The sequence below is a fragment of the Panthera onca genome, chromosome F1, assembly GCF_046562875.1.
Source record: "Panthera onca isolate mPanOnc1 chromosome F1, mPanOnc1 haplotype 2, whole genome shotgun sequence".
NCBI lineage: Eukaryota > Metazoa > Chordata > Mammalia > Carnivora > Felidae > Panthera > Panthera onca.
In genome coordinates this window covers 67,055,017-67,322,916 of record NC_138355.1, presented here as the reverse complement: position 1 = coordinate 67,322,916, position 267,900 = coordinate 67,055,017, and the positions used below count along the sequence as shown (strand labels likewise).

The following is a 267,900-nucleotide window of genomic DNA, read 5'->3' as shown; positions in this document are numbered from 1 at the left end:
GTGTCCCGAAAGTTCAATTTCAGAAGCATCAAACCTCAGGGATTGGAGGTTTTTTGAAAACGTAGATCAGGTCCCAGCCTGAGTATGAAAACGTTCTTATGTAATCTTCTCATTAAAAAAAGAAATCAAAACAAGCCAAAACAAAGTCACATGCATAATGTGCAGAATTTAAAGGGTGAGTCTATCCGTTGGGGTCTCCGAGAAGCAGGTGCTGGCGTTGGGGGTGAACAAAGTTTCACGTGGGTGGAGGGAAAAGCCCATAAAAGATAAAAAGGAAGGAAGCAGGGTCAGGCAGGGAGAGGCCACCAGCACCACCGTGCAAAGCGGACCGTCCCTGCTCTGCAGCAAAGATCCCACACCCTCTCTGCGCAGTCACAGCTGGGCCTCCCCAGGAAGAGCAGGGGCCCGGGGGGCTGTGCTGGAGGCTGTCCGTCAACTGCACCCCTGCAGAGGAAGACGAGTTCTCTCTTGACGGGGATCCAGGATCACCTTCGTGGCCGCTGCAGTGAACACGGTGTGACCAGATTGGTTGGACCTGTCTTCATAAACAAGCATAAACAATATGTCATGCTTCTTGCATAGAGGGACATAATTCTCTCTCTCTCTCTCTCTCTCTCTCTCGCACACCGCCATCCTCCCTAAGCTCTCTCAGTCCGATGTGCAGAAGGGACTTCTCAGAAGATGATTTTCAAGCGCTCTGAAAATCTGATTTTCATTCTGCCTCGTGGGAACTCAACTCCATTTCTGTCGCTCACTGCCCCTTCACTGTTGCTGTTGTTCAAAGATTTTATTTTTCAGTAATGTCTACACCCTACGTGGGGCTCGAACTCAAAACCCCAAGATCAAGAGTCGCACGCTCCACCGACTGAGCCAGCCGGGTGCCCCCGGCCCCTTCATTTTTGTCCAGTAGGGTGGTCTTCCCCTGCCTCGGATGAGAACTCTGGTCTTGGCTTCTGGTCTGAGTTCAGAAATGAGAACTTCCTGTCCTGTGTAATACACAAAATTCCAAACTTAACTTCAAGTCGGTCTCCCCCTCCCCTGGCTTGGGTCTGTCTCAGGTTGGGAGCCTACACCGGGGAACGGGAAAGAGTGTCTCTGCTTGATGAAAGTTTAAAAAAAAATTTTTTTTTAATAAAAATAAAAAGAGTGTCTCTGCTCCCTCCCAGCTTACCAGACACTTCTGCCTGGAGCTCCCTGTCCCCAGCTCCTGCCCCGCCTCTCCAGCAGGGTGAGCGCCTGAAGGAGAGGTGACGACGTCCGGCTAAGTGGCTTTGCTGTCTGGGGGTCTGGCAGATGGTTAAGAGGTCTCTTCCTCTGAGGAGCAGTTTTGTGGCTTCTGGAGAGTTTCTGCTGGTCCTATCCCTCCTACCCTTGACCCAGGGCAGATGCATCTCTACTCTGGGTGGTCCTTCGAAAGTCCCTCCACAGCCCCTGGACATGTGACCAACGTTCTGTCCCCTCTTCCCGCCCCTCCGCTGTCCCCACTGCGTGGCACCAGAGACGCAGCCAGCAGGCTGTCTCAATGCTGGCCCTCGGTGATCTGTCATATTCCTCCCTGACAGGTGCCAGGATCTACAGCATACATCGCACGCCTGCCTGCCTCGAGGGGGTCAGATCTCAGCGCACAACGCTCCCAGGCCTTGGACCCTCCCCCACGGGACCCATGTCCAACCTCCCCAAGTCCTCACCTTGACCGCCCCTCCCTTGGCCCGCGTCCTTTAGGGGGAAGCGGCGGGAACTCGGAATAAAACAACAGCTGTGTCAAAGAACTCTCTTTCCAGCGACCCACCCTGAATCCCCACCCCCCGGTGAGGGGTCCCAGAGCAGGGACCCAGGCTGCTCTTCGATCCTGCTGTAAATCCCACCAGGGGAGAGGTCCCCCTCACTCTGCTTTGCTCTCCTGACACCTGTCTCATAGACACGGTGCTGGAACCGCGCAGAGAGGCTCCCAGCTAACACCTGGCATGCGAGGGACATTTTGGGTTCCCTTCCCGCAGCCTCCGGCCGGGCTGATTTCGGCATTGCTGTTGGATGGCATCGTGATGGTCCCCCCCCCGCACCCCCCCCCCATGCCTGCACCTCTGCTTTTCCACTTCTGGGCTTTCTCAGAAGCAGTGGAGGGCCACTCAGCCCAGGCGCAGAGGCGCAGGGGGGGCCGTGTACAGACCCCGGAGGCCACCCCAGCCAGTGAGGCACTGACTTGGTGGCTAAACGCCCCCCTGCCCTTCCCTGCGACCCTGCTGAGGCTTGTGCTCTGTGGTTCTTCAAGGGTTGAGCCCCACTAGCCCACGGCAGTGACCCACCGTTGACACAGCCGGTGTTGGCTTTCCTCCCCTCCCAGGCTCGTCTTCCTCATTCTTTCAGGTTGGCTTCCCGGGTCACCTCCCCATAAAGACTTCCTCCACCCAAGCCCTTGTCCAAGGCCCTGCTCTGGGAGGAACCCAGAGTAAGATACCGTTGTCCGTGATAAAAATAGTTGCGCCCGTGACATTTAGCTCCCCGGTGTCTCCCGCCGGGTTTTCTTAGGGACAAATAAGTTTCTCCTGCCATAATAGCCCTGGGAAAGAGGGGCCAGGGAGAAGCCAGTCCTGCTCCGACGGAGGGGAGGGGCAGTAATAAAGGGTCCGACCTTTCATCAGACTCTCTCTCCTCAGCTTCTCTTTGGGTCTGGACAGATGGGGACCCGCACAGCAAAGCCACGGCCCTGCAGGAGCCATTAGCAGATAAGTCCCAAATAAGCCACCTCCTCACGTCTCTGTTCTATTCCACCTGCCCGGTTCGCCTTCTTCTTCAAGGTCAGGGTTAAAAGCGGTGACTGAGCAGGGCCGTGAAGGTGGCAGGAGAACCCTAAGATAGCGTGCAGGTGGTTAAAGGGCGCCCAGAAGGGCCCAGAGCTCCCCCTGCGCAGGGACCAGCCCTTGTGGGGTCCCTGAGGTGGGAGAGAACAGCCCCCACACACGGCAGGGCACGTGGATCCCGCCAGGATCCCACCAGGCGAGGCCGAGAGACTGAGGTGAAGGAGCTGAGCCGGGCAGCGGAGGGGGCAGGAGGCAGCTCCCAGGGCCTCGAGGGCAGCTCGAGTGTATAAGGCCCGCTCTCCCCAGAAGGTCACCTGTCACGGCTGGAGAAACACAGGACGGCCCAGAGGCGCACGGAGGTTGGGGGGGGGGATGGGGGTGGGGGGGTTAGGTAGAAAATCTGTTTTAAGATAGGAGACAGTTGAACATATTTAAATGCTGAGGAGAGAAGCAAGCAGGAAGCAGGAAACGAATGACAGGGTGGACGCAGAGGGGCCCCCACCGCTCCCAGAAGATGCGAGGGAGCTGAGATTCAGGGCCCGGGAGGAAGCCCCAGCCTCGGGGTGCGAGATCGTCTTTTATTTTAGGAAAAGACGGCCACAGATGGGGTGGGTTTGTAAGTGGCAAGAAGTTGAGGGGAGTCCTGTCTGGTGGTTTTAATTTTCTCGGCAAAGTAGAGGTCACGTTATCTGCTGAAACTGAGGGTTTGAGTGGGTGTGTCAAAGGCAGACATTTTGGGAGAAAGGACAGGGTTCGAAACAGATCAGGGGACTCTGGGTCCAGGTTTCTGGGGACTGTCCCAGTTTACGCCTGTTGTCCTGGCCTGGGTATCAATAATGCCCCTTTTTGCTCTTAGGAAGGGTCCTGGTTTGTAGGATAAATTATGTGGATACCCTAGAACAGGAGCAAAATCTTACTAAAGGAGTCTCAGTGAGCTAGCTAAGCTTTATTACTTTTTTTTAAGTTTATCTATTTTGAGAGAGAGAGAGAGAGAGGGAGGGAGGGGCAGAGGGAGAGGGAGAGAGAGGGAATCCCAAGCAGGCTCCACGCTGTCAACACGGAGCCCAGTGCGGGGCTCGAACCCGCGAGCCATGAGATCATGACCTGAGCTGAAATCAGGACTCGAACGCCCAATGACTGAGCCACCCAGGCGCCCCGCTAGCTAAGCTTTAAGAGTTGAGGACCACCCTTAGCTCTTCTGGCCAACGAATGGCCCCGACGGTCCGGAGGGGGCGGGGGGGCGGGCAGGGGGTACGAGAAAGCACCTGCAACAGTCACACTGCCTGGGCTCCTCCCTCTGCGGAGTGGGGTCCTCACCGCACCTGCTCCGCCTGCCGGGCAGCGGTGGAACGAAATGAGGTGTCAAAGGAAATGAGCCTGCAAAGGGTGACAACCGGGAGGGTCCGTGCCTGTGAGATGTGCTTCTCACTGATGGCCCGCGACTCGGGAAGCTCAAGGGCTTTGGCCTCAGGACGACCCAGAGCCCCTCGGTCATCGGCCAGGGTCTGGGGCCACTGAGGAGAATACACAGGAAGTCTCTAATGCTGGACACATGCCCAGGTTTATTCGAGAAGGTTCCCTGGCAGCACCGATCCGCAGAGGTCAGGGAGGCAGAGGGCGTCGCTGGCGGAGGCGGCCCAGCTGGGAGTTACCGGGAGTTCGCGCCCCCTCCCCACCCCCCTGTGCCAGGTCAGCCCAGTACGCTCGCTGCCCTGAGACCCGGGTGCGCTGCGCCCGGCAACTCATTCCTCGTCCCTCCCGGGCATCCAGACCCCAGAGCGAGTCCCGCACACCCGCTGCCCTCGACTTCTCCCAAGTGCCATCGAGCTCAGAACGCAGAGATCAGCGCGGGCACCGCAGAGCCGCACAGAGTCCCTCGGAGGGCCGGTTACCTCGCCGGTTCCTCTGGCCCCGCTCCAGACCCGGGGAACCAGGTGGGGGGCGTGGGGGGAGGCTGCATATCCGCCTGCTGCTCCAGGTCCCCCGGGGGTTCCGCTGCAGGCTAACATTGGAGAACACTGCACTCTGCCTGCTCCTCTGTTTCACTGAAACGGAGAGGAAATTCCCCGGCCATAAATCTTTGTCTCCGCTCGAGTAGGGCTCTGAGACTGCCCGCTTCTTGGGCTGGGCTTCCCAGAACAGGAGAGGGTCTCTGGGGCTCTCAGTGCGTCCTCCCGGGGGTCCCCTGGCAACTTGGGGACGCTCTGTCTCCGATCATGCAGGGGAAGCGGGAGCGAGGCCTGGGAGCGTCCACCTGACACGGTCCGGGTCCCGGGTCCCGTGTCCGCGCTTATCCTTTGACGTGGCCGGGGCGGGGGGCGGGGGGAGGTGGGGGCTGTTGAAACAGAAGCTGTTGGAAAACAGGGCGCCGTCGCCCAGAGAAGAAAAGTTTAGAATCTATTGGTCTCGTCCAACCCCTTATTTTACAAATTAAAACCGCAAAAAGCAAAACCAAAAACCAGAGGTCCGGATGCTAGAGGGGCGTTTCTCGGGGGCCACACGAGGCCAAGCAGATGCCCACCCCCAGGTCACCGGGTGTCTTGCTGGCCGGAGACTTGACTCGGTTGGACTGACTTGAGCTGTAACAGAGCTGCATCTGGTGATGTCCCCGCGCACGGAAAACCCGCGCGGTACATGTTACTCGTGCTTTGGTGGAATTGTCAGTTTGCATTTGTACACGCTTTTCACTTTTAATTGTATTTGAGGCTGGAGGCGCTCAAGGAGCCAGAAGGGTGCGGAGGCCCGTGGCCGGAGGAAAGCCAAGGCCGCAGCCCGGGCAGGGGGGCGCCCCCACCGAGGGTACTTTTCTCACTTACTTTAGCACTCACAGAGCAGGCTCCAAAGCCCAGCGCTTCGACGTCCCAGAATTTATCAGAATCTGGGACGCTGCCTCGTTTTATCAGAGGTGACATCGTCGTTAAGTGGCGCATAAAACTGTGTTCATCCCGCAAATATTCACGAAGCTTCGGGTAAGCGCCGGGCGCCGCTCTGGATGCGGGCGGCGGCCGTGAGCCGGGAAATGCGGCGGCTACAGCATCACACAGGGGCTCGGGGGGCGTGAGCAACACACACGGGCAAACAACAGCCAGCAGGAAGTGGCGAGGTGAGGACAGAACCGCACGAAGGAACGACCCGGACGGCGGCCAGGTGTCCACCGGGCCGAGCGCTCAGACCAAGCCCGCCAGCCGCAGCTGCGCCCCGACGTCTCCCGCTCGCTCGGTCAGCGTGAGGAGTTGGCGACCGAAGGCCGCCGGAGAGCACGGTGCTCGGGGAAAGGAGACGGCCTGTGGCTCGACAATTTGGCCCCAACCCCCGCGCCCTTCTCCACGGTGCTCCCTCTGCCAGGCTGCGGCGGACCGGCTGCAGGAGCCCCAGCCACAAGCCAGAAGCCACCGTCGGGGTTTACCTCTGTGACTCTGCGTGCCAAGGCCACCGCCACCCCACCTCCTTCTTCTAACACGGTAGACGCTTCCATCAGACCGTCTGGTTCTTTGAAGAGATTTTGCAAATTTCATCTCTGATCCACTGAGTAGCGATTTACTAATTTGGGATTCAGAAAGCGCCCCCCCCCCCCCGCAGCCCCATGCGCAAACACACATGCACACGTACATGCACACACACGTATGCACCCGTACTCACACAGGAACACACACGTGTGTACTCACACATGGGCACGCTTGGACGCATACACGCACACGTACTCACACCTGCACACGCATTCACACCTGCACACACCCATACACACGTACTCACACATGCACGCGCGTGCACGCTCGCACGCGTACACGCACATGTACTCACACTTGCACACGCACCCATGCACACGTACTCACACCTGCACACCCACCCATGCACATGTACTCGCACATGCACACACGTGTGTGTACTCACACATGTACACGCGCGCGCACTTGCACGCGTACATGCACACAGACTCATACCTGCACACGCGTGCACACGCACCCATGCACACGTACTCACACCTGCACACCCCCATACACACGTACTCACACATGCACACGCATGCATGCTCGCATGCGTACACACACATACACCTGCACACACACACCTGCACACACACACATGCACACGTACTCACACCTGCATACGCGCACATACTCACACACTAAACACTTCTCCTGAGAAAGGCTGCAGACCTTCATTATCCAATACAAACGCTCTCACCAGAGAAGACCTTATCCCCTGTAGAGATTTCATGACACCCTATGGGGTCGCTCTGCTCTCTGGGTCAAATCCTTCTTCCCGGGCAAGAGAGGGTCCGTCTGGGGTCCTGACCCAGGGCACTGAAGAGCTTGGGGGTCAGGCCACCTGGAAGGAAGAGGCTTCCCTTCCCTGAGGGGGCAGCAAACTGGTAACAGAACAGCAAGGGTGCAACGTTTTCTCCCCATCTGTGGAAACCGCTAAGGACGGGGGAGGCCTCGGGGATCCCCCCCCAGTCTGTCAGAAGAGGAAACGGAGGGACAGAAGGACAAGTGGAGCATCTCAGAGCAGCCACCAGGCCGCTCTGTGGGAGGGGGCAGGAGAGGCGGGAAGAATGACCCCGGCATGGACGAGGCCTGGCACTCGGGACGTCCAGTCGGGCTGACTGCGCATGGCCTCGTTGGAAGGGGTGTGCAGGGGAGGGGAGGCAGGGGTCCCTGCCTAACTCGACACCTTCCAGAAGCTCGCCTGGTGCCGTGTCACCCGAGGTCCGTGCCATCCAGTCCTCTTTGGAACACTGGTTTCCGAACTTTAGAAAACATCCACACAGCCCTTCCCTCAAAGGAAATATTACCAGAAACCCAGTTCGTGAACATAAAGGACTTTTCTGGTGGAGGCTGGGGGCTGCAGCCCCTCTCAGCGTAAAACCCGATGGCAGTGCCTCGGGGCCCTGAGGGTTCCTTGGCGGCTCCGGGCTTGCAGGGCGGCAAAGAAACGAGGCATCGAGGCATCGCGGCACCGCCAGAGGTCGAATTCCAGCCCCCCCCCCCCATTTACACATCAGGCTTATGAAAAGATTTCTTGGCGGGAGGGGGAACTTCCCTTTAAAAAAACCATCCCCCAGTATACTTGAAATTCTTTAATATAGTGTTTATTATTGATTCTGTGGCTGTAAAAGAGTAAGAGAATACCGTGTGCTCTCGTAAGCAAGTCGCCATGGCTTGTCCCGGCAGAGGCCATCAAAGCTGGGGTGTGGGTAGTTCGTCCCCCTGGAGAATCACAAGCCGGGTCAGGCGGGTGATCAGAAAGCGGAGAGGCAAACCCCATCCCACAAGGGCCATGCCCACTCGCCTTCTCAAGTGCTTTTGCCGCAACACCCAGAGCCCGTGGGGGACACGCAGACAAAGCAGGAGTTGCCGACGGGGCGGCCGAAAGACGCGGCTAAAGACAGTGTTCGCGGCGGCCACACCATTTCCCGAGCGGTCCTGTGATTGCGCAGACGCCTCGCCGCCCTCCCAGACCCGTGCTGTCGAGGGGAGACCCACCCTTGTGGCCCTGCCTTAGCGGGGACACAGCGTGAGAGACGCCATTTGGATAGTGACCTTGCTCCTGGCTCCAGCTTATCTGCCTACCCCGCTGGCTTTTAATCTGATTTTCCTAACCGACTGGTGTCTTCTCTCGGACGCATTTGCAAACCGCGTGCAAGAGGGTGGCCCGGCCCACAGCGGGAGAACACGGTCCACACGAGACCACCCTCGCCTCTGACGCCCACTGCACGTTCCACGGGGTTCCCGGAACCACCTCAGGTTCAGTAATTTGCTAGAAGGACTCACGGAACACACTGAAAGCCTTTATGTTCGCCATTGTGCCTTATGACAGGGAAAGGCTGCCCGTGAAAGGCAGCCTCGAGCAGAAGGGCACGGGCCCGGGGAAAGTACCAAACGCGTCCTGTCCCCGGTTACGCTCCGCACCCACATGACAACACACACGGAAAAGTTCCGGTGCCCGTTCTGTTGGAGCTTGATGACCTCAGCCCACGCGGCTGCCCGTTAGCGTCCTGCCCTTCCGAAGGCCCGGCTGGTACCTTCCGCATCCAGTCCCTCTGGCGGTAGAAATGATGCCACATGTCCCGAAACCCTCATCATAAGCCATGTTATTAGACTGGTGGCCGAGGTCCCCGTGCAAACAGAGACACTCCTCTGGGACACGACACCGCTAAGGACCAACCCAGCAGCCCCTGGCAAAGACCAGACCTCTCCTTGGGTAAAGTTAATTCTTCACGACCCAACGTTAAATTCATTTTCAGACAAGGTGACAAGGAGGAAAGAAGAAACACACACGCCAACCTTCCAAAGTGCATCCGTCCAGGCACAACCAGACCCCTGACCGCTGCCCGTCGCTGGGGTAACATCCCCAGGGAGAAGCGAAGGGACACCGTGTGCCCACAGCCTCTGAGCCCCTCTGTGAGCTGGCTGTGCTGCTCGCGTGGGAGCAGGGGGCAGGGGGGTGCCCGGCCCTGAGCGGGAGAAGAGGGACATCTCCCAGCAGCTCCGGGAGGAGGAACGGCACGGAGATGCCGGTGGACTCCGGGGTGGACAGGCCTCACCCCCCTCTGCTCTGTGACCAGGTGAGGGATTCCCAGGCCGAGTAGGTGATGTGGACCCTGTGCGGTACCAGGGGAGGCCTGGCGGCTTTGCAGAAGTGTCTGGAAAGGACGTCGAGTCAAGCTCAGAGCTGGCACCCAGGGCCCGGGGCCTCCGAGCCGCTCTCACCAGGGTCCAGGTAGAGGTTCCTCTCCTGCAGACAAGACAGGCCGCGGGGTGTGCCGTGTACCGAAAGCCTGTGTCCCCCCAAATTCGTATGCCGAAGCCCCACCCCCCCCCAAGAGATTGTCTTTGGAGTTGCAGCCTATGGGAGGTCACGAGGCGGGGCCTCATGGCGACATTAGCACCCTGAGAAGAAGAGATAGCAGAGGGTCTCCTCCCCCACCCTCCCCCCACCCCCCAAGCCTAAAGAAGGGAACCCAGCATGAGCCTGACCTTCCTACCATCTTGACAGACCACTTCCAGCCTCCAGGACAGTAAGGACATATTTTCATTGTTGAAGCTCCCCCGCCCCACCGCCCGGACACTTCGTGATGGCAGCCGAGCGTCTGTTAGAGGGAGAGGCGCGGAGAGCCCCACAGAGGCACGCACGGGAGAAGGAGCAGAGAGAGGCGTGCGCGGGGCCCTGTGTGCAGGTGGGTTCCACACCCTCAGGAAGCCTGGCCCCCCTCCACTCTTCCCCGTGTGCAGGCGCCCTCTCCGTGGAGCCCGCCGCGTCTCCTTCTCCCCTGTTGCTGGAGTGGACCTCTCTGCGGACCGGCCTCTGCCACTCACCCTGCACCCTGACCTCCAGCTGGGGGCTCTGCTTCTGGGCCACACCACCCTCAAGGGTGGCCCGGCACCAGTAAAGCCCAGAGTCTCTCTCCTGGGCTCCTGGGAGGCAGAGCTCCGGGTGGGGGCCCCGGTCCTGCAAGGTGCTGGCATCTCTGTGGAAGGAGAAGAGGAGCCTCGAGGCCGACTTCTGGGGGTGCAGCTTCGCCTGGCATCTCGGGGTCAGCGGGCTCCCCTCACGGAGCTCGGGAGAGGGGACAGCGCTCAGCACAGGAGGCGGGAACGGCTCTGGGGAGACGTGGGCCCAGGCTCAGGGGGGGCCTCCTGAACCCTGAGTCCCCAGAGGCCGGGTCCAAGCCAGAGCGCATCCCAGGTCACAGCCCCACGCCCCACGGGAGACCCTGTCATTGTGTCCCAGGACCCACCTCCCAGCTACGACCCACACTGCCAGAGCCTCTCTGGAGTCCGGAGCCAAAGCCAGAGGGCCGTAGGGGTCAGCTGGTCCCCAGAGGGGAAGGGTCTGGCCCAGGCTGGTTCAGGGCACTTCCTTCCCCTGGCTCTAAACGGGGGCCCTGTGGTCGCCCGGCATCAGGGGCAGCCAGAGGGACAGCTGCTGACCTCCAGAGACCAGATCCCTGAGCAGCATCCCAGCCCCACCCCCGACCCCCCTGAGCTGGTGACTCACCTTGGACTTGAACCTTGACCAGCTCTGAGGTTTGTCTGCCCAGGTATGGGACGTAGGCCACCTTCCCAGAGCAGCTGTACTGGCTGCTGCTTTCCAGGGTAGCTGTCCCCACGGACAGGGACCATCTGGTCTTCAGGGTTTGGAATAATCTCCTGTCTTTGTAGAACTTCACCTGGGACAGGGCCTTGTTCGTCCATCCATAACATTGCAGAGTCAGGACATCTCCCTCAAACACGGGGTCTGGCCAGGCTCGGAGGTACAGCCAGGCTGTGAGACGGGAACAGGGTGGCCCCGGAGCCACACACTGCGTGGGCGTTTTCTCCCTCTGTCCCCACACCCCCGCCCCCAAGCCCGCCTCAGGCCTCCCCCTGGGGACACAGGCTGCTGGATGGCACCTGCTGAGCCGCCCCGCCCCCCAGGCCTTCCTGCCAGACCTGGGCGGGGCCTCTGCTTTCCTCTCCCCTCCCCCTCCTCCCCTCCTTCCTCTCCCCTGCCTCTTCTCCTCACCCTTGAGCTCACAAACTTATGAAATCATAACCTGAGCCAAAACCAAGAGTCAGACGCTTAACCAACTGAGCCACACAGCTGCCCCAGTTAAAGCATTTGTTAATGGAGAACTGGCGAAATCAGTTACGGTCCAGCCATATAATGAAATCTACTGTGGCCGTGAGAAAACAAGGGGTAGGTCCAGAAATACCTACTGTCTGGAATGAGCTCCATGATAAAGCGTTAATAGAAGAAAATTAAATGCGACGTGTGGAACCACGTGTACAGTGAAACTCCATTTGTGTATTTTAAAATATGCACATACACATTCACATGTATATATATGTCTGCTTATGCATATGGATTTCTTAGACTATAGACAGCAGACTGGGTAAGTCACGGGCTAGGATTGGGAAGAAACAGCTTTCACAACATGCTTCTTTGTTCTTTAATTTTTTTTAATGTTTATTTATATTTGAGAGAGAGAGCGCGTGAGCGGGGAAGGGGCAGAGAGGGAGACACAGAACCCGAAGCAGGCTCCAGCACAGAGCCCGACGCGGGGCTCCAACTCACGAACTGCGAGATCATGACCTGAGCCGAAGTCGGACGCTCAACCGACTGAGCCACCCAGGTGCCCCTTCTTTGTTCTTAAAAGAAAAAATTTCTGGGGTGCCTGCGTGGCTCAGTCGGTTGACCGTCCGACTTCGGCTCAGGCCACGATCTCGCGGTTTGTGGGTTTGAGCCCCGCGTCGGGCTCTGTGGTGACGGCTCGGAGCCCGGAGCCTGCTTTGGATTCCGTGTCTCCCTCTCTCTCTGCCCCTCCCCCACTTGTGCACTATCTCACTCTGTCTCTCAAAAATAAATAAATGTAAAAAAAAAATTTTTTTAAAAGGAAAGATTCCAACCTCCCTTATTTCCCCATACGGCCTTCAGTCAAGCCCTCGTACTTGAAGACGGCCCCCCAGCCCCCTGCAGGGACAGGCTCCTTGCCCAGAAGGTCCTGGGCAGGGGAGCAGCAGAGGACGTGGGAGCGGACCCCGGGAGCCAGAGTCCAGGGGGCCAATGCCCAGGCGGGAGGCCTGAGCCACATCCTTGCTGTTCCCCACCGTGTCGCAGGTGGTAGTGGAAGAGGTGAGATTAGCAGGTACACTCTTTACTCAGAGACAAAAAGAAGGATTTTCTGCCAGAAGTCGGTTTTGGCATCGCATTCTCGGATTCAGTGTCCCCGTAGGATGTCCCTGGCAGGCCTGGGCTTCAGCTGGCGGGGAGGCCTGGGTGCGTCGGGGGTCACGTCTGCGAAAGGGCAGGGCGGACCCAGACCCAGATGTCTGTCACTAGGCACCGGGATGAGAGGGAGGAGCAGGCGCGAAGAGCCCCCGGGGCCGCCCTGGCCTCCAGATGTGGGATATGCCACTGGGCGGATGGGCGCCGAAGCCTGAGCTCTGGAAGGTGGGGCCACCCCTCCAACTGATCTAGAGCCAAGGGCTGTGCCCACCTCAGCCAGACAACGGTCCCATCGGACAGACATTTGTAAACAGCAGGGATGTGACATAAGGGACACGGTGGGCTGTCCATCACAGGGATCCGCAGCCGGGACGGGTGTCGGGACAAGACTGGCTGCTGACCACTTCCGGGCGGACAAGGAAGTCACAGGTGTGGAGGGTCAGCGAGCCCCTGACTTTCTCTTCATGGAAAGATCTGGAAAGTGCCCCACCTGACCGTAGCTCCTCATAAGCTTGCCAGAAGCCTTTCCACCCGGCCTCCGGCCGTGCTGGTTTCAGGGTCTCTGTGCAGCCAGCCCTGGGGTACCCCTCCCCACCGTCTGGCCTCTCGGCCGGCCTCCGGAGGCACAAGGAAAAGAGGCGGATGACAGCCTCCTTGTCCTCTAAGAAGACCCGGGGTCGGGCCGGGGCACTTTATAAAGGCGAGCTCGAGTTGATGCCAACTTTGTGGGAAAAGCGGATCTCCGTACGGGACACCAGGTCTGTGCCTCGGGGGTAGTTACCCGGCTCTCGTGATGTTGCCCACTTTATTTCCCTTTAACTTCTGGTTGGGCAAGTTCAGTTCTCCGAGTCCGAGGCTCGAGGAGCACCCCTACGTAGAGGAGATCTTGCAGAAACGGGACACGAAGGGAGAAGTAGGGAGAGGTGGTCGTATTGATTACAGAGTAGGGGGCACGGAAGGCTACAGCTGGAGCTGCTTGGGTTCTTTCCGAGAAGCCCCTCGCATCCTATCTCTCTGGGGCCCATCTCCAATACATGAGAAATTCCAGTGATTTCTTTCTGGTCACTACCTTCCCCAAGTTCTTCTTTTAATATGCAAACCGTGCTAGGAAGATGAGAGGAAGCCACAACATGTCTCTGCTTGGCAACTGTCCTAATAGGTTTGTAAACGTGCAGGCAAAGTGCTGGGTAAACAGGTCAGACGGAGCCGGGAGCTCACTTCGGTAAATGTGCGTTGGCATTTAAGGCCAAGGGCTTTAAATCAGTCTGAGCCTCAAAGGGCAGGAGTGGAGAGTCAGAAGATGACAGCCAAAAACTACCTTCTTGACCGGAAGAGACCCTCGTGGGACTCTTTGCCGTGAATGACATGGAGAAAATAGCGTAGGCCATCTTTCCACTTCAGTTCAACTCAACAAAGATCTGTTTGATTCTGCCACAAGTGAGGCACTGTGCTGGGGGGAAATGAGGACGAGAAGGCATACGGCAGACCCCATTCCCAGGCAGTCTGGCCACACAGCACCAAACACACAGACGCACAAAGCAGAGTAACAGGAGAATTGAAGGAGGGGGGGCAGCCCACCGAGCTGGAGGGCTCGGGGAGGGGCGCGGCGGGAAGGGATTTGGAGGCAGCCCGGAGTGAGATAAACACGTTGCGTGTGAAGGCACCGGTACAAACAGATGGGAGATCACAGGATGCTTTGGGAAACATCGGGGGCCGGGTCTGGGTGGAGCATGGGACAGGTGGGGGGGGGGGGGGTTTAGTGGAAATAAGGGTGGGAGAGAAGATTGGGACCCTGGGAGCAAGACCAAGGTCAAGGGAGGCAGGGCCATAATCAGCAACACGTCCGCGGTTCCTTCCGTTTCTGCCGCGGAGCACTGACCCCTAGCCACCCACTAGAAAGATCATTCCAGGCGCGCTTCCAGGGAGAGCCTGTGATTCCTTCTTCCGGGGACAGTCTCCTGCGTTCCCAGCACCCCTCCCACCCGAGACACACACACTGCATAACAACACTAAAGGTCTGCCTGCCGCCCCGTCTTGCTCAGTCATTAGGCACCCTGACCAGGCTCCCGTCGTCGGGACTCATTCTCCGGCCCAGCACCTGCCTCGCTGCTACCTCAGGTCTGTGACTCTCCAACCCTCCTGTGGGGTCGGACAACTATAGCAGGTGGGTGTTTGAGGAGTGCCTGTGCTCTCGGAGTCAGAGGCACACAGTTTCCCTTTCCTAGGGAAGGAATCCCCAAGTTGTCAGGAAAAGCAAGACATCCGATCTCCCCAAGGAGAGGTTTCCTGGCCACCTTTTTTTTTTTTTTTTTTGCATAAGTTAATCCAAGTCGGTTTCTATTACTGGCTACCAAGGACTTCAGTGGGTTCGTTGGAAAGATCTTTGTTAGAAAGCACATGACTTGCTTGAGAGGTCAAGCTTGGGTTGGAGGTCAGTGTTGGCTAGGACACGGTGGGGCTGGGTGGTGGCCGGGCAGGGCTGGGGTGGCAGGTTAGATGACGTTTGAGGCCCCTTCTAGGAGGTCAGAGGTGCCCCTTCTGGTCAATGATGCTGGCCAGCCTCCTCCCTCTTCTCCCCCAAAATGAGAAGCAAAAAGCAGGAAATAAGGACTCCTCACGAATTTCCAGCTCCCTCGCGGGAAGGACACGCATAAATCCCAGCAGAGTCCCTCACCCGGCAAACCACCAGGGTGGGGGGAGGGAAGTGTGGCAACCCCCCCCCAGTGGCGGCTGGTGCTTCAGATCTGCTGGAGCAAAGGCGGGGGCCCCTTGCTGGAGCAGGGCGCTCCGGCTACACAGATGGTGATGACAAGTGGAAGTAGGAAGTCTGTGGCCTCGGCCCGGTGGCATCCTGCCGTGATTATGAAGACAGAGTCCCCCTCCCCCCACGCAGGCTGCATAATATCCCCTCCAGACATCCACCCCCTGAGCCCAGAACCTACAGATGCTACGTTATATGACAAAAAGGCTTTGCCGATGTGATTCGTTGAAGGATCTTGCAAGGGGGAGGATGGCCCCGGCCGGCCCGGACGGGCCTGATGTCACCGCAGGGTCCTCCTAAAGGGGACTCCGCAGAGATCAGAATCAAAGAAGGCCAAGCGATGATGGAAGCGGAGGGAAGCGGGATCAGAGGCGGCAGAGGCCACGCCGCGGGCTCTTTGACGATGGAAGGCGAGTCCGCAAACCGAACACACACCTGCGTAGCTATTGGGACATTTGAATTTCTGTGTGTGGCTTTCATTATAGACTTCTACTAGACGGTGTTCTTGGAGACTCTGACCCTCGCTGGGAAGCGTCCGTTGACAAGCCCTATGCGTTCAGGGGAAGTGGGACACACTCGGGCACTCGTCTGCTCCTGCTTTTGTATTTCCACAATGCTGACCCAGGGACATTCCCGGGGGCGCCCTCGACGCGTGACTGCCAAGTGCGGCTACGTGGGTCCCGGCCCCGGACGGAAGGACATAACCACTTCGTCTCTGAGACGCCCGGTGAGCCGGGAGCACCCTACTCATACGCGGTTCGGCAGGTGCCGGGGGGGCCCCCATGGCAGACTGTTCTTTTAATCCCTGCCATCTGCTCCAAAATGTTTACCCAACAGCCTGCCCCAGTGCTGAGATCCCACCAGGTGAGTGATGCTTTAGAAGAGGATGTTTAACCCCGTCTGGAGACGGTGCCTGGGTCTTACAACCGTTAAACCTCAGGAGCCATCAGGCCTCCGCTTGCTGTCTTATCTTTTCTGGCCCCAAGAGGGGCCTGAGACCAGAAAAGGCCTCCCAGCCCCTGTGTCCAGTCTGTCCCTGACGACGCACACACAGCCCCAGGCCAAAGGCTCCGGTGCGCTAACCGCAAAGCACAGCAGAAGTAACGGAACTGGGCAAGCAGAGAGGCTCCAGGGTCCCACGTGGTTCTTGCGACCAGTCCCGGCTGTGGGACCAACGTGGGCGTCGGCTACGGCCCATACTCTTCAGGATGAGGCTCACCACCCCATGCCTGGAGGTGAGGGGTGTGCGGGCTTCTTTACTTGATGAGCCCACTCCCCACACATAGGCCCCAGGAAGCTTCCAGACTGGGTGATGTGCACTTCACAGACGCCCTGCCCCTACCCTGGGACCCCCCTCCCCTTCCCATTAAAGTCTGTGTTTCTTCTTTTTTAATTTTTTTAATGTTTACTTATTTTTGAGAGCGAGAGAGAGCGTGAGTGGAGGAGGGGCAGAGAGAGAGGGAGACACAGAATCCGAAGCAGGCTCCGAGCTGTCAGCACAGCGCCCGACACGGGGCTCGAACTCGAACTCACAAACATGAGATCATGACCTGAGCCGAGGTCAGCGCTTAACTGACTGAGCCACCCAGGCGCCCCTGAAGTCTGTGTTTCTAATGCACAGAGGATTACCGCAGATCTGACAATTCTCCTTCTGGGTATACACCCGAAAGAACCGAAGGCAGCATCTCCGAACACATATTTGTACGTCCACGGTCATAACGTCTGCACGGCAGTGTCACTCACCGTCACCAAAAGGTGAAAGCCACTCAAGTGTCCATCGGCAGAGAAACAAATGTGGTCCATCCACGCGATGGAGTGTGATTCAGCCTTAGGAAGGAAAGAAGGACGTTCTGACCCCTGCTACAACACGGATGGACCTCAGGGACATCGTACTCAGTGAAACAAGCCAGAATGACAGCTACGGTATGATCCCACTAGGCGAGGTCCCCAGAGGAGTCAAGTTCCTAGAGACAGAAAGTAGGTCCGAGGTTACAGGGGAGAGGGGAGGGGGCGATGGGGACTTACTGTCCGATGGGCTCAGAGCTTCAGTTTGGGGCGATGAGAAAGTGCTGGAGATTCATGGTGGAGAGGGTTGCACAACACTGGGAAAGCATTTCAGGCCACTGAACCGTGCACTTAACCATGGCTAAAATGCTAAACTTTAGGTGACGGCTATTTTACCACAATTTAAAAAAGACAAAAGTACCTCCGATTAAGAAAAAAAAAAAAAAAAATCGGAGTTTCTGGATCTCAAGCCACAGCCTGGCTGTGACCCAGCGTATCTCCAAACCTACCAGTCAGAAAAACTCCATGGGCGCCCCTCCCCTTCCGCAGTGGAGAAGCCCCCACGGGGGAGCCCCCCCAGGCCTCCCTCCGCCCCTCCAGGCGCTCCTCCTGGATACTTCTCTGCCTGTCCTGGGACCCCCCCACCCCCGCCCAGCAGAGAGCACGCGATCTCGTGAACCCACAGGGGAGGCCGGCAGTTTGGGGCAGTAAGTCCAGCTCATGGGATGTTAGCAAACACATTTGGCTGTGCACCTGACCGCTGAGACTGTTAGTGATGAAGCCAAGGTCGGTACCCTGTTCTTATAACCCCTGATGCTCGTGTGGCTGGTTCAGAACTCACATTGGAGGTGTTCTCCAATGACCACCTAAACTCCCGGCACCGCCAGTGTTTAGACCAGAAGGCCAAGGGCAGGGTTTTCTACGGGACCTCGGTTCTAGCAGGCTTATCTAAGGAAGGCGTTTGCTGGTTACCGAGCTATTGTCTCTAAGTCCCAAGTGTGCCCCTACCTGCCTGTTTTGTGGTGCTGGCTGCAGGGCTCCGCGAGTTGAGTTTTGTTCCTCTGCCGGCCCGTGACTGTTATGGGTTCTGCCAGGAGGGGGGCGGGACGGAGGCCGGAAGGCGCGAGGGAGGAGCCCTCTTCTTCCCAAGGCTCGCTGCTCCCGGCACGTGAGCCCAGCGATGCCCCCCTCCTGGCAGCAGCTGCCAGGCGGGTCTCCAGCTTCTTGCAGACTCCCGGGACGAGCCTGGTGACTCCACCTGACAGGGACCAGCCCCGGCCACACAGCATCTTCTCCGCGACGCGAGCCCAGCTCGTCAGTGTGGGGCTCTACTCCGAGGCTAAGCACAGCCCCTTCTACGAGCTCACAGCTCCCGCTAACCCTGACCTCGTTCTCCGTCCCTCATCCCCCAGCCTTGGAGGGAGGCTGCTTCCCGCACCTGTTGTCTTTGCTGCCTCCCTCCCTCACGTTTGTATGCCTTGTTAGTCCTCCAATAGCTATTTAACCAATTTCTTGCATTAACTATTTTCTGTTAGAATACCTAGTGTGGTGGTTGTTTTTCTGGCTGGACCCTGACTGCTATGGGGGGGTTAAGGTCCGTGGCAGATAGACCCTTAGGGTGACCCTCATGACTCCGGGCCTGTGGTGTGCAGGACCTGAATAATGTCCCCTTGAGCCTGGGCAGGATCTGTGACCTGCTTCCGACCCACAGAACATGGCAAAGGTGAAGGAATTTCGCAGATGTAATTACGGTCCCAGAACGTTTGACATGGAGTTAATAAAAAGAGACGTGGATCTGGAGGGGGTGTGGTGGGGGGGGTGGGCCTGGCTTAATCAGGTGAAAGCCCTCAAGAGAAGGACTAGGTCCTTCCTGAGGTCAGAGGGATCTCCTCGCTGACCTGATGAGGAAAGCGCCGCGGAGACGCTTCCGGTCCACACGGCAAAGAACTGAGAACAGCCTCCGGCTGACATCAAGGAAGAAACCATGGCCCTCAGTCCTCTGGCCCCAAGGGAGTTAATGCTGCCACCAACCCAAAAGAGCTCAGAAGCAGATTTGCCCCGAGTGGAGCCCCTGGGTAAGAGCACAGCCTGGAGAAAGCTTTTTCTTTTTTTTTTTTTTTTTCTTTTTTTAACATTTATTTTTGAGAGAGAGAGAACGTGAGCAGAGGAGGGGCAGAGAGAGAGAGAGAGAGAGAGAGACAGAATCGGAAGCAGGCTCCAGGCTCTGAGCTGTCAGCACAGAGCCCGACACGGGGCTTGAACCCACGAACTTGTGAGATCACGACCTGAGCCAAAGTCATGACCTGAGCCGAAGTCGGGACGCTTAACCAACTGAGCCACCCAGGCACCACCCCCCCACCCCGGCTGAAACCTTGACTGCGGTCTTGGGAGCCCCTGGCGGAGGACTCCACTAAACCTCGCCCGGGCTCCTGACCCTCAGAAACTGGGAGTCGGCGACTGTGTGTGTTTTTCACACTGCTAAATGTGCGACAACGTGTTACGAGGCAGTCAAAACACTAATACAACGCCTGCAGGCTTTGTACGAGGCAAACGAAATGCAGTGTGAAAATTACTCAAGGAAATCCCCTAAGAAAGCGAGGTGTTTCCCTCCTCGCTGGAACTTACCCTAAAAGTTGAAGTACGTGGCTTTCATTTCGGGACCATGTGGTTCAAAAACATATGTGATTTTAAACACCGGCATCGCACCCAGCATGCCGAGATGCTCACCCAAGAAAGCTGAGATTAATGATGCAGGCGAATCTGGGTCTCCTTCTCACCTTCTCCCCGGTGGTAAAGTCGCCGAGGAGATCGCGAGTACAAGCCCCTTCCTAGTCACGGTGCTTTCTGGCTCAGTATATGCTTGGATTTACTCGTTCAACATGTATATCGTGCAATTCTCCTTTATCTGAGCTTTTGTGTTTGCATTTTCTTTTCTTTTTCTTTTTTTTTTTTTGTGTGTTTGCATTTTCAAATGAATAAGACATTCGTAATACATTTTGGAGAAGCTTCTTGTATAATTTAAGACACCTCGTTTAGCCAAGACTATATTGAGCCCGCCAATAATCCATTAGTAAGAGAAATGAGAAGTGTCTCTCGGGAGGCGGCCGCAGCACAGCCCGAATGGTTAAGGACTGGGGCCGGTCCTGCACCTCCACTCAGGCCAGAAATAGCGAAAAGGGAAAAACAGTGTGTCTGTCACAAAAATGATCTGTAACTGAGACCGAAGAGATTATTTATTTTGAGAGAGAGAGAGAGAGAGAGCCCACGCAAGCAGGGAGGGGCAGAGAGAGAGAGAATCCCAAGATGGCTCCGAGTTGTCAGCAAAGATCCCGACACGGGGCTTGATCCCACAAACTGTGAGATCGTGACCTGAGCTGAAACCAAGAGGCGGACAATTAACCCACTGAGCCCCCCAGAGGCCCCCCAAAGAGATTTCTGAGTGTCTCCAGTGCAGCACTGGGCTTGACTTCTATTGACTGGGCCATTTGGCAATTCTTAAGACGCTAACTCAAAACTCTTCATCCACTAAATAATCTATTGTCAGGGGTGTCTGGGTGGCTCCGTGGGTTAAGCGTCTGACTCTTGATCTCGGCTCAGGTTGTGATCTCATGGTGGTGAGATTGAGCCCCGCATAGGGCTCTGCACGGACAATGTGGAGCCTGCTTGGGATTCTCTCTCTCTCTCTCTCTCTCTCTCTCTCTCTCTTTCTGTGCGTGTGTGTGTGTGCCCCTCCCCTCCCACTCTCTCTCAAACAAAACAAAACACTTTAAATAATCCATCAACATGGGGCACCTGGGTGGCTCAGTCGATTAAGCAACCAACTTCAGCTCAGGCCATGATCTTGCGGTTTGTGAGTTCGAGCCCTGCGTCGGGCTCTGTGCTGACAGCTCAGAGCCTGGAGCCTGCTTTGGATTCTGTGTCTCCCTCTCTCTCTCTCTGCCCCTCCCCTGCTCATGCTCTGTGTCTCTCTGTCTCTAAATAATAAATAAATGTTAAAAAAAAAAAAAAACTTTAAATAATCCATCGTCAGGTGGAGCACACGACCAGCCCTAAAGGAAGGCAGAATTGCCCTGAAGCACTTGAACCCTTTTCGTATCTAATCCATCGATCTCAGCCTGACATTTCTTTATTAAATTGCAAATCTGTATCTACATATCCGTGTCTGCTTCTCACACGCTCTTTGGACCAGTTGGAACATCTTACTGGTCCCCGCATTAATTCATGAGTTGGCTGCATAAACTTTTCCACGTGGTTTCTTTTCTCTTCCCACGAGAATGCGGCTTCTATCTGTCTGCAAACTCTGCCCCGGCCGATGTCCACAGGAGACTGCCAAACGCACGGGTCGGAGACTTCAGAGAGGCTACGGGAGACAGAGGGCAGGGGGGACAAGCCTGGAGAAAGACTTCGGAGTGGCTGTCACCTCTCCCCCCCCAACCCCGAGCAAGTGTGAGCCTCCCTCCTCCCCCAGCTCGGCCACTCCCCCTGCCCTTGCACAGGCGAAGGCAGGAGAGCAGGGCGCTGGGACAGGCCAGGAGGGCCGCGGGTGGGGCACCCCCCCCCCAGAAGCACAGCAGGCCTCCCGAGGGGCAGGGGGGAAGGCCTGCCATGAGCAGCCGCCATAAACAAAAAGCAGCCTCAGCAAAGAATCAACACGAAGCCGGTCTGATCCCCGGGCGGCACCACCATCCATAAGGCTGGGCAGGGACTGGTCTCCAGTCTACATAACAAGTGTTTCTTAATAGGGGCAAACACACACACTAAAAGTAAATATCCGTCTTTGCCAAGCACGAGGTTTTTGTCCTCACGACAACCCATTCTCTGCTTCTCTGACACCAGCCGGGTGCCCTGCGATTCGCTTCTTTTTTTTTTTTTTTTAATTTTTCAAATGTTTATTTATTATTCAGAGAGAGAGAGAGAGAGAGCACGAGTTGGGGGTGGGCAGAGAGAGAGGGAGACACAGAATCCGAAGCAGGCTCCAGGCTCCGAGCTGTCCGCACAGAGCCCGACGTGGGGCTGGAACCCACGAACCGTGAGATCATAACCTGAGCCGAAGTGGGACGCTTAACCGACTGAGCCATCCAGGCGCCCCATCACTTCGATTCTGACACTAAGTGCACAGAGTGGGTGCACGGAGCTACTGCCAGACCCCACGGGTGTCGGGGCTCAGTCTCACTAGACCGCCCTCGCTTCAGACGCCGGTCTCGAGATTCGGGTTCCCGGCTCCCTCACACTTCCGTCCAGCCTGGCTGCAAAATCCCGGATTCCCACAACCCCGCCCCCAAACAGGTCCCACAGTTTGCTGAAAAACCCCCGGAACTCAGGGAAACTCTATATCTGCAATGGCAATTCATTACTGTTAAGTTAACTGAGCAAGGAGGCCGTTAGACTGAGACGGCAGACTGGTCAAGCAAACCCAAATCTAAGCCTGTAAATGCCTCAACGTTAGGAAATCAAAGTCTGAAGGGCGCTCAGTCACAGAGAGCCCGTGAGCTTTAAGCTCCGGCCAGTCTATAATTTCCTTTCTTGCTTCGGCACCTTCCCTGTGTGTCTTTCCCCAGCTTCCGCAGAGCGCTCCTTCCCACTTCCAAAGGTTTTTGCTCAAATAAACTCTTCCAAGTGTTAATATGCTTCGGCTTCTCTTTTGCCACAAAGCTCACAAGTGAACGGCAGATGAAGAGGTGCGGAGGGCGAGGTCCGGAGGAGTCCCGCGTGCAGAAGCTCCTGTCCCCTTGTATCGCGCGGTGCCACTCTCCCAGCACGTGGATGTGTGTGCCAACTGGGAGGCTCCCCGAATCCCATCATTTAAGGGTCCTATGGGCGTTTTGTTTCGCAGGCACGGTTGGTCAGTCATTGCCCATCGATGATAGACTCGATCTCCAGCCCCTCCCCCTCCCTGCAGGTTGGGGGTGCAGATGGGGCGGGAAGGTCCAAGCTTCTAGTGGCCAGCTCCCATCCTGAAGCTTTCTAATGTCCTCTCATTCCTGTAAACTCTCATGGGTGAGGGGGCTCCTTATGAATAACAAGAGATACTCCTATGACTCCAGAGAACCCAAAGGTTTTAGCAACTCTATGCCGGGAACCAGGGACAACGATCAGGTATCTTTTTTTTTTTTTTTTTTTTTTAACTATACTACACCAAGGGATCCAGGCACATCCACCAGAAAGCCAAACCTAATAGTTGTGACGGTACATCTAAATGTTATATCGCCCTTTTTAGTGACAAAGATTCTCATACTTCACCCACCCTATGCCGCCCACAGGAGACACATGCGAAACAAAGTGACTCCATGTTCGACAGGAAAAAGGGGGAATGAGATATATTAAGTGAAGGAGACTTAAAGGCCTAGACTTGAAGTAACATAAAGGAGATTTCCGAGAACCACGACGTGCAACGAGGACATGTTTGCCATGAACCTAAAGTTTCTGAACAACAGGACAAGTGGCCAAAACACAACTAGGATGGGGATTTCGTCAGTTCCTACGGACCAAGTAAGCACGCAGGGAAGTAGAGGACCTCCAGCAAGAGTCAGTGCCGGGGTACGGTTGGCAAATATGGAATGAATAACAAAGAATCCACTCTGTCTTTTTAACGCCCGTGGAAGAGTTTTAAAACTGGATTACATATCAAGCCACCAACACCTTTTTAAGTTCCAAACCCAGAACTTACACATGACTACGTCCTACACCACAATAAAGTAAAACTGGAAATTCGAAAAATATGTAAACTGGGGCGCCTGGGTGGCTCAGTCTGTTAAGCGTCTGACTTCGGCTCAGGTCGTGATCTCACGGCTTTGTGGGTTCGAGCCCCGCATCAGGCTCTGTGCTGACAGTGAGGAACCTGCTTGGGATTCTCTCTCTCCCTCTCTCTCTGCCCCTTGTCCTCTCTAGCTCTCTCTCTCTCTCTCTCAAAATAAATTAATTTTAAAAAAGAAAAAATATGTAGACAAAAAACGTCCAACTACTTGGCATAAAAACACTCTTCAGAATAATTCCCAGATCAAAGAGGAAATCAAAACGGCAATTTTCAGAACCTTTGGACAATAACGGTGATGAAAATACCGTGTGTCGACCTCAAGTGGAGATAGCCAAATCGGTAATTAGAAGCGACTTCAAAGTGTTCAACAAAAATAATAATTAACATTTGTGGAGTGTTACTACGTGACAGGCACTGGGTGGGCTAAGCACTTTTACAAGGAGTTTCTCAATTATGTCTCATAACCGATCCAGAAGGCTCTTACGATCACACAGGAGAGTAAAACCAATGCGAAACAAGCATGTAATTGAAGAGGTTAAAAGAGGAACATTAAATTAAAGCTTAAAAAACAGAAGAAATAAAGCTAATAAAAAATGGACTGAACGGGACACCAAGAGCAGAGTTGACAATTAAGAACCAGAGGGCGCCTAACAGCAGCTTCCCATAGACCCCGGGCATCATGGCTGTGGTGTCTTCTGGAGAAATTTCAGCGTCAGCATTTGCACTCCTTTGCACGACAGCTGTTTCTGAGACTGTGGCAGGCCTTTCTGCGCGTGCCTAAGACAGGCTGTAAGTGCGGGGGAATAATCGCCGGGACCCCTCCCCCCCACCGCCAGCATACCCCACCGCCCCACACAGTAGCCCTTGACCACTACCTGCCGGAGCTGTGCGCGAATGACCCCACTCCACCATCCCTCGGGTGGGATGCCTTTGACACCTGCTTTTACCGCCCAGAGTCCCCGGGGATCACGTTCCAGTCCCAACAGTGGTGGCCGACTCAACAACTCCTCCTTTTTGGACTGCCTTTCCCTCCCCAGGGTCACCTCCCCGCTCCCCTCCGGTGTTTCCCTGCACCAACCAAATAAACTATTTGAACTCAGCGGCGCCTGGCTGGCTCAGTCGGTTGAGCACGTGACTCCTGATCTCAGGGTTGTGAGTTCAAGCCCCAAACTGGGCGTACAGTTGACTTAAAAACAAAACAAAACAAAAACAACAACAATAAAAAAACCCTACTTGAATGCAAATCCTTGTCTTGGGGAAACCCTAACTGCACACCAGATAAATACTCAACACACACAAATAAAAATCTATACCTATAGAGGGAGAAAAAACAAAAGAAAGAAAGCCAAACTACCCCAAGTTAGGGATGAGAGCCACAGATTAAAACTAACGATTATAACCGCACAGGTAGGGAGTAACTGTTTTTTTAAGTTCTATGTAAAGCTTTTTGCCAGCTTATTTGAAAATTGGAACAAAACGGTAAATTTATGGGGAGCTGTGACTTGCCAAAGCTGAGTCAAAGAAAGGTACATCTGAAAAAACTAAGAAGCATGGAATAAATTGTAAATCACTGCCAAAGAACTGCATCTTCCAAATATGGTAGGTTTAGGGGTGCCTGGGGGGGCTTGATCAGTTGAGCATCTAACTTTGGCTTGGGTCATGATCTCATGGTTCTGTCAGCACAGAGCCCCAATGGGATCCTCTGTCGGCCCCCTCTCCACCCCTCCCCAACTCTCTCTCTCTCTCTCTCAAAAATAAATAAACATTAAAAACTAATCAAATATAGTAGGTCTCCACACAGTCCCTGAACATGACAAACAAAATCTGTATTTCAAGCCAGCAGCCAGCTGTTAATGCTAGTGAAAAAAGGAAGTAGCCTCTACAACATTAATAGTTGATGAGATATATTTCAAGTCAAAAATCTGACTAAAATAGCACCAAAAGGAGAAAATTACAGACCAACCTGACTTATGCATATAGATACAAAAATTCTGAATAAAATATTAGCCAATTAAATGCAGCAGGGTGTTGAGAGAATAACATACTGCGATAATGTGGGCTTATTTTTGTAAGAATAATGTAAGGACCAAAATTAGAATGTCTATTAATATGTTATTACCCATAAGGAGAAAAATTAAAAGATTAGCTCAATAGATACTATAAGCATTGCTTACTGATACTAAAAAAGAAAAACCTAAATAACCTACAGATGAAGACATACTTATGTAATAAGAGAAGGACTATCCATTTCAAACCGATAGGCAATGTCGTATTTAAAGACAAAACTTTAGACATGTTCCCAGTACGCTAAAGAGTAATAAACTGTGGGGCGCCTGGGTGGCTCAGTTGGTTGAGCATCTGACTTTGGCTCAGATCATGATCTTGAGGTTCAGGAGTTTGAGCCCTACATCGGGCTAGCTGCTGTCAGTGCAAAGACTGCTTCAGATCCTCTGTCCCCCTGTCTCTGCTCCTCCCCCATTCTCACACTGTCTCAAAAATAAATTAAAAAAAAAAAAGAGTAAGAAACTGTGGTTGCTACTGCCCCCATCAGGTAACACTGCTGTGGTGGTTCCAACCCTATGCAATAAGACAGGAAAAGACATAAAAATGTATGGGTATCTGAAACGAGGAAGTTGTAACTGCCATTCACGCAATTGCTATCTGTAAAATCCCAGAATATTTTGAAAATAAATGAAGACCATCCTAATGAAAATGGGCTATTTCCTCAGAGCAGAGGAGTCGGCCACCTTCACTTGCTTTGGTGGAAACTCAAAGGCAGGCAAGGAACAGTGGGAACAGAGGGAAGGGTTCAATCAAGTATGTTTGGAGAGGAGGCTGCGGGCAGGCTAACTGGATGCATCTCATGGGATTGGTTTGGGGAGCATATTTGGTTTTCTCTGGTTGGTCCTGAGTTGGAATCAGGGGGAGAAATGGGGGAGCTGGCTGTCACTGGGCAAGTCCTCACTTTGCTGAGGTGATTGCCACAGATGTTTTGGTTTGACTTCTCCGGTCAGCTGCTGCAAAGGTTGTGTGTCACATGGTCATATATGATATGACTTTTGTTCGTTTATATAACTAGTCTTTCAATATCAGCCAAAAAAAAAAAAAAAAGAAAAGAAATGAAAGCCAATGACAAAAGAAGGTAATGAAGTTCACTCGTAACCTGGATTTCTGCTGCTGGAGCATCTTCAAGCTGTTCAGCATCTTGGATTACCTTTCTCATTAATTCAAACAAAACAGCTTGATCCTACACCCCATGTAGAAAACCCAGCATCCAGTTAAATAAGATTCTCAGGGGACTTTATGTTTCTCCCAGTTATCTCTTGCCACGACTCCTAGATTTCCCTGGATTCTTAGTCTTTGCCCTGAACTTGCCTCCACAACAATTTTATTCTTCCATCATCCCTTAGCTCCACACCGGATACTGCCCCGTTCCTTCATCCGTGAAAGCACTGTTAGTCCAAACCTGTTGTATACAGCAGACTTCTTACCAAAGCAACTGGGAAAATAAAGAAGCTTCTGTGTGGCACATCAGTGTAGGTGACAACACTGACTGGAAGGCGTCGTTGTCTTAAAGATGCATTTTTGATTCTTCAACATGGGGACTTCCCCACTGGCCACGATCCTTGGGTGCCAGTCTACAATAGCATCTCAGCCGCTTTCTCTCCAGTCCTCCTCCTCCCTCTCCAGACATCCCTCACTGTCCTCTCTCCTTCCTGCTCTTGACCCCTCGCCCCCTCTCTCAGCCGGCTCGCAGACACTTCAACTTCTTCTCACTTTAAAATAATGTCATTCAGGCCTCTTTGAGTCTTGCCAAACCGAATATGAGGCCGTGACTTTCTCAAGCAAAAATGCCCATCAAGGCAGTTGCTTAAGACACAGATCCATAAACTCTAAAGATGAGTTATGATATTTATCTAGGAGGCAGAGTTATTTTTTAAATCTACTTTTGTCTGCTCTCTTACACGATATGAATTTGCAAAAATCAACTATATTTTAGTGTAATAATTTATGGTGATAAATTCTGTTTACAATATAAACAATAAAAAAGATGCTCAACAATAAATATAAAAAGTATATTGAACTGATATAAAGAAAGATTATAAACCTATATTGAGGAATATAAAAAAGGTTTAAGAGAGACATACTGTATTTCTGGATGATAAAATTCAATATTGTAAAAATGTCAGTGCTTTTATATTAACTCATAAATTTAATGCAATTTCAATAAAAATCCCAAGGGAATTTTTTTGTTTGCAAGTCTACACCGTGATCATAAAGTCCACCGTGAAGAATAACAAATGAAAATAACCAAGAAAATATTGAAAAAGAAGAAAGAGAGGTATCTGCATTGTCACCTACGAAAATGTGTTACAGTGTTAAGATCAAATTGTCTAATCTTGTTACATGAATACGCAGATGCTCATGGAAATTAATAAGATGCCCCATCAGTTGGAATTCGGCTCACCTGCAATGACCAATAAAAATAACAATAGCTTAAACACTATAAAAGTTTATTTTTCTCTTATTTATTAAAGACTAAACAAGGTAAGATAAAACAATCTGCAGCTGGTAGAACGTCATCAAGAACTCCGTCAGCACCAAGACTTCTATTCGGCAATAACGTTCAACAAGTAACTTCTACTCATGGTCCAAGATGGCTGCCAGCATTCTTGTCATCAGGATGACATTACATTTGTCAGAAAGGAGGAAAAGACATAAAGAAGAGGATGGTCTTGGAAGTTACATACCACACATTGCCTTATATCTCACATAGCCACATGACCGTACCTCCCAGCAAAGGAGATTGGAGGGCATTGTTTCAATTTGGGGGAAACGTGCCCCACCAAATTAGGAAGTTCTGTTACTAAAGATAAAGGGAAGAAGGGATATTGGAATGCCTCCGGCAGCGAAGCACAGACCAACATACACTTGTGGGGTGCCTGGGTGGCTCAGTCGGTTAAGGTTCCAACTCTTGATTTCAGCCCAGGTCAGGATCTCACAGTTCATGAGACGTAGTTTTGCATCCAGCTCTGCACTAACAGCACGGAGCCTGCTTGGGATTCTCTCTCTCTCTCTCTCTCCCTCTCTCTGCCCCTCCCCTGCTCTCTCTTTCTCTCTCTCTCTTTCTCAAAATAAATAAATAAATGTTAAAAAATGAAACCATGAAAGAGCTAGACAAAAATACACCATCTTGGGTTTGGAAAACTCTTCAACTCTAACGCCAAATATAGAATCCATAATGGAAAAGATAAACAATTTTGACTGCAGGAAAATTTAAAACATCTCTCGGTCCCAAAATGCCACAACTAAAATTAAAGGCAAGGGCCAAATCAGGACAAAACGCATGCAGTACTAACCAGGAGAGGTACATTCTTGTTTTACGAGATCACAAAAGTCAGTAAGAAAAATATGATCGCCCTAATCGGACGGAAACAGACAATTCATAGAAGTAAAACGCCGGTGGGCAAAATAGCATTCAACAAGGAGTGACCAAAAAACAAAATAAAAAAAAAAAGACTTTTTAAATAGTCTTATTACATGGGGGGAGGGGGATGAAATAATAGTATCACTCAGTCTTGGGAAGGATAATTGGGGGGTTGAAGTAAAACTCACGTGGCTTGTTGGAAAGACATTGGACCATGCCAGTCAAACATTCTGAAATGGTCTTCGGACCCTCGTAATTCCGCCGTTGGGGGTCTAAAGGAAATAATTTGAGATGTGGGCAACGCTGTGGGTACAGGGCTGTTTATTAGAGCGTCGCGTGGGTAGTGTAGGAACAGGGTCTCCACCAATCTCTGGGGGAGAGAAACTGTAGATGCTACTTCGCCACACTCGTGACTGGACCGTAAGTGGTGCTGATCGGTTTAACGTCATCTTGAGTCTTGTCCTCCCTTCAAAGGTGCCCCCGAAAATGCTCGTGTTGGAAAGCGTGAGACGAGTATCAGGGTGAACACCCCGGCGATGTGAAAGACTGTCCGCCACGTGAGGGCATGCTGCTGATAGACTTTTCCCACGCGAAAAAAGGGCACAAGATTCTACACCCACAGGATAGTCTGATTCTCTGTAACGTCCTCTCCCGGCCTCCGTCCCGGCTCCTGGGCTCCCTCGCGCCTCTCCACTCTAGCCCATGCTTCGTTTCAAGCCCAGCAGCACAGCCCAAGGGTGTCGTTAGGAGCACCCGTTTATTACTGGCCATTGAGTCACAGGGTACAGTCCACGGCGCAGGGCAGGAAACCAACAGCCAGTTAACATGGGACGTTCCCAGCAACAGGGACTTCCTCACTGGTCGTGCACCTCCATACATTCTACCGTTTCCCAGTCTTGCAGAGCGTCTTCTCCATTCCCTTTCCCTCTACCCCTGGGCCCCTCAGGTGCCCCAGTCCCTTGAGCCACCAGCTCAAAGTTTCCTCCTGCTCTTGTGGGGAGTAACTCATGGCTCTCCTTAGCTTCGCCTCCTCTTTCCAGAAGCCCACTGCGCACAGCATACAGACCGCGAGGCATGTCTCGACATTAAAACGAATCTTCCCTGGGATAAATTCTATCGTCCTCGTAAAGGCAGAAGCAGCCGTCATCCTGTGCCTGCATGTGTGTAAACGTGGATGTCTTTTCCTTTCCGCTTCATATTTACATGTGCTTCTGGTTACAAAAAAAGACTACAAAGCGTACCCCAAATGTTAACGATGATTAATTCTGATTGTCGAGATTACGAAAGCATTTTCTTCTCTTTCTCTTTTCAATCTTGAGCTCAATCTTGATGTTTAGTTTTCAAAAATATTTATATCAGCCATGTGTCTAGATCAAGCATGTGAGAGACAGTAGACAGGCTGAGATCAAAGTTTATTTATTTTGAAAGAGAGAGAGAGGGAGCACGAGCAGGGGAGGGGCAGAGAGAGGGAGAGAGAATCCCAAGCAGGCTCCAGGCTCTGAGCTGTCAGAACAGAGCCCAACTCGGGCATCAAACTCACGAACCACGAGACGGTGACCTGAGCCGATACCAAGAGTCGGTCACTTAACCGACTGAGCCACCCGGGCACCCAAAGCATTTTCTTTTCTACTCATGTTGATATGGTTCCCAAGTCTTTTGCAATGAGTATATATTAAGTTTATACTTACGAACATTTTATTTTTAGGTAATCAAAGGTACCGACAAAAAATTCTTTTGTTACAGAATTTTACTTCTCAAATATAAATGCCTTTTACATCGCCTGAGTTCTTTTACCCACCCCCTCCCCTGCACTCACCAATACACTTAAGGAGAAACAGTTTATAAACACCTACAGAGTATAAAATACGCATTTCAAAGATGTGGACAGGCAAAGATGAATAAAAGCAAAAAAGCAACTATTAACTGATGTGCAACATGGATCCTCAGGTTCCGAATGTGGATGGAAACTGTCCAGGATTTATACCACCCATTTTTTTTGGATTTATGCTGTGGGTCGCCTTTCGGCAGCATTCGATCAAACTTGTAGACGTTTGGCCGGATTCACGGCCCATGAATTTTAAGGTACAATTTGATAAAATCTCTCAATCTTGATGTTTAGTTTTCAAAAATATTTATATCAGCCATGTGTCTAGATCAGGCATGTGAGAGACAGTAGACAGGCTGAGATCAAATATGTAGATGATGTCCATACTCTGGTGGGAGGGGACAGTGGGGTGAATGGTGTCCCCCCAAATTCATGTCAACCCAGAACTTCAGAATGCATCCTTATTCGGAAATGGGGTCCTTGCAGATGTGGTTAATGTATTGTGAGCGTAGAAGAGAGTAAATGTGAGACGAAAATGTGGTTAATCAGCAGGAGAGACTATACTGAGAATCAGTTGAATTGACATGAGTACCATCGAGGTAGAGGAAGTGGGACTCAGGCTCAGGTCTGGGAGCCAGTTACGCTCCAACGCTACCATACGCCCTCAAGGAGGAAAGCATAGGGGTTGGCCCTGGCCTCTGGATGAGAGAGCTGAGGCCTCCGGGGTCTGCATCGATGGGTGACCCAAGACCAGACTCCCATCACAGAGAAGAAAGAGCAGGTGTGTGGACAGCGTGTCGCCGATGCAGCCAGTGTGGCCAGCTTCTGGGTGCAGCCCGAACATTATTAGCATGGCGTGTGCCAACTTGAAACTAATCCGAGGGCCCATGAATCTGACCCATCCGCCTCACCGCCTGCCTTGCCTGTCTCGGAAAAGATTGTGAATAACTCAGGGTCAGATGCTATTTTTATATTCAATACATTCTGCATGGGAAGTATTCAATGCATAAATGATGATAATGGAAAACCTTCCTCCCTTCATTGGAGACCGAAGTCAGTGGCCCCAGGACCGGGCAGACAGGGTGCCCAGCTGTGTCGATAAGGCCCTCGAACGCTCTCGACCTTCAGACTCAGATTGAATTACACCTTCCCGGTTCTCTGGCATGCAGACAGCAGACTGTGGGACTTCTTGGCCTCCATGATCGTACGAGCCAATTCTTACAAGAAATCTCCACATACATCTGTGTGTTTCCTACTGTCCTATCTCTCTGGAGAGCCCCAAAGAATACAGGAGGCTTTAACTGCTTTGAAGAGGAGGGGTACATACAAAAGGAAGGGAAGGAACTCAGTTCAAGGCAGCCGGGAGGTGCCTTAATTTAGTATAATTTAATATAAATGACTTTCTGCATCCTGGTTAGCGAGCCTGACCTTCTCTATATTAAGCCAAGAATCTTCCCTCTTGGTCCTGGCTGAGAAAGACAGTGAGGCTGGAGGGAGCCCAAGAGGCTGCCCCGGAAGGCTGGTTCTTCCCAGACCCTATGCCACCCCCCGCCCCGCCCCCGGGGCTGGGAGCCACCCACCCACCTTCCCAGATAGCAAGGCCTTCCCAGTCTCATTGAGCAGCTCTGACATGGGGCGGGCATCTGAGGACCCCCTGAGTCGGAGTGTCCTGGGGTAATTGTCTCAAAGGCACATTTCTTGCCCTGCTGAGTCAGAATTTGGGGGGAAGCTGGAAATCATTATTTAAACGCCTCCCCCCACCCCGCCCCCAGCCAATCTAATGCACACTACGGTGTGAGAGGCACTTGGTTGATGTTGCTGCCATTTATAACCACGACCTCCTCATAGCCTCTCATCCCTGCCAGACTCCAATCTGGGGCGTCAGGAGAGGCCCCAGGAAACTGGGAGAGAGACCTTTGGAGGGAGATAGCCCTGTGTGGACTATCTCTGCTGGGTGCCCTGGAGCCACAGGGGTATGAGAAGGATCTGGAACCACCAGGCCTCTGGCCCCATGCTCACCATGGACACTGGCTGGGAATCAGTGTCTGTGGACCTCAGTCCTCATGGCTTGGGGTCTTCTAGGGCTGTCTTCCAGGCAGGGAGAGAGGGCTGGGGCAGGAGAGAACTCCGGGGGCTCCCTGGGGGGATCCTGACCCACAGAGGCACCGGGCAGTGGCCAGCGGCCCCTCCCACCCCAGGGAACTTGGCCGGGCCGGGTGGGTTAGGGAGGCTCTGCCCACAGGGGTTTCAGGCTTGGCGCTCAGCTCGCTCCAGACACAGGAGCCGCAGAGGTGAGGAAGGCAGAAGCCTAAGCCGTTCACGGCGAGCCTGGGGCTGGGACGACCTTGGCTGTGGAGGGGACACAGGGGCGGGTAGGTAGGATTAGGATCCACGCGGGGGGGATCCCCCCTTTCTGGGGGCAATGCCAGCGCCACCCACATCTTGGAGAACAGGCTCTGCCCATCACACCAGGGTCCTAGGAGTAGGTGACAGTCCTGGTTAGCTGACTGCTGGGGAGCCTGGCGCCCCGAGGGCACGAGGCCGCTCTTAGCGACGGTCCTCTCCTGGGTCCCTTTCACTAGGTGGAGTGTGGAGGGAGGCTGGGGGAGATGTTTTTCCTCAATGGAATGGTCACTTAAGTTCGGTTTCCTAAAATCTCACACACTTGTTCTGGATTACTTTTGAAAGCAGAACGGATAAAGGCAAAATTGAAATTTAAAAAGAAACTGAACGGTGTGGCCTGTTAAATCATCGGGTGGAGTTGTTGTTTCGTCCGTGTTGCAGACTCAAACAGTGACACGTCAAGTTTCCCCAAGTGGGGAGGGGCACACCTGGAGAAGATTAGCAGAAGATTATGTGTCTTGTTTCACATAAATAATTGCGTTGTTATGAAATGGGGAAAATCAGAGAACCCGTGTAAGTCAAGCGGTTGAGACGTCACTTGACCTCTTCAGTGACAGTTCCCACAACTTTTGGAACAAAAGCTTGGAATACTTGGTAGTTTTCAAACGATCTTAGCTCTAAAAATGCTTTGATCGAGTGAAAGGATCATAGCTCGTTTAATGACAGTCGGCTTTGTGTTTTCACATATCGGCTCACCTCGCCCTCACAACACCATGTTGTCATTGTCTTTGTCATTGCAGTTGAGGAATCCGAGTCTACGAGAGGGCACCGTCCCCAAGACCACACGGCCACCCCCAGAGCCAGAACTCAAACCCAATTCTGTCCCACACTCCGTAATCGTGTGAAGCCCTCTCCTGTGAAGGAAAGAAGGGAGCTCTGCTGATTACAAAGAATGTGGAGCCTTCCTTGAGCCCCACGAACCCTACTTCTCATCCCAGGAGTTCGGTTTAAGAAACACCCATTTTCTTCTGTGAAAATGGATTAAAACTAAGAGTTTTGCCATTATACCTCGTTAGAGAACTCTTTAAAATTTTTCATCATGATTAAAACACATGAAAATTCTCATAGCTCTCTTGGGCTCCCCCCCTCCCCCAGCCCCATCCCCCGGCCTCACCCCCCAGTAAATCCAGGGATTCCCAGGAGTTTGTGGATGGGAATTTTAAAATTCAAGGGAAAGTCAGGTGGGAGACCGCAAGCACGATAACGTGGCACATAGTGACATCTACTGGTAGCTTGTGGGATTGCATTCAGTTTCCTTCCACGGGAAATAAATCAGCCAGTTCAGGCTAATTCCACTAGGCTCCCGTGTAAATCCAAATAGGAGAAATTCCTGTCGTACAGAGAAAGCAGAGGGGCGATCTTGGAATCGTCCCAAAACAGTTACAAGCCCAAGTTATGGTCCTGTCTTTGCCGTCATTAGCTGTATAGACTTGGCGTCCTGGCCACAGGAGCCTCGTCTTGAATCACAGGGGTGGGGGGCGCCCGCGTCAGAGGCTCTATCCTTGTGTCCCTGAAGCACTAAGGGTACCCACCGGGCCATGTCAGAGAGGCAGGGCCAAGACAGGCTCCTCTCCTTCTCTTCTCCTCTTCCTCTGATCTAGACACTCCTCTTTTTGTCTCCTTACACACAAATTTCTAAAATAATATTCTGACTTCCAAAAGAATTCCGCGGATATTTTTAAGTTTCCAAAAATTCTGGTTTTGCCCCGGAGACCTGGCCAATCGACAGCAACGACATGTACTGTGCCCCCCCTGCATTGCAAGGCCCTGTACTGACTCTTTACAAACAGGAGTCCCAGCGCCCTGCTCTTAAAGGACTTACAATTTCATCGTGGAATGAAACAGGTACATTATCTACTCCTTCCCGAACAAAAATGTTTGCCAAAGCAATTGGGATATTTTTTCCATGTGATCGTATCTCTGATTTTATGATCCAAGTCAATGGGAGAGAAAATTCTTTTTACAGTCGGTCTTGCTGGCAGGCATCTTCACTGCGAAATGAGTGTTTCAGGAGTCTCTCGGGAAGGACCCTTCACGGCGTTGAGATCCACTGTTGTCACTATGGAACAGCGCCCTTCTCATGGGAAGCACGCGGGATTAAGAGACTTCGTGAGCATCATCTACTGTTCTTAAGCAAAGCACAGAAGGCTCTGGGCGTCCCAACCCACAAGACAGGCTATATATCTACAAGGGAAGGCACGTAGGAGACATCTTTGAATTTCCCATTAGATGAGTTTCCTATTCATCTTCATTTCTGAATGAATGAATCAAGTTTAATATTTAAAGCATTTCCATCAGAGTACAGGGAGAAATTTACTTCTTATTGATCCAAATAAGGTAATAAGAATATTATGAATAATTAGTATTGATTAGGCACTTGTTCTGGCCCAGATCTTCACAACTTCCCCAGAAAGTACCTTCTATTTTTTATCCCCGTTTTACAGAAGAGGAAACTGAGGCACCGGGTCATTAAATAACTAAGGAAGTTATGATTGGCTGACACGGCTGATCCAGACTTTCTGCCCTTGGGGAAGTATAAACGGGGGTCACAGCACCCCCCACTGTCCACTGCTTACTCTCAGAGGCTTTGCTGTGGGCAGCTGGCACCCAGCTCTGGGCTCCGGGACTATTTGGACAGTTGAAGAACCCCGCCTTCTGCACAGGGCCAGAAGTGGCATGATCGGTGCCTGAATATTGCTTAGCATTGCTTCCGATAACAAAAAAACAACTTTAAAAAGACAGTCAAGTCCTTGGGGCCGGTCTCCGTCTCTTGGCATCCTGCACAAATCTAAATGTGATCAGATTAGATTTATCTAATCTAATCCTCCTTTAGGTTAGATAAAGGAGGATTATCTAATCCTTCTCGGGTTGGGCCCACCTGTATGGTGTTCAAGTCGAAGACGTGAGAGTTTCAACACTCTGACAGGCATAAACGAATCAAAGAGTTATTTTACTGTCCCCTTTTTCCTCCATCTGAGAATCGGCTGTAATTTGTGAGGTCTCCAGACCCTGCCTGAAGACGAAGCTCGGAGAGCTCCCTTGCCACGTTCCCCACCTCCCCTTCCAGCCTCTGTCCTGGCGAGGAGCAAGACACCCAGACCCCAGCCAAGCCCCTCGGGCACCACGGGAAAGCTCCCAAGGGGAAGTGTTCTCACCCTTAAAGCATCTTTGCAGCAGCAGGAAGTGTAAGCTTGAGACTCCCGATCTCAGCTGGACGACGTCTGGGACCAGCCGAAGGAACATCCTAATCACTGTATTGTCAACCCTTCTTGTAATATGTGTCATTTATCTCCTCTAGGAAAGGTGTGTATAAATGTTAATGCACTGTGCTTACGGACAATAAACAAAGTCACAGCTTGCTACCCCCATGGGTTTCCCAGGAGGAAAGGGAAAGCCGTGACCCCATGATGAGCATTAGCGGGGGGCTTCAGGCCCATAAAGGGCAATGTGACCAGAGGGCTCCCAAAGGGAAGGCATCTCTGATTTGTGAGGCCCTAAGGCAATAAAAGTATCTATGTGATCGCAAGACGGCTCCACCCTTCAAACCCCAGGTACAAAACCGTAGGTGACGCTGAACGAGGACGACATATCTCAGGACTCCAGAATTAGAGAGACGGACTCTGCTTAACAGCCAGAGAAAACGGCAGTCGCAGAAATTCTGGACAGGGACGATGCGAAGGAAACCTCTGGCCTCCCGTCCGATGCGTTTTTCCCATGCATCCACAATGTCCTTGGCAAATGGTCGGGCTCCTGTTGTGTTGTCCGGAAACTAAGGAGAAAGATGTCTAATTCGACACTGGGGACAAACCCTTACCCCCCCCCCCCCCGCCGTGGGGGCAGCTACAAACCCCAGGCTACCTTCAGGCGGGCTCCCTTGTAACCCGCTGAATAGACTACGACTTTCTCAAGGTGTGGATTGGGAAACGAAGCCACCTGTCCACCCCTGTCCTCCACGCCGGCTCTGAGAGGCCCCACAAACGCACCGAGGGTCCACGTGTCAGTGTGAGACTCACTGTCAGTGAGATAGGCAACGTTTCCTGGTCCAACATGACCATCCGAGTCAATGCACTTAGCACTCTCCCTTCACAAGTCCCAGATGGAATGAGGTCTGGCACAGAAGGGGACAAAGACTTCCGTGCCTCAGGGTGACCCGGTCCAGCCCGAGTGACCCTCAGAGACTCTCTCGTTTGTGGAGGACGTTGCCACGCAGGAGCCCTCCTGGCCAGAAGAGGGATGGCCTACACTTGGGGACCCCCTTGTTACCCTCACATACCATGGCATTTCTAAGATGATTCAAGTCAAGAAGACATAAACTTGTTTCCTTTGCTGACACTAAAACACTTCGATGGAACACATAGTCTCTAACAGAACATCTGTCATCCCCCGTCTGGACAAACACAGATCTTCCTCTGTTAGGATTAGAACCTGGAGAAAAATGACCAGATACAGAAGTAAAGGGGCCAATGTGAGAAGTGCCAGGCAAATTCAATATAATAAGGCTCATTCGGATACAGTCCAGCAAAGATTGAAATGCCGAAGATAAAGAAAAAAAAGGCCTACAGCCATCCAAGGAGAAAACAAACAGATGGGCTATTTAGGCTGAGAAGTAGCAACCTTAAACGCAAAAATGTCATCCAGCAGCAGGACAGATAGTAAGTGTGTGTAATGGAAAAGGATAGGGCAGTGAACGTAAGTGTGCTTCACCTGCACTCTTGAGCAAGAAGGAGTCACACACACACACACACACACACACACACACAAAATCCTGGGCAAAAGGAATGTTCTAGAACAGCAGTCTGATTCCGTATGTGCAGGGGTCAGACGCAGTCAAACTGGGCAACGTCTTATTTCGGGATCCACAGCTGAGAGGGAGGACCACGGGCCAAAAGTGAGGGCACCCAAAATGCAGGACAGCGGTTTCAGCTGGGGAAGGAGTGGAGGGGTGCCAGTGGAAAGAACTTGCAGGTGGCAATGGGCTCGGTGGCCGCCGCAGGGGCGTTTGTCTTGGTGATATCTTGTGACACCGCACAGATACCTGTCGTACGCTATTTTGCGTATAGAGGATGTTCCCAACAAAACTGTAAAACAGACTGAACAAAGACATCTCAAGTGGAAAACAAAGAAAATACACAAGTGAAAACGTAACTTTTAGCAGACGTAAAGAATATATCAGCTGATGTAATAAAAAAGAATTAAGCATGGGCAGTGGTAGGAATATTACATGCAGTCTATTTCAAGAAAAGACCTGACAAAGCACCAAAAAGAGAGAGAAAAATTACTACGGACAAACTTCATTCATGAAGATAGATGCAAAATTCCTAATTGTTTTTTTTTTTTTAGGCAATCAGCCTAAGAAGTATATCATTAGAGCTCATCAGATACAGTCAGGTATCGTTAGCATTTATAATAAAAATACATGCATGGTTCGACATTAGCAGATCTCTTATGATAATGTATTAAATTCAGAGAAAAGTCTCAGGATAATATCAGTAAATGCTGACAATTCATTTGGTCAAATTCAACATATTTTACTGGTAGTAACAAGAAATCAAAACATCAAGGACCCACGAAAGTATACCTCCTTGACAGAATGAAAAAATGTTCACTTCATGGGGTGCCTGGGTGGCTCAGTCGGTTAAGCATCCAACCTCAGCTCAGGACATGATCACGTGATTCGTGAGTTCAAGCCCTGCGTTGGGCTCTGTGCTGATGATGGCTCAGAGCCTGGAGCCTGCTTCAGATTCTGTGTCTCCCTCTCTCTCTGCCCCTCCCATGCTCATGCTCTGTCTCTCTCTCTGTCTCTCAATAATAAATAAACACTAAAAAAAAAAAAAAAAAAAATCAAAAGTCAAACATTAGGGGCATTCCTATTCAAATCTAGTATAATATAAAGATGTCTGCTATCATGATCATTATTCAAAATTATTAAGAAGTTTTAAGCAAGTATGATAAGGTAAGAAAAAGACAATTAGGAAATATACATAATGGAAGAGAGAAGGCAAAATTATAATTTTTAGCATGACGTAATTACTTTAAAAATCTAGAAAATTATGGGCGCCTGGGTGGTTCAGTCAGTTGAGCGTCTGACTCTTGATCTCAGCTCGGGTCTTGATCTCAGGGTTGTGAGTTCAAGTCCTGCATTAGGTTCCCTGCTAGGCATGAAGCCTACTTAATTAAAGAAAAAAATCAAGAAAATTAACTAAAACATAATCAGCACTAAATAGAGAGTTTCTGTGATATGTTCGGTTGCAAAATAAATATACAGGATTTGACAGTGGTGATCACAACCTCAGATGCCTTCAGGCAGACAACAAAACGAACGGAGTGGCCTTCACTCGGTGGGACCTTTGTGAATACCGCAGGCGACGGCTGCACGTTTTGTTCAAGAGGGAAAGTGAGCTCAGACTTGCTATTCTGATTGTTCAAGAGAATTTGTGAAACCAGTGTTTTGTAACAAATTTCCTCGTTTTTATATGCAGATAACTAACCATAGGTTAGACGTGACCGTGGGCCTCCAGTGGGCAACTTTTGATCAGCACTTTCCTGTACGATTCATCTGAAAATATAATGGGAGCAAATGTAAGACAGGACAAAACTTAACTAATTTTTGAATAACTAACCGTTCGAAATAAATCGAATTAAACTTCTCCTTATGTGACACCAAATAACATCCACAGGATAAAGATTTCAATGTAAAAAAATGAAAGTAAACAAGCACAGGGGAAAAATATATAGCTAAGGGACACCTGGGTGGCTCAGTCGGTCAAGTGTCCAACTTTGGCTCAGGTCATGATCTCACAGTTCGTGGGTTCGAGCTCCGCGTCGGGCTCTGTGCTGACAGCTTGGAGCCCAGAGCCTGCTTCGGATTCTGTGTCTCCCTCTCTTTCTGCCCCTCTCCTGCTCTCTCGCTCTGTCACTCTCTCTCTCTCTGAAAAATAAATAAAAAACATTAAAACAAATTTTTAAATAAGAAAATATAAATAGCTAAATATTTCTATGATCCTAGGGTGGGTAAGCCTTTCTAAAAATAACCAAAAGGAAAAAAACCCAAAAAACAAAAAACAAACAAAAAAATACAACAAAGACAGAAATCATAAAAGGAAAAGACTGACCTTGATTATAGACACTTTTTAACCGTTTCAGGTCAAAAAATAAAAGGTCAGTGGCAAAGTAGGAAAAATATTTAAAACACATAAGACCAATATCCCTTAAAGAGAGAGCCAGATCATCCAAATCAATATCAAGCATATCCAGAATATATCAAGCACAGGATGTGGAAAATCCAGTCACAAGATAAGAAACGCCCACGGCCAATGAGTACGAGGTAGACATTCGGTCTCACTAGCAGTTAAAGAAACACAAATTAAACCAATGACATGGTGCCATTTTCCCCTATTGATCGGACCAAGATTTTTTTTTTTAAATGTCTTTGGGTCCAGGTTGAAAAGGCATTTATGACCGATGGAAGTATACACAAACAACATGCAGAACGATTTGGCAATATGCGTCAAAAACTCCCACTCGGCAGGTCTATTTCTGGAAGTTTAATCTAAGGAAATCAGAATGCATACAAAGACTTAGTTGTAAAATGCCATTGCTGATATCAGAGCAGAGCACAAAACCAAAGACGGAACAATGCCAACACTGAGTGAAAAAGAGTTAAATTAGTCCGTCCACACTGTGCGATTCTTGGCCGTGGTTTGAAGTCCCAAGAAGTCTTGAAAAATATTATCTTTATTTATTTATTTTTAAAGATTTTATTTTGAGGGTGGGGCGTCTGAGTGGTTGGGGGTCCGACTCCTGATTTCAGCTAGAGTCATGATCTCACGGTTCATGACTTGGAACTTGGCTGTCAGGCTCCCCACTGGCAGTGCAGAGCCTGCTTGGGATTCTCTGCCTCTCCCTCTCTGCCCCTCCCCTGCTTGCACACGCACATGTGCTCTCTCTCTCTCTCTCTCTCTCTCAAAAACAAAAAAATAAACTTTAAAAATTTTATTTTTGGGAGGAGCCTGGGTGGCTCAGTCGGTCAAGCGTCCAACTTCAGCTCAGGTCATGATCTCACAGTTCGTGGGTTCGAGCCCCGCATCGGGCTCTGTGCTGACAGCTCGGAGCCTGGAGCCTGCTTAGGATTCTGTGTCTCCTTCTCTCTCTGCCTCTCCGCTGCATTGTGCTGTCTGTCTCTCAAAAGTAAATAAATGTAAAAAAAAAAAAATTAAAGATTTTGTTTTTTTAAGTAATCTCTCCACCCAACATAGGGCTTGAGCCCATAACCATGAGATCAAGGGCAGCACCATCCACTGACCCAGCCAGCCAGGCTCCCTGAAAAATATGATACATTGCTAAGGGTTTTTTTTATTTATTTATTTATTTTAAGTTTATTTATTTATTTGGAGAGAGGCAGAGAGAGAGAGAGAGAGTGCAAGCAGAGGAGGGGCAGAGAGAGAGGGAGACAGGGGATCTGAAGCGCGTTCTGTGCTGACCGCAGAGAGCCCGATGGAGGGCTCGAACCACAAACCATGAGATCATGACCTGAGCCGAAGTCAGATGCTTAACCGACTGAGCCACCCAGGAGCCCCTTAAAGTTTATTTTTAATCAGGTTTATTTTTTTAAAATGCTTTTTTTTTAATGTTTATTTATTTTTGAGACAGAGAGAGACAGAGCATGAATGGGGGAGGAGCAGAGAGAGAGAGGGAGACACAGAATCCGAAGCAGGCTCCAGGCTCTGAGCTGTCAGCACAGAGCCCGACGCGGGGCTCGAACTCACAGACCATGAGATCGCGACCTGAGCCGAAGTCGGAAGCTTAACCGACTGAGCCACCCAGGTGCCCCTAATCAGGTTTATTTTAAATTAAAACAAATAAAGTTAAGTTTATTTTTAATTGTATGTTACAGCAACTCCAAACTACACGGCCTAAAGAGAGATCAGAAAGGAAGCTCCCCAAGTGGTTACCTCCGGATTGTGCACTTGACGATTATTGTGTTCCGAATTTCCTTGTTAACGTCGTGTTTGTCCATAACGGACACACCATTTTGATTTCAAAAAGAGGAAAACTTGATTTTTTATTAAAAGATGGAGGAAGTTGGGGTTCTCAGGTAGACTCATTGATTATTATGCAACTTAGTTGTATTAGACATAGTTCATACGGTTTAGCTTGCTGTGTGTGTATATAAATATATGTGCCGTATATAATCAGCAGGCTTACCTTCCTTTTTTTTTTTTTTTTTAAAGTTTATTTTGAGAGACAGAGAGAGCCGGGGAGGGGCAGAGGAAGAAAGGGAGAGGGAGAATCCCAGGCAGGCTCCAGGCTGCCAGACCGGAGCCCAAGGCGGGGCTTGAACTCACGAACCGTGAGATCGTGACCCGAGCCGAAACCAAGAGTCAGACACTTAACCGACTGAGCCACCCAGGCGCCCCGGCAGGCTTCCCTTCCTACTTCAGCTTTACTTAGACTGCTTTTATTTTTTTTAATATTTTTATTTATTTTTGAGACAGAGAGAGACCGAGCACGAGCAGGGGAAGGGCAGAGAGAGAGGGAGACACAGAATCCGAAGCAGGTTCCAGGCTCTAGGCTGTCAGCACAGAGCCCGACGCGGGGGCTCGAACTCACAAACCGCGAGATCATGACCTGAGCCGAAGTCAGACGCTCAACCGACTGAGCCACCCAGGCGCCCCCACTCAGACTGCTTTTAACGTAGAGTCGTGTGCTGAACAGCGGTCAAGACAACCACTCCAGAAACATGCAAACTGCCAGAAGACGGCTTAGGCAGGCTTTCATTCCACACTCTGAAAAACTAAAATTTTATTGCAGATAATCCACAAAGTGGGTTTTCTGCATGTGGTTTATTAGAATTGCCTGTAAGTGCCTGGTTTCATCCACAGCAACTTAATACAGTTAATGGACCTTATACAAATATTTATAGGCCCAGAGAGAGATTTATTGACAGACTCGGCCTTCCTTCCAGGCCCAGTTAACAGTCAGATCCTGCCAGCCCTTCAAACACACCGAGAGGCCGGAGAGATTTTGCCAGTGACTTGGGCACGGAAAAGTGTGGGGCTGCGAAGGGTATGACGTGCCACAGATGAATCCGAGAGTGTATTCATAAATAAAATGCCAGTGCCCAAAATAAACTGAGAGGGACGTCCAGAAGCTACAAATTAAGAGCCCACGCTCTAAAAACAAAGAGGCGTTTCTCTGACCCGGCTGACCGCTTCCTGTCCCCTTTGCCCGCCACCGTCCACCTAGACTCTCCCACGGGGCAGGCACCCACCCCGTGTCGCGAGGGACATCTGGAATTTCGTGGCTGTCCTGTGACTCTCCCACCGAGACTTCTGACGTCTCAAACTTGACGTGTCCACTCAACACCCTGTCCTCCCCCCTTTCCTACTCCTTCCCTCAGTCTTCCCGGCTCGGGGAAGGGGTCACATCCCCCTGGCTGCCCCGGCCAAAAGCCAGCCTTCGTCGGGGATTTCCCTTTTCCTCCGCCCGACCCCAAATGCTTCAGTGAGCCCTGTCGGTTCTGTCTCCAGAACACAAAACTATGTGCCGAAGCCACCCTCTGTTCACGGTCCCGGGCACTGCAATCCTGACTGCATTCGTCGCCTCTCATCCTCATGACCGCAATAACCCCCGGGTGGGTCTTTCTAGAACCTGCTGTCCACTGGGTTGGCAGAGGGATCTTTTTCAATGTAACTTATATGTGCTGAGATCTTTCCAATGGCTTCCTGTTGCACTTGGGAAAGCCCTGAACTTCTCACCATTGGTCCACAGGATCTACGGAGGCCCCTCCTCTGCTCCCCATTTCCTTGCAAATTATTCTGGGATTCCAAGTTCATCCTACCTGAGGGCCGCTGCACTTTTCTGTTTCCTTTTCCTGAAAGCCCTCCCACCTCACTTCCACCCCATTCAGTGGGAATTGGAATTTTAAAACAGTGAGGAATTAGGAATATGCATTGAGGGCACCCACCGTGTAACCAGCAGTCAGCAGCCCTGGAGACCGGCCTTCCAGTATTTTCAAGAGAGGACACCGCCTCCAAGCCACGATGGTCACGACTGCGGCCAGCAACAGCTGAGGTGGTTCCTTGACCCACGGTCTCCTCTTCTCTGGGACCCGTCCCCACACGTACCTTCTCTCTTGGAAATCTAAAACCCGGACATAAAGATCCAGAAACTGGGGGTCCCCGGAGCCAGTCACCTGCTGTGGAAGTCCCCGAGCTGTCCAATTTCTGGCACCAGGCGTCCCCATTCAGCTTTTTTCCTTGGAGTTTATGAACTTCCCAGTACTTTTTGGAATAAGTCCTCTAGCTAAAGTTGGGTTCTGTGACTTACAACTGAAATCATCTTTGAGGAAAACAATCGAAGGACCCCATCTTAACTGCCTCGTCTGCTTCCTGGAACTCAGCCTCACGGGACCCTTCTCTTTCCAGTGACTCTCGGTTACTAAGGGCTCTGTGGGATCGAGGGGCACCAGGGTGGCTCAGTCAGTTAGGTGCCTGGCTTCAGCTCAGGTCATGATCTCACAGTTCATGAGTTCGAGCCCCACATCGGGCTCTGTGCTGATAGCTCAGAGCCTGGAGCCTGCTTCGGATTCTGCGTCTCCCTCTCTCTCTACCTCTCCCCTGCCTCACACTCTGTCTCTCTCTCCCTCTCAAGAATAAATAAACATTTTAAAAAGTTAAAAAAAAAAAAAGAATCACTTCACTAAGAATAGTATTTTTGTGCCCTCCCTCTGCCCCTGTGCACACACACCACCATTAATTCCCACCGCTGTCAATGGCTCACCCGCACCCCTGTAATAATAAAGTAAAGCTGGTTCCTCCCCCCTGGGGTTTATTATGCTGAGAAAACACACGCGCATGCCTGCCTGCACACACACACACACACACACACACACACACGCATCCGTAACAATTACAGGCAGTTACACTTATGAGTCATTAAAAGCTTCCCCATCAGAGCTCTTCCCCGGGACAAACATTTTCAAGTTTCCTAGATTACAGTTGATCTCACACAAGTGGGTTTTAAATGCTTCCCTTCGTGGGGAGGCATCCCTGGACCCTGGAGGAGATTAGGAAACTGCCAGGCCTTATCAGCAGCAGCCCTAGCAAGGTTGTCCTCGTGGGTTCTTTCCTGGGAAGATTATCACAGTGATTAATCGCGTCCACTTTTTGTTGTCAATTTCAGAAGCTGACATTTTTGGCCTTGTTCCCGGATTCCGGGGTTACTGTCAATCTGAAACCTGCGGCTTCTCATATACCGACTCTACCTTCTCATTAGGAAAGAGGTGTGAAAGCGCTGGGGGTGTCCTGGGTGCCTTCTCCCAGCTAAGGTAGAGTGCGCCGAGGAAAAGAAAAGAGAGAAGGTGGAAAGAAGAAAGACGCGGGGATGCCGTAGAGAAAGCAGCATAGACGCAGAGGCGGGTCAGGACTGGACAGAGAGGAGCCCTCATTCCCAACCAGTGCCCGGCTCAGGATTGCCCACCAGCCCCTAAGGCTTCGCTTCCTGGCGGCAGCTTCCATTTTGGTTGCGTATTTGCTTTTCAGTAGAGTCAACAGGGTCTGGGGCAGGGTTCTCCTGGGCGCTGGGCGCCGCTGATACTTGGGGCCACATGCACCTTTGCCAAGGGGGCCATCCTGAGTTTGTGGGTTCCTTAGCAGCACCCCTGACCTCTGCCCACTAGATGCCGGTAACGCCTCCCGCTTATGACAACTGAAAACGTACCCAGAGTCGGGGACAAAATTGCCCCTGGCTGAGAACCACCCAGAGAGGAACGTTTCCCCCGGACAGATTTACGTTCCGACTCTCACTCCATCCCTTACAAGCCCGTGACCTTGAAAACACCCACTGTTTATTTGAGGCTTGTCTGCAGTAACATTTATCTCGAAAAGTTGTTTTGGGGAGTGAAACGAAGGGAGAAGCATATAGGTTCACAATAGGTTCTCAACAAATATTTGCTCCCTCCCAACTCCAGCCTCATTTACTTAACAAATATTTACTGAGTACATAGGCTGTGAGCGAAGGATATAAACACGACACAGTTCTGGTCTTCCAGGAGCTAACCCACTCGGGGACAAGAACGGGAGAAGCACACAGGCTTAGAAACAGCAGGGCTGGGGCGCCCGGGTGGCCCCGTCAGTTAAGCATCCCGCTTCGGCTCAGGTCATGATCTCACAGTTTGTGAGTTCGAGCCTCACATTGGGCTCTTTGCTGACAGGGTGCAGCCTGCTTCGGATTCTGTGTCTCCCTCTCTCTCTCTCTCTCTGCCCCTCCCCTGCGTGCGTGCTCTCTCTCTCTCTCTCAAAAATAAACATTTAAAAAATGAAAAAAGAGGGGCTCCTGGGTGGCTCAGTCGGTTGAGCGTCCGACTTCGGCTCAGGTCATGATCTCACGGTCCGTGAGTTCAAGCCTGTGCTGACAGCTCAAAGCCTGGAGCCTGTTTCAGATTCTTTGTCTCCGTCTCTCTCTGAACCTCCCCTGTTCATGCTCTCTCTCTCTCTGTCTCAAAAATCAATAAAGGTTAAAAAAAAAATTTTGTTTAAATGAAAAAAGAAAAGGAAAGAAAGAAAAGGGAAGGGAGGAGAAATAAAATGAAGGCTGGGAGAGCTGGGAGCTAGACCAGTCAGGAGCTGTTGATTCCAGACGAGCTGCGGACTCCGCAACCACAATGGCGAGGTGCCAGGAGGCCCCGGGGACATTAGAATGTGGAACCGGCAAGAGTCATCGAGGGATTAGATGAGGAGGTGGGTAGTGAGTGAAGGAGGAGGAATGGCGGGGGGAGGGCAGTGTAAGCTTCTAGCTTAGGAATCTAGCTGGATCCTGAGGGCATTTGGAAATGACAGGCCCCCAGAAACTGCTCCTTTCCTATTCCGCGCCTGGCGCCACAGGCGCTGGGCAAAAAAGCCCACTCTCCTGGCTCCCCCTTGATGGAATGGGGCCCGACTCGATTCGACCCTCCTAGGGCTGGGCGTGGCCCGCTCAGCAGCCCAGTGACAGGTGCCCCCTGTCGGGCTCCGCCCGGTTTTGGGAAGACCCTGGAAAACGAAAGCAATGGAGAAGCATCGCTGTTCCTAGGGAGCTCACAGGCCACACGCCAGAGACCCGCACATGGAGAGGCACGGGGACGGTGCGCCCCGCGCTGTGTGCACGAGAACCGCATCAGAGAACGTCTCACGAAGAAGCTCATCCGGAAAGGGGCGGCCGTGAGAGAGACAAGGGAGAAGAGTGAATTGGCCAGAGTATCAACAGCTGCAAAGGCACGGCTGTGGGGCGCGGGGAGGTAGAAGGTGATGCTAGCCGTGCAGGCAAGGGCCAGAGCATAAAAGGCGTAGGGCACTAAGGATTATCCAGGGGGTAATGAGCCACCGAGTGATTTTACGCAGGCAAGTTTCAGACGAAGCTCCCAGAGTTTGCCCAGTATTGGAGGAAAGCAGATAAGCCAACAAATATCTCAGTGCCTCGTGTTAAAACATAAACCAAGTCATGTCAAACGTTCTAAGAGTTTGAGTAAGGGGCGCCCTGGGTGGCTCCGTCAGGTAACCGATGGACTTGGGCTCGGGTCACGATCTCACAGTCCGTGGGTTCGAGCCCCGCGTCGGGCTCTGTGCCGACGGCTCAGAACCAGGAGCCTGCTTCGGATTCTGTGTCTCCCCCTCTCTCTGCCCCTCCCCTGCTTGCACTCTGTCTCTCTCTCCCCCCACCCCCAAAATAAATAAACATTAAAAAAAAAAAGATTTTGAGTAAAAAGTAATTCCAAGCGGGCAGCGTGAAACTGGCTGAGGCACGTTCTGCCAACAGGAGCCTGGGGAGAGGCGTTCACAGACAAGAGGCGGTAACAAAGCAAGGACAGTATTTGGTTGGCTATAGCTTAAGCTGTTGCATTACTTGGAGGGGTCCCTGGGTGGCTCAGTTGGTTGAGCTTCCGACTTCGGCTCAGGTCATGATCTCACTCGGGTCCCTGAGCTCGAGCCCTGCATTAGGCTCGATGCTGGCAGCGTGGAGCCCGCTTTGGATCCTCTGTCTCCCTGGCCCTCTGCCCCTCCCCCGCTCATGCTCTTTCTCCCTAAAAATAAATCTTAAAAAAACATTTTTAAAAAGCTGTTGCGTTATTTGGGAAAGCCTACATGGCTGTTTGTGATCGGTCGTTCGTAAGCTTTGAGTTCCTAACCTTGAGGCACTGACCGGCATAGCTTGGGGTTTGCTTAGACAGGGTATTAGAGACACTACAACTGGCCTCCTTGTTTAACGAACACTCGTATGAACCAAGCTCTGCGCCAGCCTCGTCCGACGGATGGGCCAGCGAAGCGCTCCCGACGACTCTACGGGCGCTGTGCTCCAGCCAGCGTCACGTGGGGGCGTCAGCACCTTCCCAGCTGTATCCTCTGTAAGACACGGTGAGTCTCTGGAAGCCAGGACACGTGTCGCCCTTGTACCCCCAGTCTGGCTGAGGGCCTGGCACAGAGTGGCTAACACACGTGTTGACTGACGGCCTGAATGAATGAATGACCTACCGGGCCGCTTGTTCCTGAATGTCCTGCCTTCTAAGGTCCCGTTGGCCATCTCACCGCATCTAAAGGACGCGGGCAGCCCCGAGAAGGGGGTGACTTTGGCCCCAGGGGATCCGGGCTGTGCTGCTGTCTCATGCTAACGCTGACCTTGGGCAAAGCGCCTACGTTCTGAGTCAGGGTTCTCACCCGTGAAAACGGGATTTGAAACAAAATCCTCGTGTCTCGAAACAACGCGCGAAAGAACTTCATACCACTGCTCAAACCTACGTTGTATACATCGTATATCATCCTCTCCTTTACAAATAAGCCTGTGCTCAAAAGTCAGGAAACCGTAGGCTGAGTTTAAGGCCTTGGATTACAGGCCAGCGGAAACGCCGACGTTAAAACGCCGACGTTAAAGGTGCTTGTCAACTCGCCTTCACGGTGGGCTGCTGACGACCGCAAGTGAGATCCTGGCTGTTCCTGGCGGGCTCCACTCGGTCGCACTCCCCTTCTTGCGCCTCCTTCAACACGCCAGGCTCGCCCGTACCTCAGGGCCTTTGCCCTGCTGTTCGCTCTCTCCCGGACACCTGCGTCAACAACGTCTCTTCCTCACTTCCTTCAGGCCTCTGCTCGGAAGCCGCCCCCAAGATGCCTTCCCTGGGGGCGCCCGGGGGGCTCGGTCGGTTGAGCGACCGACTCCGGGTTTGGGCTCAGGTCATGGTCTCACGGTCTGTGAGTTCGAGCCCCGCATTGGGCTCCGTGCTGGCAGTGTGGAGCCTGCTTGGGATTCTCTTTCCCTCTCTCTCTGCCCCTCCTGTGCTCTCTCTCAAAATAAATAAACTTAAAATGAATACTTTATAGAAAGAAAAACAACAACAAAAAGATGCCGTCCCTCAGCGCCCCGTCTACAGGAGCACCACCTCCCCTCCTCCCTGCCGCGGCTCCCCTCTTCTTAGCCCACCTTTCTTTTCCTTCCGGTAATCCCCACAATCGTGTTTACTCCATGGCCTCCCGTGAAAACACAAGCCCCGTGGAGAGAGTGCCTCACGTAGAGCGGCCTCCCCAACACCCAGGACGGCGGCTGGCACACAGGGGACGCTCCGCGCCTCGTGCCGGGTCGTTTGCTCAACGAAGGGCGTGGGGCGCGTAAGGAAGTTTTTCGCTGTCGTCACCTGTCATCACGTGGAATCAAGAAGGACTTGCAAAATGAAACACAGCAGAATCAGACCAGACCTGTCCTCGCCAGTAACAAGCTATTTGGCCTTGGAAAGTCACGGTTTCTGAGCGTCAGTGTTCTTCCCCGTAAAAGAGCAGTGACGCCCTCCACTTCCCCGTGGCACAAATCACAGGACTGCTGTGGAACTTAGCGGGGTCTCACACAGCATTTTATCAACAGGGTATGTTTCTGACTTTACCGTTAACTCTCCAGGCGCATGGACCTAGTCTTACTCGTCTATTATAGGACTCGGCACGGGCCTGGATCTATAAATAATTGTGAAAAAATAGGGAGCAAAGGTGAAAAACTTCCTTTGAGAAATGAACCGAGCTTCAAACAGTCATGCTCCAAATGATCTTTACATAGTCACTGTGTCATTTCGCTTCCTGTGGCAGACAAAACCATTGGCAATGTGTCTGAGCAGCTAGGAATATTCCGTCAGTCTGGGTTTTGTTTAGGATAAAGAATACAAACGCTTGTTTTTACTAAATGAATGGTTCTCCCGGGTCAGCGCGGAAAAAGTGCTTATGCCATTCTGATGCTTCGACCCAGGCAGAAGACACGCTCCCACGACAGAGCGCCGGCCCCGTGAGTGACACCTCCACACGATGGGGTCATAAGTGCCAACCGAGGGGCATGAGCCGAACCTCCACTGCTTAGTCAACTGTCAAGACAGAACCAGGCCTCTGAAAATTCTGCACGTACATTTTCACATATAACCACTGCCTTTTCAAAGAACCAGCTCAACGTTAGAAGGAATGAAGTCATAGTAACGGGCAGTTTAAACAATTATTTGGTATAAGTCCAGGTTATTTTCCTATATCCATTAGACCGGGATGGTGGGGTGAGGGGCCGGGGGAGGGGAGGAAGGCTTACATCTAGACTCCACATTAGCTCCTTCTTTAAATGCTTGTAAACAGATGTTAAAGCTGGGGAGGCGATGCGGAATGGCTAGCTCTGTGCCAACACCGGGATAGTAGCTCATTTAATCCTTGCAGACGATCCTGAGGATTATGGTATCGTCCTCACTTCACAGACAGAAAACTAGTCCGCGTAGGTAAAAGGACCTCGCCCAAGGTCATACACTGGAACTTGAACCTCAGCTATCTGAACCTGTGTCCTCATATGCCAAACTCTCAAGTCTTGGTCATGAGTTATAAATGCATGAATCGACACACACGGTAGAGAGAGAGGAATCTAATAATGATCAGTTACCTTTTGGAAATTACGGTCACGTAATTTCCATAGCTTGATCTACCACAGCGGGGCTAACGCGCGGTTCTGCAAATCAGCTTTAGCCCAGGCCAGGGAGAGAAAGGGCATTATCAAGTCAGCCGTCGCAAAGAAAATAAAATCTGGTGAGAGGATTTGGATGTGGGAGGGGATTATGACATGTCTGGGATGATTAAAAAGAAGTTTGGGGCCAGCGGGAACCTCCGCACAAGTGAGAACTAGCCCTCGAGCAGATACTGCAAGTTTAGGAAGGACACACTGGCCGACGTTTGTGACGGTTAGTGCCGAGTCCTGTTTATTTTGCGGCAATCTCCATTTACCGGGCCTGCACGCTCCGGGGAAAATCCAAAACATAACAGAATGGAAGGAGTAGGGCAGTCAGGCAAAACTCTCGTCAGATTCTAGCCCGGACACTTAGTGAGTCATCTAATCTTTGAGCCTCTTTTCTCATCTGTAAAACGGGAGTACGAATGCCAGCTCCAACTCCAACACCAAAGTGTTGCCGTGAAAATGAACCGAAGCCACGTACGGCAGAAGAGGGATCCTGAATCGGTGAATCATGAAAAGCCACAACTTAACCATCACCACGTTGTAAAATCAGTTCATCGGTTGTCGTGGGGGAGGGGTGGATACGAGGAATCTAAACACGTATAATCTTTTATCTGAAAAACTTCTTAGGGATGATGCCCACCCTGGGTCTTCCTAGGAGGGAGACAGAAAGACGCTCACCAAAGAATTATTTGTTCGACTTCGATGGGAGGTAAATTCCTTTACTTCTCACTTAATTGTAAAGACCAGGAAAAGATCCAAAATGCTTAATTACAGGTTCTCTAGCACGCTCTTCCGGAGAATCCAAGGTCTATTCTTTAAGATTAAACACAAAATAATTCGAGAAACTAGAAAACGGACAGGCTGTTAAATGATATAACAATATTACAGTTTTGTAAGAAAAGACTATTTCTAGGAGATGTCTAACGAATTTACCGGTGAAGTTCACTGATGTCTGCAACCTCATATGGTTCAGAAAAAATTATATATACAAATAAATAATAAAAATAATATATATAGGGTGCCTGGCTGGCTCAGTTATTGAGGGTCTGACTTTTTCAGCTCAGGTCACGATCCCACGGTTGTGGGACTGAGCCCCACGTCAGGCTCTACACTGAGCATAGAGCCTGCTTAAGGTTCTCTCTCTCTGCCCCTTTTTCCCGCTTGCACTCTCTCTCCTTCTTCCTCTAAAAAATAAAAATAAAAATAAGGGGCGCCTGGGTGGCTCAGTCGGCTAAGCATTTGACTTCGGCTCAGGTCGTGATCTCACGGTTAAGTTCAAGCCCTACATCCAGCTCTCTGCTGTCGGCACAGAGCCCACTTCGGACCCTCTGTCTCCCTCTCTGCCACTCCCCCGCTCTCTCTCAAAAATGAGCATTAATTTAAAAACAATAATAGTAATAATTTAAAAATAGTACGTGTAAATAAAGCAAATACAGCAAAACACTAATTGTTGAACTTTGATGCTAGGTTTATGGGCCGTGTTTAAAGTGTTCATAAGAAAGCACTGGGGAACAAACAAAAACACGAGGTTGCATTTAGAGACTGTCCCATGTGAAATTTTCCATCTTTTCCCTTTTCCACCCACTGTACAGATGGTTGAGGCCAGGTGGTGGTGCAGAAAACTAACTGCAAGCCAAGTTTTATCCAACTTTTGACACAATGTTATGCCACAGAGTCATTCAGCCAAATGGTGAGAAGTCGGTAACTAAAATCTACAGTTTTAAGAGTCTTGTGTGGGGGCCGGGAGAATGTGAGCCTTTCCAATGTACCTAATCCAGGAAATTTATCTAGAGATATTTAAGGACATTTTGAAGACAGTAAGGCGACTACTGAAGAAAATAAGCCATGTGGTCTGCTGGGTTTAGAACAGATTCTCTTAAGTACGGTGCCTCATAGGCTAATAATTAGCGCTTATCTATAAATGGGTACATTGATCTTAAGGTACATTGATCATTAGAACAAAAAGAACTGTGTAGGAAATAAGGCAAAGTCCTATACGATTTTAAGGTGTTCTTAAAGGACTACTAAAGACACCAAAAAGACTGCAAGTGAAAAGAAGACAAGAGATTGTATAAAACCAGGAAGAAAAATGAAAAAAATGAAAACCCTCAAGAGACAAAATAAAATCACTTCATGAATTTATAAATGGTTTGCAGCCTACGAGCTGCAAAACAGCCTCTACATCTTTTGAGAAATGCCCACAGTTCTTCGGGAGAGAATGTCCCCCCAGGGCAGGTTCTGCACTTGAAGCTCTGTCCAAAGATCCCAGCAGAACTCCACCGACTTCTAAGAATATCAGACACTCTGAGAATGTTAAGGGAATGATCTAAGACATGGAAAACGTTTAAAGTCTTAGATTAGAGGCAACTGTCGAGGTTTCACAGTGGAAGACTGACCTATTTATGATGTGAACATCCGTGCGATGGGAGTGTTACTCAGCAACTTCAATGTAAGTACAGAGTAAGCCGCGACAAAAACAGAATATTAAAGTAAACAAATTGGGAAATTAATAAGTGAATATACTTATGACAATCTAAAAAATAGTCTGGAATACCAAAAAGACAATTATATTGGGATACTGGAATTCCATGTTTCCCACCCCTTTCCCACCAGTTCTACCAAAAAAAAATTGGTTTTTTTTTTACATTTATTTTTATTTTTGAGAAACAGACTGAGACAAAGCGTGAGCAGGGGAGGGGCAGAGAGAGAAGGAGACACAGAATCCGAAGCAGGCTCCAGGCTCTGAGCAAGCAGTCAGCACAGAGCCTGATGCGGGGCTCAAACCCACAAACTGTGAGATCATGACCTGAGCCGAAGTCAGAAGCTCAACCGACTGAACCACCCAGGTGCCTCTCTACCAAAAAAAAATTTAATTATTATTACAAAAGAATGAAAAAAAAAAAAAGGATAAAAAAGTCATGGCTGGAAGGCAACTAATGAACAATCACATACGAAGAGTACTCAAGGTAAGACCTAACATGGGATATGAGACTAGATGCTCTAAGAACGGTCACCATCTCCAACAATTAATGGTCTCTGCTATTTTCACTGAACAACAACCCATGCAAAACCACCCATTCTTTCCCTCCTTCTAATGGCAGGTCCCAAAACACATCCATCAAAGAAGTGCTCCCAGTAACAGCATTCTTGTTTATGACCAGCCCGCAGACATTACTCTCAAAGTCTCTTTTTGGCCGGAACTGATATGAAATATACTACTTCTCTAAAGTTGTGCTTCTGTGTGTGTGTGTGTTGTACTATGAAAGAACAATGTCACTTAATTACTCATCTTTTAAAACCACAAAAGCAAACTCCTACATTTTAGCTTCTTAGGGAGTCCCCAACCTAGATGGGGACTAAAAAAAATTTTAGGTTGCTTGTTTGAAACTCAGAAAACATTTTTTCCTAGAAATATGATAGTAATAAGGGAAATGGATCTGCCCAGCAAAGCCTCAGGTCCACAGTCTCTCCCTCAATTTCCTGGTCTGAAGACTAATGATGCTTCTTAATGCTTTCCAGAGCCTCCCACACAGGTCTCCATTTCCATCATAGAATTTTCTTCAGAGGGGTATTTTTAAGCTGGAAAACACTTTACTAACAATGTAATTTTTTTATCACTTAAAATCTACTACTTTGCATTTTCGCAACACAGATGACACAAGATTCACTTAAATTCCAGACGAAAAATATTTTTAAGCAATCAGAAAATTAGGGGCGGCCGGGGGGCTCAGTCAGGCTAAGTGTCCAACTTCGGCTCAGGTCATGATCTCACGGTTCATGGGTTCGAGCCCCAAGTAGGGCTCTGTGCTGACAGCTCAGAGCCTGGAGCCTGCTTCGGATTCTGTGTCTCCCTCTCTCTCTGCCCCTCCGCTGCTAGCATTCTGTCTGTCTGTCTCTCAGAAATAAACATTTAAAAAAAAAAAAAGAAAACTAGAAAAAAAAGCAATCAGAAAATTAAAAACAAAGGGGTATAAAAGAACACTAAAATGTCCTTAATAGTTTGTGGACTTCAAACATCAAAAGCAAGATGCTATTTTAAAATAATGTAATGACTTCAGTTTAAAGATGGCTGAATTTTAATTTAATCCTTTCTGCATAAAACCAAATGGTAGTGTAATACCATGAGACTAAGTGCTGAAAAACTAAGTAATGAAACAGATATGTGAAACATGATTACAGTTTAAATTCTTTGGGCTCTTTTCTAAGCCCCCACTTTTAATACAGAATGAACTTTCCCAACCTAAGCACAAGAGTTAATATTTACCACTTTACATCTAAAAGCTGTACTTTAGGAACATTCCGCGAGTTTTCACAGCTTTTGGGAAAGCTTTCAAAAGAAAAAGTGGGGGGTTGAAAAGAAAAGACAGCTTTAGACTCTGCAGCATAGTGTAGCTGGTATGAACACTGGGTTAGACCCCGGGACTGACTACATTCCTCTATTTTTCTTCCAAAACCTTTTGGCATCTGATAGTTTCATCAGCCTTTCGGTGTTGAAACAAGTAACCTTTCCTTCTCATCGTGCTCCCGATGAATGAGGCCTAAGATTTCCTAGAGGTGGACCTCAATTATTGAGTCCCCTTTATATACAAGGCAACCATTCGTTTTAATCTCCCTCGGGGCCGGGATTCATGCTCCCAACTGAACTTTCACCAGCGTGCACAGGATGTTCAAAAATGTCTCCAAAGCTCTCTTCTGGCCCGTTCGGCACCATCCGAATGTACTAGAAGTGGCAGAAGAACGGGAGCCCGAATTAGTCATATTTGATTCTCTCTGCCAGGGGTTCCTGCTTGTAATGGGAAATAATTTGAATTAGGATGGAACAGTTGATAAGAAGGAAGAACAAACCCGCTAACCAGATAAACAGAAAGGTGTTCTTTCCCTGAAACTCCAGGAGGTACGCAGGAGCCAGCCAGAGGGCCTGCCCGATGAACCACAGCATCAGGAGAACCACGGCGCGTTTCCACCGTATCCTCACCAGCGGCATCACCAGGGGCAGCAGGCAGAGGTACCAAAGAAAGTACTGGGAGGTGCAGACTTTGTTAAAAGTCACGAAGATGGCCGTGTGCAGGAAACAGCAGAAGACGAGGTCCCTGTAGTAGGCGAACGACACGGCCGACAGCAGGAGGAACTGCGGCAGGAAGGCGGCGAGGCCCAGGGAGAAGCTCCACGGGCTCTCCGCGGTCAAGTACAGCATGTAGAAGTAGGGCGAGAAGTTGTGCCGGATGTCCCGCCTCGTCAGGTGGTACAGGTAGGTGTGCTCCAGAAACTCCCAGCCGTATTTCTGGTAGAAGCCGAAGCTCAGGGCGGAAAACGTGAGCCCGGCGACGGCGACGAAGAGCAGCACGGCCCGACTGCACAGCCTCTTGAGGAATTCGTACAGGCGGGCCTGGAAGGGGCAGCGGGGCCGGCCGGGGTCGCCGCGCTCCGGGAGCAAGTGCAGGGCGATGGGCAGGATGTAGGTCACCGGGTACATCTTCATGTGCACGGCGAGGCCGTACGACACCGCGGCGCACGCCACCTGCCTCCTCGCGAGCAGGTACAGCGTCGCCAGCACCAGCGCCGCGACCATCGAGTCGGCGTTGCCGCGGCTGGACACCGCCATGGGCAGCGGGTTAAGGAGCCAGAAGACACAGTAGCCGCAAGCCCGGCGCCGGCCCAGCCCCTGGAAGAGCAGCAGGCGGTAGAGGAGGAAGGCGGTGAGCAGGTCGCAGCTGATAAACAGAAACTTCCCGAAGAGCTCGCACAGGTACACGTTGGGCGTGAGCAGCCAGCCCAGCAGCGGGGTGTAGCGGTACGTGGCCCGCAGGTACGGGGAGCGCCCCTCGGTGACGAAGCGCGCGGCGTCCGTGAACACCCGGTAGTCGACGTCCGTGTACCGCACGAGCAGCGTCCGGTCCTGGAAGACGCCGTAGAAAACCAGGGCCACCCGGGCGAGGAAGGCCACCCCGAAGACGCCGGCGGGCGGCACCCGCAGGCCCAGGAACCACTCTCCCCAGGGCTTGGTGGGGGCCATGACCGCGCGGCGCCTCAGCCGCTCAGCCCCAGCGCCGAGCTGCCTTCGAACGCCCGCCCTTCGCTCGCGGGCGCATCTCCCACCGCCGGCCGCCAACCGAAACCTCGGCCGGGCGGTCGCTTCCGGCAGGAGGCCCCGCCCCCGCCCCGCTTCCGGTCGGAGGCGCCGCGCCGCGCTCTCAGTGGCCCGGCCGAGCGTGCCTTCCTCTGGATTGGCTGTGTCGCTGCCGCGCCTTCGCTCGGCGGGGGCGGGACTTCCGGTCCTTGAGGGAGGCGTGGTGCCCTGGCTCCCGGAGGGCGGCCGGCGTGGTCCCGGAGTCGCGGCGGCTTAGCTCTGCGCGTGCCGCCTGTTCCCCCGCCGCATCTCCGGTCAGCGGAGACGGAGCCTGGGACGGGACGAACTTCGGGCCGCGTCCCCCGGGCCGGAGACCCGCGGATGAAGGGAAGATGACCCGCGATCGCTTGTTGGGCGTCCCTCCGCCAGCCCGCCGGGAACCGGGGCGTGTGGGCCGGGCCCAGCGTGCGTGCCCCGTGAGTACTCGGGAAGCGCCTATATGTTGAAACTATGCCTCGTGTGCCCGGACTGGAACCGAACTGGACGGCTGCTGTTTTGTCCGGCAGCCCTGGGTGGGAGGGAGCGGGGAAGGTGTCCCCGGGTCTCGCCGCTGCGGAGTTGGCCCTTCCTTGTGTCAAGGTGGCCTTCCCGTCCCCAGCCAGCAATTCGACCCTTCCGGCCTTAAAAAGCACGTCCTGGCTCTCAGATTATGGTTTCATCCGCAGTGTGATGTAGTTGCCTCCTTTCCGCCGAGGGTGGACGGATTGGGGTGCAGGGGCCTCTAAGCTCTAGGTCGTTCCCGCACGAGACCCTGCCTGCTACCTAAGCCCTGGCCGGTGCCTGCCATCCCGGTGCTCCGGCCCTCTCTTACGGAATGACCAGTCTCTGTTACAGCATTTGTCGCACTGCCTTGTGATACCCGATTTTTTGTTCCTCTCGCTTCCCTCGTTTTCCGTCGGGCCGCCTTGAGTTCTTTGAGAACAGAGACTATCTTGTTCTTTTTCTGTGCCTCAGCGCCTAACACATTAGCAGGCTGGTAGTAGGCATTCTGTACAAGTTGAATTGATTTTGGACGTTCCTCTTTTTTTTTTTTTTTTTTTTTAATCTAAAATTTTTATTTTTTTTAGCCGTGGTCACACCCGCTACCCGCAGTGGGGTTACCAAAAACAACCCCTCTCCACTCTCCAGTGCCCTGGTTTAGAGGGCTGCTTATAGGGTTATAGTTAGCCCACTGCTGGCTGCCGGTCGCCCCATCATGTCTCCCTGGCAGGACAAAGCCAGGTGTGGCCCTCTGCTGTCTCTCTCCTTCCCAGCCTGCCTCCTGTTCAGCTAAGAGTTCTCTGTTTGTCTCAAGTGTCCTTAGAGCAGGGTGTGTGGGCACAGGGCCTGGAAGCCCCCGCAGGGAGCAACGGCAGGACCCAGGCCACTCATAGCAGCCGGGGGTACACAACACACTTGCCCAGACTTCCAGAAAGCCCTACCCCAGACAGACCTACAGAATGAGCACTTCCACGAGGGAGACCCTCTTCCTGGTCAGTCCCCGTTGTGCCAGAGGCCGGTCACATGCTCTTCTCTATGCACATCTCCTGTAACCCTCATGACAAGTCTCCTTTTATAGACAAAGAACCTGAAAACCAAAGCGGTTAGTGCCTTGCTCGGCGTTCCCAGCTAGAAGCCCAAAGGCAGGTCTCCTGCCACGTGCACATAAAAACTGCCTCCGCGGCAGCTGTGGGGCACGTGGGGCTACAGACCGTGCTTAGTGCTCACCGTTGTGAGCACTGAGCGTGGAAACAGCCATTTCCTCTTTGCCCCAACGTCACAGGTGCAGCAGAACAGCAGGTCCGGCACCTGCAGGGCAATCTGGATCGTCCTCTGACCAGAGTCCCTCTAGGGTGGCATCCTCGGAGGACTCCCTACTCCCAGCGCTTTTCTCTCTCTGATGTCCTTCACCTGTCTCAGCTTCCGTCCCCTTCCTCCCCGGCCACCCCCCCCTCCCCCGACCATGCTCCCCTGAATTTCTCACCAAGGACTCCAGCCCGTTAGCTCTTTCCCTTCTTGGACACTCACTGCACTTGGTCTGCAGAACCACAGGATGTCCTCATGTATTTCAGGTTCTATTCGTAAGCTTTCAATGAGATTGTTGGGTTTCTGAGGTTAGGGATGATACCTTATCCTTAGTTTCTTTTCAGTCACTCATAACTGACTGCCATGTTAGGCGCATTAGAAATGTCGGGCAGATATTGACTTACAGGTTTTACAGAGTAGGTGAGTCCATTCAGCCTCAGCGTGCAGCTCCCAGGACTGCTCTCCCTTGCCCTGTTCATCCATCATGCAATTTACATTTATCCTTTGGATGAACCGTATTAATCGTGGACACTCCATATTTATATCCCGATACCTTTTTCTCCTTTTGTGTGCCTCGGTGTAACGACGTGCCTTATGTGGATAGTTCCTTTTAACCGTCGTTTTGGTACCGTGGCTGCGTCTGTAGTGACAGCGCATCGTCCTGCTGGTGATGGCGGTGATGATGACTTCAAACAGCCGGCTCTGTTGAGGCCTTGTTTGCAGTGTGTCAGGCATCGTGCTCGACACTTACCACGCAAGGTGGATACCCTGCCTTCCCAAATGAAGAAAGCAGGACTCAACGAAGGTCAAGTAATTTTTTTCCTAAGTCACATCATGACCTAAAGGCAGAGCTGGAAAGCAAAAGCAATTCTATCTGGCTCAGATCTTTTTTTTTTTTTTTTTAATTTTTTCTTTTTTTAATGTTTATTGATTCTTGAGAGAGAGAGAGATTGAGCAGGGAGGGGCAGAGCCAGAGAGGGACACAGAATCCGAAGCAGGCTCCAGGCTCTGCACTGTCAGCACAGAGCCCGATGTGGGGCTCCAACTCCCGAGCCGTGAGATCATGACCTGAGCCAAAGTCGGACGCTGAACCGACTGAGCCACCCAGGCTCCCCTGGCTCAGATCATTTCTAACTACCGTGTGGCTAACCTGCAAATAAAATGTTGCTGGTGAACTCTGATCTCCCTCTCTGCCTCCTCTCATTGATCTCTTGCTCTCATTACCTTTCCAGATCTACTCTCCATCTTTTCTGCCCTGTTCTGGGCAGCGTCACGCGGCCTCCCCTGCCCTCTGGCTCCCCATCAGAATAGGCCAGTGGCGGGGACTAGCAGATCTTTGGCAGTGGCTGAGTTCGGCTGCCTGAGACCCTGACTTCCACTGGAGCTACTCCAGCCCCCTCCCTTTGCCTCCAACTCTCACCAGGTTCCAGTAACCTTCCGGGCAGGTTTAAGACTGCTAAAGGCTTCCTGCTGTCAGGAGTCCCTGGGTGCCTCACCAGCCCTTGTTGGTTTATTAGCCCTGCCCACACCTTTGTAAAAATCCCTTCACCGAGTCCTCTCCATATTAGCCCTTGGAGTGCACCATCTGGTTTCTGCTGGAATACTGACCGATTCAGTCACTCTTTTGCATGGATCTTGCTTATATTTCCCGTTTTGTCATTTCTTTTTGATCGATTCCTAATTCTTTTCAGGCTCAGCATCCTGTACCTTAGTCCAGACCTCCAACAACTCCATTTAATCATACGTCCTGACCACCTACACTACACGAGGGTCTGTGGTGCTTACCTCCCCCCCCCCGCCCCTCCCCCCAAGCTTTTGTAGGTCTTTTAACTGGTTTAGTGTCTCCTGTCTCTCAATCCTGCTGCTAGGCTGATAGCCGTAAACAGCCCTTTAATTAGATCCTTTCCTTCCTCAAACATTTTCAATGGCTCCCAACTGCCTACAGAAAAAAAATAATGGGCCATTTAACGTGCCATTCAGTCCCTCCATTACCCTACCTTTGCCATCTATTCACCTATAAAGCCCTCTGTTGCGGCTTTATTACCCATCCCTTACTTAAGCCTTGTGCTTTCTTCCTGCCATGCTTTTGCTCATGCTGTACCATCTACAAAGGGCCGAATTTCTTTTCACTTCCTTACCTACTGTTGGTAAGCCGGATGCCGGATTCCAACCTCTACTCCTATGTCAACTCTCCCTAGACCTTAACTAGTGGGAATGATCTCTCGTTGCAGAACAGTAGAGTTTAGTGTCTGTTCTATTTTTTGTTTTTAATCAGTTAATTGCGTCATGCCTTAGGAAATCTGCTACCTAAGTCTTCCGTGGGTGTTTAACAGACGTATGAGCTCCACTGTATACTAGCGGTGTGAACTCCAGGCAAGTTCCTTCCCTCCCTCTTCCCTTCTTGAGTAGCATACATGCAGGTCCTGGGCTAAGTGCCAGCCGTGCCCGTGACCAAACCCCGACATGAGTCCCGTTCACATGGCACTTAAAGTCTGGTGAGCAAGACCGACATCAGTGAGATCATTCACAAGTGAAGTTGCCACCCTGATAAGTGCTATGAAAGGGGGGTATGTGGCGAAGCCATAGCTTTTTTTTTTTTTTTTTTTTTTAATGTTTATTTGTTTCTGAGACAGGAGAGACAGAGCATGAGCAAGGGAGGGGCGGAGAGAGAGAGGGAGACACAGAATCCGAAGCAGGCTGCAGGCCCCGAGCTGTCCGCACAGAGCCCGACGCGGGCCTCGAACTCACACACCGCGAGATCATGACCTGAGCCGAAGTCGGACGCTCAACCGACTGAGCCACCCGGGCGCCCCAAGCCATAGGTTTTAACAAGCGTTTTGGTCTGAGAAGGGCGTCGTAAGAGTTAGCAAGGCTTGGGGTTGGCGGACAGGAGGGAGTTGCGCAGGAGAGCAGAGCAAAGCCCAGTGAGGCCGTCCATCCCTCATGGCAGGTGTCATGTCTTCTATCCCTGTTCCTCGAACGGTACTCTTACCATCCACATGAGAGGAACTCAGCATTTGCTGATGTTTCTTGAACGTTCCATCAAATGTGTTCTAGCCAGACCTTGTAGATTGTTATCCTCCCTTGCCTGGTGCTTGTCCCTGTGAACTATTGTTGTCCCCCGAGGTCTCACTCTCTAGCACGTGTTGTAAATGGCATACCTGGTCCTTAGCGGATGCCACCTGCCATTGGCCTCGGTGCCCGTGACTTGTGGCTCTGTCTTGTTTTCCACACAAGTTTGCAAGTTTCTTCAAAGTTTGAGGGACTGGATGTTTCCTACATCCTCTGTCTCCCGTGTCTTACGACTGGCTCGTCCCTAAACTAGTGTTGCGGAAAATGTCATGGGTAAAACATCTGTTGATGATGATACGAGACCCGTATTCTCCCTCCTCCTCCCTCTGTCCTTCCATTTCTAGGGAACAGGAGTCAGTGACTCCAGGATGTGTTACTTGTCAGAGAGGGTTCGGGACCGGGGACCGACAACCAGATCTTTTTCGGGTGAGTGCTGGGTAAGCGTAGAAGAGAAACCCATTTCTCTGAATGTCGGGACAAGATGCCCCACAGTTAAATGAACGGGCTTGGAGAGCCTCGAGGATGTGTAAGGAGTGCGCGCACACGGTAGCATGGAAGGGAAATCGGGCTCGTGAATCACCGGCTGGAAGGGCACAGTGCCCGGGACCCAAAGCACCTGGGCTTTCCCAGATTGAGCTGAGCCAATATCCACATTTCTGGGTCTTTAAAAAAAAACCAAAGTCGAGTGTGAAAGGGATTTGCTAAACTAAAGGCCCCCGAGGTTGATGAGGTTGATGAAGGGAGATCCCAGAAGGAGGGAGGGCAGTGGGAAAGGGGAGGGGCCTGGCCACATGCTCCCTTCTTCTGTCCCCGCCTCACTCCACCCTCCCTTCCCTCAGGCCTGTGAGTTCGGCCCCGTACTAGGATTGGCTTCCACTTAGAGCAGAGATTCGTCCCATTTTGTTTAGCAGCATGTTGTGAACAGACTAAAATAAAATAAACCGAAGAAGCTCACGTCTTTTTTAACCAGGTAAAAAGAGCTGGTTTCGTCTGAACGCGGGGAACGGAAAAGCCGTCCCTGGACACGTGTGCTTCGGCAGAACCGGCCGATCCGAAGCCCACGGGCCGTGCAGACGCTACAGCCCAGGCGGTGGGTTTTCTTACAGAGACACTAGGTTAACCGGCGCGGGGAGGACCCGGTAGCAGCCGAGGGGAGGGGGCAGCGTCCCCGACTTGCAGCGGTGTGAGAACTGCCTGCCCTTCCCTGCTGGGGCCTCACAGGGAAATCTTTGCAAGGTCTTCTTAGCTGGCAGGGGTGGGCCGTGGCTAACGAGGTGAAGCACAGAGTCAGGATTTCAGAAGCCTCCCGTGGGGCGGGTGGCCCCATTCCCCCTTTTCACCCCGCCCTCCCCGATGCCCGGTGCCGGTAGTAGGACTCCCGGCATAGACAGTGTCGGGGCCGGATGCAGCCAGGGCGAGGGCTGGGGCTCTGTCTCGGGGCTCGTCCGCAGCCCAACACCTGTGCAGTCCCGGCGTTTGGAGTCTAGGGTGGGGACATCCCCATCCATGCCTCCCACCCCCCCCGAGGGGTCAGCTTCTGGTGTGACAGCCCCCCCACCCCGCCCGCGCGCCACGGGGCTGGGACTGCAGTCCCCCCCCCCACCCCTGTAGAAGAAGGAAAAACAGCGGACTTCAAGACCAGGAAACAGAAGGTGCTTTTTATTTTAAAACCAAAAAAAAAAAGTGCTACAGTGACAGGACACTGCTGGGGCGGAGCGCGCAGCGTTAAGTGGACTCTAGATGCCCGTGGCCCAAGCATCCTCCCCCCGTGTCCTCCTGTCCCCCTCCTCCCGGGCCTCAGCACGCAGGGGTTGTCAGCAGCCTCATGGGCATCTGAAGAGCGGCTTCCACGCCTCCCTCTCCCGTCCTCAAACCTGAAAGCCTCATCAGCTGTCTCCGCATGGAGAGCAGGATCACTGGGCAGAAGTCTGGAAATCTGGGGAGCCCTCCCCCCGAACCAGAGCAACAGAACTGCCCCCATGCTAAGATCTCCTTTCTGTACATTCAGTATATTTGGTCCTATAAACATCTATATACATACATCTGTCTACATATATATATTATCTCTGTCGCTTTCTCCTTAGGTAAACCTTCCATTTGTACCATGTGCTACTTCCCAAGCCTCCGCCTACGACTCGTCCGCTAGTCCAAGGGAGACTCCGGCTTCGTGATTTCACCAGGTCCCTCAGCACCACCCTCTGTCTTCGTCACACCCTGAGTACCCTCCCTGTCGCTTGTTTGCCCGTCTGGAATCTCCCGGTTAACATGGGTGCCCAGTGCTCTCCTGACATCCCAAGTCCATGGTTGCTGTGGTCAGGGGACCCACTGCTCACCAGACGTGGCTGCTTATAAAGCTTGTCCGACAGCCGGAGAAAGGATTTCAGCTCCGAGGAAGAGGGGGTGATACAAAGAGCCGGTTAGGGTGGGGGGGGGAAGCGTTGTCCTCCAGGGAGGCTTATGGCAGAGGAAGCCAGGTTGTGTTAAAAGGACAGTATGATTTAAAGTGCAGCTTAGAGCAAAGTCTGGGGTCTGGGAGGAGAATCAAAAAGGTTAAGGCAGAAAATGTCCTTATTTTGTTATGCAAGAATCTGAGTCTGGGGGCCTAGAATAGACAGCGGGGCACTCGGGAGAGAGGATTTCCCTCAGGAGGGACACAGCCATGCACAGAAGAAACTAGCACAGGATGGCTTGCTGATGGAGAAGGTACACGCACACACACACGCGCACACACGCACACACTCCAGTATTTTGGGCCCTTACACACAGAAAGAAATCAGGTAAGTCTAACGTTGAATAAAGTCGAGAGCCCAGAAACTGGCTCTTTGCCTTCTGTTCTCTGTATCAGATTTTCAAGTTTTTCTGGTCCTCGTTTTCTTGAGAGCTAGGGAGCGTTGGTGGGGTTTACGGTCAGGGAAGAACGAAGGGTCTTCAGTTTCAAAATGGAGTTGAGTTCAAGGAGAGCTGCATAGAAGGGGGCCTGGTGCAGTCGCGTGAGCCGTGACCACAGGTCCAGCCTCAGAACCGTGCGTTTCTCTGAAGCTCGGCACGCAGACGCGTGTCCACGGCCTGTGCGAGTGTTGGAGCTCGTAACGGTTGGCTGAGTCCACCTTAAACTGCCACTGCATTCGCACAAGGACTCTCTGCCAAGCCCCCGTGGGGGCACGGGGGCAGTTCCTTGGCACCTACATGAGACCGGGAGGCACTCTTGGGGCTTGGGGCTTTAGAGAACGTTCTGGTGCCCAAACGCCCTTCTTGGCCCCTCCCACAGTCCCCACCAGGGAACAAGGACTGGCCTGAGGTTGATCTAAAGCGTACCCTTTAACTTCTTCCTCTTCACGGCAGAGGGGAGTGGAGATGGGACCCGTGCCCACTTTGCCCAAGTCTCGGGAATGGCTCAGGGAGACCCCGGTGGTTGGGTCAGGAAGTATAGTCTCCCTCCCTCCCAGCACTGCCTAGTGAAACAGCTGACACCTCAGAAGGGTGACAGGGAGAATGGTGTCCGCCAGCCAGAGTTCTGCCCCAGCCCAAACCCTCATAAAGCACCCCCAATTCCCAGAGGCTCCACACAGCAGTCTGGAGGTCTGAGAATGTACTCGTCCTGCATGGTAGGGTTAATGTCGCTTTCCTTGGGAATCTGTGCCCTGTAAGTACCTGGAACACCATTTCCAGACCTTTCCGTGGGGGTTGGGAACATACCGGCAAGGGCCATCCCATCCACGGGTCACAGGAGACAGATCCCCCCCCAGGGCTGTCTGGAGGATAGGGTCAGGGCTTTGGACGAGGGCTCTGCATTCGTCACTCCACACCGAAGGGTTCAGATTCCGGGATGGGCGCACGTCAACCTCTATTCTCTGAGAGCGGAGGCGGCTTTGTGAGAAAACTGGGTACCCTAAGACAGGGTCCACTGGAGAAGATAGAAAGGAAAACGGGGGTGACCAAGGTTCTAGTCAGAATGTGCCAGCAGAAATTACGCTATGAGAAACCCTGACTCCTTTCAACAGGGGTTGGTAGAGAACCCAGGATCAATTAATTCCGGATTCCCGTATTTCTGAGGGCGCGGACTCCAAAACAACCATCGGAGTCTTGCCTTAGGGAACTAGCTGGGTGGGAAATTAGAGGCGGGTGGGGGCTCCGGCCCCAGGCCACCAAACTTCACGGTGGCGGTGGTGGCGGTGGGAGGTGGGGGTGGGGGGGGGGGAGTCTATCCATCCAACTGCGCGGTCCTCCCGATGTGAGTCTCCAAGCGTGGCCGATGCGTCCTGAGCCACCTCAGCCTTAATCTTCCCTCTCCTTCCCCCATCCTGGTGTCGGGGAGTTGCGTATCTTGGGGAGGGGTGGGCTGGGCCGAAGGGGCCGATGGAAGGAAAGCTCGGACTCCAGTTGGCCTCGCCCACCCACGGGCCGCCAGGTTAAAGCGGAGGGAGTGGAGAATGGGTGCTTCCGGGGGCTCTCCAGCTGGCCTGGGTGACGGCCGTCCCCCGGGGCTGCCGAAAGAGGAGAGACCAGAGAGACGGGGTGGGCGGGGCCGCGGGCCATCAGACGTTGCTGATACGCACACTGAGGGCGCCACCCTCCTTCTCCGCTTGCTCCCTCAAGGACTCCTCCAGCTTGAGCTTCTCGGGGTCCCCGTAGCGCACGGCGCTGTCGCGGAGGCCGCTGGGAGGGGCCACCTTCACGACCTGGTCAAAAAGGCTGAAGTCGGCTATGTACTTGCCGCTGGCTGACAGCGAGATGGCGGGCGTGAACTCGTAGCCCCAGAGGATCTCCTCGGGCAGGTAGGAGGTGCGCACCTGGCAGGTGGCGCTGGTGGATTCCACCGTCCCGCTTAGGATCAGCACCAGCTCGAAGTCCCCCTCCCCGCTGCGGAGGGGGAGGTCTTTCAAGGGGCTGGTCTCATCCACCACGTGGTAGAAGGTGAGGGGCAGAATGAGGAAGGGGCTGTCCGAGGCCGTGTCCACCTGGAAAGTGACGTTGACCTGGTTGAGCCGGATGTTCTCGCCCTCTCTGGTCTGGTGGGTCTGGAGCAGTTTGCCCGTCACCTGGCAGCCGATGAGGAGGCTCTTCCGCATGTTGGCGACGCGGATCATGAGGCAGGGCTTCCCGTCGTGGGCGGCCACGACCGCGTGCTGGCTGAAACGGATGGTCTCGGCCCGCTTCTTGGGCCGCGCGATCTTGGCCAGGAAGGTGCCCGTGATGAAGATTTCCAGGATGGTGGTGAGCACCAGCTGGGCGATCAGCAGCACGATGGCCAGCGGGCACTCCTCGCTGATGTAGCGGAAGCCGTAGCCGATGGTGGTCTGGGACTCGAGGGAGAAGAGGAAGGCCCCGGTGAGCGTGTGCACCTGCACCACGCAGGGGGTGTGGTTGGCCGGGGGGCCCAGCTCCAGCAGGTCTCCGTGGGCCACGGCCACCAGGTACCACACGACGCCGAAGAGGAACCAGGTGCCCGCGAAGGTCGCGGAGAAGAGCAGAAGCTTGTAGCGCCACTGCATGTCGATGAAGGTCGTCCACAGGTCCTTGAGGTACAGGAAGCGCTTGTCGGCGATGTGCTCCATCCTGACGTTGCTGCGGCCGTCTTTTGTCAGGACCCTCCGCCGTCGGACCCCTGGGCCCACGAGGGGCCGGCTCTCCGTCTGAGTGGTCTGACTGTAGTACACCTTGGCCACCGACGTCATCTGGAGGGAGCGAGACGGCACAGCGGGGGTTATTGCAGGAGGCCAGCCAACTCCTGGCCACCGCCCACGGCGAAGGAAGAAGTGACGTGCGTTTCGGGGTCACCGATCTTACCGTTAGCGCGTATTTACTGAGCACTCGCTATTCGCCGGGCGCCGTGCAGGCCGCTGGTAGGCCAACAATGCAAATGACCTCACCCTTGCTCTCCAAGAACTCCCAGCCTGGTGAGCCAGACACATTCAGGGAGCAGATAATCGCAGGGAGGTCTGATCTTTGTGATTCTCTGTAACAAGCACAGGTCCTGGAAGGTGGGGCCAGAGGAAAGCGTTCTACTGGTCTCTCTTCCCCGCAAAACCAGTTCTGTCAAGATCTCTCATTCTGAAATAGGATCCCTCCCCACCCTCATAAATGGCAGGGCAAGAAAGACTATCCTGTTGAAATCCTTCCAGGCCACCCCCCCCCCACCGAAAACACACAAACCCTTCATTTCCCTGCCTTTCCCCTAGCCCCAGGGCAGTACTCACTGGTGACAACCAGGGGACTCATCTGGCTCAGAAAACAACGGAAACTGCCCAACCTGCTACCCTTTGAGATGTTTTCTAAGGACCTGGACCATTTCACTGCATATTATTATTACTACTTTATCATCGCCATCACCGTCATCTATTTGCATCATCCGGGGGAATTGGGTCTGGGTCAGGTGGCGTTGGGAATAGCACGGGCAGGACCTGAGCAGAAAGAGCTGAGCGATGGGAAAGGAGGAGGGAACCACCACGCCGAGGCCTCCTGGCGGTGCAGAGGGAAATGCCAGGTCAGAGGCGGCAGAGTGGCCTTGACTGGGTGAGGTAGGAGAGTTGGTGTGGATTAGCGGTCACGTCCGCACGAGCTCAAATTCAGGATCGTTGTTTGTCCTGATGGAAGAAAGTGGGACAAGGCTCTGAAATAGGAGACAGCTCGCTTCACGCAAGGTGCCGGTAGCTCTGCCCAAGGAGTAGCTTGTACTTTTCCAGCAGAGATAGGATTCCAATCACTGAACCCTTGGACTCTGGATCTGATGACCAGACCTTCTGGGAAGAAGGAGGGTGATCTCCAGGGATTTGGGTCCTTCTTGGAGAACAGAGAACCTCATCTCCTTCTCCATTCCAAAATATCTGGGCCATCGCATTATCATTCTTCACGCTGCTCCCTTACCCCATCTTCCCCACGGCCCGACATCTGGAAAACTAAATTATTTGGGCCCGTTTAAACCCCCCACCCAAGTGGACCCTGAATTGGCGGTCACCAATGGATGAGAATCCCGGAATGTTCAGAGGCAGCCAGGAGCCTGCTTACCAGCGCTCGTCCACTTGGGACTTTTGTCCACTTCCCAATACCCTTATCTACTTTGGAGCAAAAGGGAAGCTTTATAATTCTGAGGTTTGGAGAATTACGATTCGAGCCCAGGTATAGCCCCCTTCAGTACTCAATAGCAGCAGTAAAGACAAAGCACAGCCCCCACACCTCTACCATTTTAAAGCTCGCCCATTAGCGTGCCTTCTCGTTTGATCCTCAAACTGGAAAAGATGTGGAACCTTCCTGAGAGACTCTGAGAAACTATCAGCGGATGGAGGAAGCCCTGGAAAGCTGTGGATGAGTGAACATAACTTTTTTATTTTAGTTTCTTTTTTTTTATTTTTTTAATGTTTTTATTTATTTTTGAGAGAGAGAGAGAGAGAGAGAGAGACAGAGCACGAATGAGGGAGGGGCAGAGAGAGAGAGGGAGGGAGACACAGAATCGGAAGCAGGCTCCAGGCTCTGGGCTGTCCGCACAGAGCGCGATGCGGGACTTGAACTCTTGAACCGTGAGATCATGACCTGAGCCCAAGTCGGACGCTTAACCGACTGAGCCACCCAGGTGCCCCTAGGGCGGCGCAGAGAGGGAGAGAGAATCCCAAGCAGGCTCCTCACCGTCAGCAGAGAGCCCGATGCGGGGCTCGAACTCACAAACCGCGAGTTCGTGACCTGAGCCGAGACCAAGAGTCAGACGCCTAGCCGACTGAGCCACCCAGGCGCCCCTGTTTGCAACATTAATTTTATTCAGAACTATAGAACACACGGCCGCCAGTTACGAGGGTGACACAAAGCTGGGACAGATGGCAAATGCAAGGTCTGGGGCAGAATTAGGACCCAAAAGGAGCCAGAGGAATGGGCTAAGTCTAACAAAAAGGATAAATGTTGGGTTGCGTATTTGGGCCCAAAGATTATCTGAGCAATTCCGGATCGCAAATACTTGGTTTGAAGGGCGATCACACGAACAGGGGTTTGGACCTGCTCTTGGAGCTCCAAGAGGAACCGCCAGCACCGATGAATCCACACCACAGAGGAAAAGATTCCAGATCCAGACGACAAGGCACAATGTAACGATCATGACAGCCAAATGTGAAAGAGCTTCTCGGGAGGCAGACAGCGCTCCGTGCCTGGGGGTGTCCAAGGGCAGGATGGACTTGCACTTCGCAGAGTCCACAGAGGAGGTGCAGGCTCTCACCTACCCTCACGGGGGACAGGATGCCTGCCCCTTCCGCGCCATCGCTACCCCGGACATCCTAGGGCGACATTCGGGGACCCATCCTCAAAGTCCTAGCTTTGTGCTGAGGAAAGATTCCGCCTGACTTCAGGCACGGAAGCTCTTGGGGCCCAAGGGAAGCCTCGCTTATCCTCCCCAAACAATAGCCTGTGATGATGTTATCCCATCGCAGTCCGTAAAATATGTAATTTGGCCCTCACACTATGAAGTAAGTACAGAAGTCATTAGAAACAGGCTCAGGAGATTTGCCCCAAGTAGATTAAAGGTAGAGTTGGAACCAGAACCCAGGGCTTTGGGATCCGGTCCAGAACGCTTTTTTTTTTCTTTTTATTTATTTAGTTATGTTGTTGTTGTTGTTGTTGTTTTTAAGTAGATTCCACACCCAACGCGGGGCTCGAACTCCCAACCCCGAGATCAAGAGTCACGCGCCCCACCGACCGAGCCAGCCAGGCGCCCCCAGGACTTTTGCAACAACCGCTTCCGTGTACCCGGGTCCATTCTCACGGGTGCCGTGGTCTGGGGAAAGCGCCTCTGCGGGGCCCTGTGCGGGGAACACGGAGCCCGGCGTCGGGGCTGGGCGTTCACGGCACCGGACGGAGATTTTGGCCACTGGCTGGAACTCTGTTGTGACAGCCGCCTCCAGCTGCGTGCCTGCGGTGCCAGCCTTTCTCTCCGCCTCGTCCGGCTGTCCCCCAGCTGCCACGCCACCTCCCACGGCCAGGCAGCTTTGTTCTCCGAGGGGGCGAGAGGCAGAAGCGGACAAACAATCCACCACGCCCCCACCCCCAAGCTGGCCGGGCTCCTGGGAAGGGAGCAGCCCCAGCCCTGCCGGGCACACACACAGTCCTGCCTCCAGGGGGTGCTGTGTCCCCAGCCCGGTCCCCGCCAGATCCCAGGGACACAGTCTGACGGTGAAACCAGCCCCCAAGTGGTGAACAGAGGGAAGGGGACACCATCAACTTCCGTCTCTAAGGAATGTACTAATGATTCTTTCTAAGACCAGGGCCATCAGACCCACGGGGGTGCCCGGCCCGCTTCCCCCCAGGTCCAGACTCACGCTGCAGGTAACCTGGATTCGCCTGCGAGCTCGGGAGTCAGTTATTCTCCAGAATGGGTGGGTTTGTCAGAGCCCCTCTGGAGCACAGCTCTGCTCTGGAGCGAGGACACCCAGCTGTCGTGACCGTCGTGACTAAAATCAATCCTACCGCTTTGGGGATCAAATGCAACCTCTGAGCCTAGCATTCAAGGCCCTGCATGGTTTAGTCTCTGCCTACTTGGCGGCATGATTCCTGCCGCTTGTCCACCCGCACCCCGGGCTCCAGCTCCGCGGAGGGCCTCACCGCTTCACCCTTTCTGCCTTTGGACCTGCCGTGGCGTCGCTGGCTCCGTGCCTGCCTGAGGACCTCCTGCCGATCTCTCTCGACTCGAGGGTGACTTGCCCCCTTTTTGAAGCCTTCCCTGACCATCCAAGAAATAATCGGTGCTCCCCATCCCCCAGGCCTCACCCCAGCGTGGGTCCGTGAAGCCTGGGCCTTGTACACGTTCCTACGTTAGACCATCTGAGCGCTCTGCCGTGGTTTGTCAGCTGTGAGGTCTTCATTTAAGGCCGTGGACCGTGACTCTCGCCTGTTTCCCCAGCACCGGGTACAGTTTATTACCAAAGACTGAGGAAGGGGACGAAAGCTGATCCGGATCCAGAGAGGCCCGAGTGAGGGCTGCAGCCTTGGTTTAGCTCCCGGGAGACTGGCCGCCGAGCCTCCGGAGACCTCGAGGTGGAGCCGCGACACAGGGGGAGGGACCCAGGCTTACCCTGGCTCCACTAATGCTGCAGGGGGTTACAGATACGAGCTTCAAAGGCAGGAGAAAGCAAGTCCCAAGGCACCCGACCATCTCCCCTCTGGGTCAGCGGGAGGATGCAGACAGAGACAGCTTGGCCGTGGCCGTGGACATGGGAGTGGGCCACGCCAGATGCAGAGAGAGCCTGAGCTTGGCCGTAGCCGTGAACACGGGAGTGGGCCACGCCAGATGGAGAGAGAGCCTGAGCTTGGCCGTGGCCGTGGACACGGGAGTGGGCCACGCCAGATGGAGAGAGAGACTGAGCCTGGCCGTGGCGGTGGGCAGGGGAGTGAGCTACGCCAAGTTACGTGCCTGGAAAAGATGCGTCAACCCCCACCCGGGGCCGTGGCAGAAGGCACAGGGGAGAGCCGTGCACCTTCTAAAACCGGTCAGGCTGGAGAGGCAGGGAAGGGACCCTGGGCAAAGGCTCCATCTGTTTTCTGTGACGACTTGCCTGAAAGGAGCTTTGGGCCCTAACACCACCTGTGTTCATTCCCCGATGGGAACGAATCCTGGGTTCCCGAACAGCTGAGGACGCCATCATCCTGAGTTACCACACTCAGACTCTCGCCACGCCAACATGCGTCACACAACTGCCAATTTCCACTCGTGTCCCTTCCTCTCATCTCCCGGCCTGACGTCGGGTCCTCTCTGCCTTTCGGCCTCCCACTCACCTGTCCGCTCTTTCTCTCCCCGAGTCCTTCCCACACCGCGACGCCCGCTCTCTCTCCCCGAAGCACACCTCCGATCACGAACCCGAGAGCATTTACCCAGGTTCAGTACCTACGGAGGGTTAAGATCAGACTCCTTGTCTCGTGGCGGAGGAACCTGAGGCTGGGGGAGGTGACTGACTTGGACTGTGCGGCTGGTCTCAGGCTCGGGTCCCCTGTCTCCCGAGCCCACCGGCTTTTCATTATAGTGTCACCGTCTCAGTGCCGTCCCCAGCTCAGGAAATGTCCGTGTCTCTGCGTTATCGATCTAGGAGAGACCAGACTCAGCCGGGCACAGGTGGCCTTCCCTGATCTGTTTGCAAACCTCCTTTCCAGCCTCATCTCCCACCTCTTTTCTCCTATGGCTTTGGGCAAACCGGCTGGTCCCTGCCCTACGCACCCATGCGTTCGTGCTCTTCTCCCTCCCTCGCCTCCCCTCTGTCCTTGTCCCTACGTACTGAAATATCCTTCAGAGCCCAGGATAAATGAAGCCCCTGATCCCCACAGCTTCAATTAATACCTCCCTCCTCTGACCCTCCATATACACGCGCATATATATCACCGTCTGTACGTTTTATGGGACATCGATCTGGCATAGCGCCCATCTTCTGCTACAAATAAGCTTACTGAAGTAAGGATCCAGGCATACTACGTTTTCACTACCCCGACGTACGATTAGGACACATAGTAGGTGCTCCAGGAGTATTTCTGGAGTGAGTGAATGAGCAGAAGGGAGAGAACGGACCGCCCCTTCCCGCACGGTGGGAGCTCTCGTCCCGCACGGACGGACAGAACTTCGCTTGGGCCCAGAGCCTCTCCTCCGAGGCTCTCCATCCTCCCTCCCTCTTTGCTCTTGACTTTTCATATGTTTTCTCTTTCTCCTGAACACACGGAAACCCCAATAACTGGTCGCCAACACTAATAGATGTGCAAGCAAGGAAAAGATGTCCTCGTGTGTAATGACGCGGCCGCCGCGGGAAGTACCTGGCAGTTCCCCGCATTTACATGACAGACGCTTTCTTTAGCATCTCCTGGGTGCCAGGTTCTAAGGACGACAGACCCCGGAGCCACAGAGATGAATTCGACGTAGGTTCTGGCCTTGAGGACCTGCCAAGCCCAAAGGGAGGCAGCCATAAAGCAGGCAGGAGGTGGTAAGGGCCACAGACGAGGTATCCGTGAGGCACTGGGGGGATGTGCAAAGGGAAAGGCGACATTTGGCTCAAGGGAGCACTCCATAAGAATGTTATTATCCCCTTTTAGGCCAGGAAACCAACTCAGTGACTACCAGCCAGGAGCTGGGTTTTCCCTCCACACCTGGCTGTCTCACTCAAGAAAGGCTTTTTACAGAGAAAGGTGGCATTGGGACCGGCGGGTCTGAAGGTTAGCCAGGATTTAGACACTTGGAGGCTGGGGGCTAGGGGGTCAGAGAGAAGGTGCTTCAGGGAAGGGGAGGAGAGAGAGGGGAAGGGAAGGGGAGGGCAAGGGAGGGGAGGGCAGGGGAGGGGAGGGGAGGGGAGGGCAGGGGACGAAGCTGACATTCGGGGAGGCCAGGAGACGCAACTTACAAGCAACAGAGCCAAGCTTTTGGCTGGATTCCAAAGTCCTTCCTCCTATAGCTTCAGGCTAATACTAGCGAATTTGCCTCCACTGGGCAAGTTCCACACTCAGCCACCAGAGGAGGTGACGCTTCGACCTGCTGACAGGTTAGCAGGACAGCAGTGTCCCCAGCAGTGACACCCAGAGTGCATCTCATGATTGGCGGCGATGCTCTTTTATTGTGATCTCTGCGTCCCATGATCTGTTCTCTTAGGCTGGCGTGGCAGGTCCCTACTGTCCCCATTTCCTCCTCGGACTCTGGTCCCAACTGCCTTCCCACCTTTTCCGCCGTCCTTGCTGCCCACTCGGCCCCTGGTACGTCGTGCCGGCTGATACTAACGTGCGTTTCCCCTTCCGTCCTTGTCACCTTCCTGTCGGTCTGCTCCCCCCGCGCACATCTGTCTGGATCGTCCCTCAGCCTCCCGTGTCTCACCCTGGAGATGTGCTTTGTGAAGGTGGCGAGGTGCAGGCAGAGCTCAGACCTGTGAATTCCCCATCACACTCTGCCCTCCGTCTACATCCTGAGGCCCAGGGGTCAGGAGAGGCATTGTAAGCCCCCTACCCTCCTGTTCTCCCCGCTTCCTCCCTCCAGGAAAGAGCCTCTTGATCTAGGGGCTGGAAATGGGATCAGAAAGGGGGGCAGTTTCCTCCGGGACCCGCTCTTGGTGTGAATCAGTCCAGTCGCTTTAGGCTCAAAGGTGTCCCTGAAGCCACCACTAGGGGGCGTGGGCATCATGAGCGTCTGGCTGGAAACCCGCCTTTGGGGTACCCACCGTTCCGTGCCAGCACCTGCCCGCCTCGCTCAAGTGCTGTGTGTTGGGCAAGCCCTGTACACAAACTGAGGGGTTTGGGGCACCATCGGCCTCAGAACCCGAGGCCAGGCTCACCCGGGACAGTGAGCGAGGCGTGTGTCTGAGCACAACATCCTGGAGGTGGAAGGAGGCAAAAAGCAAGGGTGTTTTAAGACCCTGCCAGGAGCTAAGAGGCAATGTCACCGCGTGCAGAGTGGGCTGGACGGGGAAGCAAGAAACTTAGGGGCCAGCCTCATCTCTGCCACTGACAGCGGTGACCTTGGGCAGTGTCCGAGCCCATCAAACCATTGTTTCCTTAATCGGGGACTAAGGGCGTTTGTTGCATTGGCCCCCCACTTCTCAGACTAGTGGGCCAGGAGGTCCTCGAGGCCACAGGATTAAATGCATTTTTCCTGTGGTTTCAATTTTGCTCAAAGACTTTGAGGGGAAATCTTGTTTTCATCCTAAACCAACAACAGACAGAGAGTGGAATGAAAATTTTACCTAATTTAAGAGACAAAACAGATTTCAAGGACATCCGACGTGTGACAGGTGAGGGCTCATGTCTGTATCTTCTCAGGGAACATTCCCTCCCTTCTGCCTTTCAGGACCAGTCGGTGGGTCCGTCTCCGGGGCGCTGTGTCTGAGGATTATCAAGGTCCCTCCTGGCTTTAAGACCCCGCGTCCGGCCCGAGCCCTCCCCCCACGTCGGGAGAGAGAGAGAGGAAACAGCCACTCAGCCTCCTGTCCCCAAATATATTATCTCTTCTTTGGACACTGACTCCAAGTTGAATAGCGACCCTGGAGGCTTCCAAGGAGATGGCTGGGCAGCTTTGGGGCCTGAAAAGAAGCAGTTCTGGGCTTCCGAGTGCTCTTAACGCAGAGAGGGGGAGAGGGGAAGAGGGACGGGTACGAGAGAGAGGCCAGTAAGAAAAGCGCCGGGTTACATAAGCCCTCGAGGCTGCAAGAAAAATGGAGTTGGTTTGGGGTTCTTTTCAGACGGGATGGCTTTATTCATTAATCTCCCTCCTGTCCTGCCCCAAAGAAAATAAACAAATAGAAAGGGAGCCAGATGCTCCCTGGAGGTGGAGGTGGGGACAGGAGGGCAGCGAGCGTGTCCGGGGGCCTGCCTTTCCAGCTGAGTCTCTATTGCCTCTGCCCGCCACCCTCGGCCTCCGTCCCCTTCCCTCCCATCCTCTGGCCTCGGCCTGACACCAAGGCCCTGGCCCAGGGAAGAATAGGCTTTTCTTCCCTTGTGTCAACGTTTGGAAAGTTCTCCTAGTCTGATCAAAAGAGAGGCTAAAAGCCGTCAAAGCATTTCCTGGGAGCCTGTGACCCCTGTCTGGCCCTGCTGACCCCTCTGTGTGCTTTCCAGTCAAGAGAGGGAGGGACACAGATGGGGCCATGTCAGATGTTCTCCTCCGTCCAGGCACCACCCCTGCCTGTCAGCGTGGGCTGATCGGGGAGCACTGCCCCTTCCTCTGCCCCCATCCCCCCCGGCAGTGTCTCTTGCCCCCTGCAAGCAGGGAACCATGTTCCTGCAGAGAACTGCCCAGAGGGTGGCATCTCGGGGACCCCCTCTTTCCCCAGCTAGATGGAGGATGACTTCCGGTCACGTGCGGCAAACGGGCACCGCCTCCTTGACGCCCCTGCCTCCCCACCCCGAGCACACCTCCCGCCCCGACTCATCACGCAGGCCAGTGTCCGCTCCTACCCAGCGTCTGGGGCCGCGAGGCCGCACATCCCGGTCCTGTGCGGGGAACTTGGCTCCGGGCAGGGTTCAGCTGAGGACGAAGGGGTGCCACTGCCCCCTCAGTCCCAGCTCCGGCAATCCCAAGAGCCTCCCGGCCTGGCCCCGCTTGGGTCCTCACCTCAGAGCAACAACTGCCCCCAGATGTCAACCCACCCCTCCTCACCTCGACGGGGGAGACCTCGGAGGGTCTGGGCGGGTTGGGTAGAAGCAGGGCGAGGACCGAGAGGTCTGCGGGGCTCCTGAGAGTCTCCACGGGGGAGTCTATACCCAGCTGATGCCCCAAGATGCTGGCTGAGGGCATCATCCTCGCGGAGAGGTTGGTTATGAGTGGGAGAGTTCGCCCCCGGCTGCGCCGAGGGGCCGTCCAGAGCGCAGACAGGTGCGGGGGAGTGGAGGAGACCAGGCTGTCACCAGACGTGCCCCTCAGCCCCGCGCGGGAGATTACCTCCCCGCCACCAGGGGGCAGGGCTCCTCCACTCTAGGTGCTCCCTGCCTGCTCCCCCCACACCCCCACCCCATCCAACCTCTCCGGCCCCCTCCCCGGCCCTCTCCTTTCACCGTTAGGTTGAACCATAAGAAATTGCCAATCAAAACAAAAAACCAGGTCCCATGTCAGCAATATCAAATGGTTCGATCTGTTAATACTTAATAGCAACAAAGGTAAAAGCATCAGCCACCACAGAGCGCGTTAGAGGCAAGTGCCCTCGGTCGCAAGCTGGCGGTGGTTAGTGCTCTGGAGCTCTCTCCAAGGTCACAGCTGACCTTCCCATCGCCACAGCCAAGGGCGTTTCCGGGGCCTCGACGCCAGCAGTCTGCAGCACCTGGACCCGGGGCCGGTGGTCCCTTCTTGGCACTCTGTCCTCTGGCCCTTCTTGCCCCTTGCCTCCTTGCCCCCGCCCCCTGGTTTGGGAGACGTCGGTCCCCTTTTAAATGGCCATGCTCCTTCCAGGCTTCGAGATTTGGGGCAAATGGGTTAAAGTCTCTGCGTTTCCCTTCCCTTCACCTGCACGGAGGCTGGCGCAGGGCCTGCCCGTGGAGGTGGGGGCTTCCAGGAGAGCTCGGTGCAGGGTCCCCGGGCTGCGGGTCACAGAGCCCTCTCTCCCTCCCCGCCTGTCCTCCAGGCTCTCTGCCACCCGTGCCTGGCTGTTTCCTCTGCACCCAGCCCTTTTGCCATGACCTCTCCTCTGACCCTGACTGTGGGCCCCACCCTTGGTGTTCAACTCCCGCCACTCTGTGGCCCTTCCTCAGCTGCCCAGCCCTCCCTCCTCACCCCTTCTCACCTCTGCCCTCTATCTGGAGCATTCCAGCATCAGTGTGCTCGATGCCTGTCCTCTCTCCTCCAGGGGGTGGAGGGAGTCCCCTCGGGCTGTCCCCTCTTCACAGAACTGCCATCCATTCAGAACCTTAGAGTCACCCTGGGCTCCCCTCCAGCCCCACATCCGGGTGGGCGTCTCTCCGTCTCCCCTGAGACGGCCTTAGTTCAGCCTTGGATTCTCCCTCACCTCCGCCGGGCGCTGCAGTGATCTGGCCTCCCTGCCTCCGGCCTCACCTTCCTCCCCTGCTCCCCTCAGCTGCCCCAGGCCCTTCAACAACACGGATGCCTCCCATCCCGTCGTTCTGCCTGAAATCTGATGGGCTCCACGGCTTCGGCAGCTTCCTGACATACCCTCCCCACCCCCCATCCCATTCTACTCTGATGGCCACAGCCTCTTCTTCCAGCACTTGTCCCTAAGCACCCCCTCTTCTGGCCGTAGAGCGACCGTTCACTCTTGACCATGGCCTTCAGTCGGCCTGCTTGTGCCCGCGAGGGGCTCCTGCGCTTCCCCAGCCTCGGAGCCCTCGGCAGACGCCTGCTGTCTCCCTGTCACATCTTCCGTGGAGCACGTCCGGCTCCTTCTCCAGAGACCGCCAGCCCCCGGAAGGTGGCGACCAGCCGTAGTTATCTCATAAGCTGCCCATCTCTGCGTTTAACCCAATTGTTTAACATAGAGGAAGGACTTAGACTGGAAACCCCCAGTCTGACCCCGGGGGGAAGGGGATGTCAACCACACAGCCTGGGGGCCATCGCACACCCCACCCCCACCCCTCCCACCCCTAGCAGATATCACCCATTCAGACCTTTGCTCGCTGAGCCTCGGAATCTTCCTCAACATGGTGGCCCAGAGAACCATTTCAGTCAAGCGGAGTTAGCCTCGCAAGCAAAGCCTATTAGTTTTCCTGGCCTGTCTGGGTCACAGCCAAAGTCCCTACCTATTCTTTCCCACTATTTGCCATCCTGGTCTGGGTCCTTTTCTAGCTATGGGAACTCCAGTCAATCTCTTAATCTCTGCGGGGCTCAGTTTCCTCACCTAAGGAGGCAATAAAACCTTCCATTGTATGGTCAGGATCACATGAGATGAAGTACGTGAAATCTGTAAGGCCCTTATGCAAATATGAAGATATTATTATTATTATCCTACTTTGCAGATGAAGGAAAGTGTCCACAGAATTAGAGGAAGCGGGGCTCAGAGAGACAAAGTGTCTCGCTGACATTTGTTCAATGGCTCAGCCCGAACGTCTGTCTCCGAGCCCCGTGGCCCTTCACCCGCCCCGCCTCTCCATATGCCAGGGGGTTTGATGATGCTCTTTTTTCAGGGGAACAGTGACTCGTGGGGTAGGATTGGCCGTGGCCCCAGAATCGGAAGAGGCTTCCAATGCGCTATTCTCCATCCCACCTCCTGATCATTCCCAAGATGAGGCTCCCTGCAAAACCCTTTCAACCTGCCAAGAGGTAGGGAACGTGTGGGATGCAGAAGGGCCACATTCCTCAGTGACTCCCTTCGACCCTGTGCCCTCCTGCTTGGCCCCCGCCTTGGTGGCTCCAGGCAGCTGGCAAGCTTCTCAAAGCCCGGGATGGCCAGGCCCCAGGAGATAAGGGCTTTGGTGGGAAGGCCGGCGAGCCACCGAGAGCTGTCACCAGATCCGCCAGCAGGGTCTGAGAAACTAGACAGGAGCCAAGCTGATGGGACCTTAGGGTCCCAGGGACCAGTGGGGCTCCCTGCCTGAGTCAGGACGGGGGCCTGAAAGCGTCCACGCACTTTCTTGTCTGTGGCCTTAGAAGTTGCTGGGTCCGGGGTGCTAGAAGTTCCGAGAGCGTAGGGGACGGGGAGCCAGAAGAGATGCTCCCCGGTGTGGAAGCCCATCAGAAGCAGCTCCTATGGGGTCATTGTACCTGCCCCCCTCCTTCCAGGAAGGAAGCAGCCCATCTTCCCCAACAGGGGACTGTTTTCGGAACTGATTCCTGAACTGCATTTTGCTCATCTTTCTGTGCTCTGCAGTGCCCAGAATGGAGCTGGGCTATTTCTTACAAGAGCCCATCGGATTGCGCCTCCACGTGACTCTTTCTTCCCTCCGGCCCCTTTCCCATGTGTGACATCCTTCAGCCCTGGGAGGTCCCACCTCCCAACTTCCCTTAGGAACAGGTGGGGACACGGACCCGGTCTCCCCATCAGCCTCTAAGCCTTTATTCGGGGTGAAGAGCTGGGTTTCCCATAGCTTCCCTCAGCCCACCTCCGTCACACCCTCCGGACTCTCTCTAGTGGGGGTCCAGATGGGGAAACTGAGGCCAACAACAGGTGCACAGTGCTCGGCAGGACAGCTTCCACGCCAGACGTCCAGAGTCTCCTGTGGGAGGTAGACCCTCTGCACGGTCTAGGGTCGGACCACTCTGGACTTGAGCTTCTCCCTGGACCGACCACGTGCTCCTGGTGAGCCCAGTGCGAGTACCGAGTGCCAGAGGGCTCAGCGTTGGAAGAATGGGAGGAGAAGCCCGAGAAAGAGGATGGTGAGGAGGGGGAGGGGGAGCAGAAGACCCACCTCGAACGCCCCAGAATTACAGTTGGGACGGAGTCGGGGATAACCGGTCTCCGCCGGCCTCCCCAGCATCAGCGTCCTCTGTCTTCTCTCCGCCCTCGCGGTGTCCCCTGTGCAGTCCCGCCAAGCCTCTCCCAGGCCTTGGACAGGCCATGGCTTCCTCTTACCAACAGCTCTCGGCAAACACTGGGGCCTCGTCTGGGAAACCCTCTGCCCCCTCCCGCTGGGCCTGGTCAATCCCTACCCTCCTCCCAGGCCTCAGCTGAGAGGCCAAGGTCTCCGGGAAGCCTCTGCAGACGCCCACGCCCCCCGCGTGGGTTGCCGGGAACGTCACTGCCCGCCCGTCAATGGTGTGCAAACCAGACCCACGAGGTTACCGACTGGCCCAGGTGACCACAGGCCAAAGTGTGTTTGCAGCCGAGTCCACGCTTCCCACCTTGCCACCTTAGGGTCACGGAATGCGCATGCTGGGAGGCCCCCGGGTCATCCAGGCGGATTCCCCGGGTTTCCTGAAGAGGAAAAAGGCCTAGGAAAAACAAGCGACTTCCCTACGACCTCATAGCTGGCCAGCAGCGCACGTGATTTCTGATCAGAACCACAGCAAGAACCGCTGACTTCTTCCTCGTCCCAACCTCTCTTCCCATGAGACTCTTCACTGACCTGGGGTCTCGAAGGGCCAGATGCCAACCTGGGAACATGACCCACCGAGCTCGTCCCCTGTCCACCCACAGCCACGGCCCAGGGCGCACCCCCCTCCCATCCTCAGGCCTCCAGAATCCCCTCGGCCTTGCGGCCGCCAGCCCACATCTAGGCCAACAAGGAGAGAGCTAAAAGGAACAGCGAAAATGCGGGCCTGCAGGGAGGGGACGGATTCAGGGGTGCTCTCTGCTGGGGGCAAAGAAATGGTCAAGGGACTTCTTTGAGAGACCTGGGAATCCCACGGTGCACCGGGGCCCTGCGTGTCATGGGAACTACCTCCCAGGCCAACCAGCCTCTGTCCAATGGAGACCAAAGGTGGTCCCCTCTGTCATCGGGGACAGTGAGCTGACCACTTCTTCCCGTCCTTCCCCTTTGCCTCGTAATACCTTGTACCCGGGAAATGCTTCCTGTTCCGCCTAGATGCACTGACTGCCATCTAAGCAATTTTTTTAAAATTTTATTTATTTTGAGAGAGAGCGCGAGTGGGGGAGGGACAGAGAGAAACGGAGAAAGAATTCCCAGCAGGCTCCACACCATCAGCACCAAGCCCGACGCGGGGCTCGAACTCAAACCGTGAGATCATGACCTGAGCCGAAATCAAGAGTCAGATGCTTAACCGACGGAGCCAGCCTGGCGCCCCGAAGCAATTTAATCTTACCTTCACCCCTGGTGGAGATGGGGACCCGAGGCACCCCGTTCTTATGATGCATATTCAGGGACTGAGCCACCTTCCCAGCCAGGGGTCCATTCCCTTTCGACCCTGGGGCTCCTGGTTCTATGTGCAGAGGCACCCCTGACCCTCACACAGGGGGCCTAAGGGGGCCCCGCCGTCACCCAAGAGGGAGTCTGTCTACCCACCCCCCCCCATTCTACTTATTTCTTACCCACCTTCCCCACTTGAAGACGAGAATGAGGCAGGAGCGGCATGAAGGCACTAACGAGACACTTGTAGATTCTAGATGAGTCTAGAACTAGATTCAGAGGTGGCTGCCTTCCATCCTCCTTCTCACAGGGACTGACGGCCTGAGTGCAGCCGGGGCGCCGATGGCACCCTCCTTCTCCACCAGGGGACGCGTGAAGGGAAGTCTGGAGGCAGAAGAACCACACCAGGGAGTAAGGGCTGGGGGGGGGGGTGCTCCTACATCAAGAAGACGGATGGATGAGGCAGCTTAAGCAGAACCCGGCAGCCAGAGGGGGGGCATTGGAGGGAGAGGGGGGGGTTAAACAGCCAAAGGGTCCTGTCGATTCTGACATAAGGGAAACATCATGGAGATCAACGTCCAACGACCCTCGCAGGCGAGGGACCCAACATCAGGAGCCGTCCATCTAAGGAAGTTGCTGCAGGTGCTGTGACCCCATCTGCCGCCCCAGGTCTCGGGGTCCTACTGGGCCCTCTGTCTCTTCCCTTTTTAGACTGCTTGGTCCCAGCTTCCGAAGGATGCCCCAGACCAGAATAGCAGGGGAGGGAGGCATAGACACCCTGGACGGATCCTTGTACATACGGAGGGTGTTAGCATGAAAGGTCAGAGCCAGGCATCTGAAGGACTTCTAAACACAGATCCCAAACCCTAAAGCCTAGCTAAGGAACCCGCGGGGTTTCTCCCTCCAGCCATCCAGAATCAATGGCAGGAGTGGGGCCGACGTGAGGGCAGGAAGTGAACGGAGGTAGGGTCACCCTGCCCTGGGACAGTGGAAGGGCCAAGGTGACTTTCTGAGGTCCTTTCTAGACCCAGAATCCTCTTTAAGGTCCCTGTACCTGCTGTTCTCCCCACCCCCCGCCCCAGCACTCCCCCAACCCCATCCCAGGGAAGGTGGGGACTTGACAGTGACCAGTCCCAGCCTAGCCACCTGGACACGTGGCATCACCTCCCAGAGCCCTAGTGGGAGACGGGCAATGAGCACTGCCCCGTCGACCTCTCGGGCCACGAGGGGCTGTGACACGGGGCGCATTGGGCAAAAGCAAGGGACAGTCACACTGGACCTGCGCCGGGCGGGCTGGGTTTGCTCGTGGCGCACAGCTCCCCTCTGTGCGCTCGGCTCGGCGGTGGGGCGGGGTTCCCGGCCACCGAAACCCCAAGGTGGGGCGAGGTGGGAGCTGCACTCAGTTCAGCAGAGGAGGCTGTGTCCGTGGTTAACGTATAAGCGGTCAGGTCTGGGGCAGCGGGACATTACCCGCCCCAGGGCTACATTCTTGAGGTCACAACAAGTGCAAACTTGTTATAACCTGTGTTGGAGCAGCAGGGGGCAGAGAGGGCGAGGGGGGGTGGCGCTGAGCCGCCAGCCGCTGGCAGAGGGGTGCAAAGGGGATGAGGGGTGGGGCGCGGCCGTGCAGGTGCATACGCACGTGGGTGGCGGGAGGACCGAGGTCTGCGCACATCCGCTCCAGCGCGCGTGCGGGATCCGTGTCTGGGGCTGCATAGATGAGTGTGTGCCTGTGTGTCTCTGCATATATGAGCCCAGCGGAGGAGGAGCGGAGGCGGGCAGCCGCGGGCCCGGCCCGGGCATGTGGAACGGAGGAGTGGGCGCTGGGGACACCCCTTCCCCTTCGCTGGCCTCCCAGAGCCTGCATCCCAGCTCCATCCACAGACTGCACCCTCCCCCCACCAACCCCCTCCCCGTGAGCTGGGGGCCTCTCCCCACCAGTGCCCAGCTCCCCAGCCTGCCCCGGGGGGGGGGGGGGGGGGGGGGGAGGGTCGCCTCCTGCCCATCCCCCCTGGCCCTGGGCCCACTCCCCGGCGCTCTCTTGGCCCTCCGGACACTGGGGCGGGTGGGGGTGGTGGTGGGGGGAGGCTCTGAAAGCAGGTGACTGTTTGGGGGAACTCAGGGACAGAGCCCCCATTGTGCCCGCCCCAGAGCCGCCTCAATGGAGCTCTCTGGCACAAAGGGGCTTTGACAATGGGCAGGCCATTAGTATGCAGGGCCAGCCCCTCGGCCCTCTCCCTGTCCCACAGCCCAGAGGAGGGAGCTGGGGGGCTGCTGGCCCTGCCTGTGGAGGCAGGGGGTGGGGCAGGGCCGAGACTGGAGAGATCTTAGTCCCTGGGGGCTCCCCTAGGGAGACAACAGAGGGAGCCTCGCCTAGGGCCCCCAAACCAGCCACTGGCCACAAAGGCCTTTGCAAGTGGAAAAAGCCACGGGACCGGTCACGATGGGGGAGGGGAGCACTCTGGGGGCCAGGCCAGGCCGGGAAAGAAGCAGGTGGGCAGTCTGAGCCCACCCACTTTTTGCCTCAGTTTCCCCCATCTATTACCATCTCTTGCCCTCTATTCCAGGGAGTGGTGTGGGCAGGAGACATGAGCAAGTTCTCAAACTTAAGCCTGAGGGTCTCCGAGTTGTCAGGCTGGGGGGCTGCGGGTCGGATCGGGACCGCCACCGGATGCAAAATCGGTGTGTGCCGGGGGGTGGGGGTGAGGCAGCCGGGGTGTCTGGGCTTGTGAGGAAGGCGGCACCTGCAGCCCCAGCTCCGGCTCCGGGGAGCGTGGCCGAAGGGCCAGAGGGCCAGGGCCAGCGGTGCTGCAGGGTGTGTGCGGCTGCCTCGGGCCTCCCCCACGCTGTGGGCAAGAGGTCCTCCTGCCGAGGGGGGCCCCGCACCCTCCTCCACTCACCCCCGCCACGGGCACCCTCCGTGGCCTGGGCGCCAGCTGCGGCCCCACTCCCCACCCCTGCCCTGGGAGGGAGCGGCCAGTGCGGGGGGGTGGGGCTGAGAGCAGGCCCAGACCTGGGAAGGGGGCAGCGAGCAGGGAAGGGGCTGGGGGCCGCGAGCAGAGAAGGGGCACCACTTGAGTCGCAATGTTTGCCCAATCAAGACTTCCTCTGCCCTGGGCCAGAAACCCCCAGGAGAGAGGGCTGAGGTCACTTTAGAGGACTGCCCCCGGCAAGACAGAGAAAGCTTCTGGGCCTGGGCACTTCTCTTTTCACTTGTGCTGAGGGCAGGAGGCCCTGCCTGTTATCTGCCCTCGGGGCTTCCTGCTACACAACCTTGGGCCCTGAACGGCTCACCTGCTGCTACTGGGGGAAAGGGAAGGTCTGCTCCCTCCTCCCAGTCAGGACTTCGGTTCTGCTGCAAGCCCTCCCTGCCCCCAAAGGGTCCCCAGCGGGGGAGGAGGGGAGGGCTGGGAGTTAGAACTCCTAGATTCAGGGCCAGCAACCCCGTGAACCCTCCCAGTCGCTCTCCGTCCCTGGGCTGGGAAGCCCCCTCAGCCACAGGGGAAGGATCACCTGTGCCCCTCCCTCCCTGCCTTCCGGGCCCTGGCAATTCTTCAGAGGCAAGGCTCCTGAACGTCGAAAGAACTCACACTAACTCACACTCCATAGCACTGCGCCAAGCCCTCTTCTAGAATTCTGTCATGTAATTTTCAACAACTCGAAAAAATAGGCACTTTCTTCAAGCCCCATTTTACAGATGAGAAAACTGAAGCACAGAGATGTTGATGATCTGCCCAAGGTCACACAGCTAGGGAGGGGTAGAACGGAGCCCCACCCGTTTAACCACGGCCCCCAGACCGCCTGCCCAGTGAGAACACTCAGAGGGGTATGGGCAGCTGAGATCAGCCAGGATACTCGGCTTGGCGGGGGAGGAGGCGCGGGGGTTGAAATGGTTTTCTGAGAGTCCTCTGGACTAGTGATTCTCAAAGCGTGGTCCAGGGACCCTGGGGGTTCCTGACACCCTTTCAGAGGCTCTGTGAGGTCCAAACTGTCTTCCCAACAATGCTGCTACATTATTTGCTTTCTTCACCTTCATTCTCTCATGAGTGTTCAGTGGAGTTTTCCAGAAGCTATGTGACACATGATATGGCAAGAGATTGAGTGCAGAAGCAGATATGAGAAATTGTCTGTCTTCTGTTAAGCCACACGTTACAAAGACTCGTGAAAGTGTGGGACATCACCACTCTTCTTGCTGAACATTTTGTTGCTTTGTTTTTAAAATATAGCGATTTTGGGGGTGCCTAGTGGCTCAGTCGGTTGGGCATCCGACTTCAGCTCAGGTCACGATCTCACGGTTCGTGAGTTTGAGCCCCACATCGGGCTCTGTGCTGACAGCTCAGAGCCTGGAGCCTGTTTCAGATTCTGTGTCTCCCTCTCTCTCTCTGCCCTTCCCCTGTTCACACTCTGTCTCTCTCTCTCTCTCTCTCAAAAATGAATAAACATTTAAAAAAATAATAAGAAAAATATAATATAGCCACTTTTCATTAAAAAGATATCATACACGTTGACATGCAATGGGTTTGTGGTTGTTTTTAAATGAATTAATAAACAGTTTAAGTCTCCTCCGTTTTCATTTCTAACATATCAATAAATATAACCCACATACACAAAAGGTCTTTGGAGTCTTGAATCATGCTTAAGAGTGTAAAGTCCTGAGATCAAAAGGCTTGCGAACACCGCCCTAGACTCAAACATACTCGCTCTCTCCTCCTGCCAGTTGCCCATGTCTTGTCCCCGGGAAGGTCGGTGGGGAGGTTTAGACGTGGGGAGAAGGCCTGTGCCCAGGTCTCCTGTTTGGGACTAGGGGCGAGGGAACAGCTAGGGGACAGTCCCAGGGAGAACGTAAGGGTAAGTGGTCAGGCCTGTGCCCCACCTGGGATGTGTCCCCACAGATCTCCCAGCTCTCGAGCCCAGGGGGAGGCTCAGAACAACTGGGATGCCCCAGACTGGGCTCTGACCTTTGCCTCTTCCGCCCCGGACGCCTGCCCACAAGCCCAGCACGAGGCGGGAGCGGACCTCCCTGGCCAGGAGAGAAAGGCTCAGCGGATCCCCACAGGAGTTTTTGGGTTTGGGCCAACATGCTTAACGAGCTGGAAAGTGGGGGTCTTGGGGTCTGCTGCTCGCAATCTTAGGGTGATGCCAACTCCACAGGATGGGGCTGTTGGGGGGAGAGGGGCTTCTCTTGAAGTTCCCCAGGGAGTTCAATCATAGGGTCTAACATACACACACCCCGCTCCCAGACATTCGTAAGCCTCCAAAGTCGGGATTCTCCCCCGCAGAATTAGCCACCAGAAAGGTTTCCTACCTAGAGTCAAGCTGGTCAGAGGGCACTCTGTTCCTAGGAGCTGAGGGGTCCCCGGAAGGGAAGAGAGGCCTTTGCTTCGGGGGATCCAAACTCTGCAGGGTCACGGCCCCATCCCAGAGGAGCCCCCGTGCAAGGAAGGAGACAGGATGTCCCCTCCAGCACTACCATTCGATTGCGTTGGACATCCGGGCAAAGTCACAGACACAAGGGACAAAGGACAAGCGGACTGCTGAGGAGAAAGGGGTACAAGACGGCAGAGCCCATGGGGAGACGCGGGTGGCGCTGGGCAAGAGGGATCAGCCTTGGAATGGGAATGGCCCCGTGAGTGCCCAGAGGGAGAGAAGAGAAGGCGTTCAGGGATGGCCGGTGGACACGTCCCCCACCCCTCTCAAGAGGGCAGTCCCAAGAGATGGGGTGCTGGAGGGGAGCGAGGAAAGCTTCCATAAAGTACCTTGAAGACCGTGATGGGGAGTTTTCATCTGAAAACCAACAGGGATGTCTGGGTAGGAAAGGGACAAGACAAAACGGGTGCTTCCTGGGGACAGTCCCAGGGGGAATTGGGCGGTGAAGAAGAGGGAGGGAACGAAGGAGAGAGGGTGGCTGGAGTCAGAGAGGCCTTTAGGGAGGCTGCTGCGGACACTCGGGCTGGTTGGGGGACAGAGGAAAGGGCGGGCATGTAAACCGGGCGGCAAAGGGACAGGCAGGCTCGCGGGGGGACAGCTGAGGTGGGGGGCCGCTGGCTGGAAGGGAGAAGTTGCTCCGGATGGGCAAGCAGACTGTTTTAGGAAAGCTCAACGTCTCAGTTCACACTTCGTGGACCCCAGTGGAAGACGGGACGGCTGCCTGGAAACAGGGAAGGAAGCTACGGGAGAGGAGACCGGGCCCACGTGGGGCCATCTGTGGGAATGAAGACGGGAGTCCCGCCTGCATCTGTAGGTGAGGATTCTCTGCCTTCCCGAACTCCGGAAGGGTGGAGCGACAGAGCCCCGGACTTGGCCTCGGGAGTACCAGGGACGGGCTGTGGTAAGGCTCCCGGGGGCCGGGAGAGGCAGAGTCGGGCCAGAGAGAGGGAGCACCACCACAGGAAACACACGTGTTAGGTGCTGAGCATCACTGCAAGCCCTCTACCAGCAGCGACTCTTTCAATCCCCAACTGTTACTGGCGCCATCATAAGGCTGAGGGGACGCAACGTCGTAGCTGCCGAGCGGTGGAACCGGGATTTGAACCCAGGGAGTCTGACTCCAAGGCCAGGCTCTTAACCTCTCCACCCACGGCCTCCCAGGTGGGGCCCGAGCGGGAAGAACCCCTGGGACCACGTGGCCGAGTGGCCAGGCCACCCTGGAGAGGCCTCCCGACGGCTGCCTGCGTCCTCCCTGTGCTTCCCAGCTCCCCTCAGAAGCCTTAAATTGGATGGGCCTGGGGGCTTAGGGGTGGGGGTTTTTTGTTCCAGAAGGTGGTCTCCCGTTCCTTCCCAAACTCCATCTCAGATTTCTTTCCTTTTTTATGGGATGCGCTTCCTGAAGTCGAACCTAAGTCCTTCCAGCCGCGGCCCCAACCCTTTCCAGGGCCTTCTGCCCCCCTGGAAAAAAGAACGCCATGGCCGTGTACTCGGAAGTCACGTCCTAAGAGGCCGGAAGTGCTCAGGCCCACCTCTCAGCCCTGCTTCCCCGGGGCCACTCGGGCCAGCTCCTACTTCTCTCCACATTCCAGAGCCAGCCCCTCCCTCTCCCCACCGCCTCAAATCCAGCGCGGGGCTGGCGGACACCCACGGGAGAGGTTTTCCCACAATCCCCTTCTCTTTGCCCTTTCAAGGTTCTGGCGGGGGAGGGGATGGAGAGGGCCCCCCCGCCACCCCGAGGCACCGTGCCCATGCAGAACGACAGCATCATGTACGAGAAACTGGAATGAGGGAAGAGAGGCGCTGAACTCAGCCCGTGGGGGAGCCGCGGTGACGGGGGAAACTCCCGCAGCTCGGTTTCCAGGAGCTGCCCTGCCAACCACCCTTCCCCGGGCGCTAAAACCCAGGCAGTCCAGACCTGCCCGCCATCTATCTTTCCGTAGTTCCATCCCAACGGCCTCCCTGCCCCTTCCGGGGCCTCCCCACTGTCCTGGACCGCTTGGCCTCAGCCTGGACAGTGGCACTGACCAGTCAGGCAAGAGGAGAATCTAGGCCGGGAAGGGGAGGGGGAGTGCAAGGTTTTTTTTTTCCTTCCGTCCTACATAACCCTTGGCAGGAAAGTTGGGGGCTCCGTGGCCCCACGTCTCTTTCTCTCCCCCACCGATGCCGGGGGGACTCGGCCCGTCTTCCAGCTCGCGTGCAGAGGCCGAGCATCTCGCCAGGAGGCCCAACAGGCCTTTTCTCCTCGGAGGAAGTGGGTCTCTCGGTATGACCCGCCCCCCAGGACCCTAAACCTCTCATCCCGTGGATCCCAGGATGATCTGGAGGGCTCTGAGCCCACCCAGATCCAAATGTCAAGCCTCTCTGGTCCCTTAGGGAGGACAAGGGAAGAGAGGTCCCTGGGTCTTCTGCCGGGCCCTCCCCTCCAAGCCAAACGACCTGGAGCTACAAATGAGCTCGTGTATGGAGGTGCAGGTAGGGACACGGGAAGAGGTGGGGGGTGCCGGTGGCCAGACAGCTAACCCTCCCATACGAACGCAAGCGTCCCTAGACTGCATGTGAGGCAGATGTTGGGAACACAGATTTTTTTTCCCCCCTCAGCGTAGGGGGCTGCAGTGGAATTCTGCATTGGAACCACAGAAGGAATGGACCCATAACCCTGCTCACCAACCCCCCCCCCCCCCACCCCTCCATTCCGTGGAGTCATTGCCATATGATACCGACTGAGACAAGTTGGCTGCTTGGGCTCCGGCTGGGGGGTGGGGGGTGGGGGACGGCTCAGAAAACAGCAGCTCCTTTCAGGACCCAGGCTGGCAAGGGCTCCGGGAGGCCGGACTGGCCCAGATCGCCCCCCAACACCCCCTCTCTCCCTCCCTCGCCACCACCGCCAAAGGACAGAGGGGCGGGGAAAGGGGGTTGGCCCTGCCCGGGCCATGCCCATCGCCTCCGCAGACCAGCCCTGGCCCCTCTCCCTGGCGTGACGCCGTCCCTCCCCCTCCCTCATTTCCTGCTCCCTGAAGAAGTAGCTAGAAGCCAGAACACCTGCCTCCTTCGACACTGGGTCCCCCGCAACCAGGCCACACCCTGAGGGATTCGCAGGCCCTACCCTCAGCACAGGACGGTGCCCACCATTGTGCCAGGAACACGTTCGGAAACTCGCAGAGATTAGGGAGAGGGTCCGGAGATGGAACCAAAAAGAACGCAGCGGGGGCTGCTGGCCCCTCCTCAGGCCGATGGCTTGGTGCCCTCCAGGCCCTGCCGAGCACCCCTGCACCCAGACCCTCCTCATGCCAGGGCCCCAAATCTCTCATCTTCTCCCCGCCTCTCCCCGCCCGGAACTCCCAAAAGCAGTCCTGGTGGGGGAACACATCAGACACCACAGCCTAGGCAGACGGGCCCCAAACCTTTAGCCAGAATTGGTGCTGATAAGCAACAAATTCACGTCCTGAGCCCTGGCCTCCTTTGGGCCCTCCACCCCCGCCTCACTCTGGGTGCTTCATTAGCAGGAGTGACATCTCAAGTAACCAGAGGCCCCCCTCCCACTTTGTCCCAGATCTGTCCTTCTACCCATCCCAGGGGCGCAGCTCTCCTCCCCCAAATCGGGAAGCTTTGACCCTTATCTCTTTCCTCACACCGCTGCCCTTGGTCACTTCCTGGTGGGGACAAGGGCTGGGATGGGGAAGGGGCATCTCTGCCTGGAGCGTGAATGTCTCAGAACCCAACCTGCCCTTCTTCCTCCCGCAGGAGCGGCCCTGCTTGCTTCCCAGGGACCCTAGTGTGACCTACCTGGGGAAGGGGGCAAGGGATGGGGGGGGGGGCTTGACATGCGGGGCAAGTGGGAGTGGAAGGAAGAGGCCAAGTGGGCAGGGGTCCCAGGCACACCAGGCTCCCGCGGCTCGCTAATCCCAGCGGTTTGTGTCTCTGCTCCCATGTGTGGACTCGTGATCAATGGGTGTCACTACATGAGTGTCACAGTGTGGGGAGGGGGAAGGGGCTGGCATGGGAGTGGGGGTAGCCTGACCATCTTGGGAAGAGAGGGCGCTGTCCGGAGTGCCGGAGTGGGCGATGCGTGGTTACCTGTATGTGGTGGTCACTGTATCCCTTGAGAGGGCTGTGATGCCCTGCCCGGTCCGCCTGGTGGGAAGGGGCATCCGGAAAGCCCCTTCTTTAGCCCGATGAGCTGGAGGTGACCAGCATGGGTAAGGTTTCTTTCTTGGGGAGCCCTTCCCAGGAGGGTCTGTTTGGGGTCGCCCAAGGTGGGAAGCTGGGGAACAGGACAGTACCGCTGAGACCAGACAGGGTGGGGACCGAAGGGCTGGGGTTCCCCCTATCTTTGGGGAGCGAGGTGGGCAGGGCTCCATCAGGGCCAGGGTCTTACCTTGGGTCCGGGGTGGAGTGGCCCCTCGGATGGGCAGCGGGACGGACGGACGGACGGAAGGGGCGGGCAGGAATGAGGAACCGAGCCGAGCGACGGGCAGAGCCGGGACTCTTAAACCCGGAGCTGGGATCAGATAAGGGCTGGGCCGGGGGCCGGGGCCGGGGTCGGGCCGGCCGGGGGCAGAGCTGGGCCGGGCCGGGCCGCCCCCTCCCTCCGCAGCGCCGGAGCCAAACTTTGTGTGAATGGAGGGGCCCGGAGGGGGCCGGCGGGCGGGGGCGGGGGGCTGCGGGCGGGCCAATGGGGACGTGGAGCGCCAGGCCCGCGCCGCCGGGATTGGAGAGGCCGGGGCGGGGGGCGGGGCGCAGGGGGCAAGGAAGCGGAGACCCAGACAGATGGAGGCGCAGGGCCGAGCGCAGCGCCCGAGGAGCGGGACCCAGACAGACTCCGGGAGGAAAAGGGACGCGAGACGATGGGCGAAGCGATAGGGGCTGCGCTGGCACGATGACAGGGGAGAGGCGGCGGCGGCCGTGTCAGCGACGGGGAGCGGGCGCGGGGGGCGGGCCGGGCCGAGTTAATGAGCTGGAAATGAACTCGGGACGGCCCGGTGGCCCTGCGCGCAGCGCCAAGGGGCTGGCTGGGGCTGGGCTCCGGCGCGCTATCCCTCTGCCGGTCACCGGGCCCTAAGCACTGCGTGAGGTCCCGGGGGCCGAGTGCGCGGACCAGCCTCCCCGCCAGCAGCCCGCCGGGTCCCGGAGCCGCGACGCGGCGGGGCGCGCGGCGCAGGTGCGAGGCGCTGGAGACCGCAGAGGGGGCCAGGTCCCTCTACTCAGGGGGTCCTGGCAGATGCGGGGCATCTGATAAGCGCCCTGAAGAGCGCAGAGGATTCAGGTCCTGGGAGATGATGCGCAGGGCATCCGACGCAGAAGGAACGCAGTCACCAAGTCCCCGGGACACATGGAAATACAAGTCTGCTTGGGAAACGGCGGCACACGGGCCCCCTGGACTAGACAGAGAGCAGGTGGCAGTTCTTCTCAACCCCGCCGTCACCAAGGACTGCTCTCAGTATCCGAATCCGTGCTTCCAGGGGTTCCAATCCACAGGCTCCCGCCCTGGGCATTTATTAAGGAAAGAATCAGTTCCCCATTTTGGTTCATCATAGATATTTAGATATTTAACTATTAATCAGTAACCGGCATTATCATATTGAGTTGATATACATCTTGAAGGAAAAAAAAAACAAAAAACAAAAGCAAAGAAACCTGAAACGTTTTAGTTTAGTTCTGCCTCTAAAAGCCGAACGCTGGGTAAATGTACATTTGAACTAGCCCCCCTGGGGGAGGGAGGTGGGCCGCAAGCCAGGCACCACAGGTGAGGTGTCTGTGTTGGGGAAAGAGAGGACGGTGCCAGCTGGGGGTCAGCTCTGGGTTCCGAGGACAGACGAAGCCCTGGCAGAATGTTAGGAAGATAAATCTGGAGGTGAGCGAGATGGTTTGGAGGGAGGGGCCGGCAGACCACAATGCCAGAGCCTTGACTCTTTTCTCTTTCTCACCTCATCTGAGCTAACCAGAACCTGCCCCCTCCTCTCTGCCGCATCCTTCAGCTGTGCCCCAGGACACCGCCCCTCTCTGGCCAGGATCTCTGCAGCTGCCCTCTCACGAGCATCCCCACCTCCAGTTTCCGTCACTCGAACAATCCTGCAGATCGTGAACTCCTACATTTAAGGCTGAACACCTGCAAGGTACCAGCTCTCTGAAACACAAACCTGACTGTGTCCCTTCCCAATGTAAAAGCCTTCAGTGGCTGCCCGTCGGCCAGAAGTAACATCCAGATTCCTCGCCGTGGGACAGAAGGCCCGCTACGACTTAGACCTGGTGTCCTTCCAGCCCTGTCCGCCTCCACTGGCCCTGCGCGCCCAAAACTACAGCCACTCGCTCCTCCAATGCCGAAGGGTTGGTCCTGTGTTCTCTTCGTGTCCTTGATCTCTTTCTGTGTCTGAGGTGGAGCCTTCATCACTGACATCGCTCTGCCTCTCATCTTCAAGTTACACTCAGCTCTCTGTGTTCAGCCTTGGGCTTTCTTTAGAGCATCTCAGTTCCAGCTGCTGGCGGGGGATTTCCACTCCGCCCGGACAGGCCCCAAACCGAGTTTATCTTCTTCCTCCTCAAGGCTGGCAGCCCTCGTGACTTCTTTATTTCTGTGTTTCTCCTGGTCAATCACATTTTTTTTTTTAAGTTTATTGGTTTATTTTGAGAAGGGGGAGACATATGAGCAGGGAAGGGGCAGAGAGAGAGGGGATTCCAAGCAGCCTCCATGCTCTCAGTGCAGAGCCCAATGTGGGGCTCAAGCTCATGACCTGTTAGATCTCGACCTGAGCTGAAATCAAGAGCCAGAGGCTTAACCGACTGAGCCACCCAGGCGCCCCTCCCTGTCGATCAGATTTAAAAACTGAAACTGATCTCCACTCTTCGCCCTTCCCTCTGCTCCACCCCTTGATACGTCAATTAAGCCACCAAATCCTGCCAGGTCTCCCTTTGTTATGTTTCTCTAGGATGTCCCTTCTCATTTCGTGGCCACAGCCAGGATCAGGAAGATCACTGACAGCCCAGGCCCTGGACCCACCCTTCCCCCTTCTCTCCATTCTCAAAGGAAGAGACAACCTGTTTTCACCATGTCAGTCCCTGCATCCCTCTATCAGCCCCCAAACAGGGTGCCCCTTGCTTCCTGGGCACGGTCCAAGCTCCTCAGCTCGACGCTTTTAGGGTATGCCTGAGAGAGGCCAGGGAGGAAAGAGCCAAGGACAGGAGCAGAAGAGATACCTCGTGGTGAAGGAGAGGTCTCTGGAGGAGTTCTTTCCAAATGGCCTGCACCTTCCCTGGAAAGCGGAAGAGCCATTTGCTAAAAATCACGGAGTGGGGCAGGACCGGGCAACTAGAAAGAGCTCAGAAGTTCTAGAACAGCAAGGGTGCAAGACTGTGGAAAAGTACAGATAGCTCAAATGGAACTGTGGTTTTCGAATTTTAAAAGAGTGACTTAAATGGAGTTTTTGTTCTGAAGTCATGTGTTACAACATATATACACATGTACCCATCGCATACATTCCTTTGTACATATTGTCAAACAACAGTTCTCACTTTCTCAAATCTTTTTACGGAAAAGAGGTCCTAAGGGCGCCTGGCTGGCTCAGTCGGTAGACCATGCAACTCTTGATCTCCAAGTTGTGAGTTCAAGCCCCATGCTGGGTGTAAGGCTTACATTAAAAAAAAAGGGGGGGGGGCGCCTGGGTGGCTCCGTCGGTTGAGCCGCCGACTTCGGCTCAAGTCATGATCTCGCGGTCCGTGAGTTCAAGCCCCGCGTCGGGCTCTGTGCTAACAGCTCAGAGCCTGGAGCCTGTTTCATAGAAGATACGTATATCACTTGAGATGGGGAAACCGAGGCTCGGAGAGGTGAAGTGGCTTGCCTTGCCTGTGGTTACATAGTTAGAAGGTGTTAGTTTCAGAACCTGAATCCACACGTGTTTGGCTCCAAAGCTCCTCTCACTAGAGTGAATTTGCGTAGGTTAAACGTAATCTTGTCAACAGGCATGCAGGTTAGTATGAAAAATTTGCCACGGTTGTGACATCCATGACCACCACCTTCTCCTGGGACCCATCCGTTCCCCGTGAAGTGAGGACTAATTCTGGACCACCCCTCCGTGGTGGGTAGGGGAACCATCTTTCTCTGAAGACCTCCCCTCTTCTCTCAGTGTAGCCAACTGTCTTCTCGATTGCTCCTTTCAGATTCATTCCTTCTGACTTCGGCCTCGTCTCCTCTTTGACCTTGCTCTGGAAAGAGTGGAGATCATTGATTGCATTGCACACTATGGGGCTCCGAGCAACATTTGAGCTCAACGAATTTCCATCAGTAGTGGGCACCTCGTAGCTGGATGATCCAGACCACAGAGAACCGCGAGACGGAGGGACGAGGCTACATCGCCCCAGTCACTAAAGGATTATTGTTTAGATATACATACCCCCTCCCTCCGTGAAATGCAGTGTACATAAACCCACATTTATAGGACGGAAGTTGAGGGGTGCTTGCTCACATTGCTAACGGAGTCTTCCCAGAATTCCTTTACCTAGGTGGCTCCTCTCGTACCTTTCCAGTTGGGTCCCACGGATTAAAATCCCATCAACACCCAATACACTGTGGTAGTGGGGAGACTACAGGGAATAAAGAAACAACCAGGGACCAGGAGCTGGGATGCCTGGTCTTAATCCTGCCTGAGGACCCATCCCAGACCTGGAAGGTGAGGACTAATCCTGGACCACCTCTAAATGCCAGGACTTTTAAATCCCGAGCAATCTGCACCAATCCTATCAAGCAAGATAGACCTGTTGATGAGAAGGCTCTGATCCCCTAGCTGTGCTGGAAAGAGCCAGAAGGCCAGGATGTGCCTCAGCCTGGGGTGCCCAGTGGGGTCCCCCCTGTCCTGGTGCTGTGCTCTGCTCCCCTCCCCCCATTCGCTCTGACCTCCACCCCCATCCATTGCTTCAATCGTATTCTCCCTCTGCTCTGAGTTTTCTCGGGCCCCAGCTCCCTTGAATTTATGACAATTGTTATCGTTTCTGCCAGATTGGCCTCCCTGCTCCACTAAATTCATATCCTCAACCATCTCCTGTTTTCCCATCATACTTCCTCTCCCACCTCCAAGATTTTACCCAAGAAGTCTCATGATCTCGTTCAAGGAAACCTTCCCAGACTGGTTGGTCCCAGGGCTCCCACCTACAGCTGTACAGGCTGTGGACTGCACAAAGGCACTCACTGAGGGGGCAAGCTGAGAACTGAACGGCATTCGGCTTGCCAATCCTTGCACCCTAACTCAGAGCTGTATCTACTAGAAGGATTCCTCTTTTTATTTTTATTTTTGCCCCAAAGTACCACTTAACTCTCCAAGCCACATGCCATAAGGAATGCACCTGCCCAGAGCAGGCTCCTTTTTCTACCTTGAAACGAGGTTCTTTAGGGACCACCTACGTGGCCCCGGCCGTGCCCCTCCCGCCCTCCACATTCTCAAGTTCCAAACCCAGTCTCCCACCATCACCACTGTACTGACATGTTTTACCAACTCCTCGTAAAGTTGCTTTCCCTGTCGGGATACCAGAAAGCTGGGATCTTGCACCCTGGAACCTAAGAAAACTCGATTCCCTCCCTCTGCTCCAGCTCAATGAGAAACAAGGGATTGAAGTTAGAGACCAGGTGAAGTCCAGGCCCTGCACAGGGGAGAGGGGGGAGGCACCTCAGGAGCTGGGTGGTGGTCAGCGGGACTGAGGCAGGGGGCTGGCTGACACCCTCCCGATGGGCCTGCCAGCCCTGTGACGCCCCCGCCCCCCCACCCTCAGGAAATGGGGCCAGTTCTATGCAAATGCTCTCTTGCCCAGGGGTCCGGTTTCCTCCCTCTGAGCTCCTGGCACAGCAGAACCAACGTGAGCAGCTGCTTGGCAGGACAGAGAAGGGCAGGCTAGCAGTCCCAAGGCTCAGGTGACAGGGCCGGGCCCAGGAGACGGGGATGTTGACTGGGGCTTTAACAGCCCTCCTGATGCCAATCTCGGGCTGAAAACTCGGTATTTCCACTTGGAACAAGAAACGTGGGCAGGAGGGCTGGGGAGAGGAGGGCGGTGTACCCGCAGCGCCCCCTGCAGGCCTCACTGGGTGGCACGAAAACAGAGGAAGGCGGCGCAGGGTGGGGGTACCAGGAGATGCCCCGGATGAGGGTAACAAGGAGAAGAGAGTCGTGGCCAGCATCTGCGGAGCATTTACAAGGTTCCAGGCGCTGCCTCATGACAACCCCCAAAAGGAGGATAATCTCTTGGAGATGGATAATTCTCATTTCTCAGGTGAAGAAAGCGATCAGAGAGGTCAAGTGACTTGCTCGAAGTCACCCAGCTAGCAGTGGACAGAGCCGGGACTTGAACCCGGGACACTGCCTCCCGAGATTATACTACTCAGTCACCACCTTTTCCACCTCCCCAGATCATTCCAGCAACTTCTAAGCCTCCAGTGTCCGTTTCTACATCTTCGCGGCCCCGCAGTGAGGCGGGGACACACGTGGAGGACTGTGGCTGCTCTCTCTGCCTCTGTGACGCTTGGCAACTCTCTTCCCCTTTCTGCTTTAGTGTCTCGTCCCTAAACGGAGAACACCATACCCCTCTCGGAGGGTGTCTCCCGGGGTCTTTAGAGGAGGTGTGCGGCCAGCTCATAGCTGGCGCTCAAGGAACTATCAGTAGTGATATTCGCATTCTGTGTCTGCCTGTCTTTCTCCCCCACTGGACCACGTGCTCCCCGTGGGCAGCGACTAAGTGTCATTTCTGTAACCACCCCCACCTAGCACTGTGCCCAGCACCCGGGCTCTGCGGAAGTTTGTCGCACGGAGAGTTTTAAGCCCTCACCTAGGCTTTTCTCTCCGTTGGACGTTTGCGTTGTTTCCAGACTTTTCGCTAGTAGCAAAATACACTTTAAAGCCCTTCTATCTGGGTTGCCTCGTGTGATCCGCACACCCCGTGAAGCAGGTTCAAAGGGGAGGTTTGTCCGCGTCCGTACCCTGTGAAAAGTGGATCGCTGGTGGTTCGAGGAAGGAAGCAACTCCTTGGGTCACGCCATAAACCAGTGACAAAGATTAGAGCCCCTGACCCCGCCTCCCTTCCTTGGGTGGACCTCTTTTCTCTCTAGCGATCTCCTCCTGGATCAGGATGGCCTCTCCGAAAGGGGGCGACATGATGGTGCCTGCCTGAGGGTCATGCCTGCACCCAGAGACCTCTGCTGGAGGTGATGAGATGCCAGCTCCCGGGGGGGGGGGGGGGGGGGGGGTGGGGGGCTCGAATCCCCAGGAGATCAAACGCCTTATTCCCAAACACGCCAGGGCCCGTATTTTCGCAGAGCAAAAAGCTTCTCGGGGAGCGTGCCAGCTTTTTCCTCTTCTCTTTTTTTTTTTCCTGAGGGGGTGAGGAGGCGAGCTCTGAGTTGTCCAGGAGGAGGGACTCGGGCTAAAAATAGCTATGGCGTGTGGCTCAGCCTCTAGTGGTACCCAGGACTGGGGAGGGGAGGGGGATGCTCTAGAGCTGTCGCCAGACTGGTTGCTGTGGAAACAGGAGAGGAGCAGGGGAGCCTGGGAAGTGAGGATGACACGGACGGCCAGCCCTAGTCGGAGCTGCCGCTACGTTTAGGAGGAACAGCGGTGTCCTGTGGCTCCCACCCTCCAGGGGGGCCGGGGAAGGGGTGGTGTCAGGGGTATGGACGCTACCCCCCAGGGGTCTCTGCTGCCGGCTACTCTCCTCTCCACGCGCTGTGAGTTGAGTTGCGGGGGACTGGGGTTTGGGCCCCTAAATCCAAGGCAAGCGGGGGCTTGGGAACAGCTCGTTCCTGAGGGAGCTTGCACCAGAGCCCCTTCCAAAAAATAAACCCCCCCTGCTGGCCAGCACGCCGCAGGGGGAGAAAGGGAGATCCAGGAAAATGTGGCACTGGGGTCTTCCGGAAAGGGGTCACAGCATGCACAAGAAATAAGGAGTAAGCTGGAGGAACAGGAGTCTCTGGAGGGAAGGTGCAGAAATCAAGTCTATTTCACACCTTTACTTCCCCACTGAGAAATATGCAGCCTCCGCTCAGGAAGACAGGCGAGGGGACACAAAGTAAGGCTCGCCTAGATCCCTGGGGCGGTGGAAAGCAAGAGAATTCTGGGGGTGATCAGGCCCTGGGGTTCCTGCCCACCCCTGTGCAGAGAGATCTGCCTAAGCAGGCAGATGGGGGCTCAGATGACCTAAGACCCCGAGAGAACATCTGGAAGCCTCCCTGGGGCTGACGCTAGGAAAAGTGGGAACCAGGTACTTTTTTGCATGACTTGGGGTCTCTGAGCCAGTCAGTGCTTAGAGAGAACTTCTAGCGGGCGTCCCTGGCTGCAAGGAGGGAAAGGGAAGCCCATTGTGGGGGGAGGGAAAGACCCTGATCTGCACTGGACCCTGTGTCCCCTGACTCCTCTTGGAAAATCAATGTGGGGGAGGTGTCCCTAAGTTCCAAGGCATCTTTTTTTATTTTTCCTCCTGCCCTCTACCCCAAACACACACACACACACACACACACACACACACACACACACACACTCCAGCCGAACACCTCATTCCAGAACTTAAATTCTGGAGCGCCGGGATTGGAGTTGTATATCCGAGCAGTCTCTCCCCGGGGGGCCTTGGTCAAACATCCAGGCCATCTGTGATCCTTGTCGCCTTCCTCCTGTCCAGCCGCCCCTCCCCCATCCCAGCCAACCCAGGTTTCCCTGGAGTGGGCGGAGAGAACGAGTCCCAGGAAGAAGGGAAGGTTGAACAGGACCACGTCCTTCTTCTAAAGCTTTCCTTGCAGGGGTCTGGGGCCGGGGGAGGGGCTCTGGACCTCTCTCTCAGCACACCGCAGCCCAGATTGCTCCTGGGGGGAAGAATCTGAAGCGAAATCAGGTGGGCTTCCCTTGGAATGTGAGCTCTGGGCCATATGGTGGGGGGGCTGTGCTTAGGGTAGCCAGTGGGAGGCTGCCGCCAAAGAACGGGAGGGAGCGGGGAGGTAAATGTGGGTGCTTAGTGCTGCACTGGATGCGACTGAACAGGGCTCGAGGGGGGACGGGGACTAGAGGGGTATACAAGCCTAACTCCTCGTGAACTTTGTGCTTCCTCTACCCCGGCGGTCCGTGTTGACCTCATACCCTGCAGCCCTGCTGCCCCTTTTCAGGCCGTCCCCACGGTGGAACGAACCCGGGGGACGTGGGGCTGACACCCATCAGCGATGAGCGGGCGCAGTCCTCCGGGAGGACTGCCAGTGGGAACGTCCTAACGTGGGAACGTTCAGCCCCTGCCCCCTGGAGATGCTGCCCTGACCTTCCGCCCCTTCCACGTCTTCTCGGGCAGCAGCGGGGGGGTGGGGGTGGGGGGAAGACGACAGATGTGGGAGGGGGCGGAGCGAGCGAGGGGCGCGGGGGCCAAGGAGGAGGGCTGCGTGCGGGGTTGGGAGGGGGGGCGGTGAACTTGGGACGGGACGGTGGGGGTGGAGGGCACGGGGCCCGCGCAGTCTGGGGCGCGCGCGGAGCGGGGGGGGATGGGGGGGGGGAGGGGGGACGGTCCTCGGGGCCGGGGTCCTTGCCCGGTGGGGGGGGAAGGGCAGTGGGCCGGCTTAGGGTGTGAGGCAGCCCCCACCGCGCCCCAGGGTGGGGGCCGCGGGGCGCCCCGGGTTGGGGGCGGGGCTGGGGGCGGGGCTGGGGCTGTGTCTGAGGGTGGGTCTGGGGGCGGGGCGGGGCGGGGGCCGCGGGGCGCCCCGGGCTGGGGGCGGGGCGGGGGCTGGGGGCGGGGCTGGGGCTGTGCCTGAGGGTGGGTCTGGGGGCGGGGCGGGGGCCGCCCCGGGCTGGGGGCGGGTCTGGGGGCGGGGCGGGGGCCGCGGGCCGCCCCGGGCTGGGGGCGGGGCTGGGGCTGGGGCTGGGGGCGGGGCCGGGGCCGCGCCCCCTAGAGCCGGCCGGCGGGGGCTGAGGCTCGGCGCTCCCGTCCCGCAGGCCCCCTGCGGCCGCCGCCATGGCGCGGGCCGGCGCCCCCCGCTCCCCGGGCCCCGAGCCGCCGCGCCGCCGCGGCCGCCAGCGCTACGTGGAGAAGGACGGCAGGTGCAACGTGCAGCAGGGCAACGTGCGCGAGCCGGGCCGCTACCTGACCGACCTGTTCACCACGCTGGCCGACCTGCAGTGGCGCCTCAGCCTGCTCTTCTTCGTGCTCGCCTACGCGCTCACCTGGCTCTTCTTCGGCGCCATCTGGTGGTTGGTGGCCTACGGCCGCGGCGACCTGGAGCACCTGGGCGACGCGGCGTGGACGCCGTGCGTCAACAACCTCAACGGCTTCGTGGCCGCCTTCCTGTTCTCCATCGAGACGGAGACCACCATCGGCTACGGGCACCGCGTCATCACCGACCAGTGCCCCGAGGGCATCGCGCTGCTGCTGCTGCAGGCCATCCTGGGCTCCATGGTGAACGCCTTCATGGTGGGCTGCATGTTCGTCAAGATCTCGCAGCCCAACAAGCGCGCCGCCACGCTCGTCTTCTCGTCGCACGCCGTGGTGTCGCTGCGCGACGGGCGCCTGTGCCTCATGTTCCGCGTGGGCGACCTGCGCTCGTCGCACATCGTCGAGGCCTCCATCCGCGCCAAGCTCATCCGCTCGCGCCAGACGCTGGAGGGCGAGTTCATCCCGCTGCACCAGACCGACCTGAGCGTGGGCTTCGACACGGGCGACGACCGCCTCTTCCTTGTGTCGCCGCTCGTCATCAGCCACGAGATCGACGCCGCCAGCCCCTTCTGGGAGGCGTCGCGCCGCGCCCTGGAGAGGGACGACTTCGAGATCGTCGTCATCCTCGAGGGCATGGTGGAGGCCACCGGTGCGCGGGGGCGGGGGGCGGGGGGGGGGCCGGGGAGGGACCGGGGATAATGCGCGGGTGGGCCGGACGGAGGGCCGACCCCCCCCCCCTGCCGGGGGGCCGCGAGGCTGTGTGGCCCGCGCGGCCCCGAGGTCCTCTGGTCCCGGCGACGCTCCTGACCCCGGGAGGGCCCGTTCTCTTTACCGTGCCCATTTTTCAGACGGGACATTGCCCGGCGGGAAGTTCAGACGAGTGTCCATAGTCGCGGGTGTAATAAGCGGATAGGGCAGGGGTAGCCCGGCTCCCGGGTTTGGTGGTCCAGAGTTGGAAGGTGGAAGAAGGGGTACCTTCAGGGCTTTTTCCATCGCTGAGAGCGTCCGGGCCCCTGAACTTGGTGGCCAGGGCCTTCCATGGCTTGAGCTATTCCTGGGCTGGAGCTTAGGAACAGGCTGACAGCTGGGCTCACTTCCGCCTCAGCTTCCCCAGCCAGCCGAGGACTCTCAACTTCCATGGACCAAGGAACTAGATGATCTTAGCATTGCTAGCCCCTTTCCAGAAGGAGCTGTCAACACCCCCTGCCTGGGTGATGTCCGGACCTTCGACTTAGGCCTACATAGTGAAGGGTTTGGGAGCAGGTAGGAAGAGGCCAGCGCAGGGGCACAGATGAGGTCCTTCTAGGCCTCGGATCTGGAAGCCGGAGGAGGATACGAAAGCCGCAGAAGGCTGCGGGGTATGGCCTGCGCGGCGGCCTCTGCTGGCTTCCCAGGCTGGTGCCCTCAAACCCCTTTCCTGGCCCTTCCTGCCAAGCCTCTATTGCACCACCCTCCGCCCCCGTGCGCCCCATGGCTTCCTCACCGCCCCCTCCCCCCCCCCCCCATGCTTGCCCTAGCCCTTGCCCCTTCCCCTCCTCACCCCGGTCCCGTTCCTTGCCCCCGTGCACCACCCTCCGCCTCCTCCCCCATGGCTTCCTCACCGCCCACCCCCCCCCCCCACCATGCTTGCCCTAGCCCTTGCCCCTTCCCCTCCTCACCCCGGTCCCTTTCCTTGCTGTCCAGCCACTTGTCACTCGCCTGCCGGGCCCTGAGCAACAGCCCTAAGGAGAGAGGTCCCTGCTGCGCCCTCCCTCCCTCACAGCCGCTCTCCCCCCAGGGTCCCTTCTGCCTCTTCTTCCCCTCCCCCACTGGACACTTCCTATTCCAGCCTTGGCCAGAGGAGTCAGAATGCCAGTGTCCCCAAGGTGTCTCAGGGCAGTGCTTGCAATGTGGAGAGCCGGTCCCTGGCTAGCTAACGCTCCATCTCCCGTTCCCCCTTGTCCTGAGGTGGACAGGAGCTGGGGGAGAGACCCTAGGGGAGGGTCGCCTGCCCTGGTGGGTGTGCCTACCCACCAGGGAAGACGGGACACAGCCCCAGGGCGAGCAGGACTGGGGAGGGTGGCCTGGAGGAGATCGGGAGGGGAGCTCGTCCGACGTTTCTAGAGAGACAGAGCTGGAGAGGACGGTAATATTTTGGGTGAGAGAGTCAGGATTCAAAACGCTTTTGAAAAGCCAAGTAAAATGAGCCAAAGCCCAACGAGATGACATTTAAAAGGAATAAATATAAAATTCTACATTTAGGCTTTAAAAAAATCACTTATGTAAGCACCGCATTGAAGAGCTGGGGCGAAAAAAGAACCGGGGGTTTCAGTTGGCCACAGGCTTAATGTTGCAGCAGTGTGATCCAGCTTCCAAAAACGCTTATGTAACGTAGACTTGGGCCCTATTAGCGAAAGCCTCATGGCCGGGAGAGAGGTGGTGAGCCCTCTCCATGCGTGGCGCGGGCCACAGCCGGACACGTATCACGCTCAAAGGGCCGAAAGGGGTCCCCTCGGCCATTCAGGTTTGCAATCAAGACGGCAAAATGGGGGGGAGCCAGGTCGCATGAGGAAGGATGGAGGGAGCCAGGGACGTGCAGCCTGAAGAAAAGACGTGATGGGCCCCGAGGCTCCTGTTTTCAGATACTTGAAGGGGTGTGAAATGGCCAGCGGCAGAGTTTAGCTCTTATTAGAAACAACCTGTTGGGGGCGTCAACGCTTGCGAGGCGGTGAGCGCCCCATCCCGGGTAGTGGGAAGTAGAAGCTCGATGCCCGTCGTCGGGCTCCAGTGGGACGGCCTGTGTGCAGAGGGAAGTTGGATAGATGGCCCCCAAGGTCAGTTTCAAGGTTAAGCTTCTCTGATGGGGCACGTCCCGCAGGGAGGAGGGGAGAGCGTGGGCTGGGGGGTCCAGAGAGCGAGGGTGGATGCAGAAGAGGGGGAGCTGGGCGGGTACAGGGGTGGAGAAGGGGGAGAAGATGGGCTGGGCCAGAGAGGGGTGGGGAGGGACAGAGAGAAGAGCGTGGAATAGGGTCGTGGAATGAGAGGCAGGAGAGGGAAGCCTGGGGCTGGGATCCCCGCCCCTCCCCCACCCCGGCCACGACGCGCGTCCCCCCCCCCCCCCCCCCCGCAGGAATGACGTGCCAAGCTCGGAGCTCCTACCTGGTGGACGAGGTGCTGTGGGGCCACCGGTTCACGTCGGTGCTCACGCTGGAGGACGGCTTCTACGAGGTGGACTATGCCAGCTTCCACCAGACCTTCGAGGTGCCCACACCGTCGTGCAGCGCCCGGGAGCTGGCCGAGGCCGCCGCCCGCCTAGACGCCCATCTTTACTGGTCCGTCCCCAGCCGGCTGGATGAGAAGGTGGAGGAGGAGGGGGCCGGGGAGGGCGCGGGCGGAGGGGCTGGCGCGGACAAGGAGCAGAACGGCTGCCTGCCGCCCCCGGAGAGCGAGTCCAAGGTGTGACCAGTTTTCCTCCAGACCCCTGTGGCAGGGCCAGACACCGGTACCTGGGAGCTGGATGGCGCGGGCGGAGGAGGAGGCAGGCAAGGCCCCCCCCCCCCCCGGGGACGCGCTGAGGCCGGAGAGCCCCCTCAGAAGGGCAAGCCCAGAATCCAGCGGACGGCGCGGGGCCTGGTTTCGGGAGGACGGACGGTGGGGACGGGTAACGTGCCAGCCTGTCTGTGTTCGGCCCTCACGTCTGTTCACGGGTGGACGGATGGGCAGAAGGATGGATCTATGCGGGGCTGGATGGGGAGACGGGAGCAGACGGACGGACGCTGGCGGGGAGGTAGACGGACGGACAGACGCAGGTGGCGGGCCCGGGGCCGCTGCTCGGCCCTAGGGCATCTCTGTGCGAATTCTGGAAAGGCGCCCTTTCCCTCCGGAACCGGTGCCGTCCCGAACCAGAGGGCACGGCTTGGGGAGCGGAGTGCGGGCTGGGTTTTAGTCCCCACTCACCTCCCCGGCCAGCCTCCCCGTGCTGCGGCCCACCTGTCTCGCTGGACACGGTGGCCCGAGCTGACCCCGAGGAGAGAACGCCGGGCGGACGGAGGTGGGCCGGGCCGAGGGTGCCCGCCCCGCCCCCACCACTGTGACCGGAGCAGGAGGGCGGAAGGCTGCGGGGGTGGCTCGGCCGGGTGTGAGTGACCTTGCCCCCACGTGCAGGGAGACCGGGCCCGGGGAAGGAGGAGCAGGGACGGCTATTTTCTGACAGCGGGACGAGATCTCATAAATAGCACTGCAGCGGCAGGAGAGGAAGAGGGACGCTCCGGGGAAGAAGAAGGGCCAGGAGAGGTCTGGAAAGTGAGTTCGCTCGAGCTAGGGTACAGGGGCCCGTGGGAAAGCGGAGTTTGTCCCGGGGCACGGCGAGCCGGGCGCCACTGGCGGGGTTCACCGGGTGCACGTTGGGTACAGGGCACTGACCCAGCACAGGCGGGGCGGGCGTTCGGAGACCTGGTTCCCGTCCTCGGGACACGGTGTCCCTGAGGCAACCGCACCAGGTGTGGCTCAAATGGAACCCGACCATCTCTCGGAGCAGAGGGCGGGAGGGTTCGGTGATGGGAAAGCTGGGGGCTGAGTAAGGCCCAGAGAACGACAGAGAACGAGTAAGCCAGCACTTGCCAAACTGGCGTGTCCGTCAGAGTCGCCTGCAGACCTTGTGGAAACGCAGACGGCTGGGCCCCGCTCCCGGAGTTTCGGCCTCGACAGGTGTGGGGTAGAGACCAAAAACTTGCATTTCTAGCAAGTTCCCAGGTCATGCCGATGCTGCTGGTATGGGGGCCACACTTTGAGAACCACTGCTCTACGTAGACTTGGAAGTCACGTCAGGAGGTAGGGTATTTGAGCTGAGGAGGAGCTGAAGGGGAATTGTGGAGAAGCTGAGGGGGAGCCGAGAAGAAACTGAGGAGTAGCTGAGGGGAAGCTGAAGGGGAAGCTAAGGAGCAGCTGAGGAGTAGCTGAGGGTAGCTAAGGAATAGCTGAGGAGAAGCTGAAGGGAAGCTGAGGAGTAGCTTAGGGGTAGCTGAGTAGCTGAGGCGTTGCCGAGGGGAAGCTGAGGAGTAGCTGAGCAAAAGCTGAGAGTAGCTAAGGAATTGGTGAAGAGAAGCTGAGCAGAAGCTGAGGAGAAGCTGAGAAGCTGAGGAGAAGCTGAGGGGAAGCTGAGGAGTAGCTGAGCTGAGGAGTAGCTGAGCAAAAGCTGAGAGTACCTAAGGAATAGGTGAAGAGAAGCTGAAGAGCAGCTGAGGGGAAGCTAAGGAATAGCTGAGCAGAAGCTGAGGAGAAGCTGAGGGGAAGCTGAGGAGTAGCTGAGCTGAAGAGCTGAGGGAAGCTGAGGAGTAGCTGAGATGAGGAGGAGTAGCTGAGCTGAGGAAGCTGAGTAGCTGAGGGTAGCTAAGGAATGCTGAGGAGAAGCTGAGGAGTAGCTGAGCTAAGGGGAAGCTGAGCTGAGGAGTAGCTAAGGAGCAGCTGAGCTGAGAAGCTGAGGGAAGCGGAGGAGTAGCTGAGCTGAAGGGAAGCTGAGCTGAGAGGAAGCTGAAGAGTAGCTGAGATGAGGAGGAGTAGCTGAGCTGAGGTGAAGCTGAGCGGAACCTGAGGGGAAGCTGAGGAGTAGCTGAGCTGAGGAGGAGTATCTAAGCTGAGGAGTAGCTGAGCTGAGGGGAAGCTGAGCTGAGAGGAAGCTGAAGAGTAGCTGAGATGAGGAGGAGTAGCTGAGCTGAGGCGAAGCTGAGGGGAAGCTGAGGAGTAGCTGAGCTGAGGAGGAGTAGCTAAGCTGAGGAGAAGCTGAAGGGAAGCTGAGGAGTAGCTGAGCTGAGGAGGAGTAGCTAAGCTGAGGAGAAGCTGAGCTGAGAAGAAGCTGAGCAGAACCTGAGGGGAAGCTGAGGAGGAGTATCTGAGCTGAGGGGAAGCTGAGCTGAGAAGAAGCTGAAGAGTAGCTGAGATGAGGAGGAGTAGCTGAGATGAGGAGGAGTATCTAAGCTGAGGAGTAGCTGAGCTGAGGGGAAGCTGAGCTGAGAGGAAGCTGAAGAGTAGCTGAGATGAGGAGGAGTAGCTAAGCTGAGGAGAAGCTGAGGGGAAGCTGAGGAGTAGCTGAAGAGTAGCTGAGCTGAGGAGCTGAGGGAAGCAGAGGAGTAGCTGAGCAGAAGCTGAGGAAAGCTGAGGAATAGCTGAAGAGTAAGTAGCTGAGCTGAGGAGCTGAGGGAAGCAGAGGAGTAGCTGAGCTGAGGGGAAGCTGAGGAGTAGCTGAGCTGAGGAGGAGTAGCTGAGCTGAGGAGTAGCTGAGCTGAGGGGAAGCTGAGGAGTAGCTGAGCTGAGGAGGAGTAGCTAAGCTGAGGAGAAGCTGAGGAGTAGCTGAGCTGAGGAGGAGTAGCTAAGCTGAGGAGTAGCTGAGGAAAAACTGAAGATCGCAGCAGGAGGAGACCGAATACAAAGGGCGGGCTATCATGACTGGGAAAAGGGACCCTGAAATGCAGGCTGGCAAGTTTAACCCTGGGCCCGGGAACTCACCTCTCAGTGGAAACGCCGCAGTGATGAGCTGGAGATGGCGTTCGGGGAAGACGAAGCCGTCAGGAGTCCCGGGGGCGGCGGGGGGGGTGGTGGGGGGGGTGGGGGGTGGGGGTGGGGGTGCTGGGGGGAAAGGGCATCAGTGGCCCAAGACTGAATCCCCTGTAGGACTGACTTAAGAGGCAGGATGAACGTGGGTGACCGTTGGAGGGAGAAGCGAGAAGGTCAGACAGCGGATGTGTCTGTGGCCTGTTGTCCACCCAGCTGGGCCAGCCGCCCCCGGAAACGCTATTCCCATCCCACCTCCACCCCCTGCCTGGCGTCATCCGAGTCGCCGGGGGCAGCCCAGCAGGACGGCGAGGGGAGAGCAGGGGCAGCTTGGGACAGGGTGGAGGTGGAGGGGACCTGAGGCTGGCCTCCTGGGAGAGGAGTGTTTGTCCAGGCAAGCGTGCGCTCCCACGACACCGGTCCGGCGGTGACCTCCACCCCTTGGTCCTGGCCACACCCTGCTCCTGTCCTTTAATAAAAGACTGAACCCCTCAGAGGAAAGCACCCCAGTCTGTTCCATTCCAGGCTGGGAAGCAGGATCCCGTGGGCCCCTGTGCCTCCGGAAAGCCGGGAAGGGGGTCGGAGGGAGCTGCCGGTGTGGGTCCGCTCAGAGAAACGTCTGCCTCACGTCACAGGGCCACCTGGGTCACCACGGGTCAAGGATGAGGTCCCTGAGCCCTGGCCTCGGCTGTCCCCTCAAGAACAAAGGTTGGGGTGTGGGACAGGGTCGCTGGGTTTAATTCGGGGAAATGGGGGAGGGTCTGGACCGGAGGGGCGGGCCCTTTGTATCCAGGCCACCCGGTGACCGCTCAGGGCACCACCGTGCACGGCGCAGGGAGTCAGGGGACCTGGACTGTACTCCCGACACGGTCGCTAATTAGCTCTGGGACTCTGGGCAAGTTATACCCCTTCTCTGGGCCTCAGTTTCCCCTCCTGTAAAAATAACACTTAGAAAACTAGTAATGTCGAGAAAACTCGATAACTGTTTAAACAGCTGCATTAAAAGAGGTAAACTGGGTGCCCCCGAAGGTGCAGGGCAGCTAAGAATTTTCAGATCGGAGACTCTTGAAGCAAAGACAAGTTTGAGGGGCCCTTGGGGCACTGGAAGGGAGATGGGCCAAGGCCTGGGGGGTACAGGCAGGCTGTGGGGGACATTATGGGGGGGCTCTGTGGACACAGGCGCTCGCCTGGCTGCCGTCCTCCCCACCCCCCAGGGGGCTGTGCTCTGGGGCATCTGTTGGGCTGCGAGACAGAATAAGGAAGATCCAGAATAAGGAAGATCCGGAGGGAAAATGGGAGGAGTCAGGTCCGAGACCCTGAGGACCAAGAATGAGAAGGCAGAGGGGTGTGGGGAGTTCAAAAAAGGGCTCATCAGAAGCCCCTACCCTGCAACATGGGAGGAGGCTGGGAGAGGGGGCCCGGCTCGGTGCACTCACCCCCTCTCTGTGCTCCCCTCCCCGAGGAGGAGCCCCGACAGGGATTGGCAGGGCACTGACAGCTCAGGCAGCAGATGGGACCCAGGTGTCCCCTCCTGGGGTGGGTGGCTCGGCCCACAGAGGCCAGATGGTGTTTATGGTGGGAAGGAAGGCCTGAGTCGTCCAGAATAGGCGATCAGCCCCCCAACAGACCGCCTGGCCACACCCCTCGGCCCCAGGGCAGGAAGGCACGCCAGCCCTGGGTTCTATAAAACAAGTTTATTCACATTTTAGAAAAACTAATTCTAGGACAGGGGATGGTCTCCCCGTGGGATGGGCATAAGATCAACGACAGAAGGCCAGAGCGGGGAGCCGGGAAGGGAGGAGTGGGGGCTGGGGGCCACGGCCCCCACTCTGGGTGGGGAGGTCAAATAAATTAAAGGAAGCGGGGACAGAGGGAGAGGGGAGCCAGGCAGCCAGAAGTGCTCTTGGAGCTGGGCTGGAAGACAGTCCACACCTGCGAGAACTGGGGAGAGAGAGCGCGGGGTGCGCTAAGGACGGAGCCCCGGTGCCCGCTTCTCCCCCAGGCGGGGCCGGGGAGGGGCACTCACCCCAGCACGCGGTGGCGGGGAGGCCGGGGCCAGGGGGCGGGGGGGAGGGAGACAGCAAGGTCGGGGGTTCTTTGCCCTCACCTGGGGAGCAACGGGTCACCGTTTTCGAAGCCTCTTCATGAAGCAGCAGGTGATGGTACCAAGGACAGTGGCGCCTGTGACTAAGGCGACCCCAGCGCCCACCAGCAGGGGCACAAACAGGGTGTCCAGGGCTGGGAGAGAGCGGACGGCTCCGTTCAGCCCGGGGTGCCACTACCCTGCCACGCCCGCGTCCCAGTGCCCTCACTGCCGGGTCGCGGGCCCCCTTCCTCCTTCCTCCATTCCCAGACGGCGCCCCCTGCCCTCTCCTCCCAGACCAGGTTCAGCGGGGATGCTGGGGCCAGAATGGGACGAAAGCGGGTTTTCACGCAGGAGAAGGGGGGACGGGAGCATGAGGGGCACATGGGAGGGGCAGAACAAGGGCCCCGGCCGAAGCGGGGACCGGGCAGGGGTCACTCACCGTGCGTGTAGGGGTACACCGTGACGGGCCCCGAGCGAGCGCTGCCGGCCTGGTACCAGCTGTAGTCGGCATGCCGCACCCAGGCGCTGGGGGCGCAGTGGTACACGCCTTCGTCCTCGGGCCCCAGGCCGTGCAGCCTCAGCCGGTGGCTGCGGGGCCCCACCAGCTCCACGCTGACCGGGCCTCCTCCAGGCCGGACGCCCAGCTCTGCCACGCCGTCCTGGCCCACGCCGCCCACCAGCCGGGCAGGTGCAGGGCTCAGCTCCCCTTCCTCGGGTCGCTCCACCCACCAGCTGGCAGCCAGGCGCAGCCCCGGGGGGCCGCCGCGCACAGAGATGTTGCAGAGCAAGGACGCCGTCTCCCCACGGTACACGGTGCCTCCCGCCAGCCAGGCCACGGCCTCCAGTACCACGCCTGCAGGACGAGGACGAGGACGTGGGGTCAGAGGGGTGTGGGGTCGGGACTGCTGTCCGAGCGACACCCCAGTCCTGAAGAAGAGAAGCAGGGAGACCGAGGCATGGCAGCAGCCGGGGCAGAGCAGGGGGGGATGCACAGAAGCAGAAGGAAGAGGTCCCACCAGCCCCGGACCCTGGCCAGGCCCCAGCCACCCCCTCACCTTCCTCCCGCACGTGCACCGGGAGCGGCCGGGAGCGGGCACTGGCCGCTTCTCGAAGCCGAGCCCCAGACCCTCGGACGTAAGCCTTGGCCAGGCAGCGGTAGGTGCCCGCGTCACCTGGCCTGGCAGCCTCCAGCCGGAGCCGGTAGGTTCTGGACGCCACCTTCTCCATGGCGATGTGCCGGCCTTCATAGCCGGGGCCCAGGCTGCCCACACCCTCTGTGTCCAGCTGGGCCACCAGGCGGCCGGGCCCAGGGGCCCCGGCAGGGGCCATCTCCCAGCCCACGGAGTACGCAGCGTGGCGGCCTGGCGGGGGCAGCGCCCCGGACACGTTGCACAGCAGTTCCAAGGGCTCTCCGGGGCCGATCCGCCGTTCCCCGGGCCCCACGGCCACTGCCAGCTGGCTGGCTGCAACACAGGACGGGGAAGGGGCGTCACGGAGGCAGCAGGGGGCACAGAGCTCCTGACTCCCCACCTGTAGTTGTCTCCTGGACAGCGGCACTGTCACAGGGTAGCACCGTGGCGCCCACCCAGGGCCTGACTCTCGGCCCTTGGCCATGGCCCTCCCATCTCCACACCCAACTTCGGAGCAGAGAAAACCCACCACGGGAGGGAAGTGATGCAAACGGGACGGCTCACTGGGGAACACGGGCTCCCTGGAGTCGGGCAGGGACCGTCCGGTGCCCGCCCTCGGCCACGGGGCCCACTGCGACACCACAGCCCCCAGCTCCCACCGTGGGCCCGTGGCACTCACACAGCGTCTGCACGTCCACGTGGGCCAGGACAGCTCTCTTCTCCGCGATCTGGGCCCAGCTGCCGTCGGGATCCTGAATCCACTCGGCAGCCGTGCAGTGGTAGGTGCCCGCGTCCTCGGCCTGGGCGCCCCCCACCACCATGCGGTAGCGCTCGGCCCCCTCCTTGCCCAGCCGCAGCTCCCCTGCAGCCAGCCGCTCGGCATAGGGAGCCCCAGCCTCCACGGCCAGGTCGGGCCGGAGCCCCACGACTTCCTGCAGCGTCGCTCGCCCTACGGGCGCCTCGGGCACCGCTCTCCCGAAGGACACGGCCAGGTGCGTGTGCTTCTGCGTGCTCGTCCGCGCCAGGCAGCCCAGCGCCAGCTCCTGCCCCTCGTGCACCGTCAGGCGAGGCGGTGAAGTGGGGGCCTGGCGGCCTCGGGGCCCCGGGGGGGTGGCAGACACCTGCAGCGCATCTGGAAGAACTGGAGAGAACGGCTGGAGTGGGGGAGGGGCCGGGAGCCGGTGGCCCTCGTTGCCGTTCCCCGTGTACCACCTGCTTCCTGAAATAGACCGTGGTGAGCTCCTACCGGGCCGGGTGATCTCTTCTCGAACCCAGTGGTGCCAGGGACGGTGCTGGGCACCCCACAGGCGCTCAATAAATACTTGTCAAAGTTCACAGCCCAGCCCGTCGCCTACTCACCCGTATGTGTGGAGCCGACCCCTGTTTGAACTACAGAAAAGTGGCTCTGTCCTCCTTCCCAGAACACAAAGAAATGTAAGAGAGCAAGAATGTCACGTGGCCTCACTCCTCCTACCCTACCTCCACTTCCTCCCCCTCCGCCCCCAGATCTGGACCCTGGAATCTCCAGGAATGGCCTCTATTCACCCCAGCAGGCTCCCCCCACCCGGGAATGGAGGGGACTGGCTCCCCCTTTCCCCGGAGGTAGCTCCATAGAACAGGAAGAGCCAGCAGCTGGAACGAAGAGACCTCGGTTAGAGGCCCAGACCGGCCACCGGCCTGTGGGCGATGTTGCGCGAGTCCCGTAACCCCTTTGGGCCTCAGTTTCCCCAGCTGCAAAACCTGAGGGGTGGTTAGATAGGTCCCTCCTGGCCCCGACGCTGCGCCTTCTGCGTGGGTGGGCCTCGCCCCCCCCCCACCCAGGGCCGCTACCTCTCAGCTCCACCTTGCCGCTGTAGCTGCCCAGGTAGCGGGTGTCCGTGGACGGGGTGTAGCACTCGTAAATGCCAGCATCCTGGGCCTGTAGGCGGGCGATCCTGAGCACCACGGCGTCCCCCTGGAGACGCTGCACCTGCACCTCACCGGCCGCCACGCGGGGCCCGAAGACAGCGTAGGAGAAACGGGCATCCCTGGTGCTGACGATGCCCAGTGCGGCCTCTGGGGCCTCAGGCCTGTAGAGGAACCACTCGAAGTCCTGCTGGGCAGGGCCCTCGTAGCCACTGACGTTGCAGGGGATGGAGACGGCCGTGCCAGCCACGCGGTACAGGGGCCCCTGTGGGACCAGCACCTCCCGGGCGAAGCACTCGGCTCCTGTAGGGAAGGACGGGAGATGCCGGAGATGCCTGGGTCCCCACCGCATCGCCCACTACCAGCCCCGCTCTTGACCCCTGCCCAATGAAGGACCGGAAACCTGGGGAAGGCTGGGACCCAGCTGGGACCCAACTGGGACCCAGGGAAAGGATGCCGGGAGGTAAGACACCTGGATCTCGAGTTGGTCACAGACCCGGGTTTGCCTCAGGACCCAGAAACACCCCATTTCCGGCGGGTCAGAAGTAAGGCCCCTACGGGCAGAAAGAAGTCTATCTGCTTCCGCTCCTTGATTCCAGCTGTACCTAGATTCCCTCCCCCATTTCCTCGCTCTCGTGTGTTCTGGGCCCGGTCAGCGGAGCCTTCCATCTAAGGGACTCAGTCCCCACGTCCCTCTCCTTTGTTGGAGGGGAGCTGGCAAAATCTTGCTTAGAAGGGCGGGTTGGCTCAGCTGGGTCACCTGGACCAGGGGACTCCAGACAATGGAGCCAGTGGCCCAAGCAGGACAGGGCACAGACCCAGTCAGTTCTCACCACACAATGCCCTCCCCGCCCCGTCCAGCTGTGCCATGAGCTCACTGCTTCTCCCATCCCACAGGGCTGCCGAGGCAGCTGAGGCTTATGGGGCAAGAACCAGCCTCTGCCCTGGCCTCTGGGGGCAGAAGATCGCTCCCCCAGCCCCACCCCCAATCTTCTAGGCTGACCCAGTGGATGCACAAAGCCCCCCTCCCAACTCCCTAACAAAAGCCTTCATTTGCATACGGTGTGCATTCATTTACATAAGGTTCCCTCTGCGTTGGGAGGGGCAAACTCTGGCCGCCCCTTCCTGTCTTTCTCTCCTCAGACAGGCCAAAATTCTCTTCTTCCCCATGCTGCCCCCACCTCCAGGCCCTACGCTGCCCCCAGCAGATACTCCTGAGACCCTTGGAGGGCTCTGCTTCTTCCTTCTCTCCTTGCATCCATCCTTCCGTAGCCCCACTGGATAAGATCACAGAACTCCAGTAAGGAGGGCTGGGCCAGCCCCCTGCCTCCATTTCACACATGAGAAATGTTCAGGCAGAAGTATAATGTCTTGACCAAGACCCTACTATCCTTAGATGGCTTCCACAGGTCCCTGCAGAGCGACAAAGCCAGAGAAGAAAAGGGGGAAATCCTAGCAGAGGCCCGGGGAGACTGACCTCACTAACCAGAATTCCCATCACTCCCAGGGGCATACCCAGGGCCTTTCTGCAGAGGCTGGAGAAAAACACCAAGTTTGTGGTCAAGCTCTGCTCTCTGGCTCCTCCAGAAGCTGGGCTCTTAGCCCTTTCCTGTGGCTGAGTCCAGGGAGGAGGGAGGCACTTGCGGTCGCTTGGGTTCAGCAGGTTGGGTCCCGGCCCCAGCCCCGTGCCCCGTGTCCCGTGCCCAGCTGCATGGACACATCCCTTGTTCTCCCAAGCTGGTTTCCACACTGGAGGAGAGCTAAGAGCTTCCATTCTGACAATGAGTGAGCCTGTGACTCAGGAGGGCCCTACCCTAGGGCATTTCATAATCTAGGTGACGGTGGAGACAGCTGAGCTGACACCTTTGGGCCTCCGGGCAGACTCTGCTCAGAAGGGCCCCCTCCCACCTTCCTGGCTCCACAGCTGCTGATGCTTGGAGATCCCCATGGGAAAGTCAGCCAGCCGCCTTAGGAAACCAGCTGTCAGGCAGCTCCCTTCCCAGCCAGAGCGGGGAGGAGGGGCAGACACCTGCTTTGGGGTCCATCGGATCTGGGTTCGAATCCAAGCCCTAGCGCTCACTAGATGTGTTCTCTGGGGCAAGTCACTTCACTTTCCTCATCTTCGGAATGAATGGAAATACCCGCACGCAGTGGGCAGGCAGATCTCTGTGGTCTCTTCCAAGTCTGTGCCCCACCCCTCCCCACCTCCTCTGGGCCCTTCCACTCCACGCTGCCCACTGGGGACAACGGGCCAACTGCTAGGCAACGGGGCCCCACAGCAACTCCCTCCTGCCTCCCACCCAGGGCTCCAAGGAGAGGCCTCATTCTGTTTCCCCAGGGCCCAGGGACCTATGCAGCCAGGGGCGAGGCTCTGCTTGGCACAGCGGTGGGGCTCTGGTCTGGAAACAGGCTGCTGGGGCTACGTCGTCAGCCTGCGCCTTGACTATGGCAGCTTTGAATCCGGGTGGCAAGGCCACCCCCACGCGGTGCTCTTTCTTGCTTCAAGGGCTTGAGTCTCCCCAACATCTGTACAGGCAGCCTCCCTGTCTGGAAGCCACGCTCCTCCCCAGACAAGCTCCTAAGGGAACCCTCCAGTTCAGGCCAAAAACAACAGCACTGTCAGGGCCCTGATGCATCCACCCAGCGGTGGCCAGAACACCTCGCCATGATCACCCACCCCCACGGATGCAGGGTGCTTGGAGATCCCAGCATCAGTCCACGGAGCCTGCTTTCCCCTGAGGCGGGGAAGGTGGGGGGACTAAGGGGGTGTGACCAGCGGTGGCGGGGCTACAGAGTCAAGTGCGACCTGAGGAGAGAGAAAGTGGGCAAAGAGAGACCCAGCCCCGCGCGGAGGCGGCGTAAGAGGCGGAAGTGCCCCAAACATCAGATGATGAAGTGGGGCGGAGGGGAACCATCAGGGGAGACTGAACTTCAAAGATTATGGGCAGAACCGGCCCCTGGGCCTCCAGCCAACTCCGGGCAATTACGAAGACGGGCGAGCACTGCCCACGCAGGGAGGGCACTCAGAGCTGGGCCTGAAGCTCAGTGTGAGGCTGAGGGAGACGTAGCATTTGGGCGCAGAGACCCCAGGACCTGAGTACGCCGACTGAGAGGTGGGGCCGACCCCGCGGCCTGGGGGTGGCACCTCGGTGGGTCCTCACTGGGCCCCAGCCCGGGGCCTAGAGCTGGGGGTCTGGCTCGGCGGGCAGCTGGGCGCCGAGCTCGGGGAGGCTCGAGGCGCCCCTGACGGAGAAACGGGTGCGAGGGGCCCCGAAACGCTGGGGAGGTGGGCCGGGCCGAGCGCCAGGTGGCAGGCACCTGCCGGCAGGGTTGGGGGCCGGGGCGGGGGCCGGCTTACCCAGCATTAGCAGCAGCAGGAGCAGCAGCAGCGGGAGCCGCGGCGAGAGACCGAGGGCGCCCATCCTGCGCGGCCGGCTTTGGGGAGGCTCCGGGGGTCGGCGCGGGCTCTGAGTGGACGGGGGCTCGGGGGGCGCATGCCCGGGTAGGGGGCACGAAGCGGAGCAGCGAGGCGCGGGTGCACGCAACGGAGCCGAGCGGCGCGGGCGCTTCCAAGTCCCCTCCCTCCGCCTTCCTCTTCCTACCGCTTTCCCTCCTTCCGCGGAGACCATTCCCGCCCCGCCCCGCCCCAAGCCCCGCCCCGACCCCGCCTGCCCCTGGCCCCGCCCCGGAGCCCGGGCTCCACCCCGCCCCTAGCCCCGCCCCGCCCCGATCTCGGTCCCAGCCCCACCCCAACCCCTCATCCCGAACTCTCCCAGACCCCGGACCCTGGACCCGTCCCGTCTCCGCTCCGTACCCGGACCCTGGGCCCCCTCAGACCCCGGACCCCGGACCCGCTCAGAGCCTCCCAGACCCCGGTCCCAGAACTAACCTGACTTCTGACCCCGGCCCCGCTCCGCCCTTCTCGGTCCGGGCTCCGCCCCAGCCCCGACTTCAGCCCCGCCCCGACGCCGGGACCCGGGCCCGACCCGCCTACCTGGGTCCGGGCTCCGCCCCGACCCCCGGCCGGCACCAGGGGGCGGCACTTGGGCTCAGCCAAATCCCTACCCCGCATGGTCCCACCGCCCCGCACCTTCCGGCCTCTCCCTGAGAGTTGGGTGAGGGGGCCTTGGGGTCAGTCAGGTGACTGACCACGCACTTAGGATCCAATCACTTGCCGTGGGCCGTTAGGCCTCGCTGCAAACCCCGCTCAAGTGAGGATGGGCGGGACCCAGGAGTTCCGGAATGCGGAGGGCCGGGGCTGAAGGGCGCAGCGAGGCCGCACAAGGTCGCGGGAGACCTGTTTGCCACCCCCTCGGGGCAGAACCAGAGGGAGTGGGTTAGGAGGGTGCGCCGTCTGGGCGCCATCACTTCCTGGTTGGGGATCCCGTCCAGTTGGTTAACTTCCTTCACCCTGTTTCCCTGGTGGCACACTGGACTGAGACGACATCCACCCCAAGGCGCTTTTGTGACCATTAATTGACATAATGTACACGAGATTCTTGGCACAGATGACACGGAATAGGAGATAGGGTGTTTATGGGGTTTAGTTTTCGTTTTTGAATGATTATTTAAACCGCTTCCTGAGAGAGGTTTTGCTTAGCGTTTATAGGAGCAGCGAGGCGATTGCATGAAGGAGTCTGTCTCCAGCGAGGAGAGCTGGACTCCGCTGGCACTGAGAACGGTGGGGCCTGCCCAGGAGGCGGGAGGATGGGAAGAGGGTCTCTTCCCAGCCACGGAGCAGGTGGGGCATGGGCAGGTGCAGGAAGGATGGGGCCAGGTAGGAGAAGGGACAGCCAGGTCTGCAAAGCTTAGGCTGTCAAAGGAGCCGTCCCCGGGAAGTGACCCCACAGCCCATGCCCCTCCCAGTCCCCACGCCCTCCCAGTCCTTTTACAGAGGAGGAAACTGAGGCCCCAAGAGGGGAAGTGACAGAGGTCAGACCAGATCTTCCCTGGATACAGTCAGTGCCTGGCTCAGAGGAGGTGCTCAGTTGAAGCCACATTCAGAGATCAGAGAAACTCTTTAGCAGAATGCGGATCTCACCAAGGGACAGCCCTCCCTCCCAAGACTTCCAGGACTGGCCCAGGGTGCCTGTTTCCTCCCACTCTGAGATATTCACAGCCTGATTTCTCCAGATCCATCTCACCTAAATCCATCCCTGGGTGGGACTGAGCTATGTGAAAACGGAAAGGCATAGGGAAGCTTTAAAGGAAAACCGCTCTCCCTTTTGGGGGGGGAGCAGAGTGCACTTACTCTGCCTTCCTGATGCTTGAGAGCTGGGAGACGTTGCCCATCCGATCGTCCCAATGCCGTTTATGGGATGCCTACACAGTAGGCCCTCCCGGGTATCGTTTCTAGTCTTTACAGCATATTTTGCCAGATGGTGTCATTTAACAGATGAGAAACTGGAGGTTCAGAGAGGTTAAGCGTTTTCGCCAAGGCCGCACAGCTTTTAAGTGGCCAGTGTCTGATGAGCTCAGGCCTGTCTGTCCCCAGAGCCCCAAATCTTCCCACATCCCACTGTCTCCCTTCTCAAGCTTCTGCAGCCTATAAACTTAGTCAACAAACACTGACTAGGCCAGGCCTGGTGCTGGGCACCGGAGATGCTGCGACAAGCGAGGCAGACCCCGTTGCCTGCCTTCAGGGAACATAGGGCTGTGCCTGGGAGACAGGCCATAAGCAAGGAACAACCCACCCCCAATGTGAGCGTTATGAGAGGGGACACTCGGGTTGCTGAGAACATCCTATGGCTTGGGGCTGGGAGGGAGCCGGCGCAGGTAGATGCTGAGGGCAGGACTGCTGTTCCCGGTGGGGCTGAAGCCAGAACCCGTTTCTTCCGCGAGCCCCTCCCTGGACCGGGAGTTCCGGAGGCCGCCAGCAGGGGGCGCCCAGGGCCCAGGCCCGAGTCCCGCTTATGTAACCGGCAGCGCTGAGGGGGAGGAGAGCAGGCCCAGCACCGGGGCGCGTCGCGCAGCAGACAGACGCCCGCACCCGCCAAAACACAGAAACGCAGCTTCGTACCGAGGCAGACGTCACTCACACGCCGCGACAGAGCGACGCACAGACACATGCACACAACACAGGCGCCCGCGCTGCGGGGGAGGGACACACCCTGTAGGAGGGAGAGTGCCCCTGTACCCTCCCCGGGTGGCCCCTAAAAAGCCACACAGGCCCACCTGACTGACGCCTTGGCTGATGCTTGTGGAGCTGTGAGCGGAGAAAGGAGGAAGGCCGGCTGAGACAGGAGGGAGGGGGCCTGGGATTGCAGAGAGACATGGGGGAGGGGTGCACCGGTGGGCGTGGAGGGGGCCCTCCACCCTGTGGCACCACCTGCTGCCCACGAACCCCACGAACAAGGGGTTGCACTGAGTGTCGTCAGAAAATAGTTGAGATCCGTGATCTGCCTTAAAACGACTTCTAATCCGGGGGCGCCTGGGTGGCTCAGTCCATTAAAGGTCGGACTCTGGCCCGGGTCACGATCTCATAGCTCGTGCCTTGGAGCCCCTGGTGTTGGGCTGTGTGCTGACAGCTCGGAGCCTGGAGGAGCCTGCTTCGGATTCTGCGTCTTCCTCTCGCTCTGCCCCTTTCCTGTTCATGCTCTGCCTCTCAAAAATACATAAACGTTAAAAAATTCCTTTTTAAAGACGACTTCTAACCCGACGGAGGTGTCACACATTATGGGCACAACTACGAAGACGTGGTTTTCTGAGAGGCACGCTCAAAGACTGGACGGTTAACGTGTCTTGACCCGTGCCAGGCGCATGATTTAATCTCACTTAGTCCTGGCCGGAACCTTGGGAGGTTAGTGCTATTATTATCCCTGGGAGGAAACTGAGGCGGACGGAAGTACAAGAACACGTCCAAGGTAAATGGATTGGTTACTGTCCAAACGCAGGTTTGAGCCTAGGATTGTTTGAGGTGTGGAACAGCCTGGGCTTCTGACCCCCCGTGACGTGACTTCTTGAAGGCAAACGTGGACCCAGCACTCACAAGCACAGACCCAGCCGTGGACACAGGCAGCGCCTTGAAGATGTGACAAATGCATCAAAGACACAGAGACGCATACCCGGCAGACGTCAGACACAGGGAACGCCACATACACACACACACACACACACACACACACACACACACGCTCGCACACACACGTAGTCCTTAGCTCACACACACTCTATCTCTCTCTCTCTCTCTCTCATGTGTACAAATCCCAGCTCCGTGGAGCTAAGGGTCACACAGAGGAATGTCCTATGATCTATGTGTGTTTATAAGGCCGTGACCGTACCGCCTGATGAGCCATATTTTCCCACCCTCCAAAAAGGGAAACTTCTCTCTGCCGACTTGCTGGAGAGGCTCAGGCAAAGAGACAAGACAGAGCTAGAACCAAAACGCCCCTTCGCCCCAGCTCGCACCGAAACGAGAGGCTTCCACGCCGGGACCCAGGTGCACGCCCGCAAAACCGGAGTCATCTCCCACACCCACACACATGCCTACTGGACCCTCTCCCTCCTTCCTCCCCAGCCAGGCACCCCACCCTCATGAGGGACTCCTGCACTAGCCTGTGTGTGTGTGTGTGTGTGTGTGTGTGTGTGTGTGTGTGTTCTCTGAACCTTCCTCTTGTCCTGGCTGAGCCCACACTCCTTCCCCGGCTCTCAAACCCTATGCCAAAGGTGTAGACAGCTGTTCAAGAACAGAGGGGCCCCAGTGCCACTGCTGGCCTCAGCATGACCTGGCCCTGACTCCCAGGGAGGCCCTGCCATTTCTATACCCAGGATTAACGCCAGCTGCCACCCACTCCCGAATGCCAAGGATGGATCCCTTTGAGCTGGAATCCCCTCGCCCGCCCTCCCTGGCTCCCCAGTCCGGGAGTGCTGGTTGCCTGGGCTCCTCCCCCTCCCCAGAGGCTCCCTCTCCCCCTCGCCCAGCCAGCTGATGGCGCAGACATCCCGGTGGAGGGTAGCCCAGAGCTGAGGCAGCCCCCGCAATGTGTCGCTGGTTCCCCAGCCCAGCAGCCCGGGGGTGGGGGAGTGGGGAGCGGATCAAGGGCAGAAGAAGGCAGCGGTTTGCTAGACAGAGATTTGTGGGCTGCGTCTTGTAGATGAGCCTCAGGGGACAGGAGGTGGTGAGCGCCAGGTGGCTGCCTCTGAGTCATTGAGGTTGAGCAAGGGACAGATTTGGAGAACAGGTCATTGATGAGTTTGTGCACACCCAGCTCTGAGCGAGATGGGGAGGAGGCAGCAGTTGTTTGCTAGTACTTCCTGTGCACCTGCTTTGTGCGGGGCTCCCCGCTAAGCACCCTGCACACTCAGTCCTCCGGTCAGTCCTCCCAGCACCCCGCAGGGCGAGTGCTCTCGTGGCCTGTTTTGCAGATGGGAGAGGAGGCCCCGAGAAGTTATGTAAGTGACCCAAGGTCACCTAGCTACATGGCAGCACTGAGATTCAAATGTAAGCTTTTTGACTCTGGAACATTCTTCTTCCTCCTGCTTCCCTAACCTGCACACTTATTCATATCACACACAAGCATCAGTGCATACGTATTGTATAGGCACACCTCTACAACCTTTTGAAATAGCTTTTCGGGGCGCCTGGGAGGCTGCGTCGGTTAAGCGACCGACTTCAACTCAGGTCATGATCTAATGGTTTGTGAGTTTGAGCCCCGCGTCGGGCTCTGTGCCGACAGCTCAGAGCCTGGAGCCTGCTTCGGATTCTGTGTCTCCCTCTCTCTCTGCCCCTCCCCCCGCTTGTGCGTGCTCTCTCTCTCTCTCTCTCTCTTTCAAAAAGTAAATAAATAAACATTTGAAATAGCTTTTCCACCAGTGCAATCCCCAGCTCTTAGCGCATAGTGGTGTTCAAGAAATGTTTGCTGAATAAATGCATGTGGCTCAGGAAAAGGGGAAATCAGCAAGAGGGATGTGTGTGTGTGTGTGTGTGTGTGTGTGTGGCGGTGGCCGAGGCGGCCCTGGGAATACAGGAAGCAGGTGGGTTTCACACACACAGAACCTTCTAGAACTTGAGTGGTATTAGAGGCTCTCTTCTGACTCTGGGCCCCAGCCCTTTAAAGTGCCCTCGGTGGGGAAAGAGAACGGAACCAGGATTCAAGGGTTCTCCGAGGTGGAAGGGGTCTCAACTCTTCCTCTAGCCAGAGGATAGGGAACATGAAGAGAGATCTGGGAAGCGTGTGTGGGAACACACAGCCACCGAGCCCCCCGGTTGTCCCCATCCGCTGCCCAGGTGCCCGTGTTCTTCCCCCTCCCCCCCGCCCCCAGCCCCTCCCTCCTCCGCCAGGCACACCTGGACTCTCCAGGGACCCGGCTGAAGAGAGGACAATTGCCCTCTTCCCGGTCCAACCGAAACAAGGGTGGACTTTTTCCAGAGGCCCTCCGTTGGGAAAGCGGAGAGAAAACAAACCCAGAAATAAAGACTACAAAAACAAAGAAGCAGATGGGCCAGCGGGGCGCCCACAGTCCCCTTGCTGATGGGCCCCCCTCCCCTTGCTCCCAGCACCTCTGCTCTGCGATGCCGGTTCCCACCCGGCCTTGCCGTTCCGGGCCTGTTTCTGTCTACCTCTCCATCTTGGCCACGAGCTTCTCAAGGCCTCTGCTGTGGCTCTACTTGGCTTTGCCCGTGGGGGAGAGCCCAGCACAGTGGCTCACAAGGAGTCGAAGCCCCAGACATTTACCAAGTAATTGAGCCAGCAGGGCGGGGAGGCGGGGTGGGGGGGGGGCAGTATGTGGGACAAGTAGGTGAGTGAGAGAGAGGGAAGCCCGGGCTTCCTCCGGGGTGGCCAGATCGCCTCCAAGGAGGGCACCGCCCCTGCCTCTGGAGTTTGCCTTCCCCGGGTCACTTGCATCCACAGGTTGACCGAAGGCTTCTCCTCCTGTCTCAGAGCCCGAACCTGCCATCCCTCAGGAAACAACCCAGGCGGGCTTCGTGGGCAACCGGGAAGGGCCGGGTTCTGTCCTCTGGGGAGGGAAGGGTGCTGGAGATGGGATTCAGCAGAAGAGGGCACGGCAGTCCCGAGGCCAGGACACGGAAAAGCAAGGCCAGAAAATAACAAGCTACCAGGCACTGAGCATTTGGAGTCTCAACACCACCCTGTACTTAGGGCTGTGAAGGAAACCTAAGCTCAGAGAGGCGGAAAGTTTGTCCAGTGAGCGAAAGCTTTAGGATTCCCTCTCCAGGCATTCTGGACCACGCTGCCCCGCGGCCTCTGCAGGGGACAGACCATCCTCCCGCGAGGGAGCTGGTGTTTGGGGGGGTGGGGGCGGCAGCAAAAAGAGTGCGGGTCCAGCCAGCTGGCAGGACCGGGTGATGGGGTGAAGGCCCCTGCGGGTGGGCACTCGGGCCCTGGGTGTTGGTGCTGAGGATGTCAGCCCCTGAGCTAGATGTCCCAGAGCGAATGTGTGACTTCTCTCCCAAACCAGTGCCTTCCTTCTGGACCCTGATTTGAGTTAGCTTTGTGCCAGCGTCCCTCCCCCATCTGCAACCTTCCTCCCTCACGGTGACGTGCCATCAGTCGCCAGATCCCGAAATTCTACCTCCCCAAGATCTTTCTCATCTGCGCTCTCCCCTCATCATTGCCACTGTCTTGTCGCACACCCTCACCACCTCTTGGCTAAATTATTGCCAGAACCTCCTCCTTGTCTCTCCCTTTCAGGGTAACACCCCCGCCCACGCACACACACATACCCCGCAGTCAAGTGAGCCTTCCCAGACCACTACGCCCCTGCTCAAAATTTGGAAACGGCTCCATATTGCTGGTAGCGATATGTCTCAAACCTGCTGGGTGGTAAAAATACAGATTCCCACTCCCTACTGCCCTCCTGTGTCAGAATTTCCAAGAGATGTGCCTGTTCTTCTGTATTTTTAAAAAGCACCCCAGGTGATTACTACCGTGAGAGCCTTTTAAGAAACACTGGGATTTAGAACTCCCCCCGGGAAATGGCGCCCCCACCCATCTCCGGTGTGGGCTCTCGTGTTTCTTCTTTGCCTCCCCGGGTGCTCCAGGCCTCGGCGCCTTCGCCCACATGGTTCCCTCTACGGCCCGTGCTCTGTCTGGTTCTCCGAGCCAGATCCTCCCTATCAGTCAAGGCCCAACTAGAAGGCCACCTCCTCCGGAAGGCCTCCTGATTCTGCCGGCTGAGAAGCACCCTCCCCCTTTTCTGAGTTCCCACCGCCCTATAAACCAGCGGCTTCTGCGCGAGCCATCCCGGGGATCCTTCTCGGCGCCCTGACAGCCCAGAAGGTCCCCGTGCAGGTTCTGGAACGAGCCTCCCTGAGTTTGAGCCCCAGCTCTCCTAGTTGAGTAAGCTCTACAGGGTCCTTGCGCTTCTGTTTCCCCCTCCAGAAAACAGATTCGTTACGAGGACCCAATTAAGTAACGCATGGAAACCGCCAGAGCAGTAATATGGTGCCTCAGTAGCTGTCACTCTGACGAGCTAGAGAGCCCAGGGACAGGCCGGCTTCCGTGGCTTTCAATCCTGCCGCACACGCAATCATCTGGGGAGCTTTTAGAGGACACTGATGCCTGGGCCCTCCCTCAGACCCGTTTAAATATGACCGCCGGGGGAGAGGGCCAGGCGGGAGACAGTAACACAAGGGTCGGGGTGAGAAGCCCTACCCAGTCAGCCCCTCACTGTATTGGCAGGCCAAGGTCACAGCAGTTAATGGCGGGACCGGTCCTGCGTGGCGAGCCTCTGCCCTCACCCCAGTTCACCCCGAGCTGGAGCAAACGAACAGGAGTCCCCGAGGGCTAGAGGCTGGCCTTGGGCAGAGCCAACTAAGGTGACTCGGTGGCATGAGACTTGGGCAGAAGGGCCGTGGGGGCGGGAGGCTTGTCCGCCTCGGCTGGCACAGTATCCGGGCATAGTCTCCGCACAGCACCTTGCCCGGCACCAGGCAGTCGGCACTCAGCAAACGTTGCTTGAATGTCTGAATGATTCGGTGCCCGGAAAGCCAGCAGGTGCCACCGGCGGGGTCCTGGGGGCCACTCACATCCCCCAAGAGGCAGCGGGTGCTGAGAGCACCCAGGCAGGAGCGCAAGAGTGATCGTGTCCTGGGCTTGCAAGAGAAACCAAGGCACAGAGGAGGCCGGACTCCCGGAAGCCCCCAGGAGGGCGGGCGCCTTATGTGGGAACAAGGCGGTGGCCCCGTGTGCCAGATGTTTGCAGGGCATCCGGTCCTGGCCAGGCCTCCGGAACACCACTGGGGGCAGGCAGACCAACAGAGTTGTATCCTGGGCCAAGCGGAGGGGGCCCTGGTAAAGGAAGAAGGAGGTAGGAAGGAGGGGGCTGGGGGCCGAGCCAGGCTGCCTCTTGATAGGGGGAGCAGGGAGGCGGGGTGCTCTGGGCCAGTGGCCGGGTCAGATCTCGGGCCAAAGCAAACCTGCCTCAGGGGGCTGGAGGGCCTCTCCCTCCCTGTCCGGATGGAATCAAAGGCAAACAGGAACCCTAGAGGGCCCAGCTGTGACCCCTGACCCCCAAACTCAGCAAGGCCCATTAACTCCATGCGCCCCATCACCCCTAACATATTTTTCCAGCACAAAGAATCTCTGGAAACAGACTAATCTGGTATTTGCTGATCAAATGCCAGCCAAGAAATGTCAGGTTGCTGCAACCGCTCCCTGTCCCCACCAGCCCTTCCCTCCTTCTCCCCTTCCCTCCTTCTCCCCAGTCCCACCTCACACGGGGGCTCTTTGTAAGAAACCAGGTAGCCCACGCCCAACCCTGAGCCCTTCCCTGCCTGTGTGCCGGTAGTCAAAGGGATCACCCTCATTTCTGCGGGTCACAAAATAGGGGTACCTGCCCCCCTCGGTTCCCCCTCTGAACCGGGGTCTCCAGGTGGAGGGTCATCACACAGATATCACTGCAAATAATTTCTCCCGTTCACCTGAGCTGAGCCATGAGCCCAGGAGGAGGGGACCCGGAATTTGGCGACCGTCAGAGCCGGAGAGGGCACCTCAGATTTTCCAGCTCTCCTCATTATTCAGATAAAGGAGCAAGGCCAGAGTGGGGTCGCCTCTGGAGGGCCGGCACGGACACCCAGAGCTGTCCAAACCCAGACGTCAGTGCAGAGGGCAGAAGGAGGTGGGACAGGGACAGAGGCAGAGGGACAGAGGAACCTTCTGGGTGTTCCTTTCTCCGTTTTCTGAGTTCTGTAGAATAGGATTTTAACAATACAAAGGATCATAAAGATCGTCTGGGGGAAAGATGAAAGACAACAGAAGCAAGGAGACACAGAGAAAGAGGACTGCAGAATCTATTTTGAGTAGATTGGGAAGAAAGACCAGAAGAAAAGAGAGGAGGGGACATCAAGGGAGAGACGGAGGGAAGATCCGACACCGGCCTTGTGGTCCAGCAGGGAAACTGAGGCAGCAGCAGGACTCAGACAGGTGCTCTGTGGCTCTGAGCCCAACCAACCTTCCCGCCACAAGGCCACTACAAGTCGGGGGTGGTGGGGAGAGGGCTGGGGAGGAAGGAGGGTGAGAGGCACCTTTCTGGGACACTTGCCATGACCGCTCCGGGCCTTTCCAGGTCCCCCGTCCCTGCTGTCAGCCCAGGCCAGCCTCCCCCTGGAAGGAGAAGATTCCATCCATTCCCAAGAAGGCCCTGGGGGGGGGGGGGAGTGGGGGACAAGCCCGGTGTGGGGGACAAGAGCACGGGGCCCTGAAGAAGGAGGAGACTTGCAGGGCACGGAGGAGGGAGAGCAGGGGAGGTCCCCGGAGAGGGCTGGACGCTGGGGGAGGACAGCTGAGCTGGGCCCGCATCGGGACTGGGGCAGAGAAGTGGGGTGAGGGGCGGAGGAGGGGCGGTGGGGGTGATAGAGCCTCCCCAGTGTCCCTCCCTCCCCCCTCCCTCCCCCACCCTCTTTCATGATCTTGAAACAACCTTCAAGTCTGGGCTGGAGGCCCCAGGAGGCTAGTCACTTAGGAAACAAAACTGTTTCTGGGAGACCTTGACGGCCCATCTGCAGCTGAGTGGCCTCCCCAGCCCCTCGTGCACGCACACATTCTCCCAGGGACTCTCACGTACACCACGCACTCCCGCTCACACACCCCGGAGGTCAGCACATGCCGGGGCGCAGGCGCTCGGGCTGGACTGACCACACAGGCGAACCAGGGCCGGCCTCTCCTGTCCTCTGGGGTTCTTCCTTTGGAATTTCCATGTGCTACGTTCGCGTGGCCCCTTTCCCACACGCGGGGCCCCACAGGGTCGTGCCCCTCAGTCACGCACACACATGCACCCCCGCTCCCCACGCTGACCGAACAACTGGTTCAGGACCACCCATCCCCACGGACCTCTGCCCTCCTCCCAAACCCACTCCTCAGCCAGGCCCGCGCCCCCCCGCCCCCCCGCCCCCCACTGCCGCCTACTTTCCAGTCCTTCCTGATCTCTGCTCTGTCCGTCTTACTCCCAAACTGACCGCTGGCTCCCTTCACAGGCACCGCAGCTCAAGGGACCAGGCGTCCGCACCGCACTGGTGTCCCGGAGTCTGAGGCCCGCACTGGAGGAGAAGGAAGTAGGCTCCCAGGGCCGAGGGAGGGTGGGCAGGGACGTCTGAGCAGGAAATGGAGCCGGGGTGTCCTGTCCAGCCTTTCTTCTGTCTGAGCCCCAAATGTGTGAGCAGCACCGCCCTGGGGGCCGCACGCCAGCCCCGGTGCTGGGTATATGGCCCCAGCTGTATGCGCAGAGGGAGGGCACGGTCCTTTCCGGTATGGGCCTGGCCGCAGGGACCGGAGCCAGGCCCTTGGAAGGACTGGGCAGCCCTGGGAGGTGCCAGCAGGGGTGAGTGTGGGGGAGTGAGACTGAGGCCTACGTGTCTGCAGGCTCGGGCCGGTTTTCTCTCCCACCTCACCTTGCGTCCTGGGAGCGCGGGGCAGAGAGAAGGAATTCGGAACCAGCAACTGAGGAACAGGAGCCCCGTGAGCCCCAGGGGGGGGGTCCCCTCGTCTCCCCGCAGCCCAGGCCAAGACGGCCCTTCAGCTGCCCCGCTGCCCAGCGACCCCCGCCACCTGTGGGCCACCCTTCCAGGGACTTCTGCCCAGGGCCGTCCCTCCTCATGTCCAACCACCCGCCCTCTTGCTGTGTCTGCAGCTGCCTCCCTCTCTCCCCTTGAACTGGGATCTGCTTTTCGCTTCCTGTTCCCTCCAATGCCTGTTCTCCCCCAGGCTCAACTTCAAGGTCCGCCGAGGGGCCTGAGGACAGAAGGTGTCTGTCCCCATCCTACCCATCCTTCCAGCTGTAACCCAAGAGGAGAAGGACAGCGGAAGCGGGATGTGACCTTCCGGATCCCTGAAATGGAAAATCCCAAGTGCGGGCCCGGAGGGGGCCAGTTATTTGGGGAATTCAGGCATGAGCACTGAGCCCTGAGAGTGGATTTGCTGGCACAGAGGTCCGTAATCCCTCCGGAGGGAGTTCCCTCTGGGGCCAGAGAGGACCCAGCCCAGCGAGCGGGCACATCAGGCCTCTGGAGCCGAGGCCCCATCCTCTCCCTCCTTCCCTCCCGGCTTGTCTGGGCTCAGGGCTCCCAGACCTGCTCTCCCTCCCCCTGCTGGCTTCCCTCCACTCCCCGTCTGTGCCCAGAGAAATGGGGACACTCCAGGAGAATCCCATCCTCTGCTCCCGGATGGCAGGGCCAGGATCGTTTCTTCTCTATCTGCCCCTCGCTCTCTTTGCCCCCCAAGCTTTGGCTCTTCCATTAAAATGTGAGGCAACACCCCCAGACCAGCTGGTCTGGTCCCAGCTCCTCTCTACCCCTGTTTCCTTCTGGTATAAGTTACAGACACCCCTTCCGGCCAGGCCAGGCCCCCTCCCCACCCCCAGGGACTTCTCCCAGCTTCCCCCCCTGCTTCCCTGTGGAGGCCTGTCCTGTGTGCTGCCCACCTGTCCTCCCTCCGTCCCTGGAAGAAGGAAACAGCCACCTCCTTCCTGGTTCTCGAGTCTGGCACGTGTTATTGTGGTGACCTCCAGATGCCTCTGAGAAGCTCAGTCTTTTCCTCTCTTTTGACCCACCTGCCAACCCCAGGCATAGATCCAGCCTAAGGCCTCTCAACTGAGAGTGAGGGAGTCGTGCGTCCCTTCGGTAGCAAGGGGTCAACACGACCCAGAGCTATTAGCATAGACGTCTGCGCGGCTAGCTCCAGGCCTGTCCCCTCTGCGTCCCTGTCCTTTCCCCAGTCGCTTCCCTGGCCCCTGGAGTCATGATTCTTAAACTCTGGACAGGTTTCACCTGGAGGGCTTGGGGATTGTCTTTCCCCTCGAGGGTCCCCCCGGGTGCCCTGGGTTCCATGGCTGACTACTTTTTCCGATGTCCGTGCCCCTGCAACCTCTCCAGTAGAGGGAACAGTCTCTCTGTTTCTTTCTCTGGGAGGTTGGGTGCAGACTCCAGAGCCCCGGGTTCTGGTTCTGTTTTATGCACTCGAATTGTCTGTGTCTTTGGGCCTCAGTTTCCCCCTCAGGAAAACAAGAGAAAGGGTGGAACCACGTGGTCTCTGGCATCCTGGGATGCTGCAGGGACTGTTCCCCACCCCCCTCCCCGGCCTGTCCCCAAGGGGCACACTTCCAGCCCCAGCCTTGCCTCTCGCCTCTCTCAGTGGAGGCTGCCACAGGCCAGGGGGGGATGGGGGGAGCCGAGGGGGGCACACAGCAGGACAGATGGACCGTCCCTGGTCCACCCGCCTGTTGCTTAAGGGGCGGGAGGGGAGGAGTCCTCAGGGATCCTGTTTCAACAAACGTTTCTTTCCCGAGGAGGGGAAGGAGGGGGAGAGGGGGAGAGGGACCTATTTAAAGCTACCCTGTGGCTGACTGCCTGCTCTGTCTGTTTGCCGGGGTCTCTGGCCGTCCCAGACCAGGGGTGTGAGCTTGGAATCCTCTTGGTGACCTCTCCTGTCTAGTCCCCCCAGCCACTCTGCCCCAAGATGGGCCGTGGGGTAAGTATTCCCAAAGAGAGGGGTCACTCTGTAGGGAGAAGGAGGGCTCTGTGGAGGGTAAGGGAGGCTAGAGGGAAAGAAGGATGGGGTGAGGAGGGGTGTGAGGGGAGGAGCAGAGAGAAGCCCAGCTCTGGGGCAGCGTGAACTCGGACTGACAGTCTCTCAGGCTGCCAATGTGTCCACGGGTCCACGGGTCCACGGGTCCACGGCATTCGGGTGCCCAAGTGAACTCCTCTTCACTGCGCCCCCCAGATTAGCCCCGCAGCCCTCCACCCTACCTCCATCTCTATCTCTGAGCCTCCCCACCTTCTAGCCAGACCCTCCTGGCCTCCCGGCCCAACCGAACTTGGCACCGTTAATGCTGCCTGCCTCTGCTACCCCCCGAAAATATCCATGCCTCTGGGAGTCCCGGGCTGAGAGGATGGGGGTCCAGTCTGAGGTTGGAGAGGCCAGGAGGGCTGGCTCCCGAGTCACCAAGCGGCCCCGACACCAGCTCCAGGGTCCCTGAATTGCCAGCAGCTGGGAGGGCCGTGGGGCAGAACAGCGATGCGGGCCCCAGCCCCGGCCCAGCACCCCTCCCGCTGCCCTGGGCTTTGAGCACTTTCCCAGAGCTGCCTGTACCCCCTCAGCCCACCCCTGCCCATGACATTCTGCAGCCCTGGGAATGCCAAGGGGGAAGATTAACAACCGTGGAGTGGGGTGGGGGGGGGCAGGGACGGGGCCCTGAATTCTTGGAAATGCAATTTCCATATGGAGAGAAGTCACCCAATCCCTTTACACACTGTGCCTGGCTGCTTTCCTTTTGTGGAATCCTGGCTGGAGAGAAGGGGTCTGGGGAGAAACAGAGGAGGGTGCTGAGGAAAGGGGGTGCCTGTGGGGAGAAGTGGGGGAGCTTCTGGGCCCAGGGAGGGGTCAGGGAAGGACATGTTATTGCACTGAGCTTAGCAGCTGGGAAAACTCCGGGCTTGGACGCCAGGGTTCCCGAGCCGGGGTAGGAGCTATAAATAGAACCAGCGTGTGCGCGCGTGTGTGTGTGTGTGTGTGTGCGCGGGTGTGTGTACGTGTGCCTGTGGCACACGTGTTCTCCACAGGCCAGAGCGGATGCAGATACTCATGGGCGAGCACCTGGGTTTCCATCTCAACAGGCCAACTTGCAAACAGGCCCGCAAGCATGTGTGAGCGTCGATGTCACGTTGTGTGGATGAGGGAGGGTCTGCGAGGAGCTGCCTGTGAGCTGTGGGGGTCACCGAGCAGGAAGTCACGCCCAGGGGAAGCTACCCGATCTGAGGACCCTCAGCTGCACTGGGGAGAGGGGAAGCTACCCACCATGCTCCCTCATCCCCCCACCCCACGTGGAGAGAACCAGGGGAGGTGGCCCTCTCCCCAGCTCTACCTTAGAACACGAGGTCCTGCTTGGGAAGCAATTTGACCTTGACTTCTTCAGCTGCCGAGGGTCTGTGCCTCTCCCCCCAGCATCCCTGGAGCCCCCCGCCCCCCGCCCTACACCCCAGCAATTGTGCACAAGTTGGGGAGCAGATCTGGCTCTGCTCGGAGGGAGAGATTGGGCGAAATCGGGAGTCTTAGGGCTGGAGCTCAGAGTTCAACCTGCCAGGAGACCCCGTGGGAAGGGAAAGCCCCCCCTTACCGCACCCCTGCTACGATTCCTTGTGCCTCCCGTCTCTTCCCCCCCCCCCCCACCGTAGCGCCACTACAGAGCGAGGCCTAACCCTCGCCCTGCGCCCTGTGGCCGTGAAGGGCAGCGTGGGAGCTGGGGGAAGGGACGGAGGGAGGGAGCCCAGCCCGCTCCCGCTGCCACCACGAGGCTGCGGTGGGGGGAGCGTGGCTGATTTCCAGCTGCCCCCACTCTGTCCCAGCCTCTGGCTCTCTCAGAAAGAACTCTCTGTTCTCCTTCAGCATTCAAGACCCAGAGAGGGGGACTTGTCATTGGGGGGGGGGGCAGCGGAGAGGGGGGGTCCTCGCTTCCTCTCTTTCTTTCTTGCCTGGGCAGCCCGCTGGCCCCAAATCTCTGCAGGCTCCTGGCTGCAGGGCTGGAGATCCTTGCCAGGGCGGGTGGGGGAAGGGGCAGAGTGTCCCAAGCTCTGTGCCTGCCGTGGGTGGGAACCGAGGGGAAAGGGGTGCTGCGTGGAAGAGCCCAGCCCGACCACCATGCGACACGCCCTCAGGTGCATGGGCACTTTAACCTCACAGATGCCATTTCATGTCTGAATGTACAGAAATTCTCTGGGGTCTGCTCTTCTGCCCCAGCCCCACCCCCACCGCCACTCTGCCCAGGCCCTGTTCCTACCCCTGAAGCTCTGGAGGGTCACCTTGAAGATGGTCTGGCCTCATCTCTTGTCTCTGCTCCCTTTGCTGCCTTTCGTCCATTCCCCAGTTCTGTTCCGCCAAGCGGACCTGGTGAACCCAAAGGACCTCAGTCCATTCAGTTAAATGAGCCCTCTTTGGTCTTCCGGGCCGGGAGACGGAGAACCTTCCGCGAGCCCTTCCCCTCTCCTGTGGGCTGCTTCAGTCTCCCCAAGACGATCAGCCTTCAGGAAGCCCAAAGTGTGCTTGATTCACGGAAACAAACGAATGCAAGGTGGACAAGGGCGTCCACCTCGCCCTGAGCTCGCCGCCCTGCTCCTGATTTCACCGGGCCCTCTGCTACGCCTCCAGGTGTTGGATTCATGAACGCCTGTGATGAGGGCAGCTGTCACATTCCCCAGATGGCTCCTGACTCTTTGATGGGGGGGGGGGGGGTGGTGGAAATGCATGATCCCAGCAGTGAAACTGCTCTGTGTGAGGCCGTAATAGATACAAGCCTTTACACATTTGTCCAGGACCCGTGGAGCGGACACCGCAGGGGAGCCCTGATGTACACGGTGGACCCCGGGTGATAATGACGTGCCAGCGCAGTTCACGATTGCAACAAATGCGCCACTCTGGCGGGGGGGGGGGGGGATGTTGACAGTGAGGACAATGGCACGTGTGGGGGCGGGGGGGATGGGAGAACTCTGTGTACATTCTGCTCAATTTCGCTGTGAGTCTAAAACTGCCTTTTAAAAGAAAAGGCTGCCTTTTAAAAATGCACACTATCCTGCAAAACAGGACAAGTATGCTGGCTCTAGATGCCATCCAGGGGTCCAGTCTTTACGAAAAAATGAATTACACCGTAGCGTAGACAAGCTCACTCCTGAAAGCCTCGCACGGCCTCGGGGGCCAGTGGAGAAGGAGGCGGGGGACAGAAGTCAAGCCTCCCTCTAGGACAAGGACACGTGGCCCTGAGAGATGTGGGGGCAGGGGAGGGGAGGGAGTGAGAAGGCAGTGTCATGGCCCCCCCAGCCCCTCCCCCATCATCCCAGCCAGCCCCCCCACCCCGCCCCCGAAGGAGAATCGCCCAGCTCTTCCCCAGAAGCCCCTGTGAGACCCCGGAAGCCTGGCGGTGGTGAGAACACCACAGACCATGCAGAGGAAGGGGGACACAGGCTCACGAGGCTCCAGTTAAAAACGTTCGTGTGATTTCACGAGGGCGGGGTGGGGGGGGGACCCCAAGAATGCCGGGACCCGAGGGTTACACACGTTTAGTTTTAGATGTAATCTCAGAGACGATTTCCTGTATTTTGGACAACGGGGCCCAGTTCCTTCATACCCGGTTGTGCCTTGGGGCCTCACGTTGCGTGCACTCTTGCTCAGCAGCGGGCAGGCCGCCGCCCAGCCGGATGGAGAGGGTCCCCGGCACACTTCGTGTCCCCGTTCCCCGGGCTCACGCTGACCCTCCAACCGTTGGCTCCTCTCAGCGGGCGCATCAGCCCTGCTCGTACCATTTCCAGCCCCACCCCCTGACCCTATGCTCCCCATCTCCTGCAGACCCTTCCCTGCCCCGACCCCAGCCCTGGCCACTGCCTTCCAGAATTCTAAATAGCTTTAGATGGTAGCTTTTTAAAGTTTCTGTTTTGTTTAGTATCCGGCTGCGGGGTTCGCTCAACAAACAGAACCTTAGCCAAAGCCCAATAGTAGGCAGCTGAGAGCGAGGTCCTGAGTTCTGAAATCCCCACATAGAGCCCGCGAGCCCGCCCCTGGTTTGCAAACGGAGCGCCCGGGGTCCCCTCCGCCCTCCACCCTTTCCTCCCCCGGGATCATCCCTGCCTTCGGGCCCCCTGCCCCCAGCCCGGTGGGAATAGAGGCTCTCGCCTCTGGCCTCCTTGACTCTCTGGGTTCTCCCCCCGCCCCCCCCAGGCCGGCCGTGAGTACTCGCCCGCGGCCACCACGGCGGAGAATGGAGGCGGCAAGAAGAAGCAGAAAGAGAAGGAGCTGGATGAGTTGAAGAAGGAGGTGGCCATGGTGAGGGCCGCGGCCCCCCGAGGGCTGTGGAAAAGGGGTCCCAGCGCACCTGCAGAAGGCTTTGCCGCCCCTCCCGTGCCCCCCCCCCCCCCCCGCTTCAGCCCCGGGCCCCTCCGCGCTCATAGGCGTTCTAGACACGATGCTCAGCCTCCTGCCCCCGAGTAACTCGACTTCCCTCCTCAGGACGACCACAAGCTGTCCTTGGATGAGCTGGGCCGCAAATACCAAGTGGACCTCTCCAAGGTGAGCGGCGGGGCCGGGAGTGAGGGCGCCAGGCAGCCCGTGGGTAGGAGGGGCCTCAGAGCTGGAATCCTGTCCTCTGCACCCACGAGGAAACTGAGGCCCGGAGTCCAGAGACCACCGGGGCCCGAGCCAGAGCTAGAACCCGGATTCCCTGCCCTTCTCCTGGGAACCCGGAAGCCAGGCCCCCGGGGGCACCCTCCAGGCGGGGCTCGTCGTCCGCCCCAGGCAGCTCCGATGACACGTGTCTCAGGGGAAGTGACCTCCGTGAAATGCTAACCCCTCACTGCCCTCACGGTAACCTGGGCGCCCCACGGTGCACGCGACGCCTAACGTCCACTTCTGTGATCCTCACAAGACCTAGGGGTTGGGTGCTGTAGACCCGTGCGTGACGGCAAGGGCTCTCGTGGAGGGGGACGAGCTTCCCACCGTCACAGAAAATAGCAAGCGGCGCAGTCAGATTACCAAGCCCACCATTTTGAAAAGCAAAGCGTCAGTCAAAACTGTAGTGGGTGCGTACCTCCTCCCGGAGGCCCTCCCTGACTTCCCTTTTGAAAATTCTTCGCCTTTGCCTTTCTTCTTCTTTTTTATTTTTGAGAGAAAGAGACAGAGAGAGAGAGAGAGAGAGAGAGAGAGACAGAGAGAACACGATCGGGGGAGGGGCAGGGAGAGAGAGAGAGAGAGGGAGAGAGAGACAGAGAGAACACGATCGGGGGAGGGGCAGGGAGAGAGAGAGAGGGAGAGAGAGACAGAGAGAACACGATCGGGGGAGGGGCAGACAGAGAGAGAGAGAGAGAGAGAGGGAGAGAGACAGAGAGAACACGATCGGGGGAGGGGCAGGGAGAGAGAGAGAGAGAGGGAGAGAGAGACAGAGAGAACACGATCGGGGGAGGGGCAGGGAGAGAGAGAGAGGGAGAGAGAGACAGAGAGAACACGATCGGGGGAGGGGCAGACAGAGAGAGAGAGAGGGAGAGAGAGACAGAGAGAACACGATCGGGGGAGGGGCAGACAGAGAGAGAGAGAGAGAGAGAGGGAGAGAGACAGAGAGAACACGATCGGGGGAGGGGCAGGGAGAGAGAGAGAGGGAGAGAGAGACAGAGAGGACACGATCGGGGGAGGGGCAGGGAGAGAGAGAGAGGGAGAGAGAGACAGAGAGGACACGATCGGGGGAGGGGCAGGGAGAGAGAGAGAGAGAGAGGGAGAGAGAGAGACAGAGAGAACACGATCGGGGGAGGGGCAGGGAGAGAGAGAGAGAGAGGGAGAGAGAGACAGAGAGAACACGATCGGGGGAGGGGCAGGGAGAGAGAGAGAGGGAGACAGAGACAGAGAGAACACGATCGGGGGAGGGGCAGACAGAGAGAGAGAGAGGGAGAGAGAGACAGAGAGAACACGATCGGGGGAGGGGCAGACAGAGAGAGAGAGAGGGAGAGAGAGACAGAGAGAACACGATCGGGGGAGGGGCAGACAGAGAGAGAGAGAGAGAGGGAGAGAGACAGAGAGAACACGATCGGGGGAGGGGCAGGGAGAGAGAGAGAGGGAGAGAGAGACAGAGAGGACACGATCGGGGGAGGGGCAGGGAGAGAGAGAGAGAGGGAGAGAGAGACAGAGAGAACACGATCGGGGGAGGGGCAGGGAGAGAGAGAGAGGGAGACAGAGACAGAGAGAACACGATCAGGGGAGGGGCAGACAGAGAGAGAGAGAGGGAGAGAGAGACAGAGAGAACACGATCGGGGGAGGGGCAGACAGAGAGAGAGAGAGAGGGAGAGAGAGAGACAGAGAGAACACGATCGGGGGAGGGGCAGGGAGAGAGAGAGAGAGAGGGAGAGAGAGACAGAGAGGACACGATCGGGGGAGGGGCAGACAGAGAGAGAGAGAGAGGGAGAGAGAGAGACAGAGAGAACACGATCGGGGGAGGGGCAGGGAGAGAGAGAGAGAGAGGGAGAGAGAGACAGAGAGGACACGATCGGGGGAGGGGCAGGGAGAGAGAGACAGAGAGGACACGATCGGGGGAGGGGCAGGGAGAGAGAGAGAGAGGGAGAGAGAGAATTCCAAGCAGGCTCCACCTGTCAGCACCAAGCCCCACATGGGGCTCGAACCCACGGACCGTGAGATCGTGACCAGAGCCGAAGTCAGATGCCCAATCAACCAAGCCACCCAGACGCCCCTCTTTATTTTTCTTAAGGATCTGGCAGTGACGACTATTTATCGTGTATCACTTCACCAGGTCATAAGCTCCACGGGACAGGGACTTCACGGGTCACGTCCAGCTCTGGATCCCCAGAGCTGGCGACAGAGCCCGGCACGTAGTAGGCATTCAGCTCACACTTAGGAGAGCGATGAGTGCACGGATAGAAAGACAACCACGTGGCCCCTGTCCCCAAGCCGCTCAAAGTCTGGCGGCAGGAAAGAAGGTGACGCAGAATTCCCACGCCCCGTGTGGAGCGCGGTTCTAGAACCGTGTGTGGGCGACACCGGGTGCAGAGAGAGACGTCTGAACCAGCCTGGCGCTCGCGGAGCAGGGCCGGGCGAGCCTCTGGGGGAAGCGACAGATGGCTCAGAGCCGTGTGACGCCGAGGGTCAGCACACCGGCCGTTTCTCCTGGCTGCAAAGGGGAATCTGAAGAAGACAGATGGTGGGAAGAGCCCGTTCAGAGGCCTCTCCGGGCAGCCTTACCCAGGCTCCCTCCGGAGGAGCTACCACGGCCCTCACCAGCGAGTATCTCAACCCGAGGACGCCCAGAGTGGGGGCCACAGTCTGAATCTTCCTCGGGCTTCGAGGCCTCCAGCTCTCACTGCAAATGCCACCTCCCCGGTGTGACCTCTCCTGATGGTCCCCCACCCCTTCCGACCGGGTGGGATTTTTCTCTCCACCCGGACGTTGTTCCCCTGCCCGGGAGCAGGTGCAGGGAAGCGGCGAGGAGGTGCTCACACGCCTGTCCGTGCCTCCCTCAGGGCCTCACCAACCAGCGGGCCCAGGACATTCTGGCTCGGGATGGGCCCAACGCCCTCACCCCGCCCCCGACCACCCCTGAGTGGGTCAAGTTCTGTCGCCAGCTCTTTGGGGGCTTCTCCATCCTGCTGTGGATCGGGGCCATTCTCTGCTTCCTGGCCTACGGCATCCAGGCCGCCATGGAGGATGAACCATCCAATGACAACGTGAGCCTGCACGCCCGACCCCTGGGCCCACCACCCGTGGCTCTGTCCTTCAGGCCCGAAGCCCAGTAGAAGCGGGGGCAGGGAACAAGGCCCTCACATCACAGCCCCGCGGGCCCCTCTGCCCTTCAGGCTGAAAGGGGGTGAGGCTTCTTTGTATATCTGTAAGCACACACACGCACACACATCCGTGAATGAGACAGCCCATCCCTGTCCTTCCCACCTCCGTGGGCTTGTCTGCATCCCTGGGCGTCAGGTGGAGAGGCCTGGTCCTGGGAACTCCCTACGACCCTCCCCGCCCCTTCCGTTTCTTAGGAAGGAGCCTGGAGGGGGAGGTTGGGGAGAAGGTCTTCTGCCATTCCCACACCCGGTCACGGACCAAGGCGGCCCCGAATGCCCACCTGAGGGGCAGCTGGCCTTCCCGGGCTGGGAGAAGAGCAAGTCCCTCAAACCTCTCTCCTTCCAGCTCTACCTGGGTGTGGTGCTGGCAGCCGTGGTCATCGTCACCGGCTGCTTCTCCTACTACCAGGAGGCCAAGAGCTCCAAGATCATGGATTCCTTCAAGAACATGGTGCCTCAGGTAGACAGCCGGACGGGGCTCCAAGGGGGGCCACGGGCTTTCTGGAAGCGTCCAGCTCCTCCCCCTCAGCAACTTGCGCTCTGAGACGGCGCTGTGGGCGGAAACACCCTCCCGCTCTCCACGCCAGGACCTAGTTTCGCTGCTAAGGGCGCAGGTGCCTTCTCCTCGAGGGGTGGAGGAGAGGGGGGAGGCCAGCACGCAGAGGAAGGTGCTGGCGGGCCGGGCGCGTCGTGAGATGCCTGGGTCCCCCCTCCGCAGCAAGCCCTGGTGGTGCGGGAAGGAGAGAAGGTGCAGATCAACGCCGAGGAGGTGGTGGTGGGAGACCTGGTGGAGGTGAAGGGCGGAGACCGCGTGCCCGCAGACCTCCGGATCATCTCTTCTCACGGCTGCAAGGTGAGGAAGCCGCCAGGTGGCGGCCCGGAGGCGCAGGCCCTACAGAGCTGGGGTGGGGGCGCCCAGTTAGAAGCTGCAGGTTTGGGAGACCCAGGCCCAGTGTCCACCTGCCCCCCGCGCCACCCGGCCGAACCCTGCCTCCCGCGGAGTGTTTGTGGATCGTCTCCTCGTGGCTGTGTGTCAGGCGTTTCTTTGACATCCACTTTATGCAATCATGTCGTGGGCATTATTATGTGTCAGATGCTTTATTTACATCCACTTATGCTACTGTTTTTTTTTAAGTTTTATTTATTTATTTTGAGAGAGAGAGCATGAGCAGGGGAGGGGCAGACAGAGAGGGAGAGAGAGAGAGAGAGAGAGAGAGAGAGAGAGAGAATCCCAAGCAGCCTCTGCCCAGTCAGCACAGGGCCCGATGCGGGTCTCGAACTCACGAACGGTGAGATCGTGACCTGAGCTGAAATCGGGAGTCGGACGCTCAACTGGCAGAACCCCCCCCAGGTGCCCCTCCCCCACAGCTGCCCCTTTAACTCTGCCAGGCGAGTGTTCTCGTGGCGTGTGGCCGCAAGGGCGACCATGCACGACCCTAGGCGGTTCCACTTTCTTAGCCTGTGATGTTCGAGGAGGTGCCCCCTACAGTTGTGTAACACAGAGACTCTGGTTACACGCCCCATTTTACAGATGGGTAAATGGAGGAGGTTTTGTTGGTTAGGTAACCAGCCCAAGGTCACGTAAGAAGCGAGAGCCAGGATCCCGAACCGGGGCACGGACAGTAGCTGAGTAAACACGTGATGAGGGCCAGGGTAATGTGCCCATCGTGTCACGGAGGTTGAGCGTGGTTGGAGTCCGGAGATAGCTGTGTGTGCACACGTGTGTCAGCCCGTCTCGTGCGCACACGCCTGCTTCCTCCGCAGGTGGATAACTCATCTCTAACAGGCGAGTCGGAGCCCCAGACCCGCTCCCCCGAGTTCACCCACGAGAACCCCCTGGAGACTCGTAATATCTGTTTCTTCTCTACCAACTGTGTGGAAGGTGAGAAGCCGGCCCCGTGGGAGCGCCCCCGCCCAGCACCCACGGAAGGAAGGGTCCGAATCCCGAACCCCCAGGCAGGGCTGGGGGCTGCGGCCTTACCTAATTCTCGAAAGTCCTGCCTAAGGCAGAGGGAGGAGACCGAGGGGTCAGGGAGCCCTGAAGAGCAGAAGCAGTCCGTTCCAGACCGGTCCCTTCCACACACACCGTTCCACACAGGACACGCACAGACACAAACGCACACGATTCACAGCACGCACCACGCCCCAAACCAGCCTCGACTCCGAGAAGTCTTCGGTTGGACTGACTGGTTCCATTTCTCCTGATTCGGGGACTAGTTGCTTCCCTGTCTCACCCTTGCTCTGACCAGCATGCAGGCTGGGGAGGATCGAGCCAGGTGAACACCAGGCACCCCCCTCAGTTTGCCCCGTGCGCCCCATCTCTGTTCCGGGTTCTGGACATGAACCAGGGCCAACGGGAGCTTCCCAAGGTGCCACCACGTAAAGGCAGGAGCCCAAGCCTACCGGAAACCCCTCCCTCTGTGGCCGTGCCCCCTCGGAGACAGCCCAACGGCAAGAGCTGGTGGGGACAGAGGCCTGGCCAGACCTGGGGCCTGGGACAGGCCGGAGGTGGCCGTGTACCACCCCCCCCACTCCCTTCCTTCCCGACTCACTTCTCCCCAGGGTATTATGTCTCTCTGAGCCGCTCCCCTCCTTTAGCAAATTGGAACTATAATGCAAATCGCCACACGTTAAATATCTTACATTTTTAATGTCCTGAGATTCTGAAACGTGCTCCACATTTGCCACAATTGGTAAAAATGCCTAGTAAAATACTCGCGTTGCTTACTCTGAAATGGGCTGTGGAGAAAGGACGAGGAATGAAGGGAGCTGACGTTTGTTGAAGGCCTGCTACGTGCCAGGCCCCCGTCAGGTGCAGCACAGCACCGTCCCTTTTCGTTATGAAGGCAACCCATCCCTGGGCGGGAAGTCAAACGGGAGTGCAAACCCACGCTTGGCCGGCTCCTACCTGCGTGCTCTTTCCTCATAGCGCTCGCCCTCCCTCTCGCTCTCCCTCTCTCTCTCTTCCTCTGGAGAGGCAGACCCAAGGGTCTACCCGTGTCTGCCTAAGGGTCGGTGACCGCCTGGCTCCTTCTGTGCGGTCCCAGGCCCAACGTTGAGAGAGAAAATCTTAAGGCCACACGGAAAACCCGTAACAGGTGCTTTCCTCCGTGCCCGTCGTATACTTCCGGATCATAACAAGCCGGAGACTGATTTTACCGAAATACCGACGCTGTTTTTATTTCATTCATTTCATTCTTCCTCCATTTGAATTCTGGGTTTACCCGCAAGGTCTCCCCTCGGGGCCCAAGGACAAGAGGAAATGAGTTGCGGTTGGCGGGGGCTGGGATGGGTAGTCTGCGAAGGGGGAAGACGGCCACCCACGGGGGGGGTACGGCCTCCCGGGGGCGGCCCACGGGACCGGAGTCTGAGGCTCGTTTCCTCTGCAGCGGCCTTCCTTTTCCAGTTCCGGGCTCCCCTCTATGTTGCAGGCACGGCCAGGGGCATCGTGATTGCCACAGGCGACCGGACAGTGATGGGCCGCATAGCCACGCTGGCCTCAGGCCTGGAGGTCGGACGGACACCCATCGCCATGGAGATCGAACACTTCATCCAGCTGATCACGGGGGTGGCCGTGTTCCTGGGGGTCTCCTTCTTCGTGCTCTCCCTCATCCTGGGCTACAGCTGGCTGGAGGCGGTCATCTTCCTCATCGGCATCATCGTGGCCAACGTGCCTGAGGGTCTGCTGGCCACTGTCACCGTGAGTGGGTCAGGCTGAGCGCCACCCGGGGAGGGTCTCGCCACCCTTTTCCTCAAGGGGCTTACCGTTTCTCAGCGATGTTTTCGCTTCCAGCCCCCAAAGTCACTTATCAGATTCCCGTTTAATGGATGGCTCATAGTTGGAGCCTGAAAAATCTCGGGAAGGACTGCGCCTCGGCTCGCCGTCTCTCTCCCGGGGGCGCGAGGCAGCCACCCTGCTCACCCCCGACGTGCTAGCCGCTGCGGGCTGCGGCTCACCCCGGCCAACCGTGCCATAAAGCCTCCCCCAAAGGTCACCGGTGACTAACTGGCAAGCCCGGTGCCCTTTCCTCAGCTCCCTTCCTTGACTCTGCCGCGGAAACGGGTACCGCTGTCCACCCCCTGGAATTCTCCCCTCCACTGAGCACCGCGACGCGTCACTATTCCGGTTCTCCTCTGCCCCCTGCGCGGTCTCCTCCTGCTCCCCCGACCCTGATTCTCAGGCCTCGAGCTCTGCTCTCCACCCCCACCCCAGGCGCCACACCCTATTCTGTGCCAGCGGCTGTCACACCCCTTCGCCCAGCTCTGCGCTGGCCCGCTCTGGACTCCGGCCGCGCAGCCTCGCTTCCCCGAACGCACCCCTTGGTCTCAGCCCGGCACGTCCGAGATCGAATCCATCCGCCACCCGCGTGTAGATCCCACCTGGTGTTGGCGGAGCGGGACCCCTGGTCCGGGGCGAGGTCACCACACGCCGGGCTCCAGGCTCAGCCCCGCTTCCTCCCCTCCCTCTCCCAGGTGTGTCTGACCCTGACCGCCAAGCGCATGGCGCGCAAGAACTGCCTGGTGAAGAACCTGGAGGCGGTGGAGACGCTGGGCTCCACCTCCACCATCTGCTCGGACAAGACGGGGACCCTCACCCAGAACCGCATGACCGTCGCCCACATGTGGTTCGACAACCAGATCCATGAGGCCGACACCACCGAAGATCAGTCCGGTGATTGGGCGCTCCGAGGGGGCGAGGGGCCGGAGGACGTCCAGGGCGCCCGCGTGGCCGCGAGGCGGGGAAGGGGCAGACGAGGGACCTGAGCCGCGCGCCCGCTTCTCCCTCCCTGCCTCCCAGGGGCCACTTTTGACAAGCGATCCCCCACGTGGACGGCCCTGTCTCGGATTGCCGGTCTCTGCAACCGCGCTGTCTTCAAGGCCGGGCAGGAGAACATCTCCGTGTCGAAGGTGGGGCGCCTCCGCACCTGCCCACCTTGCTGACGCCCAGCTCCCCCTCTCACACCCTCCGACAGCCTCGGGGTGTGGGGGGGGGCTTGGGTGCCCTCCTCCCTCGGCCCAGGTGACCCCGAATTCTCCTCCGGCAGCGGGACACAGCCGGCGACGCCTCCGAGTCAGCTCTGCTCAAGTGCATCGAGCTGTCCTGTGGCTCCGTGAGGAAGATGAGGGATAGAAACCCCAAGGTGGCGGAGATCCCCTTCAATTCCACCAACAAGTACCAGGTCCGGTCGGGCACCAGCACGGGGGCGGGGAGGGGGCCGAAATGAGGGGGGCGCGCAAGACCTAGGAAGGGTGGGAGCCTCGGCCGCGTCCTTCGCCCCGGCCTCGTCCCCCAGGAAAGCCGCGGTGACCCATGTCTGGTTGCAATGACCCCCTCTGACTTCCAAACTTCCATTCCTCACTACAGCCCGTCGCCCTCCCAGCTCCGGCCCCAGCCTCCCAACCCGCCCAGCGGCACCCCTGAAATTGCCTTAGGGTACCCCTCAGGCCGCAGGCACCTGTTCAATGCCAAGAACTCCCCGCCTAAGCACACTGAGGCCAGCCTGGCGGCAGGTGCCGCCCCCCACGCCAGCGCAGTGCCTGTCTTAGCTGGTCTGGGCAAACATTTGTTAGGTGAATCAATGTCCTAGGGGAAGAGGACGCTCAGTTTACAGGGCTGGGACGGTGAGGCCCCAACTCCCCTTCACACGCAGAGGCCCTCCCTCTGTTGACGATGGTTGATGGATCAGGGGTTATCTTATTAGGGGAGGTGTCCTTAGCGGCCTCTGCCGCTAAGCATGGCCCCCTCTGTAACCACCTGTCCTCCCTCCAGCTGTCTATCCACGAGCGGGAAGACAGCCCCCAGAGCCACGTGCTGGTGATGAAGGGAGCCCCGGAGCGCATCCTGGACCGGTGTTCCACCATCTTGGTGCAGGGCAAGGAGATCCCTTTGGACAAGGAAATGCAAGACGCCTTTCAGAACGCCTACATGGAGCTGGGCGGGCTGGGGGAGCGCGTGCTGGGTGAGAGGCCAAAGCCGGGAGCGGGGCCCAGAAGGGTGTCCGGGCCTCAGTGGTTTCCCCGGGGCGGGGGCTCTGGGGACAGCCAGGCGGGCCCCTGGTCGCACTCACTCTTCCCTCCTGCCCGCCTCAGGGTTTTGTCAGCTGAATCTGCCGTCTGGGAAGTTCCCTCGCGGGTTCAAATTTGACACAGACGAGCTGAACTTTCCCACGGAGAAGCTCTGCTTCGTGGGGCTCATGTCCATGATCGACCCTCCCCGGGCTGCCGTGCCGGACGCCGTGGGCAAGTGTCGCAGTGCGGGCATCAAGGTACGCCCTCCCTTCCTCCCCCCCCCCCCCCCCCGTCCTCCAACGCCGAAGGTCAAGGGCCTGCAGGGGCTGCTGCCTCGCGGACACCCAGGCCACGGGTGGCCGCCTTCCCACGGACCCAGAGGGGAAGCTGTCCATCTGCCTGGAGCTCTCGCTCTGGTCCCTCTTGGTCAAGGTAACCATGCACATCGCCTCCCTCTCTCATTCTACTCTGATTTTGAGCCCATCTGGCACTCGTGCTTCGGACACCTGGCTGTCCAACTTCCCGACTAATGTCCACGCTCTCTAGCATTTGGGGTGGGATTAGCAGGCTCTTGTGGGCGCCCACTCCCTCCCCACGCCCCCAGCGACTGGCTCTCGTCCTCATCCCCCAAACACACCCCTCCTGGACCCTCGTGTCCGACTGCAAGTGCTCCCCAGGGGCCACTCCTTCCTCTGTGCCTCGTTCGTTCTTCATTCTGCAAATACTTATCGTTTACCCCCTGCGGACCAGGCACTGTTCAAGGTGCCCGAGTTCAACAAACAGACGGAAACCCTTTCCGCTTTCCTGTCTCCGAGACACCCTCCTCGCCAGCCCCTTAACCCGTCTCATCGCCAGTCATGGTGCCGCGGCTGGCTCTTCCTTTTCCGGCGTCTCGGCTAATTCCCAATCAGTTCAAGCGGTCGGTCCACTGAGGGCCAGGCGCTCCGCCAGGCGCAGGCGTTCTAAGACGAAGGAGATGTGGTGCCTGGCCTCCGGCGCTCACGGGCTCCCTGGGGAAATAAATGCCCCTACGGTTAGTCACAGAACACTCTGAGAGCTGGGGTCGTGAGCACCTACCACGGGCCAGGTACTCGCATAACGCAAACCGCCGGTCGTGTGAATCAGGCACTATTCTCAGCCCTTAACCCGTATGATCTCATTTAATCTCCGCAAGAACCTGATGCGTAAGCACCGGTTTTTTCCTTTCGAACAGAAGAGGGGAGCTGAGGCACGAAGGAACGTGCTCATAAGTGGTAGAGCCGGGTTTGACCCAAGGCAGCCCTCCCTTTCCTAACTACCACACTGAAGCGCGCGCGTGTGTGTATGTGTGTCCGTAAAGGGTTTCTCAACCCCGTAACCGCTCTGTCTCTGAGGGAGGCGTCGTTATCCCCGTTTAAAAATAAAACAAGCTGAGACTGAGAGGGGGTAAGTCGCTTTCCCGAAATAAATCTGCCAGTAAGGGCCGGATCAGGTATGTGAAGCATGGTACACGGTCTGGAAAGCCATGCTCCTGCTGGTGAGGCTGCCTCTGGCCACGATCGGTGCCGTCACGGAGGCCGGGGGACGGATCCCCCAGGGAACTCCGAGCAGGGAGCAGTTAATTCTGCTTCAGAGAACTGGACAATGTTTTTACAGAGCGCACGATATTTGATCTGGGCCTCGAAGGCTGGAGTGTCTTGTGAGGCGGGGAGAGGAAGGCTGTCAAGGTCAGAGGCAGTGCGTGCCCTGATGGCGTCAGCCTGCACGTGGGGTGCAGGTGTGGGGGGAGGCGAGCGGCACAGGAGACTGGAAGGCTGGACCGAGGCCATTTGGAAGGACTTTGCCTAAATGCCCGACTTGGGCTTCATCCTGCAGTCCCCAGAGAGCACAGGCGTCCCGGCTGATCCAGCTTTCAGGAGGCTACCCGTGCAGAGGGTCTGGATCTGGAGGAGGACGGGAGGCAAGGAGGCAGGGAGAGAGGCCGCTGCCATAGTTCAGGCAAGGGGTGAGGCCCTGAACCAGGGCGGTGGCAACGGGCTGGAGGCGAGGAGTCACATGAGAGAAATGCTTTGAGAACATAGTGACCGAGCTGGACATGGTCAGTGAGGAAGATGCAGGGACAAAGGGACAGAATGCACAGACAGGACCGTATCGAGACGGGGACAGAGGGCAGGCTTGGCGTGCTGGTGGGAGTGCATGATGAGCTCCCTTTTGGCCTTCAGTTGGAAGCGTCCATGAGACGCCCGGGAAGAGACATCCCCGGGGAAGCTGGCCTCGGGTTAGAGCCCAGGACAGAGGGTCGGGCCCGGAGAGCAAGGCTCACCAGCACAACAGGTGCAGCTGAAGGCCGGCTAGTCCGTTGCATCGTTCCGGCCGGGAAGAGAACCGGGGTCAGGGAAGGGGACAAGGATGGAACCGGGGCCACCAGTCTTGAGGCAAGTAGAGAGAGAGAGAGAGGAGCGAGTGAAGGAAGGGAGAGGGGGGCGTCCCAGCTCACGTGTGCTGAGTGCCCACCTGGCGCCATTTACCCTTCACGACAACTTTGGAGGGTGGGGCTCGTCCCCTCCTTGGGCCGAGACGCGGTGAAAAGACGGGTCCGAGGCGTGACACTGGGGAGGGCCGGTGTCCAAGCTCAGGCGGTGTCCATCTGCCTCCACAGCCGCCTCTTCCGCTGCACTTGGCGGCCACCCTGAGGAGGCGGGAAAGAGCCGGAAGAAGCGGGGAGGGCAACCGGGAATAATGGGGTCCATGCAGACAAGCAGGTCTCAAGGAGGGGGTGGTGGCCAGTGCCAAATGCTCAGAGGAGTCACGCGGCATAAGGACCGCAAGGATGCTGTTGCCTTCAACTGGGAGGCCCACGTGGCCTTCAGGGGGCAGGTGCAGGGGCTAGCGGGGGTGCAAGAGAAGGCAGGGGGCCTTGAAGGGGCTTCCTCCCCGGGGTCTGTGACATTTGCCCACAGACCCGCACGTGCAAATGCTTGTTCATCCGGCTCCGATCCGCTCACGCTCGTGACCGAGAGCCTCGTCACCGGCCTCTCGGATGCCAGCCACCCTCCCGAGCAGTGCCGTCCATTCTGCAAGAATCCCCTTCCTCCCCGTGGAGAAGGGGTGTCAGAGGCAGATGTACAGGCAGACAAGGGCCGGGAAGGGGGGCTGTGCCCCCTGCATCCCTCCTCTGCCCTGCTGGATGGCCTGCAGCCACGGAGTGGGCACTAAGAAAACCGTCTCCTACTCCCGGCTCCCAGGGGCCTTGAGTCACAGCCCCTTATAAGCCTTTGTCCCTCACCGGTAGATGAGGGGGTCCTTCCAACCAGGACAGCCTCGTATCCCGTGAAATCCTAACTCCTAAACGGTCTCTGAGGCTCCTCTTCCAAGAGACCCTCGTTAATTTGTTACTCTTCGTGGAGGCTTTCCTCCACCCTGGTGAAGTATCTTTGATCCCTTAAGCACAACTTGTCACCCACCCAACACGTGCACACACACACACACACACACACACACACACACACACACACACAGTTGCACCATTTGGGCTGGGATCTGTGAATCCCACCGTCTGGTGGTCCGGCCTTTTCTGACTTTGGGAAAGGAATGGGTTGGGAGGGGGTCCGAACACTGCTGTTCTTTTCTCTTTTCTCCGTCCTACCAGGTGATCATGGTGACTGGGGACCACCCGATCACAGCCAAGGCCATTGCCAAAGGTGTGGGCATTATATCAGAGGGCAATGAGACTGTGGAGGACATCGCAGCCCGGCTCAACATTCCTGTCAGCCAGGTCAACCCCAGGTGAGGCGTTCCCAGGAGCCCGTCCCCCATCAACCCAGCCTGTCCCACAGAGCGCTCGAGTGTCCCCGGGGGCATTTGGATAGCTCCTCTGGGACTTTGCAGGCCTTGCCTGGGACACCTCAGTGACGGCTGCTCGGTCCTGAATGTGTCCAGGCTGTGCCACTGACTGACTGTGTAACCCCGGAGGTGTCACTCTACCGTCCTGAGCCTCCGTTCCCTCAACTACAGATTGAGGGTGCTGTCTACACTGCAGGGTGGCCATGGGGGCGAGAGGCATGTAAGAGAACTAGCACGTTGCCTAGCAACGACTGTGCTCGGTGAGGATGCCGCCTCTCTTCCTCAAAGGGAGAGATGGGACAGGGAGGCCACCCATGGAGACAGGGGGAGGAGGCTCACGGCCCTGGGAGCCCGACTCGGCGGGGGCCCTGCGGCCCAGTGATGGGGGTGCGGGTGGAGGCAGGAGGCTGGCAGGGGCGCGGGGACGCAGGGGGCTCAGCCACCTCCGCCCCCGCCGTCCAGAGAAGCCAAGGCGTGCGTCGTGCACGGCTCGGACCTGAAGGACATGACGTCGGAGCAGCTGGACGAGATCCTCAGGAACCACACGGAGATCGTGTTCGCGCGGACGTCCCCGCAACAGAAACTCATCATCGTGGAGGGCTGTCAGAGGCAGGTGAGGACGACGGGGGCGCCTCGGGGGGCCCCGCCCAGCCCAGCCCCAAACCTCCCCGGGCCGGGAGGAGACTCCCGAGAGCACCCTGTCTTGACCCCTGAGACGGCCGCCAGTCGAGGCCCCCCGAGAGTTTTAACGTCTCAGGAGGAGCCGGAGAGGGAAGGGCCGGGCGCGAGGACCTTTAGAAACAAGCGATGACGGGAGCAGAGTGAGCTTTGGGACGGGTCCCGACGTGTCACAGTGGTGAGTTCAGCCCCTCTGTGCTTCGCCCAGGGGGCCATCGTGGCGGTGACGGGGGACGGCGTGAACGACTCCCCCGCGCTGAAGAAGGCTGACATCGGCATCGCCATGGGCATCTCGGGCTCCGACGTGTCGAAGCAGGCCGCCGACATGATCCTGCTGGACGACAACTTCGCCTCCATCGTCACGGGCGTGGAGGAGGGTGAGGGGCCACGCGGGCCGGGGTGGCGTCGGGGACGCTAAGCCGGCGCTGGCTTCCCAGGCCTCTGGACCCCAACGCAGAGCCGACGCGGGACCCCAGGCACCCGCGTGCCGCCTCGGCTCCCCTCAAACGCGCATTCCCCCTCTCTGGGGAACACGGGCCACCGTGCTTCGAGCGCCTGGGCGGGGAGGGGGCCCTCCCGTCTCCCTGACGCCCTCACCACCCCCCACAGGCCGCCTCATCTTTGACAACCTGAAGAAATCCATTGCGTACACCCTGACCAGCAACATCCCCGAGATCACCCCCTTCCTGCTCTTCATCATCGCCAACATCCCCCTGCCTCTGGGCACCGTCACCATCCTCTGCATCGACCTGGGCACAGACATGGTGAGGCCGGGGGTCGGAGCGGGGTACGGGCGAGGCGATCGCGGGCACAGGGGGGTGGAGGAGGGCAGCCAGGGCACGTGGCCAGGCTGCGACGGTCGAGGGAACAGAAGTCCGAGACCTGGACCGTAACAGCGTCTTAATAACGTTTGCTGAACTGCATCAGAGGTTCTTCCTCACTGACGGTCCTGTGCACCTGCCGCCTCCCTCCCGCTGCCCTCCTCCCCCCGCGCGCCCCTCACACAGGTCCCGGCCATCTCCCTGGCCTACGAGGCGGCTGAGAGTGACATCATGAAGCGGCAGCCCAGGAACCCTCAGACGGACAAGCTGGTGAATGAGAGGCTCATCAGCATGGCCTATGGACAGATCGGTGCGGAGGGGCCCTGGGGCCCCGGGGGGACCCCGAGACAAGTCTCTGCCCAGCTGTCGGGGGAGGAGCCCCCCGCGAAATCCCAGGCCGGGGACCAGCCCCCCCACCCAGGGGTCGGGGACATCCATCTCTGGCCTCACTCTGCTTCGTCCTCTGACCCAGGGCCTGTCTTTGCCCACTCCCCACAGGGATGATCCAGGCACTGGGTGGCTTCTTCACCTACTTCGTCATCCTGGCGGAGAACGGTTTCCTGCCATCACGGCTGCTGGGAATCCGCCTGGACTGGGACGACCGGTCCATGAACGACCTAGAGGACAGCTACGGACAGGAGTGGGTGAGTGGGGCCGCGAGCGGGGACACCTGGGCCGGGGAGGACGGGCTCAGTGCCGGCAGGAGTGGTCCTCGTGGCCCACGGGGGCTGGGGGCGAAGGACGCCTGGTGCCCGGGGCTGAGCGAGTGCCACAGCACGCTGCCCTGGGCACCTGCCCTCGCCTCTCACGCCACCCCATCTGCCCGCCCCCCTCCCAGACCTACGAGCAGCGGAAGGTGGTGGAGTTCACGTGCCACACGGCCTTCTTTGCCAGCATCGTGGTCGTGCAGTGGGCCGACCTCATCATCTGCAAGACCCGCCGTAACTCGGTCTTCCAGCAGGGCATGAAGTGAGCGCCCCCGGGCCCCCCACACCCCACCCCTCCCCCGGCAGAGTCTGCTCTCTTCCTCCCTCCTCCCGTGTGCCTCCTCCCTCTTTCCCTCCTTCGTCTCACACTCTAGTGACACCCAGCCCTAAACACGGGTGCCCTGTGCTCCCCCCCCCCACGCCCAGGAAGCCCCAGTTTATGGCACCCGCCCTGTGGAATTGCGTTATCCTCATGGGGGGCTGGGAGCTGCTCGGAGTCAGGTTCGCTGCCTTCTTAGAGTGTGAGTTATCACGTGCCCGTCATCGTGCTGTGACTCAAACACATTGTCTAACCTCACAATAGCTCAATGAGATAGGTGCTATTTCCAATTTATGGACCAGAGAACCCAAAAAGGTTCCATGACGTGCCTGAGGTCACCCAGGCGGTAAGCGTTCACCTGGGTCTGCTTCGAATGCCCAAGCTCTTGGCTACTGCCCTGGGTGGCTCGCCTGTCCCTCTGGCACCTGCTCGGTACTCAGTAATTACTCTGTGACTGTGGCACGGACGGTGGTTCGCTCTGGAGGCATCACCACCATTCTCTTCTGCAAAGAGCGGACGCGATTCCCCAAGTGAGTTTTGAGCTAATTTCTTAGCGGGGGGGGGGGGGGGGGGGGAGAGCGAGATGCCAAAACCCTGGTGAAGTTAATAGGCTTGAGATCCCGGGGAGAGGAAGGTGGAAAGTCCATTGGCTAAGTCAAGGTCACATGGCGGAAGGAGAGTCCACCAGCTGGATGGTGCGGTAAAGGGAGACCAGGAGCAGAAAATCGAAGACATGGGGTCCCGCTGTGGGGATCACATGCTGTGCTGCACACAGGTGACACAGGAAGGTGGGAACACACCGCCCAGCTGCCTCCAGCCCTCCGAGAGACAAATGGAAAAGAGAAGGGGGACTGATGATACCAACAGCCACTGGCCGGCGGCTGCCCCACCTGGGGTCCGGGGTCCTGGGGTCCTCAGTGATGCTGGCTGCAAGATTCCAAAGCCTTACGGAGATCACCCACCTATGAGAGGGCTGTTAGGCTTCCTGAAGTTTCACTTTTAGGCAGAATCATGGGTGTGAAGGGCCATCCGTGATCCCACGCTCACAAGAGGCTCTGTTTGGAAAGCGTGTGTATTTCCAATGTTAAATGGGGAAATGGTATTCATTACTTATTAACAAATGTAGCCTGAGAGACAACAATCCATTAGAACGTGGTCAAGAAAGAATGGGAAGGATCCTTTAGTGAGTGGAAAGCTTGGGAAGTACCAGCCCCGGCCAAAAAGACATGTGGTGCGTGAGGTTTTAACAGGCTGACCAGTAATGCAACCGCACCCTGCGAACGTTCCAGAGCTATCCCGTCCCCAGCAAGCCTACGATATACGGGTCGTATCTCCATGTCTCAGGGAAGGAACATGAGGCTCAGAGAGGTTCCAGAACCTCGCTTACAGCCGAAAGCTAGTAAGTGGGAGAGCTGAGACTAGACTCTGCTGTCTGACTCCAGAAACTGTTCTCAGAACCTCGCTCTATCCTGCTTTTCGGTTCCAAGACCGTGGGCACCTTTCTAGCATTTCCTTTCCAGTGAGTGGACGCCTTCCTCTCTGCTAAGTGCTTTACAAACGTTCTCCTCTTTATGGGATCTCGACGAGCAGCAACTACCGGGGCCGGGGAGGCCCTGAGAGTGTGAAAGACGTACACAAACCCTGAGGCAAAGGGCTTCCAAAGGCCCTTGCTAGGCAGACGCACTGACGCAGACCGCAGGCCGGGACCCGTGACAAGACCATACACTGCGGGAGGGCAGAAGGAAGCTTGTGTTGACCACAGCATCTCCAGCATAGAGCGCATCAACCCACACACTGGAAACGTTCATTTAATGGATGAATATGTGTGTTCTGGGCAACAGTCGGAGGTGAAATCCGAAGGCAGAAAACGTAAAGAGCATCTCCTTTGGTTTTGTGCAGCCTGAGAAGGGGGTGTTTGAAGACGGAGGGTGTAGGGCGACGTCTGTGATGGGTCCCGGGCATGCCTCTGCCCCTTCCACCACCAAGGGTCTCCCTGGATCTCCCCCCACGTCACCCCGCCTTCCAACACCGCCTCCTTTCTTTGTCTTTCCAGGAACAAGATTCTGATTTTTGGGCTCCTGGAGGAGACAGCGCTGGCGGCCTTCCTGTCCTACTGCCCGGGCATGGGTGTGGCCCTCCGCATGTACCCACTCAAGTGAGTGTGTCGTCAGAAGGGCCCCACGAGGTTCTGGTCCCCAAACCCCACTTTCTGCGACCGCCCTGGGATGCCCCTGACACTCTCCCGTTTCTTTTTTTCCTGCAGGGTCACTTGGTGGTTCTGTGCCTTCCCCTACAGCCTCCTCATATTCATCTACGATGAGGTCCGAAAGCTCATCCTGCGGCGGTATCCCGGCGGTAAGCCCCCCGACCCTCACCCCTGCGCCCCGCCGCTGCACCCCACTGCTGGCCACCCCGCCCCGGGCTCCACGCCCAAAGCATTCCTACTGCGGATGCTTGCTCCTTTTCCTCATGTCCCCCAGATCCGGGGGCCCCTGGTCCTAGGAGCCCTGAGCCTGCTGAACCCCATTACTGCCAGGCCTGGGCCCACCTGACACACAGGTGGCCCTCAGGCTACTCCTTCCACCGCGACCAGAGAACAAAGAGTTGGGAGGACCCCTCCAGGTCACCTCGTCCCGCTTCCACACTTTACCAAAATGGAGAGGTGCCGAGGTGAATTTATTTGTCTGGGGTCATAAAGCAAGGACCTGGCTCTAGAACCCGGCCTCCTGATTCCTGGGCATCGACCAAGGTTTTTGTTTTGTTTTGTTTTGTTTTCCCAACAAGCATTTTTGACCACTTACTGGAAATTGAAAATGGATGGCCCACAAGCCAAATATGACCCACGGATATCGTTTGGTCTGGTCTGCCCTTTGCTGGGTGGGTGTGTTTTTTAATTGGTCCAATGACTGAAATTTGGAAGCTTTCACGTAAAATCCAAATTTCCGACTTCTGAAAAACCATGAGCGGCCAGCCCCACGGCCACATCTCTGCACGGCCACAATGGGCGCTTGCCCCTTTCGAAACTCATTTGTTACCCCCATGGCCCCTGAATCTTCACCCCCAACCCACTCTGTGCCCACCCTGAACTGTGCTAAATACAAGCCTCCCTAACCCCAGGGCCCCAGCTCCCTGATTTCTTCCCCTCCCTTTCCACCCTCCCCAAGACTTCCCTGGGCCCCTGCACCAGGCCTGTGCTGCACGTGGCCGTGAGCCCCCGAGCCCGTGGAGACAGATCTCTGCCCCCCACCCCCGTGAACTCACGCCGCGCCCCCCCCCCCCCATCTCTCCCACAGGCTGGGTGGAGAAGGAGACGTACTACTGAGCCGTCTGAAGAAGGACCAGGGTCAAGGGCGCCTGGAGGGGGCTGGGGGTGGTGGTGCAAAAGGACTGGGGGGTGTCGGGGGAGGGCCCGGGAGGGAGAATGAGGCCACTCAGCAGGCTAAGTTGGGGGGAATGGGTAACTAAGCTCGGGGTGATTGCCTTGCAGACCTAACTACAAACAACCGGGTTAGACCCCACACGTCAGGGTCCTTCCCAGATCCCTATCCACGCGCTCTGCTCTGTGGTCCACTTTTTCCGAGGAATTAACGGCTACCCCAGCCCTCCCTGTTCTGTCCCTGCACACCCACCTGCCATTACAACAGTTCAACACCCAAAGGCAGGGACCCGTCTGAACCAGGAGGAGGGGACCGTCTCAGATCACCAATGTCCCTTCATCTCCCCGGCCTTACCCCACTGTCCCTTCCACCCGTCCTTTGCTTCCTGCCCGACGCTGCCCCCTGCCCCCGCTGGGGATGAGACGCAGTTCCTCCTGGTGAGTGCCAGGTGTGGGGCCGGAAAGGGAAGCTGGCTGCCGAAGCCACCCATCCCCCCAGGCAAGGCTGGTTAGGAACCTCTAGGGGAGAGCTGGGCAGGGGGTTGGGAGGCGGGCGGACAGACAGATACGGTAAAGGGAGCCGGGGAAGAGAGTGCCAAGGACAGGACAGCTGATGTGTGGCATCTCCAGCCCTGCGTCCTGCCCTTTTAAAGCTTCCTGCCAGCTCACATGTCGCCAGAGTGGCAGCAAAGGCAGGCCAGCTCGATCCGGAAGCTCCCTGGGATCCCACACCCGTGCACCAGGCAGTCCCCACCGACCCCCGGCTTGTGTCGTCTGGGCCCTGGGGCCCGGGTGTCCCAGATGCTCCAGCTCTCTCCGTCCCATGCACCTGGTGATGCCCTCCCTCCATGCTGTTCCCAGAGGGACAGCCGCCAGTTCATTCCCTGCCCCAGCCACCCCCTTCCCCTTTGTGCCCATCCTGATGAACCGGCTTCATTCCAGGAATTCCCTGGCCATCAGCGGGAACCAGGGTGGAGAACTTCCAGAACCGTCCTGTCTTCCGGGGACATGCAGAATGAGCTTAGGTCGTGAGCACGGGCAGAAGCTCTGGACCACGAGAGAGCAAATGTTAGGAGGGCTGTTCCTCCCGGGCAAACTGCTTTCCCGCTAGTGATCATTTCGCCCACTTTCCAAGATGGGGAGTTAGTTTCAGGTTCCTACAGGAGGTCCTTTTCCTTCCCTTACCACCCCCCCCCAACTCCAAGACTAACAGTCTTGCCCTGCATGCGCGTCTGCCGCTTCTCTAAGCCTGGCCTAGAAGGCACTGGGAAGTTCCTGTAGACAGACACCCAGATGAACCGAGCAAGAGACACCTAAGGGGAACGGAAGGCCTGAGGCAGAAAGGAAGGCGGCCCAGAGACAGCCTCCCCGGGGGCGCTCGCCCCGCTACACTGGAATGTCACTTGTTCAGAAGCACCTTAGAACAAGTGAGTCACGGCTTGGGGCTCGGAAACCTGACTGGAAGCCAGATGAATTTGGGCCTGATTCAACCGAGATGTGTTGACTGTGCACAAAGCTTATCTTTGCACAATCAACAAAAAGGGCACTTGTCTAGCAAAGTAAGGGCATAAACCACATCGCTGGGGGTGGCCTGTTTAGTCTACCTAAAACAATACTTTTGAAGCACTTTAGGAATATCTATGTAGAAGCAGCGTGTGCCTGGGCTAATTATCATCAGTTCTCATGTGTTTGTTAAAGAAACATTTGCAAGACCTTTACTTGGTGACCTTTTTGTAAGACATTAGTTTGACATACTCCATGTGTACTTGAAAATAATAAAGTTGCATTTCTTTACGGAAGAGGAATCCCTTCCACGGCTCAGGTTTCTAGACTGAGTACTTGCCTTCCCCCCACGCTGTGGCATTGAAAGGTGTGCCTTTCCTCCTGTGGAGGAAGCCGGAAGCCGTAAAGAGCGGGAAGGAGATGGGGAGAGGAAGGAAACGGTCTGGGGGCAGGCGATGTCAGCGGAGAGGGCCAGAGGGGAAGAAGCCAGGCTGCGAAATGACCTGGAAGAAAAGCCAGTAGAGGCCTCCGTCCTCGTGGCCGAACATACCCCGAGGGCCACAAAAGTTTGTCCAGAACAGGGAAGGACCTATGAGTCTATGGGGGCCCAGATCCTCAAGGCCACTTCTGCTTTCTCTGTTCCAGACCAAAATCAGGCCGCCGTCAGTCTGAGGGGTGGGGGAGGGGGATGGTCAAAACCAGTGAACAGTCGATACTGTAGGCAGAGCCCCGGTCCGGGTGCTGTTTAGGGGACGGAGGGAAAAGTGGCTGCAGTCCTCGAAACTGACCTAAGTAGCCGGCTCTGGAAGCCTTCGTGGGCGGGGCGTGACGGGCAGTGGGGAGGGACGTCTGTGTGCTGCAGGTGCAGCGGCCGTTGGGTGCTGGGCATTCCTCCCCGGGGTCCCCGGGAATGGGACAGGAGAAGACACCAGCACTGACAGCCCATGCCAGGATGCGGGAACGGGAGTCGGAAGTCCGTGCCTGCCACCTTCAGCTCCGCGGGCGTGGTGACAGTGACGGTGACCTTAGCGGGAGTATTACCCCGCAGCTCACTCCGTGCCCTGACCGTGTCAGACCTTTGTTTCCACGGTCTCGTGTAACCCTCCCTCCGGGCCTTCCCTCTTGATAGTCCCGCTGCCGGGAACACGCTTCCCGTCATTCACATGCCTGGCTTCCTCGCCTCGTTCAGACGGCTCCCCAAACATTCCCTCCTCGGAAAGGCCCGCACGGAGCACCCCAATAAAATTACGCTCCCGGGACCCCTTTCCCCATTCTCTTTGCTTTATTCATACATGCTTGCTACCTCAAGTTTAGGGAGACGATATATAGAAATGTATGCCCACAATTCAAACATACGTAAGATTTGGTTTGCTCGACCGACTCCGGCATGCACTCGGGGATATTTTCTCTTCTGTCCACCACCTTTTTCTTTAGCACCTAAAACCATGCCTGAAACATATTGGGCAATGAAAACAGATTGGCCGGGTGACTGAAAGAACCCTCAGGATCCAGGGAGATGCACGCTGCTGTGATCTTTAATTTACAGAGGAGAAAATTAGAAGGGTTGGAAAGGTCAGATTACGTCTTCAGAGTCTCCAGGATGGTGCGTATCCGAATCAGGATCTGACTCTCCACCAGCGTGGCCCCCAGGGCCGGCCCTCTGAGCCGCCACACCACACTCTCTCTAGCCCAGAGGGCGCCTGGCCAGCCCGGTGGTTTAGGGAACCGTGGAGGCTTCGGAGGGAGTCAGGGATTCGCGAGACACGAACGTTGGTGCGGTAGGGGCTGGGCAGACACAGGTGACTAGAGAGAGCCAGGCAAAGGGAGAGGACTCGGTCTTAAAGATGCTGGAGGGGGTTAAGAAGAAAGATACCGAGACTGAACAATCCACTAGAGGATTTTGTCCAAGGTGAGAGAATCTTAGCCCTGGAGGTAGTTGGGGCTGGAGGTTAAAGCCAACCTCCGATCCAGGCAGAAATGCTTTCCGCGGCATTTCCTTTTTATCCACAGAATAGGAAATGTGATGACTCACCCAGCAGAGACAGACGACAAGCTAAATATTCATCATGCTAAGAAGGCAGCAAAAAGATAGGAAAAACTGAGTAGATCGATATCAAAGGAAGACATCTGACACAAAATGAGTCTTTCAAAAACATCCTCAACTCCAGTGTGAATTCAGTGGAGAATTGTTTTCCAAATTCCTTCAAAGAGCATCTTTAGATTACTTCCACTGTACTAGAATATGGGGGGGGGGGGGGGGGAATGGGCATTGTCCAGCCTATTTTGTGAGACAAACACAGTTTTGACAGAATTTAATAAAACATATCTTTGATGACTCCCAGCAAATCACAGAATGCAACTGCACCACATTATATGTCAAACCAAGAACTAACATGCCCTAGACAAAATGATTAGATCATCAGCTCAAAAAATGTTGAGGGGGCGCCTGGGTGGCTCAGTCGGTTAAGCGTCCAACTTGGGCTCGGGTCATAATCTCGCGGTTCGTGAGTTCGAGCCCCGCGTCGGGCTCTATGCTTAGAGCCCGGACCCCGCTTCCGATTCTCTGTCTCCCTCTCTCTCCTCCCCTAACCCACTCGCATTCTGTCTCTGTCTCTCTCAAAAATAAATAAACATTTAAAAAAAATGTTGAGAAAGTTATCAGTAAGATTCAGCATCTATTCTGGATTAAAGTGTTGGAAGGAAAAGCATATAGGATGACTAATCATGCTCCGAGAAGACAGGAAGTGATGTAGTAAAAGTCTGGAAAACTATAATCGTAGCAACTATAACAAAAGCAATAGCAACATTTGAAATCCTGAATTAGGAGTTTATATTTAAGTGGTCTAAATATAGACACCAACCAGAAGAAATAAAAACTTATTTCAACACAAAACAACAGGAGCAAAAAAAATCACAAAAATCCTAGAAGCAATGAGTTCAAACTTACAGGGTACGAGATACCAATTTTTTTAAAAACTCCCGTGTATCCCTAAAATTAGTGAGATAGAAACTATAGTACAAACAGCTTCCGTACGCAAAAGAATCAAAACCAATTACACTCGAGATCCCATGTGTGTGGGGCGCCTGGGTGGCTCATTTGGTTAAAAGTCTTCACCTTGGGCTCAGGTCATGATCTCGCGGTCCGTGGGTTCGAGCCCCGCGTCGGGCTCTGTGCTGACAGCTCAGAGCCCGGACCCTTTTTCGGATTCTGTGTGTGTGTGTCTCTCTCTCTGCCCCTCCCCTGATCGCGCTCAGTCTCTCCCTGTCTCTCAAAAATAAATAAATGTTAAAAAAAAAGGTTCCACATGTGTGACATATGGCACTTATTAAAGAAACTTTAAAAGCCCAATAAGAGTAACAAAGGCATGAACACAGGGCTTGCTAAGCATCGCTGCTGTCTGGGAGCCAGAATGCAGGAAAGAGAAACAGAAGTTGCTACAAAGACTCAATCCAATATCAAAATCCTGTCCGTATTTTTACAAAACACGGCATGTTGGTGGTGACATTCGGCTGCAAACGTGGTCAGGCAAGAACGTCAGAGTTTTTTATAAGTAATTATGAAGCCAAGAAGCTGACAGCCGCGGTGACCCTAGCAGACCAAAGTGACCACTATCAAAACCTTGTCACATCGAGCTCAAACCTGAAAGTTCATCATTCGTTCGACATATTTTGGGAACTGTTTGTGGACCAGCCTCTCTGCGCTATTCTGGGAACTGGGTATACAGCCAGGAAGCAGGCAGGAAAGGTCCCCCCGGTCACGGTCACGGTCACGGTCAGGGAGAAACAGACAATTAACAAGTCAACGCATAAGTGGGCAGGATGATTTCAGAGGGTGGAAAGGGCGGTGCAGACCACAGGGACGGACTGTGGGCTGCACGTGTGGTGGCCAGCTATTTTGGGTCTGACAACCAGAAGGCCTCTCTAAAGAGGTAGACTTTTGAGCCAAGATCTGTGGAACAGAATGGGGTTTCCAAAAATAATTTCGATTGATTACATGTCAATCGAGTTGCTTTGGGGGGCACCCTCCCACGTGCAAGGCTGGGCTGAGGGCGGTGCCCACATGGATGGCGCACAGGTGCACTTGGCAATTTTAACTTCAATTCGATCCTTGCTGTCAAGGGTCTTACGAGCTACATTACACACGAAGACCGGGCAAGACTGTTTGTAACGGGTATTCCAAAGGGCTCCTGCAAATCCATAAGAAAAAGGAGACAGTGGGAAAGCGGGGGATGTCAAGAACAATTCACAAAAAGAAACATGAAATCCAGGGGCGCCTGGGTGGCTCAGTGGGTTGGGCGTCTGACTTCGGCCCAGGTCGTGATCTCACGGTTCATGAGTTCGAGCCCCACGTCAGGCTCTGTGCTGACAGCTTGGAGCCTGGAGCCTGCTTCGGATCCTGTGTCTCCCTCTCTCTCTGCCCCTCCCCAGCTCATGCTCACACTCTGTCTCTGTCAAAAATAAACCTAAAAAAAACAAATGAAAAAAAAGAGTAGGATTATTAAAAAAAAAAAAAAAAACAAAGAAACATGAAATCCGGAAAGCCAATTACCTCATGAAAAAATGCTCATAATAACGCAATGCAAATTAAACTACAAGATACCAAATTTCACCAATTATAATGGTGACAGAAGAGGATCAAAGTCACCCAGTATAATCCCACACCTGCCCGTCATTGCTGGGACATAGAGAGAGGAAGAGCCCTTTTCAAGAGGAATCTGGCAGATTCTGCTAAGATTTTAGATGAGAGGATCCAATCCTATGACTCAGCAACAAACTTCGATGCTACAGAAATTGAAACTTGGGGGCCTAAAGGTAACTATATATAAGGATACCACTGCAGCCATGTTTCCAGTGATGAGAAAGAAAAGGAAATTATCCTATACACGCACGAGTAGCGGGAGCGATCGGATAGACCGCGGTCAATACGGAACATGGAATGCACCACCACCATTAAAGACCGAGTTCAACTGCACAACAGATTGGCAACCACAGGGGACTTGAAGGACTCTATAAAAATTAAGAATACATTTCCTTCGAGATTCTATTTGTATAAACAGAAAAAAAGCCTGGAAGGATTGCACACACTGTCAACAGCAGTAACACCACCAGTGGGGGATCTAAGTTTGGAGGCAGGACAAGGGGCGGACCTGTAGTTTTTATTTGGCACCTTTTTTTTTTTTTTTTTTTTTTTTTTTACTTTTTGAATGTTTATTTTTGAGAGAGACAGAGTACGAGTAGGGAGAGGGCAGAGAGAGAGGGAGACACAGGATCTAAAGCAGGCTCCAGGCTCCGAGCTGTCAGCACAGAGCCCGACGCGGGGCTCGAACCCACAAGCCGGGAGATCGTGACCTGGGCCAAAGTTGGGAGTCTCCACCGACGGAGCCACCCAGGCGCCCCTATTTGTGCATTTTTAATTAAGCCGCAAATAAAACGAACAGTAGTTCACTCAAGCTATTTCTTGAGCACATACTACATGTCAGACAGAGTGCTCTACACAGAGCACCTCACTTGAATCCTTACTTTTGCCGCCTTAGTTAGATGATATCCCCCTTATGGACGAGGAAAGAGAGGCACAGAGGGGTTAGGTAACTTACCCAAAGCCACACAGCTGGTAAGCAGAGGAGCCAGAGTTCCACCCCAGGACAGATTCAAAGGCCCAAGATCTGACCTCTTCTGCTATGACTTCCTAAAACTAAAAGCTCAAGGTCAAGGGTGGTGGAGAAGGGGGTCTCAGGAAGCGCATGCTCACACACAGTGCCTGCTTTGTTTTTCTGTCAGCTGCCGAGGGCCCCTGGGAGCCCCGGAAGCCCGAGGGACCCAGCGGGGGCCCCGGGCCCAGTCTTGCCCTCACACTGAAACTCTCACTGTGGCGGAAACTCGGAACCTGCTCCCGTCACCCTCGAGCCCGGAGACAGGACTTCTGGGATCTGGGACGGAACTGCGGTGAGGCCTTTGTGACCACAGAGCCGGGCGTTGCCGTGGCGCCCACAGGGCCTGGGCGGTGGGGGGGGGGGCCCCTCCTCACCCTGACCCACCTGCTCGGCGCCCTCAGCACCTGCACCTCCTCACTGAGGCACGGGGCTGCCCTCACCCTTGTCCCCGGCCCTGCTGACCCGCCTGGCCTGTCACCTGCTCAGCCGCTCCCTCCCCGGTGCCCCCGCCTCTGGCCTCTGCTCTCTTCTGGCGGGTTTCCACCTCGTCCTCTCTCCTCACTCCCCTGGCCCTTCCCGTCCTTGCCTCCTGACCCCTCTGTGCCCCTCTTCTCTCCGCGCCCCTCAATTTCTTCTCCTCCTTTTGCCTCCCTTCCCACCAGTTGAGCTGGGTCAACCGTATCCAGGGAGGACTATGGGGCGCCAGAGAAAAAGGGGGACCGTGATCCCTCACGAGCAGATCCTAAGGCCAAGACATAAAAGGAGGCCTAAATCGGGGAAGAGAAGAAAAATGAAGAGGAAAACAATGAAGGCAGACATGGAGGAGCTGAAGAAGGAAGTGGTCATGGTGACAGCCCCCAGCCCTCCCGCAGCCCCCGCCCTCAGCCCCCAGATCTCAGCCCCCATATCTCAGTCCCCAGGCCCCCAGCCCTCAGCCCCCAGCCCTCAGATCTCAGCCCTCAACCCCCAGCCCCATAGTCCTCAGCCCTCAGCCCCCAGGTCCCAGGGGGATCTCAGCCCCAGCCCTCCCGCAGCCCCCGCCCTCAGTCCCCAGCCCCATAGTCCTCAGCCCTCAGCCCCCCGGTACCAGATCTCAGCCCCCTGCCCTCAGCCCCCATATCTCAGCCCCCAGGCCCCCAGCCCTCAGCCCCCAGGCCTCAGATCTCAGCCCTCAGCCCCCAGCCCTCAGCCCCCAAGCCCCAGCCCCATAGTCCTCAGCCCTCGGCCCCCAGGTCCCAGGGGGATCTCAGCTCCCAGCCCTCAGCCCCCAAGCCCCAGCCCCATAGTCCTCAGCCCTCAGCCCCCAGGTCCCAGGGCGATCTCAGCCCCAGCCCTCCCGCAGCCCCCGCCCTCAGTCCCCAGCCCCATAGTCCTCAGCCCTCAGCCCCCCGGTACCAGATCTCAGCCCCCTGCCCTCAGCCCCCAGATCTCAGCGCCCAGATCTCAGCCCCCATATCTCAGCCCCCAGGCCCCCAGCCCTCAGCCCCCAGGCCTCAGATCTCAGCCCTCAGCCCCCAGCCCTCAGCCCCCAAGCCCCAGCCCCATAGTCCTCAGCCCTCGGCCCCCAGGTCCCAGGGGGATCTCAGCTCCCAGCCCTCAGCCCCCAAGCCCCAGCCCCATAGTCCTCAGCCCTCAGCCCCCAGGTCCCAGGGGGATCTCAGCTCCCAGCCCTCAGCCCCCAGATCTCAGCCCCCAGATCTCAGCTCCCAGCCCCCCAGCCCTCACCCCCCAGCCCTCAGATCTCAGCCTTCAGCCCCCAAGCCCCAGCCCCATAGTCCTCAGCACTTAGCCCCCAGATCTCAGCCCTCAGATCTCAGCCCCCAGCCCCCCAGCCCTCAGCCCCCAGCCCCCAGATCTCAGCCCTCAGCCCCCAGATCTCAGTCCCCAGCCCCCCAGATCTCAGCCCCCAGCCCCACAGCTCTCAGCCCTCAGCCCCCAAGCCCCAGCCCCACAGCCCCCCAGCTCCCATACCCCAAGCCCCAGCCCTCAACCCCCAAGCCCCAGCCCTCAGATCTAAGCCCCCAAGCCCCAGCCTTCAGTCCTCAGCCCTTAGTCCTCAGCCCTCAGCCCCCAGGTCCCAGCCCCCAGCCCCCAGCCCCCAGGCCCCAGCCTCTAGCCCCCAGCCCTCAGCCCTCAGCCTATCAACTTCCTGCCCTAAGACCACTTCCCAGCAGGCCAGGACCACCCATCTTCCTCAAGTGCCTCTCCCCCTCCCCTGGAAATGACCCAGGTCACCACCTGTCCCCAGTGACTCCACTGTCCCTTCAGGATGATCACAAATTAACCCTGGAAGAGCTGAGCACCAAGTACTCCGTGGACCTGACGAAGGTGAGCGAAGGAAGCCGCTGAGGGAGGCCTCCCCTCCCCCCCCCCCCCCTCCCAGGACGTCAGTGGAGCTGGGAGTCGGGCCCTAACTTCCAGGTCAATGTTCTTACCCCTCCCCTCCGCCGGCTGAGTTCCAGGGCAGGGCGAGCAGAGTATGGCGAGGCCCCAAGGAGTTCAAGGGCAGATGAGAGGAGGGAGAATGGGGTAGGGCAGCGCTTCTCCAGCCTGTGTCCCGGGGCCCCTCCACGCTCCTACAAACTGTCAAGGCCCCAAAGAGCTTTTGCTCGCGTGAGTTATATCTGTTGATGGTTATCATATTCAAAGTTAAAACTGGGAAAATTAAGAGACACTTCCCAATTCGTTTAAAAACAAGGGTAAATCCACTCTATATTAGTACAATCGTTTTACGATAAACTGGTTTCCCATACAAGCAGCGTTTTACATTTTTGCGAACCTCTTTAATGTCTGGCTTTCTAACCGGAGACGGCGGGATTCCCATGTGTTTTCAGCATTAAATCTGTTGTGACACATGTCATGTAGCCTCTGGGAAATTCTACCATACACTCGAGAACAGGAGCGAAAAAGGTGAACCACGATTTAGCATTATCGTGAACAGCGTTCGACCCCCCCGGAAAGGGTCTCGGGACCCTCCTGGCCCCCAGACCACCCTTTGAGGACTAATAGTTTAACAGGAAAACCGTATACGTGGTTACCATCACTGCCCCTGCTGCTGTCACCACTCATACAAGGACCACAAATGAAAACCTAAAAGCCCTCAAAATAGAAGCCCTTCTTCGTTCTAGAACGTCTTCACGGAAAGGGTGGGTCTCATCTGGTAACCCGGGAGGTGTGCAGGAGACTTGTCCTGTTTTCATTCAAGTTGTATGTTTTTCCGGGGAAGTTGGGGAGTGGCCGGTGGGGATGAAGGAGCGTTTGTTTTTTAATCCTCTGGCGGGTTCTACTATTGTTTTCATTTAGAGGAAAAGGCACAGGAACTCACGCCCAGCCTCCAGCGAGAATCTATTCTTTCCTGCGTTTGCTCTCTTTCCCCCCATTTCTAAGTTAAAGAGCCAAAGCATGAATGAATGTCCCGAGGTTATCGACATAAGGTGGCGTAGCTGGTCATTGCGTTAGCCTTGCTCGTTATGTCACGAACAGTTGATAGTTACCTCCCCCTGGAGACGGGGTACCGTAGGGGAGGGACCCTTCTGACTCCTGCGGGAGTCCTGCCCCAGTGCCGGCCCAAGATACAAATTCAAATTTTTTGTGAACCGACCCATCAGCTAAAAATCCTCCCAATGTAAACGTGCTGATGGGAACGCCTGGGCGGCTCAGGCGTTGAAGCATCAGACTCTCGTTTTCGGCTCAGGTCATGATCTCCGGTTTCCTGAGTTCGAGCCCCGCGTCAGGCTCTGCGCTGACAGCACGGAGCCTGCTGGGGATGCTCTCTTTCCCCTTTTCTCTGCCCCTCCCCTTCCCGCCATCTCGGTCTCTCTCAAAATAAATAAAGTTTAAAACCCTGGGATGCTTTAAACACGCTAAAGGTTATCCCTTCTATCATGCAAATTTTAAAATCCCACCTTACCTAGGAAGAAATTCCAGGGTGGCCTTCAGGGAGCTTCCCCGGTCTCTAGACCCTCTAAAGGCGTCCTGGGGCTATAAATGGCACATCTGAGCCTTGCCTGAGCCTGCTTCTCTGTTCGCGGCCCTCCATTCTTCCCTCTTTCCTCTCCACACAGGGCCTTAGCCCCAAAAAGGCACAGGAAATCTTGAACCGAGATGGACCCAACGTGCTTACGCCGCCCCCCACCGTTTCAGAATGGGTCAAGTTCTGTAAACAACTCTTCGGTGGCTTCTCAATCTTACTGTGGATGGGTGCCATTCTCTGCTTCGTGGCCTATGGCATCCAGATGAATTTCAAGGAGGATCTTTCCAGAGATAATGTGAGTCTGTTCCACTGCCACCGGCCAGCCCGGTCTCTGCTTAGCCCTGATACTCTCCTGCTCCGCACCCTTGCCCTCTCGAAGGCCTCTGGCCCAAACCCCCGGTACTCCCAGGACTTTCTGAGGGAGCCCTTGGTCCTTAGGCTTTTATCTAGAAAGCTACTGATGCAGCTGCCTGAGAGGCATGGTTTCACCCCGAAACTTGCTCTCCTTTGATTATCCTCCTGCCTCATCATCAAAGCACTCTGCGGCCCCGTTCTCTTTGCCAGAATTTTGATCTCTTCACCTCCTTCCTCCTGGTCTCCCTCCCTTACCTGCCCCCCCCAGCCCAAGCATAGCCCAAGCATCCTGGGGTTCTGCTGCATCCTGCGGGCCTTCACGGTAGCTCAGGGCTCCGACTGAGACACCCTGCCTCAGATTCTTCCTCAGCCCCTCCCTGGCCATTACCCTGGCGAGCTGATTTTCTGATTTGAAGAGGAGAAAAAAGGGCTACTGATGAGCCCTGTGTATCCCCGCCCCCAGCTGTACCTGGGCATCGTACTGTCCTTCGTGGTCATCGTCACCGGCTGCTTCTCCTACTACCAGGAGGCCAAGAGCTCCAAGATCATGGAGTCTTTCAAGAACATGGTGCCTCAGGTAGGATTGGTGTGGGAGGATCAGGTGAGGGAGGCGTAGAATGTGCCCAAACGGGCAATCTTTAAGTCCCCGGAACATTACATCCTGCGACGCGTGAGGGAGGTGCGAAGGACGTTAGAGAGGCTGGATTCCTCAATGACCTGAAGGACAAAGGCCAAAGGCCAGCTGTGGGAACGTTCCAGGTTCCAGGGGGCTAAAGAGACAGGACAACTGAATGCAATACCTGGACGAGACCCAGTCCCGTGGCGAAGGGGCAAATAATGCGGCTGACGTACTGGGTCCCAACAAATAGGGGACTGACGCACTGGGTCTACGAACAGTAGACTGAAGTCTGGTGTCAAAGCGAAAGTTAGCGACACCGCTAGCTGTATCGTGGTTCTTCAACCTACTCATTCTTGAGCCGTGCACACTGAAAGGTGCAGGATAGAAGACCGCGACGGACGTAACGTACCCTCAGACGGTTTCGGAAAAGAAGTGCTCGCGTCCACACCTCGGTAGACACGGTGACCAAACGACAGAGCGAGTGGGGTAAAACGTTAACAGGCGAATCTGGGTAAAAGTTGTGCCGGTATTCTTAGTACCATTTTTATGCTTTCCACTTTCCTGAAAGTTTAGGTAATTTTCAAATTAAAAAAAAATGGTTTGTCAGCATCTGGAAATGACATGACAGCAGAAAGAGGTTCCTAGGCACAGAGATGGAGACTCGGAAAGGAACAGGCGCGAATTTCCTGACAGCACCATCATGTTCTGGTGTCCTAGCTCAGGAGATTTTTCCCCTTTGGTGTCAAAGTGAATTAATTCCTCCCGCGGGTAAGACTTCGGGGAACAATGTTTTGGTAAAATGAAGCAGGAGTTTGGAGACCATCCGTTCGCTTTTGCTGCCTAACTGGTCACCCCAAACTTAAGTGGCTCAAAACAACAAACGTAGCGTGTCCCACACTTCTGTGGCGGGGCTGTTCTGATCTGGGCTGAGCTGAGCAGTGCTGGACGGTCTCAGATGACCTCATCCCCATGTCTGGGGATGACTGAGATGGCTGTGACAGCCGGGGCCTTTCTCCGTTGACCTCTCTTCCTCCAGGAGGCGAGCTCGGGCTTGTTCAATATGGTGGCACGGGGGTTCCCGGTGACAAAAGGGCAAGCGCCCACGTGCAAGCACTTTTTTAAGCCTCTGCTTTGCATTATGTGTCTAATGTCTCAGGAGCCGAAGCCAGTGGTATAGCCAAGCCTAAGTGTAGGGATGGAGAGACAGACCCCATCTCTTAGAGACAGGGTCATCAAAGTCACATCGCAAAGGACAAGGATGGTAAGAATTTGGAATCTGCCAAAGAGACCTTCAGGTGTGATATGGTGAGTGACTGTGCAAGAAAGGGAGTCAGAAGGAAGGAGCCCAGGAACAAGAGGCTATAGGCCAGACGCAGGATGCGGGAAGCGGAAGGTTCTGGAAATGACCCAACACTACCTTCCCACAGCAAGCTTTGGTGATTCGAGATGGAGAGAAGATACAGACCAACGTAGAGAACGTGGTGGTGGGAGACCTGGTGGAGGTGAAGGGCGGAGACCGAATCCCTGCGGACCTCCGGCTCATCTCTGCACAAGGATGTAAGGTGAGGGGGTGAGGGAAGCCAAGGGAGGGAGCCCAGCATGGTCTTAGGGTGACCTTAGGTACTGGCCTGGATTCGGTTAAAGAAAGCACGATCTTATCATTCCGAACCTCGAGAAGTTACAGGTGCAAATTTGGGGTCGGAGACAATAGGTGCTGGTGTGTAAATTTGTTTCTCTCTGCAAGCCAACAGTGATGGCGTCGGTGGCGGATAAAGATGTGTCATCTTGCCAAAGGAATCTTTCTTCCCATGCTCACTTTACGACCCATCCTCCCTCCCATCCCAGGTGGACAACTCCTCCTTGACTGGAGAGTCAGAGCCCCAGTCCCGCTCCCCCGACTTCAGCCACGAGAACCCTCTGGAGACTCGTAACATCTGCTTCTTCTCCACCAACTGCGTGGAAGGTGAGCACGGCGTCATCAGTGGCCTAGATTCAAAAGCAGAGATTGAAATAAAGATTCCAAGAACCCTCTATCTTCTAAAGGCAGTAGGGTAGGTAAGAGCCAGTAAACGGGTGAGGCTCTCCGTCGCTCATGAGCTGCACGACCTTGGGGAAAGGTCAAAGCCATCGTCTCCCCGTTTTGCACCACGATGATACGAAGAGTCGCTATCCCGTGGATGTTTATGTGGATTCAACGCACAGAAAATGTTTAGCGCGAAGCCTAACACGTTGGAAGTGCCCTGCAGTCGTCAGCTAGTTCTATTGTGGCTGCTGAATAGACTGTGCTCTCTCAGCTGAAAATAGCACAGAAGGACAGAAAACTGTTGAGCCCCGCCAGGTCAGTCTTCTCGTGAGTTGAGCGCTAACTTCTCACTATTCCAGAAAGGTATCAGCATCGGAGATCCGAGTCACCAACGGTGCCACTCAACACGTTGGCTCTGCTCCTAGAATCTAAGACACGCTTGCGCAGGCAGTTCTGGCCAAGGGTGGTAATGACGGACTCAATATCATTATGTCGACCTTCCCCCTCAGGGAGGCCTGCAACACCCTCTGGAACACACTTGAAAGCCATTATTCGTGCTTAACAACAAATGTTTGGGTATCCAAGAAGTAGCTATTTTTTAATTGAACGCCTTGGACGCGCCAAGCGCTACAGATGTCTCTGACGCTGACAACACTGCACGACGGATAGTATCGCTTTTTTACACATGAGAAGCTCAGAGAAGTTAAACGCCGTCTCCAAGAGCACAGGTCGATAGGAAAGAGGAAAATCAAGGATTCTCCTGCAGGTCTGTCTCCCAAAGCCCATGCTCTTTCCATAGACCCTTCTCTGGGACAAAGCCGCCTACTGATCTCTCTGTTAATGAAATTATTTAATGCAAAAATGCTTTGGGGGCATCTGGCTGGCTCAGTCAGTGGAACATGCAGCTCTTAATCTTCGGGTTGTGAGTTCAAGTCCCACAAGGGGCATGGAGCCAACTAAGATACGATAAAGCAAAATGAAATAAATAAAATAATAAAATAAAATAAGGGGCGCCTGGGTGGCTCAGCAAGTTACGCATCCGACTCTTGATTTCGATTTCGGCTCAGGTCGTGATCTCACAGTTTCGTGAGTTCGAAGCCCGCATCGGACTCTGCGCTGACAGTGGGGAGCCTGCTTGGGATTCTCTGTCTCCCTCTCTCTCTCTGCCCCTACCCTACTCACGCCGCCTCTGTCTCTCTTAAATAAACTTAAAACAAATTTTTTAATTGAATTTAATTTAAATTGAAAAAGAGAAAATCCTATAACAGATGAGAGTAATTATAAAACGAAATAACCAAGAATCCCCCCAGAAAATAAAATCGACATTGAACCATTTTTAAATTTGGATCGGACAGAAAGAGCCAGGCGAGCCAGCTTCCTCCGAAAACACTGGATTTCAATTATTAAAATTCAGGAAAAGCTTTTGCTCGGGTTTGTCTTCCCAAAGTGGGTTTTTTCATCAGCAAAGCGTATGCCTCAGATGAGGGAGCAAGGGGGCGGTGGCATCCTACCCAGGAAACAAAGTTCCGGCCGGGACGGAGGAGACCACGGGGACCCAAGATGTGGCCGAGAGGGCGGAGCTAGGCCCCAGCAGCTCCTGACTGTGCAGCCGAGGGATGTCCACGCGGTTTGCAAACTAGTAGCCCACCTTCAACCTTGATCCCAGATCCTCACCTCCCGACGTTCATGGCCACGGCCCTGACAGGGCTGCAGGTACGGACGTCTGACTCTGGGTTCTCACGCATCTCCACGGGGCCCGAGCTGTCTCCCTGGCGACGTGCAGGGTCCGGAGGGGCCAGTCTGGCCTGGGATACAGGAGGCTTGCCCGTGGGCTCAACCTTCCCCAGCTTCGCATCAACCCATCCTGTCTCCAGACACGTGAGATTCGGTACTAAATCCCGCCTCTGCGGATGGACAAACCCACGAGGGAAGGCGTGCAAAAGGCGAATCGGACCAAACCCTGGCACAAAATGGATGTAGGTAGCGCCAAGCTCTACCCCTGCCCTCAAACACAAAGCCCTCTCGGTCCCCCTCAGTCATCTGAGTGTCTGCTTTGACAAGGCTCGGTGAATACCACCTACTCCCGCCCGTGTGCAGAGAGCCCTGGACGGAGCCAGTCTTCCCCGGCACCCCGGCCCCGCCCGCCGCCCTCGGGGTGGGACCCTGCTCTCAGGCCCACTCAGCTGAAGGGGACCTTGGAAATGGACCAGCCGCTCTGAGCCACGGTGTTTGTGGGAGCCGTCAGAGTCGAGCCACCCCTCCTGAGTCACGCCTATGAGTTTCTGTCGGTCCTTCTTAAGGCCAAATTCGTCCAGATGAAGAAAAGACAGAAGCGAGTATCTGGGTGCGTCCTATGTGCCCGATTCTGTTCCAAGCTGTTTCGTCACCTCTCATCCTCGCCGCTTTGTAGACGCTCTCGGCCCACTTTCAGGCTGAGCACACCTGGGTCTCAGAGAGGGTAAGGAGCTAACTCTCGGGCCGGGCAGCGACCACGCTGCAGAACTGAACTTCCGGCCGGAGCCCTGCTGGTTAGAAAACAGGTGCCGTTTCTAGAATACGCAGCTCTTTCTGGGTGATTCGGTGACTGTAGTGGCAGGGATTCCAGCCATTCTGGTAAAGCAGGAAAAAACCGTTTTGAGCCAAGAACGGGCCCCTCATTTCGAGCCACGTAGGTGAGGGGCCCGCATCCCACGGGTGTGGAGCCAAGCGTGACGTCCAGGTCCCCCTTCTGAGGCCAGGGCAGCGTCCGCGGAGCGAAAGCCCAGAAGCCCGGCTGTTATGACGGCTCCTCCCCAGCAGGGGTCAGGCTGGCTCCAGCCAGCAGAGCAGGGAGGGGCTCAGCGGAGCTGTTTCTCGAACTCCACACTGGGGCCACTGGGGCAGGATAATTCTTCGTTGTAGGGGGACAGAGGGGCTCTCCCGTCAATTGCAGGATGTGGCAGCATCCACGCCCTCGCGCAGCGACCTCTCCCACCCCAGATGTGACAGCCAAGGTGCCTCCAGACCTTGCCCACCGGCTCCTGGGGGCAAAATGCCACCGACGGAGGACCCACTAGTTCAGGGGAGAGGCCGATGATGGAAGGTAGGGCTCTAACAGAAGGGCGGCCACCATTCCTGGGGATCTAGACACTTTGCAGCTGCTGAGGGAAAAATAAGAAACAGACAGGCAATAGAAGATACTCAGAATCAGTGTAACAAAGACCTTTTATTTTTAATGTTTGTTTATTTTTGAGAGACACAGAGACAGAATGCAAGTGGGTTAGGGGCAGAGAGAGAGAGGGGGACACAGAATCCGAAGCAGGTTCCAGGCTCCGAGCCGTCAGCCCAGAGCCTGACGCGGGGCTCGAACCCACGAGCCGTGAGATCATGACCTGAGCCGAAGTCGGACGCTCAACCGACTGAGCCACCCAGTTGCCCCAACAAAGACCCTCTTCACGGGGAAGGCAATAAGGCAATGAAATGGGAGGACTGTGAAATCAGAGATTTTTCGGGCGAGGAGACCCTTTGCTTGTGTCAACTAAATGTGAGGAGAATACAACACGACGGCCTCCAGGAGGCTCTTGAGTGTCCACCTTGCTCCTGACAGCTGTGTCCTTGCAGGAACCAGGGGCAGCCACTTTCCCACCTCAGACTTCCCTGTTCCTCTGCAGGAACAGCCCAGGGTGTTGTGATAGCAACGGGAGACTCCACAGTGATGGGCCGCATCGCCTCTCTGACGTCAGGCCTGGAGACGGGCAAGACCCCCATCGCTGTGGAGATCGAACACTTCATCCATCTGATCACGGCGGTGGCCGTCTTCCTTGGCGTCTCTTTCTTCGGGCTCTCGCTCAGCTTGGGCTACGGCTGGCTGGAGGCTGTCATTTTTCTCATCGGCATCATTGTGGCCAATGTGCCCGAGGGGCTGCTGGCCACCGTCACTGTGAGTAGCCAAGGTGGAGGGTGGCGGTCTGCACAGACAAACCACCCCAGGGGTGGAAACCACTAGAAAACACAAGAAATCTCTCTTGCTGTTGAACCTCTCGAGGACAGGCTACCCCTGATGTGTGTACCGTTACCACCCGCTTTGCTCCCCAAAGGCACTGACTTCCCCCACCCGCATTTTCTGGTGCCTTCTCTGTTTTCTCCGTGAGTTGTGGTGCAGAGAGCCTTAGATTCTCAGTCGTCGGCAGTGAGTTCCAGTCCTGGGTGTACCGGCGGGTGAACTTGGCCAAATCACTGAACCTCTCCAGGCCTCAGTGGAATCATCGGGTTTTCTAGAGGAAGATTGACTTGGAATGTAGAATCTTACCGGAAAGGACTTCAAAGCCCATAGAAATCCAGCCTTTCAGCCGATGCTGAATATCTGGTGTACAATCCGTGGGAGATGCTGAGGATGATTCCTGGTCCTGGGAAGCCCGCCCCATCCACTCTCTGCTCATTTCATCACTAGGTTGCTGTAGCTGGATTTCACTGTGTTGAGCAGAAACAGGTTTTCCCGTTTGGTCCCAGTTTTCCCATCTGAAGACACACAAAACAAGTCAATTCTCTCTCCCTTCTACACGCTATGCTTTCGACTGATGGTACCCATCGTGTCCTCCTCAAAATCTCCGGTGGGAGATAAGAAATAATCCCTTTTCCCTTAGCCGTCCTTCACGTCACGTGGCCTTCAGGCCCCCGGCTTGCTGGTCACCCGTTTGGGGTTTGCCCTAGTTTACCGATATCCTTCTTAAAGTAGAAATGAGAATAATACCCAGGGTGTGGTTGGTTAGCACAAAACCTCAGGACCAGTGATGAGATGTGAATAGATCATAACCCCACGATTAGGATTCTGTACTGTTGTAGCCACGGCCTAAGAACGTATTCGTTTTTCAAACAACTTTGCCGCATACCTGACTTTCATTGAATTTGTGGTCCGTATAATTAATGTCCACAAAAATCGGATTTGAATGACTTCTCAAGTCTGCAATATTCCTTCCCAGTTTCATGATTCGCTCCGTGTTCTTTTTTTATAACTATTGGTCCAACCCCCCCGCACACACAGCATCTTATACCCCAGTGAACCGTTAGCTACCGACGTGGTCCCCAGGGAGACCGGACTTGAGAGAGACAGGGGGGGCCTGAACTCGATTTGGAGCAGGCCCTGCTGAATAGAAAAGACGAAAGGATCCTGGGGGAGCAGAATATTCCAGGGATCAGGCCATGCTCTACGTTACCCTGGTAGAGGAAGACTCTCTTTTTCCAAAGCGCTGCCGTAACGCGCGAACAAAATCCCTTCCCTGATTTCCTTTACCACGGCCCCAGATGGGATTCCCAAGGACTAGGTGGGAACGAAAGGAAATTAATTACAAAGAGTGACGATAGCAATACCAGCTACCAGATTTCCCAAGCACACCGTGGTGTGAGTGGCCGACGTCTTGTCTCCGTTGATCGTCTGCCCTCTTCGCGGCCTTAGGTGTGTCTGACCCTGACCGCTAAGCGCATGGCGCGCAAGAACTGCCTGGTGAAGAACCTGGAGGCGGTGGAGACGCTGGGCTCCACCTCCACCATCTGCTCGGACAAGACGGGGACCCTCACCCAGAACCGCATGACCGTCGCCCACATGTGGTTCGATGAGACCATCTACGAGGCGGACACCAGCGAAGAGCAGACTGGTGACTGGTGGCACCGGTGGGCCGAGGGTGCGGGGCTGGGGGTGGCGAGTGGGCCGCGGAATCTGACTCGGGGAAGACGGCTGGGCCCCGAGTGCAGAGAAGGGAGGCGCGGAGGAAAGGTGCGGAGGTGCCAAGCAGTGGGGCACAGAGCAGGATGGGGCTATGTCCCTGCTTTGCACTGCCCTGCCCCCTGCCCCCTACTCATGAGCCTCTCCTTCACCCCCCCCCCCTTCCTCCCCAGGGAAAACATTTGCCAAAGGCTCAGCTACCTGGTTCGTCCTGGCCCGAATCGCCGGCCTCTGCAACCGAGCTGAATTTAAGGCTAACCAGGAGACCCTTCCCATCATCAACGTACGGGGCCTGCGGGGGGAGGGGATGCCTCGGTGTCTGGGGCGTGCCCCGCGCCCTCCCCAGACACCTCTCTTCAGTGCTCCCCCCCAGGTCCTCCCCATCACGCCCCGCCCCGTCCCTGTGCCGTACCCCCCGGGCTTAGCGAACACACCCCGTCTCGGCAGCGAGCCACAACAGGCGATGCTTCTGAGTCGGCCCTCCTCAAGTTCATCGAGCATTCGTACAGCTCTGTGAAGGAGATGAGAGAGAAAAACCCCAAGGTGGCCGAGATTCCCTTTAATTCCACCAACAAGTACCAGGTACAGAACCCGCGAAGGCGGAATGGCGGTGGGGGTGGGCTCGTCGTTTGGAGAATGCCTTCGCCTTCAACCTAATCTCTGAACAGTAGAATGAAGACGGTGGATAGATAACCAGCATCCTCATTAAGAGGAAGGCTGGGGCCGCCTGCGTGGCTCAGTCGGTTGAGCGTCTGACTCTTGGTTTCGGCCCAGGCCGTGATCTCGGGGTTCGTGAGTTCGAGCCCCCCGTCGGGCTCTGCGTCGACTGCACAGAGCCTGCTTGGGATTCTCTCTCTCCCTCTCTCTCTGCCCCTCCCCACCTTGCTCTCTCTCTCTCTCTCTCAAAAAATACAAACATAAAAATAAATAAAAATTTTAAAAAAGGAGACGCTCACTGCAAGAGAAAGTGACAGACAGGTAGAGGAAAGGCGCTGGGTCCCACGCAGAGCAGGAGTCTCCCAGTCGCTTGCGAAAAGAGCAAGTCGGAAGTGTCCCATAGGTAGCGAAAGCCGCCGGGCGACAATCGGGGTCCAGCCTCGTGCAGCTGTCGGAGGCATCTCTGTGGCTCCCGCCAGGCTTACCACCGCGGGATAAGGCTGGGTTTGCAAGGCGCTCCCCGGTGGTGCCCTATTTCGTCCCAGGCCTGTGCGCAAGGACGCCAGGCAGACTCAGGAAGGGTGGTATTTGGAAGTTACTGGGAGCGCAGAGCCTGAAAGTTTTCCTCACAAAGCGGAAAAAAAATTGCAACTGAAAAAATAATAATAATAATAACAAAAGCTATATGGGGTTTGGAGTTTTTCAAAACCCAATTCCCCATCTTCTCACGTTGAACATCGAGCACGTAAGCGGTCAAGAAAGAGATGCAGAGTTTTGTGTCTCCGCTGGCTTTCAGCCAGCGTAACAAGATAGGTCTCCTGAGCCCAAACTGCGAACTTATTTCTACTTTTATCTGACGTTTAGTGGCCTCACAACCCAGACGGGGGTTGTGTGCCTGGCAGGGCCGGATGAAAGCCTGGGACGGCCAAGAGGTGGATGCCCCTTCCGCTGCACGGGTCAAAATAAAAGCCAAATATACCCACGACATTCGTTGGGACGTCCCACAAAATAGCGACTTGCCCCAAAACGACCAGGTTAGCGCCTTTCCTGAGCTATCATGTGCCAACGGCACAACCTTCCTCGGTGGTTCCCATGCCAGGTGCTCCCAGCCGGCCGAGCGAACGCCCTAACTGGTGGTGGCCTAACTCCAGCTCTGAGCGCGGCCGTCCTCGGCCCGCTCATCGCTTGCGGGGCGTGGTCTCTTCCTCGCTCTCCGACTAAAAGGAAAGGAGCGTCTCGGTTCTGATATTTCCAGACTTCTTCCACCTTCTGATCTGCCATTTTCTATCAAGATGCGATTTTCCCATGACCAACGGGCTAACTCATAAGTAGGTCATGCCGTCACCTCCGATAATCCCCCTAAATAGCGAACAAATGCGTATTAAGCCTTCAGAAAACCAAGCTTTTTAAACTGCTTACAGCTTTCTGTTTAGACAAGTTAAGGTTTTTTCCTCTTAACTGCTTAGGCATGCTTTGACTACAACTGAAAGTGGTAAGAAATATTGGAAAGTTTCTAATGGGATGGGTCTTTGAATAAGTTGGTTGTATTTTTATTTATTTTTTTTTAATGTTTATTTTTGAGAGAGAGAAAGAGAGCACAAGCAGAGGAAGGCCGGGGGGCGGGGCGCTGACAGCAAGCCCGACGGGGGGGCTCGAACCCACGAACCAGGAGATCATGACCCGAGCCAGAGGCGGTCGCTCAACCCACTGAGCCACCCAGGCGCCCCTCTAATGGGTTGGTTTTAACGGCATTTTACACACAGGCTTCCCACCGCTTCTCCTCTGGACGGTGCAATCCGGCCTCCTCTGCACCTGCTTATTTCCAGGTGCTGCTTTTGTGACCAGACAGGCTACTAATAGGGACTTCCTGGCTCGTAAGAGGAACCTCACCATAGTTCCTGCTCCCAGATCAGAGATCAAGAGAAGACGCAAAACCGAAACGCATCTAATTTCTCTCTCCTCCCTGAGTGTGGTCTCCTCAGTCACTCTTGAATATGCCCTTCCCTGTCCCCAGCACACCACACTGACCCCGACCCCAAATTTCCATTAGCCCCTGGGACTTCTCACGCTACTGGGAGAGGGGCAAGGGCATGACAATGACCGACCTACCTCTGGATGATGCTTCGTGATTTTCAAAGTACTTTGTACAAATGATCGGACCCTCGGGGGCGCCTGGGTGGCGCAGCCGGTTAAGCATCTGACTCCTGACGTCAGTTCGGGCAGGTCGTGATCCCACAGTTTGTGAGCTCGAGCCCCGCATCAGGCTCAGCCTCGATGGTGCAGATCCTGCTCGGGATTCTGTCTCTCCTTCTCCCTGCCCCTCCCCAGCTTGTGCTTTCTCTCTCTCTCCCAAGATAAATAAATAAACTTAAAAAGAGAAAAACAAACAATCTGACCCTCAAACAGCAGGTGTGAACCGCGGGGGTCCACTTCAACACCACCGGTTTTCGACAAACACAGCACGGTACTGTCCGTGCGTTTTCTCTTGTGATTGTCGTAACAGCGCTGGCTTTTCTCACGCTCACTTTTCAGTGGGAATACGGTATATCGTACATGTAACATGTAGAATATGCGTCAATCGACCGTTTATGCTATTGGTAAGGTTCTGGGTCAACAGCAGGCCGTATTAGCAGCTAAGTTTTAGGGGAGTCAAAAGTTCCACGCTCATTTGTGACTGTGGGGTCTCTCCTAAAAACCCGATGAAGTCGGCAACACAGAATCTTTTGCTTTTCATCAGAGGGACTAAGGTTTAGGAAGGTTAAATGGACTGACCCGAGGCCCTAAAGCATTCCTGCCGGCCCTGCGACCCAGGCCCGCGGACCCTACGTTTTCTCTCCTGTCCACTCCGCTGCCTCTGCCCGGCTCAACCTTCTGCTTTCCAGGCAGAGAGGAAGCAGAGACAGTGAGAGTCCTGGCCCAGCTTTCAGCCTCCAGTGGCGGAGAAGATAACAGATTTGTTACAGGCTGGATTCCCGTCAAGGACGCAGGGTGGGCTCGGCCCCGAGTCGGAGCTGCCCGGGAGGGAGCGGCTGCGCTGGGGTTTGGGGACCGAGGAAGTGGGAAGGGGGAGGGTGTGAAACGGGACTCTTTTCTCCTCCCCAGATGTCCATCCACCTGCAGGAGGAGAGCTCCCAGCCCCACGTGCTGATGATGAAGGGGGCCCCTGAGAGGATCCTGGAGTTTTGCTCCACGTACCTTCTGAACGGAGACGAGTACCCCATAGACGAGAAGATGAAGAGCAAGTTCCAGGACGCCTATCTGGAGCTGGGAGGCCTGGGGGAGCGCGTGCTCGGTGAGGGGCTGGGGAAGAAGCCTGGAAGGAGTGGCACCACCTGGTCGTGGCTCGGGGGGCGCAGAGCTGAGGGCGCTGGGGCGAGCGGGACGGAGACGGCGGCAGCTGAAGGACTTCCGTTCCCTCTGTCTCTCCAGGCTTCTGTTTCTTGAACCTGCCCACCACTTTCTCCAAGGGATTCAAGTTTGACACGGATGAGATCAATTTCCCCATGGAGGACCTTTGCTTTGTGGGGCTCATGTCCATGATTGACCCTCCCCGGGCCGCAGTGCCCGACGCCGTGGGCAAGTGTCGCAGTGCGGGGATTAAGGTAAACCTCGGACGGTCCCAGGAGTCGCCGACCCGTCACAACACGGCACAAGGGTAGAAAGCTCTGCATGGAACGGGTTCTCCGCCATCTTGGTTTACCTGAATTGATTTCGGTGTCCTTGAGCTCATGATGTTTAGTCGTAAGAGACGACCTAGTAGTAAACGGGAAGTTTCTTCTGTCGTGAGAACGCTGTCTTGCGTTGACCGTGAGAATCATCAGGGGAGCTTTAAAAATCTGATGGCTGGGGGCGCCTGGCGGGCTCAGTCGGTGGAACATGTGACCGTTGATCTTGGGGTTGTGAGTTCAAGCCCCACATTGGGTATAGAGGCTACTTGAATAAATAAATAAATAAACTTCAAAAAAAAAAAAATCTGATGCCTAGGCCATACCCCAGACCCGTTACATTGGAAACTCTCAGGGTGGGGCCCAGGCATCTGCATTTTTTAAAACATTCATAGAGATTTCCGTAGGCAGGTCAGTTTGAGGACCGGCGTCCTAGGACACGGCTGTGCATGTGACTCATCTGGGGCTTTTTCTGGAACGCAGGTGTTGATTCAGCAGGTCTAAGTCACCCTGAGATTCTGCACTGGTGACGGGCTCCCAGATGATGCCGGTCCGCAGGCCACAGTAAAGGTAGCAAAGTGCTAGAAGGGGTCAGGTCAATGTGCTGCCGGGATGGGCTGGGGGCTGGAGCAGGCGACGGCGAGAATGAGGTCATGAGAGCTGGGCCCTCGACCTGACGCAGGGCGAACAGCCGCGCTAACAGGTACACGTCCGGGGGTACAAAAGCTGGACACCAAAGTGAATCGGTCGGAGAGTGAGACACAGTCGCCGGGCACCCCCAGAGGTGGGGACTGTTCCCCGGCCAGGGGGTGCTCGGGCTTCAGGGCGGGGCTGCAGAGTTTCTCTAGTCCTGAGACGTTCTGTACCCCACTTCCACACCAAATTCTAAGACTCCAACCTGGGAGATTAGAGATTGGCACCTTTCCCGCTCCTACCTGATATTCCGGATCCCAGACGTGGGGGGAGAGCAGTTAGACAGAGGAGTGGGGCGGGGGGTAGCACTGGAGGTCTTTAGGGAGAACGAGATGCTCTCTGCAGAGCTGGCTTTATCTTAGACCTTTGACTGTGGGCAGTTTGTCAGAAGGCAGCTGGGCCATGCCAAGTTCAAGGATTGGTTTCTGAGAACCAAGGGCTGGATGTAGGAACTATTTTGAGTGAATTCCCTAGTGACTGCACACTGCTTGCGTGGGACAGTTCTCTGTAGTGACAGCCTCACTGCAGCACATCTGCGGAGGACGGCCACACCGACCCGAGCTCCCTCCCTCTGGCTCTCTGAGCTCCCGCACCATGCGATGGGAGGCACGTGGAGAAGGGCCCACTGGAGTTTCCTGAGCTTTGAGGCGGCCGTCGGAGTGGGGATTCACGCTGCAGGTGTGAAATGCATCTGGGGATCTGTGGGTCCCTTTAGCAAGAAGAGGGTCACAAATGCACCTGCAGGCAGGGAGGACCGAACGGGGGGACAAGGGGCTGACCGAGCCTGGGTGTCGTCAGAGCCCGAAGCAGGCGAGCCCGCAGCAGTCGGAGGCTGAGGCCTTGCTGCCTTCCGGGCCAGCCCGTGTTCCGGGCACAGATGGGCAGTTCTTGTTATCACTTCTTCTGGCCCCTAAGCTGCCAGGACTTTGGCCGACTTGGTGAGAAATTTTGAGTCATCCCCTTTCCCTGTAGGGAAGTGAAAGACATACATGTCACGCCATCCTCCGAGGAGGACAAAATGTGAGACGTACAGGGGGTTGCCCCGAAGGGTGGACCCTTTCAGGGTCGATTCCAAAACGGCGCTGATGCAGAGCGGATCGATGTTACGCGGCGGCTGACAGGGATCGGATGGCGGTCCCAGGGCAGCGAAGTTCTTACAAGGAAATGACGGCAGGGCCCATACTTCCCCAGGCAGAGCCCTGGGCTCAGGCCTTTGGAACTGATGTGATTTAAAAAACTTCAAGTGGGGCACCTGGGTGGCGCAGTCGGTTAAGCGTCCGACTTCAGCCAGGTCACGATCTCGTGGTCCGTGAGCTCGAGCCCCGCGTCAGGCTCTGGGCTGATGGCTCAGAGCCTGGAGCCTGTTTCCGATTCTGTGTCTCCCTCTCTCTCTGACCCTCCCCCGTTCATGCTCTGTCTCTCTCTGTCCCAAAATAAATAAAAAACGTTGAAAAAAAAAAAAATTAAAAAAAAAAAAAAAAAAAAAAAACTTCAAGTACCCCATTACATTTGCCACTCGTCGAGGCTGCATGGTTCTGTCACAGCCACGGAGTTGCCTTCTCCTTCCATCGGCGCCTGGAAAATCATGCGCCTGGAGGGCACCCGGGAGCCAGGAGCCGTGGTTCCCCGGACGCGGTCATTCTTTCTCCCTTCTCTGATGGCTGTTTGTGGAACGAGGGCTGTGTGCCAGGCTTTGCGCCAGGGCCAAACTTCACAAGGGGTCACGGACACGGCCCTCCCTTGCAGAGCTCACGGTGGCGCGCGGGGAGGTGGGCGCTCCCCATGGGGAGGAGGCTAAGTGCTGACATACGGAAGGAACAGAATGCCAGGCAGCTCGGAGCACAGGCGCCAGAGCTCTGGGGAGCAAGGGGACAGGGCCGGGGCTGGTACCAGGCACCCGCCAAGGGCTGGACCCCAGGGGAGGCGAAGGAAGAGGGAGCGAGAGGAAAAGCGAGGATCAGCACACACCTGGGCCTAGATGGTATTTTGCTAGGGCAGACGGATGATTCCAGACGTTCCTTTGTTACCATTTGTTCTCTGTGTAGGTGTTTGTCTTCTGAGCTTGAAGAAGCCGACCAGCTTCTGGAGCAAATTCAATGAAATTCTGAATATAGTAATGTGCCCAAATTCCCAGTTTATTCCTGGGAAACCTAGAGCCCAAACGGTTCTATGTTTTATGGTCTGGTGGTCCTGACCCAGTCCCAGGGGCGAAGCCACGGCAGCGCAAGGTCTCGGGGATGAGCTGCTAACTCCCCTGTGGAATAAAGGCGGTGATCCATTGGGTTGTGGGGAGAAAGGCAAAGGATCCAGGACTCCCTGAAGATGATTCTTCTCCTTTTTCCTCCCTTCCCAACCCAGGTGATTATGGTAACAGGGGATCATCCCATTACAGCCAAGGCCATAGCCAAAGGGGTGGGCATCATCTCTGAAGGCACTAGAACAATAGACGACGTGGCCGCCCAGCTCAAGGTCCCCGTCTGCAGCAGCATCGACCCCAGGTGGGACCCCTAAAGAACTCAGATCTCCCGTTTGTTCCCTCCATCCTCGGTCTGCCCCACCCGGATCCCCACTCACTAAGGTTCTTGAAGCCTCGTGCGGTAGGTAGATAGGACGTACGGGGTTTACTGACGGCAAAGTAAAACGTGATAGGGAAATGGCCACACGACCACATCGGTGAGTTTGCAGAAGGATGCAGAGCAAAGGGAGGGGCAGGCGGGAAGCAGGCAAGGGTGCGGTGTGTCCACCTGGGGACAGCGGGTGGCCGGGGACACGCGAGCTCTGAGCCCTCTGAACCGGCGTTTGGAACCCGTTCCCTCAGGGAAGCCAAGGCCATCGTGGTGCACGGCTCGGACCTGAAGGACATGACGTCGGAGCAGCTGGACGAGATCCTCAGGAACCACACGGAGATCGTGTTCGCGCGGACGTCCCCGCAACAGAAACTCATCATCGTGGAGGGCTGTCAGAGGCAGGTGAGGACGACGGGGGCGCCTCGGGGGGCCCCGCCCAGCCCAGCCCCAAACCTCCCCGGGCCGGGAGGAGACTCCCGAGAGCACCCTGTCTTGAGCCCTGAGACGGCCGCCAGTCGAGGCCCCCCGAGAGTTTTAACGTCTCAGGAGGAGCCGGAGAGGGAAGGGCCGGGCGCGAGGACCTTTAGAAACAAGCGATGACGGGAGCAGAGTGAGCTTTGGGACGGGTCCCGACGTGTCACAGTGGTGAGTTCAGCCCCTCTGTGCTTCGCCCAGGGGGCCATCGTGGCGGTGACGGGGGACGGCGTGAACGACTCCCCCGCGCTGAAGAAGGCTGACATCGGCATCGCCATGGGCATCTCGGGCTCCGACGTGTCGAAGCAGGCCGCCGACATGATCCTGCTGGACGACAACTTCGCCTCCATCGTCACGGGCGTGGAGGAGGGTGAGGGGCCACGCGGGCCGGGGTGGCGTCGGGGACGCTAAGCCGGCGCTGGCTTCCCAGGCCTCTGGACCCCAACGCAGAGCCGACGCGGGACCCCAGGCACCCGCGTGCCGCCTCGGCTCCCCTCAAACGCGCATTCCCCCTCTCTGGGGAACACGGGCCACCGTGCTTCGAGCGCCTGGGCGGGGAGGGGGCCCTCCCGTCTCCCTGACGCCCTCACCACCCCCCACAGGCCGCCTCATCTTTGACAACCTGAAGAAATCCATTGCGTACACCCTGACCAGCAACATCCCCGAGATCACCCCCTTCCTGCTCTTCATCATCGCCAACATCCCCCTGCCTCTGGGCACCGTCACCATCCTCTGCATCGACCTGGGCACAGACATGGTGAGGCCCAGCCTGGAACCCGGCTCGAGGAGCTCCCGGGAGAGGGTCTGGGGGCAGGAAAAGTCCGTGTTCAGGGTGAGGGACAGAGCTCGCTCAAGTGACTTGTGAGTTTCCTCCTGAACTTCGCGTCCTTTGTCTCTCCCACCCTCCAGGTCCCGGCCATCTCCTTGGCTTACGAGTCAGCTGAAAGTGACATCATGAAGAGGGCCCCGCGGAATCCAAAGACTGATAACCTGGTGAACCACCGTCTCATTGGCATGGCCTACGGACAGATTGGTGCGGCCAGAGGAATGGGGGGCTGGGGGTGTGGGGAGCGGTTGCACCTGCCGGGCCGTTGGAGTCGGCTCCATGTGGAAGTCAGGGAGATACTTTCATGACAACAGACCGTGCTGGGCCCTGGGAACACACAGAGCCACTGAGCTCTGATCTGCCCTTGACTTCAGAGTCTAGCCGAGAAGGAACACACGTACATCAAACGATAGCACCTTTGCAAGTGCCAAACAACGAACACGCATGGGACACGCGACAGGAGAACAGAGCAGGGGGCTCACGAGTCAGGAGGACAGTCAGGGGGACCCTGTGGAGGAAACAAGACCCGCACCCGCTGTTAGAAGACGGCAGGCGTCAGCTGACGTTACAGTCAGCTGAGGGGGTCAGGGGAGGGGAAAAGCACATGTCTGCCAGTTGAAGAGTGAATCGGCAGCTTGGGGGAGCGCGTACTCCCGAGAAAGGAGCGGTAGACAATCAGGCTGTAGGCACAGGTCGCGTGAATCCCGGAGCCAGCCTCGAAGGACACTTGAGAGCCGTCAGAAGTCTTTGCTCTGGACTTGCCAGTGGAGCAGGCGAGGGATGGACAGGGAAGAGACTGGGGACAGGGGACATCTAGAAGAGGAAACACGTAGAAGCCGCTAGACCCAGGAGCTGCTAGGTCTGAGTCCCGATTTCGCCACTTAGTGCCCATGTGACCCTGGATGAGGTTAGAATCTGTTTTCCCCCTGACGAAGAGGTAAATAATAGTTTATCATTGTGGTGAGAATCAACGTCCACAGGGACTCCGTGCGCAGCCCCGCAGCCGGTATGCTAACCCTGACATCCTCTATCGCCGTGGCCAGGCTTGGGGGACAGAGGTGTTGACTCAGGGACAGGCAAGGGGCAGGCAGGGGAGGCTCGAAGAGAGCACAGGACCTGATGAGGGCCCGCACGAGAGAGGAAATGGAGAAAGAGGAGTCCAGCGCTCTCTCGGTGGAAAGGGGGAATAAATCCCCCCCAAGGTCCTTTCAGTTTCAAGATTATACAACTCAAAGATGGCTCTGGGTTAGAGCCCAAAGGCAAACGTCAGGGCTTGGACACAAGTCCGAGAGAGATGATGGGACCGGGTCACTGAAAGCCAGCATCTCCGGTGTCAGAAGCTCAGACACACACCAACCCAGCTAGGAGCCACTCCCGGCCACCACCCCTTCCATGGTCTGCCTTGTGAGGTGCTTCTCTGAAGCAGCTTCCCCTGTCCTGTGACTCTGCCATTCACAGGGATGATCCAGGCTCTGGCTGGCTTCTTCACCTACTTCGTGATCCTGGCCGAGAATGGTTTCAGACCTTTTGATCTGCTGGGCATCCGTCTCAGCTGGGAAAACAGATTCCTCAATGACCTGGAGGACAGTTACGGACAGCAATGGGTGCGTCAGGGGGTCGGCCCTAGAGAGTGACCAGTGAGAGTGGGCCAGTGAGAGTGGAGAAGGGAGGCACCAGACAGACGGAGGTGACGCCTCATCTCCAGTCCCACATGACCCCAATCTCCAATCACGTCGGCAAAGGTCCTTCAAGTGACGACTTGGCGTAATGGCTTGATTTCTATTTGTTCCTGCTGTCTGTCACCTGTCCTTACCTTCCTGCATCTTTTGGCTTCCTTAGTCCTGGAGTTCTTCCTCCTCAGATCAACTTTTCGAGGCTGATTTCTGTTCTTCCAGGTTCCAGCCATCATTGGCCCAGAAATGAGGGCTGGCTCTTCTCTCTCTGTTCTCTCCCTCCCTCTGCGGGAGTTCAAATAATATGATTTCAAGTCTGAAAACCTATTTGCTTTGTCTCCCCCTTTCTCACCTTTCTAAGCTTTTAAACCCAGAGGATGCCTCTCTGTAGTAGGCTTCCCTAAAACCCAGGACGAACCCCAACACGAGGTGTTTGAGAATTTTAGTGAGTGTGCTTTTTTCCTACCTGTGAACAACTCCTGTCCCAATTTCTAAGACAGTAGGAGATGTGACCCCAATTATTGCTAGCATCGTAGGACCACAGAAGACACAAAGTTGAGGGAGGACACATAGTCTATTCTCATCCCTGTGTAAGTGAGGAAGCAGAGTCTGGAAGGATTCCCCGACTTGCACCAAGTCCCACAGCACATCCCTAGAAGAGCTGGGCGGGAGCTCCACGCTGACTCCCGTCCAGCACCTTCCTTCTTCACCATGATGCCTCTAAGCCACCGCTAACTGTAGGTTTCCCGATAGTGTGCTAGAATCCCGGTCGTTGGAAGGATGCCCACCGAACGCACTTGGCTTCCCCTAGCTCAGCCCCACGAGGCCATCAGATGTCAGTGTTCCCAGCAACCAACATCGCTCCGGGGGCCAATGAGGCCCCAAATCATGGTCAGCATCCCCTCAATCCTCAACTCCAGCCTTTGTTAGTTTCATATCTTGATATTTTCTCCCTGCGGCCAAGATGCAGCCTCACAGAGTGGTGGTCAGAGCAGAAGAGATGCCTGAAATTGAAATCGCAGAGAAACAAGCTGTTGGGAAGGACAGGATCTGGAGTCTGCCTGAGGGAGCAAAGGGCCCAGCTGGGGAGCGGAGGCAAACACCACTGGAGAAGGAGATGATGGGGGGGAGGGGGTGGACATTGAGACCATGGCAGTGGAAGGATCATCCACACAGATATTTGGATCCCCAGAAACCAGGACAGGAGCGGTGTTAGGCAGTGAGTCAGAGCCAAGATCTGCCAGCGGCCCCAGAGCCCCGGGGTGTTGGTCGATGACCACCCGCAAGACGTGGCCATGCGACCCGGCGTCACAAACGTGCCCGCTGGATGCGTTACCTGCGCAGCGCTTGGCTCATCAACTTCCAGTCGTTTCCATCCGATGTTTTCTGGTCATTCAGGGCTCGATCTCTTCCCCCGGGTACCACTTGGGCCACACCCCCTGAGGTTCGGCACGTGGCATCCCACCGTCGTTCAGTCCTACGTATTTTCAAATTCTTGATTCCTTCTACAAGTTCGCTGTAAACATGCCGTTTTCGCCTTTCAACATGGGCTTCTCCTCTAGCCTAATTTGGATGTGCCTCTTCTGTGTTCTCACGGTCCCGAGTGACCTCTCTTATAAACCACTATGAGGCTGACACGGCCAGCCTGTTTATCTTCCCCACTAGATTTACGTTCCTTACGCGAGAAGTGTGAGTGCGAGAGAGGACCACTGGAGGTGTGTGGTCGCCTCCTCCCCGGTGCCACCCGTTCGGGCATTCCCGTCTCTGTGGTCAGATGCCCCCTGGCCCCACCTTCCTTTCTGACGCCGCTCTCGGGGTCCGCCTCCCCTCACACGACCCTTCTCGTTCTAATGCGGGGATTCCCGAGCCGCACCACGTGCCGCTCACGGAACTAAGCTCGGGAGGGTGCTCGAAGGTCAATGGGACAGGTGCTTGCCCTTGAGTTGTTCTCAGTGGGTCAGGACAGCCTGTGAACTAGCTCACAACCCAGCGCGAACAAGAGGGCTGGGACAAGAGGGCGTAAAGCTGAAGGGGCTGAAGGTCTGACCCAGCCTCGGGGTCCAGGACGGCAGGAGGGGCCCTGAGGTGCACCCGGACCCCTTCTGACAGTGCCCCTCCCCACCCTGCCTGCCCCCAGACCTACGAGCAGCGGAAGGTGGTGGAGTTCACGTGCCACACGGCCTTCTTTGTCAGCATCGTGGTCGTGCAGTGGGCCGACCTCATCATCTGCAAGACCCGCCGTAACTCGGTCTTCCAGCAGGGCATGAAGTGAGCGCCCCCCGGGCCCCCACCGCCTCACACCTGCACGCAGGGCGCTGGCTTCCCCTACCTCTCCCTCCCTTTCTCCGGCACACCCTTCGACCTTTCTTCCCAGAAACAACATCCTAATATTTGGGCTCGTGGAGGAGACATTCCTGGCTGTTTTTCTCTCCTACACTCCAGGCATGGACATGGCCCTGCGGATGTACCCACTCAAGTGAGTAAGGGAAGGGACGCAAGCCAGGGGGGTGGGGATCCCCGGCACAGGGAGAGCCTGGGACAGGAAGTGGTGTGTTGGAAAGGGAAGCCCCAAGCTGGGGGCTGCCTGGCTGGCTGGGGGCCGCCCTGGGTGACGTGAGGAGAATCGTCTGTGCTCCAAGAAGCACGTCTTATTTAGGGAGGGACTGGGACCGTGTCAAGTGACCCTCGTCGAGACATGCAAATTGAGCAGACTTACTGGCACTCAACAGAGGGGCACCTTTTTTTATGGTGATGTGTGGTATAGCTGTTCCAGGATCCAAATTGCTCAGAGGGGAAGTAGGCATAAAAATCGCCCAATCTAGGCGTGGCTAATCCTGTCCTACTCAGTCAAACACATTCAAAGCGCATACGTGCACAGGTGAGCGGGCGTACTGAAGTTCTTACTGGCTGGTACCTCGTTTTGTTCCAAACAGGCCCGTGCGTCTGTGTCTTGGTGTATTTTGTTTTTTTACGTCGGCGTGCGCTTGTTACGAAGACGTTCTATCGCGACTTTTACAGGGAAAAAAAAGCAAACGTGCCATACCACCCCACTCTCACCGCCCTGCCCGCCTGTGCGATGGTCTCGGGCATGTTCGTCCAGCTCATGTGCCACGACTTCACACACTTTGCTCACCTTTCCGTCCCTTGCAGCGTTTCACACAACGCTTTGCGGGCTGTAGGTGCTCAATGAATGCATAATAAGAGACGTTGGCATTGCCCTTGGATACTGACGAGCCCCGTTTCGAATTCCGACTCCACTGTGTGTTGTGCTGGACGGTATATAACCAGTCTGAGGCTCAGCTTTCCCTGCAGAGTCTTGGTCATACACACCTGGCAGAGTATTGTGAGAATGACACAAAGAAAGAATATTATGCACCAAGCATGGCTCCTTGGGTCGTGGCGGGAGCTTTGTTGGCAGTGGTTCTATTATTGTTGCCATTAATGTCAACACACAAGTCCTGGTAGATGCGGTTGAGCATTAACCGTGATCCCAAACATCTTGTACCCTCCCCGGCCATACAACACATCCCCTAACTCTGTATTCATGTTGGGTGTCTTTCTACCTTCTTTCCCCTGATCACCTGAGCTCCTGGAGATCAAAGGCCATCCTGGCATCGCTTTTATTCCCCCAGGACCCGCGCGGACACAGAGCGGACACACGGCAGTTGCTGTTGAGTGACTGGGTGGCTGTGTGTCTGGGACCGCGTGTGCGCATGTGCAGTGAGCCCGCGGCCAAGGCCAATATGGCTGGCCAATATGGCAGCCGCCCTGCTTCCGTCCCTCCTTCTCAGGCTCCTGAGACGTGGCTAGTGAGAGACCGATAAACGGAATCCGCCATTGTAGCCAGCTGACGTAGAGTTAAAAGCTAAAGTGCTGTCAGAGATTATTCTACTCAGTACACCTTTCCTGTTTGGGTTGGGCTACGTTTTCCGCGGCCCTTTGAAAATCGAGGGTCCGACAGGCGATGCGCTGTCATTGTGAAGTGCCCCCTGGACCTCGAAGGCTTAGGACAAAAGGAAGAGTGTAAACCATCCCCTTAATAACGTTCACGTTGGTTCCACGTGGAAAGGATGATACTTTGGATACACTGGGTGAAATAAAACGCACTGTTAGAATTCCTTGCCCCCGTTTCTTTTTACTTATTTTCATGTGGCTACTGGAAAACGCGAGCTCTCACGGGTGGCTCGCAATGTATTTCCATCAGACGGCACTGGTCGAGGCCACCTGCCTGTCTGTCACCCAAGGGAACAGACGTGGTTCTGATTTGACTCCTCCCCAGAGTCTCTCTCCCCGGCCTCTAGTTACAGAAGAGGGTCAACCGGCAGAAGAACTTTCCACGTGTTTGCCATATGGACACGTATATCCATCCCTTGGTGAAATGCCCCCACACGTCTAGACTCAGGTAGACGCGTCCTACTCAGACAACCTCCCCTGTGTGGGCGCAAGGCCCCGACTACCTGCAGGGCAACAGGGGTCGCCCTGAGCGACTCCACAGAAGCCAGGAACACCGCGTGTGCCGCTAACTCGGCGTTTGTCGCGTTCTGTTATCAGTGGCTGCTTGTGTTTCTGTCTCCTCCCTCCCCCACCAGGCTCGGGCCTCCTGAAAGGTAGGGCTCAACCCTGCACACCACAACGGGTCACACGGTTCTGTGCGCTGTCCTCTGCACCTGCTTCCTCTGGCCCCTCCCTCGCTGCCCCACTGACCAACCCTTACTCCCTACAGAACAGCCTGGTGGCTCTGCGCCACTCCCTACAGCGCTCTTATCTTTATCTACGATGAAATCCGAAGGCTCATCATCCGTCGTCATCCTGGCGGTGAGGCTCCCTGCGCCCTGCTCTCAGCAGTCACCGGCCTCCCCACTGGCTCTCCCCTCCTGCCCTGTTGCCGCGGGCCCCTTGCCCCCCCCCACCCCACTGCCCCCGGGTTTTTGCTGCCAGACAGGCCCCGTGGTCCTGGCCTTCCCGCTCTGCTCCTTCCTGTCCGCGGTGCCTCCCACCTTGTCCTCGGCCCCCTCGTGCCTCACGCCCCGCCCCCCCAGACCTCCCCTCCCCCCGTCCCCCGTTCACTCCTGTGTCCTCTCTTCCACAGGCTGGCTGGAGAGAGAGACCTATTACTGAACTCGGCACAGGAAGAGCTTCACATGACGGCTGTCCCAGGGCCGGGTGGGGGTTTGGGGTGACGAGCTTGGCACATGGGAGAGGGGGGCGAGTGGAGGAGAGACGCTAGGGACAGGCGAGCCTGGGGCTGCGCTGAGGGCACTGGGGCTAGGAGACCAGGCGGGTGGACGGGAAGCCCAGCGGAAGGCACTGTCCTGTTGAATCAGTTGCCAGTCTAGAGAGTAAATGTTTGCAATGGCCCTCACCCGGCTGGATGCGTCTGTCTGGTTTCTGGAGACAGGGGGTTATCGTGCCACCGTCCCCCTAGATCTCCACGGGAGCCCCGCAGGGCAGTCTTTCGGGGACCAAGTGGAGGCGGGGCGGGGGTCGGACTCAAGCATCCCTGCCCCTCGAGGGCTAGCCCCCAACTTCGAGTCTGAAGATGTGGAGGAAAACAAGGCCAGGACAAGTCAAGCAGGATCAGAGACACGGGTGCAGGCGAGGGAGAAACAGCGGAGCCACCGCCTAGAGAGGGGGCCGCAGGCGTCACGTCCCGGCTGGCGGTTGGACTCCTCATGGAGCTTTAGTGCTACAAAAGACCTTATGAAGTCAATGAAGAGCCTGAGGTCCAGACAGGACCTGAGAAGTGTCACACGGCGAGTGGTGAATGCCTTCCTCTGGCGACGGGGCCGCCGGTCTGCCCTCCGCGCCCCGCTGTCGGGCCATCTTGACCCCACCCCATTCTGGATCCCTGGAGCCTTGACTGTGGGTGAAGCGCCCCTGCCCCTCGCACCCCAGGCTCTGCACAGGGTGACAGACATTCCCCAAATCCTGGTCTCCGCCAGGCTCCGGGCTGGTCGCAGGTGGAGGAGGAAGACGAGCCTGGGAGTGTCTCCCTCGGAGGCGGCCCCTCCCCCTTCACCCACTTGCTGGCTCTTGCTCCCTGGGCTTCACGCTGCAGGTCAGCTCATTGGCACACGTCTTCAGGGGCCGTGTCCCCAAAGCCCGCAGGGCTGGGGAAAATGCTAAGGAAAGCTGGGGGAAGTCGTAGACTGTCACCAAAAACAAAGCGTATGTGTTAAGTGAGAGCACACGTGCCTGGCAGTGGGACGAGGGGCTCGCACGCCCCATCCGCGAGTTCACACAACAAACAGATTCTTAGCAGCCACCCTGTTTCTTAGATGAGGAAACCAAGGTCTGTCGGATTCCAAAACCTGTGCCCTTAACCACCCACAGACTAGTCCCCCAGCGTGGGCCGGGCCGAAAATATACACCGACAAAACAAAAAACAAAAGACAAAACAGAACAAAAGGATGGCGAGGGAGGAAGGTCCGCGGACGGTTCTAGGGAACGAGAGGCCGTGGGCTGGCAAAGAGGAAGCCATCGTAGGGGGTCACCAGCCACTCCTCCCCTCCTGAGGTCTCTCCCACCTGTCAACCTCCCCCCTCCAGCACCAGGTCCCCTAGGGACAGGGCTATATCCGCCTGGGGTCCTTCTCTGCTGCTGACAGGGCTGAACCAGACCTGGAGGACAGAGGGGCCAGGGTGTGGGAGTGAGGGAGCACGGAGAGCACGGGGAGCACAGAGGGGCCAGCTCCTCGGGTTTCAGTAGCAGGAGCCTCGGGTGTCTGGTGGGTTAAAAATACAGAGGCCCCAACTCAGGGTCATTTGATATCAGCGGCTGAGGCTTACAAGTCCAAGGGCCTGAAGGCAGGGGCTCAGAGAGAAGGGACAGAGCAGAAAGTAGGGAACACAGCAGCAGGGAGAGCAGGCAGGGGGCAGGAGGGGAGGGTACAGCTGTTGGGAAGGACTGGCTAGGCCTGGAGGGCCAAGGGCAGGGAGTGGGAACGAAGTGGGAGAAGGTGGGGGGGCTGCGGGGCCAAGGTCACCTTTTCGCCCCGTCTCACATCCTTGGGGGAGCAGGAGGTCAGCGTCCTGGGGGACAGGGCCGGTGTTCCAGGGTCTCACCCCCCACCAACATGCGGCGGAGGGAAGAAGTCCCGGCCCTCCCTCCTGCCCTCTGGCTGCGGGGCTGTGGGCACGTCCGCGGCTCTCCTGTGAGACCAGGAGAAACGTTCTGAGGCCTCTCCAGCTCCCACCAGCCCTGCTCAGGTTAGCTCCGGCCTCTCCTGCTCCAGTGACAGCTGTCTCTCTTGGACCCACTCCTGCCACATTCTTGAGATTTTCTGTGGCCTTCCTTGCTTAGCTGTGCAAGGTCCACCCCACAGGAGGGGGCAAAGTTATTCCTCCTAAGATAATGTCACGCCCCTGCCTGGGTGCAAACTAAACCCTGTCTCTCCAAAGTCGGAGATCCCTCAGGGTGGGAAGGGAGGACTTCTGACTTTGATCCAGCCTCTTCCCTGGCTTCCCTCGTGCCTCAGTTTACCTGTGCATGGTAAAAGCCCTGGAGGGCCGAGAAGAGGGTCCTTCCTTCCCAGGAGCCTAGAGCGGAGCTCCTCTCTGGTGCTCGTCCCCCAGGCTGGGGCGCAGGAAGTTAGAGTCCCTCCTCCCACCAACTCTCAGGTGCACAGAATGAATCAACCTCCTCGGCTGGGGTTCGGGTCGAGGTCCCACCTCTTCGGGTTTTAACCTGTCCCCTGGCGTTTACACCTGATCCCCTTTGCGAGAATGCATCGTGGTCCAGCCTGGGGAAGCCTCCCTCCCCGCGTGCCCTGGAGAACCGGGTCCCCTTTGATGGGAGTGCAGAGCACGAGCAGGAGGCAGGAGGCAGGAGGCAGGAGGCGGCCGGGCGGTTCCCCTCCTCTCCTGGGCCTCCTCGAGGAGAGAAACCCCCGCCTCGCACGTCTGCAGGGTGGACGGGAGCCAGGGCTCCTTGCCCCCCGCCCGCCCCGTCCTTCCCTGCGTCCCGACTGAGGAGTGTTGAGTGAAGCACAGGAAACTGGCTGGGGCCGAGCCAGGTGGCCAGTCCTGGACGAGGCTCCATCTTTTATTCAGAGAATGACCTCATCCCTGGTCCTGGCTCTCTGAAGGGAAGTGCAAAGGGGGCTCTTTCTGCAGCCCGCTTGCTTTTCACGGCCCCCTCCGCCCGCGGGATCGAGCAAACAGACCTCGTCCGGAGGAGCTTCCCGGGTTTTCCGACCACGACGGGGAGGCAATCCAGCGTTTGTGCCCCTCGTGCTCTGTATTCGTGAATTCGATCTCCGACCCAGAATCCCTCCTCTCCACCCCCATTCCCCTCAGTCCGAGTACCCTGGCCCTCCCCGGGCTCTCCCTAATTACCCCACACCTCCCCTCCCCCAGCCCAGCATCATTTACCTCCGACTCATCTGGTCTTATTTTTAGCTCAGGCCTTTTCCTTTCTTAATATGGCGATGAGCTTCTAGGCCCGCGTGGGGACCGTGCTGAGGAGTCCTGGACGGCGGGGAAGGGGCGGGGGAGGGGCTCTGGGAGGCCGGGGGGGGGGGGGGTGAGGTGTAGGAGGTGGGAGGGTCTCGGCCCTCGCGGAGCTGCCCTGGCCTCAGAAGGTTATCCTCTCTCCTGCCAGGCCCAGAGACATATTTAGATGGCACCAGGTGGGGGCCGACGGGTGCCAACTTCGGGGCCGGCTCCGGTTCCCTCCCCGCCCCCTGCTCCTATCCCTCCTCCTGACCCTTTCGCTCTTGGCTCTGTCGGCAGCCTGTCCGGGACCCAGCAGTGTCCCCTGTCCACTGCTCTGGGCCCTTCCCCACCCCGCCCCCACCGTGAGCCCCTAAGTGGGGATTCAGGACCCAGGGCCCCTCCCTGCCCCGGCCACCCTCCTCTGGACCGGGAGAGCCGACCCGACCCAGACCCCGCGACGTCCATGGGCACTGCAGACAGGATGGGGGCCGCGGCCGTGCCCGGCCCGCGGCTGGCATTGCTGCTGCTGCTGCTGCTGCTGGGGACACCCCGGCCGGGGGTGCGGGGGGAGGACGGGCTGGACTTCCCCGAGTACGACGGTGTGGACCGCGTGGTCAACGTCAACGCGAAGAACTACAAGAACATTTTCAAGAAGTACGAGGTGCTGGCGCTGCTCTACCACGAGCCCCCTGAGGACGACAAGGCCTCCCAGAGACAGTTCGAAATGGAAGAGCTGATCCTGGAGGTGAGTGGGGGGGCTCCGCAGGCCCACGGGGCACGCCCGCCCCCCCCCCCCACCGCGAGCCCCAGCCGGGGAGTGCAAGCAGCCTCTGAGGGGGCCTGGGGGGGGGCGCGAGGGACAGCAGTGGACACAAGGGCGTGTGGCCCTCGCCACAAGAGAAGGGAGACTTGGAACCCAAAGTCCCACCCCAGTCAGGCCGTCGTGGGCCAGAGAGGCTGCGGGGAGACCTCGCCTCCACGCCGCGAAGCGCTGGGTTTGGCCAGGGCCCGGGTGTCCTTGGAAGGGGGGCTCCAAAAAGGAAAGGGACGCTCTTCAGAGGACAGGGGAAGAGCCGCACTGTGGGGCGCTGTGGCCCTGGTCTAGTTGCTGCACCCCAAGGAGACCCGCCCGGTATGAATTTTAAATGCCATCGACATTCACATTCGTTTGCACATTCATCGACATTCGTAGACATGACATTCGTTTGCATCCACTTCCCGGCTGGAGGTTTCACGGAGACCACCGTGGCCTCGCTCCCTCTCCCTCGCTCCCTCTCCCTGCCCAGACTGGGCCAGGCTGCATGCCCTGGTTGGAAAATTCTTGCAGAATGCCTTTCCCCCCGCTTCTCTTTGCGGGAAGCTTCCTCCCACCCCCAAGTGGACTTCAGAACGAGAGCAAAAGTTTGTGTCTGGGGACAACTGGGACGTGTGGTCACACACACTCTCCATCCTGGGATAAGGATGTCTTCTCACCCAAGCTTCTGCAGCCCTTGGCAGTATGGATGGGCCTCGGCCCACCCGGAGGAAGGACCGCAGGCTCCCGTGTGTGTGTGTGTGTGTGTGTGTGTGTGTGTGTGTCCCTGTGGCTGCTAGAACCTGCCATCTGATTAATGCGCTGAGTATTTTTATCCTGAGCGTTCAACATCTCTGGCCATCCACCTGCCAGCAGCCTCCCTTCCCCATCCTCCTGAGGATCCGGCACCAGGGTCTGTTAGGTGGGGCGCCCTCAGCAGAGTGCATCGGGCTCCAGGGTCCAGCCGGGAGGCCGAGGGGGCAGGGTCCTGTGGGGGTGAGGGGCTGGGGTAAAGAGGGAGAGGAGTGCCCTGCCTGGGTCCCCTCTAGGGCCTGCTGGAGTCTCTGCCTCTGAAGGTAACAAGAGGTGGCCACCGTGACCCTCTGGCTTTCCCCACTCCTCAGGGACGTGACCAGACTCCCCCCACACCCTCCTGCCCTCCAAAGCTCTCCCCAGTGGGGGTTACTCAGGGACTTCTAATGTCACCCCACACCGAGCGTGGCCTTCAATCAGGATGGGGGGGCAGGGCCTCAGTCACTCTGCAGGCAGGGCCTCCCTCAGGAACCCCCTCAGGAACCGGGAAGGATCACACCTTCAAGGGCAGGATCAGAAGCACACCGACGAGGGCCACGTAGGGGTCAGGGGCCAACACTGCACCGCAGACCAAAGGGGTAGGCTTGCAGGGCGCGGGGAGAGGCCCCAGATCCTCGCGCCGCACCCAGGGCAAGTCTTCTATTCCCCAAACGACCCCGCCGGGGAAGCCCCCCGAGATGGGAACAGAATCCTGGAGCCGACTTTAACCCTTCGTTCACTCCAGTTAGCGGCCCAAGTCCTGGAAGACAAGGGCGTTGGCTTCGGGCTGGTGGACTCTGAGAAGGACGCGGCAGTAGCCAAGAAACTAGGTAAGGGACCGGCAGGGGGGAGGCAGCGTGTGGGACAGGGGAGGCCTGGAGTGTGGGACGGGGCCCAGGCCGGCGACTCGGAGGGCAGCCCTCGTCTAGGCCAAGGGCCCCACGGTGCCCACTGGGAATGGAGTCGGAGGTGGGGGCGGGGAGACCGAAATTGGGACGATTATGGCTGGGGTTCTGGCATCTCCTTTACTCCTTAGAGAGACCCAGGCTCAAATCCCAGAAAGGGGGGCGGGTGGCCTTTAAACTCACCTAAGAATCAGGGCTAGGTGCTGGGGGAAAGGGGACGCCAGGGAACACCACCGGGGAGGCTGGAGAGGCTCAGTCACACCCCTCCGTCCAGAGCTGGGGCCCCGGGGGTTATACACCGGCCACCAGGGAGCAGCACAGGCCAGAACTGGGCTCCGGGTGTGGCTGGGGAGGACGATCAGTGATGAAGTCATCTAGTCGGTAATAGCAGTGGGTTAGAGGACTGGACTGGCAGCGAGCGGCCCGAGTCCTCCCAGGAGGTGAAGGAAACCAGGGAAGGGGGGACACCTTGTTAGACCCCACATCTCCCTATGTCCCCTTAACACCCCCCACCCCCCGCTGATCCCACTTTCTCCCGGAGAGCCCCTGCCCCCCACACACACCCCCTGGAGAGCCGCCTGGACTAGAGCCAACGGCACAGATCCCAGGGCTGTGGGGTCTGAAGGGAGGGGAGAGGGGCGGGGGAAGGGAGAGTGGAGAGGAGGACGTGGGGTCCAGGGACGCTGGCGCGGGCCCTGGACCGGTGGGCAGCCCGGCGGCCGGGCTCACCTCTGGCTCTGGCTCACCAGGACTCACGGAAGAAGACAGCATCTACGTGTTCAAGGGAGACGAAGTCATCGAGTACGATGGCGAGTTCTCTGCTGACACCCTGGTGGAGTTTCTACTCGATGTGAGGGTCCCCTGCCCCTAACGGCGTGGCTTTAAGTCTTGACACCCTTCGCCGACCGAGTCCAGCCGTGCACATGTGCATGCACGCACACACATGCGCACACACACACACACACACACACACACGCTTGCAGGTGATGGACAGCCCCTGCCTCCCTCTCAGCCCTGCCTCCCTCCTCCCTCTCCTCCTCCTTCCAGCGAGGAGAGAACTCACACTCTCGCCGCTGGCCCCGCTCCTCCAGGTCCTAGAGGACCCCGTGGAACTGATCGAGGGTGAACGAGAGCTGCAGGCATTTGAGAACATTGAGGACGAGATCAAGCTCATTGGCTACTTCAAGAGCAAAGATTCAGAGCGTGGGTAACTCCCAGGTGTCCCTCCTTGGACCCCCGTTTTATCTGTCCCCCTAACCCCCACTCAGCCCACTGTCTCCCCATCTCTACGCCCTCCTCTCTCCGACCCACCTGCACTGGGGGCTCCCAGATGGGCACCCCCAGCGCCCCACCTTCCCCGCTAAAGTGCAGCTGCTCTCAGAGGACTGAGGGGTGGCGTCTCAGAACGAACCCCTCTGGCCAAAGGAGCCTTGGGGAGAAACAGAGGGGACGTGGCTCCCCGGCCGACCCTGGCCTCCCCAGAGACTGACTCCGAGTTACTCCCTCAGATTACAAGGCCTACGAGGACGCCGCGGAGGAGTTTCACCCCTACATCCCCTTCTTCGCCACCTTCGACAGCAAGGTTCTCCTCCCCGCGGCCGTATGGGGTCCCCCTCGCTCCCCACAGCTGCCCTCCAGACCTCTCTCCCAGAACCTACGGTCCCTCCCTACACAGGACACTCCTCACCCCACCCCCACCTCAGGCCTCTCGCGCGCGCCCCAAAGATTTGAGATTCCCTAACCCACCCCTCTAGCGTTCAGCCAAAGCCCAGAGCGGTCAAGACACTTGTCCATTGTCACAGTAGCAGTGACAAGGGCCCAGGCTGTCTGACCTCCTTTCTAAGGGCTGCTCCCCGTGACGCTGCCTTGCCCCGTGACCCACATCCCCCTGCTCCACTCCCCCCACCCCCTCCCCCAAAGGTGGCAAAGAAGCTGACCCTGAAGCTGAATGAGATTGATTTCTACGAGGCCTTCATGGAAGAGCCCGTGACCATCCCAGACAAGCCCAACAGCGAGGAGGAGATTGTCAGCTTCGTGGAGGAACACAGGAGGTGGGGAGCAGGGTCAACAGACCCCACGGGTACTGGTAGTGGGTGTCAGAATGGGATCCTAACCCAGATCTGGCTCTGTCCTTCCTCGTCATCGCCCTGCACCAGTGGTTCTTGACAGGGGTGAGGTGGGGGAGGACTTCGCCCTCCAGGGGACAACTGGCCGCGTGGGAGACATTTCCGGTTGAGGAGAGCGCTGCTGGGTAGAAGCGGGGGCGCTGCCTGACCTCCTCCAGTGCCCCCAGGACAGCCCCCCGCGACAGAATTGTCCGGCCCCACATGTCAGTGGTGCTGAGGCCGAGAGGCCCTGCCTGCACTCCACAACTGGAAATACCCACTCATCGGTATAAACGCCACCAACTCTCCCTCCCCCCGCTAGACTCTGGTCCCCTTCACCGGGGCAGGGCCGGTCAGCTTCGTCCAGCTCCATCGGCACGGCACCTGGCCCGGGGCCTAGAACTTCAGAGACTCTCAGCTGTAATGAGTGAACGAGTGGATGCCCAGACGCCCAGGTCTTACCTTTCTTCCAAAGATTTCTCTCCCAGTCCGCTGGCCCACTCTGGGTTCTCCCACCTGCTTTAACCAGGCAATGATCTGGGCCCGGTGCCCAGAGCTTAGACTTTGCCAGATGGCTCTGTTCTGGGCTACAAGCCGGCTGTGCCCGAGGCTTGACCCAGAGGCAGCCTCCGCTGCGAGGGCCCCCTGGGAGGGCATCCTTGTCGCCCACTGAGTGGTGACGGTCTCTTCCAGATCCACCCTGAGGAAGCTGAAGCCCGAGAGCATGTATGAAACCTGGGTGAGTGTCCCCTGGATGGGGCCGGGCCCCTAGGGGAGCAGGGGTGACTGAGGACTCAAGCCCTGGGAATATTCCCACCTGCTGTGCCCTCGCTTGTAGGAAATCGATGCAGCGGCAGAGTGCGGAGGGTTTCGTTCCGAAGGACACGCCACAAACTGGGAGACACACAAAAGCTGTTAAAGAAAACAGGGGGAGGAGCCCCGAGATCTGGGGCTAGCGGGTTTGCAACAGAGGTGTGGGGGCCCTGGCGCTGAAGCGAGCCGTGTCCCTTGGGACAGGGCCACCACCCCAAGGACGTGCCTGTCCTGGAATCCAGAAGCTGGATTCCCATCCAACTCGGGTTCAAGGAAGAGGTAGGGTGTGTCTGGCTCTCTAACTTCGGGGAGCACAGCTAAGCCCCCCTCCCCCTAACAGGAAGACGACATGGACGGAATTCACATTGTGGCCTTCGCAGAGGAAGCCGATCCTGGTGAGGGAGGAATGCAGGATTGGATGGGGGGGCACCGGTGAGAGGGGGACGCGGGTGTTTGTGAGTGAACAGGCTTCCACGGGAGGCATTCCTGGGGATCCGCGGGCAATGGCGGGCAGTGGGGGGCCGTCAGGATGCCCGCCGCCTCCGTGTCCCCTTCTCCCCTGCCCCACCTGACACTTCTTCCCTGTGTTCCCTACAAGATGGCTACGAGTTCTTGGAGACGCTCAAGTCCGTGGCTCAAGATAACACTGACAACCCCGACCTCAGCATCATCTGGATCGACCCCGACGACTTCCCACTGGTGAGGGGCACGGCTCTCCTAACCCCCACCCCCCGCCTCACGGTGGCACTTTCTGAGACCAGCTTCCTTCAGGGTCCCGGCCCCAACTCCTGGCTCGAGGACCTCGGGAGGTTATGTCCAGTACAGGTTCAAGGGCGCCGCGGGCAGGAAAGGCACCCTGAGAAGGGGAAGCAGGATGGGAAGTGAATCTCACAGAACATGGCACCCGATTCCCAGAGCAGAGGCTAGGCGGGTAGCTCGTGTGCCCAGGGCTGACTTCTCCTACAAACGCCCAGAGTTTTTTGGGGGGGGGGGCAAGATGGACACCCTATTCTGCAGGTGGGTCTACACAATCACAGAGTCAAAGCACAGGGATCCCATTGTCGGGGGACAGCTTTGTGCCCAGCGGGATCCCCAACACCTAGCGCTCGTTAATGTTTACTTATTTTTTTAATTTTTTTTGACATTTTTTATTTATTCTTGAGAGACAGAGAGAGAGAGAGAGATGGAGCGTGAGCAGGGGACAGGCAGAGAGAGAGGGAGACGCAGAATCCGAAGCGGGCTCCAGGCTCCGAGCTGTCGGCACGGAGCCCGATGCGGGGCTCGAACCCACAAACTGAGATCATGACCTGAGCCGAAGCCTGATGCTTAACCAACAGAGCCACCCAGGCACCCCCCCCCCCCAATACTCATTGTTGAAAGCGTGAACGAATGGAAACGTGAGGGAAGTTGGCAATGACCAGGGATAATGACCTCAGTTTAGACGTGTAGAAGCTGAGGGTCATCGAGGAGTGACTTGCCCAAGGTCACAAGGTCACGCAGTAACAGATCAAGGCTCAGGAAACAGGGGTTTGCCACACAGTTTTCCTCGGAAAGGAAAGGCCAATGTCTCCAGCCGACCCTCCTGATACTTTCTTTCCCTCTGGGATTTTTCCCTGTCACTGCTTACCTCCGCTCCTTCCCTTTGGGCCTTACGGCTGGGCCTGTCCCCCATCCACATGGGTTCGCGGGGACCTTCCCCTACCCCTGGACTGAGCCTCGCGCTCGCCCTCCGGGACTCGTGTGTTCCTGGACTCATGTTAACTAACCACACATGCTCTCTTCACAGCTGGTGCCATACTGGGAGAAGACGTTTGACATCGACCTGTCGGCCCCACAGATAGGAGTCGTCAACGTTACTGACGTGAGTCTCCTTCCCTCGTGCCCCGCTGGCCCCTGACTCTGCTTCCCGGCCCAGCTCCCGTCCCCTGCTCTGCTGACTGGGCACTGAACCCCGCCCAGAGGAATGAGACGCGGCCGGGCTCATGGCTGCGGGGAGGGGGGGCGACTCGGGCCCTGAACACACCCCTGCTGGAACTGGCTTCTCATCCTCAAGGCCCGGGTCACAGCCCGTCTTCTCCACGAAGTCTGTCCAGAGCCCCCATTTGGAGTCCCACCCCTCCTCGCCACTCCCAGCGCCCACTTGGCATTGAGAACGTGACTTCTCTGTGGCTCTTTGTGTGTTACGCCTGCCCCTCCCAGCCGACTCCGAGCCCTTTGAGGGCAGAAAGCTTCTCGCTCCCTCGTGGCAGGTGCCTCAGACGTGCTCGCGGAGGCGAACTGAGTGGAGCCACAGTCTTTTCGTTAATACAATTGTCAGTCCGACGGGGGAGGCAGGTGTTCTGTTAACCACGCGGCCGGATCTCGTAAACTCTATCGTAAAGGGCCCCATAAAATGCCAGGGAGGCACAGAAATCAAAGCTGCTTCTGCTGCAGAGAATCCGAGAGAAGGGTTTCAAAGGAGTGGCATTTAAAGCGGAGCCTGGACGACCTATAGGAGTCCCCCACGTGGAAGTTGTGAGAAGCCACCCCCAGACCGATGGGAAAGTTAGTGCCAAAAGTCAAAAGTAGGGAAACGAATACCAGGTTCTGGAAAGGGCAGGTCATTTGTTGTCGTCGCTGTTTTGTTTCTTATGGCGTGAGAGTCGAGAGGTTTCTGCGGACGGTGCTGGGAAAGCAGGTTAGGAAAGCCTTGATCTGAAGGGCTGCTGGCTCTGTTCTCCGGCCACGAGGAGCCACCAGTGGTCCCTCGTCAAGGGCACGGTGGGTGTGTTGGAGAGGCTGAGGGAGAAGGTCTCCTCGCCAAGCCACTTTCTCCATCGCTATCCCAGCCCAGACCTCCACCTGAACAGCGCCCCCCCGCCCCGCTCCCGGCCGTGACAGGTGCAGGGAAGGGACGAGGATGTAGGCAAGGACTCGGGGAGCCCTGTGACGGGTCTGAAGACCTGAGTGGGGCTTAGCTCGGGTCCCCTGTGTGTGCCTCACCCAGGCGGACAGCGTGTGGCTGGAGATGGACGACGAGGAGGACCTGCCTTCGGCTGAGGAGCTGGAGGACTGGCTAGAGGACGTGCTGGAGGGCGAGATCAACACAGAGGACGACGACGAGGAGGAGGACGATGACGACGACTAGTTATTGTGGCCGCCGCGTCCCAGCCCGCCCGCTCTCCTCCTCGTGATCTCTTCTGCCTCCCCTGTCCCTCCCTGGGCCCCTCCAGGGACACCGGGTCACTCTCTGCCCTGGGGCGCGCCGGGGTCCGCCGGCTGAGAGCTGAGCCCCTGACCCTCACCGGACGAGGACGGATCCCACTCTTCACCCGCGTGCCAGCCCAGGCGCCTCAGCTGACTCGTGTCCTATCCCACGGTGGCCCTGGGCCCGCTATTCGTTTCGTCCATCAGTCCGTACAATCTTTCCTGGGACTCCTTCCTCCTCGGTTCCCTCCACCCGCGCACGCTCTTCCCCGCACTCTCAAATCCTGCGTCCTTCTGACCGGCCTGTCCCTGGCCAGGAGGAAGGGCGGGCCCTGTGTTTGGGGCTGTCTCTCAGCCATCTCTTGTTAATGTATTTGGGTCAAATGAGAGGCCTCAATAAAGGATCTGGGGCAGCAAGAACCAGTGTCTGCTGAGGAGGCCTCACCCCGTGGCAGGAGAGGGGCAGCCGGAGGACGGGGTGGCGGGGGGGGGGGGGGGGGGAGGGAGTGTTAGGTGTGGGTGCCTTGTGAGGGCGCCGATAGAAGGAGCGGGGGCTCCCTCCAGGCAGTCGTCCCAGAGGAGAGTGGATTATTTATCCGCTACTAGTCAACAAGCTTCCACCCCCACCCCGCCCCCCAGCACATGGTGTTTGTCCAGCATTGCTCACTGCTCACAGGCTCAGGGAGAAGACAGAGGGCCGGGCCCGTCCCTGTTCCCGAGCTGATTAGCCTCCCTGGGAAGTCGAGCCGAGCAACTAAACAATTGAAGACAAACACAAAGCAATGAGTAATTAAGTGATTACGGGCTGCTTGATAGCACCCCCCCCCCCCCCCCCCGCAGCTCTTATTTGAATGTCAGGACTGAGCCCAAATAGCACCTCCTCGGTGAGGCCTTCCCAGAGGCGGCCCCTCCTGCGGTTCCCTCCTCTGGGGTCACGCCGCGCGCTCTCTACGCTCCTACTCCAGTCTTCAGCGTGTCCTACCCTAGATCGTCATATACACGCCTGTCTTCCCCCGCTGGACTGGGGGCCCCTTGCCCCTGTGCCCACAGGGCCTGGCGCACAAAACGTGGCGCTTAACGAACGTCTGTTGGAAGAAGGAACAAAGGAGCAGGATGGCTCAGAAGAGAGAGGTCACAGGGGTCTCTGATGGCTTCATAAAGTGAGCATTTTTCTAGGCCTTCGATCAAGAGTGGGGTCCGACGGGGCCAAGGAGTTCGGGAAGGCACCTTGCAGTCAGTGGGAAACCTGAAAAGCACGGGCAGGTGCTTTTCGTGTGTATCATGCGGGGGGGTGGGGGGGCACAGGAGAGACCAGAGACACAAGCAGAGACGGATGTTCCAGGGGTGGCCGCGAGGATGGGTGGGCATGGCGGGTGGCAGAGTTTGAGTTCAATCCTGTGGCAGTGCCCAGGGGGATGCGCAGGGGGAGGGGAGGGGACTCTCACACTCAGAGGCCACCAGGAGAGTCAAGGTGGAATTGGGGAAGCGTGGCCCCGAGTCGTGGTCCCAAATAGAGAGGAGACATTGAGTTTCGTACACTCAGGATCCTCCCCCGGCCCTGGATCTGGGCTGCCGGGGTCCTGCCTGGAGGGGTCCGCACTCTGTCCGGCACAGTCCAGGCTGGCGTATGGGCAAGGGAGCCAGGCGTCGAGTCACGGAACCAAGCTACTGACCGCGCCCAGAACTCACAGATGGGACAGTTGTCATGGGTCAGGTGGAAAGGTGCTGCTGAGAGACTAGGGGGCCACTCAGTATGGAAGAAGGAGACACGAGGTTACCGAAGCGTCACCTCTACAGACAAACCCGGGACATGCTCCTACGGAAGGCACAGGAGTGTGGAGCAGAGACGGTGTTTTTACCCAACTGGTAACCATTTAATGCTCAGTCTAATCCGTGCTGTGGGCCCTGGGCGGATGCGATTCTAACAGGGAGCTTACGATCTAGTACAGGTCACTGGGAGGTCCCACACTAACTAGAAGCTTCTAGGTTTCAAGCCCCCCTCTGTGCCAGTGCTCAGAGACGATTTCTGAATCTCAGAAGAGCCCTGGCAGACGGGCATCAGCGTCCCCATCTCACCGGTGAGGACACTGAGTCTCAGAGGCATAAACCACCCAAGAAAGGACGGGAGCCAGCACGGAGCCCCAGTCCCCCGTGCCTGCTGCCTCGGGAAGATCTGAGCCTGTCACTGACTACAGACACACCATTGAGTCTCTCTGAGTCTTAACGACAGGTCAGTGAAATGATGTTCGGTCCTATAATGCAGAACAAATGAGATATCCTCAAAGGCAGATTACGGGGTGGTCTTACTCTGGAAGTGTGGTGCCAGGAGAGGGCCACTGAAGAGCAGAGAGAAGGCCTATGGAAAACCCAAGACGCCAGGAGCCTGAGCCTCTTTCTGGGGCAGTGTAGACCAAGAAAGCAGGGGTCCCAGAGGCCAACCCGGCTCTGCCAGGCCAGAACCGAGGGAAGCCGGGGCGATCGTTCCCAGAGGTCGCCGGGGGAACTGGTGGGGCCCGGACCTCTTCCCAGGGCCAGACCCTGCCAGAGTTGAGGCAAGAGACCTCAGGCTGGAGATGGGGGTGCAGACAGATGCTTCCCCACTTCTTCCTTCCCTCTTTCAGTCTGGCTGAGAATCTGGGGGAGGAAAGTCCCTAGGGGTGGAGAGGAAGTTGAGAGCCGCCGCCGCCGGGTGCTGGGCCTGGGCAGAGAGGCAGAGCTAGGAGACAGAGCTAAGTGCGGCGTTGCAAGATGTCTATATTTGCATGCTGAGCTCACTGCTGCTCTTTTCCTCCCTAGAAAATAAAATTACATCATGGTGGGGGGAAGGCAGGAGGGCGGTATATTCGGGAAAGGTGAGAGGCACACAACGGGGCATCACCCCCGAGGAGAGAAGATCCGGGGCTCCAGGTCAAGGGGACGAGGCCCCGTGTTGCTTCCCGCCTGCATCCCTACCCACGCCCCCGCCCCCAATGTGGAGAAGCCCGAGCCAGCCTCCGATCCCTCGCTAGCGCTAGCGGGTCCCCTGACCCAGAAGGGAGGAGGAGAGAGGTTTTTCCAAACACAGGTCAGCCAGCTAAGAGGATCAGAGGCCCGAGGCCCGCCGGACGCCTAAACCCTAACGCACTCTGTGCTCCCCAGGGTCCCAGCCGCCGCGGCCACCGAAAGGGAACCGGGCGACGAGGGTGTCCCGCTGGGAAAGAACGAAACCCGAGGGCCGGGTCCCGCAGTCCCCGGGGGCGCGGGCAGCGGCCCTCGGCAGCCCACCCGCCGGCCCTCCCTCAAGCCCCGCCCCCGCCCCGCCCCCGCCGTGACGTCACCGGCCGGCCGGGCGGGGCGCGCGGGGCTCGGACTCGGGCTCGGCGGGCGGAAGCGGCGGCGGCGGCGGCGGCGGCAGGAGCGGCGGGAGCCGAGGAGGAGGCTCCGGACGCTGCCCAGGAACCGGGACGCCGGAGAGCCGCGCCCTGAGCGCTCAGCCCGCGGCGGTGAGAGGCGGGCCGGGGCCGGGGCCGGGGTCGGGGCCGGGGTCGGGCTCGGGGCCGGGCGGGCGCGCAGGGGCGGCGACCCGGGGCCGCGGGGGGCGGCCGGGGTGCGGGGTGCGGGGCCCGGCCCGGGGACGCTCGGCCGGGAGCCCGCTTCCCGCGCGGGCCGGCTCGGCCAGGACCCCCGCCGCGGCCCGCGGGGGGCCACCGGGGGACCGGCGGGCGCGTGTCCGGGGCAGGGGGGCGGGAGCCGGGGGCGGGGAGGAGCAGCAAAGGCGAAAGCCCTAATTTCCTCCAGTCCGTGTCGGAAGCGACAGGGACACGCACACCTACGAGAGACACGCCAGCACACACGGTGACACACACCCATGTGACTCTTCCACACATCGCTTCGCACACAGCAAATCACAAACGTCCCTGCACTACACATCCACCCCCTCCCCCCACGGCCTCCATGTGCACGTCCCCTGGGAGAACATCTGTCTGCGGGACAGCTGAGTGGGGGCCCCTGTCCCCAGGCCACCCTGATTGTCCGGGCACAGTCTCCGAGCCCTAGGCCTCAGGTTGTCCCTCTTTAAGACAGAGGGACAGGGAGACGGGATCCGGAGTGAGTGAGCCCGCCTGGCGCCCCGACGCTGGGGGAGCCGGGAAGGTAAGGGGCTGCTGCGGCCTCTGCCCCCCCCCCCCAGGTCCACTTAGGTGCCGGGAGCGGCTGGTTTCTGCGCCCCGAGTGGCCCAGGGATGGAGGAGGGGGTGGGAGAAGAGGAGAGGGAGAAAAAGAATGAGTATGAGTCAGCCAAGGATGGAGCCCAAGTCAGAGAGAGAGAGAATGAGGAGAATGTGTGCGAGGGACAGGGACACAGTCGGGGACGGGAGGGGAGGAAGCGAGGCCGAGGTGGCCAGAACAGTGGGAAGAGGGCTGGGGGCTGGGCGGCACGGGCTCCGAGAGCCAGGACCCGGCGAAAGCAGGATGGGGCGAGGCCCCGGGGAGTTCGAGAAACGTGCTGAATGTGTGGGTTTTGTTTCTCGACGAGTCTGGCCCCCAGGCTGTCAGAGCGATTAGCTTTAATTGCTCTTCCCTTTGTGGCTAAACACTCCGTTGGGGAGATTGCCAGAGATGCCCTAGGCTGCCCACCGCCCCGGTTGCCTACTTCCTCACCTCCCCCGACACCTGTGCCCGTCCTGTGTGCATGTTGTCATGCGTGAAGAGGGCCACGGAGTCACGCCCTGCCGGGCCGTCCCCTTCCCTACGGACCCTCACGCGCCACCTGGATGCAGCCAACCAGTTCAAGCCCCTCCCCCCCCCCCTTCCCCAAGCTGCCGCTCTCTGGGCAGCAGGGAAACTCTAGCCCTGAGTGTTCAGAGGGGGACACTGAGTCACAGACCCCAGCGGTCCTCGGTCCTCGGGGCCACCACCCAGTGGGACCGGCTGAAAGCCCACTGATAGGACAGGAGGAAGGGAGCGAGAGACTGCAGGAAGGAGACGGGTGAGGGGGAGAGGTGGGAAGGAAACCGAAACAGGAGTGGGAGAGACACCACCAGCTGAGTGGCCAGCACTCGGGCCACCTCACCAGCAGGCAGCCCTCTCTGCCCTGCCCGACCCGATGCCAGAGGTCTCCTGATGCCCCCATCACGGGGCGTCTGCCTTCTCTAAGACTGAGGGCCTCTGTGCCCAGGGCTAACCCACCTGCCTTCTCAGCCTGAGGCCCGGGTATCCCGTCTCCCCTCATTCCCAGGCTGGCCAGCCGAGTCTTAGAGCCCCCTTCTTCCTTTGGTACAGGAAGAAAGACACCCCCCCCCAAAGCTGAATGGAAGCTAAGGGAAGAAGTCAACTGAGTGCGTTATTAAGGGAATCATTAGGACTAGGACTGCCTGAACTTGGGGCCCAGGTAGAACGGGCGCCCTGCCCTCCCTACTCACCCCTCTGCTTCCCGTCGCCTGGCACCCCATGCCCGGATCCAGAATCGAGGCAGTAAGACCCCCTCCTGCTGGTGTGGGAGACCTCCTCCACCCCCCACTCCGGCAGCTGCCACAGATGGGGGGGCGGGGGGGGAAGGCTTTCTTTTGAAGTTTACTGGGAGTTTGGGACCAAACGGGAGAGGGGATGGGCATGAAGTAGTGTCCCAACGCACAGGGGTTACCCCGCTTTGCTAGGCTTCTCAGGGTGCCCCGGCCCGCTCCTTCCGCAGGTGGTGCCCCAGGGCCCCCACCTGTCTTGCTCTGGGCTCCTATCCCCGGAGGCCAGCATGTAAGATCCTCCCCACCTGCCCCTCTGCCCCCAGCTTCCTCCATCACTTCCACTTCTGTCAGGGCTCCACCTGGGGCCAGCTTGGAAGGAGAGGGAGGGAGGGAGGGAGGAAGGAAGGAAGGAAGGAAGGAAGGAAGGAAGGAAGGTAGGTAGGTGTGAGGAAGCAGTGAGCAGAGCACAGAATGATCTGGGAGGGAAGGGGACTGACTTCCTGGCAGCCTCAGCTCCGGCCCCGGTTCCTGCCTTGGTATCCTGTCCCAAGAATGGCCTCCGCCCAGGCTGCCTGGTGTTCCCCAGACAACCTCTGTGCTGCTCCGGGGACCTGGAAGACTTTGCAGGGCTGGGAGGGGAGGAGACGCCTCTGTAGGCCCTGAGGAATCCTGAGTCTCGGTGACAAAAGTGACCGGGCGAAGGAGCCCGGCTTCTGCCAAGCCCCACCGGGGCCACACTGCCCCGAGGACGGTGCTTGTCCGTGAGACTTGAGAGCCACCTAAGGAGATTCCACTTCCTTGCACCCCAAGAATTCCCCAAGGGGCTGGCCTTGCCCCTGCTGCCCCACCCAGGCCTGGCTGGACGGATCTCTCCAGGGAGGGAGCCCCCAGGCCGCCTTTCCCACTCCCTACTGCACAGCTTCTGTCTCTCCTTGCTGCTCCCACACCCCTCCCATCCAGTGGTGTCATTGTCCCCACCGCTGGGGGGGGGGGGGCAGAACTGAGGTCACCCTGGTAACCGCGGAGTCCCCGCACCCTCCCCTAGGATCCCTCCTTCGCAGCCTCCTTCCCTCTCCCAGCCCCGGCTCTTCCTCCATTCTGGGGGCCCTCCTCACCCTTCCCTTCTCTCTGCTTTCGGGCCTGTGATTATAGAGCTGACACACGCGTGCGGCGTTCACACACGCGCACGCACACACACACACACACACACACACACACACACACACACACACCTCGTACGCTCACCGCCACCCATCCAGCCCCAGCACGTACACATCCATTCCCAGAACACGCACGCACCCCCACACCCCGCCGCCGCCACCTCCCGGTGCCCGCGCCCCTCAACGTTCCCCCCACCCCCGCGCCTCTTGGGGGCCTCGCGTCTGCCTCGAGCTCTAAGAAAGCTCCTACCCACCGCCCCCCTCCTTCGTGGGTGGCTCACTCACACATTAATCCCTCCCCGCCCACCTCCCCTGGAAGTCTGTGTTTTAGATTCAGAGCCCTAAACCCAACTTCCTTCCAGGAGACACACACACACACACATTCTCCTTCCACAGGATCTAGTTACAGCCTCTTCTGCGTGAAAATGGACAGGAGACCCCTAACCGCTGTCCCATTTCCCAGCCGAGGGCTTGGTGTCAGGGTCTCCTCCATGGGGGGGCAGGGTCTTCTTGGGGGCACCCTGCCTCCTTCCCGTGCTGCCCCTTCCTTTTGAGCTCTCTCCACCCCACCCCCCCCATGGATGTCCTCATGCCTGGACCCCCTGCCCGTCACCCCCCTCTCCTGGCCCGGGATTATGGAGGGGGTTGGGGGGGGGGGGCTGGGCTCCAGAGCCTGCTGCTGTGACCTAGATTTCAAGGCAGAGACGGCTCCTGGTGCTGACAGTCAGAGAGCATTGTTCCTGGCCCGGCCTGGTGGGGCGGCCGCCGGGCCCTGCTGTCTGCTTGCACCTGGCTGTGCAAGTGAGCGTGCCCGTGAGTGCCTGTTTCTTGTGGGGGTCCTGCTGGCTCATTGTGTGTGTGTGTCACGGTGCCTGCCACCAAGGGAGGCTTGTTGGTTCCGGTCCGAGTAGGGGGTTGGGAATGCGGACTTCTGGGTCCACGCCTTTTACTATGCCATGCCTGTCTGCCTCACTTTCCCTGCACCTAGACCAGACATAAGGAAAATGGGGTGAGGCCAGCCCCTCGCTGTCTGCTACGTTCCCAGGCCAGCGTTGGGGTGATTTGTGGGCAGTCCCCGTCAAGTACAAGGTCGTCTATCTCCTTGTCCCAATCCTTGGTTCAGCCAGAGTTTAGGATAGAACTTACTTTTTAAAATGCTTTACTTTTCTGATTATAAAAGAAATATATACTCATTGTGGGGGGGGGGGGAGCCCCTTTTAAACTCAGCACCGGAGTTTCACATCTTATCACTTCCAAAAGTTCATTCTAAGGTCTGACCTTCCTTCTTCCTGTCTTAGTCACGCTTCCTACCTAGTGGGAAGGAGGGCCTTGAACGTTCTCTACCTTCCCACTTCAAGATCTTCCTGAAAGAGGGGTGGGGTGAAGGCCTGGGGGAGCCGCAGCCTCGCCCAAGCCCCCCTCCAGGAGCCCACCCCGAAGGTGGTACCAGCCGGACGTGGGTGCAGGCAGCGGTGACAGCCCCTTTGCTGCCAGACTCTCCCAGAGCTGCCTCGAAACCCCTTCCCCTGCCACCCAGCCAGCCTGGGAACCGGGCAGGGGGCCAGAGCCAGCCGCTTGGTATTCTGGGGCGCGGGGGCTGCGGGCGTAGCACAAAGGCTAGGAGAGAGGGCTGTGCGGAGGCCCGGCGGCCATCAAGGGAGAAACGGGCTCCACAAAGGTGGGGGTGGCCCGTTGCTTCCCCCTCCCCGCCTGCCCGAGCCCTAAGGACTGAATACAGGGGGGCACGGAGGGGCCAGGGGACCGTTAGACCAAGCACCTAGGCATCCATCCAAAATGAGTCATTAGAGGGGCGGTGGGGAGTTGAAGTGAGGGACCCCTTTGCTTCTGGGGAAGAATGGGAGCTAGAACACACGAGCTCTAACCAAGCAGCCCCCCTCCTGCCCCTCCCAGAGCTTCTCACTGCCACGGCCGGCCAGCCTGCCTCTCCCTGAAGGTCGTTTTGGAGTGTTGTGGGGTTTTTGTTTTGTTGGGTTTTTTTTTTTTTTTTGACAGGGGGAGGGGTTGCAGGTGGGTGGGGCGATTCTGGGGGGGGGCCTGGGAGGCAGTGGGTGAGAAAGTCTGGAGCAGGTTGCTATGGTAACCGCCTCCTCAGTCAGGGGAGCTGTTGCCAGGGTTACTGCTGGGGGGGGGCAGAAATGAAAAAAGATGGGGGAGAAGGAGGTGTGACTTGTCACTCTAGGCTGAAGCTTGGCCCCTAGCTTCTCGTCTCTTCCCGACTGCTCCCGCCGCCCTTGGGTCTTCATTTTCTCCCTCCAGCCGGGCCCCCCCCACCCCCCCCAGCCTCCGCCAGGGTGGAGGGAGCTGGTGGAGGCGGGTGCCGGTGAGGAAACCGGACTGGCACCTCCAGCTCAGCCGCCTCTCCCTTTGTTCATCCCGCCCCCAGTCATGGCCGAGTACGGGACCCTCCTCCAGGACCTGACCAACAACATCACCCTCGAAGACCTGGAACAGCTCAAATCAGCCTGCAAGGAGGACATCCCCAGCGAGAAGAGCGAGGAGATCACTACTGGCAGTGCCTGGTTCAGCTTCCTGGAGAGCCACAACAAGCTGGACAAAGGTGGGCGGGGGCCGCGGCCTCTCGGGCTCAGTCCTGGCGGCGGCAGCGAGAAGCAAGGTCAGGGCCGCACGCGCCAAGCACTCTCCTCTCCGGCAGGATGGGGGAGAGGCTGCGAGTAGAGACCCGGGGGTGGTGGTCCCTGCGTGCCTTACGGTGCCGTCAGTCACTAACGGGGGCGCTCACACGCCCCTGTGCTATTGTCAGATGTGTGACAACCCATTAAAACACAAGTCGAAGGCGATGGGATTGGAAGTAAAACCACAAGTTCCGACGTTTTTGGATTCACTTTTAGAGACCACTGCTCTGGGAGTGGCTTGGGCGGGGAGTCGGTGCGTTAAGCTAGCCCTGCAAGGCCAGTGTATTTCGAAGGCAGGGTCCAGAGCGGGGGCGTGCTTGGCAAAGGACCACAGTCCCAGAGGCCGGAGTGTCTGGTGTGCCTGGAAGAGCAAAGGGGGCCTGTTTGGCTTGGCTGGTGGGGCCTAGGGGACATTTAGCGGTGGCTGGAAAGGTAAGTTAAGGCTGCGCCGTGGGGCGCCTTGAGGGACGGGGTATTCGGCGGGCGGTAAGTGACCCGTGGGCCCCGTGGGCCGCGAGAGGTACTCGTCTGCCTGTAGCATGGCGAGCGGTCGGGAGGCGGCTGCAGAGGGTCACAGGGGAGGAGCCAGGGAGGAAGGACGGAGGGCGTCTGCAGTCTAGAAGCAGCCCCGCCACGGAGAGCATCCTTCTGGCCACGGCCGTGCCCGGGCTCACGAGGCCCAGCATCTCTCCTGGCTGGTCTGGGGCCTGCACCCCCATGGGTGCTGTCGGGAAATTCTTTCTGATGCTGACGAGGAGGAGTGCTAGGGAGTCAGCGTGGGTGTGGGGGGTCAGGAAGGCCATTTAACTCTTCTGTTCTCCCCTCCCCGCAACGTGGCACCTGGTATTCAGCCCGAGTCCCTCGTTCTAAATCCCTAATGTTTTAAAAAAAAATTTTTTTTTCAACTTTTTTTATTTATTTTTGGGACAGAGAGAGACAGAGCATGAACGGGGGAGGGGCAGAGAGAGAGGGAGACACAGAATCGGAAGCAGGCTCCAGGCTCTGAGCCATCAGCCCAGAGCCCGACGCGGGGCTCGAACTCACGGACCGCGAGATCGTGACCTGGCTGAAGTCGGACGCTTAACCGACTGCGCCACCCAGGCGCCCCTAAATCCCTAGTTTTAAACTTCACTGACCAACCACCTGCTCTTCCTGGGAAGTCCTCCGTATTTACTGTTGGTGCCTTAGCTTGCTTGTCCTGCTCGGCAGCCCCGCCCCTTCCAGGGGCGTGCCCTCTGATAGCCAGTGTGGGTCCCAGAAGCCTGGCCTGGTGGGGCAGGGGAGGCCTCTCCAGCCTGGCTGACCCGGTCTCCGTCTTCCTTCAGACAACCTCTCCTACATCGAGCACATCTTCGAGATCTCTCGCCGCCCTGACCTGCTCACCATGGTGGTGGACTACAGAACCCGTGTTCTGAAGATCTCCGAGGAGGATGAGCTGGACACCAAGCTGACCCGCATCCCCAGTGCCAAGAAGTACAAAGGTAGGAGGCCACGCCTTCACCGTGCACCTCTCCTCCCGCCCAGGGGTGATCCTTGGAGCACTTGACTCTGGGGACAACGGAGGCGGAGGCGGATGCGGCGGGCCTGCCTGCTGTCGTCCACGCCTCCCGTCCCTGGACACCTCCCTTTTTGCCCCCAGACATCATCCGGCAGCCCTCGGAGGAAGAGATCATCAAACTGGCTCCGCCACCGAAGAAAGCCTGAGCGAGGGGGAGGAGAGGAGGAAGGTCGGACCTTCACTGGACCACTCCCTTCCCCCAGCCTCCAGGGGAGGGGCGAGGGCAACCCCCCCAGTCTACCCACTTACTAACCTGGTCCTAACCCCCTTACTGTGCGCGTGTGTGTGCGTGTGCGCACGCTCTGGCTGTCCGTCTGTATGTCTAGCTCATCAAGTTCCTCCTCCTTGTGAGAGGATGGGGGTCGGGCTGGGGGGGGGCTTCGTTTCCCCACTTTAGGGGGAGGTGGGGGCTGTTTCTATGCAAATAGAAATGGGCACATTCCTCCTACTGCCCTTTCCTCCACTCTTCCCCCCACACGGCCGAAGTGTGGGAGCAGAAAGGACCTGTATTTTCCTACACTGAGGAGCTGAGCTGGGGTGAGGGCCTGGGGAGAGGTGGGTGGACCTAATGACGAGCAGCGGGAGGGAAAGTGGTTACCCAACCCCCACCCGGACGGGGCAAAGAACAGCCAGAGTTCCGAGTTTGTACTCCCACGCTGGATTGGCCAACGAGTCTTTTCTAGTGGTTCCTCAGGTTGGAGGGCCTGGGCCCCGGCAGGTCCCATTTTGCTCCCCTCCCATGGGCCTAGGATGGGTATGAGCCAGGGATCTAAGGAGAGAGGACCACTGGATCCCTTCCTGGCCCCGAAGTTCAAACCCCATGGAGCACCCAGCATTAGACCCTCCCGCCTCCCCCAGAGCCCATGCTGGGAGCAGGCCCCCCTAAACCAGATGTGGGGTGGGGCGGCCCTCTTTTCCACTCCTTTATTCCTACTCAGACTGTTGCACACACTGACTCCAAACCTAGGGAGACTGAGGAATGAGCTCCTTAGGTCTTAACCCCAACCCCGTCCCACCCACAGGGTCCCAGCGTGGTGACTACAGGCGACCCTCCCTATCTCGGGTCTAGAACGCCCCCAGCTGGAACGAAGGGAAGAAGCTAATTACAGTGTCTTCCTTTGCACTGACCACCCGCCCTCCCCCCCCCCCCCCCACCACCGCCAGTTCAGTCCAGGAGGGGACTTGTTAGCCCGTCGCCCATCTTCCCCACTCTCCTGGCGTGTTGGGCTCGTGAATGCCTCCTAGCCAAATCACTAGAGTGCAGTGACCCCAGCCTCCTTCCTGTGCCAAGATGCCCTCCCTGCCCTGACCGTGCTAACTGTGTGTACATATATATCTACATATATGTATATTAAACCCGCACTGCCATGTCTGCCCTTTCTTGTGTCTGGCATTAACTTAGTGTCTAGGCCAGGGCGGGGGGAGGGGGGGGGGCGCAGTGAAGGGAGCGCCAGTCCAGTGGCTGTGTAGTCAAAACGAAGAAACTTTCTTCAACTTTAAATTCACATGCAATCTCAAGAGACTATTAGAGAAAGTTTTAAGTTCAGAGCTTTGAAGACATGGGAGCAAAACTTAAGTGTGAGCGGAGGGCTGGCTGTCGGAGGAGGGAAGAAGCCAGACTGGCCGGAGAGAGCCGCCTCTGTGCCCAGCCCAGCCGTCCCCTCTGGCCACCGCTGTGGACACCTGCCTTAACACATACACCTTGAGTACTCCACACAGTTTTGCCTTAAAGGACCTTCCCAAGTTTCCCCAGCCCTGTCTGGCTTCTCCCTCAAGGACAGAGAGATACTTGCAGAATTGGGAGGGGGGAACTGAGCACGAATTGTCCTTCCGGTCAGGATATGTGATGTGAGAGTGTGTGTGTGTAAGAGAGAGAGAGAGAGAGAGAGGGAGGAAGGAATTAGGAGCGTTCTCTGAAGAGGAGAGAGGGGGAGATGGGAGAAGGGAGACAGGGTCATTTTCAACAGAGTCTAGTAGTATCTCTGTAAGGCAAAAATAATCTAAAAAGACTAACCTGCCCTCCCATCCCTGTACTGCTGTGAGATCGTCCCTATCCTGTGCTCCCCTGTCTGCAGTGTGCACGGCCTCATTCTAACCCTGGAATAAAGGTGATTGTACTGTACCCGATTCTAGAATTTCTGTGAATTACCAGGACTTTGGAGTCTTTGAATGACTGGGAGGGGAGGGGGAGAGATACCCCAAATCCCTCACCGCAGCCTGGAAAACACCCCTAATGGTATCCTTCCCCCCGCCTCCCCCCACCCGTCTCCCGAGTGGCCCTGAGCTATGGGGCCTGCTCCACTGGAGCCCAGGCCTGGAAACACGGCTGTCCCAGACCAGACCTCAAACCGTAAGGGAGACAGGGCCAGGAGCCTATAGTGCAAGAGACCAACCCGGTCCATCACGAATGAATGGGCCACATGTCGCACACACAGCGGCAGTCAGAAAGGAGAAGAAGAAAAAAAAAAAAAGCTTTACTGAGAGAAAATACACAACCAATTCCAGAGTGCATGGTTTTCAGGCCACTCCACGACCCCGCCGGCAACAGGAGTGCGCGCGTCCCCGCCTTGGGGAGGAAACGCAGCAGCTGACATCTGGTCTGAGCGTTGCTAAGAAAAGGGGCAGGAGGAAGGAGTGCCTTCCATCCCTTCACTCTGCCCTTCCTTCCTGGCCTGTTCTAGGAGAATCGGGCCGCCTCAGGATGCAGAATTCCTGGTTGGGGGCCGGGGGGGCCGGGGCGGGGGGGGGGGGCGGATAGCAGCACAAGCAATAAGGGCAAAGATTCAACTTAGGACTTTCATTCAGCGACCAGTGACGAGACAGGTGTCCAAGCCCCAGCTATCTTCATCCTTAGATTAACGATTTGTCCCTCAGTCGCAAGATGCCAAGAGGTGGACCAGCTAGAGAGGCCACCCCAGGAGGCCTTTCTCTGCTATACTCCCCTCCCACGAGGAAGGGGGCTGCTGGGGCAGGGTGGGTGGCTTAGAGAATCAAGCAGCTACAGGTAAGAGCGAGCGTGTCCTCTGTCACGTACAGTATGAGGAGAGACAGTCTGCAGTGGCAGAACCTTCCTGAAGCCACAGTTCAGTCAAGTTTTAAAGACGGGCCAGCCTCTGGTTGGGAGAGCATCCTGGGAGCACCCACAAGACCCAAGGAGAGGTAGGAGATCTGGGGCAAAGAACTGAAAGGAACTCCCTGTTTTCCCAACCCCGCAACCGCGGCAGGAAGCAGGGAAGGGCAGAATCGAGGATCTTTCCGTTCTGGAGCCTCCAAAAACCCAAGGGGTCGGCCCCCATCTCTGGTGGCCGCAAACAGAGGGCGGGCTGGGCCCTGTGCGACTGCGAGGGCAGGACTCCCACCCTCCACCTTCAGTCCCTTCCCTGCAGTCACGGAGGACATACAGGTATTCAAACTGACAAGAATTTTAACGTGCTACATCCAAGTTTGACTTGCTTTTTAATATATTTATAGATATAAAATTAGGCCTCTAACAGTGACAGGGCAAGGAGATTGCTGCCACCAAACAACTTTTTTTTTTTAAGTAACAGAAGAGGTAACATCCTTCCTATCCTTCCTCCACTTCTGCCCCTCCTCCCGCCACCCCAGCCCCCCTCACCAGACCTAGTTAGGGGTGACGGGATGAAGAGAAGGGCATGAGGGACACGTCATCGAGTGTGAAACACCGTGGGAAGGACAGAGGATGAACGGGTGGGAAGGACAGTGAAGAGTGTGGGGCGGTTAGGGGCTCCGAGGACTCCCCAGAATAACAGGATCCTGGGATGGGGTCGTCCGGGGGCGGGAGGGGGGGGGCAGGGGAATGCAACTGTCACAGACTTTTAAAACATAAAGAAAAAGGTCAACAACCTAAACCAAAGAGAGAACGGCACATCCACCGCCCCCACCCCGGCCCATTGGTACTGAACAGCCAGTTATCCCCGCCCCCCACCCAAGAAACAAGGGAGATTAAAGAAAAGGAAACCCCATTCCCTACCCCAAACCAGTTAACAAAATAGGCTCCCCCCTCCCAAAAAAAACAAGGCTTTGGGGAGAGGCTGTTTCTGCTGAGCCCTCTGCACCTCTCCGCGGAGCCCATGCCAGGGCCTGGCTCCTACTCCTAGCTACTCCGCAGGTTCGCGCCCCCTCCGATCTGTCTGTCTCCCAGGAGGTCTTTCTTTTATCTAAAGCAAAAAGTCCAAAGTGCGTTTCTGCTGAAGGTAAGGGCCTGAGACAGGAAAGGGCTGTCCAGGCAGGATCGGGGTTGGCAGCTCCGGCCCGCCCCTCCCGGGTCCGAGGCCTCAGGAAGGCATGCACTGCACCCGGTCGGGTCCCTCCTCCTCGTCCGATGTGTCTGAGGAGCTGGGGGACTCATCCGAGTCTGCATCTGTGGCCCCAACCCCAGGCTCTCGCCAGCGCTGTAGAGTAGGAAAGGCTTGTTAGTAGTTTCCCCACAAAGAGGACAAGCCTGTTAGGTCTTAACTGTAACTCAGGTGCTCTAGGCCAGGGGTCGGCGGACTTTTCCTTAAAAAGGCCAGATAATAACTATTACCGATCACGTCTATTGCACATGTCTATTGCAAGTCTTCGGCTCTGCTGTGGTAGCACGAAAGCAGCCACAGACAACGTGAATGGGCGGGTATGGCTGTATTCCAGTAAAACTTTTGCCAAAACAGGCAGCATGCCAACTGCCAGAGTTTGCTAACCCCTGCCCTAGGCCTCTTCGGGCAGAAGGAAAAACAGAAAGTCACTCTGACACTTATCATTTTTCCCAACTCCTTCCCCACCCTCACGCCTCTGCAAACACCGCGCTCTCACTCGTGGCGATGGAGAGCAGAGAGCAGACCCCACCCGTCTGCCTGGTGGCTCTTCCAAGGCTACGCCAGGGCTCTGGTGGGGGTGCAGGACAATGGATAAGCAACCCAACCACAACCACCCGATCGCTTTTTAAAATGGCGAGGAAGTGTGCACTAGGACATGTGACCCTTGCGGGGGTCACCGCCCCCGGGCGCCCACCCCCCAACGCCAGCTTACCCGGTGGTGGCGTCTCTGTCTCAGGTGATGCATGAGGAACCAGAGCATGTGGCTATCAAACAGGTCAGTGTGGTGCAAGCTGTCTTCATCCCGCTCCCGCTTGTTCTTCTTAATCACCTGAACCGGAGAGGGTGCTGGGGGTGAGTGTGGCGAGTAATGACTAGGGACCCCGGCCCTGATCAGAAGGGACGGCGCCCCATCCCCCTGAAAACGTCCTCCAGGAGCCGTTAAGCCGAAGGGGAGCCAGACCAGATTAGGAAAGGGTGCCCCAGGTTTATCCACTGAGAAGGTCAGGAAGCTCTAAAATAGAACGATTCTTCCGAAAGACCCCCCCTTCCCCACTCCGCCGTGAACTCGGCGCACTCCACAGCTGCCCCTGGACCCCTGCGCAGGGGATGCTCCCCGAGGGCCAATCACAGCCGCGTGGGGGAGGGTGTTAGACTCAAAGTGCAACATGGACCTCCGCAGTCAGCTACTTACATCCTTCAGCCCTGTCAGCTCAGTGGAAGTTTCAGCGGTGGGTGCCCAGATCTTGACATCATGGTCTAGGCCGCTGGTTGCCAGCACGGGCAGGTGAGGGTGGGGCTCAAGACAGTTTACCTGGTCAAGAGGAAAGGAAACCACAGGCTCAGGGGTATATGGGAATAGGACTTAAAAACCACTACTCACCTTGAGCCAAACATATTCCTCAATCAGAGCTGAGACAGTGCTGGGAAGGCAGGCCCAACCACCACGAACGCAGGCCAAGGGCCCTGGGGGTGGAAGAAACGCTGGACACAGACTGGGTAGATAGAACAGGCCCATCTCTCATCTCCCAGGTATAGGTAGGGGTGGCCTTGCCCTAGACACAGCCCCAGGGGCAGGCGGGTGACTGGCCAAGCTCACTGCTGGCTTCACAAAAAGGCAATGAGGTCCAGATGACCTCATCTACTCCGGATTCCACAGTCCCAACTTGCCCAAGGCTGGAAAAAAAACATCTCAGTGCCTTTCACCAAATGGCAAATAAATTTTTAAAAATGAAGAAAGCAGCAGCTGCCGCTGAGCCCCCAGAAAAGAGAGAACAATCACATTCACTTGGCACGGTTTACTTGGACTGGAGGGAGGCACAGGCTGGGGAGGGGTGAGGCAGTGGAGGCACGCGGATGCTGGAGAACCCTGCACGCCCCAGGGCGACGGCATCCTGCTGTGCACCCAGAAAGCCCAACAGGCTCAGCCATAGGGTGGCACAGTGTAGGAACACAGCTTCCTGGGGCAGCCACGGCATCAATCTAAACCACCTCTGGGTACAGTGACTGCGCAGGAGAAAGGGACTGTGGCAGGCAGACAGGCAGGCCTTCTGGCTTCAGCAGCTTCCTTCTGTCTGGGGGCACCCATGCCCCCTGCTGTCTAACTTGGAAACATCAGCCTTCCAAACAGGGCAGGGCAGGGCAGGGCAGGGCAGGGCAGGGCAGGCAGCTCCCAGGGCCACTGGAAGAGCTGGTCCCAGATCTAGCTGCTAAAGCATTTTGGGGCTTAGTCAGCCGAAGAATAGATAGGAAAGGCACCCGGAAGGAAGAGGGTGTGGCCCTAGCCAGTCCTCACCCGCACCCCCCCCACCCCATCCCATCCCGCCTTGCAGCTGCCCCCGTAGGCCAAAAAAACAACCCCTGGCAAAAAGCCTCTTTTATCTTTTCCTTCTCTCTGGACCAACCTCCTCTGCCTGGCCTGCACACGCAGAGAGCGCAGCTGAGGGGAAACTGGGGCCAGCATGGAAAATAATACTGACCCGGGCTTCCAATCGTCTTTGTTCTTCCATTTTACAAGTAAATAAATGCTCAGAGAAGACTGAAGTGAAGCCCGAGCCTGAGAGTAAAGCAGAAACCCCGTTTCCCCTCTTCTCTTTCTCTCAAGCCCCGTATCAGCTCGCTGCGAAGTTTCTACTGGGGCTCTTTTCAGGTAGTGCGGACAGTTCTCAGCATCTGCGGCATGAGGAGACCCCAGACAGGAGCTCCACTGCCGGAGATTATTATCCAAAGATACGTGACAACTTACACGTACAAACCAGAGATCATTCCGCCGCCTCCTGAGGAGCCCTCCACCCTGACTACCTCTCCTGGAGCAAGTCAGCAAAATCAAAAAAAATTCCTTGGAACTTGGGACTAAGGACAAAGCCAAAGGCAAGAGAGACAGCAGTCAATACCATATAGTATGTGGGTTGGAGCCTGCAGGGGGAGCCGACAGAGAGCTTCTGGGCCGGGCCTGTCTGAACGCCAGCACTACCCGGTCAGTAACAACCTGAGCGGAGCGACGAGCTCCAGCCTCAAGAGGCCTGGGCTGGGAGATACGCGGATGGGACAGAGCAGTGAAGTGCTCTGGGGGACCAAGGACTGTCCTTTAACATCAACCCCACCCCCTTGTCCTTAAATGGGAACAAAGAAAGGACTAGAGACTGACGCAAAACCAGAGTCGAGAGACCTGGGCAAGGCGGATGATAACTTCTAAGATCCCTTCTGGCTGTAATATTCTACTTTACGATGAGCTGCTATGCATCTTCTTTGGAGGCTGGTGCCCGGCGAGCAGCTGCAGGGAAGTTAGGGCCAAAAACACGGAGGCGGCCAGGTGGGAACACACAGATCATCAAGCTCACATGGGGACAAGAACAAGCTGGGAAACGCTCTTCGGGGTGCAGCCTCTAGATCTCTCGTTCTGGTCTCTCACTCTCGTGACCACCAGATCCAGGCGTGGGGCCCGCCTATCCCAAGCGGCTGCCCTCTCCACCTGAGAACCTGGATTACCCATCAGACCCTGATATTGGCAGAGCTGAAAGCAAACCGGCCTGCAGAGTGGTTTGGGAGAGGGCATTCGGCCCTGCGTCTCTCCGGAATGGAACGCAAGACAGTTTATGATCTAGAAAGGATTCACTGGGCCCTCTGACTTCCTTCTGACTTCCTTCTGACTACGTGCCTACTGCAGAATTCTCATGAAGACTCCAGTGTTTTAGTTTGTTCACTGCAGATGATAGAGGAGGACCTACGGAAGGGCAGGACAGGAAGCGGGCAACAGTGACATACACCTTCAAGCTCCACACCCTCTCCCCATGCGTCCAGGCCAGAGAAGCCTGGGATCTCTACTGGCCCCAGGTCCCGAAAACTTAAGACAAAACCAGAAAAAAACCTGAAAGAGCTTCACGTGAAGGCAAGAAACACGCAAGGAAAGGGAGCCTGACTGCAAAGCACCATTTTAAATTCTACCACCACTGTCTGGACACCTCATGAAGAGATGGGCTCTTTGCAACTGCCCGGAGCTGAGACGGAATGAAAAGGGAGAGAGACCAAGCTGTCTCAGCCGTTCCTGAGAGGCTCCTAACCAGACTCGGGTAATCAGTACAAGGCAGTCTCCCAAACTGCCTCTTTCAGATCTTCTGCAGTCCAAAAATCTTACAATAGGAAGCCACTAAATTCCTTTTCAGAGTCTGGGTCTCAAAAAAGAAAAAAAATACACGATGAGCTAGATGGATCTTAAGAGCTGACCGTACTTCACTCCCCAATTCAGGACCCCTCATGCTTCCTTTCTGCCCTACCCCTACGAAGGGTGTCTGGAATTCAAAGGACAGGCAGACTGTGATCTGCTCATGGGCTGTACAGCAGGCTGCTCAGTCAGTATTTAAACCACCACCACAACAAATCACCGTATTTGCTCTGTCCCTATCTAAATGTAGATGTTATGGGTTTATATTCATTTAAATATAAACATGACATTTCACCTTTACGTATTTAATACGTATCTCCTAAGTACAAGGATATTCTCCTATATAAATAAAACGCTATTGTCACATGACAGAAACCTAACATTGAACGCCCCACGAAAGGATGTGTGGACCATATTCTGACTCTCCCAACTGCCTGAAAAGTGCTCCTTCTACCTTGTATCCACTGACCCAGGATCCAGTCAAGATGCCTACTCGGCTACTCTTAAGGGATGAGGCACGTGGCACGGAGACCCCTTTGGCACTGGGCACGATGGGAGTGCCCCGAACTCCCATGCTCTCCTTTCAGAAAAGGTGCATGGCTAGAGACCCCGCATTCAGGCCACAGGCTCTTCCCTACAGTCCCTTTCTCTCCCGAACAAACCATGCCTCAGAGGGGCAGAAGGCAGAACACGGGAGAAAACATTCCAGGCAAACCTCAGCACCCCCTGGTGCCTTCGATGTGGCTGGCCAGACTCCAAGACAGGGCATCGCGCCGCCACAGTGAACTCGGGGGCCCTGCGAACACCTACCTCAATGGCGAGAAGAGCAGGGAGCCGGCCAGGCCGGCACAGCGTACTCACCACGCCTCCCTTGTCCCCCTCCATGAACTGCACGATCTGGCAGGAGGACTTCTCCCAGAGGAAGATGTGCCCGCAGTCACTGCCGCTCACCACAAACTCGCTCTTGGGGCCATAGAAATTGACGCCTTTTACTGAAACGATGAACGAGGGAAGAAACCACACGGAAGTTGGCATCGGGCCTGTATGTATTTACCTCATAGGGAATTTAGTTATTCACAAACTCCGAGTCAGCAAAGAGCCACAGAATCCCTTTCATTTTCACAAACCAAATCAAGGGCTTGTGCGTATACAACAGACAGAGCAAGAGTCATGCCATTCCCAGAGCCTGCTTCTAGTCCCTCGAAGAGCTCCGTGGGGCAGAGGGGCTCCGGTCCCTCGGTGGCAGCCTCAATCACCGTGGTCTATACCCTGCGGGGCACCCCCGGCCTCACGAATGCCTTACCTGTCCTGGCCTGAATCCCCCGACTAGGCAGCCCTGTTCCACACTCCCGGCCCATCCTTGGTTTGTGTGCTTCCTTAGGACCCCGTCAGTGCTTCCTGGGCCGGCAGCGGGGCTAAGGACGACGGAGGAATATGCCACAGCTGCCCGTAAGAAGCGCCCGTACCCAAGACTGAACAACAGGGCTCCACTCTGGGACGTGGCTAGGGGAGCTGGGGCCCAAGCTCCGCGCTGAGCACGGGGCTGCACCCTCGCCCTGGCTGCCCGTGGACTAAGTTCCAAGCCCAAGTTCTCCCGCTCTCCTCACTCACTCGGAAGGAAAGGACACGTCCCTCCAAGTCAAAATTATGACAGATACTTGTTGGGAGTGGTGGCAGCAACAGAGCCGTGGCCACCCCAACTTTTCTGTACACGAGAGTCCAGTAGGGAGCTTCTCGAGAACTCCAATCACGCTGTACCCCACGCCAGCTGAATCGGATGTCTGAAGACAGAAGCCACGCTTCGGCATTTCCGAAAGGTCGGCAGTGAGTCCGTGGCACGGCGAAGCTAGGCAGCCGCACGCAGAACCCAGACGGCCGTTCCCGCCACAGACTGGGGAGGAGACCCCAGCACCACCCTCCTCCTCTGCCTCCTCCCAGAGGCCCACCGCCCCCTCCACCCTAGAGTGAGCAGCTCCCCCCTATTTCAGGCAGTTCGGTACCACCGGCAGCGGACGGCTTTCCCAGCCTCCCCGACAAGCCTGGTAAGCCTGCAGTCGCCTGCAGCCCCAGGAAAAATAGTCACCCACGTCCCCTTACGCCCAGAGGAAGTAACCTCACTGCAGGGATCGAGGGGCTTCGGGCCCTCCGTGCTTGAGCACAGCAGGCCCGTGAAAACCCCCGGCTAATTAATCAGGGACACCCTCCCCCTGCCAAGTCCCTCAGGTAGTTCTTATCTGCACAACCTGATTGAAACACTGCAGTTCTCCAAGCCACCGGACAGCAACTAAAAGACAGCCTCACCTGTGGCATTATTTCTGTGGCCCTTGTATCTCTTCACATACTGGGCCCCGTCGCTGTGAGACGAGTTGAAGAGGTAAATGTCTTCGTCGTTGTAACTGGCCAGGAGCTCTGCCAAGAACAAGCAGACAGTAGTGAAGGCAAAGGCTGAAAAACAGCCGGGACCAGGAGTCGGGGGCTGGGGTGCAGCTTCTGGCCGGTAGTGCCCCCTCCTAATACCCGGGGATGGCACCCATCTCACTCGGTTGGAACGGCAGGCAGGTCAGGTGTCCAGGGTAGACTGAGAACACGCTGCCAACCCAGGGGTAGCAGGATGCTCAGGAAGGTCACACCCACTGACTCGAGGAGGAGCCGAAGGCGTGAGCACCTGCTCAGGCAAGGAGCCTGGGCTTCGGGACGGGCGCTGCGAAATCTGATCTGCGGGTGGCGCCCGGCGCCTCCGGGGGTCGTCTGCTGTGTCCTCCCGCTCGTGTGCTCACCAGCAGCGACTACTCCCCAGCTGCTCCACTCGGAGCCAGGGCACGGCGGTGAGCGCCGGAGGGCACGCGCCTCACTGGCCCGGCAGCTCCCTGGACAGAGGGGGCGCGCCAGCCTCGGAGCCGGGCCCTGCGCACGTACCTGTGCCGTCGTGGCTGAACACAAGACAGGTGATGTTTGCTTTGGACTCACTGTTCACCTGCAATAAGGAGCAGATACTGACTGATGCCCCACCCCCCCACTTGTCACACCACCTTCAGGAAACAGGTTTTCCTTCAAACTCCCCTACATCTTCTCCCAGAGAGTGAGAGAGCGGAAGAGACAGACGGACAGGAGTACAGCCCGTGAAACGCGGCCGCCTCGGGGGAGAGGGCTTTCGGCTGGCCGTCTTCTGTAGGATGCCAGCCATCCTACATCCGCCCTATCTCACTCGGCCCCACCGTCACGGGGCAAGGCAGTTATCTTTACCTCCGCACTTTGTCGCTAAGAAAACCTAGCTAACGGAGGTGAAGCGGCTGCCGGAGACCGCAAAGCCAGTAAGTGGTGGAGCCAGGATTCAAGTCCAGGGGTCTGACTCCAAAGTCCAAGCTCCACCCGCCAGGCCGACAAGTTTGGGGACAGCCTTGGGGTTGAGTCGGGGAAGCCTGGAACCACCGGCCCCTCGTGAACCTTACCAGGTGGTGAGGACAGAATTTCTTGAGCACTCCGTTGTTCTCATTCTCATCGATTTTCCTCTGGTCGTAAATCCTGCCGTGGGCGGAAACGACGGAGATGTTACAACTTACAAACCATTCCCTTGAAGAGCTGCAATGCGTAGTGGCGGGAACCACAGCCAGTGGGAGGTCAGGACAGATAAAGGACCGTCCCCAACCAAGCTTCTGGCTCCCGCTCTTCCCTGAAGGCCCGCCTCTCCTACCCCCTTTCAAACCTAGCTCTTCTCCAGGTGGTAATCCTAAACCCCATCAGCCCGAAGCGGCTTCTCTCCTCTCCCAGCTTGTAATCGCTTACTGTTGATTTCCACCGAAAGCTCCCCAACAGGGTCCGCTGCTACCAGGCCGGGCTCGTGCAAGTCCTCGGGTCTTCGGTCCCGTCTTGGCCCCTTACTTGGCTGGTTCTCCCTCTCGTTCCCCACGGCGACAATTACGAACACCCACCACACCAGGATCTCCTCCAGACGTCCTCTCTCCTGCCTTCATTCCCATCCAACCACGGTCCCCTTCCCTCATCTCTGCAACCCAACCTCTGACCATCCATCCCAACATCTGGGGCAGATGTGCGCGAGCGTCCCGCCAGGCGCTGGACATCCGGGAGAAACCACACACGGCAGCGTGTTCCCTCCAGTCTCCGCGCCTCCTCTCCGCAGCTGCTCTTAACTTCCTCCCTGCAGGACCTGATTCCGTCCGTCTACTCTTCAACCTGCTCCTCGTGCCTGTCCGCCCACTTCCCAAAAACCCTCCCTCCACTGACCGGCCCCCACCGCTGCCTTTTCTGCCCTTCCCTGTCGTAGTCAAATTACTAAGCAGAGCAACCTGCATCAACGTTTTCACCTCCTCACTCCCTATTCACTTCTCAATCCACTGCAGTCCAGCCTCGGCCCTCAGCCCTCTACTGACACTTGTCTGGCTCAAGTCACCAGGACCTGACGGCCTCCACCCACAGCAGGGTCTCGAGGCGTCTCTCTCGCATCCCGACAGCGTTCACCACTCCTGCCCTCAAACGGTGTCTTTCCTTGATGGCCAACGGCCCCTTACTGGTGTTCATGAGCTCGTCTGTCTCTCTAAAATGCCCATGTTCCCCAGAGGCCGGGTCTTCAGCTCCCCAGCCTCTGTATAGGGAAACCGCAACCTAGAGAGAGGTTTCGCTGAGATTATTTGTATCCTTCTGACCTCCTTGCTCATGTCGTCACCAGGATCATTCCAAAATGCAATTATTTTGTGTAAATTCCCGGCTTAAAATCTACTCGGTGACTCTGTATTTTCTACTAAATAAAGTCCAAACTCCTTAGTACATACAACTCTCCACCTCTTCTCAAAAGATCCTACACATTACACAAAAACAAAACAAAAAAGCGATGCTTCTCTGAAGACACCATGTCGCAACCTCACTCTCTCACCTCCACACACACCGCTCCCTCTACCTGATACGCTAATTTTGTCTTTAATATTTCCTCTGTGAGAAAGAACAGCATGGTGAAAGGGTTTCTACCATATCTGAGGCGTACGATCTGAGTTCAAATACTAACTCTGCTACTTAGTAGATGAGTAATCCTGGGTAGTTACTTAATATTTTTAATCCTTACATACCTGTTTCTCCAGAATGCTCCCTGTATGTCTAGTCAAGTGTGTGTCTAGCACATAGCAGGTGCTTAGTAAACACTGGATGAAGAAATGAATGAATCAATACATACTTCTATTCTCCACAATTTCTTGCTTAATATCTTCCTGCGTTGAGAATTACCCAGAAATCTTTGCCAAATGAACACCGGATAAAGAAAAGACAAATAGGAGAGGTGCCTGGGTGACTCAGTTGGTTAAGCGTCTGGTTCTTGGTTTCGGCTCCGGTCACCATTTCACATTTCGTGGGTTTGAGCCCCGTGTACGGCTCTGTGCTGATATCGCGGAGCCTGCTTAGTTGCGTCTCCCTCTCTCTCTGCCCCTCCCCTAGCTATCAAAAAAAAAAAAAAAAAAAAAAACCCACAAATAGGAGACTGCTATATTGCTAATTAGTACTCTTCAACAAACAGAGCATCTGATAATCAATTTTTTCCCTCTAAACTAAACCAACAATTCTTAAATGTCACTAAGCAATCGTAAACTTTGTAAGTCAGCAAATTAGTAAAACATATTTACTTATTTTTTAATGTTTATTTATTTTTGAGAGAGAGAGACAGAGACAGAGCGTGAGCAGGGGAGGGGCAGAGAAAGAGGGAGACACAGAATCTGAAGCAGGCTCCAGGCTCAGAGCTGTCAGCACAGAGCCTGATGAGGGGCTCAAACCCACGACCTGTGATTATGACCTGAGCCAAAGTCGGACGCTTAACCGACTAAGCCACCCAGGTGTCCTGTAAAACACATTTAAATATGCAATATTTTGGTATATGGACCATTCAGTATTCCTCAGTATCTAATGCGCTCTGCCCCTCCTCTTTATGAGGAAATCTTTACATTCCTTCCCCTTTCTTCGGTATTTATCAAGAACCTACTATATTCTACGGGGCGCCTGGGGGCGCTCAGCCGGTTAAGCATTGGGCTCTTTATTTTTGGCTCAGGTCAGATCTCCCAGTTCATGGGATCAAGCCCATGTCAGGCTCTGTGCTGACAGCATGGAGTCTGCTTGGGATTCTCTCTCTCTCTGCCCACCCCCCACCCCCGTGCATGTGCTCTCGCTCTCAAAATTATTTAAATAAACTTAAAAAAAAAAAAAACTACTATATTCTAGCTGTGAAGCTAGACTAGGGGTTGGTAAACTTTTTCTTAAATGGCAAGATAGTGAATATTTTAAGCTGACAAGCCACCTGGTCCTTGATACAACTACTGAACTCTGCCACTGTAGCATAAAAGCAGCCTTGGATAACACGTAGATGAACAGCCAGGGCTGTGCTCCAATAAAACCTTACTTAGGAAAAAAACAGGCAGTGTAGCTTGTCAATTACTGAGCCAGACAGCACCGATACAAAGACGAATACGAATTTTTCCCTTATTTTCTGAGCATAGGACAGGAAGAAATTTCAAATGGCAGAGACTTTATTTTTTAGAGCAGTCCTAGGCTTACAGTCAAGTTGAGAGGGCTGACAGAGATTTCTCATACACTCTCTGTCCACACGTGAGCATGATCCCCACCATTATCAACAACACCCACCAGAGTTGTTTGTGTTTGCTCTTACCAAGGATGAACCTACACTGACACATCATGATCACCCAAAGTCCACAGTTCACCTGACGGCTCGCTCCTGACGTGGTACTTTCTACAGGTTGGGACAGATGGATGATGACACCTACCCATCATTATGGGATCATACAGAGCACTGTCACTGTCCCCCAAATCCTCTGTGCTCTGCCTGTTCTTCTCGCCTCTCCCAGAACAACCACTAGTATTTTTACTGTCCTCGTAGTTTACTGCCTTTTCCTGAATATCATGTTGCTGGGATCGCATAGGATGTAGCCTTTCAGATTGGTTTTTTTTTTTTTTTTTTTTTACTTAGTAATATGCATTTCACGTCCCTCCATGTCTTTTTGTGCCTCGTTAGCTCATTTCGTTTTTAGCATTGAATCCTATCCCATTATCTGGATGTCCCAGTTTATGCATTCACCCACTGAGGGACACCTTGGTTGTTCCCAAGTTTTGGTAATGGTGAATAAAGCTGCGATGCGCATCGTGTACAGGTTTCGTTGTGGACAGAAGTTTCCAGCTCCTCTGGATAAATACCAAGAAGCATGGCTGCTGGATCAAATGGAACAGCACGTTGACTTCTATGAGAAACGATCACGCTGTCTTCCAACGCGGCTCTACCATTTTGCATTCCCAGCAATTGTTAGGGTTCCCGTGGCTCCACATACCTGCCAGCATTTGCCGTGGTCCGCGTTCTCTCGCTGCTTAGTATGTATTTTCCCCGTGACACAAGTGGAACACCTTTTTATGTATTTACTTGCCACCTATATACCTTCTTCAGTGAGGCGTCTGTTAAGGTCTCTGAGCCATTTTTTTTAATTGAGCTGTTTTCTTATCGTGGAGTTTTAAAAGTTCTTTATGTATTTTAAACAACGGTCTTTTCTCAGATAGGTCTTTTGCAAATATTTAATCCCAATCTGTGGCTTGTTTTCTAATTCTCTTCGACAGCGTCTTTTACAGAGCAGAAGTTTTTCATTTTAATAAAGTCCACCTTATCAACTATTTCTTTCACAAACTGTGTCTCTGGTGTTGTGTCTGAAAAGGCGTCACCACTTTTGGTCCAACATCTCAGCAAGGCCCGCAGGGGTACCCGCTGCTCTCTGAGCTTTGCAATGCCACCCAAGGACGACGAGAAGAAGAAAGATGCCAGAAAGTGAGCCAAAAAAGACAAAGACCCAGTGAACAAATCTGGGGGCAAGGCCAAAAAGAAGTGTCCAAAGGCCAAGTTTGGGACAAGCTCCATAACCTGGTCTTGTTTGACAAAGCAACTCATGACAAACTCCGGAAGGCCGTTCCCAACTATAAGCTCAGACTCTGGCTGTTGTCCGCCCTGAGACACCGGGGATTTGAGGTTTTCTGGCCAAGGCAGCCCTCCGGGAGCTCCTTAGCGAAGGATTTATCAAACTGGTTTCAAAGTACAGAGCTCAAGCTATTTACACCAGGAACACCAAGGACGGAGATGCCCCGGCCGCTGGCGAAGACGCATGAATAGATTCCACCAACTGTACGTTTTAGACGATAAAAACTTATTAAATCCAAATTGAAGTAAAAAGGCATCACCATACCCCAGCAAGGTCATCTGGGTTTTCTCCTACGTGATCACCTAAGAGTTTTATAGTTTGGGGTTTTACTGGTAGGTCTATGATCCACCCGAGTCAGTTTTTGTGAAGGGTGTGAAGTGTGTGCCTAGATTCCCTTTTTTTTTTCCCATGCGGATGCCCAGCTGTCTCAGTACCATCTGTGGAAGAGGTTACTTCGGCTCCCCTGGACTGCCTACGATCCTTTGTCAGAGGTAAGGGGACTCCACTCACACAGGTCTACTTCTGGGCCCTCTAGTCTAGCCCACTGATCTGTCTGTCTGTTATTCTGCCAGCACTACACCATCTTCATTACTGTGGCTTTACGGTAAGTCTTGCAATCGGGCAGCGTCAGTCCTCCAGCTTCGTTCTTCCCCTTCGACACCGTGTTGACTATTATGGGTCTCCCGCCTCTCTGCATCAACTTTAGAAAGGGTTTGTCACTATCCACAGAATAACGTGCTGGGATGTTGATCAGAACTGCACCAAATCAGCAGATCCAGCTGGGAAGAAGTGACATCTCCACGGCAGTGAGTCTTTCTATGCCCTTCGCGTTTTAAATCAGACAAAGAGTGGCTTCGGCATGACCTCAGCACCCAGCACCCTTACGTTACCTCCCCCCACGATCCTCCAGGTACCCGCCCACTCGTCACGTTACAGTCTCTCTCTTCCCGCCTCACCTCCTCTTCCCGCCTCACCTCCTCTTCCCCGCCACCCGCCGGTAATCTAGTGTTCTCTGTTCTGTGAAGATCAGCCGAAGGACAGGGAGGCAAAGGGACCATCTACCCACTCCGAGTCCTTTACCAATATATTTACCTGTCCACCAACCACCACAGGATTCATTCAGCTGATACATCCTCCTCTTCTTCACTCCTTTCGATTCGTTAACCAACCCAAACAAGATTTAGTAGGAGGCACTCGCACCTCCACCGTCTCCATTTGCCTACTTTTTCCCTTCTTTCCCCTCCTTCCCCCACCTTTTTGGGGTCACAGACCGAAAAGCATGTCTCTCTAGGCTCCCTTTCCACGCTCCCTCACAATACTAAAACAAAATTTCGTATTCATGATGCAAAGGCCTTGAGGACGAGTGAGCTATTTCTCTGTGTTCCCTTGAAGGAATTCCTTTAGGCTAGGAATGAAAGCTACTGGCGTATGATGTAAACTCTACGGTAACGATATTTTCAAATTTGTACCGAAAAGGTGAGCTCTGATGGGGAAATCCCAAAACATTCAACTGGCTGAACCGAAGAGGTGCCAGAGAAACTGGAGACGACCCTAACGTCAGAGAAGAGCTGGGATGCTACAAGGGCCATCTGCTTATACAGGGTCAGGGGGCCTCAAAACCCACACAGGCTTCTGCCAAGTAAATAGCCTGTATCTCCTCAGAATCTGGGATGTACAAAGGGACAGAGGATACTGAAGCTGGTAAGAAACAGAAAATCGAAGTATTTCCCCTTGTGCTGACATGCTAAAACTAATTTCCAGCTTTTCTCTAGCCATGGCCAAGTATTAGCTTCGGATTAAGGCATTATCAACTGCAGTTCTCAATAAAGCCAACTGCTTCAGTCTCCTCCAAACATCAAGGACCCGTGGATGAATGATCTACAGACACGGACTTTTCAAGCAATTCAGGGCTCTAGGCAGGAAATCCAAATCAGGAATTTCAGTAAATGCCCTATTTGCAGGAGGCACCACCTGGTCGTTCTGACAAGTACAACCCCTGTTGATCAACTGCTTCTTATTTAAAAAACAAAACAAAACAAAAACTACCACTATGTATCTGTTATTGGTGAAGAAAGGACAGGAATTTGAAAAGCAAGGGAGACAGGAAGTAGAGAGTAACAAAGTTGCCCAATTCTCTTGTGGCAGGATTCTTGAACAACGGAAGGTCATCTCTCATGCATTTCTAAAAACTGAATCTATCCCCAAGACACTTATCAATGAAATTAATTTCAGAACACAGTTATAAAAATGTGTTTTCGTTGAAAAAGGAAGATAATGCTTTCCACCCACCACCAGGAAAGCAAAAGGTCATTTATTTTCCTAGTGATCCTCTGTCTCCTCCCTTTTAAACTGATGATTACTCAGCAAAGGGGGATGGTAGAGCCACAGAAATACAGTTCACGCAGGCCAACTGGGTAGGGGTTTTGTGACGTGACTAAGTTTGTGACGAAGGGCTAGAAGGAAGCTAAGTGGTGCACATGAGGACTGAATCTCTGAACTCCGGTTTTCCTCAGGATGGGCCTCAACAGCAAGCGTTACAGCAAATGTTCACAGTGACGAAGGTATCACTATGAAAAAAGAAAACTGGTTCATGACGGTGGGAGTCAAAAACCCTGAGTTCACAGTGAGTACTCCCACTCAGATCTGTATCTGAAACCATTCAAAATTTTTAGTACATGTTAACTTAGACATGAAAAATGGTGGAAAATATTTACTAATAGAGCATTTGCTAGTAAACCTGGGTTTATGTCTCAGCTGCTCTGTAGGGACCTTGGCCAATTTATCAAACTTCTTTAAAACTTGATCATCTCTATAATATGGTAAGCTACCCCCCACCCCCCCCACATCAGGACCGTTACATTAGGGAACAGAATGCCTCAGAAGGAGCTTAAACTCTTTGGAAGACGATAAAAAACTCAAGATGGCCGGCAATGGACTCCTAGGCCATTCACACATTCCCACGAGAGACACCTGGCGGCAGCCAACGCGTCAAGTCTCAAACTCCTCACAGACACAAAGGAGCCAGACTCACCTTACAAACTGATCTCGTCCACCCACTGCAAACTGGTGGGTATTGGCAGGATTCACATAGATCGTATAGAGCCCCACTTTCTTCTCCTTCTCTTTTGTCACCACCAGTTTCCTTTAAGAGTAGAAAAGTAGAAAAGTTATATTCTCGAAAATACCCAGATGGTCATGGCAAGAGAGAGCAGAGAGTAATGCAGACAAAGCTACGAAGAAACCAGATTCTGATTGAGAAAGAAAGAAAAAAGTGGTCTTGGGGCACCAGGAGGCTCAGTCGGTTAAGCATTTGACTCTTGATTTCTGCTCAGATTATGATCTCACGATTCGTGAGTTCAAGTCCGGTGATAGGCTCTGAGCTGACAGCGACGAGCCTGCTTGGGATTCTTTCTTTCTCTCTCTTTCTCTCTCAGTCTCTCTCTCTCTCCCCCCCCCCCACCCCCCCTCTCCCGCCCCCACTCACATGTTTGTGCATGTTCTCTCTAAATAAATAAATAAATAAATAAATAAATAAATAAATAAAAACTTAGAAACGGGAAAAGTGGTTTTGTTAGTTTTGAACACTGGAACAAGAACAAGACAAAATCACTTCCACGTATATTTAATAAATGCTACTTTGAGGAATGGAAAAACAAATGCGTAGTGAAGTCATTTTCCGGTGTTCCCCAAGACATGTAAGGTACACGTACACAAAAGTACTGCTCCCCAGGTGGTGTCAGTTTAGCTGGAGCCCAACATGACGACCCTGCCCACACCTTCCCGTCCTAGATAAAAACACCCTCCCAATCATCTGGGAGCAGTCAGCAAGAGGACCGATCATGAAAACAGTGGCCAGAAGGGACCTTAGGGTTAAATCTGTCTCCCGGATTCCACAGAAGCGTCACAACCCAGCTCTAAACATGCACACTGAAGACTGACAAGCCACAGTTTCCTGGCACAGGGACAGCCCGGAGGAAACCAGCATTCTTCCTGTACCCGAAGTGAGCTAGGAGAGGAGATTCCTAAGAAGACAGCTGTCTACAAGGCTGGCTAATCCTCTCTAAATTACTCCTCTGATTGTACCACAAAAGGCAGTCCTTAGGAGGGTACTGGGGTCCTGAGGAAACTCTCTAAAATTCTGAAGTTGTAGCCAGAAGACTCGGACTAAATCATTCTATTCTGTCCCAGCTTAAAGGTGGCACTACGGCTTCCCAGGTCTAAGTGTCCAGCCAGTCAAATGTGACATCACAGAGGTTAGTAAATTTACAGGAAATGAAAGACTGGGAAGGAAAGGGCTGGGTTCTAGCTTTCGTTTTTAATTCTAGAGTTTTGCTCATCTTGTTGCTATGGAAACTGAAAGAAATAGAACCATGACAACGAGTTTCTTGGTAAAGAAATGATTTTAGCATCCTCTCTGCCTGGTCAAAGTCACTCCAGCCTAGAAATGCGCTAAGCAAAGTGGAGAGATTTTACTTGATTTTAAAATCTCTGTAACCTTTCATTAAAACAGTAGATGGAAATCATTAAAAATGAACGTCATTAGGAAATACGCACACATACACAACCCTCAAAAACACAAGGTAGGAAACACATCCCAAAAGAGTTTAAGGAATAAAACCAGCAGTGGAGAAGAGACAGCTCTAATCATTTGTTTTTGTTTTTTTGAAAGAGCACGCAAGTGGACGGGGGCGGGGGGGAGAAGGAATCCCAAGCAGGCTATGCACTGCCAGCTCAGAGCCCATCACAGGGTTCAAACTCATGAAGCAAGAGATCATGACCTGAGCCAAGATCAAGAGCTGGACGCTTAACCGACCAAGCCACCTGGGTGCCCCGTCTAATCGGGCTGTAGACCGGGAGAACGAGCAGATGCTGCTTTTCACAGGACCATTCCATTTTCTCGGCAGTTTGGACCTTCAGAAGGAGAGGGTCAGACAAATATAAAGGTGACCATGTGGAAGCAAAAGGAAGAAACCTGGGGACACGTGGGTGGCTCAGCTGGTTAAGCTTTCGACTTTTGACTTCACTTCATGTCCTGATCTCACAGTTTGGGAGTTTGAACCCCACATGGGGCTCTCTGGGTGCGAGCTGGAGTCTCTCTCTGCCTCTCTGTCTGTCTCTCCCCAACTCAAAATAAATAAACTTTAAAAAAAAAAAAAAAAGGGGGGGGGGGGGACAGATGATGAAATAGGGCTTCACTGTCCTGTAATCCTGACAGAACTCAATCCTCCTAATGCTTCACTTTATTCACCTGAAACAAAGAATTCTCTCTCCCGGTGGATGAATGCAGAGTACCTTGGGCCCTCTGGGGAACTAGCAGATGTGCTACAAAAATGATTAATCTTGTACCCGGCTGGCTCAGTCGAAAGAGCATGCAACTCTTGATTCTGGGGTCGTGAGTTCGAGTCTCATGTTGGGTGTAGAGATTACTTAAATAAAAACTTAAAAAAAAATTGTTTCAATGATTAATCGCGATGGCAGCAGGGGGAAAAATGTTTTTCACATTAGGAGGAGGCAGCACACAAAAACACAGGAAACAAATTTACTAAGTTTCGCTATAAAATTTGCAGTTCTTTAGTAAGCAAGTATGTTCCAGCAAAAAAATTTAAAAAAAAGGAAAATAATTACAAGTCAGACCAAAGAATTCCTTTGAAGAAGATCTCAAACTGGTTGCCACTGGCTAAACGAATATCCCATCCACAGCTCCAAAGCCAACTCTTTTCCTAAGAGGTCGGCCAATACCACCAGCTTCCAGAGACGCAGCTATCATAAATACATAAAAGTTCCCCTTACGCCAGCTTCACACAAAAACGTCTCTGATGTAAGTGGATGTTCACGCACCAGCTTAAACTTAAGAATAGCTTGGATTTTCCAGCCATTCGGCTCCCCACCTCAGTCAAGCTTTCCGCTACTATTTCAATCCTTAAAGCAAAAACTTTGAAAACTCACAGTCCCTGATTCTCCAAATCCAGAATCTGGGCCTGCTCCTACGTGAAGTTTCTCCTACATTCCCCATCTATCACTGCTCACACCAGAGCCACCGTGTACATCATTTCATTCCAAATCCAGGGAGCTAACACACTCATCTGTTCTGCCCAGTACTGGGCTCCCAACTCCTTGTGGCCTCACAGTGGTTTTCCTAGGACCTGACACACAGGATAAGCTCTCTCCCACCTGCCTCACAGCTCTCTACCAGAGCAGACCGAACAAACTCAGCCCATTTGCTTCACCTCTGCGTTTCTCCCCCTGCCCCTACTCTGGAACTTTAAAATGAAAACCACAAACATGCAGATCAAGAAATTAATTTATTTCCTCACAACTAAACAACTGCAAGCTAGTCTAGAAGGTAGATCTGTTGTCACCCAGGCCTGTTCACCTTCCAGTAAAACCCATAATCTCCCAATCTTCATTCTCTTGAAGGTTTATAGAAGTACAGTACATCCTTTCTACAAGCCTAAAACATTTTTTAAATTCTTCCACTTTCTAGACAACCTTTTCTATATATAGTGACCTTTCTAAAAATAAAAGTCTGGAGTGCCTGGCTGGCTCAGTCAGGAGAGCATATGACTTGATCTTGGGGTCGGGAGTTCAAGCTCCATGGTGGGCATAGAGCTTACTTAAAAAGATAAATAAAAAGAAAGAAAAAATAAAATAAAAATAAGTCTAATAATAATCAGCCTTAAGATTATATTCCCTAGGGGCGCCTGGGTGGTTTAGTCCGTTAGATGTCTGACTCTTGGTTTTGGCTCAGGTCATGATCTCACATTCGTGAATTCGGCTCATGTGCTGACAGAGTTGGGCTCTGTGCTGACAGTGTGGAGACTGCTTGGGATTCTCTCTCTCTCCCTCTCTGCCCCTCCCCAGCTCGTGTGTGTGTGTGTGTGTGTGTGTGTGTGTGTGTGTGCGTGCGCGTGCACACTCTCTCAAAATAAACATTAAAAAAAAAAGCCCCATGTTCTACTGAGTGAGCCAGCCAAGCACCCCAAAATTTGTTATGTTTTTAAGACTAACAAGACAATAAAAAAATCTAGATAATCCATCAACAAGGTAGCAATTAAATAAACTGTATTACACCAATGCTGTAAAGTAGACCTTTATGGTCTGGTGTAGAGAGAACTCCAAAAACACATTATAACGTGAAAAAAGCAAATTGCAGAATCCTACGTGTATGTACGTATATATATACATGGGTGAAACATATGTGTATATATTAAGGTACATAAAAGTATAAAAAAGGATTGGAAAGGTATTCCAAAATTTTTAACAATGGGTACCAATAGCTAGAAAAGTGAGGGTGGGGGAGATGTGCATGAAGAAGCATATACATTTTGCCCACATACTTTATTATTTGAAATTTTTAAACAAGATGTACTTGTTTATTATAAGAACTAAAATTTTAACACAGTAAAATAATTAGTAGCCATAATATAATCAGTTCCAAACATAGTGCCAGACACTATGCTGGGGCTTCAAGCACCTTTATCAATAACCCTCAGAGACAAGAGAGTAAGATATACTGATTATGCCCAAAGTCAGACTGAAGAAACTGAGGTTCAGAAAAGTCAGAGAGGTCGTAACTAGTAGTGCCTGAGTCGCAATTTGACCCAGGTCTGTCCAGATCCAAACAAGATGCTATGTTCTTTCTATGAGATCACATAGCTGAGAAGGGTTTAATCATTAATCACGAGTCTCAAATTCATGTCTAAATGAGCTGTGATAAGACAGAACTCTACTATAGCTACCAATATTTTTGTTCAAGATTTATCATTTGTTTACATGTTTCTATAAATAACTGAAAACTACATAGGACCGTATCTCTCAGCTGCCCTGCAGGGTGATGTGCTTCCTGTGGGTGAGCTGAGTGGCACCCAAGTGAATGGAGAGGAGATCAACAAGTTATTCAAACTCACACGTAAGATGACTGAATCTCGTTCTGGAAATAAAAGTACACATGAACAGTGCTACACTGCTGAGAAACAGACAAACAACAACAAAGAAGTGAGGAATTGCCCTAAACCTCAATCTGCTTCTTAGCATAGGCACAGAGGGACTCTGGGGACTGACCGGAGAGGTGGGTATTACCTAGGACACGCAGGGTACTTTCAAGGCCAAGAGGTCCAGTGATGTAAAAATATCTACTGCTACACTTACGAAGCTGGCCGGTCTTGTCTGAGGTCAATGGTGAAAACAACGGCGTCTTCACCTGCAGACAGGAACGTACAGGGAGAGTCCGGTTCCAGGGCCAACTGAAGGAGAAAAAAAGAAAGGATGAGGTTTCTACAGATTAGAATCAGGGCCATCTAGTTTATTCCTTTATCTTTAGGAAGGACTGCATTTTATTTACTATTTATTTTTTAATATTTACTTTTGATAGAGACAGTGTGTGTGTGCGTGCACAAGTCGGGGGGGGGGTGGGCAGAGAGAGAGAGGGAGACGGGGGATTCAAGTGGGCTCCATGCTGACAGCAGAGAGCCTGATGGGGGGCTCTAACTCATGAACTGTGAGATCATGACCCTTGAGCCGAAGTCGGATGCTTAACTGACTGAGCCACGCAGGCACCCCGGGAAGGACTGCATTTTAAATATCTCAAGAGAGCGCCTGGGTGGCTCAGTCGTTAAGCATATGACTTGGGCTCAGGTCATGATCTCACAGTTCATGAGTTCTAGTTCCACATCTGGTGAGCTCAAGCCCTGCTTCGGGTGAGCATGAGCCCTGCTTTGGGTAAAACACAAGCCAGCCCCAGGTGAGCCCCAACTTCTCTCTTTCTCTTTCTCTGCCCCTCACTCATTTGTGCCCTCTGTCCCATAACTAACTACCTAACTAACTAACTAACTAACTAAATACCTAAGTGAGAAACCTGCCTAGCTGTTTTGTTATAAAACCCCAGGAAAAGAACTAATAAACCCATTCTCTCTTGTTGTGTGTGAATTAGTTAGAGCTTGTTGATCCCACACAAGTCAAGAGGACAGGAGTTTTGCTTTTTCAACTAAGTCCTCAAGGGATCTGAGTAACAATACCAAAGAAAAACGTCAGCCATTAAGGTTCATTCTCAAAATCAATTCCACTCTCGGGTGGGCAGAAAAATGGTGCCCAAGTGTCACTCTCTACATCGTAGTTCTAAAAATTAGCTAACTAGCAGGTTTGGGGTAGGCTTAAGAATCAAAGAAATAGGTAATTTTCATATTTTCCAAGCCATTTGGGCTAGAAAAGGATACACATTAGCTTAGGGTTTGTAAAAGCGGGCCACTCTCCTCCCACAGTATGACCACTCTGAGACTAGGCAGCTCGCAGCTCCTCACTGGCTGCCCCCATGACTGTCTGTCCTATATTCCCAGTTCTAAATAGGGCTTCCAGAAATAGTGCTGTCTGTGCCCTGAGACCTGGGCAAAAAGTTGGTGCTCTCACATGCGAGGAGCCGACCACTAGGGCTCTGGCGCTGTTAAGATGTTCTAGATAACAATCGAAGTAGATTTAAGAAGTTTGGAAGCCGCAGGAGACCTCAAGGATTTCCAAAGCAACCGTGGGTCGGCTTCGGCTTCATCAACTGAATGCCACACGTGCAAGATCCAGAGAGCTCTCAAACACTTGCCTTCCAAGAAGTTTAGGGTGGCTGCTTTTTCTCCCTTTCCAGCTACAAATTTTAGGACTGAGAGAAGTGAGGCAGGTGTCCACAACAGAAGGGACACAATGGGCAGAGATCTACGAAGGCCTTGGCTGAGATCCGGGGCTGAGGAGCTGGACCACACAACCGTGGGGGCGAGAGCTTACTTACCTTGTGGGACGCTCCCTTGTGCTGGGCCACACGCTTCGTGTTCTTGCAACACTGTGTGGCAGACAGCTCTGCTACCCGCACCTGCCCGTCACGGGCACACATGGCCAGGGTGGAGTCACCGCTGTTGGGAAGGAACTTGGCCTGGAACGTTAACGACAAAAAGGGATACACAAAAGAAATTGAGGAGGTGAATCTGAGAGGGAAAAACGGGATAACGGCCCCACCCCATCCCTTCTGTTGGGCAACGGTTGGAAACTTGGCTCTCCTAGCCTTATACCCTTGGCTCAAATCCAGTTTCTTCCAAGAGTTAAAGAAGAGGGAGGAAAACCTTCTGATAGAAGACGGCATTGCAGGTGACTCTGGAAGGCTGAACTGGCACAGGATTAGTGCTCAGGTGAACTAGGGCTACGCCTACGAGGGGGAGAACCGTAAGGAAAAGAGGAGGAAAGTCTATCTTGATTCAGGAAGCAAAGGGAAACTTGTTACAAAGGCAACCAGCGCCTTCTCTCCGCAGAAGAGCTCCCACCCAGGAATCAATGCTAGTTCCAGTATGATGGAGGGGCTGATGAGTAAACGAGAAGGACAATACTAACAGATATTCATCAAACGTTTATTAAGTACAAGACAGGATTCTAGACTGCTCAGCTTCCGTATTAATCCTCACGATCCTGTTACTAGCTCCACGTTACAGATACACAAACTGAAGCCGGAGATTACAGAATTTGCCCAAGATCACAAAGCTAGCGAGGGGGCAGGGCCAGGATGGGAAGCCCGTCTGGCTCAAGAGCCTCTGCTCTTAGATGGATGCCTTCTATCAGGGCCCCCCGAGTTCCTTCCTGATGACTTCCAAGCACCCGACCTATAACGAGGCTTCCGACCGCCACCAGGCTTGGGAAGAATGAAAGGCAGTCATGGCTCTTTCAGCGTATTTAACTCCTCTAAGCTATCAAGGGAGCCACGACAGGACTGAGCCCCGAGGCCAGCCCAGACTCACTGTCTGCTCCCGCTCCAAGCACCTCAGGCTTGTCTAACTCCTGCCTGACTTTCCCAGTGGCCGTCCTGCTCCCTTGCCTCACCTGGAAGACATTGCTTTTGTGGCCGCTCTCAAAGTCCAGCACCGGCTGCCGCCGCACCCAGTCCCAAACCACCACTTTCAGGTCATCGCTGCCACTGGCCAGCCAGGTGCCGCGCTGGTTAAAGTGCAGGGTGTTGACACAACCAGTATGGCCCTCGAGCCCATGCTGCAGGCGGAAACGCTGCACAAAGACTCTTGCTCCGCAAGCCTCATAGACAAAGCGGGCGCTAGAACCCAGCTCCCGCTCCCGAAGGGCAGGAAGGGCTTGCCACCGAGGTCGAGGCAGGGCGGATGTCTCCGAAGACACCCAGTCCTCCAGGGCCCGCTCATCATCTGATGAGTCCTGGTCACGGTTGGCCCGCTTCCGCTGGACACGGCGCCGAGGGTGCGCTTCCTCCTCCTCCTCCTCTTCTTCCTCTTCTTCCTCTGAGCGGTCGTGCACTTGGTTTTCGTCGTTGATGGAGTAATGGCCAGTGTCTTCCATGCTGTCAGAGTCCTTGTCTTCACCTGAGCTCTCCGTATCTGTACCCCGGCTTCCTGTGCTGGCACGGTTGGGGCCACCATCATCCCCAGTCAAGCTCAAGCTCAGGTCTGAGGCTTCCACTTCAATGCCTGAGGATGTCTCCCTCCCCTCCTCAGCGCCAGACATCTCCTCTGGACTGCTAGACAGGCTTCCTGCATGGTAGTGAGGAATGGGCGGGCGAGGGGGAAGACAAGGAAACGGGAGAGTGATCAGAAGGATGCTCCCTCCTCGGTCCAAGAAATCATCACGCCCCAAGATCCAGAAACCAACTCTGGTCAACGTGCTTTTGTTCAAGTGCTTACCATAAAGACTACCTTCTGAGGGGGGAGTCTCGTACAGGACAAGAAACTGGAAAGATTAAGATCAAAGCCACACGCAAACAAAGGTGCTTCAACCCAAGTGAAGAACCACAGGGCAGCCCAAGAGTCTGATAACAACCCGCCCCCCTCCCCCCCCCCCCCGCCTCTCTCTAGCAAAGCACAGCCAGGTTGAGTCCAAGTACATCCGATACAACTACCTTAAGCTCTGTTCTGCTGGACACACGTCTATTAAGCACAGCAAACAATTAAGTCAAATAGGAAAAAAAAAAAAAAAAAAAGAACAGCCATTCCCAGCAACAGCTGGCACCTCCATCTTCTTAGAGGAAGGCAGAAAATAACAGATTAAAACCATTCTGACAGTGGGTGTAGACAAGAACGATTTCCTACTTCAAGGAAGTACCACCACCTCCCACCTCCTAAATCCCAGTTTCTTCCCTTGAGGTCTTAAAGCCCACTAAGAATCCAGAAGGAGGTAGAAGGGACATGCGGTAACTGTGGTCCTGGGTTCCTGGTTCATTGTTTGCTAATAAATGTGTTCTAACAACTTCCATTAACTTAATAACGTTAGCACCACATCTAGTTATTGGAACTGTACCCTGAGGTAGAGTTTTACCAGGAAGCACACGCACAACTGATGACAAGCAACGCTACCAGAGGGCGCCAGGAAGGGAAGTTCAGCATGTTTTTCGGTCTGCCATGTTGGTGGCCATAAAAGAACTGGGCCACTTGGAGCAATCTAGCCCCCGACAACGAGACACTGCATCCTCCCAACCACAGCCAGATCTTATTGCAGCGAGCACTCTGGCAACGTGCCAGAGCCAATACGGCCACAACTTCCACACTAAAGCCGAGGTGTGAAGAAAGGAAGGAGGGAATGAGGATTCTGAACACTGTTCACGGCCTCCTTTCCTGATGATGCCAAATTTTACCTCACCAGAAGTGAAGGCCGCTAGGAAAAGCAGACCGGCGACGGGCGACTCTGGTACGAGCTATCCGACCCCACAATGACGTTTAAAGGGTTCAAAGCAGTGCCTGACCGCTTAGTCGCCTGGAGCAGAGCGGCAATTTCTAAAAATCTTGGCGGCAACGGAACCCCTTCGCGACGAACTCTGAGGCAAAACCCAACACAGAAAACAGATGAACAATACAAGCACTTTGGTTCAAGCAGTGACAGAAGGCTGGGAGACACACAAACAGCTCTTTTCAAAAAAGCACCCCAACTAAGATCCCAGCATGAAAACAACTGGTGCAGGAACTGGAAGAAAAAGGGGAAAAGTGCAGCAATTTTCTCCTAGGAACTACATTTGCTGAGACTGCTGTGGATGCTGAGAAAGATTAGTAGTTGTGGTTTCTGACACACAATTGGCTTTGAAACCGGGAGTGGTGAGAAAGGACGAAATACCACACTTTCGCTTGTACGCAGAAGGAAGATGTAAACACCGAAAATCCTAGCATTTACTGTTAAAATTATGATTAACTGATCAAGATGACTTGGGGGCTCTACCAGATTAATTTAAGGGCCGGAGCAAATCGCGAGCTCAGCAAGATGACCCTAACAGTCGATGACCAAGATCTAGCCCAGAGGCTGGCAAATTTTTTCTACAAAGGGCCCTGTCGCAAGTACGCGATGCCACCGTTACGGCACAAAAGGACCCGTAAGCACCATGTGAATGATTGGGACGTGACCGTGTTCCAACACACTTTACAAAAACAGTGGCAGGCTGGATCTGGTCTGCTGGCCATAGCCCGCTAATCCCCGATCTGGCTAACAGCCAAATTCCAAACCACTCTAGAACCCTGAACTTTTCAATTAAGCCCAGCAAAAAATCTGAACCACTGTCTTTTACAGAAAGAAGATGAATGAACAGCAATGATAAGAAGGGAACAAAGGAGCAATACACAGCATTTTTTAAAAATCTCACTTTTCCTTACTCCGCTTCACTGTTCCACCAATCACGTCAACTAGAATTTAGCCTGTAGTCCTGGCCCGCAAGGTGTTGAGGAACGCTAGACTCTCGTGCTGCCCAATTCTATGCATTTGAAGGACATTTCTCAGTTAAGAAGCTGGCTCAGGGTTCAAGCACTGATCGAATAACCCATGTCAAAATCCCGACATTCTACCTTCAAACCTGCCCTCGACCCAGTGATTTCACACTTGCCGAGACCCTACAAAGCAAGCAAGCAAGCCCTGACTCCAGTCGGTTCAGGCTGTCCGTCGTCCACTAGCTCTATCGAACTATAAGCCACCACAGAAAGAGACCGCTCATCACAACCGGGGAAACGCACCTTCCCACAACTCCTTGTTTCCTACACACAAAACAGCGCAGGAGAGGTCCACTCTTAGGAAAGATGTCCTTCCCTCCACTAAACTCCAGGCCTCCACTTTCCCTGGGGGAGGAGGAGACCCTCAGGTGGCCCCTTACCATTGGCTAAGTCTGTTTTGCCATCCGCGCCGTTCCCTTTGCTGGACATCTTGAACGATGTTTACCGTAGCCAGCCTGCATTTAGGAGAGGAAGAAAAGGAAACAATTAGGAAATAATCTGGGAGAGAAGAGAAAAGGGACAGGAGATTTAACAACGCACGGCCTTTATCGTTTTCATAAAAATGACTTTTTGAGGGGTGCCTGGCTGGCTCAGTCACTGGAGCATGTGACTCTCACTTGATATAGGGGTTGTGAAGTTCAAACCCCATGTTGGGGGTTTAAAGTAGAGATTACTTTAAAAAACTATTCTGGGGGGCACCTGGGTGGCTCAGTCGGTTAAGCGTCCGACTCTTTGATTTCAGCTCAGATCACGATCTCCTGTTTTGTGAGATTGAGTCCCGCACTGGGCTCTGTGCTGGCAGCACGGAGCCTGCTTGGGATTCTCTCTCTGCTTCTCTCTCTCTGGCCCTCCCCAACTCCTGCTTTCTCTCTCAAAATAAGTGAACTTTTTTTTTAAAGCTTTAAAAAAAAAAAAACTTTTTGAGTCTGTGCTCAACAGGGCTTGTCAGCTGCTGAAAATCATATCTAAATTCCCCCATGTCTAAATTCCATAAAGAGACAGTATCTTTGGGAGGTCAACTGCTATCTCTTTACCTGAGTAACTGGCAATGATTTTTCAGATGGAAAGGAAGGAACTGAAATAAAACCTGAACCAGCAGGCATATATCCAGTGACAGGTACTACAAGCAGAGAGCCTTAACACAAAAAGCTAGCTTCAGCATTGCCCTCTAGGCAGGAATCTTCTGCTGTAAATTCAGTCAGATGTGTCCATAAATTTTATGAAACACTGTCTTCATAACATGAAGCAGAGGACCAGACTCTGAACATCATCTTACACACAAGTCAACAGAGACAGAAGAGACCAAGCTCTTGGGGTGAGAGCTTGGGCTTTGTTTACTCAGATGCCTAGCTTCAAACTTACAGGCACAGACATTAACTAAGGACGACGAGAAGCAAAGCCGAATTAGAATTCAGGAGCAAGGAGCACCTTGCCCCCAAGAAAGAACCTAAGGTTTCTTTCTTCCTCTTATAAGTAAGTCACCGAGTACAAAGCTGGGGAAGAAGAGGGTGACATTTCCATCTCAGTCCGTTTCATAAAACAGCAAACATTATTGCACCTAACTCCACCAACTTTCACCAGATTTATCTTTTCGGCAAAGCCCTGTCTGGGAACCGGGGTACCTAGCTTTTTTTCCTTTTATGCCACCATAACACATTCATTATTTTTACAGAGCCTCACTCCCACCTCGAGCAAATTCCAAAGAGCGAAGAATAATATTATTCAGACTAGAATTTTGTGAAGCCCTTTCAGTGCCTGGACAAAAGGCACTGGTAAAAGACAAAGTATGATTATGACTCCGGTCCTCGTACCCAGGCACACTGGCTTCTAATCTTTCAACAGCCCTTTCATTCCCATAACAATTATCCCAGAAGCAGCCCCGCCCGCATCCTTACCCCCTACTCTCCTCTACAGAAATCCAAGTTGCTTCAGCAAGTGTCCCCTGCCAAGAGACAGCTGCCCAAGGCTCGCTCCGCAGCCCAGGGCAGGGGGTGGAAATAATGCACAGGCAGGACCAAGGCCGAGTCTGGGGAAGGACCTGGAAGGGTGCTGGGAGACAATGCCAACAAAGCACAGATTTGTGAAGCCGCGCGGAAAACGACGGGCGAAGAGCGGCCCGCGGGGCCGGCTGGTTTCCTCTGGCTGCTGCTCGGAGGCGGCGTGTTGTGAGCGGTCTGCACACAGCACCGGCCTCTCCTGGCGGCGGTCCCTGTTTCTACTCTTTAGCATCTCGCAGCATCTTCTTCCCCACCCAGGGCTGAAATTCATTCCATTTAAACTGCAAAAGTCCCGCAGGGTAAGGAAAACAAGCTGTGCTACTCTAAGATTAAAAACCTCAGGTCATAAGCACACGTGATGATGGTCAACTGGGGAGAGACCTGAGGTTTCTGACCTCCGGGAGCAAACCTCTCAACCGGCCCCTACTTTCCACCTCACCATCATCCACCTCCGAAGAAGAAAGTGGCTCCGGAGACCCTTCTCGAGCCCGAACTGCACCAACTCCTCCAGAGGCCCAGACGGCCTGAGCTGCAGACTCAGGTCGGTGCCTGAAAACACAGCCGCGCTCCCGGCCTCCGGGGCCAGGAGAAGCCAGAGCTCCTAGCTTGGCGAGGGGGAGAACAGGGCCTCACGGTTCAACCCCAGGCTGCAGAGCTGGTCTTTCGGGGAAAATGGCTTACGGTTCTTGCAAAATGAGATCTTCTTCGTGAGGAAGAAAGCTGACGGAACGTATTGCTAAATTCAGAAACAGGGACAACCCCGTGAATGCTTATGCCAACTCTGTTTAATCACGGAGTTGGAAGGCAGATAGCTTCTGAAGGTCACATTTTAGGGGCCATGGAGTTTAGCAAAATTAGTTGTAGACTGAAAATTAGTCCAGGGTTGCAGCATGAGTAAGCCATTAGCATCCTTTCTGACTTTGGATGAGCTACTTAGCCTTCCTGAGGCTTCATTTTTCTCTTTTTGTAAAACAGTAGTGGTTAATTCCAGAGACGGTCGAGATAAGCAGAATTCTACGTTAAACGTTCTGCAGAAGGACGCTCTGGAGCAGGGGTCTCAAAACGGATTATAAACCCCTATCGGTGAAAATTTTTACCATGAATCCTGAATATGTGTGCGTGCATGTACATACACGTTATCTAACCGATTCACATTAAATATTACATTTAACGTTTGTAGGGAAAAAAAAAATTCCAACATATCTTTCTCTATACACCACCGGACCACATTCCATACCCCTCTGGGTGCACACCCAGGAGGACCACTCAGGAGGACCACTTTTTTAAAAAGCCAAGAAATGATAACAATAAAATACAATCCCTTTGGAAAGGAGTTGTTATTCTTATGATATAAATTTCTGTCGGAATGAAGAAGTTTAACGCCATCTCAACTCTGGGGCAGGAACTCAAGTGTCCAACTGAAAACAGGCTAAGATGCTAGGACAGGGCCCTAGGTCTCAGGTATAAGAACCACTCTAGAGTCTCTGCCGCCATCAAAGATGATGGTTATTTTATAATCAGAGGTTAGGGACCCTACTTGACCCAAACATAAATTGCTTTCTTCATTTTTTACTGCACTACATTCCCGGCAAATCCACTGCTTTTACCTTGATCGATTTCCATGTAAAATTCAGTCCAGAGCAAACGAATCTGAGCTTGGAGGAGCCGATTGATGAGCTCACTGTCCCAGGTAGCTGGGGGAGTTTAATTAGATTAGCCCTACTGCCTACACTCTAAAAATAACCATAACCCCTGCCAAACAGAAGGTTAAAGAGTAAACTACTGGGGGATGGGGGAAAAAGATCCAGGTGTCATTTTAATTTCTACCCAAGAAAGGCCAGTGACCTAGATCTCTCCTGTCTTAAGGAAAAGGCCTTAAAGTTTTAACCCAATATATGACAAAATACTAACCAAAAACCAAGCAAAGAGGCAGTTAATACAGTGTACGAGAGTACTTTGTGGGGGCGCCTGGGTGGCTCAGCCGATTAAGCGTCCGTCCCACTTCAGCTCAGGCCATGATCTCGCAGTTTGTGAACTGGAGCCCTGTGTTGGGCTGACGGTGCAGAGCCTGCTTGGGATTCTCTCTCTGCTCCTCCTCCACTCACGCTTTCTCTCTCTCTCTCTCTCTCTCTCAAACTACTACAGAGCAATAAAAAGGAGTGGATTACTGACACACACAGCAACGAGGACGCGTCGCAAATACGTCATGCTAAGTCAAAAAAGCAAGACTCGAGCAGCTACATAACAGGATTCCTCTCATGGGACATTCTAGAAAAGATAAACTACGGGGACAGACAGCAGATCAGTGGTTGCTGGATGGGGGTGGAGAATGGACAACGACCAGGCACAAGAAGACTTCTAGAAACGACGGAGTTGTTGCCCGCCTCGACCGTGGGTGGTGGTGTTATGGGAGTATGCGTTTGTCAGAGTCCACAGAACAGGTCACTGAAAAAAGGCATAGATTTTACTGTATGTGAATGATCCCTCAATAAATTTGGCCAAACAAAAGAGAATGAGAGAAAGGAGGCAGGGGGAAGAAGTTGGGCAAAATGTAAAGGACAAAGCCCGATCATTAAAAATTAAAAATACTAAATTCTCATGGGGCGCCTGGGTGGCTCAGTCGGTCAAGCATCCGACTTCAGCTCAGGTCATGATCTCACAGCTTGAGTTCGAGCCCCGTGTCAGGCTCTGTGCTGACAGCTTGGAGCCTGGAGCCTGCTTCGGATTCTGTGTCTCCCTTTCTCTAACTCTCCCCCGTTCATGCTCTGTCTCTCGCTGTCTCAAAAGTAAATAAACACTAGAAAAACAATTTTTTTTAAAATACTAAATTCTCAAGCCTGTGACAGTAACAAGTCAGCTAAAGTGGTCAACACACCACAGTAAATGAAGGCAAAACATCAGGTCTTCTTGTTCGAAAAAGAAAGTGTGGGAGGAATTTTACTGTGACCAAAGCTGCCCGTGACTTACCAGCAGCACCATTAAAGGCAAGTGAGGGGTGCCCGGGTGGCTCAGTCAGGTAAGCGTCCGACCCCGGTCATGATCTCACAGTTTGTGAGTTTGAGCCCCACGTCCCCTGCTTGGAATGCTCTCCCCCCCCCCACCCCCCTACCCCTGCCTCTCTCTCAAAACAAATAAACACTTAAAAAAAAAAAAAAAAAGGAAGATAGGCAAGATGAAGCCTAAACTTCTAAAAGACCCCAACACCTAGTTGGTGACAGCTAAACGTATCAAGAACCGAAAGCAGTTCAAAATAGTTCCAGTGGTTGTACTGTTATTTTGCATACTTACTGCTTTTATTTTTCAAATTTCTCTTAAATTAAATTTCATTTTAACTCCTTTGCTAGGAAAATAGGTCTGACAGTTCTACCTCACCTCAGGCCCAACGGGCACATCTACTCCTCCGAACGGTACCGCCACTGCTCCCTTTACTGAGACCCGAGCTCACCGACACACGAGCCCGGAGCGCTCCAGGCGGCCCGGTGCCTGGCGTGGTGCACCTCCCTCTGCAAGTCAAGGGCCCCGCTCTCCTACACCGACACCCGTAGTTGGAGCAAAGTTTTAGAATTTCCTCTGAAACTGAGAAACAGTGGTAGGAAATACTTCAATTATTGGTAAAACACCTACCAAAGAGCCACACGGTCTCGGGTTGCTCTTGGGAGGACAGACGTCCCGACACCCCCATCACAGGACAGCTGTTCAGGGCCAATCTCCATCCACGGGCCTAATTTACCTCTTTGCCCTGGGCTCTGCGGTCCATCTGGAATCGACCAGTCCTACTTTCCCCATCCCCAATTGTGGAGTTCAAGCTGAAATGGCTCATTTTAAATCCTTTCTCCTCACCTTACTATTTCTTTACTTCACAATAAACACTTCTGGCCAACCTTCCGGCCACCAGCCACACTCCATTGGTATGCAGTTTATTCATCAGACAACCTCAAGCACTGAAATTCAAAGGATAACCCCAAGGAGACTGAAACTCATACTATAAACCACGTTTCCAGGGGGGGTAGGTTCTGGGCCGCTCTCTATTAAGTGCCTGGAGGGGCTGACCACACTGCCCGGTCTCCCCTGGTAAGCTGGACGGAGGAGCAGAAAGAGACCATACATGCTTCCGGATCGGGGAAGTTAATGTCCATCAGTGTTGTGCAGACTTCACAGCACAAGGCAACCTAACTGCACGGCGCTCGAGCTGCCCCTGCTTATCCCAATTATAGGGCTCTGGCACCACCCAGTGGCCCATCTACACACAGACAAGCTACTAACACAACAACGTACAAGGCAATACAGGAGCTACAAATACAGACAAGGCAGTCATGATCCCCTCTGCAGCCAATCATCGATTAGGAAAAATGAGTACACAACTACGATACAAGTGACCCAAGCACCAATCACGGTTACAAAAAAGATAAACTGGGCTTTAAAGGAAGGACAGGATTTCAGTGCGTAAAGGTGAGAAAGACCAGGACAAGGATGAGAAAATAAATACATGGAGGATGAAAAACATGTTCAAGTCTGGTTTGGCTGGCTGGTGGGGTACAGCTGATTAGTTAAGGAGTGCAGTAGGGTGGGTGTGTGGGTGTGTGTGTGTGTGTGTGTGTGTGTGTGTGGCATCAGGAAGATTATTTTGTCAAGGATAATAAGATCGACAGAAACGGACAAAAAAGGAAGGACAAACCAGTTTAAAGGCTGCCATGGTTGTTGAGGTAAAAAGCAATGAGCACCTGTCTTAGGCTGATAGCAGAAGACATTAAAAGAAGAGAACTGATGTGAGAACCCTGTAGAGGTAAAATTGATGGCTCAATGGTAGTTATGAAGCTCACAAAATCAAAAAGACAAGTTTGAGTCTGGGTGCCCAAGGGAAGTCAACCCCATAAATGAGAGGCTGGCATGTGGGAGAAGAGATGAATTCGATTTTATGTTTAAAATCCAAGTTGACATGTCAGGAAGGTAGTAGAAAACAAGTGTAGGTCTGAAATTTGAGAAATCAGGGTCAGAGATACAGACGTGGGAACGACTTACATGGAGAAGCTTCAAAATCAACTACCTTATAAACTTTACCTCACTCAACAACAAAAACGTATGTACCCGAGAAAGGTGAGAGAGTCCGAGGAAACAATCCCGGGTTAACATCTACCCTTAGAGAAAGAAGTAAGAGGGAGGCAGGAAAATGCTCAGGAGAGCGGAAGGAATAAGGAGTGCTGGGTGTCTTGGAAGTCAAGAGATAAAAAGGTTTCAAGAAGGTGGGGACAGTCCATGTAGAGAGAGAGGGAGAAAGAGAGAATTCCCATTTCAAATGCTACAGAGAAGCCCAGAAAGACGCGTACTGAGAAAAGGCTCGAAGAGTCAGAGAAGCTTTCCATGGAATTACCCCAGATATAAAGGGAGAATGTCATTTCCTCCCTCTTCAAGGATCATAAAAGGACTCAGTTATCTCTTCAGTTGAGTCCATTAAAGTTATTTCCTGAAAAAATTCATCAGTCTACCAATCAATCATCACCTGAAACCCATGTTTAAACAATTCAGTATTTTTTTTTTTAATTTTGTTAATGTTTACTTTTGAGTGAGAGAGAGAGAGAGAGAGCGTGAGCAGAGGAGGGGCAGAGAAAGAGGGAGACACAGGCTCGGAAGCGGGCTCCAGGCTCCGAGCTGTCGGCACAGAGCCCGACGCGGGGCTCGAACCCACAAACCGCGAGATCGTGACCTGAACCGAAGTCGGACGCTTAACCCATTGAACCACCCAGGCGCCCCAGAAATGTTTTTATTTGTGCAGTCATGTGGACAGACCTTTTATTCTTTAGATACACTCTTATAAGAAACACCGAATTCTTCCTTTGAGCTCATTTGCTTCATCACTCGGCACTGAAGAGCCCGGTGTTTCAAGACAGAACCTGGTAGAACAGAAGGGTTTCTGGTGTCAGTCGGACCTGGGTCTGACTCTGCCTCTCCCACTCACTTTTACGTTTGTTTCTCCTCCTATAAAATGGGATGATACCATTACCCTGCAGAAGCTGGTTTAGAGAACTGAAGACATTTTTGCAAAGAGCTTGTCTGTACCTGGGAGGTACGTGTATTTTCTTTCTGGCTTCTCACTTCTGGCTCCAGACCACATTTCCTAGAGAAGCCTGGGCGTCTTCACCACCCAGCAACGATCTTCCAAACACCGTACACAAACGAGGACACGGTTCTAAGTCTAGGAGATCTGTTGACCTGTTCTCGTTGACCTTTTAAAGACTCAGAGATCTGTCAATATCTCTCGAGCGCATCCATGCTCTACGAACTACAGGTAAAGCACTATACCCAGGTGCCTCTCTCCGAGTTCTTCTCCCTCTTGAAGGCTCACCGGATGGCCAAGATGAGGACCTCAAAGCAATCCTCACAGGTGACGAGGAAGAAAATAAAGAATTCCTGCATCAACTATACTACGAACAAGAAACTTCTTTCCTCCTTTGGATGCATGCCTCCTCTCCCTGGTGGTAATTCCAAATGTCCTGTGTTTACAGTTTATTGGCTTTAATTCTAGTAACAGTATTTCAGAGTATGTTAGGAATGCGCTCTAAACCTTAAGTGCTGTCTGCGGCAACAGACTTAAGGGACCTTTTATGACAACATTTAAGCCCATTTACCCCAGTTTAAATGATTCTAAGGAAAACTCATTTCCAAAGAAACTCCACTGTGTTTCCACGATGAAATGATTTACCTTTACATGAGAATCCAGCCCCCGTTACCAGTTTTTGCACTCACACTGCAAACTGTTCTTTAATCACTGGAAAGGAGATGGAAGTGCGATGCTCCAAAGATAGAACTTATAATAAAACAGTAAAACGGAAAGTCTAAAAACCTCAAGAAGTGCCCTCCTACCTGCACTAGGTGAGAGGGAAGAGTCTTAATGCTGGGTCCTAAAATAAGGTCAAAAACACGTCCGATAATGTGGCAGTGCTTAAACTACACCAGGGGAATACAGCCTCCTGGCTACCACTAGAGGTAGATCCTACGACAGGTTTCCAGATGGCTGAGAAAAACCAGAACAACAACAACAAAATGACAGGAGAGGCAAGCACGGATGCTCCACGTTAGAATTTGGACAGGCCTCCTTGCACAGGATCCGTATCAACGACAAGAGCAAATATCTAACCTCTCCTCTCACACGCGATACCAAAAATGTCGCCAATAACCCGATCTATTACACATACTACATTTCATTAAAAAGATGCCGTCTTTGTCATATTAGTCACTCCCCAGGCCCTATCTGCAAACTCAGGGCAGACTCAGTTCATTAATTTATCTTTAGCGCGCACACTCCAGAGGTGAAGGCAGCACTTGAGAAAGTGGGCTTCTGGCCCAGAAACCAGGTCCTAACAGAGACACAGATAGAAGCCTGCTCTAAAGAAGCGTGACCGAGTCACAAAATTCATCACGCACTAACTTTCAAAGACCTCTCAAGGACTTTCTTCTCCAAGAAAATAACTGAATCAGTAAACAAGAATTTCTGACCAATCCTAACCGTGGCACAGTTCCTCTACTACAGGCACAAAAACATTAAGATGAAGTTTTCATTATTACTGTGAAGCTAACCTAAAATCATTGGCAGGTAGCTTTGACATGAAGATATACACGTGTCACTACCTCCGTGTCCACTGCTGGTTCAATTCTTCCAGTTAGTTGCCCGGGGTTCCAAACTGGTTGAGTGTAAGCCGATTATCTTGGCTTACCGATAATTTGTTTTTTTAAAAAAGAAAAAGCTAATTCAGTCTTAACGACTAACTTTAACGCCAATGTTATGCAAAAAAAACCTCTTAATTCTGTCTTTTATAATCCGGAAAATTCCTAGACATGTTTAGAATAACTTTTCTCCAGTAGAAACAATCCAGAAACAAATCTATCTCCTGAAAACAAAGGTTAATTAGTCACTGCAACTCACCTGATAGAACACAGGACCGAGAGCATGAAACTCGAAGGTCTCAGTCTCCCACAACAGGGCACACTTCTGCAGAATGTCTTCTAGAGTCCTTTTGCTTTTGAAATGTCAGTATTGTTTTAAACAGGCCACCAAAAGGCTGCTTTCTTTTACTCTCTCTGCAGACAAGCCTGTCTTAGGTTGATCCCAGTGAACGCTAAGGATCACAGCACTGGTGCTGGTTCCTATACATTCCACAGACTGCTGTATACAGTGCCCTGTCAGGCTGGTGGTGGGAACTAAGGTCACAGTCACCAGCATACCTACCCTCCCACTCAGCCATGCTAGGAAATACTTCCTACTAAGATGCGACAAGTCTTATGCGACGCCCTGAAATATAAAATAACTTCAGAAAAGTAAGAATTTTATCGTTGTGGCCCACAAACTAAGAATCCTGGTTCACTATATACACAGATGTCACCTGAAGCACAGAAGGTGAAATCCCTGGGGGAGGAGAGATTCTCACGCAGCACACAGAGTAATAAGGAACAAAGTTATACCTTTTTCAACATATCTCCTTTTCTCCTCCCACCCCACCCCTCTCCCAACACAGATCTCCAGATCTCACAAAAACGTAAGTAATAAACCAGGGCGCCTGGGTGGCTCAGTCGGTCAAGCATCTGACTTCGGCTCAGATCATGATCTCAGGGCTCGTGAGTTCGAGCCCCGTGTCAGGCTCTGTGCTGACGGCTCAGAGCCTGGAGCCTGTTCTAGGTTCTGTATCTCTGTCTCTCTCTGCTCCTCCCCAACTCGTGCTCGCTCACTCTCTGTCGATCAATGAATAAAAACATTAAAAAATAATAATAATAATAAAAATGCAGTCTCAGTCCACCTCAACACCCTCTACCCAAGTCTACTTTTGGTGGTGGTGGTAACGAAAGCTGACCAACTCTAATTTGGTCACTGGCCTGAATGAATACGGTTGATTTCATTGCGACGTTATCAACACTTTAATTTTCATGTGCCCTTACCTCCCCCAAAAACGTAGAAGAAAAGCCAACAAGAGAAGGTTAAAAACCTGCATCTATGCCATCATGCTGTTAAGACGGGCCAGCTGGGGAGATGAAATAAAACGCTCCACACTCCTAGCTCCCTAGCCCAGACTCACTTCCGAGAACAAGGAGACCTTTTCATGGTCTAGGCCTCTGATGATCTATTGATGGGGGTCACTGCAGAGCCCAAGAGCTTGAAAAAATGTATTCTCGTCAAGGCAAAAAAGGAAAAGGCATAAGGGGTAGCTGGAGCAGAGGCAGTGAACGCTGAAGCAGCAAGGGAAGGAATTCCAATCCTCGTGTCAACGCTGACCAGGTGTGTATGAACAGAGACCAAGAGGAGGAGGCGATGAACTAAGGAGATACACTGATGTTTAGTCTAAGAACGCATTTATTTAGAGAGACACATACACACGGACGTCTAATTATTTCCGCTGTTCTTGGTCTTGAACCCCCACCACACTGACGCCAATCATGTTCAGAAGGTAACTGTAGATGGGTGCCTACAAAGCAGACATCTAAGCTGACCAGTTAAAAACGATTCACAAAAAATAAAAAAATAAAAAGGAAACTACGTTGGAAAGCAGAAGGCAAAGAAGTAGAAACTGGCGCATGCCTTATTCAAAGCCATAGCAACAATGTGTAAAGAAAACAGAAGACATTTTTTCAGTGTCTATCATGCGCTAGGCACAATATAAGAGCTTCACACAGGTTCCCTCCCACAAGACCAACAATGACTGTAGGAGGTAAGTGGCGTTATCCCACTTTCAGAGATGTGGCAATTAAGAGTCAGAGAAGTTTAAGTAGCTTGCCCAAGGTCACATGGCCAATAAATCTTAGTACAGTAGTTAAGTTCTGATCTGTCCAGCTCTAACGGCTGTACTTATCTGTCTCACTGACACACAGACATGCCCGGCTGATGTTCCAATCAGGACACCACACGGAACAAAACTCAGCAGTGTCCCACCCAACCTTTACCTACTACCTACCCTGAACGTATGAAGAATCAGCCAGGCCTCCCTCCCAGAGCCACTCAGCTCTTCTGTCACATCCCGTGGACTTCAACCACAGCACTATCCTCCGCTACCAGAAACCCAGGAGTCTTACAAAAACTACGTTTACGAGTATGTTCTGACTCCCTCTCTGACCCTGGCCTGTGCTGCTGAATGCACAAGATGATTCCTCGGCTGACCCCAAATTCTTCAGACCGGCTATTAAAGAGCAGCTGATTGGGTTTTTTTAACCCCAACTTGACTACGATGTCCTGCAAAACTGGAATTCTCAAGTGGACTGAACTCGGACGCCGACCTCCCCAGCACCACTTCCCAGCTTTCGGGGACAAGCAGCCGAAGATTCTCCTCCAAACACAAGTAACAATGCAAAGCCCTGAGAAGGGAAGCGACTCGATTTGACAAAAGGCTGAAGAGAACTCAGGCAGACTAATTCCCAGCTTTTAACGACGTAAGAAACACGATCCACAGAAAAGCAACACACAAGGCAAATGAATAAAGGAAGAGGGGGACACATTCCCTTCTAGGCTTAACGAGGTGGGGGGGGGGGGCGGGGTGCGTTATTTGAAGATACACAGCAACAGTTTAGGACGGAAAGTCAAGACGCCCACAGCCCATAAAACTTGTCAAAGTAATTTAACCGGAGCTGGAACACAGCCAAGAACAACACCCCAACTCTTTGGGATACTGGGGTAGGAATTTTATGACTGTAGTGGTCAGCACTTGGGCATCAGGGTAGGGTCTGTCTTGGGCTCAGGAATTTAAATGCCTTCAACTCCTACTCACCTTTCCTTCTTTATCACTGAAGTTGGGCCAGGCTGAGCTCCTGAGAAAATAGGTCGGTTGATTCACTGAAGGGCTGAGAAAAGTTAAAGTTTAAATGGCAAAAGTATCTCTACTGACCATAACACGACATATCTGTGAATACATTTTAGTTCCTTTTCAGACCTCCTCGGCACTGTTTAAAACCAGAGTAAGCCCAACTACTGAATAAATAACCCAGGCAGTTACAGAAATACCACGAACCAGGCAAGTCATCTCCCAGCTCCGCTAAAACGTTAAAAGTCATTTAAAAGGAAAACCTGAATCTTGTCGCTGCTAACCCATAACCAAACCTCTCAACAAGAAGCCACAGGGCAGGGGGGAAATCCCGGAGAGAATGTGATAGCGTTAGTGCCGGTTTGTTTACAGAGACTCCAGCGACAATCATATGAGTCAGAAATTCAAGCCACCAGATGCTTTCCAACTAACAGGGAGCAAAAGGGTACGGTTCTGCGGGGCCCTGGAAGATCTGGGGGTGAGGGGAAGCAAGCTGCGAGAATTGTATTACAAAGGGAGCGAGACCAGACGGCGACAACTGACTTGGACCTCGGCCTTCCGTACAAGGTGCTGGGCCCGAGAACTCGGGATGGGGGAGGGGGGCACACTGCGCGGTGGCCCCGAGGTGACGGGGAGACGCAGGGCGACCGCTTCCCCCAGCCTAAGGGGGTAAACACGCGCACCCAAACGGGTCACCCGAGCAGCAAAGCCGTCCCTGTGGACCGTGGGGCAGGCTCTTGGGGGCAACCCCAGGGCTGACCTGAGGCAAGGGCAGCCAGTCCTCCCGGCGGAGACCCGGGTCGGGGCCAGGAAAAGACCTGAGCCCCGGGAGCTTGGGAAAGGAATCCAATCTATCCTGACGGGGAGCGGGCCAGGGGCGAGGGGGTCAGGCCAAGCCGGAACGAGACACGGACCGGGTAGGTCAAGGGGGGGGTGTCCGGCTGGGGCAGTTACAAGCACGGGAGCCGGCGAGGCTCAGCAGCCCGCTTCCCGTCTTGGGTCATCCTTCTGCCAGCGGCTGCTCCGACTGTTCCAGGCCCAGCCGCCCCGTCCACTGCCGCCACCAACGCCGCCGCCATCTTACACTGGCCAGCGGCCGCCACCACCACCGCCTCCGCTCTCGGCGCTTGCGCCTGCGCCGCCACGCTTTCCGGCCCCGTTTGCGACGAGGTGCTGGAGAAGACTGAAGGAAGAGTGGTCGCGCGAGCTCTCGGCTCCCAGCCCTCCGCGGAGGACGCATAAGGGGCGGGGCTTAGGGCCAACGGCAAACAGAGCAAGGGGCGCGTGCGCGCTCCCGTGAGGCGAAGCTGTTTTCGCGGCGTGCTCGGAGGGGCTCGCGCCTCTCGCACGGCTGCGGGCAGACGCGGGGGCAGGGGGCCTCCCGGACTTGTGGCTGCGGTGGAACCGAATTTCCCTTCCAGCGGACTGGAGGGCAACCTCCTGGGCGGCCTCCATTTCCGCCCTGTTTTTGAACACTGGGAACAGGCAGTGCTTGCCAGGCTCCCTGTGGAAACCCCATTTCCTTTGAGGACCTTGTTTCCTTAAGTGGTTTCAATCCCTTTGAGACCCGCTTCCCCGCGAGAGCTTCCATTTACCCGTTTTTAAATTAAGGGATTCGGAAGCTTCAGATGCAGCTGAGCGATTCAAGAGGCTGTTTCTCCGAAGGGGAGGCGGGGGGGGGGGGGGGGGGCGGGTGTCGCAAGTTCCGCAGAATGGGCTTGGTGGTGGACACCGCTTGGCTCTGACACCTGAAGGAAGCTTGCGGGAGATCCCTGGAAAGGTTGCTGCCGGGCGCAGGGCATTTTGACCGGGGCACGGTGCAAGAACCTGACCCCATTCACCTCTACCACTACCATCCTATTAGAATTCATTGTATGTTACTTATGAACATATGAACGCCTAGCTGGTTTGTCTACTTCCATGATTGACTTGCTAGTTGGAAGGCAGCCAGACTGGCGGCCTAAAATGTAAGTCAGGCCATATTATTGCCCCCAAAGCTTCCCTATCTCTCTCTCTCTCTCTCTCTCTCTCTCTCTCTCACACACACACACACACACACACACACACACACACACACAGGCTTCCAAAGAAGGCCTTACATGCATGACCTGGCGCCTATTTCTCCGATTTCCTCTCCCATACTGCCTACCTCTGCTCTAGCGTTGTTGGCCTTCTCCACTCTTAGCTGCAGCCAAAGCATGATCCATCCCTAAGGGCTTCTGCATTTGTTCCCTCTCGGGATTTTCCTCTAGCAGATCTTTACTAGACTTGCTCTCTCCACTCAGATCTCTACTGAAATCCTCCTCCTTCAGAGAGGCAGCTCTTGACTGTTCCAACTAGAATGATACCCCACACCACCATCCTCCTCTGCCTTCTCACTCCGCGTTGTTTTTTCATGACGATTTTTACCTGTGACATTTAAGCTATAATTATGCATTTGTAACTGGAAAATACCATAGAATATAAGCTCTATAATGGCAGGAACTGTGTCTTTGTCACCTTTGTCACCCCAACATCTAGAAGAGGACCAGAGCACAAAGCAGCTGTCTGATGCCTCACCATTCCAACCGTTCTTTCATTCAGTCCGTCAACATATACCGAATTCCTATGGCGTCCGTAAGCTCCTGTTCTAGGTACTGGGGCTGAAGCAGTGAAGAAAACACACCGACGTTCCTGCATTCACAGAACTTATTTATCAGTGCAGAGGGTTGGGACTGTAAAGGGAGGGGAAGGTCAGAAAGATAATAATATTAAGAAGACTAGTGGAAAATAAAGCAGGGTAAAAGCGGGTTACCTGAGTAGGTGTGCTCTTTTACAGAGGCGGTTCAGGGGAAGGCCCTCTGCCGAGGTGACATTTGAATAAAGATTTGAAGTGAGAGAGTGAATCATATCCACTGGGGGAAGAACCTTCTAGGCAGAGGAAACAACAAGGTAAAAAGACCTGGAGCCTGAGTGGGCTTGGTGTGTTCAAAGAACAGCAGGGCAGCCAGTGTGGCGAAAGAGCAGGTTAGAGAAACGTGGTCAGAGATTACTCCCAGATTTATAGACCAAGAAGACGATTTAGGATTGTATCTCCTACAGGTGCTAGGAAGCCATGGAGGGTTCTGAGTAAAAAGGTGACACGATCTGATTTATAAATGAAGAGATTTGGTCTGGTTGGTTCTTTGAACACTGTCTGCAGGGAGGCAAAATGGAAGCTGAAAGACCAGTTAGGAAGCTGTTGCAAAAGATCTGCAAGACTAGAGTTGCAGTGGAAGTGGCAGGAAGTGACCGGATTCGGGAAATAACGTGGAAGGTGGCAGAGGTGCCCTGCTAATAGAGTGAGTCTGGAGTGCAAGATAAAGAGGCGGGCTGTCTCGGGCTTTTGGACTGGAGCAACAGGATAAACAGTCGGGCCATTTACTGAGATAGAACTCCAGGCAGGAGGGGGGAGCAAGAGGAGGGTTTTTGTTGGAAAAATGTCCAGTTCTATTTTAGACATGTTGAACTGGAGGTGCCTATTAGATTTCCAAGTGGAGCTTCTGAGTAAACAATTGAAATATGAATCTGAGGCTCCTAGGAGAAGACAATTGCTGGTACAAAGTGGGGAGCTATTAACGTATAAATGGCATCTATAACCATGCAGTGGGGAGTGCTCACTTAGTTAACACGCAAGAGAAGACAAGCAGAGTCTATATATAAGTTGAGCCCTCTAATCCCAAGGCACTCCAACTAGTAAAGGTCAGGGAAAAAAGATATCCAGCAAAATTTATTTAAAAGGAGCAACCAAGGGGGGTGTCTGGGTGGCTCAGTCGGTTGAGCGTCTGACTTCGGCTCAGGTCATGATCTCACAGCTCAGGAGTTCGAGCCCCGCGCTGGGCTCTGTGCTGACGGCGCGGAGCCTGGAGCCTGCTTCCGATTCTGTGTCTCCCTCTCTCTCTCTCTCTCTGCCCCTAACCCACTGGCATTCTGTCTCTGTCTCTCTCAAAAATAAATAAACATTAAAAAAAATTTTTTTAAAGGAGCAACCAAGAAAAAGAACTTAAAACCCAAAAGAGCAAGGAATCCTGTAAAACAAATTTTATAAATGTTTCAAGAAGGGCACTATGAACTCTCATTCCTGTTTAAGAGTCTGAGGACTGAAAACTGACCACTGGATTTGGAAACATGGAGGTTAAGACCTCAACAAGACTGACTTTAGTGGAGCTCTCGAGATGAAAACCTCCCACTCCGTGATCTGGTTTCTATGCTTACTGCTTTGGACACCATTGCTATTGCCACCAAATCTTATTTTGGGCTCTCCTGTTGCATTTGAGGTTGTGATGATCGTCACCCCTTCTAAATATCCAATCTCACGGATTTCTGTGACACTGTATGTCATAGTTCTATTTATATCACCTGACCATTTATTTCATGAGCTGTTCTCACTCTTCATTCTAAGTGTTCTTCCAAAGTGATCTTATCCATTCTGACAGTGTGAACCACCATCCATGTCCCAGTCTTTATTGCCAATCCAGGCTTCTTCAAGCTCTAGACTCACATACCTGATAGCCAGTGGCACTTTAAAAAAAAACCAAACAGCTGTATTGAAATGAAATTCACATACCATACAGTTCACCCATTTTAAGTGTGCAATTGAATGGTTTTTAGTACATTCACAGATATGTGCCGCCATCACCACAGATAGTTTTCAACCATTTTTGTCACCTTGAAAAGAAACCGGGTACCCTTTAGCTACCACCCTCTATCTTCCCATCCCACTGCAGCCTAAAAAACCATTAACTCCTTTGTCTCTGTAGATTTCCCTATTCTGGACTTCCATATGAAAGGAATCATATAATACACTTTGTGTGTGTGATCGGTTTCTTTCACTTAGCATGTCTTCAAGGTTCATCCATGTTGTATCATGTGTCAGTACTCCATTCTTTTTTAGATCAAATACCGCTCCATTGTATGAATACATCACATCTTGTGTTTCCAATCATCTGCCGACAGTTTGGTTGTTTCTTTTGGCTATTATGAATGATGCTACTATAAACATTCATGTACAAGTTTCTGTATGGGTTTATATTTCACTTCATTTCTCTTGGGTATATACCTAGGAGTGGAGTTTCTGGGTCACATGGTTCACCATATGCTTAATCATTTGAGAAACTAACAGACTGTTTTTCAAAGCAGTGGTACCAGTTCACATTCACACCAGCAGTGTATGACGGTTCCAATTCCTCCTCATCCTGGCCAATATTTGTTATCTGACTTTTTAATTTTAGACAGCCTAGTGGATATGGAGTGGTATCTCTGTATGGTTTTGGTTTGCACTTCTCTGATGACTAACAATGTTAAGCATTTTTACACGTGTTTATTGGACATTTCTGTCTTCTTTGGAGAGCTGCCTATTCAGATCCTTTTGCTCGTTTTTAAATTGTCTTCCTCTTACTGAATTGTAAGAATATATATTCTAGATACAAGTCCCTTATCAGGTATATTACTTACAAATACTTTCTCCCATTCTGTGGATTGTCTTTTCATTTTTGATGGTCTCCTTTGATGCACAAAGCTTTCTAATTTTGGTGAATTTATCTTTGTTTTGCTGCTCATGCTTTTTGGTGGCATATGTAAGAAACCTTAGCTAAGTCCAAAGTTATGACAGTTTTACCCCTCTGTTTTTAGTTATTACTTTTAGGTCTTTGACCTGTTTTGAGTTAATTTTGCATATAATGTGAGGTAAGGATTGAGCTCATTCTTTTGCATGTGGCTGTCCAGTTGTTCCAGCACCCCTGTTGAAAAGACTGTTCTTTCCCTCTGGCTGGTTTTGGCACCCTTGTGAAAAATCAGTTGACCAAAGATGTAGTTTATTTCTGGACTCTTAATTCTATCCCATTGGTATCAATGTCTATTCTTGTGCCAATGCCAGACTGTTTTACCATTGCTTTATAGTGAGTTTTGAAATTGGGAAGAGTGAGTCCTCCTTCTTTATTCCTTTTTCAGGACTGTTTTCTTATTCTGAGTCCACGGCAATTCCATGTGAATTCTAGAATTAGCTAGTCAATTTCCACAAAGAAGTCAGCTGGGATTCTGATAGGGAGGGAAAGCACTGACTCTTGAGATCATTTGGGGAGTACTGCCCTCTTAATGATGTTGAGTGTCCTGCTCTATGGAAATGAGATGTTTTTCCATTTATTTAGATCTCCCTCTGTCAACGTTTTATAGTTTTCACAGTATAGTTTTACACTTCTGTTAAATTTACTTCTAAGTACTCTTTTTTTAAAAAAATTTTTTTAACATTTATTTATTTTTGAAACAGAGAGAGACAGACATGAACGGGGGAGGGGCAGAGAGAGAGGGAGACACAGAATCGGAAGCAGGCTCCAGGCTCTGAGCCATCAGCCCAGAGCCCGACGCAGGGCTCGAACTCACGGACCGCGAGATTGTGACCTGAGCCGAAGTTGGACGCTTAACCGACTGAGCCCCCCAGGCGCCCCTCTTTTTTCCCCAAACATATATATATGTATATATACATATATATATATATACATATGTATATATATATATCTCTTGAGACAGCAAGGGAGTGAGCGAGTGACTAGGGTTGGGCAGAGAAAGAGGGGAAACTGAGGCTCTGAAGCAGGCTCTGAGCTGACAGCACCGACCCCGATGCGGGGCACGAACCGACGAACCATGAAATCATGACCTGAGCTGAAGTCAGATGCTTAACTGACTGAGCCACCGAGGCACCCCTCCCCAAGTATTCTTTTTGATGTTATTGTGAATGGGACTATTTTCTTAACTTCATTTTTGGATTGTTCATTGCAAATGTATAGAACTACAATGTATTTTGTAAATTGACCCTATATTCTGAGAATTTCCTATATACAAGATCATGCCGTCTATAAATACGGTTTTATTTCTTCCTTTCCAATGTCCGTGCCTTTTATTTCTTTTTCTTGCCTAACTTTCCTGGCCAGAACCTTATATAAGTAGTGAAAGCTGATATCCTTGTGTTATTCCTGATCGTAGGGGGAAAAGCAACCAGTCTTTCACCATTAAGTATAACGTAAGCTGTAGGGATTTCATAGATGCTTTGTATCAGGTTAAGGGTATTCCCTTCTCTTCCAGACAATGGTACTTTAATGTTTCCAAATTGAACTCACCTTTGCTCTACCTCGGTCAAACTCAAACTGCTCCTGTTCTCCTCTCTTGGTTGGCTCCACTGTTCTCCTGCCTTAGGCTACATTCCCTAGAAGCTGAGCTCAAAAAAGGGATTCCATGCAAATGGTACGTTGAGGAAGTGCTCTCAAGTAAAACCTGTAAATGGAGTGAGGCAAGCAAGGTAAGACAGGGGGAAAAGTTAGGTAAAGATAGGGCTCCTACATTTAGCCTCCACTGGGAACTCCTGGCATATACATGGCACATTTGTCCCACCTCGAGGAAAGGGGGGAATTATCTATTATCATTTACTGATAACACAACTAATGATTACATGTCATTGCTGATAATGCAATCTCCAGCAGAATCCCAGCTGACTTCTTCACCAAAACCGGCATCATACCATTGGCCGTGATGCTGTCCCCAGGAGGGAATAACCTTCCAGAAGTTTCCAGAAGGGGTTCCTGTCGGTACAGAGGGCAATTCTCAAGAGGATGCAGCTGTGAGCTATCAGCAGCCAAAACTTACACTTCCTGGTAAAGAGGATCTGGACAGGGTACCAACAATGTTTATGTAGTCCGCTTCTAGCATTGCTCAGATCCATATGCTTTGTACATAAGTCCATTCTATCCAGGCATTCTGGCTAACTTCTGGGGACACTTACAAGGGGAGTCCCTAAACTGTAAATGCTATGATCTCCTTTCTCTAGCACCCAGTCGAGTCATCTCCCCCTTGACTAGCACTTGTTAGTCAAGATGGCTTACCCAGTGGAGTAAGCCAGACCCTCATTCCTGAGGGTTTCGAGCCCTAAGAGATCATGCCCTTAATCAGGCTGTAATTCTTTACTTACTCATTTATGGTTAAAACTGAGTATAGGAGGCCCAAGAGATATCCCAAGGATCACGTGCGCATCAAATGCTTCCCACTGTGTCCATGTTAGCAGCAGTTCTATCTTCTCGTAAGAGTCAATTGTCCCAAACAGTATGGTAACTTCTTTGCTTGATGGTCTGCAGGCATTAGGAGCTCAAAGCGACCAGATGACGGTCATCTCTTTAAGTTTATTGACATTCTTATGTTGTGCCTGATAGAAGCATCCTCCCGGCACCCCTTACCCCCTGATCCTCAAGTAGATCACTGGGAGTGATGTTGAATAGGGTCACTTCTGTTTCCACCCCTTGGTTCCAGAGCCCTTGGATTCTACCTAGGGGCTGAGGATAAAGCACCCCATTATGGTCATGTGGGTTTACACTGTATTGTAAAGGACAGCACCCCGTTCTTGCTGGCACCACCAATGCACCTTCCAAAGGCCATCCCAATGCTCTACCAGGTCAAAAGCTTCTGGATGGAAAGGTATTTGGTAACAGTAGTGGACCCCATTGTCATGCGCCCACTGCTGCACCTGCTTTGTCATTAAACGGGTCCCTTGTTCCAAAGCATTATTATGTAGGATCCTATACCAGTAGATCAAACGCGTCTGAGTCCTTGGATGGTCCTACTAGCTAAGGCACTCCAGGCAGGATAAGCAAAGCAAGATATGGGATCAGAGTAAGTTGCTGACTTTTCCAGAATGGAATCGTCGCCACCAAGTGGCTGGTTGTTCTCCCTGAGCAGTGGTACTGAACTGGGGGATCAGCATTGCTCTTTGTGGCTGACCGGTTAGACATTTAGAATAGCTAGGTCAGCCTCTGGCAAGAGAGGCGTCCAATGCTAAGAGGCCGATAAACAGCCTCCATCTCTGCCATCAGGGTGATTCTACTCATGAGCACACTGGAAGAACTGGGCCAGGTGAGGTTCCTCGTCAAATCGTCCTGTCCGTTTGGTTATTAGCTAACACTTTTCTGGTGAACGCTATAGTAAGTCCCACTCTCACAGACCCCCCCAAATGCTCTTCACCAGATCTTCTCTCGCATTTTCCTATCTTGCACCTTCTGGGCCCCTGACCAACCAGCCCACTGACCTTGAGTTCACATATACCCTTGCCTCAGGCCACTTCTCACTCTCCAAAGCGGATAATCACCTACACTGCCTAAAGACCTACTGATTGAGAATTTGCCCTCATCACTGACTTTTAGGACCACTCCAGATGGGGCCACTGAGAAGCGATAGTCCATATTTGGCTCGCCCTAAAACATATCAAACCAACTCCTCCACGAACCAGACCTGAATTTTTTTCTCGTCTGGCCAAATGGTTGCAGGATTTCTCCTGTTGCCACAGGCATGGGCTAGGACAAAGCTATCACTGTAACAGATGTACGTAATCTGGGGAACTGAGGACCCTTGTTCAGGTTAACTTATTCGTGCCCACCAAGGCTGTTTGGGCTTCTTCCCAAAGGTACTGTTCCCATTGTAAGACGAAATGCTATTGTATCCACCCAATCTCATGACTTGGCAGGTCTCACAATAACCAGCTGGTTATATGGGCAACTGCTCACATAGTCACTTGATATTTTGTGGTCAAGCACTGAGTCTCTATCAGGGTCTAATCGTACGCCAGGAGATGCTTTTCAAATGATGAAACTTTCTTTACTGCAGATGGCATAACCTTACCCCAGAACCCGAGAGATCTATGCTGGAACTCTCCTATTGAGGATAGCCCGAGAATCCACACACCATCTCTTCCTACCACAGATACCTCTAGTACCACAGAATTTTCCAGGTCATACGGCCCCTGCCGCGGGGCTGCTTGTATATCATAGCCTGGACCTGCTGCAGAGGCCTTTCTTGCATCCCTAAGCACAGAGTACGGTGCCACCAAAACTGAAGAGGCCTACTTAAGGCACCGCGCTTCTTTCTTGGGGTAAAATACACAAGATGCAATAACTTACCCTTTACTTTAGAGAGAATGTCCCAGAATGCTCCAGCTCCCCGGACTCCTACAAACTTAACCAACGTGGCAGGACCGTGCATCTTTGCAGGATTTATTTTCCACTCTCCGGAGTGCATGTGTCTCACCAAGGAAACCAGAATACTTGACACTGCTTGTTCATCAAGTCTGATTAGCATGTCCTTAATCCCTGCGTAGCGTAAGCTACACAAAGCACACAAACGTGGTACCCCGCAGAATGGACTACACGGTGACGACGGGGGAGAAATAACAAAGCTCCAGATCAAGACTGTGAATATATACTAGTGCCCACCACTTGTGAATGCAAAGTGTTTCTGATACTCCTTGGGAGAACGTATTCACTAGATGAGGGGTTGGCAAGCTTTCTGTCGAGGGTCAGACAGTACACATTAAAAACCACGTACCTATACCAGAAGCTGTGTTACTTCCTCTCGTAGAGGAAACACACCCAACACAGTACTGCTTGGACTACCACCCACCGAAGTTTGCAGTAGCCCCATGCAATCCGCCTCAGGCCAATCCAGTTTTTGCAAGAGCCAGACGGGTGGAATTAAAAGAAATGATGGAGACCCACACTCCAGCATCCGCCTACCCTTTTAAGCGTTGAACTAATTACTGCCATTTCCCCCAGAACGCAGTATTTTTTATTTTCTATCTTGGTAGAGGTAGGGGTGCAGTTTCAGGAGCTTCTACTTGGGCTTTCTGCCGATTGTCAAGAATGTCCTTTCTGATTATACATTTGGAAACTGAAAAAAAAAAAAAATGACCATAAAGTGGGTTTCTGGACCCACCGTGAGGCAGATTCAGGCAAGCACTCCGTTCTGACCCCATATTCCCCTACTGCGATGAGGACGGGGCGTAGGAAGGGCAGTGCTGTGGTGGCGCTTCGGGTCCCTGGGTATCAAAGTCAACTCAGGCCCAGTATCCCTATTTTCCAACTTAAAAAATCTGGGCAATCTTCCCCCAATACATGGTTGACTAAGTAAATGGATCTTTCAATTGGTAGTTTGAATCTAAGAACTGTCTCAGGCCTAAAAAATGGGCAAGGAATTTTGACTTTTCAAGTTACTGATCTCATTCTTCTGCTCAATCATTCTTGATCTCTTAATTAAATACAAACCAATACCTTGCTTGGCTGTCCATTTATCTGGTCCCTGGGACCACCCACGTTCCATTAGCCATCTCCGCTTTGAACATGCTGCCCTATGGAAACCCACCCACCCACCCTGACTCTGAGAGTTAAGTGTTGCCACTTGGCTTCCGCCATTCGAGGATCCTATCATCCCCACTGCTACAAGGGAAACCAGTTCTTAAACGTCCCCTGCCATCAGCCTCCACCCACAGAGACAGCCACTTCTAAACTTCCCAAAGATGCCAGTGACCCATTCATTAGTGCCTTTCCTTCATAAAGCAAACAAAAATGTCCCCAGACCTTCCTAAGGAACATGGTCAGCTAGTGGGTTTTCCGGTGTAATAGACATTCATCCTCACATGCCCACTTCCTCTAAGCCTTTTGATCGTTTCTCGTAAGGTCTATCATCTCAACCTCGTTTACTGTGGACCATCGTTTTTTCCAAGCTCCCCAGCCATCGTGACAGTGTATGATAAGCACCTCCTGGGGCCCTTGCCAGGATGGTCTCCAGAGTCATGGGAAAATACCCTCATTACCGCAAATTCTGTATGAATTCGATTCTTAACTCATGAAACCATCCGAACAACTACAAATTTATTTTCTAACATACAGAATTTTGGAACAAAGGGGTACCTCCTTTAAAGTCTGAGAGCAGCATAAAAACTCCACATACAGCTTAAACCTAAACTTCTTAATGGTTATTTTTAAGCAGAAGAAAAGGCTCCAAAAATAATATAGAGGTCCTTACAGCGACACACCCTAGCCAAAGAAAGAGTGGACTGGAGGCAACCCTCACGTGAGAGAGAACAAGTACAGAAACATACCAGTGTGGCCGACGGAGCTGTGGAGACTGGGGAGGGCCCCAGAGCAGTGCCACCCAAGGTGCTTCAGAGACTTGTACTGGTCTGTGAACAGTTTTCTACCTGTCTGCGACACGATGAGTTAGAAGTTCAGAGTGTCTAGAGATGTCTTAGCGTTCCGACATTGCTGTGATGTCCAGGGGCATGATCAGTGGACTCAGCCTGCTGAAAGGGGCCTGGTCAGCTTGGGTGTGGCCAAGCCTGCGTGGTGGGTGGCGTGCTGTGTGAACTGCACACTTGTCACGGGCAACGGGAACGCATCTGAGCGTACGAAGGACTGGGTGAAATAAACAAAACAAAAACCCTGGCTCTTTAGCAGACAGTTTGAGAAGGACCGCTCTGTCTTCCACGAGCCCAGAACCACTCCAACAGCGCTTCCGGGACAGAGAGGAGCTGGAGGTCAGTTTGTTCATGTTCAATCAAAATGAAAACAAATGGCTTGGGAACA

At 55.5% G+C, this 267,900-nt stretch overlaps 10 protein-coding genes, 1 long non-coding RNA gene, 1 other non-coding gene and 1 pseudogene across 24 annotated transcripts; 6 read left to right on the top strand and 7 right to left on the bottom strand.

Annotated features, from left to right (window-relative positions):
- Nucleotides 1–9,467: 9,467 nt before the first annotated feature.
- Nucleotides 9,468–12,375, bottom strand: LOC132685856 (Fc receptor-like protein 6). Its single transcript, XM_081791838.1, has 5 exons — nt 12,210–12,375; nt 10,800–11,066; nt 10,118–10,402; nt 9,800–9,891; nt 9,468–9,536 (listed from the first exon to the last, which is right to left on the bottom strand). Exons 1-5 carry the CDS (start codon nt 12,373–12,375, stop codon nt 9,468–9,470), a joined length of 879 nt encoding a protein of 292 aa, XP_081647964.1.
- Nucleotides 12,376–52,153: 39,778 nt separating this feature from the next.
- Nucleotides 52,154–57,614, bottom strand: PIGM (phosphatidylinositol glycan anchor biosynthesis class M). The gene has a single exon (XM_060644545.3). It carries the CDS (start codon nt 57,461–57,463, stop codon nt 56,201–56,203), a length of 1,263 nt encoding a protein of 420 aa, XP_060500528.3. The 5' UTR covers nt 57,464–57,614; the 3' UTR covers nt 52,154–56,200.
- Nucleotides 57,615–59,250: 1,636 nt separating this feature from the next.
- Nucleotides 59,251–59,377, bottom strand: LOC132686979 (small nucleolar RNA SNORA43). Its single transcript, XR_009613929.2, has one exon. It is a non-coding gene; the product is annotated as a small nucleolar RNA SNORA43 (small nucleolar RNA).
- A 5,803-nt stretch (nt 59,378–65,180) lies between these two features.
- KCNJ10 (potassium inwardly rectifying channel subfamily J member 10) lies at nt 65,181–93,637 on the bottom strand. 3 transcript variants are annotated; one of them, XM_060644549.3, is made up of 3 exons: nt 92,412–93,637; nt 82,796–82,993; nt 65,181–68,109 (listed from the first exon to the last, which is right to left on the bottom strand). In XM_060644549.3, exons 2-3 carry the CDS (start codon nt 82,832–82,834, stop codon nt 66,970–66,972), a joined length of 1,179 nt encoding a protein of 392 aa, XP_060500532.1. In that variant the 5' UTR covers nt 82,835–82,993; nt 92,412–93,637; the 3' UTR covers nt 65,181–66,969. The 3 variants fall into 3 exon arrangements, with proteins under 3 accessions (XP_060500532.1, XP_078297371.1, XP_060500533.1); XM_078441245.2 differs by lacking the exon at nt 92,412–93,637 and adding an exon at nt 84,252–84,638; XM_060644550.3 differs by lacking the exon at nt 82,796–82,993 and having other exon boundaries at nt 92,412–93,632.
- A 5,833-nt stretch (nt 93,638–99,470) lies between these two features.
- KCNJ9 (potassium inwardly rectifying channel subfamily J member 9) lies at nt 99,471–105,904 on the top strand. Of its 3 annotated transcripts, none has more exons than XM_060644548.3 (4): nt 99,471–99,731; nt 100,797–100,888; nt 101,968–102,833; nt 105,294–105,904. In XM_060644548.3, the coding sequence occupies exons 3-4, from the start codon at nt 101,987–101,989 to the stop codon at nt 105,623–105,625; spliced, it is 1,179 nt and encodes a 392-aa protein (XP_060500531.1). In that variant the 5' UTR covers nt 99,471–99,731; nt 100,797–100,888; nt 101,968–101,986; the 3' UTR covers nt 105,626–105,904. The 3 variants fall into 3 exon arrangements, with proteins under 3 accessions (XP_060500531.1, XP_060500530.1, XP_060500529.1); XM_060644547.3 differs by having other exon boundaries at nt 100,679–100,888; XM_060644546.3 differs by lacking the exon at nt 100,797–100,888 and having other exon boundaries at nt 99,474–99,731.
- Nucleotides 105,905–110,388: 4,484 nt separating this feature from the next.
- Nucleotides 110,389–117,463, bottom strand: IGSF8 (immunoglobulin superfamily member 8). The gene is made up of 7 exons (XM_060644538.3): nt 117,189–117,463; nt 113,756–114,133; nt 112,605–113,066; nt 111,851–112,258; nt 111,235–111,648; nt 110,817–110,947; nt 110,389–110,650 (listed from the first exon to the last, which is right to left on the bottom strand). Exons 1-6 carry the CDS (start codon nt 117,457–117,459, stop codon nt 110,832–110,834), a joined length of 2,049 nt encoding a protein of 682 aa, XP_060500521.1. The 5' UTR covers nt 117,460–117,463; the 3' UTR covers nt 110,389–110,650; nt 110,817–110,831.
- Nucleotides 117,464–130,614: 13,151 nt separating this feature from the next.
- LOC132676894 (sodium/potassium-transporting ATPase subunit alpha-2) lies at nt 130,615–156,149 on the top strand. Its single transcript, XM_078440817.2, has 23 exons — nt 130,615–130,752; nt 134,986–135,090; nt 135,274–135,333; nt 138,282–138,485; nt 138,949–139,062; nt 139,321–139,455; nt 140,367–140,484; nt 142,034–142,302; nt 143,076–143,274; nt 143,401–143,510; nt 143,648–143,782; nt 144,373–144,562; nt 144,693–144,868; nt 148,240–148,376; nt 148,896–149,046; nt 149,320–149,488; nt 149,721–149,875; nt 150,119–150,242; nt 150,431–150,576; nt 150,771–150,901; nt 153,012–153,113; nt 153,222–153,313; nt 154,252–156,149. Exons 1-23 carry the CDS (start codon nt 130,741–130,743, stop codon nt 154,278–154,280), a joined length of 3,063 nt encoding a protein of 1,020 aa, XP_078296943.1. The 5' UTR covers nt 130,615–130,740; the 3' UTR covers nt 154,281–156,149.
- A 5,715-nt stretch (nt 156,150–161,864) lies between these two features.
- On the top strand, nt 161,865–190,077 carry ATP1A4 (ATPase Na+/K+ transporting subunit alpha 4). Of its 3 annotated transcripts, XM_078440814.2 has the most exons (22): nt 161,865–162,335; nt 163,757–163,816; nt 165,553–165,756; nt 166,279–166,392; nt 167,862–167,996; nt 168,280–168,397; nt 172,108–172,376; nt 173,889–174,087; nt 174,329–174,438; nt 174,603–174,737; nt 177,915–178,104; nt 178,242–178,414; nt 181,529–181,668; nt 181,989–182,139; nt 182,413–182,581; nt 182,814–182,968; nt 183,121–183,244; nt 184,496–184,641; nt 186,848–186,978; nt 187,085–187,186; nt 189,434–189,525; nt 189,800–190,077. In XM_078440814.2, exons 1-22 carry the CDS (start codon nt 162,183–162,185, stop codon nt 189,826–189,828), a joined length of 3,099 nt encoding a protein of 1,032 aa, XP_078296940.2. In that variant the 5' UTR covers nt 161,865–162,182; the 3' UTR covers nt 189,829–190,077. The 3 variants fall into 3 exon arrangements, with proteins under 3 accessions (XP_078296940.2, XP_078296941.2, XP_078296942.2); XM_078440815.2 differs by lacking the exons at nt 189,434–189,525; nt 189,800–190,077 and adding an exon at nt 188,343–188,400; XM_078440816.2 differs by lacking the exon at nt 174,603–174,737 and having other exon boundaries at nt 161,866–162,335.
- A 2,619-nt stretch (nt 190,078–192,696) lies between these two features.
- LOC132686672 (uncharacterized) lies at nt 192,697–193,227 on the bottom strand. Its single transcript, XR_009613828.3, has 2 exons — nt 193,083–193,227; nt 192,697–192,946 (listed from the first exon to the last, which is right to left on the bottom strand). It is a non-coding gene; the product is annotated as an uncharacterized LOC132686672 (long non-coding RNA).
- Nucleotides 193,228–193,287: 60 nt separating this feature from the next.
- On the top strand, nt 193,288–202,159 carry CASQ1 (calsequestrin 1). Its single transcript, XM_060644544.3, has 11 exons — nt 193,288–193,890; nt 195,476–195,560; nt 196,385–196,485; nt 196,727–196,838; nt 197,144–197,217; nt 197,556–197,686; nt 198,434–198,479; nt 198,894–198,948; nt 199,152–199,252; nt 200,340–200,414; nt 201,540–202,159. The coding sequence occupies exons 1-11, from the start codon at nt 193,330–193,332 to the stop codon at nt 201,678–201,680; spliced, it is 1,482 nt and encodes a 493-aa protein (XP_060500527.3). The 5' UTR covers nt 193,288–193,329; the 3' UTR covers nt 201,681–202,159.
- A 2,916-nt stretch (nt 202,160–205,075) lies between these two features.
- PEA15 (proliferation and apoptosis adaptor protein 15) lies at nt 205,076–214,671 on the top strand. 2 transcript variants are annotated; one of them, XM_060644552.3, is made up of 5 exons: nt 205,076–205,221; nt 210,742–210,915; nt 212,317–212,472; nt 212,631–212,718; nt 213,572–214,671. In XM_060644552.3, the coding sequence occupies exons 2-4, from the start codon at nt 210,744–210,746 to the stop codon at nt 212,693–212,695; spliced, it is 393 nt and encodes a 130-aa protein (XP_060500535.1). In that variant the 5' UTR covers nt 205,076–205,221; nt 210,742–210,743; the 3' UTR covers nt 212,696–212,718; nt 213,572–214,671. The 2 variants fall into 2 exon arrangements, with proteins under 2 accessions (XP_060500535.1, XP_060500534.1); XM_060644551.3 differs by having other exon boundaries at nt 205,077–205,221; nt 212,631–214,671.
- Nucleotides 214,672–215,001: 330 nt separating this feature from the next.
- On the bottom strand, nt 215,002–256,683 carry DCAF8 (DDB1 and CUL4 associated factor 8). 6 transcript variants are annotated; one of them, XM_060644540.3, is made up of 14 exons: nt 256,575–256,681; nt 255,458–255,530; nt 243,099–243,173; nt 239,834–240,507; nt 238,758–238,898; nt 237,137–237,231; nt 232,020–232,130; nt 224,474–224,546; nt 223,941–223,998; nt 223,326–223,433; nt 221,886–222,016; nt 218,058–218,177; nt 217,578–217,694; nt 215,002–216,961 (listed from the first exon to the last, which is right to left on the bottom strand). In XM_060644540.3, exons 3-14 carry the CDS (start codon nt 243,145–243,147, stop codon nt 216,845–216,847), a joined length of 1,794 nt encoding a protein of 597 aa, XP_060500523.1. In that variant the 5' UTR covers nt 243,148–243,173; nt 255,458–255,530; nt 256,575–256,681; the 3' UTR covers nt 215,002–216,844. The 6 variants fall into 6 exon arrangements, with proteins under 6 accessions (XP_060500523.1, XP_060500522.1, XP_060500524.1 ...); XM_060644539.3 differs by having other exon boundaries at nt 256,405–256,591; XM_060644541.3 differs by lacking the exon at nt 256,575–256,681 and adding an exon at nt 256,251–256,360.
- Nucleotides 228,800–229,175, top strand: LOC132686671 (small ribosomal subunit protein eS25 pseudogene; annotated as a pseudogene).
- Nucleotides 256,684–267,900: the final 11,217 nt, after the last annotated feature.

What these genes read in the sequence shown, in the direction of transcription:
- LOC132685856 (XM_081791838.1), bottom strand. Translation starts at nt 12,375, where the DNA reads ATGTGGCTCAGGCCTCCCGCCTGGGCATTGGCCCCCTGGACTCTGGCT. An exon ending in CGAGGGCTTGACTGAAGGCC is followed by an intron (nt 11,067 to 12,209) that starts GTATGGGGAAAT and finishes CCCGTCTCACAG; the next exon opens with CCTGGCTGTACCTCCGAGCC. An exon ending in GGTCAAGGTTCAAGTCCAAG is followed by an intron (nt 10,403 to 10,799) that starts GTGAGTCACCAG and finishes ACGTCTCCCCAG; the next exon opens with AGCCGTTCCCGCCTCCTGTG.
- PIGM (XM_060644545.3), bottom strand. Translation starts at nt 57,463, where the DNA reads ATGGCCCCCACCAAGCCCTGGGGAGAGTGGTTCCTGGGCCTGCGGGTG.
- KCNJ10 (XM_078441245.2), bottom strand. Translation starts at nt 84,476, where the DNA reads ATGCAGGCTCTGGGAGGCCAGCGAAGGGGAAGGGGTGTCCCCAGCGCC. An exon ending in TCGGTCCTCCCGCCACCCAC is followed by an intron (nt 82,994 to 84,251) that starts GTGCGTATGCAC and finishes TTCTGCCTCCAG; the next exon opens with ACTTCCCTTCACGCGTCCCC. An exon ending in CTCGTCTTCAAGTGGGGAAG is followed by an intron (nt 68,110 to 82,795) that starts GTGGGTAAGAAA and finishes CGCTCCCTCCAG; the next exon opens with ATGACGTCGGTGGCCAAGGT.
- KCNJ9 (XM_060644548.3), top strand. Translation starts at nt 101,987, where the DNA reads ATGGCGCGGGCCGGCGCCCCCCGCTCCCCGGGCCCCGAGCCGCCGCGC. An exon ending in GGGCATGGTGGAGGCCACCG is followed by an intron (nt 102,834 to 105,293) that starts GTGCGCGGGGGC and finishes CCCCCCCCGCAG; the next exon opens with GAATGACGTGCCAAGCTCGG.
- IGSF8 (XM_060644538.3), bottom strand. Translation starts at nt 117,459, where the DNA reads ATGGTCTCCGCGGAAGGAGGGAAAGCGGTAGGAAGAGGAAGGCGGAGG. An exon ending in CCTGCTGCTGCTAATGCTGG is followed by an intron (nt 114,134 to 117,188) that starts GTAAGCCGGCCC and finishes CCTTCCCTACAG; the next exon opens with GAGCCGAGTGCTTCGCCCGG. An exon ending in CGTGGACGTGCAGACGCTGT is followed by an intron (nt 112,259 to 112,604) that starts GTGAGTGCCACG and finishes CCTGTGTTGCAG; the next exon opens with CCAGCCAGCTGGCAGTGGCC.
- LOC132676894 (XM_078440817.2), top strand. An exon ending in CGTCACGGGCGTGGAGGAGG is followed by an intron (nt 149,489 to 149,720) that starts GTGAGGGGCCAC and finishes CACCCCCCACAG; the next exon opens with GCCGCCTCATCTTTGACAAC. An exon ending in CTCCGCATGTACCCACTCAA is followed by an intron (nt 153,114 to 153,221) that starts GTGAGTGTGTCG and finishes TTTTTCCTGCAG; the next exon opens with GGTCACTTGGTGGTTCTGTG.
- ATP1A4 (XM_078440814.2), top strand. Translation starts at nt 162,183, where the DNA reads ATGGGGCGCCAGAGAAAAAGGGGGACCGTGATCCCTCACGAGCAGATC. An exon ending in ACTCCGTGGACCTGACGAAG is followed by an intron (nt 163,817 to 165,552) that starts GTGAGCGAAGGA and finishes CTCTCCACACAG; the next exon opens with GGCCTTAGCCCCAAAAAGGC. An exon ending in AGGATCTTTCCAGAGATAAT is followed by an intron (nt 165,757 to 166,278) that starts GTGAGTCTGTTC and finishes CCCCGCCCCCAG; the next exon opens with CTGTACCTGGGCATCGTACT.
- CASQ1 (XM_060644544.3), top strand. Translation starts at nt 193,330, where the DNA reads ATGGCACCAGGTGGGGGCCGACGGGTGCCAACTTCGGGGCCGGCTCCG. An exon ending in TTCGTGGAGGAACACAGGAG is followed by an intron (nt 197,687 to 198,433) that starts GTGGGGAGCAGG and finishes GGTCTCTTCCAG; the next exon opens with ATCCACCCTGAGGAAGCTGA. An exon ending in GAGTCGTCAACGTTACTGAC is followed by an intron (nt 200,415 to 201,539) that starts GTGAGTCTCCTT and finishes TGCCTCACCCAG; the next exon opens with GCGGACAGCGTGTGGCTGGA.
- PEA15 (XM_060644552.3), top strand. Translation starts at nt 210,744, where the DNA reads ATGGCCGAGTACGGGACCCTCCTCCAGGACCTGACCAACAACATCACC. An exon ending in CCACAACAAGCTGGACAAAG is followed by an intron (nt 210,916 to 212,316) that starts GTGGGCGGGGGC and finishes GTCTTCCTTCAG; the next exon opens with ACAACCTCTCCTACATCGAG. An exon ending in CAGTGCCAAGAAGTACAAAG is followed by an intron (nt 212,473 to 212,630) that starts GTAGGAGGCCAC and finishes TTTTGCCCCCAG; the next exon opens with ACATCATCCGGCAGCCCTCG.
- DCAF8 (XM_060644543.3), bottom strand. Translation starts at nt 243,147, where the DNA reads ATGTCCAGCAAAGGGAACGGCGCGGATGGCAAAACAGACTTAGCCAAT. An exon ending in ACAAGGGAGCGTCCCACAAG is followed by an intron (nt 237,232 to 238,757) that starts GTAAGTAAGCTC and finishes TTTCTCCTTCAG; the next exon opens with TTGGCCCTGGAACCGGACTC. An exon ending in AGGGGGACAAGGGAGGCGTG is followed by an intron (nt 218,178 to 221,885) that starts GTGAGTACGCTG and finishes CCTCTTGACCAG; the next exon opens with GTAAACTGTCTTGAGCCCCA.